Source organism: Mya arenaria, chromosome 8 (assembly GCF_026914265.1).
Source record: "Mya arenaria isolate MELC-2E11 chromosome 8, ASM2691426v1".
In the NCBI taxonomy this organism is placed as follows: domain Eukaryota; kingdom Metazoa; phylum Mollusca; class Bivalvia; order Myida; family Myidae; genus Mya; species Mya arenaria.
The window spans coordinates 54541689-54790583 of NC_069129.1; the positions used below are offsets into that span (position 1 = coordinate 54541689).

Consider the following 248895-nt stretch of genomic DNA (forward strand, 5'->3'; position numbering starts at 1 on the left):
GACATCTTAAAGACGTTTCCCATGTTATGGCCATGCCGTATCATGATTTCCCCATGTAGTTTGACCTTATCATTAAATTATGACGGCTGATATATCAATCTACTAATGTTTCAATAGTAAGGCTCTTGATTTCGGTGGCTGATTAAAAAGTATACAAGATAAATGATGAAACATTTACAGTTATCGTTAAGATGATCAAAGATATGACATATGTGCCGTGAGCGCTCGGAAATACGAAACTGTGGTCGAACGAATTTGACCATAGTTTCATTAATAATTGAAAAAAGCAGTTATGATAATATTATCATCTTAAGTTATAAGATTGCTATCATTCATTTTTAAAATTAATTTATAGATGTTTCCTAATAAATAAATAAAACAAAGTGATCACGTGAAAAAACGCAGCGACTCGGCAGTAAACCAGCTAACCCGCAGCGCTGCCATTCTCAGCGACAATACGATCAAGAAGGGTGATTAATTAACAAAATATGATATAGTTATGAAGTCATGAACGAACCAATAATTAATGATCGGATTTTATATCAAACCGTGTTAATTTATTAAACATACAACGAAAACCATATTTCTTTGGTTATGCATAAAGAAAGAGGTCATTTAAAACACATGATGTTAAATTTATTTAAATGCGATATATCTTATGAGTGATGGCCTTTACGACAGTCTAAGAAAGAGTTAATACATTCCAGTATTGTGAAAGGTTTAACGCGAAATAGATGGAAGAACGTTGAAAGAGATACAATACATCAACTAGATCGGTGGATCTGCGCCATATATACAAACAATATAGAAATAATTCAAATAAAATGTACGTGGCTTCAAAAATGGGTAACGTTTTTATTCAATTTATAAGAAAATTGCATTGTTATAAAAAACGGAAATTTTTACTAACTGCATATTTTTATTCGAAGTTTCAAATTAGTTAAACATTGAAAGTATTTTAAATAAACTATGTATGATTTTAAAATGTATTATGCGATGTTATGTGTGTTTAATGTTAATATGTAATATTTCCAACGTTGGTGACTTATAGACCCATCAGGTCGGGTGCAATGTTTTGCAGATATGGTGAAATTTGTTTAAATTGCAAGTGTCACAATAATAAACAACTAAATTAACTTAGTTATTTTTATTTTATTTTTTATTTTTAACAACGATAACAAGAACAGCAACAACATGTGTTTCATTACTTTAATTAAGGGTGGAAAACATTCAACAGCTTTAAAGCATACTGTCTTTTTTTTCGATTAATTGTGCCGAATGTTGATATCTTTAAAAGGTACTCAGCCGACAAAAGGTATTTTTTATCCCTGGTAACCCCAGGTTACAAATCAAATGCTGTTAACATGAAACAATATCCAATTACTAAGGCGTATTGTTTTCCACTTACCCGACCGACCCTATAGTTCCCTGTGACCCTGCACTATTTTTGCCGTAGTGTGATTTTGATTGATTTAATCGTATTTTATTGCTTCATAATTGTACACTTTTTGACAATGCATGCAAAAGAAAACAGACAAAAAAAAATCTAAGTAACATGAAAAGCATGAAATATTTTACTTTGTCAAAAGCAAAAGGGTTGGGCCACAAGTTTTTACAACATTAGAAAACGGCCCTCCCCTGATTTTGTTTCGGAATTTCCTAAGCAAATGTGTATTATTTGAGCGAACATGTTAACAATGTTATATTTAAAACTTTCTACAATAGTGTTATACCCTGATATAGGCCGGTTTGGAACACAAATAACTTTTTGTGGCATTTTTTAAGTTTCTGAAACATTATATAAAGACCGTATGATACTTAACAATCAGTTTATGTTTATTTATATTTTCTTCTCTTTTTTCAGTTTTTTGCTCTTGTATTGTGTGTTTATAAGCTAGAAAAAATTGTTATTGAATTGAATTAGATATTGATTTGGTATCATTTGAAAGAAATTCAAGTACAAATAAAATTTGAGCCGAAATAATTACATATTATAAGCATTTTTGGTCTTGAAAACTACGCTGTCAGTTGAAATAGGGAACAAATTTCTAAATTTTGCAACGCAATTGTTTTTGAATTTAGTTTTTCTTAATAACTTAAGCAATCAATTTAATACTACCAGGATAAAGAAAATGTTCATACTAAACAGCAGCATATTACAGCAATTATTGATTATTTAACTCTGTAAAGGTCACGTGTGTAAAGGTCACGTGTAAAGGTCACGTGTTTTTTGTAAGGGTGGGCAAATGTAACCACCGATACAAAGTTTCAAATTTTTGTTGGCAAAATCGGCAAGTAACATAAGCTTTTGACCATGGACAAAAACCTTATACTAGATACAAGCATCTTTATTTAAAGTCGGGTACATGTTAACAAGAAATGAGCTATTTTTCGACATAATAAAAATGAGATGTACACAAAAAAATCGTAAAGGTGACAAATAAAAATAACTTCGAAAAGAACATAATATACAAAAAAAACATAAATCTATATACCTCTTTAAAAATGTGCCTATTTACTCATACCTATACGAAAGTCATAACGCATAAACTTTCTTAATTACTTACATTTTTCTCATCTTCTCATAATATTTGGTGAGAATGTAAATGAACGTGTTTTTTATACCAAATTCACTGAGATTTGAGTAAATTGGTGACTGTTTTAAAAATCTAACGCTAAGATAAAGCACACGGCATGAAATATGGTTGTGATATATTGTTTTAAATTATAACACATATATAGATGTGTATGGTGCTACTAGACTTTACGTCTGAATGCACTAATGTACTATATGTAAATATTCAAAATATTAACGAAATTTGAACCAAACTGACTTAAATAAAGCAATTTGCTTATATTTTTTAATTCTGTAAATCTATAATTCTAAATTGCAAGTGTGCGTCTGAATATTTTCGCTATTATTCTGTTTCATTTTTATCCATTTGCATGTATATTATATGTTATGTGTAATTTGATTAGTCTAAATAAATACAGGTTAAACCATACTTACTGAGAATCAGGCTTTTAGAATTGAAGGTAGTGAAAGAAATGGATGAAGTGTGTACGAAACAATATCCACCCATAAATATCTCATCCTTACATGTAAGTTTTCCGTTCAGAGATGTTCTAAAATTACATTCAGGTGGAGTGATACCACTTATACGTTCAATGTTGAAGTTATCATAGAAATATCATCCTGCTTTTTTATCAGCAAAACGATTACCCAAAAGCAAATTGAAAACCATAAAAATACGACGTTATCTCAGCTTGCTGTGCTTATTATGGAAACATGACAAAACAATTAAAAAGGGACTTTGTAATGTTTTTAACTGTGCAGTGATAATGTTTTAAAAAATGTTTTTAGTAAATTTTAGAAATAAAGAAAATAATCAAATTAATTTAAAAACTAAATAATGGTATTTTGGCATAAATGAAAGCAACATTATTTGACGTCATCGGGCTGCGCCGTCTTGCTCTATCTCACCAAATTTAAGATATATCTACTTCAAGGTAAATTAATGAAGCTGAATATATTTTTGTTTACCTAAGGTGGAAATATTCCGACGGTTTGTGTGACATGTAAAATATATTTGATTTCTCTATTAAGTGTAGTATATACAGTGTACATGTAGTTTTTGAATGGCCCTCGTATATATGTCGTCATCAGACCAAAACGGTTTACTTACTGGTTGATGGAGCCAGCAGCAGACAATTGTATGAAACTTTGATTAGTTATCTAAAACTTATCTCTTTTCTTAAGTTTGCGCATTATTATATAACGATTCATTGGTTAGTAGTTTTTTAGCATAAATATTGACCAAATAATATACATAACGGCTTAATGTGACCAAAACTTAACCATCTTTTTTTTTAAAAAGGCTGTAGATAACTAGCCAATTTTAAGGGCGAATACGTTGAATCAATCAAGGTGTATGGACGATTTAAATACACGCAAACCCTGTCTCAGAAGAGAAAAATATTAAAATGTAAAGCTTCATATGTTTCAATCATTATTGTCATAATTACTATCTTAACCATCGAATATGTTAAAAAAACCCATAATGATCTGATAAAGAAAACATTATAAACAAGACTTTCGCTAAAAGTATTGGCAGATCTGCGATTCTCTTGTAAAGGGAGATCACTGCGTTTGAGGATGATATTTCACTGAGACTTGGAAATTACCACGATTTTAATTAATATGAGCTGAAAATAAAAACAATCGCACAGCCTCAATCATGAATAAGTATTCCGCGATTGGATCTGTCGCCTGTCAAAAGCGCCAACCATGTGTCAACCCAGTTAAAATACCAATTTCAATATAAAAGGGGTCACTCGGTCTCCGACCCTGACAATTGAGCTTCTGACATCAAAGTGAATAGGGGTCGTAATCAATATTTCTACCAAGTATCAGGATCATAGGATCAACTTCGGATATATTGAGCAAAATCATTTCCAAGAAAGGCTAACATCGCCTTCAAAGTACCTCAAAGTTGTTTTTTTTACAATATTTATTAAGACCACAATTTTGGATCAATATTTCTCGAGCTAATTCAAATATGGATCATATCTAGGTCACTAGGTCAAATATAAGCAAAAACATTGTTTATGCAAAAAGGGGCTGTTGTTGTTGTTTTTTAATCTGTGAAAATTGATCAGAATGATTGTCTTGGTGAGTCTCGAGCAGATTCAGATGTGGATTTTCTCGGGTCAAAAAATAGGCCTCTAGAGTCTAGGTCAAATATTTCAAAAACACAATTTTAACGCAATATATGTTGCTTGTTTGTGTCTCCTGCGTAACATGACAGAGTGGATTACTTTGTCAAATTGCGTATACATGCACATTGATCATGGTCAGCACGAGACCCAAATTGAGCTTGGAGTCAAAAGGTCAAAGTTAAAGACTACTTTTACTTGAAAAAATGGTGCGCTCCAGAGAATCGACATGTCTGATAAAAATAAATGTGTTGATAAAATCCCGATAAAGTTAGAAAATGGGTCATTTCGGGAAAAAAAATACGCCACCAGGTCAAATCTTAATATAAAACTAAGTCACTTCTTAGAAAAACCTCGTTCACCGCACTTTTTCCCATTTGTATCTTTCCGATCAGAATGATTGTGTGGATGAATTCTCAATCAAATTCGAATCTAGGTCAAAAGAGAGGTGCACCTCCATCTAAATAAAAGGACGTTAAACCAGTTGCTTAATAGACGTGCACCTTTATCTTAAGAGTTGTAGGTCTGAATATACATTGTAGATGTGAAACACTATTTTTAACCAAAACAATCTCAAAATATCAAATTTCTATGACCTTGACTTTTCAGGTACACACAACCTAAAAATGAAGACCATGTGTGCTTAGTTACTTGGCAATCCAATAATACATAATAATGATGTGGCTTTGACAAGTAACTGGCTATGAACATATGATAACTCATTATGACCTGTAAGTGTGACCTTGACCTTTGAAACATAAGCCTTATTATGTTCCCTACACACTGCCTCATCACGGAGAACATACGTGCCCAGCTAATCAGAATTCCTATGAAACATGGTTATGATGCGGAGCATACAAGGTACAGTCCTAAAAACAGTTCTCATGCTGACATGAGTGACCTTGACTTTTGAGGTACAGCACTGGGACTTGTGAGCGACAGTCTGCATAATCCTGATGAACTTTTATTTCAACTGTCTTGAAAATGCTATAATACATCGTGTTTAAGCCTTAATGCCCGGAGAAGGTACAGTTCTTTCAACAGTCATCATTTCAACCTTTGACCTCTAAGCATGACCTTGACTTCTGAGGTCAACTTTTGTCTTGCGCATGACACGCTACCTCATGGTGAACCTTCATAGCAAGTTTTTTTTTTTTTAATTCTATGATGCAGAGTTAAGACACACCCCGGACAAGGATTATTTCAACATCTAAGCGTGACCTTGACCTTTGAGGTATATACATGTTTTGTGCGTGACACACCACCTTACCATTGTGAACCTTCATTGCAAGGTCTTTGAAAATTCTATAATGCATGGTCAAGATACAGCCCGGACAAGGTTCAGTCCAGATTGGCGCACGGACGTACACAGAACCGCCATTGTGACAGCTTTGTCTTGCTCACCGCAAACAATCTTGATAAAAATCACGAACCAAACATCCTCAGTCGATTACAAAAAAACAAGCCTTCTCTATGTCATTTTATTATATATTTCAAAATATTACTCAAAAATACAAAAATAATCATGGCGATATAGCTACAAAAGCACACATATTGAAAAAAGAGAGAAACAGAAATAAAATGATAAAATACTAAAACAGACAGTGACTATGTTTCCTAGCTACCAGATTAATAGAGTTTCTAGAATTTATAGCAATAATTGTTCTACACTACAATACAGAGATAGAGAGAGAGAACACAGTATATGACAATGCACATGGTGAATATATATATACAGAATGATTTATGAAAGACATGGTATTTATGAACACAGAATCAGAATGCATCTGAAAATGCAAAATATTATGAACCTCATTACGACTTAATCCAGTTTCACCAAATTTAACATAGCTCAAAGTTTTCAGTATTTCGCTGTCATTTTAAAATTCTTATCACTCAATATGGCAACTGAGATTCTGCACCTGGCAAGACATTACACAGTAAAACCTAGTAGTAGTTTCCAAGTTCACATACACAATAGTTTTCCTCAGTCATGAAAATGAATATGCAAATGTTTACTCCGTCTAAATAATATTTTACATGATTGATAATAGATAATCAGCCGTTAACCAAATGAAACTAAATATCAAGTACTTATATATTTGATAAAATATAAATAATAATCAGGCCTATATTACAACAAGGATGTGCTTGACCTGGAAGCTGAACGACTGAAACTGTTTTCGGCTATGGGTTTTGGGGTCAAATGGGGTGAAGCACCTGTCACAGAAGACATTAGATTTGAAATCTGTGGACTAATCACATCCATGTACAATGACTTCTAATGGTGTACATATTACACAAATACATGAAGCTATCAAGAATATCACAAGCATGCATTCAGATACAACAAAACAGCCAGGCAAAATAAGGCTGGCCTGAGGTTTACAACCTTCTAGAGATAGGAAGTGGAAACATCAGAGATCGGAAATTGAGGTTTAGATTAGTAGGGATAGAATTAGGATTGAACAGAGATCATCCATTTTGGTGTCATAGCAATGTCTTCATGTAATGTTGACGACACTTTTCCTCATGAACTGTTGAGATTATCTTGAGATTCAAAAGACTTGAACAAACAAAATTTATATTCAGGGATCAAGCTAGGCAAGAGGTCTCAGTTAACAATCAAACTGCTCCCTTTTTTGAGAAATTATTTCTCTGTATTAGAACGTAAGCAGTCATTAAATAAAGACTTTCATGAACAAGCCTGAATACTATATATAAATACACATATGTTCATATAATAATGAGATTATAATCAACAAGCCAGAATATATAAACATTACCCATATTTTGTATAAGGGGCTTGTGCTAATTTTGAACACTGTAGTAGTAGAAACTTTTATTTGAAGTTGTTCCCTGATTTGAGTTAACATCTCTTGGTTTTTTAAAGTCTAGCTTGATCACTGGAATGCTCCATTGCAGCTTCATGAACACAGACAGTTCCTGTATGTTATGACCAAGGCATCTAGCTGTTACTAGTAAAACAGTGACACATGTTGACTATCGAGGTCTGATGGGCCGGAGGGCATCAGCGTGCCAGGTACGGATGTTGGCGAGTGACCGGTTGATCTTGTTACACCAAACTATTCGCTCCTCTTTGGTGTCAGCTGACAACATAAACCTGAAACACAGAAAGATTGTTGGAAATATTTTAATGATATATAAGCAAGACGAAACTTATATAAAACAAGAACTTTATGTTTTTCCCTTAATTGTAGAGCATAAAAACATAAAGGAGCCCGATTCCCTAAAAATGAAATACCTAAATGTCTATGAATTACTTTTTTTTTGTTCAAAAAGAAAGCATTATTTTTTAACTATCAAGCTTTGTTTATAAATGCACATGTCAAAGACGTTATTACCTGGTGGTTGTCATGGTGTTGTACGTCTTAGTGACGAGTGTGTCTTGCTCCCCTCGTAGTGGTGGGCGGACTGACACGAGCTCAAACGTGTGGGGGCGTGCACAGATGTCCCGCGGGATCAGACCTATCTTCTCAGTGATCACACGCTTCAGGTCAATATAGCCAATGGGGTCCTAGGGATTCAGATTTCAATCATTAGCTCCTCTTTAAAATCTTAACACTAAAATGACATATTTTTAATCGTTTGTCAATTGAATTGAAAATAAATTATTTTTCAGAAGGATGACTGAATGATTTTTAAATTATTGTTGCTTCGATAATTAATTGCAAGTGCAAAATTATCTGGACAGTTAATCTCTCTGGTTAAGTGGCATATCTCAAGAAATGTTTTAGTTTGGGCCTAAATGATGTACCAAGTTTGATGTAAATACTATTAACAGTTCTTGAGTTATAACTGAACACTAAACCATGGCTTTGAAAATACATTTTCTTCTCAACCAACCTTGAAATGCTACACCACACAACAAACCTTTTTGGTTTCATCATCTGGGTATTTCCAGTAACAGAGCTTGTTTCCAGTGAGTGCACACCAGCGTCTGTGCCAGGACCCGAGCCCAGACACATCTTCGAACATGGTGAGGAAGCCCCGCTCTTCCACATGCTGCTCCATCATACACTTCAGACGCATGTAGATCGTACCGTGCAGTGGCGACAGGAATGGGATCTGTAAGGCATTATGGGATCATAAATGTAATGCAAGAAATTTGTATTTGATGATCTTCAGTTTCATGTCTGTTCTTGTTTCAAAGCCATTGAAAAGAAATAATTTTTACATCACATAATGGCATAGAAATAGACACTTCCTCTAGTTTAAAGTAACTTAAATCATTATCATATGACAAACAGCAAGTTTGTCACAATCTTAAGAGTTTCAATTAAACTTGAGCAGGTCACTGTCATACTATGCTTTTATTAAACATGCCTTACTATAGTTACTATTTAAGAAACTATTTCCACTAATGTACTGTTAAGGTTACAAGTGAAGATCTTTTCGAAAAGCACAAACCCTATACAAAACCCAGTTGGGGTGTACTAAGCATACATATACATACCCTCTCTAGAGAGAAGCTGCTCTTATCCAGGCTTTTCATGGTGATGGGCAGAGCTGTTATCAGGAAGAAACTTGTTGTCCTCACTGCCAGGGGACCACCTGGGCTTTCCACTAGGGTGTAGAAAAAAAAGGTTAGTCAAAGCAGGATCTGTATGTGTAATTACATATATAATTTGACTTAGATGAAATGAACAGCTGGTAGTTGGTCAAAACAGATTGGAAGTGGAATGACTTCTTAAAAGTTGACATAAAAACAGAACATAAATCCAGAACAGCTACCTGTTCAATAGACAAATATCTATACTTTATTCCTTCTGATGTTAGGTCAGTGTGTGACCAAGGAACATGTTCTTTAAGTCTCTCAAAAAGGATACCAGTGCTAGTTTGTACTTAGAAAACAAACTCATAAGCCTATATCAGATTACAGCTATTTTAACAATCAAGCCAAAGTAAATGAGTAAACCAAATTCTCCTTACATGGCATGTTGGTCTGGTGTTTGTGTTTCTTGGGGGTCTTCTTCTTTTTGTCCCTCTGGTGTTCACGCGACACAGACTACAAAGAGACAAAGTGTTATAAGAAATACTAGAAGCTTACATCCTGGGACACAGACTACAAACAGACAAATTCTTATACTTCATTTTAAACACACAGTAAAATTAACGCTTTCATTTTTCCACTGTGAATAACAATCTCATATTTTTTTAAAAAAGCAACAATTAGCATGCAAACGTCGTCTGTAAGTTAACCTACCATGCTGTAGATCTCCAGGTTTATGTTAAAGTTTGAGGAGATTCCATGGATCTTGATGAGATTGGGGAAGTCTAGACTCCCGCGCATCAAAGGGTCGTGCGTGGACAACATCTGGGTCGTGATCACCTGGGGGCCGTTACGGATCAGGATTACAAAGTAATGTGTTGTCGTGTCTGGAAAAAAATCTTAGTTGCGAGAAAAACAGAGAATAATTCTGCAAACAAGCTGTGTGAGAGTATTTTTTCAAAGGAGAATAATAATAATAATAATTTCAGGTTGAAAATTTAATGATGACAAAAAACTTTATAAACTTATTAACAATACTGGTTTAAATAACAAAAACTCCTTATAATTTATCACTTCTAATGTCAATCTAAAGCAATATGGATACAAATTCCTAAGACATCAGCAATTGCTATGATAAAATCCTCCTAGCCAGTTTAAAATCTTCACAGCGTTCATGTTATACACATGTCCTACCTGAAGCTGTGCCGATCTTGGTGACAAAGTCTTTCTTGAGAGGGAGACGTATGTCACTGATGGTGAGTGACCCCTTGGGCCCCTGCTGACCAGGGGCTTCCAGCTGTCTTGTCTCCTTGAGGCGCTGGGCCTCGGTCAGGTACGCTTGTCGCTTCTGACCTGTGCGGTGGGGTAGAGAGGATTAATAAATGGCATTAAAGCTGGATTTTATATTAAGTACACAAATGGCATTCAACACACATTTTCCAACAGGAATGTTGTCCCTGAACTCCTTAAAGGCATAAAAGAAATCTTGAAGGGACAAGAGTTTTTGTATCTTCCATTTTTTAAACATTTTGACAAATTTCAGCATTTATTTCTTTTGTTTTGGAGAATCATATTTTCCACAATATTCAGTAATCTCACTTCAAAAACCAAGCCCCTTCTAACCAACAAATAAAATCAGTTTGAATATCCTGGTTTATTATTCCATAACAAAACACCCATCAACAACCCCTAAGCTACTCACAAGCGACAAGGAGGAGCCTATTGCACTCCACCTGCTCGGCTGATCCAGCAAACTGTGAGTCCCCCATGCAGCACTTGTTGATAGCATTACTTGTCTGCATGATGACATTCTGCTCCTGCGTCACCAGCTCATTCAACTCCTGCAAGTGGAGATCTCAGGTGAGAAAGATCAATTTACTACCAGCACATAATGTAGAGAAATTATTGGTTTATAAGATAAAAAAAAGGGTCTTAATTATAAAACTTAAATGCGCCTGAAATGTGGTATTTTTTGACAATTCAAGAGCCATCACTTGTTGAACAAATACATTAAAGGTATTATGCATCTAAACATTGTCACCAAGTTCAGTCAAGGTTGGTTGAGTTGGGAAGTTGAAATAAAAGTGTATGCTGCAGATGATGGACAACATGGTCACAATCTGTCTGCCATGCGTTGAATGCAACATTAAACCACTCACAAAACCAAAATCTACAAGTAACGGGACATCTAAAAAAGAAATTTGTCTTAAAATGTAGATTTGCAAGATTCTTTACCAAAAAATAAATAATTTCAGTCTCATTGGCAAGGACTTTTTTTTAACCCACTCATCCCAAATATATTGCAACTGCGCACGAAAATCTACTGAATATCTTTCTCTAGATTAATTATGATTATCTTTCTCTAGATTTTCTTATGATTATCTTTCTCTTCAATGTAAGTACATGAAACTGCTCCTAAGATTCTTGACCAAACTGCTCTGAGCTCACACGCCTCATCCAATCATGGCAATGTACATGTATTTGAAAACCTTGTCATTACCTTGACTCTGTCCTGTAGTGTCTTTCTCTCAAGCTCGGGCGGGAGTTGCCGTGGCATAGGTATGTCCTCTTCTACGGGTGACTCATGAGTCCAGTGGCTGTTCCGGGCTATACGCTGGCTCACTGTCGGCACCTCAGTTCCCAGTTGCCTGCAGGAACAAGGGGAGGAAGAGTTAAAATATCTGACTACCTTTTTCCACAATGGTCTAATTGGCTTATAGGAATGTCTTTTCTACTGTTTGAAACAAGGCAAGCAAAATGCAATGTAATAGATTTTCTTATAAAAGGTTAAAAAAAGAAAAGTTGTGAGTATCTTTTCAGACAGTAAAACAGAATTTCTGAAATTTGTCAACTTGTATGCTGTGTTTATGTATTAATGTGAGCATATAAGATAGACTTGAAGGAAGTGAAAATATGAATATGAACCATCAATGAAAAAATCCATGATAAAGCTTTGAAATATGAAAAGCAAATGATTTCGCATCACAGCAGTGAAACATTGCATTCTGGAAGTTGAAGCACATGCAGGCAGATGAATTGAGCCACCAGAGTCTTTGGACATTTGAACATTCCCATCTGGTTTCAATAGAAATTAAAATTATTTTCTGAATTAATTTTTAATTAAGAAATACAATTTTGAATAGAAATAAACTAGGGATGCAAACGAATGGGAAAATTGATATTCGAATATTCGGTTATTCTTTCGATCGAATATTCGAATAACAAAATTAATATTTAAGAAATGTAGTTAACTACTATTATTATTCTCTACATTTCTAGCCGGGGCTTTTGCCATAGCCGGTACACGCGAAGGACCCTGATAAATCCAACAAAAAGCAAAATATTTTGAACAAATAAAAAGCCAAATTAATTTCAATTCCACAGCATTCATATTTGCAAAAAAAAAACATGATCGTAAATTCCCGGTCGAATGTCGTGATCACCAACGGAGGGTCTTTCCGTAGGACGAGAGCCTCGTTCTGGGATTGATCTCTACTTAATATATCTATGTAAATCCAAACCTAATCGGGGATTAGTTCAGTAATAAAACGAAAATGACCCTGAATTTTGACTCATTTATTGTACAACATTATCCTAAAACGCTACACTATACAGTTACATTTCATCGCACGAGCGACATTTTGAAACATGGAAGATAGTTTAGAGCACATAACTAGCACATGTCATTCATATTATTACGGCGATTTGAGCTATATTCCACAACTTAATTGGCAGCCATGACACCACTTTGTTTGCTGTTTCCGTATATCTTTTATTGGCATGGTCATTAAAATTTACCGAAAATAATTGTTTGATGTCACTTGTCTAATAGCCATTTTTCGTAAATTTACGGGTACTGTTTATATAGTCGCCGACGATATGTCCCTTATTTAACGTGTGACACGTGTATAGTGTCATAGCGTTCACGCCCCTGGCATAAGGGATCAGTCGTTGTAAAAAGACAAGTGAATAAATACAACAACACAGTTGTAGGCAAAAGGTTTATTTGTTATCAAACAAAAAAACATCGAATATTCGAATACCGATTTTGACATTCGAATATCAAACGTTCGATCGAATATTCGAATATTCGTTTGCATCCCTAAAATAAACAGAAAATGAAATGCTTTAAGAAATATTTAAAAAGAAAGAAAGAATGTGATGTTGTTTCTTTAATAATATCCAAACTCCTCCACACAATGTAATAATATTTATTTTCAAAACTGAAATACCATTAGGGTTTTTTCTTTTGGGAAAAAGGTTTTAGCATTGAGAATGGGGCTCAATTTCGACCCCAAATTGATCAGAAAAAGACTGAACCTGAAGAAGCATTTAAAAGATGATCACTTAAAACTTCTTGTAAAGATCAAGAGCCAATACATTAACAAAAGTCATTTAAGTTACAGTGTCCCATATTTGTCCAGAGATTTTGATGGCTGTACATGTAATTGTGAAAGCAGTGTTAATTGTGAAAAAGGTAAGAATGATGTATGAATACAATGTTCTACAATATAGCTATGAACAAGCGCTATCTTTAAGACCATGCTTTTTTAAAACCATAAAACTTTTTCAACAGCGAGTAGAAGTGTAATTAATTAATTACTAATATTACTATACACCACACACAAAGCTGGCAACACCACTACCAAAGCAATTCAAAGATTCCTTACTCTCGGAAATCTACAGTTGTCGTGAAAGTGGTGTGTCTGTGGGGAGATTTAAATCATGTTTATAAACAGGTCATACATGTAATTTCAGAGAGATAAGGAAGGTTAAGCCATTCTTCATTTGTCAAACACTACAAAACATAGCTTAGATTATATCATACTTTATATTAACTAACAGTATAATAAATATATTACATACAGCGTTTTTCCCCAAACCAATTTGGGGCTGATATTTGGTCCGTTAAATTGTTTTCATTTGAAAGAGTTGATGTTTTTTTAAAGAAACAAACTGAATCTTTTATTTTTTCTCAGTCCATTTTTTAAGCATTCTTTTTCATTTATAGGCAAAAATGGAAATCCCCATTTCAGCCGCATGACAATTTTTTTCCCAACCAGAAAGGCCCCATTCCCAAAAAGTTGGGGGGAAAAACAATGACATGTATACCTAAAGTATGAAAACTATAAAATAATTGATTACTAGTAATTTAATACTAATTTTTCTGGCCTTGTTACATACATGGTAAAGAATGATGAAATAATGAATGCAATTCAGAAAAGCACAGACTATCACCATGCTAAGCTGGAAATGTGTTGATGATGTGGCTATACTTCTTTTTTAAATAATGATAAATAAATCATTGCGGGATAATAACAGGATCTATGTGATTATGAAAGTAAGTGCATAACTGCATAAAACTTCATACTTAAAATAATGGATGATGAAAACAGTGGATGCAGAAGGTTAATGAAGAAATGAATGTTAGAATATGTATCAAGTAATCCTTACTTTTTGCTTAACAAATTGTACAGTAAATGAATTCCAAAGATGGATCACATCCTAATATTTTACGTAAAAATATACTTTAAATTACAAGAATCAGGTGTTCAAATGAGTTGTGCAAGGTTACAATCAAACACGCCCTGCTTGTACCGGAGTGTTATCCCTACCTGCTGGTTCGATACATGGACACGCTGTACGCCAGGCCATCACTCTTGGCCCGCATCGTCACCTCATTGTTATTCGGCTGCTGCAGGCTCATCTCTCCCGATGTTGTGGCGTACAAGTGGCTCTGACGTTTGCGCTGGAGAGTGTGTTACAAATAAGAAACTATATGCTCACAACACAGACACTCAAACTTTTAAAGGAAGTCTCTGCACTCTGAGGCAAGAATCTAATTAAGTTTTATCGGTCCTCATATAAGCTAGTCAGTTTATTAAGCCATAATATTTTTTTTGAAACATGAATACCCCATTTAATGCCTGATGGTTCCATTAAATGTTGGTATCTTTTGAAAGGGGTGGTGCTTACCGACAAATATGGAAATAAATGACCATACAAAAAAAGCCATTATTATTGCAGCTAATATTTTTGTTCTTAATTTAAATTGTATTCAGACAAAAAATGGTCTATTTAACTCTTTCAGGGCAAAGAAAAGCTTTTTTTATTATTTTTTTAGGTATTTTTACATTCTTCTTCTACTTGTAAACACCCTTTCAAATGATGCTATTAAAATCAATATGGGGTCAACAGCCATCCAAAATGACAAAGTTGTACAAAGGATAGCTAAATATAGCATTAAATTACAAATAGCTTCTAACCATCAGAATCGTGTTCAAATAATTGATTTTCTCATTTACTTAAAAAATTGAAATTATCTTGATTAGTAAAAACTTTTGAATGTGATAATAAATGCACATGGTTTCCACTTACTGGTTGAGGGACAGGTTCCTTGTTCCTCATCTCGACGTCTGTGATGTCATCCAGGGCTTCATCTAGCAGGTCATCCATCTCCTGCCGGTCTTCATCATCACTGTCCCCATCCATGTGGTCCTGCCCACCCCTCTCACCCTCGCTAGAAGAGATACTGGACCCATACCCTTGGGGCCGATGTGACACCCCCTCCAGCCTTACGTGCTGGTATTCCATGCTGTCCTCACTGGTGATACTGGCAGTGTCGTCCTGAGCCTGTGGCATCACCGTCTGCCGCCGAACAGAGTCCGAAACGAAGGCACTAAGGCTAACATCATCATCATCCATTTGATGGTGCTGCATGACACGTTTTTGAGGAGATTGCTGGTTATCCATTCTTCTTGAAGCGCTTTTATAGGACTCAGGTATACTGGACTCAGAGCCACTGTCAAATGTGTCATCAAACGACTCTTGGGACTCAGATTGTGTCTCCTCAGACGTAGGGTCAAAGTCATCCTCTGTCTCATCCATTGTGTCCGTGCTCGTGTTGTGCTCCTGGAACTGTACCTTCTTCAATGAGGACGCAGACTGCTGCACCACTGGTTTCTCTTCCTCAGTGCACTTCTTAGAAACCAGTCTGTAGATGCTGGAAGGCTTCTTACTGGCTGATGCTGGTTGTGTCTCACCTGGACCATTGTCAAATGTGTAGCTGGCCCCGCCTTCATCTGAAAGTTCAAACCCCATGGCCTGTAGCTTCTTGTTAAAATCTGGCAAGAGAAGAAGAGAGGAAGGCATGGTTACTGCAGGTGAACGTGCAAAGGAAGAGGTGAAGGGTTAATATAACATGACTTTCAAACCATTTGAAATGATAGTATAGAATAAAGATACTATTATAATTACAAAAAATAATGTTTGGCCTGTTTTCTAATGCGCATGCATATTTCATTCAGGCATTCATTGAAAAGCTCATCATTTGATTGTGCATTCAGAGAAAACTGGCATGATGCTAACTTGATCAGACTTCAAACAAATTCTTGCTAGAGGTTGATAAATAAATCTTATGAGTTTCAAATTTAATACAATTATGAAATGAGTTTTAGAAAAGCCAGCATTTTGCAAGCTTATACATTTTCCATTACCGGTTTCATATAACTTCAGATTGTCAAGTTAATTAACACAGGGCTTCTATTAAGAATATGAAACTGTGAGTACATGGGTGAAAGTTTGAATTTTTCAAAATACTGAAAATAGGGTGTTTACATAGGGAAATGCCATTTTTACAATACATTATAAAGGATAAATATTTTCCAAAATACTGAATTCAGTATCAATACTGAAAACTTTCACCCATGTGAGTATGAACTACCTTGCCATCAATTTTGGAAATTTTTCTCTGAAATGTGGAAGTTTAACTCTAGTGAACACTAGGAAGGTTTCCACTTTTGTCCAACTAATATGCTAAATATTTAATAGTGTGTTTATTCTGACCAATTTGAGACTGAAATTCAGCCCCACTCCCAAAGCTAAAACATACATTTCACAAAAAACACCCCAAAAAATCGTAACTATAACATGCCAACTTCACAGAATTGATTTCAAATACACTATTTTACTAAACGTGGCCAAAGAGTAACATTGACACCAGGATTAGATATTTTGAACATACAAGCTTTCCCCTTTTATAGAAGTTTAAGCCCATTTCTAGGGAGTAATATACTTCCAAACTTTCTTTTATGGAATCTTTGAACATAACAATTTCATTATAAGATAATTTTGAAGTGTTTGAGACTTGAACTTCCATATTTCAGAGAAAAAACTTGATAACTGAACATTCTAGAAAGAAGCCCTTTTAGGTAACATTGTTAATTCCATGCACATCAAAGAAAACAAGGTTAAATATATATATATATTAGAATAACAACCAACATATTTTGTTGCAAAAGTATTAACATTTTAACATTGATTAAAGATACTTCAAGCCTGACTTTGGTCACACAGCAAAGTACATAAAAGGCAAAACATTTAAAAACATTCTAATTTTTAACCAATGAAAGTTCTAACCAATGAAAGTTCTAACCAATGAAAGTTCTAACCAATGAAAGAACTAAAGGCCATGTACTCCTGACATAAATAAATAACATTAACGTTAATCTTTGTTGTTGTTAACTATGATCAGACAATCAGAAAATCCATTAAATATTTCAGCTAATAATTTTTTGATGTACTACAATCTTTCTTGATGTAAATCTTACCATCCCTGGCCTTGGTACGGACAGACTCTCTCTTGTTCCCCCCAGCAGCTGGAGGGGGAGGAGGTGGTGGGGCATGAACATTAGCCTCATCTGCACTTGATACCTTCACACAGAAATGTTAATACAAATTTGTATTTTTCAATGAATTTCTCACAAAGACAACTTTAGACAAGTGTTTTTTCTGTGTCTCCAAAAGAGTACCATGATTATAATTTAACTTTTCAATTTAAGTAGTTTGAAAAGACCTGTCTTGCAGACTGAACAAAACCGTTTTTAGATCAAATAAATATACATTTCACAAAACTTAGTACATATGTTGCCAACCACCATTTTCAATAAGGGTAACTTGGTCTTGATTTAATTATTCACCTCTCGCACAAAAAATAAAATAGTTTATTCGAAAGCAATCAGGGCCACTTTTTCATAGCCTCTCAAAACATCACAATCAGGCTTTAAGAGATTGTATAAACTAACCATGAATGCTCAACCATACCTCAGACTGTTCAAGTGTCCTGTCATCCTTGAGAATGCCGTTCTGGTATCGATTGTTGAGAGTATTCACCTCCGCCATTCGCTCTTGGCGGATCTTGTCAGCAATCTGAAAACCAGGTAGGTCCACAATAGCCTATTTTGTGTTTTACAAAAAGGTGCCATACCTCAAAATTGAGAGCATTTCCATGGTTATGAATTATTTTCCGGAAAAATACATAAGTTCTTGGCATTTTTAAATAAGAAAGTGAAGAAATACATACTTTTATCAATCTAGTGCCTGAATGTGTTATATGGTAAAGCTTCTATTTTTGCCAATTTTACCATTTTACATCTTATCCAACTACTATCATGTAAAATTAAAACTTTAAACTTAACTTTAACTTTTGATCAATCTGACAGTAATAGATTCAATGAAATTAACTATTTATTAACTCTCACTGCTGTGAGGGCTATGTTACCTTGTCTGTTTTGCTGTACTGGACCTGGTTGAGGATTTTCTGTTGGAGTGTTTTGGTTGCACTGCCAACTCGAACAAGTGGCGAGGCCGCCTGGGGACTTGGGACCTTTGTTGGGGAAAAGGCTCCTGCCTTGCTGGGGGTCCGCTGAGGAGACCTGTGGATACAAAAGGATTTACCAATAGTAAAAACTTCACAATACACAATTATCAAATAAAATGGAATCCACTAATTGGCCTGAGAAGTTTTATTCTGGTAATGCCCATAAAATACCTAAAGACATTGAAATGAAGCATTTTTATACTTTATAATTTTACTGTTCACATCTGCAATATCTTTAAATATCAGGCGAAAATGTTCCATATACCATATTAAAGCTATACCTTGAAGTACTGCTGGTAGGTGGTTTAGGTGGCAGACCATCTGCACTGCTCGTTGATCCCTTTCCCCGCCCCATCTGTGAGGCTCTCTCCTCGATCGAGTCCTTGAAACTCTTCTGTGGTGTGAGGCCCTTGTTAGGGGTCCCATTTGTCTTCCAGGAGGCCGCTTTACTTGGGGTACCTGATGGTTTCATAGGACCGGGTGTGCCTGGATCAACCTTCTTGATAGAGCTCACCTACAGGTATAAAACAATGGTTAATACCATATCCACATACAAATGAAGGATATAATTGTTTGGAGTAAAACCTATTAATAATGAAATGAGCCGCATTGCGTGAATTTGGGCCCACGGACATAACTATTACAAATGAAACAATCATAAATAAGAAATGACAAAAAAAGGTTTTTCCCTATGTGTATAAATTTCTTTTAAACTTTTTTTTTCAACCGACAGTCATTAGTGCATCATTTTCTCAACAATTTATGACAAACTTCTTTACTCATGTTTCTATAGCAACCACATACTTTGTCCCAATTTGTTTTGACTGTGAGCATAGTGTCTCTTTAAAATGGCAAATTGTTTAAAAAATAAAAAATAAACTGTTCTTTATTTATGTTCTATAAGGATTCTGTGTACTTTTGTAATGATGTCATGTGCGTGCCGTCAAGCTTAGTACAATAATCAAAATGTGCAGTGCATGTTCTAACTTGTATTAAAACACATATTTTATGCTCTTTTAGTGGTATCATGCAATTTAAAGTATTACTTCCTGAATTGTCATTTAAATGAAATACCCGATTTATTAAACAATGAAAGAAAATATATGACTGAAAGCCAAAAATCAGGAGATGTGGCTCAGATAAGACTTTTGGATGAACAAGCCTGAATTTGTTCATTAGTTTCATTTTGGCATCATTTTTTAAACAAACTCTGCTATTTAAAATCACAAATTGGAGCAGGCTAACAAAGCATTTAACCAGTGTACGGCACCATGGGCTTGTGCTAATGATGACCACTCAATAATGAATTAAATCGATTATCTACATAATGTATTTTAAAGCATCATTACTTTGTTATTTGAGGTCATGTTTTCCCAGGCCGACATTCTGTCCCCGACAGAGTAAGCAGTTGGCTCTTCCTCTCGTTTAGGAATAGTCTTAGCCTCCTGCTCCTTCCAGCTGGCCCGGATATCCGATACAGGCTTAGCTGATATGTCATCCCCAGAATCTGGCCCCTGTGCAGGTCTCTGCTCCGGTCTTGGGGTTTGCTGGTGTCGACGAGCGGGGGTGTTGTCTGCTTTAGGGGTCTGAGAAACTCTCTGCTCCCAACCTATATAGATGTGACAAATAAATGGAATTATTTGCATAGATTAGGTATACATCAGATTACAGATAGAAATGATCACAATAAGAAAGCAATATTTCACCTGTTATGTATGTAACATTATTTCTTGATATATCTCACCATATGTCAAAGAACAGTTAAAGGCAACAACCCACAACTATTCAAGTTCTTGTTTCTCAATGGTTGGGATTTGGTCAATGTTGAATTTAATTTTCTTATTTTGTGATACTTCATACATTTATATTGCAAAGGTAACCTTTTAAATATGTGTTTTTTTTAAATGAAGTTTTAATACTGCTTTTAAATTTTAATAAACTAGTGTAGCCAACTAGTTGCTGATTTCTTCCTAAATTTCTATACCTGCAAATCTCTCTGACAAGGGCAGATCTGTTGGGTCCCTTGGGGCAGCAGGCTTGGTGGGTGTGTTTTTCTTCCAGGATGCAAGCCTGTCTGTCACAGGCTTCTCTGTGGGTTCATCCCCCAAGCTTGTGTCGGTCGCCCGTTTGTTCACCGGCTCATGGTTTGTTACTGTTTTCACCTGTAGACAATTATTGTAAAATTGTGTACCATTGGTCAAACAACATTCCACTTATCCAATCAGAGCACAGTAGTGATATCAAACATGTCATAACCCTTTCGGCTCATACATAATGAATGTCAAGTTTTCTCAATACGATTGACTAGGGAATGTTAATAAATGTAAAATGGAAAGATACTAAGAACTACAGCAGAGTGTAATTGCAAGATGCTTAGATAATTTTATATTAAACCAATGACTTATTATTTAGGATCAAACTACATACACTGTGTGCATATTTTGGTGAGCCTGTGTTTCCAGGTTGTGACAGGTGAACTGTGTGTGTGCTCTTCTTAGGGGAGCCCAGTGGTGGCCTGGCAGGAGACTGGGCTCGCACAGGGGACTGAGCCCTGGGTGGTTTAGCTGGGGCTGTTGTCTGGGTGGGAAGAGGGGCTGATGGTGGGGCGGGGGCAGGTGTTTTCTTTGGTGATGGGGCAGGGCTACCCGGTCCTGAGCCCTGTCTGTCCCTCTTGGGTCCCTGATACAGTTCATACTCTTTCTGTGGCGAGGAAACATGCCTGTCCTTCGCATCAAAATGGTTTGGTGGCCTGTCGTCATCTTTCTTTGGTGGCTGCCATCTTGGCTTTTTCTCTTCTTGTTTTCTGTAAAAATATGAATACATACACATTGTCTTATCAACAATTATTATAGTGAACATAGTATATAAGCTTTACAAATACTACATGGCCTTTTTCCAGGTTTTTGGAAACAAGTCCTTTCACACTAATTTGGGGAAATTCATCACTTATGCCATTAACTTGGGAATGAAAAAAATCAGGAGTAACTTGCATGATTTTAAAGATGTTTCCCATTGTGATTGGATGAGATTATTTGTCTCATAAAATGCCTATTTCCATTTTACTCAACAAAACAAAGGAAAAAAATCATTATTTTTACAAAGAGCTCCTGTTTATATATCTTTTTGCAAACAACATAATTTTCATATAACGATAAAGCAAATGTTTTTCTTAAATGATATTTTCACGGCAAAGTTCTTACTTTATTGTTGGATGTGACATGTCACATTCGAAGTTGTCAAGGTTCTGTGCGAGCTTTGCAAAGCGAGATCTCCGGCTACTAGGTGAGCCAGCAGGCTCTGGCCTGGTATCCATGGCAACATGAGTGCCTGCTCGATTCTCACGCTGGTCACCTCCGACATCTGGCAAACATAAATACAGTTATATAAAATAAGATAAAAGTGTTTTGTTATGAAAGTTTTGTAAGGATTTTATCAAGCTGTTTTGGAATAAGGACCCTACACAAAACTGCCATCATGCTCAACTATATCTTATACCGGTACTTATATCAATGCCGCTTTATCTTAGGCCTAAAAAAAAATACATTTGGTTCGGGTTACCCGACCCTACCTACGGAATAGGCGCCGACCCTATCGTTTTTATAGTCAGTTTGAAAAAAAATGAAAAACTAAAAAAAAAAAAAAAATCTTTTTTTTTTGGTGCTTTTCAATATGTAGTTTAAAACCTTAAATGCTAATATAGACGATGACTTGAACACCATTCTCCATTGATGAAAATGACATTCTTATATAAAGTCTAATAAAAAAAAAAAAATAATAATAAAAAAAAGCCTACCTACCCTACCTATTTTTGAAAAGGATGTAACCCTAACCAAACAATTTTTTTTTTAGGCCTTAGAAATGAATGCAATAATGATGTTATATGTGTCTGTCAATAAAAAAGTAAAAAAAAAGGTCAATCAAGGGCCACAAATTGTATTTAAGATAATATGGAGTATGTAACCTTATTGTGTAGTGGCTGTGAACAAATGTGTGAAGTATGAAGAGTCAAGTCCATTGCATGAACAGTATTTTAGATCTGTGTTAAACCCCAAGCTTCTCTAAAACTTTAACCAAATTTTTTAAGTCGATTAATTTCTATTTTGGATACCACATAGTTGTGTCAACTAACTGTAAGATGGCAATCAACAAATTAAGTGTATAGAAGTTATTAGAAAAAATCCAAACTTGCCCTAAAACTTTCATTGGACACAACAGTCCCTATCTTTTTTAACTAAAATCCTTAGTCATTCAAGGGCCATAATTTGTATTTAGGAATGGATAATATGGAGTTATGTAACCTAATAGCAGGATAGTCCTGATTAACTGTGTGAAGTTATTTGAATGAAGGGTAGTGGGAGTTATAAGTGAAAATGCCAACTTGCCCTTAAATTTTACCTGAAAAATGAGGTCGTTCTTCTGACAGCACTGTCATGCGTGACTTGACACCTTTAATTGCTGGGGTGTCAGGCTTTCCCTTTCCATCTGTCTCCCAGGTACAGTGTCGTTTTGGAGAGTCTGTAAAATAGTTTGTCTTTATACACTTGTGCCCCATGGCTGACTATAAAGGCGCTATATTTTGAATATGGGTCTTTAAATATCTATTCAAAAACTAATTATTAACTGTTAACAATAACAGTGGTCGAAATCAGCATAAGCCCGCAAGCCCTGCACTGGTATAAAAATGTCTTCCGGGCTTGCTCAAATTCTGAATTATATATATTAGGACTTGTTCAAATATTTGATGCCAAGCAATAGTATAAGAAGTCGGGCTTGTACATCCAAAAGTCCAATTTCAATGACTGTGTTGATTTCAATAATCCATTCTCATGTCTGAGTTTAACATCCATATATCTGATTGGCTGTTCAATGTTTATTTTCAATAGTATTTGGAGTGATAATATTCAAACCGTTCTTCAAAAAAACTTTATTTCTACTAACCATCATCGTCTATCACTGTGAGGACAGGTTGATTAGTTGTGTCTTCCAACACTCGTTTCCTTGGGGCTGGATCTGGAGTCTTACCCAGCTTCTGGTTCAACATTGCACGCCGCTGCCGTGTGCGCTCAATCAGTTGCTGTATTTTAAATTATAAACAAAAATAGATGCCAAGTGAAAATTATTTTTTGAAGTTATAAGCCTACTTGAACATAATTACTTATTAAATTCTCAAATCCCTGTCAGAGTCTATGAAACTACCCATCCCAACATTTTTTATTTGAAAAGCAAAAAATTTGACGATGTTTGTTACAAAATTTGGGGATAATACATACAAAATGAAAAAGAAAAACAAGAGCTGTCACAGAGACAGCGCGCTCGACTATTCCGCCGCTTTTAAATGTAAGGATTGAAAAGTTTTGGCAAAACATGCATGGATCACTGTTAGATTAGATTTCAATGCAATACATGGTGTGCTGAGATATAAACATAAATGCAAAATATTAACAAGAATTTCTAAGTCTAATAATAAAGGGCCATTATTTGCAAAATACAGTTATCTAACTTGGTTATTCAATTAAGTTGGGTGGTTGAATACCATTGTATAAAGTCCCAATGCAATACATCAAATAGTTGCTGAGATATTATCCTATGTGTGCTAACATGCAAGACCTTAACCAGAATTTCTAAGTCGCATATAAAGGGGCAAAAATTATATATTATAAAAGATAGAGTTATCTTACTTGATTAAATAAGAAGGTTAAATAGATGGGAGCCTGTGTGTAAAATTTCAATGCAATACATGATGTATTCGCTGAGGTATTGACTTAAATGTGGTTACATGCAAAACCTTAACCAGAATTTCTATGTCGAATAAAAACTAGGCCATTATTTTAATTTAATGCAAACTGGAGTTATCTTACTTGGTTATTTAAGTAGATGGTTGAGTACCATTGTATAAAGTCTCAATGCAATCCATCAAGTAATTGCTGAGATATTAACCTATGTGTGCTTACATGCAAAACCTTAACCAGAATTTCTTAGTCAAATAATAAAGGCCCATAATTTGCATTATATGAAAAAAATGTTATCTGGGAATACATATCTAATGTTTCAATGCAATACATGATATATTTGCTGAGATACTGACTTAAATGTGGTTACATGCAAAACCTTAACCAGAATTTCTAAGTCGAATAATAAAGGGCAATTATTTTGCATTAAATGCAAACAAGAGATATCTAACTTGGTTAATTAAGTAGGTTGGATGGTTGACTACCATTGTATAAAGTCTCAATGCAATACCTCAAGTAGTTGCTGAGATATTAACCTATGTGTGTTTACACGCAAAACCTTAACCAGAATTTTAAGTCGAATAATAAAGGCCTAAATATATTATTTGCATTATATTCAAATAATTGTTATCTAACTTCATTAAGTTAGTATGTAAGATAGTTGGGAATATATATCCAAAGTTTCAATGCAATAACTGATGTATTTACTGAGATAATGACTTAAAGGTGCTTATATGCAAAACCTTAACCAAGGTGTGACGCCAATGCCGACGCCAGGGTGAGTAGTATAGCTCTCCTTATTCTTCGAATAGTCGAGCTAATAACGATCCAACTATGTAACAAAAGTAATGCACATCCTACCAATACTTTGCCTCATTGTTGGTGTCAGTGTGCACACCCAGGGGATTGCTTATGCACCAGTTAATTGGAGCCCCTCCCCTCCTAGTCCGTGGGTATAAGGGGATAGCTGGGGAAATGGGCCATGTTTTTACCTTTCAGACCAGGTGGCACTGCAGTGCCAATTGAATGCGGTAGTTTTGTCTTTGCGTCAAAAATAGTCGGGAATGGGCCTGACCTAGGATGCCTTGGGTGTGGGGGCATTTGGCGGGGATTATAACAGTTGTTCGTTCTCACAGGATGGAGATTTTACCCGAGCTTAGCTGGACCAAAATTGGAAGTCCCCACTATTACCGGACCTGGGGAGGCTGTGGTTACAATTGACTGGTGCATTATTGTGTTGTATAAATCCCCCCTGGAGCAGTGAAGTATGTCAAATTTCTTATCGTCAGATTGAAGGCATTAAAAGGTGCATAAGCGTGGCTGTGGGAAGAAGAAGGCTAAGCCAAATTGATTCTATATTAAGCTTATTGTCATCCAAATCATAGAAATCAACAATTAAATTTAATACGAAACACCATATTGAACCAAAATTAAGACCCTCAACATGATACGTCAGTCAAGATCAGTAAAGAAAATTCCCTAAGTAACAATTTAAAGGGACGGCTTTACATGGATGCCACTCTCCTTTTTAACAAGTTAAAAAATGAAGGTTTTAGCAATTAAGTGCCACTTTATTTAAAAACAAAACGTTCAACTTCAACTTGTCAACTGATAAATTTACCAATGTTGTATCTTCCTTATGGTCATCACATTCCATTCTGTCTATTTAGTACTAGTTTTCATATCCACTCAAAGTATGTAATCTTTTATTTAAAAAATAAATTCACAACACTAAATTTCAAATTATTTCCAGACAGTTCATTGTTGTCATTTGCGCACCCAATTATTCTCGCCAAAAAAGCAACAGATCGTTGATTAACGGTTAAATATGCAATATTCTTTAATCCCACTTCATAGTAGTTGATAAGTTCTCACCTCTGTGTAAGAATCCATTGTCCGCACTCGCTCAAAACACAACTGTGTTCAAAATTAGCGGTGCTTTTTGAAATTGTGTATTGACCCAAAATGTGTTTGAATTTGGCGGTTGAACTCACGTCGCATCACGGAATCAAGTGCACGATATTTGAAATTTTGACAGACGCTCATTGAACTTTTGATCAGACAAGCGTTTATGAACACGATGATCAAGTCACATGCTTTCTGAAAAATAGATAAATGTCACATGATACGACCTCAGACAAAATGGAGGATCGCTTGAAAATGAAGTTTTTGTTGACTTTATCTTTTGTTCTTTTTTGCTTTGCTGGTCCATGTCATGCTGATGTTAATGGTGGTTCTACGTGTGCAGGTATTTTTTTCCTATTTGGTGCAAACATATATCAGTTAAATTAATGTAAAATATTGATTGAATTGTTGACACCTTAGTCACACAGACGTTGACATTACCCACCCTATGGCCACACCCCTCCTTAAAAAAAAATAAGTTAATTTTCTTTACCAAAATTATTTGAAACATGATCATCTTTCACAAAACCTATGATATCAACCAAAAATAACTTGAACCCCCCCCCCCCAAAAAAAAAAAATACTAATTAAAGGTTGACATGTTAAAGCTGCACTCTCACAGATTGAATGTTTTGACAACTTTTGTATTTTTTGTCTTGGAACGTGCCATTTTTTTTTTCGATATCCATGGAAACCAGTTAAATAACACTTCTGACAAAAATAGATCGCAGATATTTATTTTTAAGTCTAAATAGTTATGTTTAATGCATTTTTAAACCATTAGTAACGGCCATAAAACATTTTTTGAATGGAAATATGAAAATCTACAATCTGATTTTTAGTCAGCAATCTTATATCATTGTTTTGCAGATATTTATGTAAAAATTTGCTCTATCCAAGACAAAAAATAAAAATGTTGTAAAAATGGTAAATCTGTGAGTGTGCAGCTTTAAGACCCTTGTACAGAGGATCGTGATTTGGTAAAGCTCGTGACTAACTTATTTTTTTAACCAATTGTCTCCAAACAACTTGCATTCTTCTCAGATTGAGAAAATAATAAAGTTTCAGAAAATGTACAACTTCAATACATTTCCATCAACAAAATGAATATTTTAAGACCCAATCTCCGAAAAACCCTGGGTAGGAAATTCAAAATCAGCATCAGAATCTGTGTTTTTTCAACAAAAAAGTGTTTGTTTCGTCAAATAAAACAAACAAGAGAAGTTCAGGGCAAAGTGACTCACTGAATTGATAACTGAACTTTTCATGTATTCATGTGTTATAATACTTGTTATTATCCTTGACCAGCTTGTGATGTGGTGCTGGGTTTGGTGGAGCAGACATCGGCTATTCACAATGAGTCCCTTGTAAAGGCTCTGGAGCGCATCTGTAATTACCTGCCAGATGATTTCCAGAAGTCATGCAAAGTCTTCCTCGAATACATAGGACCCATTCTTATCACCATGTTAGTAACTTTTGGTTATAATTTACTTGTACATGTTAATATCATAATTTATATCAAGGTTAAACTGCAACCTGTATTTTCCAATGTTTTTTGTATTCTATATTGTATTTTTTGTCTCCATATTTCAGAGTTGAGGATCGGGACACTCCTGACGTGATCTGTTCCAAGCTGGGCCTTTGTACAGCGGAAACTGGACCTCAGTGTACACTCTTTCCACTGAAACCTGGGGTGCGTGCCATTTTCATTTCCTGTCAGTCCACCAATAAGGCAACTAGTATGCAATTAAGGCCACAATCAATTAAGGCCCATGAAAGTCATCAATTTAAAAATACTTTGTTTGGCCTAACCAAACAAACATTTTATATATATTGAGGCCTTTTTGAAGAGTTTTACTACTGTGATTGATATGACAGTCTTTTGTAAAGTGTTAACTTTTGTCACAGAACATGTAACTCATCAAATTAAATTATTTGATTTTAGGCTCAGTTTAATCCTAATTTGTTCACAAGGAGTAAGTCACTCTGTTGGGCTAGTTAGATAGCAGTGTTAAAATGCAAAAGATAGGATTGTCATTTTTGTTACTTGTATTAAATTTTCAATTTTTTTTTTACAGACAAAGCTTCACCATTACAGTCAAGATCCTGTCCTTGTGCAGAAGACCAAGCATTTGGATATGGTTTGTAGTTCTATTGTTTCGACGATCGATTATAGTGGGAAATCGATCAAAAAGATCATTATTGGCGACTATTTGATATAATCAGCTCCAATATTTGATAATGGATAGTAAATGTCCAGATTCCCAACACTAGTTTATATCACATGGATTGTGAAGTGGACTAGTATGAAATATTCTATAAACGGATAACTGCATGTATTAATTTAGCAAAAAGGAGGTTAGCAGGCATAGTAGTATTTATAACAATTAAGATTATGGCAAATGCTTTTGTATTCCATTCATTCAAATAGTTTTCAATGACATACAATGATTCAAATAGTTTTCAATGACATACAATGCATTAGATATTAGTAGAGCAATCTTTGTTTATCACTCGAGCTGTTTTATCAATTATTGCAGCCCAAAGTTGGTGTGAAGATTTGTGATTTTCCAGGAATCAAAGAAATATGCAATTGGATTGATGAGTAAGTTACACCTACCAACATTCACATGATTAAAAGAAGACTTGTTACAGACTAGATGTCTGACAGGATAGGGTTCTAGATAAAGAGCTTTAGGAGGGTGCAGCACCCTGCCATGTTTGGTAGCATCCTGAGACCATCATGTGCACCCTTTTGTCTTTAGAGAATTGAATGCTTTAGATAATCATGTTTTTCCTTTGTTTTGTTTTAAAACGTATATATGATCTAAATACACACAAACTTACTGTAATTTATCTGGGAGTTGAAACCTAAAACTACCTAATACAACCCATTTCCATTTTTTTTGGTCAAATTTATAATATTTTTGTTCCTCTCAGCCCGATACAATGTGCTCTTTCACTCTCAGCACCTTGTCCCTTTTCTGCAGCAATGTTCTGTTATTGAAGCCAGGCTGTTACCCTATATTGATACTGTATTCTATTAACAAACTTGTTGCAGCCTTATACAACTAAGGCAATACCAAATTGATTCTACGTATAACATTCAGATCCAATTTTAAAATCTACAACAATCAGGAAAAAAGAAACAATGTGCATTCGGGAATAAAACCCTCTTAAATGGCCTTTTCTCTGTATTACATATACCATTGATAGCAGACTTCACAAATGAAAATTATGAAGAATGCATCAAATACATTTGCAGGGCTGTACAGTTAAAATTTAGCTTTACTCTTTGTATGGTATATTTCTTGACTCTGATCATTGTTATTTTTATAACTAAGCTCTAGAAAAACATTTTTATATGTTAATTAAGATTTTGGTATATGTTTGTTTTTTTATTCGAAAGGCTAAAAAACCTAACCACCCTATGATGCTAACACAGAATGATTTTTACTTACATATCCTTATCTCATAACTGTCTTCACAACATTGGACTTACTTTTAATCATTACAATGAGACATATGAATCATAAAACACATAACAATGTTAAATATTTGCTACTTAATGTCACTCACTGAAATCATGAAATTTTCAGTATATTTTCCAACCATGAACCAGCAGTGGACCTGGATGGAGATAAACACAGTCCTTACGAGGTACTAGAGGCAGGCTTAATGCCAGACATTATTCTGTCTGTTTATGTGAAGTGAAGTTATGTGCTAAGCTCAGTGGCCATGATTACAAACAATCCCAATTCTGAGATCAGACTCAAGTTTCAAAGCAGCATATGTTCATTGTTGATGATAAAATTTGATGAATATATGATTATTAATGTAATTATAACTATTTAAAGTTGCTAAAAAAAGTACATTTATTTTTGTTACACAAATAGAAAATTGGTGATGGTTTTTGATATATTGAAAGTGCTTTTTTTGAGTCTAGACTCAAGCTGTTAATCATGGCCCAGATTTTGGAGATATTTTATTGTCCTCATGTGTAAATGATTTAAAATTGAATGTTGTCAAAAGTCATGTTAAACAAATTTTTCTGGAGAATATCTTGTATATTTACATTTCCATTTAATGGCTCCTCTATCTATTAAGGAATGGTATAATGTTCTTTATTCCTGCTATATTTAAATTTATCAAATTAAATTTGTTTAGTTTTAAATTTTGAAATATGTCTTTTCCAATGAAAAAAAAGCACATGTTCTAATAATTGAATAGTTCTATCTTTTTTAATATATATGCAAAAAGCTACAGAAACATGCTCAGTAGCAAAAAGTTTAAACATAAACCCGGTATAGTGGCAATGGGCAAACGCCAAAGACATAGAACACAAAATCACAAACAAGAAACATAGAACAGCACAAAACTCTACAAAAAGCACAGTGCATAAATACTATATATATATATATATATATATATATATATATATATATATATATATATATATATATATATATATATATATATATATATAATTGGTATGTTTATCAAGAATTGTTAGGTACCGCCTTGGAACGGTCAGTAAAATGTAAATTTACTGGGGGTTTATACCAGTTTATGTGCACAAACCTCACTCTTATCCCAACAATTCTTAATAAAGATAAAACGCAAAAGGTAAATCTTATCAAAGTATGCATTAACTTGAGGAAACTTATCAATAAAACAAATATTAATAAAAAACGAAAAGATAAACCCCAAGTACTTCAATGATTAGAGATCCCAACTCTATCTGCAGACGGATGGAAACAATTCAGAGCACCTAATGCAAATACTTTTCAAAGAAACGATGCAGTCATCGTTAGAAACCAAAAACATCACACACAGTCTGCCTTATAAAATAAAAGTTTTAAAACTTTGTGATCATAGAGTTTCATAATAAAAAGCATCATTGTACTAAAACTGGGAACAAATAAAGAAAAACAAATTGTATATGCTATTCTCTCCTTCCAAATGATTTGAAAACGTAAAATATTTGAAGAAAATTAAGTCACAGCCAAAACACTCTGAGTCAGTCAACACGTGTCCGCCAAAAAAGGTTTTAACGATAACATGAATTAGCAAATTCTTCATAAAAATCAAAGCACTGAAAGTTAAGTTATGAAAGGATGCTATATTACTTTTTTAAGACTTTTACTGTATAACATGTATTCTAGCTGAGGCCATACAATGTAACTTACATCTGTTTACCAGACCTCATGTGCTTCTCGTATGTTCCTCTGTCTTAATGTGCCATGCTTCTGTTTCTCAGACCCAATGTTCCTATCCTATCATAATATGTTCCTCTGCCCAAATGTGTCTATTGTCTATTCCTCAGACCCAATATGTCTATTGTTTATTCCTCAGACTCTACGTGGCTACTCATGGCGTGGCAAGGACTGTGATGATCGACTGACCGGTGTCCATCCTGGGGCCAGGTATTTACCTGTGTTCAATATTTTACTCCTGTAAAAATAATCTTTTTGTTAAATTTACTCAACAAAAGTTGGGCAAAAGAAGACAACAAAAATACACTTATGTATAGCAAAGTTATACAAACATGATAAAACTTTGTTCATTAAAAGAAGAATTCTTTCATCATACATTTAGCTTGTCTATTTGTCGATGGAATGGATGAAATCATTGTCATACAATGTAGCTTTGTGTAGATGTTATTGGTGTCGACATGAGAAACTTTGGCTAAAACATATGGATACTCACATAAAATTTTGTTCACACTGTCATGTCCTTTGACTATAAGCTAATGGCTATAACCTTTCAAAAGTGTTGTGTTATGCAAACCAGCATTGGAACCCGCTTTCAGAGGTCTTGTATTGAATATTGGCCCAGAACACTTCCGGCATATGGCGTCATTAAAACACAGTGATCTGTAATTTGTGATTGAAATAATATTTTTTAATTATGTTTTACATGTTATACTGTACTGCCTATTATTCTGACATAATTAAGCTAAAAGCAATCTGTAATTCTTTATATAATACCTATAAGAGGTAAAATTTAACAAGTTTTTTTTTTTACAAAGTCTGAATGTAAAATTCTACATTACAATAATTACATTTCTATACCTATAATGTATCAAGTACCAGCCCATTTTGCATGACATGTATAGAATGACATGATAATAGAACATTCCTAAATTGATTTGAAAATAAATTAATTAGCAAAAATTACATGCTCATGATGTGTATGGTTATTACTTTATTTTCAGGACCATTAATGATGATATTAACATGGACTCCAACTGTAACGGAGTAAAGGTAAACTGAGGCATCAATATTTAAGATTTTTTTTAAAACCTATAGTCTTGTCCACCCACAGCTTTGAAAAAACTACATATCAACATGTACACTTTACTTGTATATAATATGTAAACTTATTGTATTTTTTTAATGTATATGTATAAAAGGAAATTGATATAAATAATTGTTGAATTCTGTTTGTACTCTGAATTACTCAGACACCCTATGAGAATATGTTTTTGGCTTGTCTGTGATGTAAAAGTTATTGTCAAAGCCTTGGTATTGCTGTCCAATATATTTTTATGAAGCTTGGTGCACATGTTGCCAAAGATAATACCAACATGAGTAGCAAGACCCTTAAGTCTGGCTTAAATAAGTATTGAGTTACGCCTCTTGTTTGTCTGTAATGAAAGACAAGTGTTAATTTTGATTTTACCGGGCTCTTTGTGAGGGCTTCAAGCCCATGGGTATTGCCGATTTATTTATCTGTTTCACATTCCCTGCTAGGGTCTTGACCCCACAACCCAAATGCCCTATGAGAAGGTGTTGTGTGAGGGTTCAGAGCCCCGTGGTATTGCCGTGCTGGGTGACTCGATCAGCGCCCACTTCCACCTGCCACGGGAATGGTTCAATGCAACAGAGTTGTCAACGGTATAGTGTTGTTGTAGTATTAGTATATTTAAAATTTATAGCACTGAATTTTTTTTTTAAACATACAAATAATATGCAATTGTTTCGTGCTGGTTGTTACTATAAGGTGTATAATTTTTTTACAAAAACAGATATAGGACCAAATGTCCCATAAGGAATGTGCTTTTTAGAGTTATAAATTGTCTGACTGCATTAAGTTAAATTATGCACATAAAGAACAGTCATATTTCTTGAACATATTTATGTAATTGATGGATTGTTGACATGTTTCAATATAATTACACATTTTTTCGATGTAATCCTTTCCAGGCTGTGTTTGAAGGGCTCCCATACATCGGAGAAAATGAGCTTGACTGGCCGGCATTCTCGTATGCTACAGGTTTGTGTTGGCCCCAATTTCTCAAAAGTTCTTAAGCGTATTAAGCTCACGTATCTATTTCATGAAGCCAAATTTGATACTTGACCTTGATTTTGTTACAGAAAAATAGTTAACAGTGATTATCGTAAAGATGGTTTCCATTTAAAGATCAAAAAGCCTTAAAGATGCACTCTTACTCCCAAATAAGATTTATATACCCAAAAAGATGAATAAATGTTGAAAACAATGGTTCTTACGAAGAATACCAGGTCAAATTTGAAAGAAAGGTGTAAAAAACATGGTTTTTCTACCTTATGAGACTATAGAAGATCACAGTCAATCTTTTAGCATTCACCAATCATTTAATATTTTGTGTTTTCAGCTATTAAATACACAGTTACAATCTTGTTATCAGTATCAAATATTTTCTATAAATGCATTATTTAGTGAGTAGTTAAAGGTTCATCACCCAAACTCTATGTTTGTTATACATACGGTATGTGCATGTATTGATTTTGAATAAGAGTGTCACTTTAAGAATATAAATATTACACAAATTATATCAAACAAACTTAGTGTGCTAAGCTTAATCTTGTTATACGGAACAGAAGATATTTCGAGAAATTAGGGCCTGCTGGTCTGTGGCAGATATTAATACACTTAATTATGTTGAAAATATTGAGTTTAAAAATGAAAACATTTAATAATAGTTTTTTCTTGATTTTCTACTGTTTAACTGCAAACTGCTTGATCTCTCAAATATTTCAGTTTTATATTCAATTTTTATAACTCAGTAAACCAATGGTTTATGCACGTTCTGTTTATTTAGGATTCATGAATGCCACAGACACATTGCGGAAAGTTATCCATGGCCCGACGGACTCTGTGTACTTGCGAATGTGGGAGAGAAACAGGTGTAACTTCCGTGACTACCAGAACATCGCCGTCAATGGTGAGATACTTGAAAAGAACTATGATACATAAATCCAAGATACAAGATTATTATGTGTGCATTTGCTTCCAATCGTTTGAGCAAGTGGGTTGGATACATTGAAAAGATCCTGAAGCTTAAAAATGTATGATCAGGCATGGCTTCTGAATCCATTTAGTTGCCCTCCTAAGCCTGCACACTGCATATGAAATACTGATAAAGCTGGCTTTTATTATTGTTATAACTTAGTTAGGCCACAAATTTGTTATGTGTTTTCTGACCCATTCTTTAAAAATACATGCAATTTGATATTATTTAGCCTGCTGTGGTGAGATATTTTTTTTCTTCTCAATTTTCATCATAATATTAAGGGCACAGTTACCGCCCTGAAGGATGTCTCCTGTATATTTGTGTATTACAATTTTTAATTTTTTTACTGGCTTAGCTGATTTGGACAGAAATAAAAAAAATGAAAGAAATTGGACCAATTTTTTAGCCATTTACTGTTGCTGAAACTGGTCAAAATCGCTCATACCGGCAAATTTTTGGTTTGAAGAAGAACAAAGTCAGAAAATGAGATGTCCAACCTATCAAGACACAAAAATGTGTCTAGGGAAATGCCAAACAAACCATAACTTTACTGGTTTAAAACCATGGCAAAGCATTTGAAATCTGCCTTATTACATTTAAGGTTAAAAAATTTCACTCATTCTGATATTTTATTATACTCAAAAAGCCAGTGGAACTGAACTTTGCTGTGTGACCCGTAGTAATAATTATTAAGTATTAAAAATTAGCATTGCAAAATTCTTACCGGTATAACAAAAGATTGTATAAATAGTTAGATACTGAAATAAAGCTTGCACTGTTGTATGATTGTATGCCTGCATGGTTAGGTGCGAGATCAGGTGCAATGGCTGATACCATTGAAAAAAGGTAAGACTCCTCCAACACAGCTGTGTTAACAAACCTAAACCGGCAAAACCTATGATATTCAGGTACATGCATTGCAAGAATAACAACCTTCTGCCCTTGGTGTATACCAGTTTGTTTTTAACCTTGAGTGTGAAGACAGCAGTAAGCTGATATGGATCACACTTGAGTCTGTTTCCTGGTTAGAAACCAGTACGGTACTCAAGTCCTTTATGTGAGGTCAAGAGGACATTCCTCTATTGGGGCTCAAACCCATCACCTCTTGGGTGAGAGATGCACACCTTAACCACTACACCAAGCACTTTCAAGCCTCCTGCCTAAATCTAGCACTACTGAATCTAATGGCTCAAAACTAGCCATTTGCTCTGATAATCGCATGGCTTTGTGACATAATGTATGTAAGTATGTTGAAAACTTACCTGTGTGTAAACATGTTGATAGTGAAGGTTGCTTATTAACATGCTTGCCTTGTCATAAGAACGAATGGCTGCCTCCAGTAAGAGTAAAATTATGGTTCTTGACTAAGTTAAAAGTTGTATATGAAGTATGGAATTTTGTGTCACGCCTTTTTAGATAAGTATATCAGCCATAGTTAATGAAAAGAATGGCCCTTGCTTTTTCCTTTTATTACAACCCCTGTACACCTATCATTATAAACCACAACTGCAATCAAGGGTCTGGGGTCCGTTTTGATGAGGGTTTGGGGGGATCTTAGTCATCATTAATATCTATTTTTGCTGTATATTTGTATATTTTGAAACATTAGCTAGTATTAATGATGAAACCCTTGTTTAATAAAAAATAAATACATCCATTTGTTTTCATTTGTTGATCCTTAATTGAAATGGGTCCTTGCATAAGAATTGCAAGGTACCAATATTGTTACAGAGCCAGACATTGAATTTTCAACATTTTCACTAGTACTGGGTATTTGACTGTACAATATATGACTTTGAACAAAAGTAAAACTAAGACTGGTTTACCATATTGTGGATAAAATCAGTCAAATAAGAGGGCCCATAGTGCATTTTTTTTCTTCTCTAAAATGCAGATATTCATAACTGAGGTAAATCTTGCGTTTATTTCAGCCTGTATCGTAACAAAACTGGAGACTACCCACTGATTGTCTATTACGCGCTGGTCGGAAATGATGTCTGTAATGGGTAAATGAACAATGAAGTATTATTTTCGTGGTGTAATATTTTTGCCAAAGACTAATGTTATATATTCAGCAAGGTTTAAATGTTGCTTTATGTGTTTACTGATTATTAGCCTGGTGAGAGTCATGTTAACAAAGAAATTAAGGAAAAATTAGATTAAACAACATGTACATTTTTATACAGTTGAAACTCGCTATGTCAAACTCTGTTTATCTTGATGAATATTTTGGGTTCAGTTTGACATGTTTTGTATTATGGTTACCAGTATATCGAATGTTTGTTATCTTGAAGTATTTCCCAAGGTCCTGACAACTTCGACATACGAGTTTTGACTGTAAAAAAATTGCAGTAGAGTATATTTTGTTCCTTTTTATTTTCCATTTAAATTAATTCATAAAAATATTTCGTTGTTATTCCTGTATGTATTAAGAACATACCGGTCCTTTTTTCAGGCACCCGGACACTATTAACCATATGACCAAACCAGATGAGATGAAGGAGAATGCATTGAAGACTTTGGCATTTTTGGTAAGATGCTTTTGGAGTGAAAGAGTTGAACATAACTGAAAAATATTCATTACGTTAACATTTAATTTGTTCTCAAGTACAATACATATATTTACACTAGTGGCAAGAACCACTACTCTGGCTAATATATTTTTTGAGTTATTCCCCTTGATCAGCGGCAAAACAGAGAATGGTAAGTTGGTTTTATCAGTGTTCTTGTTGGAGCTTCAGTTTTAGTTTTGAATACCTACTTTAGTAAAAGAAAAGGAAAACAATGGCATTAGTAATCAATTTATTCAGATTTATTAAAAGAACAATTGTATTTGACAGACTTCTTCAAAGCTGGAATGCTGTGAAAAATTTAAGTTTAAGCATTACTGTAACAATATGAGTTGGTACAAGAAAAAATCAGCTACATAAGATTATAAGCAATTTTCGGTATTACTCACTGATCCCAATCACATGTTCAATAGCCTTGGATATTGATTCAATTTTAGTTTGACTGTTCTTCAAAGAGAACAGTTGATGTAGTGTCATAGCCTCAGTGTTGTTGTTGTTGTTGTTGTGGTCAGCATAGACCTGTTAACACTATAACCTTGTAACTCAATATTTATTCAATACATTTGAAGGAATCTTGGTATGTATGATGTGAGTGACAATATGGACATGTACAACAAGGACCATAACTCTTGTTTTATTAGTTGTTAAAGTGACACTCTTATTCAAAATCAATACATACACATGTATAACAAACATAAATTTTGACTGGTTAACCTTTGACTACTTACTAAATAATGCATTAATGGAAAATATTAAATACTAATAACAAGATTGTAACCATGTATTTAAAAGCAGAAAGCGCAAAAATATTAAATGATTGGTGAATGCTAAAAGATTTACTGTGGTCTACTATATAGTCTCATAATGTAGAAATACCTGTTTTATGCTCATTTCTTTTAAGTTAAACTCGGTATTCTTCATAAGTACAATTTATTAATCCTTTTTGGAATATTAAAACAATATTATAAATTTTGGTAAATCTTATTTGGGATTAAGAGTGCATCTTTAAGTTATTCCCCTTTTCAGACTGATTCAACAGTAGAGCATCGGTGTTCACTCAGCAATGGTCTTGTTTAAGTTCAATAAGTTTAAAAGATTTTTAGTTTGAAGAAATGAATATTAAGTTTTACGTGAAGTCACTCCTGTTAGCACGGGTTGTGGGAGAGCATGATCTTGTGTTGTGTGGGAAACCAGAGTACCCGGATAAAACCCACTTGTCTGGCTTGGTGAGCAATTACCAACCTCACATGCGCCCAGGCAGAGAATTGAGCCCGGATTGCCTTGGTGAGAAGCAAGACTTTAAGTGTGCTTACCACTGCGATAACCAGACAATCAATAGATTTTAGTTAATTTGTGAAGTACAGATGAAATGTTCTTAGCATACTTCGTTTCATACAGGACAGCATGTTGCCGATGGGAAGTTACGTGTTTCTGACAGGTCTGGCAGACGGTCGTGTCTTGTACAATAGTCTCAAGGACAGGATCCACCCTATTGGTGCATTAAGGAATGATGTCACATACGCTCACTTTTATGACTATTTTAACTGTCTAGAGGTAACTAGAAAACTATTCATGTTTGTGAATATATTGTTGAAATACTCTTTTGGAGATTTATGGCTATTCCTGTAACACATTTATCCAAAGGGTTGAAGACAATTACTTTCATGGTATTTGGTTGGTGTCTTTTGCTAAGGGCTATTCCAGTAAAACATATAACCCCAGGAGGGAAGGCAATTATTAAAATAGTATATGGGTGGGTGTCTTTTTTCGCTAATTTGGACCCAAAAGGGTAAATTTGCTTCTGGAGGGGGGTGGCATGATTTAAAATGGCCTTCCCCCGGGGGTAATATGTTTAAATGGAATAGCCCTAATTTGGACCTCAAAAAGATAAATTTGTTTTTGTAGGTGTGGATATAATAATAGTTTCCCCTGTGGAATACCCCTTAGATAGAAATTTATTGATCAACCTGTTTCTTTAAAAAAATAACAATGTAAGTTAAGACATTGGTTTTTGTAAACATGCTAGATTATGGCATTTAATACTCAAATAGTTTGGATTTTTGTTGTTTTTACCTGTTAGAATGAAATGGGAAGTACCTTTAGTAATTATCAAGATATAAAAATCAAACAATTATTTAAACGGACAAGTAAGTCTCATATTATTTCAGATCTCCCCCTGCACCGGGTGGATGAATACCAACCAGACACTCCGCGACCTTACCACTCAGGTAATATTACAAAAGAATGTTTAAAAAAAAAATGGCTTAAATTTTGAATTGTCTCTTTTAAAAGCTTGTCTGTTAACAAGGTATTGTGATAGTCTTGGTGCAATTTTAGTCATTGGTATCATCAACATCGTAGTGAAAAACCTTGAACATTGGCCTTAATTGAAAAATAATTCAAGACCATCGAACAAAAGCTATTGTGATTGTCTGCTGATAATAACATACATTATCTTACAAGGGGTATATTTTACAGAGAGCAAATGAATTGAGTGCCGTTCTGGAGAAGATAGCGAACACAAGTGCAGGAAACTACAAGAACTTCAAACTCTGGTACAATGAAAACCCGATCAACAAAGGTAAAAGCCAACCCACTAATCTAGGGCCATATTCAGTATAATTCTTATTCTTATCCTTAATAGACATGTCTGTTGATTCCATTCATTTTATTGGCCAAATAATTTTACAGGCCTATCAAAACACAGATTCTACTCTTCAATTTAAGTTAAATCTCTGTTGTTTATTGAAAAAAGACCCAGATGTGATTTAGTTCTGTCAGATGAAATTAACATCTCAAATAACTATTTCAGTTATTGATGAGTGGACGGCCCAGGGCAAGCAGGCCTGGGAACTCCTTGAGCCTGTGGATGGCTTCCACTCCAATCAGGTACATGATCATTATGATTATAGCTTCTGATGATGATTTTACCATGGTGTGAAAAAAAAGCAAACATTTCTCAACATTCAGAGTTTCTTTTGATATTTATTAGTTTTTATATTTGCTTTTTAATACAATTGTGAAACAAATTATTACCATAAACTACTCCACACACTCTTTGGCATGATTTTACACAACTTGTCAAGAGTGTGGTCTAGTGTAGTTAAAAAGATTACCTGGAAGGAGCTCTTTTATAACCTTGTTACTCAAAGAAATAAAATCAAGGTTTTTTCATCACAATGGTGTTGTTCTTGATTTCTGCTTACAAACACTCTAACCGTAGTCATAACTATATTAGATATAGTATTGAAGATATTAAAATGAAATTTGGTTTCTGGCTGCCAGAGTTGCCAGAGACAATAAGCACATGTATAGCAAGGTCCATAACTCTGGCTTTGATGATCATTGAGTTATGCCCCTTGTTGTCTAATAGAGGCAGACAAGCATTTGTGATCACTCCGCGGTGCTTTTGTCATGCACCATGACCATCAAAAAAACTTGATGGCCCAAAATTGTTGCAAAAATATTAGTTTTACTTACGGCTGAGGAATGTTTGCATGTACCAGGTACATGTGTAAGAGTATTTTTATCAAATACCATTTTGCCCTGCATGTTTGAATTTTCTGAATCAAAAACTAGTGATGGCGCGATGGTCAAATATAATCAAATAATTGTCAATGGACATCCAACATTGGCAATAATCATAAATGCTCATTGATAACCAATTTTCATCCAACTTTATTATTTAAAAACCATAATATCATGTGTAAAATATCATTTGAGGAGTTATAACATTTGTGCTATGAATGTTCAAAGATATATTTTCTGCTTGTTGACAGCTGGGTAATGTGCAAGTGGCTCGTGCAATATGGCAGGAGATGGAACAACAATGGCCGGAGGTCCTCGGCAAGGTCAACCCGAATAACGACAAGATAAGGGCCATATTTGGGGACCAGGGTGGATACAGATGATGCGAGAGATACAGGAAGATTACCTCGATATGAATCTGACATGATGCTCAACCTCCCTGATATTAATATTCATAACTGTTCAACCAATGGAGAGATTTTATAGTCACATGATTACTGTGAATAAACAAAAGCATTTGGACTTGGATTAAATATATTCCATTGTGAAACAAAGTAATAAATTATCGAGGGCGGTCGTAATCCGATTTATTTAAGCATCACATGATTTATGGGAATGCTATTATTTATGGTATTCATCATTATATTATGCAAACAGTTCTTTTGAATGCTTATAAAATTACCTCAATATGGAATTATGGGAATGTGAATACTTGATTAATTAATCGTGCTAATATTCCATTATAATATTGATAATTGCATTGAAGGCTAATATTTGTTGTATTCAACATGTATGTAATTATTATGTACCTGATTTTCACCTTATAACTATTAAATTTTGTACTCACATCGGCATGTACCATTCACAAGTGATGAAACCCGGGTATACAATGCTAGTCAATTTTTTGTGATATATATTCAAATACAATAATATGTGCAAGATATGTAGTAACCATAGTAACATAACTGTGATTATATGCTGTTGATCTTTATTTGTATCTGTATATTTCTGTATAATTGCATATATATATTAATAAAAATTTAAATATTATCATTTTGTTCCCTCCTTGTGCCATATTTCTCAGCAGACACTGGTTTGTATTCAACCTAAGAAGCTTTGAACAAGACATGCACATTTTCTGAGCATGTTTGTTTTGGTCGATTATCTCAGTTACGGTTCTTTGAATTCACCAAACATAGTTCACTTATAAGAGAGATGATATGACACTGCAAGTTTAGTAAATGTCAATTAGTGTCTGTTTCACTTATAAATGTGATTGTTGAGCATTAATGAACATGTGTGTATATGAAAACTTAACATAATATTAGAGATATTTTTGCCAGAAATGGAAGTTTTTAAAGAACCCTCGAATAGGAAAAATTGTATGAAAAAAAACCTTTTCTTGTTAAGAGAATAAAGAAACAGAATAACAAGCACTGGATAACATTAAAATGAATGACTTAGGGAAATGGCTTGTATCACTGTATTGAAATCCTAGTATCCATTATCAATAGGGGTCATCCGTTGGTAGTAAGTATAAGGTTAAATAATAGGCCCAAGTGATTATCAGTTATTGACCTTAACCTTTACTCTCTGAGCAATTGACAATAATGTTCATCTGCACCGAAACGGTTTTCAGCTCAAGGTCACAACAACCTTGACCATTTGAGCAAAAAAGGGTTCACCTGCTGGTCATGACCACCCTGCCTAACACGTTTGATGTCTCTGGGAACAAGAGTTCTTGTTCCTGATCAGTCACAAATAAATGTATAGACATACATTGAGATTGCTATTTGGAATTGGTTGGGTCATTGATGATAAAGTTACTTAGATGAAACAATTTCTGCTTAATAATTTTAGTTACAATTGATGGATACTGATGAAACCCCCAGAACCTTACCGGGCATGTGATTATGTCTTGCAATTTCTTTTTGATTCGGTTTTATTTTTTGCCAAAATCAGAAGAAAAAAAAATCTGTTTGCAATAAATTGAAGCAAGAAAACTTGGTATCCAGCAAATTTATATGAATGTGTAGTTTGGGACAATAAAATAATTAAGTATTCAAGTGTTTAAGTTATTTGTATTTTTAAGTAGAATCTTCTAATCCAAGGACAAATCCCATCCCTGACTTCATAACTGTATGTAAGGTTAATATTCAAAGCTCTTCATCCTGCATTAAATTATGTACATATCAAAAGCACAGCTTATTCAACTAAGAAGATTTGTCATAATTTTAGTTTTATTACAACATTTCCCTAACATAACAAATCACATATAAACAATATACATGTAAGTAGTTTAAAACAATGAATTCTCATTAAAAACATATATACAGTATATTATAAAAACAAACTGGCAAATTGTAAAGCTATAAAATTCATGTACATGTTATCTAAGAATAAATGTGAAATTCATCTGTTTCCCTGATTCATTTCTTCTGAAAATGTCAATGAAACTGAATAGAAGTAGTTTTATGTTCATCTGTAATGATTATGTTAATTAATATACACAGGAAGGCTAATTGTTTCCAGATACCTGGACATCAGGGCTTTTTCTGCCCATTTTGGGGAAAATACCCTTGACATTTTGGGAAATTTTGATTCGGGAAATATGCCTAAATTCGGAATTTTTTAAGTTAAAAGAACAAGCTTTTCAGTCTCCAGCAAATGAGAAAATTTTTAAATATTAATTTCTTTTCCCTTTTAAAAGACATGAAAAGGGTGAAATGTCAATCCTTGGGTGTAAATATCTATTGCAATAATTCATGACAGATAATATTGCATACTGATCTCTGAATGTGATGAAAATCAATGATTTCTGAATTCAATTACAGTCGAAACTCGATGGCTCGATATTCTAGGGACCGGCCAAAGTGCTTCGAGCCTCTAGAATATCGAGCCAAGCGGGATTGCTTACAGAATGTTATTTTTTCATTTGTTACATAAAGTCTTATTTTCCTTGTTTGTTATTGGTTACGCTATCTCCGCAAGAGAAGGAAGAGTATTTATTGGGCATAATTCGCACCCTCAATTTCGTAAAATGACTTTATCGATTATTAGAAAATATCATTTTATTTTTTTATTTATAATAAAAATACATTTATGCGGAAACAAGCAATTGTAAACAGTGGGTAACATAAACATAGCTGAAAAGTTATATCAAAATGCATAGTAATTTAGGGATGGATAACAATTAGAGACAGAACTTAAATTGATGGCATGTTTATTCAAACTGTTAAACCATTTAAATTCGATAATAATTATAGTATCAGTCAAGCAATTTTAATCCATTGACACCTTGTGCTAATTGAAGCCAATCAAACAAATCAAGGTGCAAGATTCTTAACTGAACCCGCGAAAATGACATCGACCCAAGCAAACAAATCGAAGTGTGAAATACTTGTTTGGGACCACGAAAACGACTTTGAGCGTGGAGAAATATCGACCCTCAAGATATCGAGCCATCCGATCGCAATTTATATAAACAAAGAGTAAATAAAAATCGGTCCTTTTAATTTGGTTCGAGCCAACGAGGATATCGAGCCATGAGATATCGAGCCAACGAGTTTCGACTGTATCTCCAAAACTTTCCATAACATAATTTATAAGAATGTTGAATGAAACAGTACACGTAAAAATACTTCTATTTAAAAAATTATATATTTTTAGTCAGAACTATGGGTACTATAGGAAAAGGCCTGGACATACATGATAACCAGAATGTTTTGAGCAAATTGTGAAACCTAAAATGAAAGTGCTGCAGAGCGAATGCAAATCCTAAAGTGATTTTGATTGAGAAAGGGGCATAACTCAGTAATTATTGAAGCCAGAGTTACTGACCCTGCTGTAAATGTGTGTGTTTTCTCTGGCAACATGTGTATCAGGTTTCATTTGAATATCTTGGCACTGTTTTTTAGTTATGGCGAAGGATAAGGCTTTTGTATGTGCCACTCTAAACTTCTGTTAATTCCTAAAAACTCAACAAATGGCATTTCAATATAACAAATACAACGGAATTCACAAAAACCCGCAACAGATTAAAGGTTGCATACAAATGGCAGTCACTTTTGCGTACATGTGAAACACTTGTATAAAACAATATCTAAACAAATGGACTACACTGTAGTTATTATGTGAAATTTAATTTTATGACATACCACAGACATATAAACTCTGTGTATATATACAAACAAAAGTGATGTAATGGACAGTCAACATATTAAATTACTCCAGTTAAACACAATGTCTAACATTTTCTGTCAAATTCATAATGTTCAAGTTCATCACAGCCCAACACAATATGCTCCTTTCTCCCCCTTTCCCTTTTTAAAACTTGGCTAAAACCCTCCATATTGTGAGCATGACAGTTATATTGCAGATTTCTTAAAATATTGCGTGCTACAGGTTATTTTGCAACATCTACAATTAAGTATTTATATAAAATGAGCTATACATGTATACAAATTATGGCAAACAGAGGAACATTTTCCCTCTTAAAATTGCTTTTTACTGTTCTTTTTTAACATTTTCTATATTTAATAAGAAAGACAAAAATATGTTTTGAATTAAGTGGCAAAAATTTCCAAATGAGTTTTTTCCAAAATATGAGTGCAAACCTCATTCATGTTTCCTCAGGGCTATTCAATTAAACATATTACCCCCAGGGGAAAGGCACTTTTATATTATGCCAACCCCCTACAGAAGCAAATTTACATTTTTTGGGTCCAATAAAGTGAAAAAGACACCCACCCATATACTATTCAAATAATTGCATTCCCCACTGGGGGTTATATGTTTTCCTAGAATTACCCTCAGTTGGACAAAGGGTATTTCTAAACAAATATCAAATCAGATTGATTTATCTTGCTACACATGAATGTTGTCATTGGAAACTGTATTCTTATTATCATGTCAATATCTTAAATTTTTATTGAGACAGAGTTATGACAAAAGGTTATAATTTTGCTCGACCCTTCCACTGATATCAACATTTTTACACACATGGTCAGGTAAATCTGACATGGGAACCACATGAAAGCTTACAATAAAAGCAGGGTTCTTAATAAGTTTCAGTTGAACCGTCTCAAAAAGTAAAGAAATGGACTAGCTACTACTTATTGGACAAAAATTTGACCCGGCTTAATTGCCAGTCGAATCTAGCCGGCCACCAGAGCTTATTGAGAGTGCTTTAAACACAAAACATTCAAAGAAGGCTATGACAGAGTTTCATCCAGCACACTCATACAGTAATTGGCCAGCCTTGTGAGATCAGTTTCCCGGGCGTGGTTGGATAGCACTTTCTTAATGGTTTCATCCTGACTTTCCTCCGGGAACAGCACTTTCAAGTCCTTCTGTAACTGGTCTGTTTCCCTGTCTGTTCTGAGTTCTCCCCTCACACTTTGTCCATGACTTTTAAACGGGCTTCTTGCCTGACGCTGACTAGCCTCCATAGGCCCGTCAGTTTCTTCTTGGTTATTGTCAACCTGCTGTTGTTGTATCCTCTGTCCCTGATATGGTTGTCTGTAGCCTGGACCGTAGTCCTGACCATAATTATCCCCCTTAGTATAATGTCCTTGACCTTGATTTTGACCTTGACCTTGCTGGTTATAGTTTCCTCTTTGGTTATATTGCTTGTAATTTTGACGTGGCTGATAAAATCCATGGAAATGCCTGAAAATGATGAAAGTAGCACTGTGACAGTATTAAATGTACAATGTATATCAACATTGCTGAACTGGTGTTATATCAACTGTTTAACATTTCAACCTTTGAGAAGTAAGATATTTGCTGCCAAATGGATTACATCCTATTGTATTATAAACGCTGTAAACAATGGCAAAAACAAGATGTATATAACGTCCTTACAGCCGTTAACAGAAGCCACGTATATACATATTACTTTTACAAAATAGGCCTTTCTTACGGGCTGGTGGGCTGAGTTCTTTAAAATACAACAATAATGCATGAAAAAGCTGCTGCAAAGTGCTTTCATGAAAATAAGTATTTTGCAATATTAAAATACAGAACATGTTTTTGAAAAATTACCAAGTATTCATGGCAAAAAAATGGTCAAACTTGTCGGAAGGCATTTAAACATTATGTACATTTGAAAACATGCCAATGAATTTTGGAGACAAAATTATCTTTCAAGGGTGGGGAGGGGGTATGTGTGTGATATGAAATACGAAAATATGCATGTACATGAAGAAATTTGGATGCATCTTACTACATTCTTACATTTTTCAATGACATGTTCATGATCTGTCTGATATATGTATAAAATATTAGTATTTGTCACTTAATTTCTTTTGTGAAAATTACTAACTTACAATTAGGTTTGCTTCCTTTTAATTGTAATCATTAAAAACATGTAAATGATAACAACAATATAAAATACCAAAAGTGCTGAATTATAACATTCAGTAAGTTTCTTAAGTTTGCAGCTATGAGCTATTAATTTGTGCTGTTTTCCAACCAAGATCTCATTCATAGACATTTCAAACAATATTCCTAGCCAGTTAAATACAAACTTAAGTCAATATAAGGCGTAATATTATCATAAGTAATAGGTAACCAGTAATTACCTGGGTGTGTCCTGTGTTACAGTAAGGAACTGGTCGAGACAGGGACCATCTCTTCCTAGGGGGTCATTGGGCGGCATAAACCGATCACGCACAAAACTGTACATCAGTAGTCTGCAATGAAATACAAAATGTACACAAACATCCCTATTGTAAAGAATTCATCATGGCATGGCCAAACCCTGCAATGTGTAGGAACTCATCGAAGCTCAACTGACAACAACCGATGGGGACATGGTCTTGGCACTGTCAGTGAAAACTAAGCAGGATCTCACAAGGGTTTAAACAGGATTACAAGCACTCGGCTTCACAATTGTTCCAACATTCATCAAGTCACTCAAAGATAAACATACCAGCCTCATCACAGCCAGCATCTGAAGTCCAGCACAACAAATCAATATCAGAAGAAAGGAGATTGTTTTCCATATTTTCTGGATTTAATTACATTCTAACAAAGCGGCCTGACCCAGCTATGATGGTATGTGTACCTGGTTTCAATGATTGTTTTCCACGTGGCCTTCTCCGTCATGAGGTCCCGGTACTGGTCGTTGGACACGATGATGGCATCCTCCGCCTCAGCAAGCTCTACCACGAACCTAAGAAGATCAATTACTGAGTTGTCTGAGGTTTTGGTACATCGTATTCTTCATGATAATTACCATATAAAAACAGAACATTGGCAATTTATGGCAGCCATCTTGTATGCCATCTTGGATTTCTCAGTTCGCACCTCGCATTGGCAATTTATGCCAACAGCCAACAGTTCTATATGCTACAGACTGTACCAAAATATTTTGGTACACAACATTGCTTGTTCTACTTTTGTGGCCACCTACTCCTTAAATAAGTTATAAGTACATGCATTATTTTAAGTTTTTTTCTGATCTGTTCATTGTATGTGTTAAGCCTATTTTCAAGATACATGGTTACATCAGAAATATAAGCAGGATTAAAACATTCTTAATTATGCCCTTCTTAAAGCAGAAATTGGAAATCCTGTTACGGACATACCTGTCATCATAGGCAGCAACCAGTTTTCTTCCAATACGTCGGGACGGGGTGAAGACCATAGTTCCATCCTCTTTCAGTTCCTTCAGAATATGCTGATCCACTATCATATTCTCCGGGCTCGGATGACAGTTACGCCAGTTCGGAACAAACACAGTGATCTTTTGATGACCACGTTGCTTGAAGTAGTCGACACACACCTGGATACCCTTACAGGAAAACTCCTTGCCATTTCCATGCCTATGATGTAACACAGCTTAAGGTTACATGTACATGCGTATGCTACAACATTCTTATGAAGTTTAGCACAAATGATATTATAGTACTATGTAAACAATATCTCAAACTGGTGAACTAAACATTCTTGCTTGTAAGATTGACATTATTAACAGATAAAAAGAATAACCCTTTATTATTTTTTTATAACCACAGACTACTTAACATAAATAAACTGATGATAAATAAAGAGCCTTACGTCATTGCAACATTGGAGCCATCAATGACTATGTATCTGAGTTCTGCTGGTTTCACGACTCCCTGAGGAGCCTCTACCCTTGCCTGACCCACAACATTGACAGGGTTCACGACCTGCATGGGTTTCTGGTACTGTCTTTGCCCTTTACCTGGAGACCCAAACTGAGCCCGACCAGGTGAACCATATCTCTTATTCCCCTGAGCTACTTCCGAATAGCTGTTGCCCCTCTGGGTTGGTTTATTGGGTGTGTTTTGTGAACTGTGCCATCCCTGAGGGTTTTGACCTCGACCTTTTCCATATTGCAGAGACATTTGCTGTTCCTGCTGTTGGTTACCAGCTGACTGAGATCTATTTTTCCTGTTATTTGGCGTTCTGAATTCATCCAGTTCAGAGGCATTATTTTCACCAGTTATTTTCCCACTGTCATCATCAGACCATATTCTTAGCCTACACGTCTGCTCCATGTCATTTGAGAATGTACTATTCTCACATACAGCCATTGGGGCACATTCCCCTGAACTACTCTGCTGTTTGTTCTTTTTCTGCTTCCCTCTCCTCTTCTTTTTACCTTTACTTTCTATTTGATTTTCTGCCTGTCCTTGCTTCTCAAAATTTAGTTTTAAGAGCTTCTGTCTTTCTGCATTTCTCCTTTTTAACTCTTCAATGTCACAAGTATCATCTTCTTGAAAGAAATCCATCATCAGTCTTTCCTTGTAAGTTTCTGGTAATGTTGTCTGCTCACTCTTACTGCTGTCAGCTGCTGATGCACCTTTGACAGTGTTGGAAACCTCTTCTGTACTTTTTTCCTTGGTAAAATACTCAATGGTTTCACCTTCAATGATCACGTCATCACCACTAGTGTCAAGTTCATGGTTTGTATTATCAGCAACTGTTGAATCATTCCCTGTCTGCTGCTTTACAATATTCAACAAATCAAAAAAATCTGATGGTCTTGTTTTTTCATCGATCATATTCAAAGCATGGTTAACATCTTGATCATTAAAACCTAAATTAAGTCCAAAAGATCTCAAATATTCTTGCTGTTCATTTAATGCCTGGTCAGCTTTTGCTGTGTCTGGGGTTTCAGACTTTTGTGACTTGGACAAACTAGTAGAACCTAGTTTTCGACTTATCTCAAGCACATCAGTAGTTGGTTTAATGTCTGGGGTTTCAGACTTTTGTGACTTGGACAAACTAGTAGAACCTAGTTTTCGACTTATCTCAAGCACATCAGTAGTTGGTTTAATGTCATACTCATCACATGTTTTAAAGCTTTCGGAGCTATCAGGTTCATCATCATAAATTTTCACTTGAAATGTCTGTGAGAAATCTTTGCCACCATCTTTACCATCAGAAAACAAGTCATCATCATCAATGTCATTATCTTCATCTTCCAGGCAATTAACCAGCACTCTCTGGACTGCAGCACTTGTCTCTTTGTAATCATCTACGCTGCAAATACCATCACTGTGGTTTGACAAAGCCCTCTGGAGTTGGTCTGACAATCTCTTCTTAGTGTTACCTTTCAAAGGTGATATTTCAATAACACCACCATCAGTTTGTTCATCTGTCACTTCTCCACTTCTTTCTTTCACAGCGGAGCCGGCCAACTCTTCAATTTCTGATAATGCTAAGGTTACTGCAAGTTCAGTTCCTGATATTTCAAACTCAGCAATTTTCTCTAAAGGTCTGATAAATGCATTTGTTTTAGCTTCAATATATTCCAGCGTCTGTGGATCTGTGAGTTCTTTCAGAGCAGACTGAGGGAACTCCACAACTTTCCTTTCACCTGGATTGCAAATTGCCTGGATGTAATTCTGAAATGAAAACAAGGAATAAAAAAACAAACAACATAATGAATGGTATTGTACAATGTTGGCATGACCAGGATATATATTACATTAACCTATAATACCTGTACCATGTATAATAAAATTATATCAAAATGGATTAAACAAAAGCACCGCTTATAATGTCTCTGTCAAAAACTTTCAAAACACTGTTCCATTAGAAAATTAAAATCTTTCAAATTTAATACTTTTAAACTAATGAATATTAGAGTTTGCTGCAGCCTCATGATATGATATGATATATAATTAGTAAAGAAAATGGCAAAATGATGCTTTCATATGTTTAATCACTTTTTAGCATTTCACCCACATGCAATAGATTGTTGAGAGAATAGTGTCATTTAGGGATAATTTGAACAGTTACGTTTCCCTGTAAAGCCACATCTCATTACAGTATCTAAACGACTAGTCTAAAATAATAGACGTGTTGTACGGGATTCTTCCAATCCCTAACGTCTAAACGGGAATGTGCAAAAAACGGGGGTGTTTTAAAAATATTGAAATTGTTTTAAGTGAAGTATTTTATGGTTGAAATTGATCATAAAGAGTTACATTCATATTTTACCATGTAAGTGAAATGTTATTTTGCACTAAACAAGCATTTAATGCATTAAAACAAGTTGTTTACCTTTCCAATAAAACGAAAGTTGACTGACACAGACAACAATTATGCGAAGGGGAACAACTCGATACAATCGTAATAACTCGGCCTCCTCCGACAAAACTTCGAGATAGACCTCGTTATACAATCGTAACAACTCGGCCATGGCCGAAATGTTCCGAGCGATTTAAAACTGTGCCCTTAAAGCCTTGCAGGTGTCCTTCATGTATATATCGGTTATGTTTTGACAGGATGAAATGAAGAAAAGCCGTCAAACTCATAATTATAAGTTGGATATTTATTTTTTGTATACGGAACTAATATAAAATAACATTATCTGGTAATATTTCTTGTTTTTATGATATTTTATAGACGCTATATGCTTTAACCCGGAATCCTGATCGGAACAACTACCCACTTTTGATACTAAACAATTTGTACGTGAAGGATTTGCCATATCAAAAATCTAAAAAAAATCCGTCAACGTACAATTATTTGGACTACTAAACGACATGAAAAACGCAATAAAAACAAGTATTATAATACCCTTGCTAACAAAGTTGTTATAAAGTGGCTAATATCAAAATAAACTGTGAATAGCTATTAGCTACTGATATCATAAAATTCAGGATCATTGACAGTGCTTTAGTAGAATTTCACTGGGCTATATTCGCCATAGCCATGGAAATTGAAGCCAGAAGTATGGCAAATCCAAGTATGGTAATAATAGGTTATATTCTTATTGTGTGTATGAAATCAGAGATACTTATTCTTTCTCAGCACTGGATACAATGTCAATTTATAATAAAATTATAATGTGACACTGACCTTCGCGTTTCGTTTGTCCACATGTTCTCCGAACACAAGAATCCACTGTCCTCCTTCACATTTTGCATCAAGCTGAATCTGAACTGGGTACATTCTCTCGATTTTGTCCTTATACTTTTTAACAATACTGATGTCATTCTTATTGTTGACAAAAAATTCATCTTTGTCCCTTTTGGCCTTCTTTCTTTTGAATTTTGGAACAAACTTTGCTGTATTGGATGACATTTTTGGGAAACGTCAGCTCTTCTATAATTCAATTTAATAAATGAAAACAAGATGTAAACAGTTATAAGCTTATGAGATCATTTGACTAAAAATAGGCTTTGGATATTTCACAAAACGAAATTGGATTTCCTATTTTTTTATCGTAATATTTGTTGTTGTGAAAATTGCAAACATGATGTACTGAAATATTATTTTTTTGAAAAATATTGCAAACATTCGAACAACAACAAGAATTTGTACTGAAATATATTTGATATATATGTCCACTTGAGCATTCAATTCATCAAACAGTGAGCTTTTCTTTATGAATTATTATTGTTCTATTAACGTGTATGTATATTATCAATAACCTCACCTTTTAGTGGGTTTATTTGTACCTTTTATTACTGATGTATTTTCGGACATACATATTCGGATATAATAAGTCAAATACTGTATTGTTACTATTGTTTATATGGGTTGTATTATATACATAACTTCAGTAGACAACGAGTTAAATTGGATAACTTCCCTTTAATAATAAACTCTATTGCATGTACTGTTTATTAAGAATTGATGTTGTTCACTTGAATAGCACTAGTTTTGTTGAACACAGTGAACATTAAATTTTGTACATCTCACACCCATCCAAAAGTATACAATGTACAAATTGTTTTGACAACATTTTGGGGCCACTCAGTCTGACCTGGATTCTGTGTTAAAGCTTACCGGTATAACGTCTTTAATAAAAAATCATAACATTAACAAAAATCCATATTACCGTTAAATCTGGGAGTAGGATTTTGTTATTGGTCCCAGGTTATATGTTATTCCATATTAGTTCCGTGTACAAAACATCAATATCCAACGACCAATCCTGAGTGTAAGTTTATATTTTTGTTCCTTACTGTTAAAAACATAACAGTTTATAAGGGCACAGGTCTGCTGTTCACATATATGCAAATTTGTTGCCTGTGTCACAAGAAGTTATGTTTAACGAATTTAACGAAAGAGGTAAATGAACTAATGCTTATTTTGTGCAAAATACTTATGCAGTTATATGGAAAAATATGAATATCTTTTTACAAACTATTTCAGGCATCAAATACTTCTCTAAATACAATTTCAACATCCCTTTTAAACATCTATTATTTTAGAGTAGATGGACACTCAGAGAATGACTTTATTTCAAGATTCAATCACCAAGTTCTCTGAGATCCGTTGATATCATCAAAAATTTATTTATTTTACCAGATAATATAAGCTCATTTAGTTATTGCACCCACTACACTGCATTTACAGTATATATATCGGTACAATTTCAGTGTAGTACGTCTTTATAAGCGGCGACTTCAGAGTCTCTTTGACAATTTTTGTTTAAGCAACTATGAATGTCCATATGTTAGAAAAAATCCCTTAATGTGCATTATTGTGACTAAATTTCAATCATGAGAGAAGTAATCATATATATAGTAAATGATTTTTTTTTACCATATTGTCTCAGTCATATACCTTGTATAATTGGAATATCATTGTAATGCATCAGTATGCTGCTTTTTGCATGATTATTCAAGATTTCTGCTTTATTTTTAGCCGGATTTTTCATAAAAAAAATATGGGTTATTAACTTATAGAATTGCGAAAACCGGGCGGGTGGGCAAGCAGGCGGTTAATCCTGTGTTAAAGTTTTCATTTTATGTAATAAAATCAAGAGTTTTTATCCAATTGTTTTTAAATTTGGTATGTTATCTTGAATATATATGAATATGGGTCATCTCGGGTAAAAAAACTAGGTCACTAGGTCAAATCTTAAGAAGAAATATTTCACAGTAATAAATTCAACAATTTTTATCAAATCTTGATGAAACATTATCAGAATGTTTGTCTGCATTATATCTTGCATATTTTTTAATATGGGTCAACCCGGGTCAAAATCTAGTTCAAATCTTAGGAAATATATTTCCACATCATAAATTCATTTTTTTTTTTTTCATATCTTGATGAAACTTGGTCAGAATATTTGTCTGCATAATATCTTGCTTATTTTTTATATCGGTCAACCCGGGTCAACATAGGTCACTAGGTCAAATCTTAGGAAAATCTTTCCATGTCATAAATTCAACAATTTTTGTCCAATATTTATGAAACTGGGTCAGAATATTTGTCTGCATATTATCTAGAAAGTTCTTCAATATGGGTCATCCCTGGTCAAAATCTAGGTCACAAGATCAAATCTTAGGGGAAAGAATTCCATGGTCATAAAAATTAATTAATTTTTGTCAAATCTTTATGAAACTTGGTCAGAATATTTGTCTACATGTTGTCTTAAACATTTGTTAAACATTTGTGAATATGGGCAACCTCAGATCAACAACTAGGTCACTAGGTCAAATCTTAGGAAATATTTTCCCAATTTAAAAAAAAAATGAAATCTTAGATGATAAAGTGTGTCATTTAGGGTCAAAAACTAGGTCTCTGGTACAGATCTTATTGAAAAAGCTGATGTATTTATAAAATGTTCATTTTTCCTCACACAAATGGAATAGTTTCTGTTGATCAGGTTATTTGTATGAACAATATCTCCGATAAGTATAAATATGGGTCTTTTTGGTTAAAAATACTAGGTCACTAGCTCAAATCCTAGGTTTGCAAAATTGCATCGTCAAATAAAAAATCCGCCTTTAATGCGGCAACGTGGCATTGGCGTCTGGTTACCATTTTAACATTATAAACTAATTCAAAGCAAACACTCTGTGATAAGGAACAAGTATGTGTACTAGTTATCACCTAGGAACAGTAAAAGGAAATGTATTGCTTGTGTTTCATGAGCTAGTGCTATTTTATTCATTGAAGCCTGGCCAAGACTGTATGGATTCATTCATTGAGACAATGATTATGATATGACTTAAGATCCACTTACCTGAGTGTAACGAGTAACTATATTTCATGCAAAGTGGAAAAAAACACAACCTTTGGTTCGGGCTATTTGACCCAACCTACGAAATAAGCACCGACCCTACCATTTTTATAGTCAGTTGTTAATTGTTTTTAATATATGTACATTTTTTTCTTTTTCTTTTAAGTGTGTGTTGCAATAAAAATTATGTAGTTAAAAACCATTAAAGCTTTAAACAGAATATTACTTTAAGGTAGAAGCCTACCTACCTTTCCTGTTTTGGTAAAGGATTTAACCCTAACCAAACCATTATTTTTTCTAAATTGAAATTAAATAACGTTTGCAGTGAATGTCCTTTCCATTGCCGATTGTACATGTTATTCAAAACTCTTTTTTTTAGCTGACCTACAAAAATGGTGGTAGCCATAGGGTTTGAGGGGAGTGCCAATAAACTGGGAGTTGGCATTGTGAAGAATGGGGAGGTGCTGTCTAATCCCCGAGATACCTACATCACCCCACCTGGACAAGGTATAACTGATGACAGTATGGGGTTATTAGCTTACATAGAGAGATAGTGGTAGCTACGCTGGTATAGGGTTTGAGGAGAGCATGAAAAAAAATTGAAGTTGGCTTTCAGAGCCCCTTCAACCTCCTTTGCCGTAGCCGACATCCGACTTCTTCCCCAAGGGCCAGACCCTGTTTCTTTTTTCCCAAAATAGCCTCTGAAATGCCCCATTTTTTTAAATCTTTATGAAATGAAAATCTCATGATTCATTAAATGATGTTTCTAAGTGATATATTTACTGCTGTATTGCTATTTTTCTCCATTTGTTCCCAAAATTAAGAATAAAGTACCATGGTTGAGGTCTAATAAGGATGGGTATTATTGTTTACATCATAATCATTTCAGTCTGCTATATTTTATCAGTGTATTGTGATACATATCACAATATATTGTTGTTGTTGTTGTGTGTTAGACAATGCATGGAAATAAGTTTAGTTTTGATGTTTACATCATAATTACCACTGTTCGCAAATGAGCATAACATATTAGATGAATTGAATAATTGTGGCCTTAAGTCTGCCCAAATCTGACAAGTGAATTTTAAATCAAGTACAACATGTACATCTATAGCCTGTCGATCGATTTCCCATGAAAGCAAATCGGCTGCAGTCATCATCGATTTTGCACACACTTTAACTTATCATCATGAACTAACTACTAAAGAGGTGGGCTTATACCCCCACAATGCATTATAACATAAACAGTTTGCATTGGTTTTACATTGGTTACCAAACAATTAAATCCTAGCTTTAACTGACATGTCTGCTCGAAAGGATGGCATGGTTAGAAACAAATATCTTTTGAGTGCCAAAAGCCAATTGTTTAAAACTGCTTTTGGGTACAAATTGACTGACCTTTTACTATGCAAAATGACATTGTGAACATGAATCTATTAACTGATTTAGGAATACAATTTGCAAACAGTAGTATTTTAGTCTGCTTTAATAACCTAGATATATGATATATTATTTGTTAGGGCTTGCAAATTAAGAATGAAACATCTGTATTAGATTGTTAACAATCATTCTGCATCAGAAAAGCCTAAAAGTAACAACAAATATACTGCCTGCCTAGGTTCGAGGCCCACACTGTGCTTGTTTTGAAATGGCCTGTTACTGACCCATAAGTTAGTGTAATAATGAATACCTATTGCCATCCTGCCAGGGGCCCGGCATACAGGATACTATCTGGGAGTGCAGATGTTCATTAATCCTATCATATCTTCCTTTACATTTGAGGGGTGACACTATAATAATCAAACACCTTACTTATTAATTTAAGCGCCAGTACCGACGTCTGAAGCTTATAACTGATGGTGAATTTCAAAACAAAAGGTACGGTACCAATACCAGGATTAGAAATAATAATACATGTTATTATATTCTTGATGTATATAATTTAGAATATCTTCAAACCAAAGTGCTAATTCTCTGTTTTTTTATTGTCAGGATTTTTACCGCGTGACACGGCCAAGCACCATCAAGCTGTTGTTCTCGATGTTCTACAAAAGGCCCTCAAGCAGGCAAACCTCTCCCCAGAGGATATTGATGTCATATGCTACACTAAAGGTTACAGAACAACCAATTTTATTTTGCAGGGGAGGTGGGGTGTTCAACAGAAAATCGGTCTAATATTCGGCCCCATTCACAATTTGTTCACAGCAGTATATTTCTCTTTTTTTAAATGATATGGGTTTTTTTTTATTATGCTAAATTATTCATGTATTGAACTAGATACTGAAGTTCATGAGTATTGAAGTAACTTTTTTTAATCTTACAAGAAAATTCAGACAATGATGAAACTTCTGCTAAGAAATGAAAATAATCTGTGGGGTGAATGCCAGAAGATATCAAAACCTTCTATATTTTTAAGGGACTAGACACCAGATGATACACTTGTTAGAAAAAAAAATATTGTCAAAAACTTACATAAAATTGATATTGTCGTGTATAGTTTAAAATAATAGACGTGTTATACGGGATTCTTCCAATCCCTAACGACGTGAAGGATTTGCCATATCAAAAATCTAAAAAAAATACGTCAATTATTTGGACTACGTTGTGTACTGCGCCCTGAATCTTACTTACTAGGGATGCAATCGAATATTCGATCAAACGTTTGGTATTCGAATGTCAAAATCGGTATTCGAATATTCGAATAAAAAAGTTCAATAAAGAGAATAAAAACACCTACACCACTGTTGTGGTTTATAACATTTATTTGTCTTGTTTTTACAACGATTGGCCCCTAATGCCAGAGGTGTGAATGTGACGATACACTAAACACGCGTCATATGTCATTTAGGGACTTATCCTCGGGTACTATAAAAAGTCCCCCTACTTTTACAATATCTGGCTAGGAATCGGCTTTAACACCAATGTGTTGTCTTGGCTGCAAATAAGCTATATAACATACCTCAAATCCACATATTATTTTGATTTATTAATTTACTAGTTCCCAAGTTGGTTTGGGGTTTCCATAGTTATATTAAGTCAATTTAGAGGTCAATCACAGAAAAAGGCTGCACGTCCTACGGAAAGACCCTCCATTAGCGCAAAACTATTTGACTAAAAATTTATCTAACTTCACATTGTTTACAAATATAAAGGCAGCAGAATTGAAATTATTTGATATTATTGTTTGTTTGTTTGTAATGAATTGCTTATTTCTTCCTGAAAATGGAGAATTTCAAAAACTCATTTGGGGAAATTCAGGGTCCGCCGCACGTACTGGCTACAACAAATTACGGGATAAAAAATACCCCGGTTATTACTTTAGCGAATACTAATGGTATTTTACTACATCTTATAAAATATGTATTTCGGTTATCGAATATTCGAATATTCGATCGAAAGAATTACCGAATATTCGAATATCGAGTTTGCCATTCGTTTGCATCCCTATTACTTACTGATGTATCACATCGTTTATAACACATGTATTTTTCACATTTTTTCCCCCCTTTTTTTCCATTTTAAAATTTATTGGGTTTATCTATCATGTAAATCCCAGTTATTAAATTTAAAAATAACTCAGCTGAGACAGTGACAAAATAATCTTTTAATCATGTGAATTGATGTATTATCAACCTCAGTCATACTAGCTCGTATCGACAATTCTAGGCTTGCTTTGTGGAAATACTGTATTTGCCGATTTGGGGACCATCTGGTGTTTAGTCCCTTTAATGTTGATTGATAACTTCTGGCATAAACCCAACAAATTACTACATCTTGTTTGTATTGATATTCTAATCAATGTACCCCACAGGTCCAGGAATGGGAGCCCCGCTGGTGTCGACTGCTCTCGTGGCCCGGACTGTAGCCCAGCTCTGGAACAAACCCATTGTGGCTGTCAACCACTGTATTGGACGTATCCTTAGAGATTACCTAGATATTTAATGTATTATACATATATGAGGGGCAATTGTAAGGTTCTATCACACATTGTTCCACCCCTGTTGTGGCCATATTCTCCCACATTTCCCAATGTAACTTATGTGGTAACCATTTACATGTGGCGACCAAAACAGGACACTATGGTTGGGGTTTGAAGTCTAATTGACTAATTTCTATTAAATTTTCTTATAACTACCAGCATTTTAGATAACAGATTATCATTTGAGATTTTGTATTAATTTCTAAATGTGTACCGTACATCTCATTTTTGTCGGACATTTATGAGGGATTTTCATGTATTTCTTTGGTTGGGGTTTGAAGTCTAATTGACTAATTTCTATTAAATTTTCTTATAACTACCAGCATTTTAGATAACAGATTATCATTTGAGATTTTGTATTTATTTCTAAATGTGTACATCTCATTTTTGTCTGACATTCATGAGGGATTTTCATGTATTTCTTTTCACAAACTTTTGTTTTCAAGAAGTTTCTTGACAAACCATCAGACATAGAGATGGGAAGACTAGTGACAGGCGCTACCAACCCAACTGTGCTTTATGTGAGTGGCGGGAACACACAGGTATGTTGTTACATTACTAAAGTTACTGTACAATAAAATGATTAAATATAAAAAAATGTTCAAGATATTCACATGAAACCTAGTTACCATGACAACACTTGATCATATGTAGAAAGGTCCATAACTTTGGTATAAATATTGTCATGTTTATGATTCCCCTTGACCAAAGCTTCAATTTTTACCTTGGGAATAATGGTTGTTTTATTTATGATTAGGTGATAGCGTACCTCCAGCGACGATATAGAATATTTGGAGAAACCATCGATATAGCTGTCGGCAACTGTCTCGACCGGTTTGCAAGAGTCCTGAAGGTAAAGTTTGATTGACTTAGTTGTTAAGCCGGTTGTGCAATGAAATACAGTTGAACACCACTATTCTGAACATCGTTTATCCGAAATTATCACTATTTCGAAATTATTTTTCAGTCCCGATTTTATTCCTTCTTTGCTTAACTAAATTTTTAATCTATAATCCGAAATCGCTATTCTGAAAAATCGCTATTTAGAAGTAAAAATTGCGGTCCTGATTTGGTAATTCACACCTATTTATTAAGCCTTATTTCGAACTCAAACATCGCATAGTTTTTCACACCATACTGCGAATGCACTTGGGCATCGTCTTGAGGTGACAATGGAGCACAATATGCGCTTGTTGAAGAACGACATTGAGCACGCGTATGTTACAATCATCAATGTCAGAAAATGAGCGATTCATTTGGGTGATGTATAGTGTATGTAATTGCTGGTTAACACAACCTAAATATCATTCGAAAATGTCTTTCTCATCAGATTCGATTGCCGCTACCAAACAATCCGGAGAAGGCCCCGGTAACCAACTGTTTAATGTTGTTTTAATAAAGAATTGTAATAACAAATCATTTGTCAATTATTAAACAATAATTAACAAACATGTAAACAAAAGATCACTCAAACCGAATGTATCGTATTGGTAACGTGTAAACGACATTGCAATCTTTACAACTTGATATTTCATGTCATATATAATTAGCGTTCCCTGTCAATTTAAAAATGATTAATTCAAATTATCGCTCTTTCGAATAAATTTTTGGGTCCCTACAATTTCGGATTAACGTTGTTCAACTGTACATATTGAGCATAATTGTTTATATAGAAGATGTGTGTATGTTTTCTCAATTGACAGAATTCATACAAAACCTATCCCCAGTATTCATACAAAACTCCCCCAAACTCACTTCCTTATTGATAATTTTTTTGTTTTAAATATTAAATTTCTATTATAATTTTGGCATACCTCCATAGATTTATTATACCCCCACAAACGAAGTTTGAGGGGGTATATAGGAGTGAGCTTGTCGGTCGGTCTGTCTGTCGGTCGGTCGGTTGGTCGGTCTGTCGGTTTTCATGGTTTCCGGACGATAACTCATGAAAGGCTTGACAGATTTGAACATTTTTTGGTACACAGGTGTAACATCAGAAGATACACATCAAGTTCGATATTGGGGCTGGTGGGGCCAAGGTCAAGGTCACTGTTACTAAATATAGAAAAACGGTTTCCGGACGATAACTCATGAAAGGCTTGACAGATTTGAACATTTTTTGGTACGCAGGTGTAACATCAGAAGATACAGGTCAAGTTCGATATTGGGGCTGGTGGGGCCAAGGTCAAGGTCACTGTTACTAAAAAAAGAAAAACTGTTTCTGGACGATAACTCATGAAAGGCTCAACGGATTTGAACAATTTTTGGTTCACAGGTGTAACATCAGAAGATACAGATCAAGTTCGATATTGGGGCTGGTGGGGTCAAGGTCACTGTTACTAAAAATAGAAAAATGGTTTCCGGACGATAACTCATGAAAGGCTTGACAGATTTGAACATTTTTTGGTACACAGGTGTAACATCAGAAGATACAGGTCAAGTTTGATATTGGGGCTGGTGGGGCCAAGGTCAAGGTCACTGTTACTAAAAATAGAAAAATGGTTTCTGCTTCATAACTTTAATTAGGCATGAGATATTGTGATGAAACTTGCTGTATAGGCAGCCTCTGTGATGACAAAAAGTGATGTTACATGACGAGAAGTGTTGTTTCATGGCAAAAATGTGATGTTTCATGATGTTACATGGCAAAAAGTAATATTTTTGTGAAAACCTGCGTGGTTAACAGGATGTGACGCCATTCCTGTAATATTCCTTATGAGAAGACAAGCAACAAAAAATAGAATAAATGTGATGTCACTTTCTAATTTTTATATTTTTAAGCATTTTGAATAAAAGTTTTTGTAGTCTTTTTAAGATCTATAAAGGAGGTTTAGAAAGCTTGTTACACTTAGCTTATAATAAAAGACTGATAATATCGCTGTATGTCTGATTTTTCTATATATAAATAGAATTTCATAGCAACAAGCTAAAACTAGATTTGCCGAAAAGTATGCAAGTCAAATTCAGGAATAAAAATGACGCTGTCTAGTGGTCTATTGATGATGGACTAGATACTCAGCGACCCAGGTTTGATCCTCAGGTATGGCGGCTTATGTTTCACTGCGAAATTTCAATGTATATTTCCTGGAACATGTCTTTTTCTCATTTGTCTATATAATTTCTATTTCTATGGTCTATAAAATTGGATATATACACCTCCTCACCAGTCAATAATTGTATCATTTTGTTTCAGTTATCGAACGATCCAAGTCCAGGGTATAACATTGAACAGATGGCAAAAAGGTAAGTTTCAAAGAAAGTACAGTCACAGTGATAACCCATTAGCTCGATATCCTAGGGACCGGCCAAAATACTTTGAGCCTCACGAATATTGAACCAAGCAGAAATGCTTACATAGAGTAAAAAAATCAGTCCTTCACATCAAGTCCAAGCCAGGGAGGAAATCGAGTCAAGCAATATTGAGCCAATGGGTTGTGACTGTAATACATAAGGGTCTGATTGTTCAGAATTGTGTAAAAGTTAACAAAGCGACTAACAACATAGTTATTAAATATTCAATGATGGGCTAACATGTTTTAAAATGAACAATACCGTAAATGACTGGGTAAAAGACGATAGGGGGTATTAGACGCAGGGAAAATAATATGTGGAAAGTCCGAGAAAAAAACTTTTAATCTATGTTTTTGGTTAAAAGACGCATAGAAAAAATGTCAAAATCGTCCGGCATTTTCAGCCACCATGTTTGTTGACAGTGACAAAAAAATTTTTTTTCGTGAAAATGGCGAAGGTTATCTTTAAAACCATACAACCATACTGTCGAGAATGAAGTTATGTTATGCAAAAAAAATATTTTGACAGTGCCCAACTTTGCTTTTTTATATGTAAGTTTGATTATTGTTTAATTCAATTTATTATTCAAAATAATATTGAATACCGTAATTCACAAGAGTTCGGACACCATAAATTAATTATTTTTTTCGCTCTCCGAATACATAGAAAATTATCATTTTTACATTTTATTTACATGTTTGTTTAACCTGCCTTATTTCTTCATGGTTGCATTTTACCACTTATTAATTTATCCGTAGTAATCAATGGTCATAAACTTATTTATTACGCCTATAAGTGTAAATCCTTCATCAAGTTAATTAAAACACCATTTTATACATGCACTGAACTGAATAAACACATTCTATCAGCTTCAGATCAAAGAGTCACACTGTGTGACGTCACATAACTTACAGTTATACCCACGAGGATCTCGTGGAGAGCATGGACATTGCTATGCAGGATTAATGTATAACTGTACGATTATTGCTTCATATAGTCTATAAGTGTGGTACAAGTTTGAACGTTTATTGGCAGGTCGTTTTACAAACATGTCGATGTTTTCTTAATCCCTTGATTGCCCTTGTTGTTTGTTTAATCCTCAAATAAATATATCACACTTCCTTTTAAACAGGCAATAAATCGTTTAGGATGGGTAGTTACTAATTAAATTGTCACAGTGGTGTATACGGTTAGGTAATCTAGCCAGGCATTGAAAAGATAAAAATGAATAATCTTCGTCTGTGAAACTTGGTAACTATGAAAGTTATGATTGATGTCCTTTGGGTGTCCGAAAATTAGGTACGCAAAATCAATTATTTTGGGAAATAATTATGGGTGTCCAAATATTTAGAGTGTCCAAACTCTTAGGTGAATTACGGTAAATTTAATCGAAAAATATTTTTGTTGAAATTATAAATGTCTTACGATATACCGTATCCCGATCTTCAACTGCCGTTTTAACCCGTATATACTCGATCAATATGACGCAAGTAACATCCCTTTCTACATAAATCTAAACAAACTCTCGGCTTGAAATTGACCTCAGAAAAAAAGTTCAAAAAATTGTTACTGGGTATTATACGCAGGCATTTTTTTGCATCAAAATCTGAGGGAAAAAAGTGCGTCTAATACCCAGTCATTTACGGTTACAGCTGAAACGTTTGTCTCAAATCTTGTTAGAAATACAGCAGATCACAATTGTATACACTAAACTTTCAGATTAGTAATCATTTGAAAGTTGGCAACGATATTGTAAATAACGTTAACTTTAAAAAAAGTTCTGAACAATCGTCCCAATATCTTGTTAGTGCTTATTAACCTCTTAACAAAATTTATAACATGATTTATTTTACCGGTATTTAGGTGAAAAACTGTTACCATTATTTGCAGACATACAAAACAAAAGATCAACGACGCAGCATAAAAATGATGTAAAGGAAATTGTGTAGCTAATTGAAACAGTCATACGTGGTATTGTTGTAAAATATGTCCAGAGGATCCAAAACCAAGCGTCAAACTTTTTTTATCTTTCATTTGTTAATTCTCAAAAACAACAACAAAAAAACCTATGCTGTGATACAAGTAGACAATACAACAACATGTAAATTTGATATATTTTATTGATATTTAATCTGTTAAACAAATTTAATGTAAGGCAGGTGTTTTGCAAATATATGGCAGACAATAATTGTCTTAAAAGCGTTTTTTAGCGCGACTATTCGAAAATAAGGAGAGCTATAATACTCACCCAAGCGTTGGCGTCGGCGTCACACCTTGGTTAAGGTTTTGCATGCAAAGACCTTTAAGTCAATATATCTGTAAACCACATTTATGTTAATATCACAGCACATCATGTATTGCATTGAAATCTAATCTAACAGTGATCCATGCGTGTTTCGCCAAAACTGTTCAATCCTTGCACTGGAAAGCGGCGGAATAGTTGAGCGTGCTGTCTCTGTGACAGCTCTTGTTAGAAGTTAAAATAAGCTTTATGATGAAAAATATAAAAAACAAATTTTATAACAGTACGCGCAAATAAGTTAAACTTATAAAACATTACATGAAAAAGTTTGAAAAATCTTTCAGAAAACATAAAATGAATAATTTGAATGGTATGATGTGATTTTTATTACCTAGCATTATTTCCAATATCATATATGTATATTTCAGAGGAAGCAAGTTTCTGGAGCTGCCGTATGCTGTGAAAGGCATGGATGTCTCTTTCTCCGGGCTCCTGTCATTCATAGAAGTAAGCTGACTTTGATGGGTCTTTGTTTCTTTGTTAAAATCATCGGAGCTGTTTCAATGAAGAACTTCAGTCAATTTAAGGTGTAAATTAAAAATGTTTTTAGTGTTATGCTTTAATTTATTTTAAAGTGAAAAGGCCCATAGAATGCTACAGTCTCGCAGGAAAAATAATGCTTTGCTCGTAGCATTTGTAGATACAGATTATCACAGATCGTAAAATTTTGTAGAAACAAAAAACATGGCTGTGTTTCCGCAACGAAAGCACTTTCAGTTTATATCCTTACGCTTTTCTTCTGCAACATTGACTGGATACTTAGAACTATGGAGTGTGCCTACTTCCAGTCTCAAATGGGCCTTAAATGTACTTAAATTTTACCCTGCAGACTAAACGTTGTATTTCATGTTTTAACCCATTTTCTCTCATTTTTTCCCTGCAATCATCTAAGATAGTGTATTATCTACAGTTAGTATTAGTATGACCATATTATAGCAAATATTTATTTTTACTCTGGTTACTTGGCTTTCAACTGAAAGCTATCAGTTTTTCTATATCTCTGACATGCTGCATACATGTACATGTACAAATCTGAGATGAAACTACATAATTGTAGGTTTCAGTTATGCATGGATCAATGTTTCATTGGCAAGGGTTTGAGGATAGTGGGTACATATGGGTGCGTTGGCAGTAGGCATATACTGGGTATATTTATATGGATGTGTAGGTGGTGGGCAAATATGGATTTGTGGGTGAGGATCTGTACTTCTCCCTACTGGAGACAGAGTTTGCTATTGTAATGTATATATTTATCCACCACTCTAGGAGAAGGCCCCAGGTTTAATAGAGAGTGGAGAATACAGGGGCGAGGATCTGTGTTTCTCCCTGCAGGAGACAGAGTTTGCTAATGTATATATATATATATATAAATCCACCATTCCAGGAGAAGGCCCCAGGTTTAATAGAGAGTGGAGAATACACGGGCGAGGATCTGTGTTTCTCCCTGCAGGAGACAGTGTTTGCCATGCTCATCGAGATTACAGAGCGTGCCATGGCCCACTGTGGATCACAGGAGGTTCTCATTGTGGGCGGAGTTGGATGTTCGTGAATATTTCTTCTGCTGTTTTTTTTTTATTGTTTACCTGTTTCAGATACTATACATTTACTCTGTTTTATCCATTTGTCTGGCTGTCCACATTCCCGTGCATTTCCTATAATATTTAAAAGTGGTCAAGTTTTTTAGCTCTACTGGCCAACATCTGTAAACTGTATCTGTAAACAATTGTAGACGTGATGTAGTCTTCAGTTTTGATTACATCATTTTAGTAGTTTTCCCCCTTGCCCTTTGCAAGAAATGGTTCACTGAATGTGAGTAATGGCAGTCGAGCATAGGGCCTTGTGGGCCTCATGTGTTTTGTATATCTTGAAACCATTTTTTCACCACAGAAGAGATAATGCCCAAATTTCTTGAAATATCTTAAGAGACATAGGTTCAAGTACCTGTAAATATTTGATTTAGGGTCAAGGTCACTGTTACTTAAAGTCAAAAACAGTTAAAATTGAATAAATCTAGTTAGGGCTGTTATACATTCAAAACTCGATGGCTCGATATTCTAGGGACCGGCCAAAATACTTTGAGCCTCAAGATTATTTGACCAAGTGGGATTCCATACAGAAGGTGATGGTTTATTTGATACGTAACAAAGTCTTGTTTACCTCGATTGTTATTTGCTACGCTATCAATTGTATTAATTGGACACAATTACCATACACACGTCATATTACATGGATACCAATAAGAGACTTGTACATGACCACGTTACTCCCAAAAATATGAATGGTGGCCGATTTCAATGAAACTTGGAACAAACAATCGTCAATGACTCTACTTTAACGAGGTGTATTTATTTTTATTTTTTAAATCCCGTCTTTTGTTGATTTACAGCACCACCTAGCGGACAACATTGATAAAACCGTAAAAAAATATAACTTGACGGCATTTTTTTACAAAAAAATAAATCGGAATATGATTTATTGTACGATGAATAAATAATCCTATAATTTTAGTATAATTATTTAAGAAAAAAATAATTAATTTTAAGTTTTATGACAAAAAGACTTTAATAAGAAATCGCCAAAAACAGATACCCATCGGTGAATTTGACGTATTTGTCTCGAAAACGAACTCGGGTAGGGTATGTTTTTATTTAATCATAGGAAACGGAATGGAATAATGAATAAAATTATGTAAAAAAATAAAAAATTGACGGTGAGGTTAATTGCTAAAAGATATAAGTAACCTAAGAAAATTGATAGAGTTAGCGTGATTTCTACGCCACCGTCAACGTCAATATAAAACACGTCAAGTTAGTGACGCCATAGGCCTTTTTTAATATTAACCTCATGAATAAAACATGAGGTGCCCAGAACGAGGCTCGGATGGGTCAGATGTAAACATTGCTGATAAGCAGAATGGCTTCCCATAGTAATCATGTATTATTCCGGACATAACCATTTCTTTACTTGAAAGATAAAGAGGAAAATTAATTTTTCTTCTGGGAATGAATCAATACATTCTAGGTACAAATTTCTTATCGAGGAATTTGTCCATAGTCTTAAAGGTAAGTACATTTTTAATCCTTAATATGCATACATAATGGAACTACATTCACTAGAAAATCTTACCATATTTAGAGAAACTAGATGTGTATTGAGTTGTATTGATATAAAGCTATAATCTCAAAATAAATACCATGGCTAATTAGTGACCATTAACCATCTATCTGATTATCTATTTACGTTGAGTGTCTTGCAAATTGAATATCAAGGATATTAATTCTTCAATTAATCCATCATTAGAGTCCTGCATCTGCTGTATGTTTGTGTAAATAAATTACATTTTCATACCATTAAAAAAATATTTGTGTTATATCTTCCTTTCAGTTTAGCCACTTGAGTCAGTATGAAAGGTAACTCGAAGTTGTTACAAATGAAGAAGAAAGTCTAAAGATCAATATTATTGCCAGGTAGTTTAAGTGTACATGTAGAAATATTAAAAAAACTGAGCGCTAAAATTGTCCGATATATATTACAAGTGTAATGATATAAAATGGATGTTTACTTTAGCAATAGACTCAGTATATCATTATTTTAAATTCCGATATAATTAAAGGAAAATGAACATGACTCATGTGTAAATTTACAGTGTGAATCAGCTTCATAGCCCTGAACATTTGCTGTGGACATGACTTTTTCGTCTAGTGTGAAAAGGACAATCACAATGAAAGAATATACTTAACTACAGATTTGTGGGAAAATGCGAAAAACAAAGTTGACATTTTCTTTTTCAATAACTTTATTTAGCTATCTATATATCGCCTGACGACCATGATTGAACAGTGAATAGAAGCGGATGGTCATACACATTGATAAAATGTAAGAAACATTAAATATGAAGAGAATCCTGTATATAAGTTATTTAGTTTGTCATAAATCTCTCTCTGTTAATCATTATGTAGTATTTAAATTGTATTTAATGTAAACTTCGATGATTATATGTACAAACATGTTGAATAAAATATGTTTAAATCAATAATTATGTAAAGAGGTCGCTGTGATACTGTCCTCCCTGCTTCCATCAGGCTGAACATCTGATGTCAATGTGTTTCATTATCATCATCATCATCATCATCATCATCATCATCATCATCCAATTTTAATCTGTGAATTTGTAAACCAATGATGCATTTATAAATACCCAGTTCTTGAATACTAGCATTGTAATTCACAGTTTGATAAAGGAAGAAAATAGTTGCTTGGTGTTTAGAAAAGAAGCAAACAATTGCATAACATTTTACAGACTGCCGTTTGTTTTCACTAATAAAAACAGTGTACCGTTTAGTTTTGGGTTATGATGTGGCAGTGGTCTTTCTGTTAAGCAATATTATAGTGTCGTTTCATCACTCCAGTCAGAAACATTAGGAACTGTTTCTTCCTTAGCCTTTGTGTCTTTGAAGGTGTCCATCCTATAAAATCCTTTGTTTGAACAAATGATATTATGGAACTATACATCTGACAGAAATAAAATTTATATCATAGCAAAGATAATTTTATGCTCTAAAAATCATACACGCACATCAAAATGATTCCTTCTACTTCTAATTATGATCTTAGCAGAGCAGGTATCAATTTCTTACTGAATTTTCCAATACCTCTATGGAGATAGGGTACTGAAAGGGGCCAGCTCCCTATTAGGTACTGATAAGCATTTTACAGATAAGGGCATGCACTAGTGGTAGCTTATATGGTCACTTATCTATCAGGGAAAGGGTTATAATGACAGATGTCTGTTGTTTTTGAAATCTGCGGGGGGAAAGGACCAAAGTTGGATATGTATGTATAGTGACTGTACAACATTATCATTTTCTAATTTAAAGAATTAGCACATATTTGTTAAGAATTTCTATATCATATTAAACAGCTGGAATAGCCAGCTAAAACATATTGTCAAAGACTGTTAGACATACAATATCCTCAATTGCATTAACCTCTAACAGTCAAAGTATTTGCTATGTTATTAATGAAAGAGCTTACCTTCTTAGCCTATATCTGCTCTTATTTTCACCATCCATTGTTTCTTTTTTTTTCTTATTGTTTTGGAAATTTATGAAAACTGATTCTTCCAATATTATTACAGTTGTATACACAACAATGATAATTAGAAATCTTGTAATATCGCACACAATTACTCGGAATCACAACTTCACCTGAAGAAGCCATTGATATCAGTGACCAATGTTTACATCTGACCCATCTGAGCCTCGTTCTGAATATGGAATATTAAGCATGCATACATATTGAGAAAGGCCTATAGGTTTGTTTGATGCATGAGAATAGTTAGTTGTGCAGGGTCATTTTGTTTAGGCAAATGATTTTAATTTCATTGTTTGCAAATGTTGCGAATTGAAATCAGAAATACGTACAAAGTCAGAAAAATGGTAATATTGTTTGTCATTTGTTATATATGTTCTGAATTGATATTTAGTAGTTATGTATACGGAAGCGAACTAATTAACGTTAGTAAGCTTTCTAAACATATAATTAGATAACGAACGTTCCGTTAACAACATCCGGTAAACATGAGGAGGAAAAAAGGTCAGTTCATTTCTAAGAGTAACGCAAATCGAGCCTCAATAATAAACAACGTGAATGTGGAGAAGAAAACATGCATTTCTGTTACCGAAACCATCCCGCCTTGGCTAGAAGGTCGCAGAGTCGTAGAAATCGGTGTAATTTTGGAAAGATTAAGCTCCTGTAGTTCGTGTGGAAACAGTTTTTGCATCAATGGCATTGTAGGGGAAACTATATATGGCCTTGGATCTATCCTTCACATCAGCTGCAACACCTGTAGGATGGTTAATCTGGTGCCTACGGGAAAACTGCATTCCACAAGTGACGGCTCCGCAGCTAGAAGATGTTTTGATGTCAACTCTAAATTAGCTGCAGGTAAATGTTGTCACCATATCAATAGCCAGCGTTGTGCCAACGAATGTAGTGAATGATGTTAGACTTGGCACATAATGTATAAGTGAATTAACATCAATACATATAAAAAACGCCCTGACATATTGTAACGAAATTTGTTTCCATCATAGATTGGTCATTTCCTAGAAAAAAAACATTATTTCTAAAACAACATTTAAAGCAGTAAAATGAACAAAAATATAAAATGAGTGCACCATGATTATCGATTATTATGTGAAGGCGTCAATAGCGCTTAGTTTACTTGGTCGAAAACATGCTTGTTGTGTATCTCTTTTAGCGATGATCAACGCAGGTGTAGGAGAGTCTCAGATAAGTGCGATATTTGCTGAACTCAATCTGCCTGGAACCAGTAAGACCGCACTGAAGGCCCGCGAGCGAGAGATTGGACCATCTATTGAAAGTGTGGCTGAAATCTCGTGCACCACAGCTATTCAACAGGAGATGAAGTTGCTTCAAGCAGTTAACAACATGTAAAATATTATTTCAACACGCTTTTACCTGTGCAAAATTAATTATCTAAGGATGAGTTACTACTGTTGATAAAATATAGATGATGTTGATGATAGTGATTATGCTAACGATGATGATCATTCAATTGGCGAAAACGCGTATTATTGTATGTATGAGGCTGTATGAACGCACAGACCCCCACCAGCCCCCCTCCAGCCACAAACACACGCACAAGTGGCAAACAGTCTATACAAACATACACTCGCATGCCCATACGAGCCCACGAGCACGAGTACTACTTTTACACATATGATTTTAGGGATCCAGCTGTTGAAACAGATGTCTCTGCAAAATGGGGCCTGGCAAAAAAGAGGCTCCAATAGTTTGTCCGGTAATTATTTATAACGCATAAAACTGTATATTTATATAAAATCTGTGAAACATGTTTATTTAAAGTTTGATATAGTATTTTAAACATATGATGTTTCGAGCATATGTCTGAGTTAGTTAACCCATATACTCGCATTATATTCTAATCTGTATTTTACATGTATTTGCAGGACACGTAACTGTTATTGGAAAACTCACAAAAAAGTGTGTCTCGTACTCAGTTGCTAAAAAAACTTACAGGACATGTAAGGTAGCGAAGAGGAAGAAAATAAAAGCAAAACTTCATTCATGTAGAAAAAACTGGAATGGCTCGTCAAAAGCGATGGAGCCCTTTCTCACATCTACCTGTTTACAGGAAATGAAACAAAAGGGGTTGAATATCGAACGCTTGACAATGGACGGAGATTCAACCACTTTTACTCGCGTCAAGCGGTCTTTATTTCCAGACCTTAAAAAATCAAATGATAAAAATCATATTGTCAAAAATTTCGGAAATGAATTGTATAAGCTAAAATTAAAACACAAATCATTATCAAACAATAATATTGCCCATATTCAGAAATGCTTCTCTTATGGAATAAGTCAAAATAAGGGCAGCACGCATGGAATAAAGACCAGTTTAGACGCCCTGCCCTCCCACATGTTCAATGAACATTCCTCATCCAGCCCAACCTGGTGTAAGTCTCTAAGGGACGAGAATTACCGACAGGCGCACATACTGCAGGGTACCGAATTGAGAAAAGATTTCCAGAACGTGATGCATGGGTACGCACTATATACGTCTTACCACATTTTACACGTGTTCTTCATTTTTGTAGCAGGGGTCATGCAAATGATAGTTATAATAATAATGATAATCAGTTTCGTAAAAGGAAGTTTATTCAGACCTGAAATGTTTGATGTTAATTTTAGCCATCAAGACTCGTGAAAAAAGGCTTTTATTTTTAATCGAACAGTATTAAATCGAATCATTAAAGTGACTCGCTCAAATATCGTCTTTGAAGACCACAGTTTTCATTTGTGTTTATAACGCGATTGAAAATTTATCACGGTTATGGTGTTGCGTGATTCGTTGATTGACATTATCATGTGATATTATCAATGTATCCTTAATAGGTCAACATATCCAGCATTTGTTAAAGTTCCCGTGGCCGTGTGGACTAGCCGGATGTTTTCTATTTTCTTTTTGACTATACTGGCGGGGGTACGAACACCACTAAACCAAAATACTTTTTTATGCTATAACAATTTTCTGCTATATATATATCGTAGAGTAATATAATTATACCCCCACAAACGAAGTTTGAGGGTGTATAAAGGAGTGAGCTTGTCGGTCGGTCGGTCGGTCGGTCAGTCGGTCGGTCGGTCTGTCTGTCGGTCGGTTGGTCTGTCGGTTTTCATGGTTTCCAGACGATAACTCATGAAAGGCTAGACAGATTTGAAAATTGTTTGGTACACAGGTTTAACATCAGAAGATACAGGTCAAGTTCGATATTGGGGCCAAGGTCAAGGTCACTGTTACTAAAAATAGAAAAACGGTTTCCGGACGATAACTCATGAAAGGCTTGACAGATTTGAAAAATTTTTGGTACACAGGTGTAACATCAGAAGATACAGGTCAAGTTCGATATTGGGGCTGGTGGGGCCAAGGTCAAGGTCATTGTTACTTAAAAAAGAAAAATGGTTTTAGAAAAATGGTTTCCTGACGATAACTCATGAAAGGCTTGACAGATTTGAAATTTTTTTGGTACACAGGTGTAACATCAGAAGATACAGGTCAAGTTCAATATTGGGGCTGGTGGGGCTAAGGTCAAGGTCACTGTTACTAAAAAAGAAAAACGGTTTCCGGACGATAACTCATGAAAGGCTAGATGGATTTGAACAATTTTTGGTACACAGGTGTAACATCAGAAGATACAGATCAAGTTTGTGAGCTTGTCGGTCGGTCGGTCGGTTTTCATGGTTTCCGGAAGATAACTCATGAAAGGCTAGACATATTTAAAAAAAATTTGGTACACAGGTGTAACATCAGAAGATACAGGTCAAGTTTGATATTGGGGCTGGTGGGGCCAAGGTCAAGGTCACTGTTACTAAAAATATAAAAACGGTTTCCGGACGATAAGTCATGAAAGGCTTGACAGATTTGAAAAAAGTTTGGTACACAGGTGTAACATCAGAAGATACAGGTCAAGTTTGATATTGGGGCTGGTGGGGCCAAGGTCAAGGTCACTGTTACTAAAAAATGAAAAACGGTTTCCGGACGATAACTCATGCAAGGCTAAACCGATTTGAACAATTTTTGGTACACAGGTGTAACATCAGAAGATACAGATCAAGTTCGATATTGGGGCTGGTGGGGTCAAGGTCACTGTTACTAAAAATAGAAAAATGGTTTCCGGATGATAACTCATGAAAGGCTTGACAGATTTGAACATTTTTTGGTACACAGGTGTACCATCAGAAGATACAGGTCAAGTTCGATAGATCCTTCAAAAACTAAATGAGCAAATATTTACCTTAAAAGTAATTGACACTTAGAAAGATGAACAAACAAAACAAATCCAGCATGCTTCATTTGAACCAGATGCCAGTGGAATACCAGCAGAACTTAAGTATGGCATATTTGCCACAGTAGTGCTTACTACAAATATTGCCCTGTCAGATGGACTTGTTAATTCGGCTACAGGAACAGTCCCGGGATTTATTCCCAGGTGGATAAGGATGCATTCAAGCCCAAATATGTACTTGTAAAATTTGATGATGATCGTGTTGGAAGAAAAGCTCGTGAATGCTTTAGATGTCTTATTCCAGAAGAGATCAGCTAGAGCATCAGCTAGTTTTTCTTGTCAGCAGTGTAACTTCTAAATTACTAAACAGATTTAAATAAAACAATACATGCATGATAAAAGAAGATGCAGTGTGCCGTAACCTTAGAGTTATAGCCTCTTTTCAAAGGAATGGTTTGCCATTCCTGTGTCCAGGGGGCATTTGGGGGTATTCTTCACTCCTGTGACAGCTCTAGTTATAACATAAGTGTTTTCAGATGCTATACCGGGAAAACATTTTGTCTAAAAACACGGTCGAGTCACTTAAAAGTCACATTGATGACTTAACGTTAAATTACAATATGCAATGATTCAATTTTCAGGTACACAAATGAAAGTATGTTGGAAATTCTAGCCCATGTGCAAAGTACTAACGCCAACGAGAACATGAATCACATGGTTGCAAGGAAGGCGCCAAAGACTGTCACGTATTCAGAGTCAGAGAGCCTCGACTTCCCGGTGTCCGCTATGGTAGCGCAGAAGAACGAAGGTCGCCAATACATTTTGCAGGTAATGAATGGAACATTGAAAACGGTTATAAAAACTGTATCGGCACTTATATTGGATGCATATCCGGCACCCGCCCACAAATCACTCCATGCCAATACATTGTAAAGAGTATGCAAATTTATACAATGCAATAGCGGATTAAGGTGGGGGGATGGGGGGCAACCGTCTACACCGCCCCTTTCCCAAACTCAAACTTGTATGTCAATATCAACGAGAAAAGAAATGACATGTGTAAGGGGTAGTACCAACAAACACCGCTGCCGCGATTAAAACCAATCAAATAAGATTACAAGAGAGGGGCCCAATTCTAACGTGTAATCCTGGATCCGCCCCTACAACATTTCAAAACAATTTCAGCAAAAATGCACGGATGTTAGAAGCAGTCTGTAATATATACCACATTATTTTTTTAAATCTTAACTTGGAAATTAAATAGATCATACAAAGTTTCATATCATGCCAGAGTAACATTATAAGCCGTGCTTTCGTTTAATCCGTTTTGATATAGACCCGATCATAAATACAATAATATACTATTTGATGTTGACATCTTGATTTTTGATATATTTGTTGAATAAAATGTATGTTAACGAATACATTTGATATGAATGTGAGAATTATAGTCTCAAACAATACTGTAATAGCCAATCCCATTCTACAATGAAATTAATTTTAATTCAGACGCCAAAATTGTTTTGTGACATTAATATGGGAAAATATGTGTCGTGTAAAGTGTTCTCAACGGTTACACACAACTAGTTAGTAATCTACGGATTTTGATTGCACGACTGCCTCCAATGAAAAACCTTACATGGAAGGAAATTAATTATGTAAATTATATTAAACATTATGTAATTACTTATTATGTTGAAATAAAATTACAGGTCAACGAAACGCACAGACTTTCTCCTGGACATTACACACATAGAAAATGTAGTGTGCTTGACGAAAGGCGATCTAACCTAGCAGTGAAACAGAAATCGGTGTCCATGAAAAGGCGGCGATCTGAACTAAAGGTATTTTTTTTATATTAATGTAAAAGTACATACAGCCATAGTAGCTAGAATAGTTTTCTTGTAAATATTTGATTCTCGCAAATACACGTCTACATGATTTTCTTTTTAGTTATCACTCATAATAGAAAATGAATAAGAAAAACACATCATTACTTATATTAGGCTGAACGCATGTCTAAGAACTTCATAGATGAAGTGTATGAGGGGAAAACATACAAAACAGCGGTTGGCATCTCTGACATCGAAATTGAGCATATTGAAGACATCCCACCCTGCCCTGCTGAATGCAGTGAAACGCCCCATGCATACGGACAAGATGATGTCATCGTCTTCGACCTTGAGACTACAGGATTAGGTAAATAATACATTTTAAATAAAGTCAGTTGTACAAATGAGAATACATGTGTTGTATAAATGTTTGTCTTAGCCACTGATATTTAAAAGTTTATCCAAACAGTTACTGAGAGTATTTTGCTTTCAGGGACAAATAGCAGCATTGTACAGATAGCAGCTTTGCACGTGTCCTCGGGACAACACCTGAATTTATTCGTAAAACCCAAATGTGGATACATTCCCACTACTGCCTCCAATATAACAGGTCTCGAGTTCCATGGTGGGGTATTATACCAGCACTGTAAAGAAGTGACGAGCGTGGCAGCCAGCAAAGCACTTCTTGCCTTCAAACGCTGGCTTGAGGCATTTGGAAGTCATATTTTGCTTGTGGCACACAATGTCATGTTTGACGCAAGACTGTTAGTAGCAAAATATCAAGAAGAAGGAATAACTGTTTCAGAAACTATAGGCTTCGCAGACAGTCTGCGTTTATTTAGAACAGTTTACCCCGGGAGACAGAATTACCGCCTGGCAAGTTTAGTTCATGATATTGCAGGTGTAGACTTTGGAGCGCATGATGCCTCTAAAGACGTGTACGCGCTTTCTTCAATTCTCCAGTTGCAAACAAACCTAGACAAACTGTCGAATTGTGCTACTACTGTGTCATCCGTGAAATTCAAACTTCAGGAATTAAACAACGAAAAACTATACAAGGGATCATATACAACTTTTGTTGTATCAAAAGCACAGGCCATGCGCCTTTCTAGGAGTGGAGTTTCAATAGATCACTTGAAAAAAGTATATTCAAGATCGGGCCTAGATGGTATGCAGGCTGTATTGAAAGATCGGGGTACAGGGAAATTTTACACATAGTTGGCATCAGCGCTTGATGCAGTTTTTAGCGAGAATAAAATTAATTTAAATTAGAATCGATCATGGCTTCTGAGTTTATCCCAGTTTTAATAGGTTCATACTTACCGTAAATTCTTGTTTCAATTCTGTAGATATATTTCAGGTAGCAAGAATTTGATTTTCCTACTATTTTCTGATATTCTACTTAGTTCTGATACTGGAAAATATTATATTAAAAATAAAAAAGATACAGATACCATCGTTTATGGATGATACAACGTTTCACTCCACAACTATTCTCATGCATCAAACAAACCCATGGCGTCACTAACTTACGTGTTTTATATTGACGTTGACAGTGGCGTAGAAATCACGCTAACTCTATCATTTTTCTTAGGTTACTTATATCTTTTAGCAATTAATCTCACCGTCAATTTTTTATTTTTTTACATAATTTTATTCATTATTCCATTCCGTTTCCTATGATAAAATAAAAACATACCCTACCCGAGTTCGTTTTCGAGACAAATACATCAAATTCACCGATGGGTATCTGTTTTTGGCGATTTCTTATTAAAGCCTTTTTGTCATAAAACTTAAAATTAATTATTTTTTTCTTAAATACTTATACTAAATTTATAGGATTATTTATTCATCGTACAATAAATTATATTCTGATTTATTTTTTTGTAAAAGCCGTAAAGTTATATTTTTTTACGGTTTTATCAATGTTAGCGCCAATTAGCACTTGTCCGCTAGGTGGTGCTGTAAATCAACAAAAGACGGGATTTAAAAAAAAAAAATACACCTCGTTAAAGTAGAGTCATTGACGATTGTTTGGTCCAAGTTTCATTGAAATCGGCCGACATTCATATTTTTCGGAGTAACGTGGTCATGTACCTTAAAGCGATGGCTTGTTTGCTTAAACTGTTGAACCATCTGATTTTGAATTTAATAATAATAATGATAAAAAAAAATAGGTCCTTTTACTCTAGTTCGAGCCAACGAGGATATCGAGCTTTGAGATATCGAGCCAACGAGTTCCAACTGTATCTTGCTTTTCTTAGTATTAAGGAAGAGTTTATGAGGACCTTTCAAGGGTCTGTAGTTGGGGCCCCTAAAATTAAAAATAGAAAAACTGTTGAAACTGAATGACTTGCGGTAGGGTTGATATATCTTGACCAAACTTCATATATAGGAAGAGTTTATGGATACCTTTCATGGGATTGTGTTTGGGGTTCCTTTGGTCAAGATCAGTGCTACTAAAAATAGAAAAATGATTGAAATTGAATTAATTTAGTTAGGGTTGACATATCTTGCCTAAACTTGGTATTTAGGAAGAATTTATGGAGACCTTTCATTGGACTGTGTTTGGTGCAACTAGGTTCAAGTCAAGGTCACTGTTACTAAGTATAGAAAACTGGTGGAAACTAATGTAAAAAGACAGATGGGGATGCAGGGATTGACCCAAAGGCCACCAAGACCCCCGAATCTAGCGGTTTGAAAGTATAATCTTAGGTGGGGAGGAGTGTAGTCACTTACTACAAAGGATTCAAGGCTTTTGGGTAACCAGAAGCTTAGTTAGCCCAGCTGGGTATATGACTTAGTCTATGTACGATTTAAAAACAAAATGTAAAGGTTTATAGTTAATTCTTATCTGCACTTGGTAAACAGATGTACATAATGCAACAACAAAACAATTTATTAATTTAGCAACTTACAGCAAGTTAAACAGCCTTTAAATAACTGCTAGTGGAACCCACCATTTTGCTAGTTGAAAAAATGGCACTAGCAAATAATTGCTAGTGACAAAAAAGTTAAATTCGATCCCTGGTAATATTGAAAATAACACTTCAATTTATCATGTTCTGTTTGTACAGTATGGTATTCGGTACTGGAGCCAAACAAAACATCTCTTGCCATTTTAGACTAGATGGACAGAAGATCCCATGTCATTTAGGCAGGGTGGACAGAACATCTCATGCCATTTTAGACTAGATGGACAGAAGATCCCATGTCATTTAGGCAGGGTGGACAGAACATCTCATGCCATTTTAGACTAGATGGACAGAAGATCCCATGTCATTTAGGCAGGGTGGACAGAACATCTCAAATCATTTTGACAGGCTAGACAAAACATCCCATACTTGACATAAGATCTCACAGCCATGATGTGCTACATTTTTGTATTTGTATCATGCATTGTGCGCTGTATTGCTTTAATAAACGGTGGGTTTGATAAAATCCCTACTTGTGGTCTGTGCCTGGCTAGAGGGGGGGTAAGCTTATTTATCCCCACCATCGGGGAATAACCATTCGGCGAGTCAGCTAAGATGTACAAATACCCCTTCACAATTAAAAAGATTCTTAGGCATCATTGGTTATAGTCTGGGTGCTTTGGACTATGGAATAGGTCTAACATTACACAATAAATAAAAATCTACAGTTAAAAGGTCATGGTTTTAAAGTATTACCTTAAGATTATATCATATACATTGTTAAAAAAGAACTGCATAAATATATAAATACAAATTTGTCTAAATGGTAAAATAATATTAGGCTCATCCTACATTTATTATATATGTAACATTCCTTTAGCATTATATAAACTAGCTAGTTTAAAATTACTGTTAAAAACCTTGTAAATTTTGTTTGATATCGATTACGAGTATGTGTCAATGACCGGGTCACATAAATGTTATAAATATGACCTTAGGGAAAACATCAATTTATTAACGAATGTGTGTTTAAGGATAGGGGGGACATTTATTTTCTTGGTATTATATGCCTCTAAAGGATTTTAAATGACACTGAAAGAATACTAGACATATTTGGGCCAACTTGAATGGTTTTAGTACTTAATGATCAGGTGAATTTTCATAATTGAATAATCAGACAGTTAGACCAACTTATTAATGAGATTAAAGCTGCACTCTCACAGATGTACCGTTTTGACGTTTTTTAATTTTTTGTCTTGGAATGAGCCAATTTTTGCGTAAATATCTGCAAACCATTGATATAAGACTTGTGACAAAAGATCAGATTTTCAGATTTTCGCTCGAAAATTAATGTTTTATGGCTAAAAGTGTTACTAACGGTTTAAGAAAAGTGCATAAAACATGAATTTTTTAGCTTAAATATGAAAATCTGTGATCTGATTTTTGTCAGCAGTCTTACATCACTGGTTTCCATGCATTTTCGAATAAATTGGCTCCTTCTAAGACAAAAAATAAAAATGTTGTCAAAATGTTCAATCTGTGAGAGTGCAGCTTTAATCCATAATTATCAGTAAATTTAAATACAATACAACAATACAATGGGTTATTTTCGGCTTTAAACTTACAAAGTTTATAGCAGTGAAAAAACTCACCTGCAGTCTTATGTATGAAATCTTGTGTTTTTCAATGTTATCTTTTGGCTAGCCAATGTACATTATTTCCTGTGTACTTTTTTATAGAATCAAAATGGCATTGGTATGAAGAGGTTTTTCTTCTTCCAGGCAACAAACGACTCCAGGAGATGATGGGCATAATGGCGGAAGAGAGAGGGGCAAAATTGTACGCCACAGATGAGAGGTAATTGATGCAACATGCATGGTGTTGTTCCCGTCTTAGTTTTTTTTTTTTTGTATTTCATTTTCATGGATACTTTTGTTAATTAAAGCTGCACTCTCACAGATATACCATTTTCACAACTTTTTCATGTTTCATCTAAATATATAAAGCACATCCAGCACGAGGCTAGGGATGAACCTTTCTTACCTGTGCGGCTATGTGATAATTCTCGTATGGATATGCGCACAGTGATTTAGATAATGTTAATAGTCAAAGTGAAGAGTGAAGCATTATTTCTTGAATGGTGCGTGGTGGTGACATTTGAAGCGAGAAATAATTAATTATGGTAGCATTCTAAATATTGCCACAAGACAAGGTTTCCATGATGCTACAGACGACAGTCTTCAACAAGGGAGGTAATTACAAAGTGCTGACCATTAAAAAGAAGTTCTATACGGCATTTTATCTTCCCCCGTGGGCAAGATTATAAGTATCTTCCATGGCCTAGAGTGTAAGATAGGTTCATTCTGACCCGAGCGTAGGGTGTTTTGCCGAAACGAGGTTTACCGAGTTTCCGCAAAACACCCTGCGTGATGGTCGGGATGAACCTATCTCACACGAGCGGCTATGGTAGATGCTTTTTCTCCCACCTCAGGTAAACAAAATTAAGTAAAAATGTATTTTTTTGCCGGAACTCTTTTGTACTTAGTGAAAATAATTGCGTACGGATGTGCAATAATTCGTGGTTGTCATGGATATTCGCGCAGTGATTCAGAGTATGTAAATGGTCTGATCGGTCTTTAAATAGTTCTAAGGAGAGTGAAGCATTATTTCTTGAAAGGTGCGTGAAAACTGTTTTCTGGTGACATTTGAAGCGAGAAATAATTAACTCGCGTTCTAAATATTGCCATAAGACAAGGTTTCCATGATGCGCTACAGACGACAGTCTTCAACAATGGAGGTAATTGCAATGTGGTGACCATTAAAAGAAGTTCCATACGGGCATTTTATCTTCGCCCCTGGACAATAAGAATTTCTAGCATGGTTAAATTTATGGATCTACTTATCTGAGGTGGGAGAAAAGAATTTCTAGCATGGTTAAATTAATGGATATACTTATCTGAGGTGGGAGAATATTGGATCTACTTGTTCATTCTTTGTAAACTTCATTGAAAAATCCCTACTCAAATCTTGTCTTGAGGTCCAGTAACTTGACACAATGTCATGTTATATGGCTTATATGCATATTAGTGGTTTTTACCAGGAAAAAAATGATAGCTCTTGGTATGTTTCAGCTTCTGTACAGACAATAGGGCCATGATAGCTCTTGGTATGTTTCAGTCTCTGTGTAGAAAATGGGGCCATGATAGCTCTTGTATGTTTCAGTTTCTGTATAGACAATGGGGCCAATTTTTTATAGCTCTTGTATGTTTCAGTTTCTGTATAGACAATGGGGCCATGATAGCTCTTGTTTGTTTCAGTTTCTATGTAGACAATGGGGCCATGATAGCTCTTGTATGTTTCAGTTTCTGTGTAGACAATGCGGCCATGATAGCTCTTGTTTGTTTCAGTTTCTGTATAGACAATGGGGCCATGATAGCTCTTGTTTGTTTCAGTTTCTGTATAGACAATGCGGCCATGATAGCTCTTGTTTGTTTCAGTTTCTGTATAGACAATGGGGCCATGATAGCTCTTGTTTGTTTCAGTTTCTGTATAGACAATGGGGCCATGATAGCTCTTGTATGTTTCAGTTTCTGTATAGACAATGGGGCCATGATAGCTCTTGTATGTTTCAGTTTCTGTATAGACAATGGGGCCATGATAGCTCTTGTATATTTCAGTTTCTGTATAGACAATGGGGCCATGATAGCTCTTGTATGTTTCCGTTTCTGTGTAGAAAATGGGGCCATGGTAGCTCTTGTATGTTTCCGTTTCTGTGTAGAAAATGGGGCCATGGTAGCTCTTGTATGTTTCAGTTTCTGTGTAGACAATGGGGCCATGATAGCTCTTGTATGTTTCAGTTTCTGTGTATACAATGGGGCCATGATAGCTCTTGTATGTTTCAGTTTCTGTGTAGACAATGGGGCCATGATAGCTCTTGTATGTTTCAGTTTCTGTACAGACAATGGGGCCATGATAGCTCTTGTATGTTTCAGTTTCTGTATATACAATGGGGCCATGATAGCTCTTGTATGTTTCAGTTTCTGTGTATACAATGGGGCCATGATAGCTCTTGTATGTTTCAGTTTCTGTGTATACAATGGGGCCATGATAGCTCTTGTATGTTTCCGATTCTGTATAGACAATGGGGCCATGATAGCTCTTGTATGTTTCAGTTTCTGTGTAGACAATGGGGCCATGATAGCTCTTGTATGTTTCAGTTTCTGTATATACAATGGGGCCATGATAGCTCTTGTATGTTTCAGTTTCTGTGTATACAATGGGGCCATGATAGCTCTTGTTTGTTTCAGTTTCTATGTAGACAATGCGGCCATGATAGCTCTTGTATGTTTCAGTTTCTGTGTAGACAATGGGGCCATGATAGCTCTTGTATGTTTCAGTTTCTGTACAGACAATGGGGCCATGATAGCTCTTGTATGTTTCAGTTTCTGTGTAGACAATGGGGCCATGATAGCTCTTGGTATGTTTCAGTTTCTGTATAGACAATGGGGCCAATTTTTTATAGCTCTTGTATGTTTCAGTTTCTGTATAGACAATGGGGCCATGATAGCTCTTGTTTGTTTCAGTTTCTATGTAGACAATGCGGCCATGATAGCTCTTGTATGTTTCAGTTTCTGTACAGACAATGCGGCCATGATAGCTCTTGTATGTTTCAGTTTCTGTATCGACAATGGGGCCATGTTAGCTCTTGTATGTTTCAGTTTCTGTACAGACAATGCGGCCATGATAGCTCTTGTAAGTTTCAGTTTCTGTATAGACAATGGGGCCATGATGTATGTTTCAGTTTCTGTGTAGACAATGGGGCCATGATAGCTCTTGTATGTTTCAGTTTCTGTATAGACAATGGGGCCATGATGTATGTTTCAGTTTCTGTATAGACAATGGGGCCATGATGTATGTTTCAGTTTCTGTATCGACAATAGGGCCATGATAGCTCTTGTTTGTTTCAGTTTCTATGTAGACAATGGGGCCATGATAGCTCTTGTTTGTTTCAGTTTCTTTGTAGACAATGCGGCCATGATAGCTCTTGTATGTTTCAGTTTCTGTACAGACAATGCGGCCATGATAGCTCTTGTATGTTTCAGTTTCTGTATCGACAATGGGGCCATGATAGCTCTTGTATGTTTCAATTTCTGTACAGACAATGCGGCCATGATAGCTCTTGTAAGTTTCAGTTTCTGTATAGACAATGGGGCCATGATGTATGTTTCAGTTTCTGTGTAGACAATGGGGCCATGATAGCTCTTGTATGTTTCAGTTTCTATGTAGACAATGGGGCCATGATAGCTCTTGTTTGTTTCAGTTTCTGTGTAGACAATGGGGCCATGATAGCTCTCGTATGTTTCAATTTCTGTACAGAAAATGGGGCCATGATAGCTCTTGTTTGATTCAGATTCTGTATAGACAATGGGGCCATGATAGCTCTTGTATGTTTCAGTTTCTGTACAGACAATTTGGCCATGATAGCTCTTGTTTGTTTCAGTTTCTGTGTAGACAATGGGGCCATGATAGCTCTCGTTTGTTTCAGTTTCTGTGTAGACAATGGGGCCATGGTAGCTCTTGTATGTTTCCGTTTCTGTGTAGAAAATGGGGCCATGATAGCTCTTGTATGTTTCAGTTTCTGTATATACAATGGGGCCATGCTAGCTCTTGTATGTTTCATTTCTGTATTGACAATGGGGCCATGGTAGCTCTTGTTTGTTTCAGTTTCTGTTAAGACAATGGGGCCATGATAGCTCTTGTATGTTTCCGTTTCTGTGTAGAAAATGGGGCCATGGTAGCTCCTGTATGTTTCAGTTTCTGTGTAGACAATGGGGCCATGATAGCTCTTGTATGTTTCAGTTTCTGTATAGACAATGGGGCCATGGTAGCTCTTGTATGTTTCAGTTTCTGTGTAGACAATGGGGCCATGATAGCTCTTGTATGTTTCAGTTTCTGTATAGACAATGGGGCCATGATAGCTCTTGTATGTTTCAGTTTCTGTGTAGACAATGGGGCCATGATAGCTCTTGTATGTTTCAGTTTCTATGTAGACAATGCGGCCATGATAGCTCTTGTATGTTTCAGTTTCTGTACAGACAATGCGGCCATGATAGCTCTTGTTATGTTTCAGTTTCTGTATAGACAATGGGGCCATGATAGCTCTTGTATGTTTCAGATTCTGTATAGACAATGGGGCCATGATAGCTCTTGTTTGTTTCAGTTTCTGTACAGACAATGCGGCCATGATAGCTCTTGTATGTTTCAGTTTCTATGTAGACAATGCGGCCATGATAGCTCTTGTATGTTTCAGTTTCTGTACAGACAATGGGGCCATGATAGCTCTTGGTATGTTTCAGTTTCTGTATAGACAATGGGGCCAATTTTTTATAGCTCTTTTATATTTTTTTAGTTTCTGTGTAGACAATGGGGCCATGATAGCTCTTGTATGTTTCAGTGTCTGTGTAGACAATGGGGCCATGATAGCTCTTGTTTGTTTCAGTTTCTATGTAGACAATGGGGCCATGATAGCTCTTGTTTGTTTCAGTTTCTGTACAGACAATGCGGCCATGATAGCTCTTGTATGTTTCAGTTTCTGTACAGACAATGCAGCCATGATAGCTCTTTTATGTTTCAGTTTCTGTATCGACAATGGGGCCATGATAGCTCTTGTATGTTTCAGTTTCTGTACAGACAATGCGGCCATGATACCTCTTGTAAGTTTCAGTTTCTGTATAGACAATGGGGCCATGATGTATGTTTCAGTTTCTGTGTAGACAATGGGGCCATGATAGCTCTTGTATGTTTCAGTTTCTGTATAGACAATGGGGCCATGATGTATGTTTCAGTTTCTGTATAGACAATGGGGCCATGATAGCTCTTGTTTGTTTCAGTTTCTGTGTAGACAATGGGGCCATGATAGCTCTTGTTTGTTTCAGATTCTGTATAGACAATGGGGCCATGATAGCTCTTGTATGTTTCAGTTTCTGTGTATACAATGGGGCCATGATAGCTCTTGTATGTTTCAGTTTCTGTATATACAATGGGGCCATGTTAGCTCTTGTTTGTTTCAGTTTCTGTGTAGACAATGGGGCCATGATAGCTCTTGTTTGTTTCAGTTTCTGTACAGACAATGGGGCCATGATAGCTCTTGTTTGTTTCAGTTTCTGTGTAGACAATGGGGCCATGATAGCTCTCGTATGTTTCAGTTTCTGTATAGACAATGGGGCCATGTTAGCTCTTGTTTGTTTCAGTTTCTGTACAGAAAATGGGGCCATGATAGCTCTTGTTTGTTTCAGATTCTGTATAGACAATGGGGCCATGATAGCTCTTGTATGTTTCAGTTTCTGTGTAGACAATGCGGCCATGATAGCTCTTGTTTGTTTCAGTTTCTGTATAGACAATGGGGCCATGGTAGCTCTTGTATGTTTCAGTATCTGTGTAGACAATGGGGCCATGGTAGCTCTTGTATGTTTCAGTATCTGTGTAGACAATGGGGCCATGATAGCTCTTGTTTGTTTCAGTTTCTGTATAGACAATGGGGCCATGATAGCTCTTGTTTGTTTCAGTATATGTGTAGACAATGGGGCCATGATAGCTCTCCTATGTTTCAGTTTCTGTACAGAAAATGGGGTTATGATAGCTCTTGTTTGTTTCAGTTTCTATATAGACAATGGGGCCATGATAGCTCTTGTATGTTTCAGTTTCTGTATTGACAATGGGGCCATGATAGCTCTTGTATGTTTCAGTTTCTGTATAGACAATGGGGCCATGATAGCTCTTGTATGTTTCAGTTTCTGTGTATACAATGGGGCCATGATAGCTCTTGTATGTTTCAGTTTCTGTATAGACAATGGGGCCATGATAGCTCTTGTTTGTTTCAGATTCTGTATAGACAATGGGGCCATGATAGCTCTTGTATGTTTCAGTTTCTGTATAGACAATGCGGCCATGATAGCTCTTGTATGTTTCAGTTTCTGTATAGACAATGGGGCCATGATAGCTCTTGTTTGTTTCAGATTCTGTATAGACAATGGGGCCATGATAGCTCTTGTATGTTTCAGTTTCTGTGTATACAATGCGGCCATGATAGCTCTTGTATGTTTCAGTTTCTGTATAGACAATGGGGCCATGGTAGCTCTTGTATGTTTCAGTATCTGTGTAGACAATGGGGCCATGATAGCTCTTGTTTGTTTCAGTTTCTGTATAGACAATGGGGCCATGATAGCTCTGGTTTGTGTCAGTTTCTTTGTAGACAATGGGGCCATGATAGCTCTTGTATGTTTCAGTTTCTGTATATACAATGGGGCCATGATAGCTCTTGTATGTTTCAGTTTCTGTATAGACAATGGGGCCATGATAGCTCTTGTATTTTTCAGTGTCTGTGTAGACAATGGGGCCATGCTAGCTCTTGTATGTTTCATTTCTGTATTGACAATGGGGCCATGGTAGCTCTTGTTTGTTTCAGTTTCTGTATAGACAATGCGGCCATGATAGCTCTTGTATGTTTCAGTTTCTGTATAGACAATGGGGCCATGATAGCTCTTGTATGTTTCAGTTTCTGTATTGACAATGGGGCCATGATAGCTCTTGTATGTTTCAGTTTCTGTATCGACAATGGGGCCATGATAGCTCTTGTATGTTTCAGTTTCTGTATAGACAATGGGGCCATGATAGCTCTTGTATGTTTCATTTCTGTATTGACAATGGGGCCATGCTAGCTCTTGTATGTTTCAGTTTCTGTATCGACAATGGGGCCATGATAGCTCTTGTATGTTTCCGTTTCTGTATCGACAATGGGGCCATGATAGCTCTTGTATGTTTCAGTTTCTTTGTAGACAATGGGGCCATGATAGCTCTTGTATGTTTCAGTTTCTGTATCGACAATGGGGCCATGATAGCTCTTGTATGTTTCCGTTTCTGTATCGACAATGGGGCCATGATAGCTCTTGTATGTTTCAGTTTCTTTGTAGACAATGGGGCCATGATAGCTCTTGTATATTTCAGTTTCTGTATAGATAATGGGGCCATGATAGCTCTTGTATGTTTCCGTTTCTGTGTAGAAAATGGGGCCATGGTAGCTCTTGTATGTTTCAGTTTCTGTGTAGACAATGGGGCCATGATAGCTCTTGTATGTTTCAGTTTCTGTGTATACAATGGGGCCATGATAGCTCTTGTATGTTTCAGTTTCTGTGTAGACAATGGGGCCATGATAGCTCTTGTATGTTTCAGTTTCTGTATATACAATGGGGCCATGATAGCTCTTGTATGTTTCAGTTTCTGTATGGACAATGGGGCCATGATAGGTCTTGGTATGTTTCAATTTCTGTGTATACAATGGGGCCATGATAGCTCTTGTATGTTTCAGTTTCTGTGTATACAATGGGGCCATGATAGCTCTTGTATGTTTCAGTTTCTGTGTAGACAATGGGGCCATGGTAGCTCTTGTATGTTTCAGTTTCTGTATAGACAATGGGGCCATGATAGCTCTTGTATGTTTCAGTTTCTGTGTATACAATGGGGCCATGATAGCTCTTGTATGTTTCAGTTTCTGTGTAGACAATGGGGCCATGATAGCTCTTGTATGTTTCAGTTTCTGTATATACAATGGGGCCATGATAGCTCTTGTATGTTTCAGTTTCTGTATATACAATGGGGCCATGATAGCTCTTGTATGTTTCAGTTTCTGTATATACAATGGGGCCATGATAGCTCTTGTATGTTTCAGTTTCTGTATGGACAATGGGGCCATGATAGGTCTTGGTATGTTTCAATTTCTGTTAGGTATGCAAACGAATGGCAAAATTGATATTCAAATATTTGGTAATTCTTTTGATCGAATATTGGAATATTCGATAACCAAAATGAATATTTAAGAAATGTTGTAAACTACTGTTATTGTTCGCTACATATCGCCCTGCCTTTGTAATAACCGGTTCACGGGACGGAACCTGATTTTCCCCAAAATCAGACTCTGAAATTCCCCTTTTTACAGAAAATAAATCGAAAGAAAAACAATAGATTTTGAACAAACAAAAACCAAAAATAATTTAAGTTCCACAGCATTTGTATTTGTAAACGGATGGTTGCGCTGCCTCGTTCTGGGATTGATCTCTACTGAACTAATATACATGGAAAAACCAAACCTACATGGGAATAAGTTAAATAATAAAACGAAAATAACCCTGAATATTTTACTCATCTATTGTACAACAATGTCCTAAAACGCGTTTCCATACAGTTACATTTCAAAGCACGAACGTTATATTGAAACAGGGAAAATAGTTATAAGCACATAACTAACACATGTCATTCGTATCAATACGGCGTTTTGAGCAATATTGCAGAGCTTAATTGGCAGCCATGACACCACTTTGGTGGATGATACCGTTAATCCTTTGTTGGCATGGTCATTAAAATTTGCCGAAAATAATTGAAATTTGTTTGATGTCACTTGTCTAATAGCCAATTTTCGTAAAATTACAGGTACTGTTTATAGTCCCGACGAATTGTCCCTAACTAGCATAATTATGACGCGTGTATAGTGTCATCACGTTCATGCCTCTGGCATTAGGGATCAATTGTTGTAGAAACAAGACAAGTGAATATATACAAGACAGTTGTAGTCAAAAAGTTTAAAAAGATATCAAACAAAAACATCGAATATTCGAATACCGATTTTGACATTCGAATACCAAATGTTCGATCGAATATTCATTTGTGTCCCTAGTTTCTGTGTAGACAATGGGGCCATGATAGCTCTTGTAAGTTTCAGTTTCTGTATAGACAATGCGGCCATGATAGCTCTTGTATGTTTCATTTCTGTATTGACAATGGGGCCATGATAGCTCTTGTTTGTTTCAGTTTCTGTTTAGACAATGGGGCCATGGTAGCTCTTGTATGTTTCAGTTTCTGTATAGACAATGGGGCCATGATAGCTCTTGTATGTTTCAGTTTCTGTATAGACAATAGGGCCATGATAGCTCTTGTAGGTTTCAGTTTCTGTGTATACAATGGGGCCATGATAGCTCTTGTATGTTTCAGTTTCTGTATCGACAATGGGGCCATGATAGCTCTTGTATGTTTCAGTTTCTGTATAGACAATGGGGCCACGATAGCTCTTGTTTGTTTCAGTTTCTGTATAGACAATGGGGCCATGATAGCTCTTGTATGTTTCAGTTTCTTTGTAGACAATGGGGCCATGATAGCTCTTGTATGTTTCATTTTCTGTATCGACAATGGGGCCATGATAGCTCTTGTTTGTTTCAGTTTCTGTATAGACAATGGGGCCATGATAGCTCTTGTATGTTTCAGATTCTGTGTATACAGTGGGGCCATGATAGCTCTTGTATGTTTCAGTTTCTGTGTAGAAAATGGGGCCATGATAGCTCTTGTATGTTTCAGTTTCTGTATTGACAATGGGGCCATGATAGCTCTTGTATGTTTCAGTTTCTGTGTAGACAATGGGGCCATGATAGCTCTTGTATGTTTCAGTTTCTGTATTGACAATGGGGCCATGATAGCTCTTGTATGTTTCAGTTTCTGTGTAGACAATGGGGCCATGATAGCTCTTGTATGTTTCAGTTTCTGTATTGACAATGGGGCCATGATAGCTCTTGTATGTTTCAGTTTCTGTGTATTCAATGGGGCCATGATAGCTCTTGTATGTTTCAGTTTCTGTATAGACAATGGGGCCATGATAGCTCTTGGTATATTTCAGTTTCTGTATAGACAATGGGGCCATGATAGCTCTTGTATGTTTCCGTTTCTTTGTAGAAAATGGGGCCATGATAGCTCTTGTATGTTTCAGTTTCTGTATATACAATGGGGCCATGATAGCTCTTGTTTGTTTCAGTTTCTGTATATACAATGGGGCCATGATAGCTCTTGTATGTTTCAGTTTCTGTATAGACAATGGGGCCGTGATAGCTCTTGTATGTTTCAGTTTCTTTGTAGACAATGGGGCCATGATAGCTCTTGTATGTTTCAGTGTCTGTATCGACAATGGGGCCATGATAGCTCTTGTTTGTTTCAGTTTCTGTATAGACAATGGAGCCATGATAGCTCTTGTATGTTTCAGTTTCTGTGTATACAATGGGGCCATGATAGCTCTTGTATGTTTCAGTTTCTTTGTAGACAATGGGGCCATGATAGCTCTTGTATGTTTCAGTTTCTGTATCGACAATGGGGCCATGATAGCTCTTTTTTGTTTCAGTTTCTGTATAGACAATGGGGCCATGATAGCTCTTGTATGTTTCAGTTTCTGTGTATACAATGGGGCCATGATAGCTCTTGTATGTTTCAGTTTCTGTGTAGAAAATGGGGCCATGGTAGCTCTTGTATGTTTCAGTTTCTGTATAGACAATGGGGCCATGATAGCTCTTGTATGTTTCAGTTTCTGTATATACAATGGGGCCATGTGGCTCTTGTATGTTTCAGTTTCTGTATAGACAATGGGGCCATGATAGCTCTTGTATGTTTCAGTTTCTGTACAGACAATGGGGTCATGATAGCTATTGTATGTTTCAGTTTCTGTATCGACAATGGGGCCATGATAGCTCTTGTTTGTTTCAGTTTCTGTATAGACAATGGGGCCATGATAGCTCTTGTATGTTTCAGTTTCTGTGTATACAATGGGGCCATGATAGCTCTTGTATGTTTCAGTTTCTATGTAGACAATGGGGCCATGATAGCTCTTGTATGTTTCAGTTTCTGTGTAGACAATGGGGCCATGATAGCTCTTGTATGTTTCAGTTTCTGTGTAGACAATGGGGCCATGATAGCTCTTGTATGTTTCAGTTTCTGTGTAGAAAATGGGGCCATGGTAGCTCTTGTATGTTTCAGTTTCTGTATAGACAATGGGGCCATGATAGCTCTTGTATGTTTCAGTTTCTGTATAGACAATGGGGCCATGCTAGCTCTTGGTATGTTTCAGTTTCTGTATAGACAATTGGGCCATGATAGCTCTTGTATGTTTCTGTTTCTGTATAGACAATTGGGCCATGATAGCTCTTGGTATGTTTCAGTTTCTGTATAGACAATTGGGCCATGATAGCTCTTGGTATGTTTCAGTTTCTGTATAGAAAATGGGGCCATGATAGCTCTTGTATGTTTCAGTTTCTGTATAGACAATGGGGCCATGATAGCTCTTGTTTGTTTCAGATTCTGTATAGACAATGGGGCCATGATAGCTCTTGTATGTTTCAGTTTCTGTGTATACAATGGGGCCATGATAGCTCTTGTATGTTTCAGTTTCTGTATATACAATGGGGCCATGTTAGCTCTTGTTTGTTTCAGTTTCTGTGTAGACAATGGGGCCATGATAGCTCTTGTTTGTTTCAGTTTCTGTACAGACAATGGGGCCATGATAGCTCTTGTTTGTTTCAGTTTCTGTGTAGACAATGGGGCCATGATAGCTCTCGTATGTTTCAGTTTCTGTATAGACAATGGGGCCATGTTAGCTCTTGTTTGTTTCAGTTTCTGTACAGAAAATGGGGCCATGATAGCTCTTGTTTGTTTCAGATTCTGTATAGACAATGGGGCCATGATAGCTCTTGTATGTTTCAGTTTCTGTGTAGACAATGCGGCCATGATAGCTCTTGTTTGTTTCAGTTTCTGTATAGACAATGGGGCCATGGTAGCTCTTGTATGTTTCAGTATCTGTGTAGACAATGGGGCCATGGTAGCTCTTGTATGTTTCAGTATCTGTGTAGACAATGGGGCCATGATAGCTCTTGTATGTTTCAGTTTCTGTATAGACAATGGGGCCATGATAGCTCTTGTTTGTTTCAGTATATGTGTAGACAATGGGGCCATGATAGCTCTCGTATGTTTCAGTTTCTGTACAGAAAATGGGGTTATGATAGCTCTTGTTTGTTTCAGTTTCTATATAGACAATGGGGCCATGATAGCTCTTGTATGTTTCAGTTTCTGTATTGACAATGGGGCCATGATAGCTCTTGTATGTTTCAGTTTCTGTATAGACAATGGGGCCATGATAGCTCTTGTATGTTTCAGTTTCTGTGTATACAATGGGGCCATGATAGCTCTTGTATGTTTCAGTTTCTGTATAGACAATGGGGCCATGATAGCTCTTGTTTGTTTCAGATTCTGTATAGACAATGGGGCCATGATAGCTCTTGTATGTTTCAGTTTCTGTATAGACAATGGGGCCATGATAGCTCTTGTATGTTTCAGATTCTGTATAGACAATGGGGCCATGATAGCTCTTGTTTGTTTCAGATTCTGTATAGACAATGGGGCCATGATAGCTCTTGTATGTTTCAGTTTCTGTGTATACAATGCGGCCATGATAGCTCTTGTATGTTTCAGCTTCTGTATAGACAATGGGGCCATGGTAGCTCTTGTATGTTTCAGTATCTGTGTAGACAATGGGGCCATGATAGCTCTTGTTTGTTTCAGTTTCTGTATAGACAATGGGGCCATGATAGCTCTGGTTTGTGTCAGTTTCTTTGTAGACAATGGGGCCATGATAGCTGTTGTATGTTTCAGTTTCTGTATATACAATGGGGCCATGATAGCTCTTGTATGTTTCAGTTTCTGTATAGACAATGGAGCCATGATAGCTCTTGTATTTTTCAGTGTCTGTGTAGACAATGGGGCCATGCTAGCTCTTGTATGTTTCATTTCTGTATTGACAATGGGGCCATGGTAGCTCTTGTTTGTTTCAGTTTCTGTATAGACAATGCGGCCATGATAGCTCTTGTATGTTTCAGTTTCTGTATAGACAATGGGGCCATGATAGCTCTTGTATGTTTCAGTTTCTGTATTGACAATGGGGCCATGATAGCTCTTGTATGTTTCAGTTTCTGTATCGACAATGGGGCCATGATAGCTCTTGTATGTTTCAGTTTCTGTATAGACAATGGGGCCATGATAGCTCTTGTATGTTTCATTTCTGTATTGACAATGGGGCCATGCTAGCTCTTGTATGTTTCAGTTTCTGTATCGACAATGGGGCCATGATAGCTCTTGTATGTTTCCGTTTCTGTATCGACAATGGGGCCATGATAGCTCTTGTATGTTTCAGTTTCTTTGTAGACAATGGGGCCATGATAGCTCTTGTAAGTTTCAGTTTCTGTATAGACAATGCGGCCATGATAGCTCTTGTATGTTTCATTTCTGTATTGACAATGGGGCCATGATAGCTCTTGTTTGTTTCAGTTTCTGTTTAGACAATGGGGCCATGGTAGCTCTTGTATGTTTCAGTTTCTGTATAGACAATGGGGCCATGATAGCTCTTGTATGTTTCAGTTTCTGTATAGACAATAGGGCCATGATAGCTCTTGTAGGTTTCAGTTTCTGTGTATACAATGGGGCCATGATAGCTCTTGTATGTTTCAGTTTCTGTATCGACAATGGGGCCATGATAGCTCTTGTATGTTTCAGTTTCTGTGTATACAATGGGGCCATGATAGCTCTTGTATGTTTCAGTTTCTGTGTATACAATGGGGCCATGATAGCTCTTGTATGTTTCAGTTTCTGTATCGACAATGGGGCCATGATAGCTCTTGTATGTTTCAGTTTCTGTATAGACAATGGGGCCACGATAGCTCTTGTTTGTTTCAGTTTCTGTATAGACAATGGGGCCATGATAGCTCTTGTATGTTTCAGTTTCTTTGTAGACAATGGGGCCATGATAGCTCTTGTATGTTTCATTTTCTGTATCGACAATGGGGCCATGATAGCTCTTGTTTGTTTCAGTTTGTGTATAGACAATGGGGCCATGATAGCTCTTGTATGTTTCAGATTCTGTGTATACAGTGGGGCCATGATAGCTCTTGTATGTTTCAGTTTCTGTGTAGAAAATGGGGCCATGATAGCTCTTGTATGTTTCAGTTTCTGTATAGACAATGGGGCCATGATAGCTCTTGTATGTTTCAGTTTCTGTGTAGACAATGGGGCCATGATAGCTCTTGTATGTTTCAGTTTCTGTATTGACAATGGGGCCATGATAGCTCTTGTATGTTTCAGTTTCTGTGTAGACAATGGGGCCATGATAGCTCTTGTATGTTTCAGTTTCTGTATAGACAATGGGGCCATGATAGCTCTTGTATGTTTCAGTTTCTGTGTATACAATGGGGCCATGATAGCTCTTGTATGTTTCAGTTTCTGTATAGACAATGGGGCCATGATAGCTCTTGGTATATTTCAGTTTCTGTATAGACAATGGGGCCATGATAGCTCTTGTATGTTTCCGTTTCTTTGTAGAAAATGGGGCCATGATAGCTCTTGTATGTTTCAGTTTCTGTATATACAATGGGGCCATGATAGCTCTTGTTTGTTTCAGTTTCTGTATATACAATGGGGCCATGATAGCTCTTGTATGTTTCAGTTTCTGTATAGACAATGGGGCCGTGATAGCTCTTGTATGTTTCAGTTTCTTTGTAGACAATGGGGCCATGATAGCTCTTGTATGTTTCAGTGTCTGTATCGACAATGGGGCCATGATAGCTCTTGTTTGTTTCAGTTTCTGTATAGACAATGGAGCCATGATAGCTCTTGTATGTTTCAGTTTCTGTGTATACAATGGGGCCATGATAGCTCTTGTATGTTTCAGTTTCTTTGTAGACAATGGGGCCATGATAGCTCTTGTATGTTTCAGTTTCTGTATCGACAATGGGGCCATGATAGCTCTTTTTTGTTTCAGTTTCTGTATAGACAATGGGGCCATGATAGCTCTTGTATGTTTCAGTTTCTGTGTATACAATGGGGCCATGATAGCTCTTGTATGTTTCAGTTTCTGTGTAGAAAATGGGGCCATGGTAGCTCTTGTATGTTTCAGTTTCTGTATAGACAATGGGGCCATGATAGCTCTTGTATGTTTCAGTTTCTGTATATACAATGGGGCCATGTGGCTCTTGTATGTTTCAGTTTCTGTATAGACAATGGGGCCATGATAGCTCTTGTATGTTTCAGTTTCTTTGTAGACAATGGGGTCATGATAGCTATTGTATGTTTCAGTTTCTGTATCGACAATGGGGCCATGATAGCTCTTGTTTGTTTCAGTTTCTGTATAGACAATGGGGCCATGATAGCTCTTGTGTGTTTCAGTTTCTGTGTATACAATGGGGCCATGATAGCTCTTGTATGTTTCAGTTTCTATGTAGACAATGGGGCCATGATAGCTCTTGTATGTTTCAGTTTCTGTGTAGACAATGGGGCCATGATAGCTCTTGTATGTTTCAGTTTCTGTGTAGACAATGGGGCCATGATAGCTCTTGTATGTTTCAGTTTCTGTGTAGAAAATGGGGCCATGGTAGCTCTTGTATGTTTCAGTTTCTGTATAGACAATGGGGCCATGATAGCTCTTGTATGTTTCAGTTTCTGTATAGACAATGGGGCCATGATAGCTCTTGGTATGTTTCAGTTTCTGTATAGACAATGGGGCCATGATAGCTCTTGTATGTTTCTGTTTCTGTATAGACAATTGGGCCATGATAGCTCTTGGTATGTTTCAGTTTCTGTATAGACAATTGGGCCATGATAGCTCTTGGTATGTTTCAGTTTCTGTATAGAAAATGGGGCCATGATAGCTCTTGTATGTTTCAGTTTCTGTATAGACAATGGGGCCATGATAGCTCAGGCTGGGGCACTCATGTACCAGTCAGGCCAGACAACTCCTTTAAAAGAAACTTCCTGTACTCAAAGGTAAGCAAAGAAAGGTTTCACAAATTTGATGTTTTGGTCCTTAAATCAACATCTTTAAATTGAGCTTATTTGTTGAGGAGGTTGTTGTTCCTATTGTTTTTTTACTTTTAGTTTCTGACATATTGAAACACATACCAAGGTTTGGTAATCTATGGTAATCTAACAGTTAAGCAACAAGCCATTGATCTTGTTGATTAAGATTAGTTAGTTTTTGTATGACATGTTTTAAAAAATATGCGAACAAAGCTTAGTTCAATTGAAACAAAATGTTTTGTCTGTCTTTACATATATACTTCCTTTTTTCACAGATTCCGCACAGATGAAGTAGAAGTGACATGGAGAGACTGACCCCCCCCCCCCCCCCACACACACACAAAAGTGTACATCTGACATTAGTTAAGCGTACCCCACATGTACATCAGGAATATGCACTAGATCTGACTCCATCCATTGTGTTCATATCATAGACAACTGGTGTGTCTTAGGAGTTTTATACATGCCTGTTACCCATTGTTTTTTTTTATAAAATGACCAATATGGTTGAAATCATGCTAAGCCTTGTTATAGTCTGTTATACAGAGTTAAAGTTTACTGGCCCCAATTTCTTAAAATGTCTTTGAAGTTACTTATAACAGGATTAGGCTAAGGTCATGTTTTGTTTTGGAATGACTTGTGTAATGTTTATATTCTTACGAGTTTGTGAAATTTGAAAGGAGTTATCTTTATGATGATCACGATAAAAAAATATTTTATAAAACCAAAATTAATTAAGAACTTTGGCCAAATGAAATAAGTTCATTACGCTTTAGAGAAATTTTGGCATTGAATGCTCATGTTTTTAATTTGTGCACATCATCTGGGAATAATATATGCTAGCATTTAAATGTAGCTGTCAAGTCAATGAGGACATGCATGTTATGAGTGTTAACGAGTTTGCCCCATGAGTCAACAAATTAGACTAAATGTATTCATTACAACATTTGAGATCAACATGTACATTTAAATATGGCCATGGGCTGTATTCAATAATCATCTTACTTAATCATTATATTTGAATTTAAGAGTAGAATGATGAATCTGAGTTCATATATTTTGATTGAACATTAAAAATAATTGACCTATTGTCTGAATGGAATCACAAACAAGGAAGGGCTAAGGATAAGGATAAGACTTGTATTGAAAAGTTGCCCTGTTATTGTTTTTCCAAGTCCTTTTTCTACTGTGCTATTCTGATTGCATTATAATTGTATGAAAATATGTAGATTATATGTAGAAAATTATACAAGTACATGCAAAAATTGTGCAAATAATTACTAAAGAAATAAAACTTTCCAATAAAAATGCTGTTATAATGTATTTACAGAGGGTACAATTTTAGAGAAATGTTTTAAAAGTTGTTCTGTTACCCAATGCAAGATCCGTACTGAATACCGGTATATCATCCTTCCAACATAAATGACGCAGCGCCATTGGTCCAGGATGCGGTGACCCAATATTTTTCCATATTGGGTCACCAGATTTATATCGTACCGAAATGGCGTCTATTTTCAGATTCCGATGAATATACCGATGAATAAATCAAACATTTAAACAGGTTGTCTACGTGATATATATATGTTACAGGGTTAGTAGGTGATCCGATATGGGATATACGGGGCGCAGGAAACCATATTTGGGTTCAAGTTTCGTTTGCCCGTATCTCCCATATCGGGTCACCTTCTAACCCCGTAACTTATAATATTACATGTGTTTTCATTAATGCCTAGTGTTTGTTTGTCATTTAAGTTTTATTCCTAGTGATATAACATTAATGCTATAATTGAAGGTCAAAATTCCATTGTTAGTGCTTTGGATCAATTCTCCTCAATTCTAAACTTTTGTTCTTTCTTACAATTGTTCTTGTTGTGCATGAATAAATCTAGTTTTCATGCCAACAGGCAGGAAGGAAAACAATTTTTAAAACAAATGCTCTATATTCTCATATTTTTTATTGGTTGTATTTTTTGGTTGCTTTTGGTGTGTGTTTGGGCTGGAATCCCCTCACCAGGGTGTTTTTAAAGGGGCTGTCTCACGTATGATAAAATAGTGAAAAAAAAGGAAAATTGTCGAAAACTGACATAAACTTGGCATCGATGTGTACAATGCATTGAAACTTACTAACTGAAGTACCACATAGTTTTCAATTTATTTAAGTTTAGCAGTTATTTCATATTTTTCCATTAAAAAAGATTGCTGGTTATGTCAACCAGGTAGAATTCATTCCTTATGCGTGATTGGCTAGTCGGTGTTATCACGTGATATTTCCGAGGTAGGTGTATAGCTTAATTATGTCACCTGATTAGTTTAAGCCATTGTAGCTCAGTGAGTAAGACGCTGGACTTCAATTTTGGCAACACGGGTTCGAACCCGGTCCCTGACACAATTCTTTTTTTACATTTTGGTACTTTTTTTTACAATTATAATATCGAAGCGTAACACATTCTATTAGATCATTGTCCTGAGATTCGTTACAGAAAAAAACTTTTTTTGGTGCCAATCTGTGACACAGTCCCTTTAAAGAACAACTAGCTACAGTTTTGAAGTATTCAAATATTAAACATTTTGCCAAAATATATAATGAGAGTGAGAGATAGAGAGAGAAAACTTTAAAACAGATCGAGGTGGAATATATGATATGTTTATACAGTCGAACCCCAGTGGCTCAAACTCCCAGGGACCGGTGAAAAAACTTTGAGCCTTGGAAATTTTCGAGCCAAGCGGGAATGCTTATCTTCAGTGTAATGAAATCGGTCCCAGATGATTACATCCAGTTCGAGCCAACAAGAAATTTGAGCCAAGCAAATTTGAGCAAACGGGTTTTGACTGTATACATTTGTTTTGTTTTTAAACCTCTCAATCTCATCTTTAAAGGAGAAACTTAAGATTGATCTGGTAGTATGCAGACTTTCTTTATCAAAACTATGAACTAAAGCTATAAACAACTTGATGTTAAAATGATGAGTACTATCTTCTGTTCACACTCAACCTCTAAACATGTAATGCAGTTGGTGCAAGATTTCATGGTCCTATGTGAACTGTTGTCACGATTTTGCACATTAATGTTTGATCCACTGACGCCAAACATACTATACGATCATTTACAGATCAATTACTGCCTACAGGGTGAATTCATAGTCCTAGATACAACCTTTCGTAAGTTGTAGTGCCGCTGAATTTTAAAACATGGTTGGCCAAGGCTGACCTACTGAACAAAAATACGAAGGTTGTCTGGTAGTCAATGCCATCAACAACTAAAATGTCAAGGCCATTGGTCCAACTATTCTTGTTATTGAGGTAAAGGGCAAGCAGTTAGTGAAGTTTTTATGTTCTATATCAAACCCTTCTTGAATGATAATTCTCTTTTCCAAGACGTTGTTGCCAAAAGCATCTGATCACAAATACAAGAGGGGCAATGGCATCTGATCACAAATACAGGAGGGGCAATGGCATCTGATCCCAAATACAAGAGGGGCAATGGCATCTGATCCCAAATACAAGAGGGACAATGACATCTGATCCCAAATACAAGAGGGGCAATGACATCTGATCCCAAATACAAGAGGGACAATGGCATCTGATCCCAAATAATAGAGGGACAATGCTATCTGATCCCAAATACAAGAGGGGCAATGGCATCTGATCCCAAATTTAGGAGGGACAACAGCATCTGATCCCAAATACAGGAGGGACAATGGCATCTGAGTCAAATACAAGAAGGGCAATGGCATCTGATCCCAAATACAAGAGGAGCAATGGCATCTGATCCCAAATACAAGAGGGGCAATGGCATCTGATCCCAAATACAAGAGGGGCAATGGCATCTGATCCCAAATACAAGAGGTTTTGCCATCTGATCCCAAATACAAGAGGGGTAATGACATCTGATCCCAAATACAAGAGGAGCCATCAACTATTCAAGATCATTAGGGCACAGATGTCCCTAGTCAAAAAGTTCTTTAGTTGTGACAAGACTTGGTCTACTGACCGACCAATTGACAGACAGACAAACATTTGCAAAACTAACAGTATATGCCCTTTTTTACAACGGGAGCTTGGAATTTATAATTGAATGGCCTATTATACAAAATAGTCCAGCAATCATAATATCATGTCTCCAAGCCTGTTGGCGGGAAGATAAATAACTTTTATTCCATATGATTATCAATACAAAACACTTTGCAGACGGTCAAAAGTGAAAAGTGGTTTTGTAAGGTGCATAGCCTGACCATATTTTCAACAAAAAACTTTGAATGTGGCTACCATGGCACTGATTTCCATGTTGAAATATTAGGGGGTCATGTCAAACATACATCAATTTAAATTACAGAGGTTTATCTCGATTGTTTTACCCTATATATATGTTATTGACCGCATCATAGAGATTCAAAGGTCGTGGGTTTGAGCTGGCAACAGTCACATTATCATGGTCTGTCATCATAGAGACTCAAAGGTCACGGGTTTGAGCTGGCAACAGTCACATTATCATTGACTGTCATTAAAGAGACTCAAAGGTCACGGGTTTGAACTGGCACATTATCATGGTCTGTCATCAAACAGACTCAAAGGTCACGGGTTTGAACTGGCAACTGGCACATTATCATGGACTGTCATTTAAGAGACTCAAATGTCGTGGGTTTGAGGTGGCAACTGGCACATTATCATGGTCTGTCATTAAAGAGACTCAAAGGTTACGGGTTTGAGTTGGAAACTGGCACATTATCATGGTCTGTCATTAAAGAGACTCAAAGGTCACGGGTTTGAGTTGGAAACTGGCACATTATCATGGTCTGTCATTAAAGAGACTCAAAGGTTACGGGTTTGAACTGGCAACTGGCACATTCTCATGGACTGTCATTAAAAAGACTCAAAGGTCACGGGTTTGAACTGCCAACTGGCACATTATCATGGACTGTCATCAAAGTGACACAAAGGTCACGGGTTTGAACTGGCAACTGGCACATTATCATGGTCTGTCATTAAAGAGACTCAAAGGTTACGGGTTTGAACTGCCAACTGGCACATTATCATGGTCTGTCATCAAAGTGACACAAAGGTCATGGGTTTGAGCTGGCAACTGGCACATTATCATGGACTGTCATTTAAGAGACTCAAATGTCGTGGGTTGGAGCTGGCAACTGGCACATTATCATGGACTGTCATTAAAGAGACTCAAAAGTCGTGGGTTTGAGCTGGCAACTGGCACATTATCATGGTCTGTCATCAAAGTGACACATAGGTCATGGGTTTGAGCTGGCAACTGGCACATTATCATGGACTGTCATTTAAGAGACTCAAATGTCGTGGGTTGGAGCTGGCAACTGGCACATTATCATGGACTGTCATTAAAGAGACTCAAAAGTCGTGGGTTTGAGCTGGCAACTGGCACATTATCATGGTCTGTCATCAAAGTGACACATAGGTCATGGGTTTGAGCTGGCAACTGGCACATTATCATGGACTGTCATTTAAGAGACTCAAATGTCGTGGGTTTGAGCTGGCAACTGGCACATTATCATGGTCTGTCATTAAAGAGACTCAAAGGTTACGGGTTTGAACTGGCAACTGGCACATTCTCATGGACTGTCATTAAAGAGACTCAAAGGTCACGGGTTTGAGCTGGCAACTGGCACATTCTCATGGTCTGTCATTAAAGAGACTCAAAAGTCGTGGGTTTGAGCTGGCAACTGGCACATAATCACGGTCTGTCATCAAAGTGACACATAGGTCATGGGTTTGAGCTGGCAACTGGCACATTATCATGGACTGTCATTTAAGAGACTCAAATGTCGTGGGTTTGAGCTGGCAACTGGCACATTATCATGGTCTGTCATTAAAGAGACTCAAAGGTTACGGGTTTGAACCGCAGTATCATGGTCGTCATTAAAGCTACACAAAAGTCATGGGTTGAAAATTTCAAAACTTGAAAAGTTGTGGATTTTTTGTAAAAACTATCTTTTCTTCACACATTTTTTGTCAATGTCACTTTATTAATTGCATATAAATGGACATGTTATCCTTTTACGAAAATCACCCATGTACTTCTTACAACACTATAAATATTAAAATTGATATGTACCAGGAGCGGTCCAGGATTCGACGTTAGAGGGGGCGTACCCTTTTTATTTATGACCCACTGTCAGAAACGAAATTTATTTGGTGTAAGGTATTGGCAGGGGTCCTCTCCCAAGAAACTTTTACAATTTCTAGTCCGAAATGGTGCATTTGGCGTATTTTATTACTTTTCGTTTCCTATAACGAAATAAAAAGTAAACTTGGACGATTTTAGGGGGTTGGGGAGCGCGCGCCGGGTGCGCCCTCCCCCTGAATCCGCTAGGGTATACCATCTATATTCGGTATAACCAGATCAAATATCTGATTTGGTACATGGATAAATACTGAAATAAAACGGCATATATTGAAACGATTGGATCAGCTTTATATTGATCGATAACCAAAATTAAGCTTTAGGGAACAATTTTTGCTGCGTCTTCCGTTCCGAGTACAACCATATATACAAGGTCAAGTACCGGATGTTATTGACTGTGTAGCTAAGAAAAGGTCGATATAAAGTAAATGAGTCCATATATTTCTGTTAAATAACCGTTTTACCTATTAACAATAACATGTTTACTTGAAGTGTAAATTATAGTTACTTCCTGTGACCTTGTCGACTTTATTTGATGAAACCCGCTGATGAAATTCACTTTCTTGCACCAAAGATTATCTTTATAACCTTAACGCAGGTGTATAATGTTCTAAAAAAGTGACCGGCTCTGTCTTTACAAGCAAAGCTCTGACTGTGAACGCCCGTAATGTGATGACATGTCGGTAACTGTAGTCCCTCGTCGTCGACGTCAGTAACAATATAGTGCACCAGTCAATTGTAACCACGGCCCCCCAGGTCCGGGGGTATACCGGGGATACCCGGGGAAATGGTCCGTGTTTTTACCTTTCAGGTGGCCCCGCATTGCCGGGTGAATGCGGTGGTTTTGTCTTCGCGCATAATATAGCGGGGAATGGTCCTTACCTAGGTCCCTTGGGTGCGGGGGCATTTAGCGGGGATTTTACCATCAATTCGTCCCCGCAGGACGGAGATTTTAGCCGGGGTTGGCTGGACCGAAAGTCAAAGTCCCCGCTATTCCCCGGACCTGGGGGTCGTGGTTACAATTGACTGGTGCGTAGTGTTGATTCAAACACAATTTCCTCCTCAACCACACGATCAATTTAACCTCACATTGGTCCTCCTCTATGGATGCAGTGAAAACTTTGAAAAGCATGAGCTCCACATAACAAATATCGGAGAAAACAATTTTAATAGTGGCTAAAGATGCAACAGACAAAATTCATTTGTTTTTACCACTGTCACCGGATTTTCAAACTCATTTTTTTATGAATATGCATTTTGTTCTGTAAATATATACAGTTCAAAATGCATTTTTTAAAAATATATATATTTTTCAATACTTTTTTCACATTTTGGGTATTATAATGTTCAGTTTGGAATTATTTTACATCGTGCTGAGATGGATCGATTATATAACCAAAAGTTGACCATGGTTATCCAAATAAATTCAATTTAGTCAACTAAGATTTTGATTGTAACGGTCCCCCGCCTATTAAGTTTATGTTTTCCTGATGCTATAAAGTTTGATTGATGAAGAAGTTGCCACAGGCTTGAAAATGTCCTATAAAAAGACCCAAGCCTCTTTGCTTGATGTCAGACCTTAAACATGCTTCTATCTCAGCTGGTGTTTGGATTTTGTCTGGTGACGGCTGTCCGGGGCCATTTTGTTAGCCCAAAGGCCCACACGAGCCCTGATCATCACCAATGGCCATATGGATACCATTTGCCTTTTCACGCATTCTATGGTAAGTGTTCACATTTTTTGTTTATTCCAAAAAGCTCTGAGTATTAGATTTCAGAAATGTTCAGACTCAAGAATAGAAACTGTAAATCTGAATGTTTAACAGAGATTTGATAAGTGTTAGTATCATAAACACATACTTTTACAAATGTTGCTTTATTCAAATTTCAACGTATCTCTTTTGTTATTGGTTGTGTTTTCAACACATTGACATGTTTCGTAAGATACATTGACTTTTGCTGTAATCTCTAAGTGAATAAAAGGTTCAGCCTGTCAAGTTACCGGATGGTTGGGTGGTAAGCAGCTTACTGCGTGTACGTTTGTAAAAAAAAGAACATACACGTAATCAACAATTACTTTGGGACATGTCAACGATCGAATGTTTTTTCTTAAACTCTACCCGTGTCAAAGTAACCGATACAAAATGCTTTGCTAATGCACCAGTCAATTGTAACCAAGCGGGGATTGGGCCTAACCTAGGGTCCCTGGGGTGCGGGGGCATTTGACGGGGATTTTACCATATATTCGTCCCACGCGGATTTTACCCAGGGTTAGCTGGACCGAAAGTCAAAGTCCCCGCTATTGGCCGGACCTGGGGAGGGCGTGGTTACAATTGACTGGTGCATAAGTGTTTGTGTTGTTCTTTTTCGTATTTGAATTCCACATGCTTTAAAGTGGCACAATACTACAATGCATGATTTTGTTTAACTCATTTCACTTTAATGCTCAAAACAAAAACAGCATATGATTTGTGTACAGATTAAAACAATATTTGCCTTTTTAAATGTTATTTTTTCAATTAATATGAACGTGGCCACAGCTTCTTCAGATAATAAAACACCAACATATCGCTTATATTGTTTTATCTGTACATTATAATGTTTTTTGTTATATTATTAAAGTGTAATGTATTAACCATAATAATCCATTGATATTTTTAAATAAATCACCACACTAAAGTGTGCCACATCAAGTTTTTCTATTGTTTACGTTATAGAAGGTATTTGCACTGGCACCGGATTTTCAAACTTAATCAATTTTTTAAAAAATCAAAAAAAAATCTTATAATTCCTTACTAAAAATTATGATACCGAATATGTGAAAAAATATTGAAAAATATTTTTTTTAAATACGCACTTTGTACTGTATAATAATTATACTAAGTTCGTATATTATGTTAGTGGAAACAAAAGAACTTTTTGGGGGTGGGGGCTGATGAAGAAGAGCGAAGCGGGACAAGCATTCGAAACCATCCTAATCTTATGAAATAATAATGTTCTGTCTTGGAATAAAGTCTTAATTTATTTCAACTCGTTGGGAGATTTGGCATAGAACCTATTGGAGACCGATGGGCTATTTAATCTCATCTACACATATAGCTTATAAATGAATCAACGACGGCAACTGAAAACCAATCCAAATATGTTTTCCATGTTTTAGTTTACACTATTCTGGTGGACCGCAGTTAGTGCTACACATATACGGCAATTCAACGCTATTAAACGATCTTTGGTTGGAACTGCACGTTTAATTTGATGCATTTCTTTCCTGAACAGATAAAGAGAGTCGATGTCCCGGTGCGTTCCAGTGTGCAGGCCGTAATGGAGCCTGTATCAACACAGGAAAGGTCTGTGATGGCAGCATGGACTGTCCAGGTGGAGAAGATGAAACAAACTGCCGTAGGTTATTTTGCATAAGTTTTTCCAATGCATTTAAACAGTTGAAATATGCATGCATCTAGACAATTTCAGTAAGTCAGTGCATGGACCTTTTTGCAATACATGAACAAAACTCTTAATTCGATGCAACTGTCCACCTCGTTGTTTCAATTTACATTAGTCAGGGCGGTTCAGAGGGGGTTTTGGGCGCAACTTTGGATATACGCCCCTTCACCCAGGACCGGAAAATAAGTGGTATATATGCGGTTTGGGTGGATTAGTCTGAAATGGTGCGGTGTTTTTGTCACTTAGTACGACATATGCCTCTTATCTCAACGCCGTAACTATACTAAGAATTGACAATAGTACAAAGGGTGACAGGTGTGTTCTAAATTGGTTCTTGTTCCGTTTACAGCCCCTAACTGCCGCCATATGGGAATGACGCCCTGTTTGGACCGGAAGTCGTGTGGACGGCCATGTGACGGCAAGCATGACTGTCCGGATTTGAGCGACGAAATTTTCTGTCGTAAGAACAGTTCTTAAGATAAAACCCGTTTGATTTAAACTAGTCGATCGAGAGCGTTGCTCATCATTTATCGAAGCTAGATTTATTTGCCTTTATACAATTGACCTATTACCTATGGTAACGTGTGTAGGAGAGTGTAAGTTAATATGTGTAACCTTTAGCATTAATTGCCAAGGAGAAAGTATGTGCAAAAACTAAAGGTTTCCGAAATATCTAATCAATAAATTTCCTTATGAAATATTTTATTGAAACGGATTTTTATGCCCGAAACGCCCAAACGAGGTTACGCCCTTAAGCTATAGCGGGGCCCAGCATGGTAATTGTACCTTACGTTCATGAAATAACCCCTCGACTTCAGCTGACAGCTGCGCATGTGGACCAGGAATGTACCAATGCAAAGATGGAAAGAAATGTATCCCTGTCAAACTAGTCTGTGATGGGGAAAATGACTGCCCTGATTTTGACGACGAAATGGAATGTTGTAAGATAAATATCACTGATAACTATTTATTATGTTGATGGAATTCTTTTCCACCTTGTAATAATTTGTATTAAATGCTTTGATTTTTTTATCTCTTTTCTGAATCCAAACTTCTATTGATTTAAATTGGTGTCAATTTTACCTTGCTCTAATGTTCCTTTATTGTTCGTCCTGATTTTCAGGAGTTCACATATATTGACATTAACATTCAAGCTTTTCTTATTAAACTTATATGCATCTAAATTTGCATTTAAGTTGAACTTGAAACAAACGTGTGTATATAACGTCCTTATAACAGATTTATTCTAGGGAACTGTTTTAATTTATGTTTATGGTATTACTTAAGAAAGGAGGACCCGTATGGTTTGCTGGTTTGAACATTTTTTTTAGGGTAAAGCTTTAACATTAAGTTATTACCATTTGACTTATACACAGCTGCTGAATGCAAGTGCGGGGAAGGATTCTACATGTGTGAAAAAGATAAGAAGTGCATCCCTGTCGACCAAGTCTGTAACAATGAATCTGATTGTATGCTGGGCGACGACGAGGCCAACTGCCGTAAGTAGCTTATTCGTACAACCTCGGATGTATTTGGACGGTTTACATTCTCATAAACCGGTATGTTTCAGTCCGCTGCAAGTAGATCGCGTAGTAATTAAATTTAGCAGTTAAACTTAATGACTTAGCTCTATGGAATCTTAATTATGTTTGCAATAAAACTATTCACTGCCAATCAGTTTAAACTTAGATCAATAAATACAAGCATAAACACTACATTAAATTAACGATAAAAAAAACACAAAAAAAACCTACTTCTCTACTGATGTACCGGCATACATCCGAGGTTTTCGATAAAATTGGCCGAGAAGTTTGGAATGCCCACTACCGGTAAAAAACTTGAATATGTTATCCACCGGTTACCTTATGCCAGTTTACAAAATAAAAAGTTATGATTAGTTAATAATAACTGTTGGCTATTTATATACCGACCAATCAATAAACATTGCGCATACCTTTGACCAAACCAGTAGTATACAATCGGCTGCATGTGAAAATAATTTTATGTAAAGCCAGTTGCATAATTTCCATGAAAAATAATGCCACGACAAGTCGACTTTATCATCGGACTGTTTCGGCCTTAAGAATATCACGAAAAACATTCACCAAAAATATTGTTTATTTTCTATAACAACTAAAACAAGAATGATTTGAGTGAAGAAATATATTATATATGCATGAAGTTACTTTTCAGAACGAATGGTATATAAATAATTGCTGTCTTTCTAATTGTCATTGGTGAAAACTGCATTTGTGTTTTTCCATGGCATTTTATTTTGGTCTTTCTTCCAGGTAGGGAGGTTTTAAAAATTGGAAATTGGCGCTTAGCTAAAACATTATGGACAAATTATGCATTAAGATAAAACGTTGGTTTATGATATAATATAAATACAAAATAAGCGATATCACATGCGTTAATTTCAATTTATTTGCCGACCGGTTTCGTGTCCTGATCTTCAGGCCCCAATTTCTCGAAACTTCTTAAGCTTAACAGGCTCAAGTCCCTTATTTCAAACAGCCAAAATACATACTGAAAATTAATTTTGATAAATGAAAAATGGTTTATTCTGATAATCATACAGATTATTCCTAAATAATTTCTAAAAATTCTTGAAGAAGTAAATATAACACATTTTATAGAACAACAAAAATAGTGAGATTAGCTTAATCCTGTTATAAGGGACTTAAGAAGTTTCGAGAAATTGGGGCCAGAGTAAATACTTCCTGATCTTTAGGGTAAATACTTCCTGATCTTTAGGGTAAATACTTCCTGATCTTTAGGGTAAATACTTCCTGATCTTTAGGGTAAATACTCCCTGATCGTCAGGGTAAAAAGAAAATATAATCAATTATAATACATGTATGTATGAATATATACAGTATAAGTGATTTAGCTCACCTACACGGAATATAGGGAAGAATGCGGAATAGGCCTTATTAAAGGTTAATGTAATTTTATTAAAACGTTAAGACATTAACAAGAAAAACTTATCGGATCAGAGTTGTATGCCTTTATAAATAGTTAGGACATGACAACACTGAAATCCACAACCAACTTAAATTGCAACTTACTTCGCAATTATGCTTAGGGACAATACCTTTTTGCTTGTACAGTATTGTCATTGTCACTTTTACTTATATAAGTTATCTATACATATATATGAATATCACCTTCTGTGGTGGAAATAAAGATTAGTTGAGTTGAGTTGGTTAGTCCCCATATGCCCTTAAGGTAGGAACAAAAGAATAGCAATTGATGTTAAACATTAGTTCAGACATTCCAAGATACTAAATACATGTTCATGTGTTTTAAATCTTTTAAATAAGAATGCAGCTTACATATGCGCTGCTTGTGGGTGTTGGCAGTGTTGCACTTACCATAAGTGACAATTAACAAATCCATTACAACCTAGACTGCCGTTTTCATTATTTAGATCATTCGGAACTCCTCGGCCTTTTTTATCGAAAACAACCTCGGGTGTATGCCGTTACATCAGCAGAAGTAGTTCGTAAATTTTTGAATTATATCATTAATTAAATTTAGCGTTTATGCTTGTATTTATTTATCTAAGTTTAAATTGATTGTCAGCGAAGTGTATTATTGCAAACATAATTAAGATTTTTTGAGTCATTTAGTTTAACTGCTAAATTAAATTACTACGCGATCTACTTGCAGCGGACTTAAACATAGCAATTTCTGAATTTGTAAACCGTCCATTTACATCCGAGGTTGTTTTCGATAAGAATGGCCGAGGCGCTCCGAATGTATTTGGATGCTTCCGAAGGATCTATCTTTGAACATGTATAATAAGTACATGAAAGGCATCAGCACGGTCAGTGAACACGCTGAACCCTATTTTATACTTTACAGCTTCCGGCTGCAAGTGTAACCCAGGCGATTACCTATGCCTTGGTGGAAGTAAGTGCATCCCTCGAGATGAGTTTTGTGAAGAGCAAGGGGACGTTGATCTGTCAGATGCAGACTGTGATATGGGGGACGATGAAAACACCGGCTTCTGCAATTATCCGACACAGGAATAACATCCACCGGACCAGGGCTAACAGCTCCCAGACCAGGACAATCAGCTCCCGGACAAGGGCTAACAGCTCATAAGAGACATCTATTGTTTCATTTATCGTTTATTATTTTGGCTGTATTCAACAATTAATTTTATGTAAGTAAGTAAATAATACGATAACGTAATCCAAACAGCAATGATTATGTGAACGAGGTTAATAAACGTTAATAACTGCTGCAGCGTTTGTTCTTAAAGGTATCTATAGGCATTGACCTTGTGAACTAGACCTTCGTTTGGGTTTATTCTTTATTCTGTGCCTTTGGGTTCGATCCTTTAGGTCCAATTGTGTATTACTAACACTTTTAAGCATTTTCTGGTTAAGATGTTCAATCTTCATTGCTTGCGGGGGCATCAACAGACGATATGACTTTAATCGGCTTAAAAGATTGCATTTAGATTTGATGGAGACCGTCCTTCATTTCCTGATGCTGCTGCGTATGCAAATAATACTAGTCGATAGTCCAAATTTACTTTTAACTTCAATAAAGGGGGGGGGGAATAAAAGACGCTCAAATGGTACCATTGCGGACTAAAATTGTTAAAATTTACTTGGGGAATAATGCATCCCACCCCCTGCGAACACTTTATACCTAAAAATATCGGTTCTGAGGGAGTTACGTCCCCTCTAACGTCAAATCCTTGATCCTCCCCTGAATTCAGCTATATTCATACGGACATCATTCTCTCTCCTTAACTGAAGAGATGAATTAGGCATAAAATACCAATTACACTAATAAATAAAACAATATAAGCCAGAACAAATACCCTGCTTCAAAGGGGCTCGACACTACATAGTTCCGAAACCGGCAAATACTGTATTTCCACAAAACAAGCCTAGAAATGTCAATACAAGCTAGTATATGAGGCCGATAATTCAGTTCTTAAAAAGTTCGAAATATCGTTCTACTGTTGTATTAGTCCTTATGGATAAACGTCGGTATACTCTAGTTTTACTTTACCGGCGCGAGTTTGCACCCAACTAAAACCAAAATATTTTGGAAGAATTATTATTTTTTCTGCAATTTCGATATCATAGAGTAAAAGAATGATCAATGGGAAAACTAATATTTGGTCCCAAAACATGGGCTAGTCCCTTTAAGGATAAAGACCCAACAAACACTAAATGGGGGACAAGGGCCAATCACACACACTCCTCTAAAAACGATCCAGTCATAAAAAGATATCAGTCTGCCAACATGTCGAACTGTTACAGTATCATTACGATTGTAGATATATGGATGGATACATGTGATATCCCGATGATAAATTAAAAGAATGACGTTTATAAAAGTAAATCAACACAAAATATACAAACATCGTTATAATGTGTCTGTGTAAATGCCTGACTTACGAAGGCTAATACACAATTTGGATGGTCTTGTGGTGATGTCTTTCTTTGACAGCAAAGGTAATCCGCCATTTTTATTCCTTATCAACTAACCTAAGGGAGCTTACCCAATTATTGTGTGAATCCAACGGATACCCTGAAGTATAAATTTAAGTGTTTACCTTTTATTAAGCCGAAATCGAGTGCCCGCTATTCGTTAGCGGTGACACTTCGTCGGAAATTAGGGCCAAACCCTCAAGGATTTCCGCACTCCACAGCCGATACCAGGAGACGACAAGATCTTCCCGGACATCGAACAGGGTCAACCTTGCTGGAATCGTCCTTCCAATCCCATTATCGTCTCTCGCGATGAAAATAACACCGAACGCTGCCGCCATGTTTACGAGGTTTAAGAGGTTTGGGGCTCCCGTAAAGTTACGGGCAGAATTTACGCTTCTTTTTTAAGGTATTTTATTAAATTGATACGCAATTTACGCCAAAAACCGGACTTACGCCGGAAAGTTACGATCTTCATTGAAACGGGACCCAGGACCAATCGCGTGTCGTAACCCTCATTCATGTTGGAGGCGTGGCTGATTATAGCATCATGAAACATATGGATGTATAATACGTTTATGCAGACATGAAACTTACCTGTTCAATGTGCAAGTCATGGTAATTGTGAACACTTAATAGGCAACAATAAGCCAAATTAGTAAACATGAATACTGAGTCGACAGAAGTGAATAATTTGTGGCCAAGGTCGTTGAGTCATTTGCACCCGTAGATATACCTAGCGTTTGTCTAACTTCACTTGAAGTCTTCTTTGATACTTTTGTAAATACCATACATAAACGTTTTAAATTTAACTAATGTTTACATCCTTACATTATTTAAACCTGCACTCTCACAGATAAACCGTCTTGACAACTTTTTTATGTATTTTTTTTTTGGTCTTGGAATGAGCCAATTCCTGCGTAAATATCTGCAAATATCTGAAGTACCTTTCACCGGAGTGACGTAACAAACAAAAAACAAAATGAACAAAACTTCAAATGAGGGTATGTTTACACACATTGTATATGTAATTACATATATGAGGTAAAAATTGAGACAGTGGCCAATTTTCATCGCCATATCCCATGCCTTGTTGTTCTCTTTGTCTAGTTCACCATGCCCCGATCATAATCGCGTAAATAGTCTGTAAATTGAGTTCTGTAACGTCTGAAATCCGGATCTTGTTAAAGAATGCGACCCTATTCACCATTGTTAATTGTGCATATCGATCTGCACTGTCATTCTTTACACATTCTTCTATCTTCCTCACAGGTGCTCGTCACATTGTCTTTATACAGTAATATAAAAGAAAATATTTTTTATTTTTTTATTTTTTTATTCTTTACTTTTTTGTCATGATACTGAATAAATGTCATTTTAAAAACGAACCCACATTTTTTTTATGAAAAAAGTATATATATAAATAAATATTTATTTATATTAAAAATAAAAAATAAATATTAAAAATAATATTACTGTATCCGGGCAATGTGAAGAGCACCTGCTATCTTCCTTATTTTATGTTGAGGTTGAGGTTCAACGCAAAAAAAGCCCGCCAATTATCTAAAAGCCACTGCAATCCCATTTAACTATTATGAAATAGTTAGATGACATGAAGTGAATTTTCATGATTAAGAATATGCGGAGTGAGCGTAGCGAGTCCTTCTTAATCATTAAGAATTCACTTCATGTCATCTAACTTACTTAGAATACAATCTCATTGGCTGATACATTGTCGACGCAAAATCTGACACAGGGCGGGTGTATCGGATGATTAGCAGTAGGCGGACCTTTAATCACGCGCGAACGAAGAAAATCTTAAAGATTAAAGGCCTAGTTTAAGCCTTCTATAAGTGACCCACCTCTCCCCCCAAAAAAACAACAACAACAAAAAACCGTGTATTAGTACACAACCTCTGTTAGTTGATCTTAATCTTATTGCCTAATTGGCTTATCAGATCTTCAATCTGAGTATCCAGCTGTGCAGTTTTCAATGTTTTATTATAAAAATGGACCCTAAATGGCCCTGAGCCAATAAACGAATACACAGGAAATTGGCCCTTACTGTGACACCAGTGCAATTTACAGGAGATGCACAGCAGGGGATTATCATGCCAAACATTCCATAAACTATGCCTATTTAAATCTGCAATCTCATTGGCTGAAAATGTAGGTTGTATTCTAAGTATAGGTTAGTGTTTATTAAGTCATTTCGTCGTGAATACGTAACCTAAGGGAGCGAAGCGAAATAACCGACTTAGTGTTAGCTCATCCCAAATTGCATCAGCTTTGAAAAAGAATTGATATTCCGTGCGCCCACTGGCACCGGATTTTCAAACTCCATCATTTTTTTTTAAATCTTTGTAAAATATACTAACAGTTAGTATATAAGCATATTAGACACTACAAAGTGCATATTTATAAACAATATTTTTTCACATTTTCGGTTTTATAATTTTTAGTTCGGAATTATAAGTTTTTTTTTATTTTTTAAAAGAATGATTGAGTTAAAAAATCCGGTGCCAGTGCGTGCGCCTATCGAAATAACCTGTCAATCATTGCATGACCACTAGTGTTGGGAATCGGACAGAAAAAATACAATCGATTATCGGTTTATGAAACCGATCAATGATCGATTTTTAATCGATTTAATCATTATTTAGTTACCTTTGGTCATCATATAAGGCATACAGGTACAGTACATGCACCAGTCTTTAGCACCAATGCTCCCTTACAATATAATTTGTACATTTCTTTGTATAAATTACATTATCTGTTCTGAGCGCAATTATCCTTTAGTGTTAACAAGTTACTATTACAGAACATGAGACCATGCACACTGTCAGGCTCTTATATTTGTCTTACATTTAGTATTGTATACATGTGTAAAATAAAACACAAAGAATGTACATGTACATGTATATACAGTTCATTTCTATAATCAGTCAGTAACAAGAACAACAAGTAGTTGAATATTTTATGTGTTTTTCAGAAAACTGAGAAAACTAAATTCTTACATGGTATGAAGTAAACGGTAAAATGTTTTAAAAATCACTTTTAAACCACAAACATGAGAAGTTGAGAACCAATCCTTTAGCAATTAAATTACAAAGACAATTTGTATTAAGGAATTGTAGTGACTTACTGATTTGATAGGAATATGACTTGATAACTTAACATAGTAACACTTAAACATTTCAACAGTAACTAGCATTAACCAGAAACAATACATATTTCATGACAGATGTTTTACTGGTAATCGGAAGCGGTTACGTCCCTTGTTTCTATAATCGATTGTTCAAATTTCACTATCGATTGTCGCCGACGTAGGCCTTTCCGATCAATTGTCGATTATAATCGATCATCGGCACAGCACTAATGACCACCCTTCCCCAGATATTTAGCATGGTTATAGTCATTTACTCATAAAGAGTCGTCTTCAGCAATAAGTAAAAATTCTTCACAAATAAGAAACTAAACATTTTAAAAATCTAGCACCCCTGATTGGCTGAAAATTGAGGGAAAAATCTAAGCAGATCCATTGTTTAACGCGATCATCGCTTACACAGGAAGGGAATTAACTGCTGTAACGTGACGCAGAATGCGGAAAGGGGTTATGTGTCCAAAGAACACTGATTGTTCAATACATAATATTATTTTTCTAAAATATAACGCAAGATAAAGTTGACCGTATTTCCCTGTACTCTAACTGTAGGCAGCAGATCATATCAAATTGTGTACGGTCAAATACAAGGTGAAAGTGATTATTTTTTGATCTCTATAACTGTTGCTTATTTGTTTGCTTAAAGCTGTCTATATGGTCTTTATTTAGCATCCTATCGTCTCGACTCTCTTAAAATCAGAGGGACGGACAGATAACAATAACAACTGCGGTAGTTAGTCCATATAAACAGCCGCTTCTGAGTCTTTGACGATTTTATGTGTTGGCGACTCTACGCGGCGTTATAGGAAACACAATAAATATCCAAATGTTAAAAAACGTTCCCTATACGCGCATTATTGTGGCTACTGCGGTAGTCTGCGAGCAAATGTAGGTCGGATGCTGTTTTCTTAATTACATTATAAATAGGGTCCGCTTGAAGAGATTTGATCCAAAGGATAGTGGTGGTAAAGGGTCGCGCCATTGTTTTCCGATATTTGCTTTTCATGTCGCTGAAAGCCCGCTTCCTAGAATTATTTACCGCACCATACTCAAAGTCCAGGTAGTGTTGCACATTGTCGTTGTATTCCGATTGGCACTTTTTATAAGTTCAATTTATATTGAAAGTTTTTCCACGGGTCCTCTTCGCCGTCCTCTGAGGAGACAGTCGTGTCGTCTGCCTCGTCGTATTCGTTTTCATTTGAGGCGCTTGTATCATCCTCGCCGCTCGAAATTCGCATGAGAGCATATTCAGAATATCTCGATTGAAAATGAGCCTTGAGAGGTCGGGAGGCTTATTGCTATTTCCGTGGCTACATAACGCTATATACCGCGTGATTTACGGTGTTTATGACGTAGACATCAATTAGGTTACGTGATACACATATGCATTACGTCATTAAAGATTCGGATCACGCGATACGTTAAGTGACCTGAGAATCCGGCCCATTTCAAGAACATGTGATAGAGGGGCTCCATGGAGACGGTCAGGAGGCCCTCGGGGGAATTGGGGAGGTTAGAGAAATGGGTTGTGAGACGCTCAGAATGATCCGGAGGAGGGCTGCATTGTTCTTGAAATAGGGTTCTCAGGTCACTTTACTAAATAAATGCTTATCACGTGATCCGCTTAAATTCTGTAATGACGTAATGTTGAATCATCTAAGCAGCGATAGCAGATAGATAGTCGATAGTTTATAAAAAGAAATACATCAATACATTAATCAAACCACTGAAAGTGCTGATGGACGGTGACATTGTTCGGTCTGCTGCAAGTATAGAACTAAGTCCTTTCTCTTATAAACACAGAAAATCATCGGGACCTAATCTTGAATATAGGAGCATAATTTGAGCACTCTAAGGTGAGGACAATTAGACAATGCTTCAAACCAAATATCTAAGCTTGATATTTATTTTCCAAACATAATTATTCATCTTAATGCTGTAGCTTTGAAAAGTTGATGAAAAGGTCACCCGGCAATATCATCGTTAATGTTTGTTTGTAGAACTACATCATGGTCAAAATTCCATTCCAGTTGCATAACAAATACGCCAAAAGGACACAATCAAGATAACTGAAGCATTACATTAACAGATGTTTTTAAAACAGTACACAATCATGGCCCAAAGTTCAATGTTGTACTCAAAAATAAAAACGTAGGCCTTAGTTGAAGCAACTGTGCACAAGATGATCAATTTGCAAGAATTGTTTTTGTCGAAAACTGACATAAACTTGGTGTTAATGTGTACATTGCATTGAATCTTACTTACTGAAGTACCACATAGTTTACAATTTATTTTAGCTAAGCAGTTATTTCGTATTTTTCCATTAAAAATATTACTGGGTATGTCTATGTATATAGCTTGAATATACCACCTGTTTGGAGTAAGCCTTCGTAGCACAGTGGATACAACACTGGACTGCTATTTTTTACATTTTGGTCCTTTCTCTATAATGATGATTCAAAGCTTAACACATTCTATTAAATAATTGTCCTGAGTTGCGTTACAGGAAAAAAGGGTGCCAATCTGGTGTACAGTCCCTAAAAGTAACCCGAGAACAACAATGATGAATTGTTTTCCAAACATAGAAACATTTTATTGCAGAGGCCACAAAAATAAAAAAGTAAGTGAAAATGTCACAATCATTGTTAGCCAAACACAACATTTATAATTATTTTTAAAGCAGTACATTTTGTCCATTCTGTTAACATATGAAAGAGGGTCAAAAGGTCACAGTAAAGGAGATCTGAGGACAACATTGATAATTGTTTTGCAAAACTTACTGAACGTTCGTTGCAGTACCTTAGAATAGAAAAGATGGTCAAACAGTAATTATCAAGGTTATTCAAGTACAATATTGATATTTGTTTTAAAAGTTATACACATGGTCTTAATTTCTTTGCTGTTGCTTCAAAAATAGAATGTATGTCAAAAAATCACATTCTATGTCATCAAAGCACAACATTGTTTTTGTTTTGAAAACTGTACTAAAAAACTTTCATTGAAGTAGCTTAAAAATAGGAAAGTATGTCGAAAGGACAACTTTATCCAAGCACAATTTTGATTTTTGATTTCGAATAAATGGTCTTAATTTCATGGCTGAAGCTTCAAATTTAAACGTGTGTCAAAAGGCCACAATCTAGGTCACCAAAAGACAACATTAAATATTGTTTTCAAAACTGTCTAAAATGCTATAGCTCTAAAAAATAATTAGGTCAAAAAGGTCCCAGTCAGGGCCATCCGAGAACAACATATATAAATATATGTTTGTTTTCAAAACAGTACAGATGTCACGTTTTCATTGATGTAGCTTTAAAAACATATTCAACAACTTCAGGAAATGTGTAAATAAGTTAGCCTTTGTCAAGCTTACTAACATATTTCCTTGACCAGTTGTATAATACAGTCTATTATATGATGGCGAGTCTTAGTATCTTTTTATCAAAATATTCTTTAAGTAAAGACAGCAAAAACAACCAACCTGTTTTACTTCTCTAGTAAACAAGAGCTGTCACAGAGACTGCGCGCTCGACTATTACGCCGCTGTTCAGTGTAAGGATTGAAAAGTTTTGGCGAAACATGGATCACTGTAAAATTAGATTAGATTTCAATGCAATACATTATGTATTTGTTGAGATATTAACATGAATGTGGTTACATGGAAAATTTTAAGCAGAATTTCTAAGTCCAATAATAATGGGCCGTTATTTGCAAAATATAGTTATCTAACTTGGTTATTCAAGTAGGTTGGGTGGTTGAGTACCATTGTCTAAAGTCTCAATGCAATACATGAGTAGTTGCTGAGATATTAACCATGTGTGCTAACATGCAAAACCTTAACCAGTATTTCTAAGTTGCATAATAAAGGGGCAAAAATGATAAAATATAAAAGATAGAGTTATCTTTCTTGATTAATTAAGAAGGTTGAATAGTTGGGAGCCTGTGTATAAAGTTTCAATGCAATACATGATGTGTTTGAATTTATATGTCAAATAATAAATCAAAACCTTAACCAGATTTTTTAAGTCGAAAAATAAAGGGTCATTTTTTGCATTAAATGCAAACTAGTTATCTTACTTGGTTAATTAGGAAGGTTGGTTGGTTGAGTACCATTGTATAAAATCTTAATGCAATACATCAAGTAGTTGCTGAGATATTAACCTATGTGTGCTTACATGCAAAACCTTAACCAGAATTTCTAAGTCAAATAATAAAGGCCCATTATTTGCATTAAATTCAAATAAGTGTTATCTAACTTTATTAATTTAGTAGGTTAGATAGTTGGGAATACATAATTTTTATCTAAAGTTTCAATGCAATACATGATGTATTTGCTGAGATAATGACTTAAAGGTGCTTACATGCAAAACCTTAACCAAGGTGTGAAGCCGATGCCGACGCTTGTGTGAGTAGTATAGCTCACACTATTCTTCGAATAGTCAAACTAAAAACAGGATACAATTAAAGCGATGCTATTCTCTGCACTACATGCATGCATTGCAAAAATTTTGTATGAGGAAAAATTTCAAATATTGTGAGAATCATGCGATCATTCTCACACTGTTTGAAGGAATAATACATATAAAGGTGATATCAAGTACAGCAGAAAGGAATAACAACAAAAAACTAAACTCTTTTTAATTGTGACATCATAATGGTCACCGGTAAGATGAAGTCATAGATTACTATGTGTTCATGACGTCATTTCCTATTTAAACCAATATAGTACCCTATTCAGTACCCAACGTGATTAAAAGTTTTTATCAGGAGATAAGATAAATATCACATTTTCTTCTTAAGAATTGGTTGGAAATTTAATTTTACCTTTTTTCATCACAATGAATACAAAATGACAAATTGTCATTTAAAAAAACTATTCTTGTCAATGAATTTGTTTAAAAACATGTGGAAGGATACTATTAAGTTCCATGGTCAGTAGGTAACCCGATATGGGATATTCAATGTAAAGGAAACCATATTGCGGTGGAGTGAAGCTCAAACCTAAATATGGATTCTTGCCCCCCATATTTCCAATACTATGTCACCTACTAACCCTGTAATGTAAGTATAACGTTGACAACCTGTTACCCTGTTTAAATGTTTTATTTATTCATTGAAATATTCATCAAGTCCGAATAAAGACGCCATTTTGGTGTAATATAAATTTGGAAAATGGAAAAATGTGGTGTCACCGCGTGACCTGTCTTTGACCAACAGCGGTGTTTCATAAATATTGGAGTGGTGATATTTTTTTGACCAATAGAAATAGACCAATGTTATATTGATATCCCCATGTGTATTTAGGAGAGAAAAAATATGTGATGGCTGTATTTAACTGGATATAAAGTATAGAAGTAAATAAAAAAACATGAAAAAAAATCTTTATGAAAAAACATTACTAAGAATGGGTGGAGTGATTGCTGATAATGAGCCCTTCTTAATCATTAAGCTAGTTACTTTAGGTCATTTAAATGACTTAGAATACAACCTCATTGTCTAATTCATTGTCGACGTAAAATCTTATGCAGGGATTGTGCATCAGGTGAGTGACAGTAGGCTGAGGAAAAACCAAACTTGAAGAATGAAATTGTTAATGATTAAGGATAGCACTTCATTTATGCCTATCTGAAATTTCATTTGCTTAATTGTAGGTTTATTCTATTTTTGTTGTTAAAGCTGCACTCTCACAGATTGAAAGTATTGACAACTTCTTTATTTTTTTGTCTTGGAAGGAGCCATTTTTTTTGCGAAAATCCATGGAAACCAGTAATATAAGACTGCTGACAAAAAATCAGATCATAGATTCTTATACTTATGTTCAAAAATTGATGTTTTATGCATTTTTTCTTTAACCGTTAGTATCAGTTTAAGTCATTAAGCATCAATTTTTTAACATAAATATGAAAATCTAAGACCTGATATTTTGTCAGATATCTTATTATTGGTTTGCACATATTTACGCATTAATTTGCTCTTTCCAAAACAAAAAATAAAAGAAGCTGTTAAAATAGTCAATCTGTGGGAGTGCAGCTTTAAGGGCTCATTATTTCTTAGTCTTTACAAGTTGATGTTCAAATTAAGTCTTCTTATCCATAAACATCTATTAAAACAAGTTTTTAAAAAAGAGGGCGTTTTGAAAATATCAAAATTGAATTAAGGAAAAGAATTTCATATTTGTCAGGTTTGAACTGACATTTCCAAATGCTTTATCCTTTGGAACAGGCCATGTGGTAACTAAGAAATATGTCAAGTCCAAGATATACACATTACCACAAAAATTAACCAAGCACAATTTTGATCACAATTCACACACTGTGCAATGTTAAAATTGCAAAATTTCCTTCTGATTGAAAAAAAAATCACAGGCTGTCAGACTAAATTACTGACACTCCTTTTCTATAAAAAATCATGCTGTCTTCAGAAATAAATTGAAATAACGAATAAGGGTAATGTAACATTCTGCCAAACGGGGAAGTGCATTCATAGTATGTGGATGTCCTGGATTAAATATGCAATTTAACATACCAGGTCTCTGTTTGGAAGGAGAATATATGTATATAAAAGGGTTACCGGTATGCATGATTTTCTCTGAAGGGATCTGTTGGCCTTGAACATTTCAGTAATATGGCTTTTTTTTGTTGATCTTTTTTAGACATACATGTTTGATGCTTGATAGGCATATGAGAATAATTTGCCCAAAATTGCAACAGAAAAATTTCAGGGGCGTAGCCAGCATTACACACTTACGCACATGCGTAACATCAATTTGAAAATTGAAAAAATTGGCCAAACATGGCATCAAAATCGAGGGTTAAGCTATGTTTTGACATCAGAATAAAACCTTTAGGGAAGATCAGCTATAGAAAGCATTGTTTCTCTGTGCTAGATAGCTAACAGAGCCTTAAAAATCTCTTGGTAACTACAGTTGTGGGCCTCGAACCTATAAATCCCGACAAATACAAATCAATGCTAAACATGTTAGTTCCATTTTTCTGTGGGGAGCAGCCCCCCCCCCTTAACCTCCTACGGTTACAGGGATTCCCCATCCCATAGCCTCTCACATTTAGTACAGCCTGGCTACACCCTTGAATTTAATTAATTGCCAAAAAATGTCAAAATCCTGTCTACATTCTAGTATTTTGATTTTTTTTTTCATTGAGTAAGACCCTTTTGGGCTATTTAAACACTGTAAATATCCGTAAAGCTATATACATGTATACAATATTGATATCCCCAGCATGCACAATTAAGTTATGCATTATCTTTTACCATTGTTAATTTTAACATACAAGAAAATACTGTAATTTACACTTACCTGAAAAATGTGTAGTCAATGATAGAGAATAATAAGTGGCAGATTTCAAATCAAGGCATTTAAGGCTCACCAGCGGCTTAGCACCGTCCAGATAATACAGACAGGCTAGCTCTGTGTCCTAATGCCAGGATCATTTAAATTAACTTTATCTTGTTGAAAAGATTAATACTTGACTAGTCCAAATAAACAGCAACTTCAGAGTCTTTGACAAGTTTTGTTTTGGCGAGTCTTCATGTCCACATCCAACTTTTTCTCCTAGCCAAGAATGACATTTCAAGCACTAAGTTTATTTAGTTCAAAAAATTGTACATTGAATGATTTTTTACCATTTTTGATATGGCACGTCACGTAGTGGACACATCTATAATTTTTGACTTGATGTATATTGAGCTTCAAGATGACGCGCATCAGCTAGATAGTTCCAAAATGGCAATGCTATGTTGACAGAAGCTGATCGGAATTCAAGTGTTTAATGAAACACTTGTGTAATTAAACTATGATATTGGCTCAAGATAAATTATTTGAAATGTTCGTGTTTCTATTTTGCAATGCAGTGTTTAATATTGAAGTGTTGTAACAGTTGAAGAAAATATTTTACTATGGTATGAATCAGATCAACATGGCATAAAGGGAACCAAATTATGCACTGGTCAGTCAATTGTAACCACGCCCACCCGCACAGATCTTGGGAATAGCGGGGACTTTGACTTTCAGTACAGCCAACACCGGCTAAATTCCATGCCATGCGGGGACGAACAGTTGGTAAAATCCCCACCAAAGTCCCTGCACCCCGGGGACTCTAGGTAAGGCCAATTACCCGCTATATTTAAAGCAGACAAAACCACCGCATTCACCCGGCAATGCGGGGCCACCTGAAAAGCATAAACGCAACCCATTTCACCGGCTATTCCCAGTATATCCCCGGACCTGGGGTGGCCGTGGTTACAATTGACTGGTGCATTAATATCACAATTTTAAAAAAAATCTGAAATACCCTACTGTACTGTAATATATGTTTTTAGTCTAAAATAATAGACGTGTTATACGGGATTCTTCCAATCCCTAACGTCTAAACGGGAATGTGCAAAAAACGGGGGTGTTTTAAAAATATTGAAATTGTTTTAAGTGAAGTTTTTTATGGTTGAAATTGATCATAAAGAGTTATACTCATATTTCACCATGTAAGTGAAATGTTATTTTGCACTAAACAAGCATTTAATGCATAAAGACAAGTTGCTTACCTTTTTGATAAAACGAAAGTTGACTGACACAGACAAACAATTATGCGAAGGAGAACAACTCGATACAATCGTAATAGCTCGGCCTCCTCCGAGAAAGCTTCGAGATAGACCTCGTTATACAATCGTAACAACTCGGCCATGGCCGAAATGTTCCGAGTGATTTAAAACTGTGCCCTAAAGCCTTGCAGGTGCCCTTCATGTATATATCGTTATGTTTTGACAGAATGAAATGAAGAAAAGCCGTCAAACTCATAATTAGAAGTTGGATATTTATTTTTTTGTATACGGAACTAATATAAAATAACATTATCTGGTAATATTTTTTGTTTTTATGATATTTTATAGACGCTATATGCTTTAACCAGGAATCTTGATCGGAACAACTACCCACTTTTGATACTAAACAATTTGTACGTGAAGGATTTGCCATATCAAAAATCTAAAAAAAATCCGTCAACGTACAATTATTTGGACTATATATGACCGCTATATATGTTCTATGCAGAAAGATGACAACTGTGACGCAGATGCAAGTTGTTTCGAGTTATTATCATTATTTTTCACATCAATCTTTGCAACAATTATTAACATCTACTAATGGTACGAAGCAAAACGACGTTATTGTTTTTTTGGATTTTCACTAAGTTTGTATTTCCGTGTTTTACTGCAACTTACATAGTGGGTGACCTTTCACCAGATCATGCAGATGCATTTCAGTCATTAATTGTATTGCGTTAAATTCAGCCAATAAGACCACAAGGTGATGATGTTATTCAATTAATTATAATTAATTCTCCTTTTTAGCACTAACAATCCATTGTAAAACTCCAGTGTGATGCCATAAATCCCGTCCGCCATCTTGGATAAACCGGGTCATTTTGGGTCATGCCATTAACACTTCATATTTTGATGATTCTACTTAAAGAGTCTACAGTATGATATATATTTTAAAATATTTCGATAGTTCAAAGTATTGAATTAATTCTGTTCAGCAACAATGTACTTCAGTATTCAGTTCGAAACATTTACGGATTTATTTTTATCGATACAGTAAAATGGCCGAGGAGTTGGGTCGGTATGAAATGCATACAACAAAGAAATAGTGTAACGCATACAACATAGGCAAAGAAGGGTTTTCACATTTGCATACAACATACACAAAGAAGGATGTTGAGAAACGCATACAATATAGAATAAGAACAAAAATATTGACATTGAAATATTATTGTTAAAATCAATAAATTATTATGTTTATGAGTTTAGTCAAGTGAAAAATAGTTAATTCACTTTATTTTTGAATTTTGCTTTTAGAATTAAAACCTAATTGATTGTGTGTAAACTTTTTGTTTTGTTTGAATAGGGAAAAGAACCTTATTTCAAATCATTAAATTTGGTTTAATGGTTTAATATCTAGATTTATAAAGAAACAATTTATTATTTCTTTTATGAAAACTTTGAAATCGGGGAAAGCAAAGACAGGGAACAACAATAACAAAATATAAATTTTAAGATTACCTGAAGAAGCATGAGGATTATAAAACCAAACACAGAAATACTTTTAATAACTTTCATTTCATCATAAGATGAAAAACTAAACCATTTTTTGGTAGTTGTAAAAATGTCTGAATTGATGATTTGTATTGTAATAGGTGAAAATAGGATTTATAATTTCTTACCATTATTGCAAAATGAGAAATATAGATAATTATTAATATATTTTGTAAAGGGATAAACCTCAGATGTTAAATTTGTTTAATAGTTTAACTTTTAATGCAAAAAAAACAACATTTGATCTTTCCGTATCCAATACATTCATCAGAACAAACAATCCCAAATATATAAACTGATCCTTTTGAAATTATAAATTGAAAGGAGAAATGAGTAAAAAGGGTAGGTATATATATTTCGTGTAGTAAATTTGGTTATTCTGTTAGATTAAATTTATAGTTATTACATGTGCATATTATATTGATTGCAATATTTGTGATTGGAATAAATTTATCTTTTTTTTTATAAACAATGGCTTTAGTGATAGGACATAGTCAGACAAAATATTTGTCAGAGTGCTTGGATAAATCGTGTTATAGTGTTTTCTTCCCAATAAAATGAGTTGAGAAATAACAATCCTTTGATTTCATTTATTGACTTCCTTATTATAAACTCCCCAAAATTCTGAGACAATACTCCTATTATCCATGATAGCAGGTGCTATGCAATCGTTTGTTTGTTCTTTATTCACACATCGTTAATTTAAGGGATGCCATAAAGATAGGTGTTAGGTGACAAATGAAAAATATATAATGAATCATGATTATGTCATTAATGAATCATAATTATGTCATGTGGACACCTTATGGCAGATAATACACATAAGTAATCTCTAATAACTGGTATTTTACTGGACAAGTGACCCTTAATTTTATTGGATAAGTGACCACTACCAATCTGTATATAGTACACAGTTTCTGTGTATTGATCTTAATCTTTATTGAATTTGATGATTTTGTAAATCTAGACAACACATTAAGTTTAACGCCAAAGAAAATACAAAATCCCGGGAAAGCAAAAAACACATTTTTTTACTCTGCATTAACGCCAAAATTACTTATTAAACATCAAGGACTCCAAAGCAGGAAAAAAATATTTTTTTTTAAATTAAAGTTTGAGGCAAATTGAATTCATAAAATCCCTAAAATAGAACCATTACCAGAAAAAGAAAAATGTGAAAGCTTTGTATATCTTGAAAACATAAGAAATTATATTGAACCAGTTTCAGAAATGTTTCTTACTGGTCAACCTTAATTTGACTGTTAATGACAAAAACTTAACAAAAAGCTTTCTTTGAAACATATGGAAGCAGCACATATTTTGTATAGAACACATTTACTTAGTACGTAACTATATAATGTCTCCCACTTTTCGATGAGGATGAAGAACGGTGGAAATATAATTTTAAAATGAACCCAACAATTTCGCCTACATGTCAAATTCACCACACCCGTAAAGACCAACAAATATTGTGTTAACACACCTTCAGATAATTCAACAACCACTGAGAAATTTCTGTGTTTTTCATGCAATATTTAAGTAAAAAAATACTCATTATAGTAAACAAATGAATGTACATTTATCATGTGTAAACCTTTACATCCCACATGCTTCTCTGTTGTATTCATCATTTTTTATATAATATATTTATGCAAATGTGTTGTTCATTTCGGACACAGTTTATAATTGTTACATATAATTTACAATAATTCTTAAAAATACATGTATGTCTTTTATCAAATACCAGGCGCTTTACTATACTTATGAGAAATTATTTATATAGATTTTTTTTTTTTAAGTTTCTGATGTATTGTAATCAGTGTGACATGATATGTTTCTGTTTCCTAAATGTACTTATATACTTGTAGTATACACAATGAATACAATCTTTATTTTATCCAATTGCAAAGTTTTCATAAACTTTTTGTTTCCTTCAAGCTATTAAACCAATTTTAATGATTTCATATAAGGATATTTTCCCTATTCAAACAAAACAAAAAGTTTGAAAAACAAATCAATTATGTTTTAGTTTTAAAAGCAAAATTCAAATATAAAGTTAATAAACTATTTCTCACTTGACTAACCTCATAAACATACTAATTTATTGATTTAAACAATAATATTTCAATGTCAATATTTTTGTTCTTATTCTATATTGTATGCGTTTCTCAACATCCTTCTTTGTGTATGTTGTATGCAAATGTGAAAACCCTTCTTTGCCTATGTTGTATGCATTACTCTATTTCTTTGTTGTATGCATTTCATACTGCGCCCGAGGAGTTCCGAATGCAGTTTGATATTAATGTAGTGGAACTATTTCCATGTAGTTGTCGATATTAGCGAAAGGATTTATCAATATAAATATTTGATTTGAGAACCAATTGTCAATAAATTATACATTACCCACTTCTCTCACTATTCGCCCAGATATTTTAGAAAAAAAACTATGTAACAGCCACCTTAAGTCAGCTGTGTATTCAAAACAATGATACGAACTATTACTGAGCGCATTGATGTTCTTTGGCTTGTAGTTGGATCGCGGTCCCTAGACTTACCGAAATACGATTATTTACCGAAAGACGGATAAAATTACCGAAAGACGCATGAAAGTTACCGAAAGACGCCTTCTAATGCATTTATTTTATTGTTTTTATATTAATATTATACAAATACATTACCAAACCAAATTTTAGAGAAAAATATAATGATGTAATAGGCAGTTGAAATTTCAGTGTTCGAGATCGAATTCCGCGTGCCGACTCGCCAACCGAAAGATAGATAAAAGCTTCCAAAATAATCAATTATTCCAATGATGATCTCATAATATTCATATAACTAAAACACACTCATGAAAATGAAAAAGTTCATGAAAATATTTACTTATTGTTCAATAGAATAAAGACAATATGTCAGTGAAATAGTTGTCTCCCTTCGCCAACCGAAATACGATTTAACGCAGGTAAAAATAACTTATGAGTTGTTGTATTATGAAAATGATTATGACTTTGGATTCAAATAATAGCATTTACATTCTTATGAAAATGTTAGATCAATAAACAGCATTTGAAAGTATTTTGGAATATACTTGAAACATTGCCTTTGAAAAAGGTCGAAAATGTCGCTAAAATCATTTTCTTTTAAACTAACTTGGATCTACTGTACAGTATAATACAGGGCTTTCAAATTTTAATTTTTGTTTATATAAAAATTGAAAAAAGAAGTTTTTAAACAGCGAAGTTCTCATCTTCAGATAAATTAGCTTACTTATGGACATTAATAACCAGACCACACCAAATACACAAAATCAGGCGATGTTTAAAACAACATAATTATCACCCGGTATATGACACCCCACAAAGTAGCGGCACGTTTTTTGGGGGACAGTTTGGTATTATTGAAAGTGTGTTAATTTGGGTAAACCCTTTTCGGCTCTGTGACACGTGTTGAGTAAATACCATAATAATTACGCATTACGTGTACATTTATAATTGCGGGTGATTTTCACACAAATTGACAGCTTTATTTGAAGGTTCATAAAAAACAATCGCGAGTAAAAAGTTATTGCTGTAAGTATTAAAGAAGTCCAAATTAATAGAACTTTACACTCTGAAATCATTAATGATGGATGAGTTTCCTTGTGCTATATGTGCTGTTGACTGTAGTAGTGATCAATGCATACATTGTTCTAATTGTAGGAATTGGGTTCATGCTAAATGTTCGGAATTGTCCGAGAAAGACCTCAAGTCATGGAGTGCCAAAAACCTCAAATTTGTTTGTAAATCGTGTGCATATAGTGGATTATCATATGATGCCGGAGCTGCACTTGCAAGGTAAGTACCTGCTATATTGAAGGAGTAGACATATCTTATTCCTAATAGAAATATATCAAGGCCGAAATATGAACAGTGTTTTAACATGAAATAATTTGGAAATATTTCATGTAATTTTATTATGTGTATGACTTAGTTTTATGAAGCCTCCCATGTTCGATGTTAATCAAATGTATATGTCATGTATGTCATGTATGTAGAGAAATGATGAAAAATAAAATAAAAATTTAGTATTAAGTTAACTGTATATATTTGTCATGTTCTTACTTCACCTTAAACATATCAATAAATCGTATTTCGGTTGAGAACAGGGGAATACTCTTATTGGCAAAATAAAGGAAATTCTTTTGTCAAAAAACTCATTATTTCTAGATATTATTTTTGGCTACAATGTGTAAAATCATCAAATATATACGAATATTAAAAATAAATACAATAGCAAGCGTCTTTCGGTAAATTTCTATCATGTTTACTCCAGTTTAACCATATCCACAAATCGTATTTCGGTTGACGACGGGAGATAACTCTATTTGACTAAAAAAGGGAAATTCTTTTGTCAATAAAGTCATTATTTCTAAATATTTTTTTATAATTTTTGGCTACAATGCGTATAATCATTATATATACAAGATTATTTAAAAATAAATGCATTAGAATGCGTCTTTCGTTAACTTTCATGCGTACTTCGGTAATTTTATCCGTCTTTCGGTAAATAATCGTATTTCGGTAAGTCTAGGGACCCGTTGGATCGGCTGATGTGCCTACTTAGGAAGGGCCCTGAGGGGCACCGTCCAAAAAATGAATCCAATTATACACTGATTCGACACTGGATATTTACATAGCTGAAGTTTGTATCATGTATGAAGTGCTATCGGTTCTTGTGTGTCTCAGTCGGCGGTGTTTAAATTTCGGTTTTGAGGGAGGGGCGCAAGTCAAAAGGTTATGCCCCCTCAGTTACGCCTCCTCTAACTTCAAATACTAGACTCGCACCTGTTGCCGCCCCTGTCTATTTCATAAACCAATCTTATACTGCCCAAGGTGTTCCGATTGGCTCGAAGCTTGTCGGACATGGCCGAGTTGTTACGATTGAAACGATGCGTAAATCTAAGTTTGGGATCCCAGCGCAGAAATTCGGGTTTTTAGCTAACCCATGCAGGCACGTACTAAAGTGCTGACGAGTTAGCTGACAATCTAGAAATGGCCAAAAAGATGTGTTGGTTGGGATCTATTCTATATTTATTGGTTGTTTTAAGGATAGATGTAGCTTCTTCACATTCAACACATGGTAAGTCCCTTATTCAATTTATGCTTACACAATGTATCAGTGGAATTTGAATTTATTCTATTCTTTTAGTCATCACAAAGGGACAGTACTCGAGACTAACTCAGTTATTGTAACGTTCAATTTTTCAAGGGACTCGTTCATGGTTTGTAAAAATGCATTTTTTAGTGGTGGTTGGGAGGGGGGGGGGGGGGGTTATTACGAAATAAGTGGAGGCAAATCGTAAAAAAAAGTGTTAAAGATACTGACGGCTGGAACTGTGCAACAAATGTTGATATATGCTCAATTTATTGTCTTTGAAGTCCACATATTAACGTCATTTAACAAAAGGCTGTAGCGTGGTAGCCACAAGTAGCGTGGTTGGTTGATTAACATTATCACGTAAATAAAATAAAGGTTTATATTTTCGTAAGTCCATGAGGACCCGGGGTCCGGGGAATAACGGGGACATGCTGGTAAAATCGCCGCCAAATGCCCCCGCACCCCAGGGACCCTAGGTAAGGCCCATTGCGCGCTATTTTCGGCGCGAAGACAAAACCACCGCATTCACCCTGCACTGCGTGGCTGCACCTGGAATGTCACTAACACGGCCCATTTCCCCGGCTATCCCCGGACCTGGGGGGTGGGTTGGGGGGGGGGGGCGTTCGTGGTAACATGATTTACTGGTGCATAACCAGGGAAGTATTTTGGTACTTTAAGTTGAGTGGCCTTTTTAGAAATGCTTAATTTGCATAGGTCAGAAACATTCAGAGGTGACACTCCTACTTTAAGCTACACTCTCACAGATTAAACGCTTCCACACCTTTTTTTATTTTTTGGTCTTGGAACGAGCCAGTTAATGCGAAAATGCATCGGAACTAGTGGTATAACACTGCTGACAAAAAATCAGATCGCAGATTTTCATATTCAAGTTAAAAATTGGGTGTTTTATGCATTTTTCTTAAACCATTAGGCCACACCAAGTTAATGTTTAGTTCCTCGGAGTTTTGCCAAAAAAACTTGGAGTGAGCGAGCGAAAAAAAATAAAATGAAATTTTGTCAGTTTTCATAAAAACCGAAGCGAGCGAAGAGCGAAAAATATATTTTTCCTTATATTCAATATAAATGAGAAAGATTGTTCAAGTAATTGCCCTTAAACCCATTTTAATGCCATCTTGAACTGAACCTCTAATGGACATAGGGAAAATGTCGGAATACATATTATTTATTCATCCGTGTTTAGTACAAACATTATATGGATAAATCTAATTTCTTATATAATTAAAATGTACTTTAATATGACGATCATTCATAATAATAAATAACCCTGCTTTTAGTAAAAAGTTTGAAACAACTTATATAAATCTACCTGAATCAGTTTAACATAATATGCAACTGTATTTAGACATAACTTAGGATTGATTTTGGATTTGTAAAAAATGATCACTTACACACTCGCATCAAACATCAGACTCCATATAACATAGACTAAATTTTGTTTTTATTATCACAGGAAATGCAATGACATGTGCTTATTAAAACAAAAAGAACATGAGTATTTTTCAGAGTACTTTTTTTGGTTATTTAGATGTTTTTATGCACCAGCCAATTGTATATGCCCCCCCCCCCCCTAAGTCCGGAATAGCGGGGACTTTGACTTTCGGTCTCTCAAAACCCGGGTAAAATACCCGACCTGCAGGGACACACCGCTGGTAAAATCCCTGCCAAATGGCCCCGCAACCCCGAATACCTATGTGAGGCCCATTCCCGACTATTTTCAATATGAAGACAAAACCACATTCACTAGGCACTGCGGGGCCACCTGAAAGGTAAAAACACAGCCCATTGCCTCTGCTGTACCCGGTATAGCACGGGAACAAGGTAGTCCAAATAATTGTACGTTGACGGATTTTTTTAGATTTTTGATATGGCAAATCCTTCACGTACAAATTGTTTAGTATCAAAAGTGGGTAGTTGTTCCGATCAGGATTCCGGGTTAAAGCATATAGCGTCTATAAAATATCATAAAAACAAGAAATATTACCAGATAATGTTATTTTATATTAGTTCTGTACACAAAAAAATAAATATCCAACTTATAATTATGAGTTTGACGGCTTTTTTTCATTTCATTCTGTCAAAACATAACGATATATACATGAAGGGCACCTGCAAGGCTTTAGGGCACAGTTTTAAATCGCTCGGATCATTTCGGCCATGACCGAGTTGTTACGATTGTATAACGAGGTCTATCTCGAAGCTTTGTCGGAGGAGGCCGAGCTATTACGATTGTATCGAGTTGTTCCCCTTCGTATAATTGTTGTCTGTGTCAGTCAACTTTCGTTTTATTGGAAAGGTAAACAACTTGTTTTAATGCATTAAATGCTTGTTTAGTGCAAAATAACATTTCACTTACATGGTAAAATATGAATATAACTCTTTATGATCAATTTCAACCATAAAATACTTCACTTAAAACAATTTCAATATTTTTTAAAACACCCCCGTTTTTTGCACATTCCCGTTTAGACGTTAGGGATTGGAAGAATCCCGTATAACACGTCTATTATTTTAGACTAGGGAACAAGGGTGAGGGGTGGGCGGGGCAGTGGTTACAAGTGCATTACAATCCCGGATTATGTTGCAAATAAAAACAAAATATAAGGTGATAAACTTAGGCTTACTTATATTGAGGTATATCCAGACCAGTGTTTATATCGCTATTTATTGAAAAGATATTTGTTCAAAACTGTTGCTTTGTCAGAATTTGATCAAAAATGAGCTTGATACATCAATTTGGACCAAACAATGACTCATGTTCCAGTTAAGTTGACCTGTGACATCTTCAGCATCGTCGTAACGAGGTAAAATGTTGGTCCCTTGTATTATGACTTGAATAAAATAGTACTAAGTTGATCATTCCGATTTCCATTCAAATCGAGTCACTAATTACGCAATATAATCGCTACCAGTCTCAGATAACACATGCTTTATTGCGTAATGATTGCTTTAAATAATGATCCTTTAGTGTATGAGACGATCAACAATGACTTCAAGCATGCTCAAAACATATTTATTGTCAAAAATTAGATTTAATTTCCAAACTTCGAGCCACATGTTTATACCGGAAGCGGCCGTTTTGATTGAATTTATTGAACCCATGCTAAACCGATCGATATACAGTATAAAAACACTACGCATCGGTAACTTCCCTTTACAAAAACAAGAAAACTAGCGTAGAAAAATTATACTTGATTATTTTTAGCCTTAAATTATTACCTGAACAAAATCTGCTTGGCGATCAAAATGGAGGTGCGGGCGCACAAAAAAAATAAATATTTTTTTTACATTTTCAAAAAAATAGGAGCGGTAAATCCGCGGAACGAAATATCAATTTGGTGTGGCCTTAGTAACCATTTGAGCCATAAATCATTAATTTTCTAGCGGAAATATGAAATTCTGCGATATGATCTTTTGTCAGCAGTCTAATATCACTGGTTTGCTGATATTTACGCAAGAATTTGCTCATTCCAAGACAAAAATAAAATAATTTGTCAAAACGGTAAATCTGTGAGAGTGCAGCTTTAAATACATGTGATAATAATAATAATAATAATAATAATAATAATAATAATAATAATAATAATATTATTAATAAAAGGTTTCATTGGTGTGTCTAGCCCTCACCCGTGGCACGATGGCAACGAAAAACGACGAAAATTAGTTACATATGCAAATCTGGCATTTCAGAATACATAGCCCATTACTGCCTTCAATGGATGTTGCCACGACGGAACGAATACTTTCCCCATGTTCGAGACTCCATCCAAGAGTTCATCAACCGCCGCCCCGATGGCAGCCGCATCCAGCTGTTTGGGGTCACCGACTACAACTACAAGATACTCGACATCACAAAGTCTAACTCAAGCGAGATATGGTCCAAGAAGCTCTTGGAACTGAAGCCCGGCGATTTTGAGTACAGCCATAATGGAACTGTCTCCTCTGTTCTTCTCAATGCCAACCTGAAGGACTGCTTCGACCATTACCAAGGCTTGACGCAAATATCGGTACTCATAGGTAGGGAACTTTCCTTTAAATATCACGTAGTGATATCCTTTTTTCGGTCATTATAATAATTGATTTGACAACAACAACATACAAGTGTATGTATATATAAGTAACTGTTTTTGCCTACATTGTCTAGAGCTATTGGAATGAGATTCCATTTATTATTTATCATTGTTGACGTATTAAAAACTACTTTGCCAAGAGTAAACCCTGGAAAGTGTTTAAATTACCAAGTAACAAATAAAAATGTTCTGGTATCTTAGGTCCTTCTACCACGATGGGGGTGCTGAATTTTAAGAAATTGACGTTCAAAAGTTTCGTGATTCAAACGGATGTGCCGCCATCCAAAGATTCTTTGGTAACCTTTGCAACCAACCTTAACCACGTGTTCTTAGTATCGGAAAGTGACGAGCTGAACAAACTTATAGCAGAAGGTACACATGTTCAGCTTAGTATGCATAATGATGAATGAATTGTCTTAAGTTTTTATTTCAAGACTATTATTTTAGTTTGCATATGAAGTTGTTAAAGGGTTTTTATGCGTGCTTTTTTAAACTGGATAAAAGGTTTCAGCATAAAGGAACTTTTCATAATCTTTGCGATTAAAAACAAAGATTATCCCTATAGGGGTGCTCATAGTGTACAGAATCAATCAAACTGAAACAGTTCCGTTAAACTTTACACACCAGTCAATTGTAACCACGCCCCCCCCCCCCCCCAGGTCCGGAGAATACCGGGGACGTTGACTGGTTCACTCCCCACTATAATGCACCAGTCAATTGTAATCACGCCCCCCCCCCCCCCCAGGTCCGGGGAATAGCGGGGACGTTGACTTTCGGTCCAGCCAAGCCCGGGTAAAATTCCCGCCCTACGGGGACGAACTGATGACAACATCCCCGCCAAATGCCCCCGTACCCAGGGACCCTAAGTAAGGCGCATGCCTCCGCTATAATTGGCGCGAAGACAAAACCACCGCATTCACCCAGCACTGCGGGGCCACCTGGAAGGTAAAAACATGGGCCATTTCCCCGGCTATACCCCCGGACCTGGGTGGGGGGGGGGGGCAGTGGTTACAATTGACTGGTGCGTTATATGTCATACTTGGTGACTATTGAAAAACTTTGTTTTACAGATACCGAGCATAAATGCAATACTGACAAGTACTGGCGCTCTGACTTTAATACATGTGAAAGCTGTAAAAACAAGTGTAGCCGCGCATCTCTCACTTGCGAAAACCAAGACCTGGCCGTAGAGTGCAAATGTAAGTTGACCATTACTCAGCTATAGTACATGTATAAAAAAACATTTCAAATATTTTTCGAGAAACGGTGATCGATATCTTTAACATAAAGCAGGTACAGGAAAATTGAGAAATGTCATATTAAATATGTATAAAATAAGTATAACTGTATCCATTACTTTGTTGTATAAGATTGTTTAGTACAATATAATTATCCTGTACCTTGGTTGGTTAATACCACGGACCTATAAACCAGGTCCGTGTTAATACTTTGGAAATACCTTTGCCAGTAATTTCGTATAAGAACATTACGTTTGAATTCAGTATAATAGTATTACATTTCTCATGAATTATTGTAGACCAGATAGAAGAATGGACACGGTTAAAACAATCAACAGCTGGTCCAACAACTAGTGATCCATGGGTGAGCAGTCCTTTTGCCCAGGAACCCGAGAAATCGCCAAGCAGTGGCTGGTGGCGCTATCTGGTATGGAGTTTGGGTGGAACACTGGGTGTCGCTACATTGGTTGTTGTGCTGTGCCGGGTAAAGGGGATGAGGAGAAGAAGGGAGGTGAGACCACTTAGCGTTTGTGTTGCTTGAATTTGTTCGTGTTCACTGTTAAGCTACCAGCATATGGTTTCATATGGATAAATGAAGATTGTTACCTTTGTTTAGCAGAACAGAACAGAACAGAACAGAACTTTTATTAGGCATAAACATTAACATGTTCGTAGCCAAATGCATATACATACATTCACGGCGGTAATATAGAACAGTATTGACATTAATATTGTATGAGAAGAGCATAAATTTAAGAACAAATATAAATATAGCTATTCAAATACTAATAAGCAATAATTAAATTAAATTAAAGCACTTTTGCGCTTTTCAGTGGCAATATAAACAAATTTAGCAAGTTTCCTTAATAATGCTGCATTTTCAGAAATTAACAAATTACATAGTTTTTTGTTCTTGGTTGGCCAATGACAATAATATCGTGGTAAGCACATTTGACTACTATCTTTATAAAATGGACGTACAAGAATAAAATGATATTCATCTTCAATCATATTCATATTGCAATATATGAAAACAAGCAAAACTAAGAGGATTTCAATTTTAGAGTATATATGTATTAAAAGTTATATAAATAATTTTGTATAAGAAGTAATACTAACTAGGTTTTTTATCAGAAGCACACTACACAAATTATACTTTTAAAAGGACAGGATCTCTAAGTAAAAAAAATATTGTTGCATCTTTATGTATTTCAAATTAAGTACTTCATTGTTAGGTGACTTAGGTTCATTAAAGTAACCTATGTTTTCCCCTATGATATTTTTCAAATGGATTTATCAGGATTTTTTAAGAATGTTCTAGAATTTTCGAAAAAAAAAATGAATTTTTTAAAGTATCTTTTGGAACATTTTTGTAAGAACAACATTTCAAACTTTTGTTGCAATTATTCTGAAAGTATCGGATATAAATATTGCTAATTAATATAGCGTATTCAGTATTGCATATGGATTTAATAATATTAAATTCTATTTTAATTATATTGACATTTAAAATACCAGAACCAGCGAAAAATTATGTTATCTCTAAGACTTTGGACTCAATTCTTTATTCTTGGTATTTAAAAAAAAACATGCACTTTTACTCCCAAATAAGATTTACCACAATTATTAATATTGTTTTAATATTCCAAAATGGATGAATAAATGTCGAAATCAATAGTTCTTATGAAGGATACCGAGTTTAATTTGAAAGAAATGAGCATAAAACACGGTATTTCTACCCTATGAGACTATAGTAGACCACAGTAAATATTTTAGCATTCACCAATCATTTAGTATTTTTTTGCGTTTTCTGCTATTAAATACACGGTTACAATCTTGTTATCAGTTATTAATATTTTCATAAATGCATTATTTAGTAAGTAGTTAAAGATTTATTAGTCAAAATTGATGTTTGTTATACATGTGTATGTATTGATTTTGTCACTTTAAATTTTAGCATTATTACTGATTTAAAATTTCTTTTTGAGATGACGGCAATGGATGGAAGGCCTAATGAGGAAAGAGGAAATGACCACCGCATGCTGCCAGATAACCGTCCTGTGACGGACACCCAGCCACATGATGATCGACTCTCACGTGAGGCTAGGCCATATGTGGACGGAGGGTTGGAGGTTCAGAGAGAGGAGACGCAACCACTCATGAAAGTAGCTGACGCTATTAAAGGTTGGTTGGCTTGCACTGTGTTGGATGGCTTTCAGTATACTCTGTCGTTACCAACTTAGCCGTCACATAGTTGCAACGAAAAACATTGATATTTAGCTTGACCATATTTATCTCTAACGTTGGCCAGACTCAAATGAAATGTTCAACCGCTGTTAATCGCACTATATTCATGCTTTAAATCAGACACTCTTTAACTGTGTGTTTGTTTCTTTTCACAGCTGCGCCTGTACACAATGGGCCATTCCTGGACATGCATGCAGCTACCAACATTCAACCCTGCCCACCATCTCCACGACAGGAGGCTAACTTGTGACAGCATCTGCATCATAGGAACTATAGCATGTTAGCTCAAAGCATATAGTGTGTTTTAATACGCCATGTGTGTTTCCCGATCCTTATTATAAATAAGGTTGTAATTTTAAGATAGATAGTTTGCAACTCATGTAGAACATGCATTTCAATATATCTCAGTAGTTACTTATTGTTTACTGTATTCGGTTTACAACATGGTAGCTCGCACATTTGCGGTCATTTTGAAATTTTAAGTATTATACATTATAAACTTGTGTGATATACATCCCTTTATGGATTGCATTTTATTCCATGGATAGCTATTTGGGGCCGACAGTGCTTCTATAAAACCCCAATCCCGTTAAAATCATATCGTGACGTTCACTCCATTTCATTACGTCATACATAGCGTAACATAGCGTAACGTCGTAAAGCGGGTATTGGGGATCTGATTTTAATGTTTCAAGTTTCAAGTTTTATTTATAATAAACCAGAAGGGCGTAGACCCATGAGGCATAAAGTGCACAGTGGTGACAAATACAAGTAATATGTGCTTGTGCGGTAACATATTATCTAATAAATTTTATACAAAATTTGATTTAGAGCATGCATACATTTATAAATTAACTGTTCGAGTAAATTCTACTCTTACATTTCGAGTTTATAAAACATCCTCCCTTTCAATCTAAGTGCGGAAATGTAATTACCTAGAGTGTATACAGGAAATATACTAAAGGTAAATAATTTTGATATGGATGTTTGTGACGTTTTATATTCTTATGTTGAACTAGGATGGAAAAGGAAAATGTAATAAATAATTATATATGTATACATTTCAAATTCATTATGTACAATAAACAGTATTTTTCCTCTAGGAATCAACTGCATGAAATTAAGAAGATAATGGGATTGATGATTTACAGTAACCCATATCTACTAGGAACATATTCAGCCAATACCGTTAAAAAGAATTGAAAATGAAGTGTTGATCATAGTTTGTTTTGTAAGAAACCATCGATAAACTACATAGTTTTGATACATTTTATTTTTAGATGCACTTTACATCCTGTATTAATGCTTTTAACTCTTTTGGACATACTGATGTATCACTTGTTTCAAAATATCTCCGAATACCTCAGGAAAATATAACTATTCGTCATTATAATTTTTTAAGAAAAAATGTGTAAAGTAATTACATATAGAAAGTCTAACTATTTTTTTAAGATTTATTAATCAATATTTTATTTAAAGGCCTAGTTTAGGAATGTTTGGCATGATAATCCCCTGCTGGGCATCTTCTGCTAATTGCACTGGTGTCACAGTAGGGGCCAATTTCCTGTGTATTCGTTTATTACCGGCTCAGGGCCATTTAGGGTCCATTTCAATAATAAAACCTCCTAAACTGCACAGCAGGATACGCAGATCAGAGATCTGATAAGAGGGATCAAGGCAAGTAGATTAAGATCAATACATAGAGGTTGTGTACGTACACAGATTGGAGGGGGGGGGGGGTCACTTAAAGAAGGCTTAAACTAGGCCTTTAAGTCAATTATATTAGTTTTACTTTACCGAAAATTGTTTTAATTTTTTTTAACTCTACTTAAAAGAGAATTATTTTTGATAAGGCAACTTATTTAAACTGATTTGAAATGTCATCTTGTTTGATAATACATCTCGCAATAGAGTGTATATACATTGTTAAGATTTGTTCTTCAAATGATTTAATAAACACAATATAAATGAATATATCAACGGTATTGTATATTGTTATTTACTCTTTGATACCGAAATTGCAGAAAAAATACACTTATAGTAAAAACAAAATAATAATCTGGTTTTAGTGAGGTGCAAACCCACGCCGGTTAAGTCAAGAATTTTTTTTAATCGGCGCCTTAACCACTAGGCCACAAAGAATTCTACAAAAGTAAAGGATATTTTGACGTTTTAACAATACATCACGTGCTAAAGGCAAGCAACCAATCACGCAGCAACAAAGCTGTTAATCGCGTTATAAACGCTAATGAAAATTGTTGTCTTCAGAGACGATATTTCAGCAAATATCAACATTTGCTGAAAGTTCTAGCTTTCCCCCGGTAGTCCTTATCATTTGCCACACTCTTTTTCTTCATATAAAAAAATGTGCATTTTATTAAAACATGATCAAGTCCCTTTAAGGCTAGAAATTGGGCTGTCCAGGTGAAGCTTGGATTGATTTTTTTTTAAAATGCATGGATAATTTTCGAACTGAAAGCATGTAATATTTTGTAATCTCCTCAAACGCTCAACGTTCACTGCGGAGTTAATTGTCTTTTTCATAACCCTCTTTTTCCACATAGAAGTCTAAGTACATAAAACCCTCCTAATGGTCAACACGATTTATATTTATTTGACTATGCTAGTTGAGTTCATTTTTTTCAATCGATAGCAGTTCAAAATACCCATACTGATCAACTTAATGGTTCAATTTGGTTAATACATCGATCGTTCGCACATTGAAGTTGAAATGATTTATTTTGTCTGATTATTTTGTCACGTAAACATCATATTTCTATTTCAGTGCTGTAAGAAGTACGCGGTTAATTATCATAATGTGGATCTGCTTTGATTACAAACTATTTTAACTGCAAATTTATTTGCGATTTTATCCATAAATCACCATTGTTAAAATACAAGAGCTTTACATGCATATATGCCAACGATCGCCTGTCAATCAAGGAGCACAAGTGAACATATATACTTGGACAGATAATTTAATTTATCTTAAAATTGTATCGTATTTAAGTTTCATATTCATTTGAAGTCTTAAACTATATCTAAGCAATGGTTAGGATATGACGAGTTTCTATGACGACATCAACGCTACCGTGACTGTCATGCCTTGGGGTTTTGACCCCCCCCCCCCACACACACACATACACACACTCACGCACACCCACCACCACCACCACCATTACCACCACCACCACCAACAACAACAATCATGACAATCTAAAATGTATCAATAAATCCAAATATTATTTCAAAAACATATATTTCAAACATAAGCATTCAATACATGTACCCGAAGCATCACGCGACATAACAAACACTTATAGAGTAAAAAGTAGATACTCGGATATAAACATATTTTATCAGAAAACTTCATAAAGATATTGCTTCAGTTTTAACGGGTTCAAATTTCAGTGGTATGCCGGGCGAAAACTGGAAATGCCAAAAAAAAAATAAATAAGTTCAACAATAATAATATTGTTATCGTTTATTTTGAGAACTTTATTGAAATTAAATGTTCGGCTAGCGGCGCTAGGTTTCAACATTTCATCGCCAATGAGTATTTTCAGTTAAAAAATATATATCTAAAAATGCTTAACCGATATGCTTTAGATATTAAACCTGCTGAAATATTCTTCTCTGTTTTATATCTTTATTTTTATTATTTTTTTGTTTTTGTATTAATTAATTTGCTGGATCAACGTTCCATTGTCATAACCATTTTAGTGCGATTTATATGTATTATTTTGCGCTATTTAATAGTTCGCGGCTATTTGGTCCGTATGTCAAATACATGTTTAGAACATGTCTGAAATAATACAAAAACAAGAAGCCAAGTCAAGAAATAGATGTTATCTGAAGTCGGATAACATAACAAGTAATATAAGCTCTACTGAGCTTTTTACACCGATTTACATACTAGCTCTAACATGCATAATAAATATATTATGCATTTAATAGTATATAAGTCGGTGTTAAAAGCTCAGTAGAGCTTATGTTCCGATACACATGTGCGATTAATAAATAAGTATGCAGTTTGCCCCATTTAAATGAACCTTGATATTGTGGACAAAAATATATATTTTAGACCTTTTAATCTATTCCCGTTTTACCCAAGTGCATCATCTGCCACCATTCATCAATAATTCCTTATAAAAACTCCTGTACAGCCCTGACCGCTCTCTAAGCATACGATCTGCTTTACATTTCTAAACATGATAAGAATGTTTTCGACTCGCTTCTGTTTCGCTTCTATTGAGGGGTTCTTTAACGGTCGACTGTGTATATGATATATACACTGTGACTTAGACCTGTGCCGTCGGTACTATAGCATGCAGGAACACGAAACTATAAGGACGGGTGAACAGAGTGGAAAAATGGTAATATAAAACATTTAAATAAGGCACCGGAAAACAGCCCTGAAACGTTCACGAAGTGATTCGATATATCATGTACAGGGGACGTAACAGCGTTGTAAAATGACAAACCAGTTTATTCAGCTTTTAATCGATTAGAAAACAACATGAATGAAATCCAGCGAGGACAAGGGAAATCACTCTGATGGAATACAGCTTGGGTCAACCTTTTCCAGAAGAAAATACAGTTTTTTTTTAAATTAAGCACTGAAATCCCTCTTATTGATGATAAACAGACAATTCTCATATTATTAAACAAATTTCTGGCAAATGATGTTAATGACTGATTTTGCTTAAAACAGTGCACGCTACCGGTCAAAAAGGCTAAGAAGGGGACACAAGTGTAAATGGCTAGTGTGTATATCTGTGTATGTTGACAGTTCCAAAGAAAGCACTATTATAGTGAAGCTAGATGTGGTCGTGAAGATAGCACAGTTTTAAGTATTTACTTGACAGAGTTTAGGTTCTACTTTTGCAACTATATTTGATTTCTCGGCCGCAGTACAGGTGTCTGCACTTAATAAATTTAATCTAATCATCTAGGTTGTAGTATGATTCCATCTATTTGGAAGCTCTGCTCCCTTTTGAAAGGCAGACAGTCAGGAGTAATTGTTGGACAATGTTTCCAATGTAATAACTGGCAAACAAAATGTGGCTACACTCTTGTGTTTAGAACATATAGGTACACATCCTCAAAAGATGGACCAGCCCAAAACCAAAAGCCACCAGAAGATGCCTCTAAAACAGGAACTCAGATTGACATAAAGAGAAAAAATCCTTATGCAGATATGACAACAGGCCGAAAAGGTAGATGTTATCTTTAGACTAGAGTCAGTGGCACTGTTATTTATGTAGAATGTTGTTTAAGCCATATAATTATTCTGTAAAGTCTTATTAACCAATGCATAGTCAATTTGGAATGAATGTCTGTCACTTCTTTTAAATTTGAGAATTAATAATAGCGTTATTCAATGAGCCAAATATAATGAAACCAAAGTTATTTTAATTATAATGACATGTCTTTGTTTGCAATTTGATATGAGGGCTTTAAAATTTAGTCCTTGTACACTCGCATAATGTCACTCACAAAATGCGAGTGAAAAATGTGAAATGAGTTTTAAGGTACTTAATAGCAACTTTCAATTTGCCTTCTTATATTGTCACAATAAAATCAAAGGGATGAACGAAAATGTTGCGAGTGAACCTCAGATATTGTGAGTTGGCATTTTCATCACTCTTAAAATTTTGCGAGTACAGTTGTTTTTCTAAATTCAAGCCCTGAAATATATACTTAGGGTAAAAAAACCCATATTTTTCAAAGTCAACTGTCTTGTAATCAATAACAGGGCTGTCTTTTATATCCAGTTTTGATAATTGTTCTTTTGTTGTTGTTTTTCAGTAAAGGAAGCTGGAAAAGATTTCACTTACCTCGGCATATCAGTGGCTGCAATTGGAGTTTTAGGTTAATTGTTTCTTGACACAGATGGCAAACCTAGCAAAAGAATGCATGTATATGATATGGTCATACGTTGTACAAACACAAACATGTACATACATATATATGTCTTTTTCGTATCTGATAAATGTACATTAAATGTAAGGGCTTAATTTGCCATCAAACATTTTTAACAATTCAAAATATGTAAATGTAGTATTCACTATTGTATTTTACATCAAGGTTGCAATATTTATTGGTTCTTTTTCGAGATGAGCAATCAAATATTATTTTGTCTTTAATGATATTTTCAACTGATTAAACAGTGTGTTCCTAACATCTTTTTTTTTTAGATTTAGATGTCATTTTTGTTTCAGGTTATATGCTGTATTACATAGGTTTTGAACTGTTTGGTGGTGATAGTGTTAACAGTATTTACACAAAGGCCACTAAAAGATGCTCCAATGATCCAGAGGTATGCAAGCTATGTTACCTTTTCAAGTCCTTTTCTGCAGCTTTTGCTCAGCCTTTTTTTATTTGACATCTGTGCTAAGACACAGTCTGTAAGTCTGTGTATGATTTCTGGGACACAGCATGATTTGGCCGGGACACAGTCTCAGTAATGTATTATGTAGTGCATACTACAGTGCATCAGTAATGCATACTAGGTATTGAACGGTAATGCTCTGCCTATTTATTGCCCTTTCATTAGGAGAATTAATATATTGACGACAGCAAAAGATGCACCCTCATAAATGGAACAGTGATTGCTCAATCCATTTTAATGAAACAGTTATATAAACACAAGGATTTAAGACGACTGAGTATATCTACATTTTGAATTACCTATAGTATTATGAGAATAGACTAGTCCATACCAAACAGATTCTTTATTTAGCACTTGATCTCTATTTCAAAACCTACTTACTTAAGTCAAAAAAACAAAAACAAATTGCCATAGAAAAAACAAGTCTTATTCAATTGTGTGCGTTTAGCAACCACCATTTCTGGACTTTTTTATGCCCCCTTCGAAGAAGAGGGGTATATTGCTTTGCACAGGCATGTCGGTATGTCAGTAGGTCGGTCGGTCGGTCGGTCCGTCCGTCGGTCGGTCCGTCGGTAGACCAAAGCTTGTCCGAGTGATAACTCAACAATTCCTGGACGTATGGTCATCAAACTTCACATGAAGGTTGGGCCTGACCAGTAGATGACCCCTATTGATTTTGGGGGTCATCGGGTCAAAGGTCAAGGTCACAGTGACCTTTAATGGTAAAATAATTTTAAAGCTTGTCCGAGTGATAACTCAACAATGCCTGCACCCATGGCCCTCAAACTTGACATGGAGGTTGGGCCTGACCAGTAGATGACCCCTATTGTTTTGGGGGTCATCAGGCCAAAGGTCAAGGTCTCAGTGACCTTGAATGGTATAAGGTCGTCCGAGTGATAACTTGACAATGCCTGCACCCATGGCCCTCAAACTTGACTTGGAGGTTGGGCCTGACCAGTAGCTGACCCCTATTGTTTTTGGGGCTCATCGGGTCAAAGGTCAAGTTCACAGTGACCTTGAATGGTAAAAGGTTGTCCGAGTGATAACTCAACAATGCCGGCACCCATGGCCCTCATAATTGAATTGGAGGTTGGGCCTGACCAGTAGATGACCCCTATTGTTTTTGGGGGTCATCGGGCCAAAGGTCAATGTCACAGTGACCTTGAATGGTAAAAGGTTGTCCGAGTGATAATTCGACAATGCCTGCACCCATGGCCCTCATAATTGAATTGGAGCTTGGGCCTGACCAGTAGAAGACCCCTATTGTTTTTGGGGGTCATCGGGCCAAAGGTCAACGTCACAGTCACCTTGAATGGTTAAAGGTTTTCCGTATGATAACTTGACAATGCCTGCACCCATGGCCCTCAAACTTGACTTGGAATTGGGCCTGACCAGTACATGACCCATTTTGTTTTTGGGGGTCATCTGGCCAAAGGTCAAGGTCACAGTCACCTTGAATGGTAAAAGGTTGTCCGAGTGATAACTCAACAATGCCTGAACCCATGGCCTTCAAACTTGACTTGGAGTTGCATCTGACTTGTAGATGACCCCTTATGATTTAAGGGGTTATTGGGTCAAAGGTCAAGGTCACAGTGACCTTGAACGATAAAAAGCTTGTCTGTGTGATAACTTGACAATGCCTGCACCCATGGCCCTCGAACTTGACATTTAGGTTTCTGGTGACCAGCTGATGACTCTGGATTTTGAGTTCATAGAGTCAAAGGTCATGGTCATAACACACTCTATCCTCACACTTTGAATGGTCATAATCTTAATGCTGCCTTAACGGCAACAAATCAGCTGTCATTTCGGTCCATGCTAATTTCATTCAATTGTCCATATAATCCTGACAACATGGCGCTCGGGGGGGGGGGGGGGGGGGGGGGCATAATGTTTGACAAACATCTCTTGTTTTAATATGATCCTAATTATTATGCTTTAAAAAATATTTTTTATTAGCTTAAATTTGATTTCAGTATATGTTTCACTTTCATTTTGAAGATTGAAAAACGGCTCCCGCAAAAAAAGAACCAATTTGGCATGGCCCTGTCTGTTATGTACAGTTTTAGTTGAATTTTAATTCAGTTTACATGTAACATAATGGGCTGATTGCTCAGAACATTTTTAAAATTAACAAAGTTAATTGGATCATTGTTAACTTAAATATATTTTAATACTCTGAAAGTTTCATTAACACACTTGTGATCTGCAGTAAATCTCACAAATATTGAGACAAGGTATTCAGCTGTGCTTGTTTTATTTAAATATGCCAGCACACCATAAAATATTTGACCTTAAAAAGTTGACAATGATGCTGTTAACAACATTGTTAACTTTAACAAAGTTCTGAAAAATCCGCCCATTGTTACATATTATTTACAGTTGAATTTTAATCAAGTATATATGTTACACAATGTTACACACAATTCACCAATGCTAAGTATCATACATGTTGTTGACAGGTGCAGGTGGCCTTGGGTCAGCCAATCAGAGCGTTTGGAGAGGAGACTAGGAGGGGCAGGAGGAGGCATGTCAGGTGAGGGCGGGTCCAAATGTTAGCTGTTATACTGTTACAAGTTTGGAGAATATCAATAGCTAGGGTTTAAACACAATATCTCAGACACTGTCAACTTAAAACATATTATACCAAATTATCCTGGGTTTCGTAAAGTTGCCAATGCGAGGTCACTGTTTACATCACAAGTAATTCAATAAATTATCTGTTTTCTGATTAGTCCATAATTACAATGTGAACTTTGTAATGCATTTAAAATGATTTATAATAAGAAAGAATTTTCCTTAAATGCCAAAAAGATTGTCCGATTAATTACTTGACAATGGCTGCTGCCATGGCCCTCAAACTTATGAAGGTTGGGTGTGACCAGTAGATGACCTCTATTTATTTTGAGGTCATCAGGTCTACGGTCACAGTGGCCTTAAATGTGACAAGCTTGTCCAAGTAATAACTAGACAATGCATATACTGATGGTCCTCAAACTTGACATGGATGTCGGATCTCACCAGTAGATGAAACCCATTGATTTTTGTGTCATTTGCTCCTAAGGTCAAGGTCATAATGAAGTGAAAATCTTGTCTGAGTGGTAAATTGACAATGCCTGCACTGACAATCCTAAAAATCTATGTGGAGATTGGGCGTGACCAGTAGATGACCCCCGTTGATTTTGAGGTAATCAGTCCAAATCAGCTAGCATTTCGGTCCATGCATACATTATTCAATTGGCCAAATATTCCTAACAACATGGCACTTTAAGGGGTATAATGTTTGACAAACATCTCTTGTTTAAGATTGAATTGTAATGTCGCTTATGGACTTTGATATGTTACATATGGACAGGCTTAAATGTGATTGATGCATATTCACCATCCTCATTCCATGAAATGTCAGAACATACCAAACTTCATATTACAACTGTGTTGGTATTAAATATTGGTCTTAATTAAGGAATGGTATAACAAATCGGATTGCAAAGTATGAATAGCATACATATGAAGTGAATGAAGTCAATGATGTATGGCCATAAGATTGACTTTAGTTACATATTAAATATTATCACTAATCTCATGTATTACAAAATATTTCAGCCATTTGGTGTTTCACCAGGATGGGAAAGAGCATATGCGGATGACTTTCCACATTCAGGGATCCGACAAACGGGCGGACGTCAATTTGGAAATGGTCAAGGTCAGTCATTCTTAAAATCTATAATTAAATGGATCTAGGGCTTATACATAAAGGGGTAACACACTGTTTTAATAGACAGTACAATAAATTGACAGCAAATTGTTTGTGTTCATTTGCCAAATTTCCTTGAAATTTGGCTTCAAGGAAATTTGGCTTGCCTGGGCTGAAACTTGGTCATGCATTTGGGGATATTAAAATAGCTTGGCAAAAATGTTCACCATGAGAAGAAGGCATTTCCCGCGCAAACTCATGTCTGTAGGTCAAAAGGTCTAGGTCATTTTCAAGGGTCATTAATCAAAATTAGTTGTATCTCCCCCATTCATGTGGAGACCTATTGTATTTGCCCTGTCCGTCAGTCAGCCAGGTCGTCCTTCCGTCCGTCCATCACACGTTCTGCTCAATAACTAAAGAATGCTTAGCCCAGGAACTTCATGCAGGTTAGTCAAGCCCAGTAGACCCTATTGATTTAGAAATCAGGAGGTCAAAGGTCAAGGTTTCAGTGACTTTAAGGTGAAAAAAACCAGTTTCTGCCCAATAACTGAAAATAATTAGGGTTCAGGAACTTCAAACTTGGTATGCAATTTGGTCATGACTAGTAGATGTTCCCTATTGATCAGGCAGTCAAGGTCAAGGTCGCAGTCACCTTCATGTAAAAATGGATTTGTTGGCAGTGACAAAAAGATGAAAATTGGTTTCTGCTCTATAACGATTGCACCCAAGAATTTCATACTTGTTATGCCTGTTAGTCATGCCTAGTTGATGACCGCTATTGATTTTGAGGTCATTCAAACTTCAAGGTCACTGCTGGTTCATCTCCAGTCCAAAAGTACAAATTTCATGTCCATCATTGATTATTTCTCAGCTACAACCACACAATGGGGGAGACAAGCGCTTTTAAAAAAAATTCACTACTTGTACTTTTGTTTAATTTGGCTGTAACTTGGCAATGCACTTGGGAATTTAAATTGGCACAAATGTACACTATGAGCAAATGGCTTGGACCTGTATCGCATGGTCAAGGTCACATTAAGGGACATTAATCAAATTCCTTGTATTTTGATTTGTCCATGCTGTAACTTGGCCATGCATTGGGGGAACTTAAAATAGCGTGCCAAAAAAATGTTCTCCATGAGAAGAGGACATGTCACTTGTAAGACCCATATACATGAAGGTGTGTCAAAGATATTTTTTATTTGTTTCACATTACTGTCATGCATATCCAGCAGTTTTCCTACAAATACATTCAAGGTAAAAAAAAACCTTACTCAGAACTGTCTCATGTTAGTGGCAGGCTGGACATTGTTGTCGTTTTTAGGACAAAGAATAACTTACATTATAGTTGCTTCATGTGCAAGATATATAATAATTATTTACATCATGAAATGAACAAGTAGCTATGATATTACAGTTGAAAGTTGAAACTCTATTTGTGTTTTGCAGGATGACTCTGGACATTACGTATACAGATATCTGTTTCTACAAATGAAGGAGTTTCCGTACAGGACAATCATCTTGGAGGACAATAGATAGCCCAACCACCTTGACATATTATCAATATTAAATGTATACAAAAGTGTGTTAGTTTTAACGTGCCACCCGTATGTGATAATGTGAGGGTGGATTATCAAACAGTATATTTTGATATCTACCATTGCTTTGAGGACAATAAAACACTGTAATAAAGGACCTGTCTTCAATTTGAATTTCATTGTTATTCAAATGGTATATTTATGGTGATGATCTGACAGTGTTCAACTTGGTAGGAATATTAATCATGGCGAGGGCTCAAGGTGAGCTATTTGTGATTGGTATATATCCAGCATTTGGGGTCAACAATAATTTCGTTTTTGAAAATGAAATGGACTTGTTTTAATATGGAAAATCTCACTTGCCAATGTGGACGAGTTTAATCAAATTTTTACTTGTCCGACCTCTATATTCACTGGTATATACTGGTGCTCTATGAAGTTTGTTCAAATCATGGCACGGGGGTCAACTGGTTCCACCCCCGGGGCTACAAGTTTACTATAAACACATTTTGTTAAAATCTGATAGTTATGTTAAGTTTACTCTTGAAGCACGGGCAGCAAATATTGCTTTATTGTCTCCCTTTCTGTTGGAGCTTACTTTTCGAATTCTTGTATATTTTTAGAAACAATGGAATAGATTTTATGTTTCATGAATTCTTCAAAATAGTCACTTCTAAGGTAATTATTGTTCTTTTGTTCTTAAGGTTTACAGGCTAAAGTAATTATTATATTTCTTTATTCTTTACTCAATTATGAATTTAATAATAAGACTTTCACATTGAGCTAGACCATTGTTATGCTACAATCTAATAATCAAATAATTTGCATGGATAGTTAATACATCACATTATATAAACATTAATTTAATTTATGTATAATGAAGGAAAACTATGTTGTGTATGTTGGAGGTAGAGTTATATTTTTGGCAGACCAGTGTGCAGCTTATTAAGTCCTATTGGTTGATTTTATAGGATGGTGCACTGTCCTTCGTGTGTGTGTCTGTTCTGAACACAATTGCTTGTGAACATAAAATTATGCTCCTGTGGTCAAAACTGGCCACACCCTAAGGTTTTCTGTAGACTTATATAGGGAATTCTTGAAAATCTTCTTGGCTAAAACCGCTAGGCACTCCCCTTTAATAATTTGTATCTAGCACCATATAGTGGTCCTCGACCAAGATTGTGCAACTTATGCCCTTGAGGTCAAAGCCGGTCCCGACACTTTTGCCTTTCTTTCTTTTAAGGTACAGAAATGAAATTTGTACCATATGTACAGTTTTGAAAACAAACATCAATGCTGTGTTTGGATGACCCTGATAGTGACTTTTGATATACTTTCTTATTTTTGAAACAAGTTCGAGCATGTGTACAGTTTTGTAACAAATATCAATATTGACAGTGTCAGGTGACCTTTTGACCTACTTTCTTATTTTTGAAGCTACGGTTTTGAAATTTAGACCAGATGTACAGCTTTGAGAACAAATTTCAAGCTATAGTGATAACAAAGGTCAAACTTTTTAACTTATGTGAGCGATTTAAGGCAATCATAGCCCTCTTGTTCATTTTTTTCTTGACCGAATGATAACTTGAAATCTACTGGATAGAATTTAACTTAACTTCATAGAATGGTAAAGCACTATGAAAGAAAGTGAATGGTAAAAAACCATTACTCTATTTCTACTTATTACACAGTAACTGTACTTTGTTACTTTTTTCTTGTCCGGATATAACTTAAAAACTACTGGATGGAATGTAATTAAACGTCATGCACGTGTTGAAACACCATTTTGTTAAAACGGGCAAATGACCTTTTGCGGTATCATTGTTTGAAGAATTTCAGAAATAATGGCTACAATCCAGAAGCTCCATGTTGTTTAAGCTGTGCACGAAACCATGCATTTGCTACTTTAAACACCACTTTCGAAGCAGGTTCACCAACCACCGAAACCCTTTAAACCAATTGGTCAATTCTTTGGTTACAATAAAGTTAGCCAAATGTTTGTTGAATGATCAATAATTATGTAATATTTCATTTTAACCAATTCAAGTATTTTTAAACGCAAACTAGCCAAAGATAGGCATCTTCCTTGTAATTAAAGCTGCGCTCTAACAGATTGAACGTTTTGACAACTTTTTTTTCTTGGAACGAGTCAATTTTTGCGAAAATCCATGAACACCAGTTATATAAGACTGCTAACAAAAAATTAGATCGCAGATTTTTAAATTTACGTTCAAAATTTGATGTTTTATGCATTTTTTAAACCGTTAGTGACGGTTTAAGCCATAAAACATTAATTTTCGAACGGAAATATGAAAATCTACGATCTTATATTATTGGTTTGCTTATATTTACGCAAAAAAATTGCTCTTTCCAAGACAACAAATAAGAAAGTTGTAAAAATGGTATATCTTGCGAGAGTGCAGCTTTAAATGTTAGCTACAGTTGGTTGCAGTTCATTAAATACTGATATCCGGAAGTCGCTTCCGAGCACCGCAAATGTCTCGCAAATAATAAACTAGCTATTTTAAAATCTAATTTTACATTTGCCATGATAAAGAAATAGATAAACATACTGATATTAGTGTGCCAAATCAATGATGTTATATAAATCATTAAAATGGCAAAGAATGTTATATTGAAGGATAAATTAGCATGAACATGCTTGAATGGTCCAAAGAGATTCGATCAATACTGAAAAAGGAAATATGAGAACTAAGTCTATTTCAAGGGCTTCTGTACAATAAGGCTTCTAATTTTACATATCTAGTTTGCTTGTATGAAAGCTCTTTCAAAAAGGCGTAATTTTTTAAGCTTCGCCGATGACATAAAGTGTATTTGGTTTTGCAAGTTGTAAAGTGTATGAGTGGGTTGGTGATGCCTCTTACGTGCTGAAGTACTTACGTGTTCTAGTATTCTGCAGTGGTTTAAGGGTGTCATAAAGTCGTGCTTTAAAGCCGTTGACAGCGATTTTTGACTGTAGGAGAAGATTTTTTCTGGGTTTTAAAAGGAGAAGATCCTGTGGATGCATGCTTGAACTGATTACAGAGGTAGATATATTCATTATATTTTATTGCAAAAAATCAATCTAACTAAATAGGTTTTTGGAGTTTCATCCCCTGACCATGTTTGCATAGTCTTTATTAAAAGAGGTAGATATATAATACTTGAATGTGGAAAACTATAAACTATGCCTTATAAGACCAGCTAACTACCCGATACAATGTTGTTTGATACGCTAGACTCATTGGTGCAATAAAGTTCGTCTATGTGTGCCACAAATGTAAGGCATTATACAGCATGCTTCATTTGTATGAAAGCGATCCAATATCTCGCCTTAGTAACATGTAAACACTGATCTATCGCGGGTTGATCATTATTGGCGCGAGGCTGCTAAATAGAAAGTGATTATTGATTTGGACTAAGGTAATTTTATTTAACTTATTTCTATTTCTGCAGGGCTAGATACAAATTAAAAAAATGTTTTATAGTATTATGTCTTTCTTTTTCAAAAGAAGAACTAAACACTTGTGTCATCTTTTTCTGACTGTACTCAGCGATCTTTTCATTTTTGAGTAGTTTACTACGTTGCTATAGCAATACGATACATCTTAATTTATTTCACACCTTTATCACAATTTGTCAAAAATGTGCATGGTATTCCTTCATTGCTAGCTAAAGTAAGCAATACCATGAACAATTTTGACACACAATATTGTAATCGTGTCTTAAGCTACGCACAATGAATATAAAGGGAAAAAAACTGTTTGAACACTGCCTGTTAAAATGCATCGCACTAAACATTTATTTTGGCTTTTGTGCCCTTGTCAGGGATAAATGATTTATAATTATGCGACAGATTGTTTGTTTTGATCTACTTATTGGCTGTTTGTTTGCGCGGAATGCACTGTACAACTGCAGACTGTAAACAGATAATCGAAGAAGTAACAGACGCATGTGCTACATAAACATAAATACAAATACATAAGTTGGATGACGTTAACCAAAAACTGAACAACGTGCTCACAAAAAATGACAGCTCCTTCATACAAAACATTGGCTCGATTGTTCAACTGTGTTAAAGTTAACGACAGGATTAACGACATGGTTGTAAACTTTTAAAGGTGAACTATTTGATGATGTTCTCATATATTTAAACAAAACAAGTACAGTCTCAAATCTTGTTAGGAATACTGCAGATCATAAGTGTATCTGTGGAACTTACAGAGGAATATTAATTTGAAAGTTAACAACGATGACGTTAACAACATTGTTAGCTATAACAAGGTTCTGAACAATCGGCCCATTGTCATCGATATATTAGAAGAAAAAATGACACTTTGCTAAAATCAATGGAACACAGAGTTGGGATCTTAAAAGGTGAGCTTTATTAAACAATAGTCTTAAGAAGGAGCTTGTCAAACAAAAGATGGAAAATGATTAAATGAAAGAGCAGAAAATATTAAAACAGAAGAACAAAAAGAAAAGTAGGTCAATGATCTTAAACAATACAGCCGACGTAATAATAAACGCATAATGCGCTATCAAGGACTCAAGCGGCCAGACCTAACATGAAACAGCACAGCAAATATGGACGCACAAGCGGCCAGACCTAACATGAAATAGCACAGCAAATATGGACGCACAAGCGGCCAGACCTAACACGAAACAGCACAGCAAATATGGACGCACAAGCGGCCAGACCTAACATGAAACAGCACAGCAAATATGGACGCACAAGCGGCCAGACCTAACACGAAACAACACAGCAAATATGGACGCACAAGCGGCCAGACCTAACACGAAACAACACAGCAAATATGGACGCACAAGCGGCCAGACCTAACACGAAACAGCACGGCAAATATGGATGCACAAGCGGCCAGATCTAACACGACACAGCACAGCAAATATGGACGCACAAGCGGCCAGACCTAACACGAAACAGCACAGCAAATATGGACGCACAAGCGACCAGACCTAACACGAAACAGCACGGCAAATATGGACGCACATACATATATGGCAATGAGGGAAATCTATGGTGCGCATCGATTAGGGAAATACGAAGAAAAACCGCCCCATTATTGTCAAATTCGTGTGCAGAGATTAAAAAGCGTGGCTATGATGAGGGAAATTTAACTTCTCAAACTCACGCATAAATGAACATATCAACGAAGATTTTAACAACTTAAACACTCGCGTACTATTTCCCTTGCGCATTAAAGACAAGAGTTAAGTGAGAAATGCTGGTCCTTCGAAGGCCGCAGTTTAGTTTTTATTTAGGGAAGTTAAAATTGTTTGCATACATTTATAAGTTGCTTAATTGCAATCAAAACCGAGAGAGGAAATGTTATCTTATCTTTATTATTGCATTATAAAAGTGTATTATAAATCATAATTATACTTAAAAAAAAAAAAAACACAGTTTAATATCGTATTGTAAACGATCATCCATAACCTATAAAGTTCTACAAACTTTCTATTCAAGACGGGTGTTTCTTCATTCCCTTTTACACGGCTAAATAGGTCAGAACAATTTAGTGTCATTTATTTTCTCGCTGCCACCATGCGAGTAAAATAAAACAACTTTTTACAGACTTTAAAATGTCTTTGATAGTATTGATCATGAATTCATGTTTAAAACTCTAGAATACACATATTTTCTAAAATATCATTCGCTAATTTCAAGTATACGAGATAAACGTAAAACATACGTTTAAAACAACTTCAAACAGGAGTCCGAAAAGTAAATAGTTATACAATATAGTTTCAATTTATTACCTATAATTGAATGACAGTAAACTTGCAAATGATTACGTGTCTTCTTTAAAAAAATGTTTCAAGAATCGTCATTACTATGATCTTTGATACTGAAATTTGGTATTAAAAAACGAATGCATTTCATTATAGTTGGTATTATTAGAACACACATATATTTTACTTTGTATCTTTGCAAAAAAACAACAACAACACATTTTGATAAAATATGCGATAAGGGTCGTTTTCACAGGCCGACGGTCATATATGTAATTAGCTGTTCTATTTACAGAGCAGACTTCGATATTTTTTTATGTATATTTTTTCACACGGAACTTAGCTACCTTTCTCCTTTTTCTTCCTGTTTCTATAATTAACATTCATTCTAACCGACAGCTTTAAATATTGTTCACATTATCTGCACATATACATCTATATATCTGATATATCACTTGTTCAATACTGTATAATATATTTTGATATCAAAATTTATACAAAAGTTAATAATAAATAAATATAAAGATATTTGACATAGATCTCTAAAAAAAATACATTTTTATCTTTTAACAAACTTTCTGTCATAATAATGATTTATAATTATGCGGCCGACCTTGGCTTTTGTTTTGATCTACTTTTTCGCTATTTATTGGCGCGGAATGCACTTTACAACTGCAGATTATAAAAAGATAACTGACCAAGATCTCTTACAAAGAATTGATTTCAAAACTCCATAATTGCACGGCTATGTATTGAGCGGAATTGAAAAGAATTATTCATTGTGGCCTTGTACTGAAATAGAAGAGTTGAGGAATTGTAGGTAAAAATCCACTCCATTTGGCAAATAGGAAGACACATTGTAGGATCATTCTAATTGTTTGGAAGGTAGGGCGTTAACGATATTTTTCCTCATATAAGATTTTTCTCAATAAAACCAGACTGCGGATAAAATTTACATAATAGGAAAATCTGAAGAACTTCAAAAATCAGACTGAATAGTAGTATTTGTCCGTTATAAGTCATATCTGAACATAACTATTATTCACTTGCTGTAATCTATCTTAATATTTATTTATTTTTGTTTGCAATTCCCGCAGAGTTTAGAAAGTTATTTGTACTTTAAAAATGGTATGTCAATTTACTGTTTATTTCCTATTCTGGGTTTGTTAAACTTGCTGAATGGTATGATATGTATTCATCAATGTTTATTTACTGTCTATAATGTGGTATATGTTTTTATGTTCGTTCACCTCTTAAATTTTGGAGGAATAAAGGAAGTTATCGTTCTATATTAAGATCGTAATAATAAATGTACATATGCTCTATATGACCAAAACAAAGGATGAATAAACAGCTGACATATAATATTTTCGATTGAATAGCTTTTCATAGAAATCCCGAATAATCTGCATAAGAGTATGATTTGTATGCGCAAAAGACATGTCGGTGCTGAATTTATTTCTGAATTAAGATACCTCTTTTCATAAAAGCGTTTCAATATTTGTTGAAATTGCCGGTACATGAAAAGGAAGCAAACGACAAACCACAGACAGTGCCTTGTTTATGCGTTAGATTTACGCAGAGAGAGAGAGAGAGAGAGAGAGAGAGAGAGAGAGAGAAAGAGGGAGAATGAGGGGAGGGAGGAATGGAGAGGGAGAAGGAGTTAGATAGAGTGGGAGGGAGGGATGGAGAGGGGGAGGAAGGGGAGGGAGAGGGATGGAGGGAGATGGAGAGGGGGGAGGGAGGGAGGGAGGGAGAGAGAGAGAGAGAGAGAGAGAGAGAGAGAGAGAGAGGGGGGGGGGGGGGAGGGAGGTGAGGGAGAGTTTCATGTTTGTAAATATAACACTGTTAAACTCTTCATTCATTGAATGAAATTCATTCATTCCGTAGCAACATCAAAATTTATATTTCTTCCATATCATTGAAGGTTCCCAATCCCTGACCAACCATGTACGGCCGTTATCGGAGCTTCTTCAACCCCTCGTTCGACTACCCGAGTTACTCTTATAGCTACAATCCGAGATACAACTTCGACAGGAGCGGCGACAATGACTCCAGTTCCGATGGATACAGTTCGCCCTACTGGAACGAGTATTACTACGGACGGGCGCGGCGGACGCCATACTACTGGGAGCGGGACAGTATATTTGGCAGACGCGGTCGAAGACGGCGCCATTCATCGGAAGAAAAACCCGAGGAAGAGAGGCCCGGTAGGTTTTTTTTGCCACTCAAGTCATAGATGCATGTGTTATTAACTTATTACTGATGACAGTCGAAACCCACTGACTACGTGCTGAAAACTTAGAACAAAGAAACGGTCGAGCTAAGCAAAACGTAAGTTTTTGCATGAACATTTTTATAGTTTCGATTGTTAGGGTTTGGTATAGGGTTAGATTAGGTATACTTCGTTATGTGAAGTGAATAAACAGTTATATAAAAAACAACTTTGGAAATGTCAACAGATTTAATGTTGTTTTTTTTCCAATAATTGTTTACATGTAATTTATAGAACATTTTATGTTATGCTCTGAAAATTACAGGAATGATATCATGTACAGTCAAAATTCGATAGAAACGAAATACAAAAAGTATATAAATTAACCCAACATATTCGAAATATGTTCGACATAACCAAAACATCGTGATAACAGAGTTCGACATAGCGAGTTTCGACTGTATGTTGCACTGCATGTGAAGTTTATATGTTTTATGTGCAATGATAACTATTATTATTATTATTATTATATTATTATTATTATTATTATTATTATTATTATTATTATTATTATAATTATTATTATTATTATTATTATTATTATTATTATTATTATAATTATTATTATTATTATTATTATTATTATTATTATAATTATTATTATTATTATTGTTATTGTTATAAAATAAGTTCCCGTTATTCTGGATCAAGCCTCGTACGAATTTCGATGTAAATACGTGTTCTGATACATCGTCGTCATCCACGGTACTGAATTCCGTTATACTTCATAAATACACAGAGAAGAATAGCGATAGTTTAAGACATTGTCTTATACAAGTTTCTAAAGCTTTTACTCGAGGGAATGTAGTTTGTCATGTTATCAAACACTGGTAATTCAAAATGTTTTACCTCGATTGCGTTGTGTTATGGTGTTGTTGTTTTTTGTAACAAACATTTGATATGTTTTTGACGTAGAGACCCCACCCAAGCCCGTGAGAACGGAACCGCCAAAGGAGGAGCTGGCCAAGAAACTCAATGTACTGGACATTGATCTGCACATCCCGGATAACACGCTTAAGCACAAGTAGATACATATTCTACCTTTTATACATATTTTGTAACTGAGGTCACTAGCGGATTTGGGGGTTGGGGTGCCGGGTGCGCCCCCACCCCTTAAAATCGTCCAAGTTTACTTTTTAGTTATACTATAGTATAGGAGAAAAAGAATAATAAAATACTCTACAAATGCACCATTTTGGATTAGAAAATTGTTAAAAAAATGGGGAATACCCCAACCCCTCCTGCCAACGCTTTAAAAACAAATAAATTTTGGTTCAGAGAGATGGGCGCAAGTCAAAAGCTTACGCCCTTAAGTTACGCCTCCTCTTATGTCGAATGTTGGATCCGCCCTTGAAGGTTATACGTTGTCAAGCACTTTGGCCTCTATTTGATGTTTGTGATATATCGACGCAAAGCCTACCTCAACATTTATAAGCAACAATTAAGTACCTTTGTCCGTATTAACGAGGCTCTATCCCGAAGTTTACCGGAGATGGCCGAGTTGTTACGATTCCCTTTGTCCATCTCCAGGACTGATGACTACATGCGGACGAAGGAGCGGAAGGTGGACGGCAATGAACTTCCGGCGGAGCTCGTTATCAGGCGCGGGGATAGCTTCAAGGTTACGTTAAAACTTGACAGGCCATACAGCAACGAGAACAATGACGTTAAAATCAACTTCGCTTTGGGTGAGAATAGTTTTCTGCTTACATACAGACATTAAGATAGTGTGTAATATATCCATAAACCTAAACCGCATATTATTCTCAAAGCTGGGTTGGTCTCTGGATGCTTTTTTGCACATAAGCCACGAACGGTCCATATATCTTTAATTGCTCAAAATGCTCTATATAATAGTTTCGTGACAGGAAGTAAAATCTTGATTATTAAGAATGGGCGGAGTAAGCATCGTGAACTGACTTAACACCCGCGAAAGTTGAATTTCATATTGAATAAGCCTCGTTAACTTAATAGTCTGCAATTTCATTGGCTGAAAATGTAGGTTGGTTTCTAAATTGCCAAAGCGCCGCGGCGTGGATGGACCGTTCCGCATAGAACTCAACAACATTATCATGCTGATGTTCATTTATCTAAGGCAAGGATCCCGTGCCTACACGTGGAACGGAAGCGGAGTTTGAGGTGGATGAGACCGGAAATGGAACGTACAAGGCCGACGAGTGGGGCGCCAATAAGCTCGCGCAGAACGGAAACGAAATCTCCCTACAGGTATTTAATTTCGAACGTTTTTCATGAAACTTTGCATTTGATCGAGTTAATATCTTGTAAACTCATGATGCCGAATTATTATTATAATAAGAAATGATATATTAGGATTTTTACGTGGATTTTTTGGTTGATGTTTAGGTTTTTGTGATAAATGATCATGTTTCAATCATTTTTGTCTTGAACATATTTTTGTGTGTGTGTGTGTGTGGGGGGGGGGGGGGGCAAATGCGGTGGTTCCTATCAACGTAACTGCCTCCTGTGTTATGAAAGAAACGTTTATTCAATAATGCTGCCAACTTATAAATACAAACGAAATTTCCTGTCTGAAACAGTGCCAAATCAGTGAAATGGCGCGAATAGATGCTCATATACGTTACTTAAATTATACCCCAATGTTTAAACAATTAGATAGCGTTTATAAATAAGTGTTTACGACTGACTTCCTCTAATTTACTTCTCTTTTTATAGATATTCGTGCCTGCCAACTGTATTATCGGCGAATGGACGTTGACGGTAAAGAGCTACGCGTCCGGGAAGGACAAGGACGGTAACGACACCACTCTCGTCTTCCGGTACGAGCTGGACACGGATATAGCCATCCTCTTCAACCCTTGGTGCAAAGGTAAGTGTACCATTGGTACGTTCTTCAAGGAGTTCATGTAAAATACATATTTTTATATTGCTCTAGTCATAACATTTCACACAAATTAAATGTTTATTATTTGATAGTATAAATAAAAAGACACACAGTGGATTGATAGTCTGCATACGGTAATCTTGATCTCTGTTATGAAAATAAATGCTATGAGTAATAAAAGACGCTATCTTAAAAACATCAACATCAACCACAACAACAACAAAAACAGCAGCAGCAGCAGCAGCAGCAACAACAACAACAACAACAACAACAACAACAGCAGCAACAACACCTACAACAACAACAACAGCAACAACAACAACAAAACGAACGAATAAAAGTGTTCATTATTTCCCCCCTAGATGACGGCACGTACATGGAGAAGCGGAAACCGGTGAACCCGGATAACTCTAAAGAGACGTACGACTTGGAGGAGTACGTGCTCAACCCTTCCGGCTGCGTCTACCGGGGGAATGCTTTCACACGCGGGGCTAAGCCGTGGAACTTCGGACAGGTACGACTAAGCCCATTGGCCGTGGAATATCGGACAGGTACGACTGTGTCCGATGATTGTGGATCTTCCGACAGGTACGACTATGCAAATTGACGTGGACTTTCGGACAGGTAACACTATGCCTATTGACCATGGAACTTCGGACAGGTACGACTATGCCAATTAATCCTGGAACTTCGGACATGTACGACTATGCCCATTGACCGTGTAACTTTGGACAGGTACGACTATGCCCATTGACCGTGGAACTATGGACAGGTACGACTATGCCCATTGACCGTGGACATTCGGACAGGTACGACTATGCCCATTGACCGTGGACATTCGGACAGGTACGACTATGCCCATTGACCGTGGAACTTCAGACATGTACGACTTTGCCCATTGACCGTGGGACTTCGAACTGGTACGACTATGTCCATTGACCGTTGACATTGATACAGGTACGACTATGCCCATTGACCGTGAAACTTCGGACAGGTACTTGTATTCCCATTGGCCGTGGACATTCGGACAGGTACGACTTTCCCAATGATCATGGAACTTCGGACAGATACGACTATGCAAATTGAACGTGGACTTTTGGTCTTGTACGACTATGCCCATTGATAATGGAACCTCGGACATGTATGACTATGCCTGTTGACCGTGGACATTCGGACAGGTACGACTATGCCAACTGAACGTGGATGTTCGAACAGGTACGACAGTGTCCATTGATCGTGGAACTTCGGACAGGTACGACTATGTCCATTGACCGTGGACATTCGTACAGGTACGTGTATGCCCAATAATCCTTGAATTTCGGACAGGTACGACTATGCCCATTGACCGTGGACATTCGGACAGGTACGACTATGCAAATTGAACGTGGACTTTCGGACAGGTACGACTATGCCCATTGATCGTGGAACTTCGCACATGTGCGACTATGTCCATTGACCGACTGAGAAAAACAGACAAGCGTTTTTTTTCAAATATAAAGCATAGGTGATCTCGTAACTTCTACATTGCACTTGATATCGTGTGGTCGGAGTCAGTACTTCTGCATAGTCCTTGATACGCTGTGGTCGGCGTCATAACTTCCGCACTGGACTTGATACCGTGTTGTTGTTGTCGTCGTCGTCGTCGTCGAGGATTTAACGTTGACTATTGTCCTTAACACCTTCTGATCAGCGATGTTGGTGTTGTCGGCAGTTAGCGTGACCATTGTTCTTAAAACCGTCTTGTTGGCGTTGTTGTCGCCGTTTGGTGTAAAACGTTGACCATTGTCAATAATACCCTTGTTAAAGACGCCGGGTATTTAATGTTGGTCATTACAGACAAGGGTATACTTTATTTTAGTTTATATGTGTGTAGCAAGGCCTATTTCTCTTAGATGTTGAATCATTCCTCTTTGTTGAAGGAGGTTGACTTATCTATCGTGTGGTGCACGTGTTAACTATTGTAGACTCCTTTACTTTCAGTTTGAAGAGGGTATTTTGGACGTGTCCTTCTCGCTGGTGCGGAAGGGCTTTGGAGAGAAAAACATACGAGCGATGTCACAGCCACTCAAAGTGGCTCGCATGATCGCCAAGATGGTAGGTTGTTGAGTTTATTTTACCGTAAGATAAAGTTATAAATGGAAACGTGGTTGCACTAAAGTTACGTGAACTAAATACAACACCGTCGCGTCGTTGTGCCTGCAACCATAAGCTTCGATTAAATCCAAATGCACTTCACGTTTTTCCGGGTTAGGGGCGGGGCGGGGGGGGGGGGGAGGTACATATTGACTAACGATGACCTCAGCGTCAAAATTTCGCTCTGCTTTATGATAACCCTAAATTTTTCGTTTGATAAAATTCATTTTTTACTTTGGAAATAGTTTTCAAGAAAAGCAAAGTTAAATTTGAAATTCTCTTGCAAAAACTGAAGAGTTTAGCGCTCTTTGAAAAAAAAAGCCATTCCGCTCTCAAATCGTGTTTTGCAATTTTTTTTTTTTTTTTACATATTTGCACTCGAAATCACTTTTTCCTGTCTGTCTAAACAGAAGTTTTATGAATGAACTTGAAAAAAATACAAAACACACACACATTATTTTACAATAAATCATGCTGAAAGTATTTAAGTCCACTATGACCCCTATGCCCTGCAATAGTTATTTTGTCGAATACTCCAAAATCCACGTTTTTCATATTGAAAAGCTGGAAACGGTTTTAAATGTCATAAATCTAGTGTAGGTGACTAAAATGGTAACCCCGGATGTACGCTCAAAGGTTGGACAGTGCAGGACCATTAAGCATGCAAGATAACTCAGAATGATATTACTACACGAGCCGTACACTATCATTCGGAACTCCTCGGCCATTTTTATCAAAAACAACCTCGGATGTATGCCGGTACATCTGTTGAAGTAGTTCGTAAAATTTTGAATTAAATCATTAATTAAATGTAGTGTTTGAGAGTTGTATTTACTGATCTCAGTTTAAATTGATTACCATTGAAGTGTATTATTGCAAACATAATTAAGAATCCCAAGAGTTAAGTCATAAAGTTTAACTGCTAAATAAAATAACTACACAATCTACTTGCAGCGGACTTAAACGTACCACTTTTTGAGTGTGTAAACCGTCCAAATTTTCAATAAAAACGGCCGAGGAGCTTCAAATGGTAAACTATAAATGGGGAGAAAGCTCCACTTATGTACTAAACATAAAACAACTTTAGAAAAAATAGTGTGTCTCCTAAGAAATAATAAAAACTGGTTGGACGTATCTGTGTATTCGGTAGAATGACAATATTCAGTACGAGTGAAAATGTAAACAACACAAAGAAGATTTAGTACTTAGGTACAGCATGATCAGTCTGTTTTTGAGATCACAAACTATTCGGCTTCAAAACCTACAAAACCTGGCAAGGTAGCCAGTTGTCTAAAATGGTTTAACTATGCATACTTTGGTTCACGACCAATGTGCTAATTAAAAGAAATAATGCATGTATTAATTTAGTTCTGGCTTCCATAACTTTAATGTTGATATTTAATTTTTTGATGTTTACAACACATTAAACACGTCCAAAAAGGTAATATATAACGTGTTCGCTGAAGTTCTTTAGCTAGTATTAATTAGTAGGCACTTTCGATTTGGTGTAATTTGACCTTGACTATATATTGATAAGTGCATCGGGTTCGCCAACACCAGAAGTTACTGGATGCTCAGCATATATCTTGAATTGAATTGATACGCTGCATAGAACAGGGTACATTTAATTAATAGGTAATGAATAAAAATGGTCACACGTTTCTTGCATTGCTAATTCAGGTAAACTCAAGTGACGATGGCGGTGTTCTGACGGGTAACTGGTCGGGTGATTATACCGGCGGCACCAGGCCAACGGCGTGGGTGGGGAGTGTGAAGATTTTACAGGAGTACAGGAAGACTGGACGTCCTGTCAATTTTGGACAATGTTGGGTGTTCTCTTGCGTCACGACCACTGGTATGTAGCAAGAGATTAAATATGCTCTATCTAGAGAGTGGGTGAGTAGAAATGTTGAACCCGGGTCCCCAATCGTCAATTACCCGCAGGTACACACTCGTCAAGTACCCGCGAGTACACACTCGTCAATTACCCGCGTGTACACAGTCGTCAATTACCCGCGAGTACATTATCGTCAATTACCCGCGTGTACACACTCGTCAATTACCCGCGAGTTCACAATCATCAACTACCCTGAGGTACGCACTCGTCAATATCCGCGAGTACACACTCGTCAATTACCCGCGGGTACACACTCGTCAATTACCCGCGGGTACACACTCGTCAATTACCCTCAGGTACACACTCGTCACTTACCCGCGAGTACACACTCGTCAATTACCCGCGGGTACACACTCGTCATTTACCCTCAGGTACACACTCGTCAATACACGCGGGTACACAATCGCCAATTACCCTCAGGTTCACACTTGTCAATAAACGATCGTGTTTTTTTCTGCGTAAATGTATGTACGGGTGCCCGCGGAAAATTGACGTTTGGGAACCCGGGTACCAGCGGGTAATTGACGAGTGTGTACCCGCGGGTACCCGGGTTCCCAATCGTCAATTTTCCGCGAGCACCCGTACATACATTTACGCAGCAAAATAAACACGATCGTTAATAGTAACCAAGTTGTCTGAAACAAGTATGTTTGGACAATTTGTAATGTTTGTCATTATTGTTTATACCGTCTCTTTTCACATGACATTAGTCATAACAGGGAGATGGGGGGGGGGGTGTCATCTATGAAAAAGAACGTGGAGAAGACACACTTTATTCGTTCACTTCAACAAGCAGCAGGTGATAAGGAAAAACACATTAGATGGTATTGATGTTTTGGCCGGGTAGCGGTTACTACGCGGGTACTAAAATTGCCAAAGTCGCCAAAACCTCCCCGGTGCGCGGGTACCCGCCCATGCGCCAGAAGTATCGTATATGTGTATATAATTTTTTTTAAATATGTCGTCGTTATAACTCATGGTATTGTTTGGCCATAACAAATTCAGATGAAACTTGACACACCTGTTTCAGATGGAATTTAGAGTCGGAAAGCGCAAAATGTGTCAACCACAGTGCCATTATTTTGGCTAAAATATTGATTGCAAAAACATATGCAAACGATATCCTGGTTATTAACAAATATTATTGTACTTTACTTCGATGACTTACAATAGTACTCGTTTCAGTTGAAGCTTTATATGTCAATTATATATATCGCTCACAACATTGCAAAGTTGTAATGTTCATATATATAAATGTATATGATACACACAGAACTGTAAAGATTACCTGTGATCAAAATGTTCTGTTCTGTTCTGTTCTGTTACTTTGAATAATGCCGCTTTTTCAACTGAGAAAAAAACGTGCATTGACATTTTACTTTTTTTGTGTAAAGTACATGTAATATTTAGATCACATGAAACTAATTCTTAAAGATTAACGGATGGACGGAGTGAGCTTCTGGAACAAGCGCATTCTTAATCATTAGGATTATGACTTCAGGTCATCTTATTGACTTAAAATACAACCTCATTTGCTGATACATTTGTCAACGTAACATCTTGCGCAGGGAGTATGCATCGGATGAGTGACAGTAGGCGGATTTTTAAACACCGGCGAAAGTTGAATTTTTTTAAATGATTAAGTATATCGATTTATATATGACTTTCTGAAAATTCATTGGCTATAAAAGTAGATTGTATTCTAAATACCATAACTATTTTACCATGTTCAGTGTGCCGGGCGCTAGGCATCCCGTGCCGCTCCGTGACTAACTTCGCCTCCGCCCATGACACAGACGGGAGCTTGACTATTGATAAGCACTTTGATAGCGAAGCGGAACCATTAGAGCACCTCAACAGCGATTCCATTTGGTAAGCGGCCTTTTTCCTGGCTAAAACATGAAAAAAATTATGTTATCTCATGAAATATATCCCTCTTTTTTCGAACAGCTAACATGATAATGATAAAATGGTTTTACCGTGAGAGGATATGTTCTTTTTCTTAAAGGCCTATTTTAAGCCTTCTATAAGTGACCGCCCCCCCCCCCCCCCCCAAAAAAAACAACCCGTGTATTTGTACACAACCTCTGTTAATTGATCTTAATCTTATTGCCTAATTGTCTTATCAGATCTCCAATCTGAGTATCCGGCTGTGCAGTGTTGGCTGTTTTATTATAGAATTGGACCCTAAATGGCCCTGAGCCAATAAACGCATACACCTTTAAAGGCCTAGTTTAAGGAATGTTTGGCTTGATAATCCCCTGCTGTGCATCTCCTGCTAATTGCACTGGTGTCACAGTAGGGGCCAATTTCCTGTGTATTCATTTATAGGCTCAGGGCCATTTAGGGTCCATTTCTATATCGAAAAATGCAGTTGAGGCCTGTGGTGTTCGGTGCTGCGGTGTTGCGGTGCTACGGTGCTAACTTCACGCACATCATTTCTATAATAAAACTTCTAAAACTGCACAACAGGATACTCAGATCGGAGATCAGATAAGAGGGATCAAGGCAAGTAGATAAAGTTCAATAAACAGAGGTTGTGAACTATACACATTTTTTTTTGGGGGGGGGGGGGTGGGGGTGGCGGGTGGGGTCACTTATAGAAGGCTTAAACTAGGCCTTTAAGCGTTTTCTATCGTGAACACTACTGTAGAGCACAAACTTAATCAAGTTTGAAACAGGTGGTTTTAACAACGGCGCATAATAATAGGTTACATATAAGAAGACAATATGGCGGGAAACTGCTGCAGTTGACCATGCACGTGAAACTTTCACTTGTGTTTTAGGAACTTCCATGTGTGGAATGATGTGTGGTTGGCGCGGCCGGATCTGGAGCCAAGCCAGAAATACGACGGCTGGCAGGCGATCGACGCCACGCCGCAGGAGGCGAGTGAAGGTAAACTCATCGTAATTTGTTTAAATTTGCGATTAAATCCTTTCGTAACATCACCATTCATTAGAAATCAAAGGTATAGATCTACTTGACAATGTCAACGTCAATTTCCTTTAGCCATAAAAAACCCCACCTAGGATATAAGCATTCGATGTCTTCGATTTGACGTCATGACCTAAAAATACGTTTTCATTTTATGACCAAATAGGCGTTTATACGTGCGGTCCGGCGCCGCTGTCTGCGATTAAAGAGGGCTTGTGTGACACCAACTTCGACTCCGGCTTCGTGTTTGCAGAAGTGAATGGCGACGTGGTTCACTGGGAGAAGCTGCCCAACGGGCAGCACAAGTGTATAAAGATCGTAAAGCGAAGGTATAAGTGAAAGCTTGTTTAGAGTTGGGGACCAGACAGCCGGCTTAACCTTAAAATCTAATGGCTAAGGCAATATATATATATATATATATATATATATATATATATATATATATATATATATATATATATATTAGAGGGAAGGGTGCATTTGTGGCCGTGTTTAAAATGAAGCAAGTAACTAGGTCTCAACGAAAACCGGTTTATTAGAATGAGGATAACGCTTCGTAGATGGACGGGCGGGCGGGCATGCGCCAAACATTGATTTCCGCCCAATAACCTAAATAAGCATTGAAGGATATTGGATTTGGTATGTAGGTAGCTTTTGTGAAGAGCTATCTTGGGATTGCTTTTGAAGGTCAAGGTTACTGAAAATAGAATAATGGCTTCCGACCCCAATTTCTCGAAACTTCTTAAGCTTAACAGGCTTAAGTAGCTTATTTCAATTAGCCAAAATACATAATTAAATTGAATTTTGATTAATGAAAAATGGTTCAATGTAATTAACGTACAGAAAATTCCTATCTAAAGTATAAAAACTCTTAAAGAAGTAAATATTATGCAAATTATAGAAAAATAAAAATAGTGAGTTAAGCTTAATCCTGTTATAAGAGATTTAAGAAGTTTCGAGAAATTGGGGGCAGGATCATTTACTTTAGGTAGAATGGGTGGATAGTGATGAAACTAGTAGTGTAGGTAGTTGATATAGAACTGAATGATAGAAAATGCGAACTTTGTGATAAAAACAGTATTGGTGATGAATTTCATTATTTATTAGAATGTAGCTAGAATAAGATTTATTGACAGACAATTATACCGATATCCTTATGTTTGGAAATTTAAAGTAATTATGAATATCAATCCCACTGATGATATAAAATTCATAAAATAATGTAAATTCCTCAAGTGTATTGTTAACAAATTTAGAATAAGAATGTAACACTATGTTCTCCTCCACATATATTTATAAATGTTTGATATTAAAGTTTCAATAACATAAAAAATATTAATATTTAGAAAATCTGTATTATTATGTCCAATATATTTTGTAATGCCTCATTATGTTGTATTGTATATGTACTCATGCTCTTTTTGCCATGTACTTATGACATGAGTGATGTTAAATAAACTTGGAAACATGATATAAAGAGCCGGTGTGGGATTACTTTTGAGGGGTAGGGATCAAGGTCAAGTTTACTTAAAATAGAAAAGTTTCCGATAATAGCTGTAGTAAGGATTGATGAATAGTGATGGAATTTGGTGAGTATGTAGTTTATATGAAAAACAAGCTTGGGATTGCTTTTGAGGGATGGGGGTCAAGGTAAATGTCATGAAACTTAGGATGAACGTTTCAGTGAAAATAAACACATTTGAAAAAATGGTTTCGTGGCATTGCGGCCTTTCTAGTTTATTTATTAATATGGCATGAGTTGAATAAGTAACCCTCAAGTTGAAATTATCTTAGTGTGATATTTTGGTTATTTTGCAAAATATTTATGTGCACATTTATTAGTATATATAATTTAAACAGTATAAAATGCTTATTTTGAAATTTCAATATTTTTTTACAACTTTGGTATTTAAATTTTTAGTTTGGAATTATAAGTGTTTGTTTTTTTTTTTTGTTTTTTTTTTTTGGGGGGGGGGGGGGAGATTTATTAAATGATTGCGTTTGAAAATCCGGTACCAGTGGTTAAATAAGATATTATTTCAAGATAGGTGAAAATAAAACCAAATAAAGCAAACTAAGATATAACATTTTTTTTCATTTTTTTTATATTAACTCGATTATAAATGAAAGTGTTTAAGCAATATACCCTCTTTTATTTTGTTCGTGACGTCATCTTGTATTCTGATTTATAGCCATCTTTTAACGATGTGTTTCTATTTCTAATTTTGTTGACTTTGATATGTTAGTAACTAAATCATGTATGCTTAAGATGCTTTTGCTTAGTCATTTCGTGCTTTATCCATATTAAAACAAAACATTCTTACTGATCTGTTTCCTTGACGTCAAACTTACGTTCACGTTTCCTTTTGTTTGAAAAATCGCTGAATGACTGCGTTCAATGCGTTTACTCTGAAGTTTTCTGAAAAGGATGACAATGAAGCAGAACTCAGCGATATTAAACATGAACACTCCCGAGATGTCCTTATAGTACAATGGTGATTGTAAGGATAGTTAAGAATGCATTAAATTTCACCTCGTAAACACCAAAAATAAATATTTCACTTGTGGCTACGCCACTTCTGATATATAGCTTGTTCTTGCTCACTCGGTGAAATATATTACGATCATACATTGAAACAAACAATAATTCTCTGTTTATTATTGTCCGCGGGCTTTACGGATATACTAGAGTATGAGGGGACGGATCCAAGATTTGACGTTAGAGGGGGCGTAACTTAGATGGAGAAACCTTTTGACTTGCGCCCCTCCCTCAGAACCAAAATTTATTTGGTTTAAAGTGTTTACAAGGGGGATTGGGGTGGTACCCCAAGAAAATTTTCTAGTCCGAAATGGTTTATTTTGGGCTTAGTTCCTTACTCTTTTTCTCCTATATTAAAAAGTAAATTTTGGCGATTTTAGAGGTGGGGACACTAGCCGGGTGGATTCGCTAGTATAATTATATAAATATCGGATGCTAGCACATACTAGTAAGACATAACGTAATAACCAATGGTGACAATGAGTTTATTTCAAACTGAACGGCAATGTCACGTGAGGTAAAATACATTTAAATTTTTCCTTCTATATGTATCCTTCTATTCTTCTATTTAGCGTGGGGATGAAAATGAGTACGAAAATCCCGGATGGCAAACCGTATCAGATCAAGGTGAGCGAGGCAGACAAGTATAAACAGTTGTCCGAGGTGCGCCGCTTTGACGTCACACACATGTACAAGTTCAAAGAAGGTACGCACTTTCACACACGTTACTAGGCGTCACAACTGTCTAGTTACGCGTCAACTTTTAAAGGGACTAGACACCAGATGATACCATTGCAAGAAAAGAAAATGTCAAAAACTTGATATCTTTGTGAATAATGGTTTGAATCTTACTTACTGATGTATCACATCGCTTACGGCACATGTAACTTTCGCAGTTTTTGCATATTTTTTTCAAAGCGATATTTACTGGGTTTATCTACCACGTAAATCCCAGAAAATTTAAAAATACCTTTGTACAAGTATCTGTACTAATCACGGGACCTACACATGCTTAATATGTACACACTATAAACTGGGAAACCAGTATGCGCTATTTTAAACGGGTAAACTCAGCTGAGACAGCGATAAATATTATTTTCATCATGTAAATTAATTTTTATCGTCCTCATACTAGTTCGTATTAATAATTCTAGACTTGTTTTCAGGAAATATTGTATATGCCGATGTTGGGACCATCTTGTGTCTAGTCCCTTTAAAGGCAGATACGCGGAAATTCTTCTATATACCCAATAAACTACACATTAGTGACAAACTGCTTGTATTGTTCATATGATTATATAATTAGTTCTAACATTGAGAGAAAAGTGGGTATTTTTTTCAGCCCAAATAGACTGGAAATTTGTCAGAAACATGTTTCGATGATTTCAAGCTCAAATTCGAATATGGGTCATCTGGGTTCAAAAACTAGATCACAGAACCCAAATATAGAAAAACCAAGGTCACAGAGCCCAAATATGGAAAAACCGTGTTAACACTCTAGAGGTAACATTTTCAGCCCAAATATCCTTGAAATTTGTCAGAAATTTTGTTTTGTTGATTTCTAGCTCACGTTCGAATATGGGTCATATGGGGTCAAAAACTAGGTCACAGAGCCCACAGATAGTAAAACCTTGTTAACACTCTGGAGGTGACATTTTCAGCTCAAATATCCTGGAAATTTGTTAGAAAGGTTGGTTCGATAATTTCTAGTACAGGTACATATTTGGGTCATCTTGGGTAAAAAACTAGGTCACAGGGCCCAAATATGGAAAAACCTTGTTAACACTCTAAAAGTTACATTTTCAGTCTAAATATCATGGAAATTTATGAGAAAGGTTGTTTCGATGATTTCCAGCTGAAGTTCGAATATTGGTCATTTGGCATCAAAAACTAGGTCAGAGGGCTTTAGTAATGAAAAACCTCGTAGCTATTTAGAGACTACATTTTCAATCCAAATATTCTGAAAATTTGTCAGAAAGGTTGGTTTAAATTTATCCCTGTCAAACAGTTTAGACCGTTTTACAGGTGAACGACCTAGGGCCATCACAGCCCTCTTGTTTGTTTAATCATTTAGGTCAAATTAATTAAACATGATTATGCATTAAAATATATATCAACCTATATTGAACGCTTTTCAGCCACCAACTTTTCTGTTGCAGTCCAGCTAAATTAATAATAGGTATTTATATATTATACACAAACATTTTTTTGGACTTGTAGGTTCTGAGGAGGAGCGCCGCGCTGTGATGATGGCACACAAGACCGCCAGCAGACCTAAGTCGGGCGTCTACACCGAGGAACCGGAAAAACAGGTGTCGTTATCATGCATGCATACTTACATTTGTTAATTGTTAAAGTCATTTATATTATTATAACCATCGCTGTTGTAAGAAATGTCTGGAAGCGGATCTAAATATTTAAAGTTACAATCTTATTTAAAATCAATACATACGCATGTATTACAAACATAAATTTGGAGTGATAAACCTTTACCTGCTTTCTATATAATGTATTTATGGAAACTATTCATTACTGATAACAAGATTTTAACCATGTATTAAAAAGCTGAAAACGAACAGACGTTAAATGACTGGTGAGTACTAAAAGATTTACATTAATGAACTATCAACATTTAGAAGTAATACCGTGTTTTCTGCACTTTTTTTAATTAAACACGGTATCCTTCATAAGAACCATTGTTTTCAATACTTATTCATCCTTTTCAGTCAATAAAAACAATTGGATTGACTGTGGGGCATTTTATTTAGGAGAAGAAGTGAATCATTAAACGCAAGATGCCGTATAAGTTTTTCTCTTCCTCAGGAGTTGAAGTTTCAGCTGAAACACAGCAACGAGGTGATGATCGGCTCTGACCTCGACATTGAGTTCGTGGTCACGAACAACAAGGACAAGGACGCGATTATAAAGAAACCTGCCATCAAAGTGGCCAACAAGACCTACACGGGGCAAATAGGACGCGTATTTTACAGGACGAAATTAGATACTCAGGTTGTGGAATCAGGAAAATGTAAGACTAATAAAAGCTGCCTTAATTCACTGGTGTGCTACCGACAGCGTCAAAACATGATGTAGCTCTTAACGAAAGCACGACCTCGAGTCTCAAAAACAAATGATAACGTATCTCTACTCTAATTAGGACACGTACACCATTTCCAGTGTGTCTATACCACGTGATAAATTGCGTCATAAATGCTACGTCGGAAGGCAAAATTTTGCTTCGAATAAAGGCTTTAAACAAAGATAACTTCCCCATTTCTTTACCCTATTAAATGGAACATGGCACAATCTAGGCCGCGTACGGAGGACTGCCTTCGGGCTTTTACCAGGGTTTGTTTGAGATATAAGTTTTTTAAAACACTTTGACAAACCTTTTCACAATACGGCCGTCTGACGGAGCACTTTCAAAACATTATTTTGAAAACAGGTTTGTCGAAGTGTTTGATGAAACTAATCACCTTATCTAACTCCAGTAATACAACGAATGCGGGGCTTTTTCAGCGACATAGACTGCACTTTATATATATATGAATTTAAATATATAATTGAAGGAGTGTTCAACTTACCTTTTTGATAAGGCTTGCATTGCATTTTCTCGTTTGAGTGAGTAACATACCAGTATGTTTATTCATAAAAATTGCTGGGGTCACATGCGATATCTCTTCCAAACAAAACAAAAGAGCATGATGTGTATCTTGACATCACATCATGTGAAAACTGCAGAAATGACACTTGTCTGGCTGCTGTATCTGAGTGGTATATCCAAAGGAGGCGTGAATTTGAGCCTTACCAGATCCAAACATTCTTGGTAATCATAATGGTCCCCGAACAGCACTGGTACTTATGCACCAGTCAATTGTAACCACGCCCCCTCCCCAGGTCCGGGGGTATACCGGGGATAGCCGGGGAAAGGGGCCGTGTTTTTACCTTTCAGATGATCCGCAGGGCCGGGTGAATGCGGTGGTTTTCTCTTTAAATATAGCGGGGAATGGGCTTAACCTAGGGTCCCTGGGGTGCGGGGGGATTTTACCATCTGTTCGTTCCCGCAGGGCGGTGATTTTAGCCGGGGTTGGCTGGACCGAAAGTCAAAATCCCCGCTATTCCCCGGACCTGGGGAGGGGGCGTGGTTACAATTGACTGGTGCATTACAGAGGAAGCGGACTCGATCGTGATTCATATTTGTTTCGTTTGTTATGGCTGACTTCATAATCCAGCTCAATTAAATTAGTATAAACTGACCCAATACATTCTATGTTTACAGCCTACACGTGGAAAGACACATTGACGGTGGAAAACTACCTTCCCCATTTGATCGAGCAGGCGAACCTTTACATCGAGGGCACCGCCGTCATCGTGAACCTGACAGGCGGTAATGAACGTATCTTAAAGACACACGAATTCCGCTTCCGCCGACCGGACCTCGATGTTGAGGTAATTGCCTTAAAATCATCAAATGATCTTAAAAAATAATAATATAATATGACTGCCGTTGTTAAACATCAACGCCGAGTTTATTAATATTGTGCATTCCCTAAGATTGCCTCTAAGTGCATGTTGTATATTTTTACATGTTCTCTTCGTTCACGTATATGATGCTGATTTAACACGCTGCGTAGGTTTTCGACTAGTCATTTTTCATTCATGTCATCCCCCTGGGTTATTGTATCCACTAGTACACCTCACAGAGCTATCAAGTTCCCCTTCCATTCTAAACACCACAGCTATCAAGTTCCCATTCCATTCTAAACACTACAGCTATCAAGTTCCCCTTCCATTATAAACACTACAGCTATCAAGTGGCCCTTCCATTTCAAATACTACAACCTACAAACAAATTTCGCTTCCTCACCGCCTTCTGTACAAAGTGTATTAATTTTTGCTCATTTTATGCCTGCTGTACAAAGTATATTACATTTTGCTCATATTATGCCTGCTGTACAAAGTATATTACATTTTGCTCATATTATGCCTGCTGTACAAAGTATATTACATTTTGCTCATATTATGCCTGCTCTTTAATGTACAACGTATATCGTTCTATTGCACAAACTTTACAAACTGCATTAGAGTTTGGCTTTTATTTAGCCTGCTATACAAAGTACAATTATATTTCGCTCATATATATATTCCGCCTGCTCTGCAAAGAACAAACACATTTCGCTCCTATTCCGTCTGCTCCGCAAGGTACAAACAAATTTCGCTCCTATTCCGTCTGCTCTGCAAAGTACAAACACATTTCGCTCCTATTCCGTCTGCTCGGCAAAGTACAAACATATTTCGCTCCTATTCCGTCTACTCTGCAAAGTACAAACATATTTCACTCCTATTTCATCTGCTCTGCAAAGTACAAACACATTTCGCTCCTATTCCGTCTGCTCCGTAAAGTACAAACACGTTTTGCTTTATTCCGTCTGCTCTGCAAAGTTCATACAAATTTCGTGTCTATTCCGCCTGCTTTACAAAGAACAATTAACATTTGCTCCTATTCCGCGTGCTCTACAAAGTACAAATTAAGTGCGTTCCTATTCCGCCTGCTCTACAAAGAACAAATAAAATTTGCATTTATTCCGTCTGCTCTGCAAAGTACATACAAATTAGGTCCTATTACCCCTACACTACGAGTGCAATCGATTTTCGCTCCCATTGTTTACACTCTACATTGAAAGTGCAATCCATTTCTCTCCTATTCTGACTGCTCTGTAAAGTGCAATCCATTTCTCTCCTATTCCGACTGCTCTGCAAAGTGCAATCCATTTCTTTCCTATTCAATCAAACTAAATAATCAACAGAGTCCAAGCGAGTGTAAACTTGGCAAGCCTGTCGAGTTCAAAGTGTCCTTCACCAACCCGCTCCCAAAGCCGCTCGTGGAGTGCAAGATATCAATGGAGAGCGCCGCCTTCGATGACATCGAGGACGAAAGTGTCGAGTGAGTCTTTTGATTTTTTAGATGCTATATCAAATTATTTATAGGAATAAACAAATTTAGAATATGCGTCTGAAAATCTTTAAACGAACATAAACATCACTTCTTGTAATTAAAATTCTTAATCTCCAAATTCCAGTGATGTTCCAGCGAATGGTCTTTTTGAAAAGAAGTTCAAGCTGGTTCCAAACCGCATCAAGGAGCACTCGGTCGCGTTCAGCTTCGACTGTAAGACGCTGATGGACATTGCTGGGTCCGATTCCATCACAGTCCTGCCCTAAGCACCGTTTGATGAACCCTGGTTGCCGTCCATCACCCTAAGGGGCTCCCTAGCCATATACTCATTACAGTAGTGAATACTACTATAGTTGTTCAGACACTATTTTTTATAGAGTTTTACATTTTGAATGTATTATAGAAGTTAACATTGTGAATGTTTTTTGACGTTTACATTGTTATTATACGCCTTTCAAAACGTCTTTGTTTGATATCTGTGCAAGCTTATTTTTTTCTTATATTTTTTTCTACAAAGACATTTTACATGTATGACATTATGGTAGCCATGTTTTAGTCTACTCTTGTAGAATATTGTTGAGTGCGATTTTGAAACATGATCGAGATGTATATTTTGCTCAACTGCATATTTTATGTTTTTTACTATGTTCTTGAGACAATTCTTGAACTATAAATCACAGTGGTTGAATGATATGTGAGTGATGGAACTCTTGAGAAAAAAATAAACTCATATTTTATATAAGGTTACACAAAAAATCAGTATTAGAATACCCATTGACAAAACATGCCATTTGATTGAGTTCTAATCCCATAAAACTGTAATATATTAGGGAGATTTAATATGATGGAAGAGTACCTTGAATTGTATACTTTCGATATTGTTTATTTCATAATAATGCAGTCTAACAGTTTTAATGCTTTCTGTAAATAAATATATTCTATAACATTTGTTTTATGTTGTATGTGGAGAATGTGAAAATCCTTATCATTTCTTCGACAAAGATAAACATACCCGTATGTAAAAAAAAACATATTTTCTATATTTTGTTTAATTGAGAATGATAAAAAGTATGTACAATGGCGAATAGGTTCATCTCAACCCTATCGCAGATATTTCTGCGGAAACAGTTTCCGCAAAACACCCTAAGCTAAGGTTGGGATGAATCCATCTTACACTCTTAGCCATGGACGAACAAACCTTCGCCTCAAAAACACACGTTGAGAAAAAGTAGCAAGGATCTAAATCTAGGAGATGGACACGACGTTCAAGCACCATTTCATACTTTGTCCAGAAATGACACCAACACGTTATTTCTATGGACAGAAAATGTTTCTCGTGACTAGAAAAGAACTTCCTCATTCAATTTTCTTTTACATAATAGTATGTTTATATACTCAGATCTAAAAGCAATTTTTCAGACCATTTACTATCACCCATAGCAGTAATATTATTTACAGTCAAAGGCGGTATGCCCTCCATTATGGATGCTTAATAGACAGGCTTCAGTTTATCAACGTCGTGAGTGAACTCCATTGACATCATTTAAATTCTCATAGACGTGTTTTGATTAAAGTGACAATGCAATTATACGTTTTATATGACTGAGAATGTTAACCTCATCACACGGTCCAACTATTGACTGGTCCTTTTTTATTTTTACATCAATCGATACGAAATGTTCTTTTTCATGACGATTAAGATTTGAACAATATGTTAGAAAACTATCTATGGAGTAAAATGGCAAATTTAAGTATAATGGGATTTTATTTATAACAGACAGAACTTGAGACGACAATTAGAACTTCCAGACAACATGATATAGTTTATCAGTCTTTCTAACGACACCAATCCGAGCTATGTACAGGGAGGATAATCGACTGTGCCTTCTCATGACAAATTGTTAAATAACTACGACATTTTTCTTAAATTTACAAAAAACTAGATTTGTACTAAATATTGTGTTGCAAGTTGCAGGCTAAAATTCATACTCATGCCTTTTTTAGAAATGAGATATTAAGATTAAACTTACTTCATCATGTCTCTCCGCAATTTTGTTTGTTTGTTTGGTAAAGATGCAGTCGACTCTACTCCCTGGTGTAGACACCATTACATAATTTTATCTTAACTGCGAGACCGGGCATAGCTCTTCTACCCAGGCAATACAATATAGTTAACATGTCGTTCTTGCGAGGCCGATCAGAATTCTTCTCCCCATCCAATACAAAAAAGTTGACCCGTCTTCTTGCGAGACCGGGCATAACTCTTCTACCCAGGCAATACAATATAGTTAACATGTCGTTCTTGCGAGGCCGAGTAGAATTCTTCTCCCCATCCAATACAAAAAAGTTGACCCGTCTTCTTGCGAGACCGGGCATAACTCTTCTACCCAGGCAATACAATATAGTTAACATGTCGTTCTTGTGAGGCCGAGCAGAATTCTCCCCATCCAATACAAAAAAGTTGACCCGTCTTCTTGCGAGGAGGGGCAGAACTCTTATACCAGGGCAACGCTAGATAATTAACCTGTAGTTCTTGCTAGGACGAGCATAACTCTTCTAACATATAAACACAATATAGTTTACATGTCGTTCTTGTGAGACCAATCACAACTCTGCTACCCAATCAATACACTAAAGTTTACATGTCGTTCTTGTGAGACCAATCACAACTCTGCTATCCAATCAACACACTATAGTGTACATGTCGTTCTTGTGAGGCCGAGCATTACTCTTCTATCCAAGCAACACACTATAGTGTACATGTCGTTCTTGTGAGGCCGAGAATTACTCTTCTATCCAAGCAACACACTATAGTGTACATGTCGTTCTTGTGAGGCCGAGCATTACTCTTCTATCCAAGCAACACACTATAGTGTACATGTCGTTATTGTGAGGCCGAGCATTACTCTTCTATCCAAGCAACACACTATAGTGTACATGTCGTTTTTGCGAGGCCGAGCATTACTCTTCTACCCAAGCAACACACTATAGTGTACATGTCGTTTTTGCGAGGCCGATCATTACTCTTCTATCCAAGCAACACACTATAGTGTACATGTCGTTCTTGTGAGGCCGAGCATTACTCTTCTATCCAAGCAACACACTATAGTGTACATGTCGTTTTTGCGAGACCAATCAAAACTCTGCTATCCAAGCAACACACTATAGTGTACATGTCGTTCTTGTCAGACCAATCACAACTCTTCTATCCAAGCAACACACTATAGTGTACATGTCGTTCTTGTGAGACCAATCACAACTCTTCTACCCAAACAACACACTATAGTGTACATGTCGTTCTTGTGAGACCAATCACAACTCTTCTACCCAAACAACACACGATAGTGTACATGTCGTTCTTGTGAGACCAATCACAACTCTGCTACCCAAACAACACACGATAGTGTACATGTCGTTCTTGTGAGACCAATCACAACTCTTCTACCCAATCAACACACTATAGTGTACATGTCGTTCTTGTGAGACCAATCACAACTCTTCTACCCAAGCAACACACTATAGTGTACATGTCGTTCTTGTGAGACCAATCACAACTCGTCTACCCAAGCAACACACTATAGTGTACATGTCATTTTTGCGAGGCCGAGCATTACTCTTCTTCCCAAGCAACACATTATAGTGTACATGTCGTTCTTGTGAGACCAATCACAACTCGTCTACCCAAGCAACACACTATAGTGTACATGTCGTTTTTGCGAGGCCGAGCATTACTCTTCTTCCCAAGCAACACATTATAGTGTACATGTCGTTTTTGCGAGGCCGAGCATTACTCTTCTACCCAATCAACACACTATAGTGTACATGTCGTTTTTGCGAGGCCGAGCATTACTCTTCTACCCAAGCAACACACTATAGTGTACATGTCGTTTTTGTGAGGCCGAGCATTTCTCTTCTACCAAATCAACACACTATAGTGAACATGTCGTTTTTGCGAGGCCGAGCATTACTCTTCTACCCAATCAACACACTATAGTGTACATGTCGTTTTTGCGAGGCCGAGCATTACTCTTCTACCCAATCAACACACTATAGTGTACATGTCGTTTTTGCGAGGCCGAGCATTACTCTTCTACCCAATCAACACATTATAGTGTACATGTCGTTTTTGCGAGGCCGAGCATTACTCTTCTACCCAATCAACACACTATAGTGTACATGTCGTTTTTGCGAGGCCGAGCATTACTCTTCTACCCAATCAACACACTATAGTGTACATGTCGTTTTTGCGAGGCCGAGCATTACTCTTCTACCCAATCAACACACTATAGTGTACATGTCGTTTTTGCGAGGCCGAGCATTACTCTTCTACCCAATCAACACACTATAGTGTACATGTCGTTTTTGCGAGGCAGAGCATTACTCTTCTACCCAATCAGCACATTATAGTGTACATGTCATTTTTGCGAGGCCGAGCATTACTCTTCTACCCAATCAACACACTATAGTGTACATGTCGTTTTTGTGAGGCCGAGCATTATTCTTCTACCCAATCAGCACACTATAGTGTACATGTCGTTTTTGCGAGGCCGAGCATTACTCTTCTTCCCGAGCAACACACTATAGTGTACATGTCGTTCTTGTGAGGCCGAGCATTACTCTTCTATCCAAGCAACAGACTATAGTGTACATGTCGTTCTTGTGAGGCGGAGCATTACTCTTCTATCCAAGCAACACACTATAGTGTACATGTCGTTCTTGTGAGGCCGAGAATTACTCTTCTATCCAAGCAACACACTATAGTGTACATGTCGTTCTTGTGAGGCCGAGCATTACTCTTCTATCCAAGCAACACACTATAGTGTACATGTCGTTCTTGTGAGGTCGAGCATTACTCTTCTATCCAAGCAACACACTATAGTGTACATGTCGTTTTTGCGAGGCCGAGCATTACTCTTCTACCCAAGCAACACACTATAGTGTACATGTCGTTTTTGCGAGGCCGAGCATTACTCTTCTATCCAAGCAACACACTATAGTGTACATGTCGTTTTTGCGAGACCAATCACAACTCTGCTATCCAAGCAACACACTATAGTGTACATGTCGTTTTTGCGAGACCAATCACAACTCTGCTATCCAAGCAACACACTATAGTGTACATGTCGTTCTTGTGAGACCAATCACAACTTTTCTACCCAAACAACACACTATAGTGTACATGTCGTTCTTGTGAGACCAATCACAACTTTTCTACCCAAACAACACACGATAGTGTACATGTCGTTCTTGTGAGACCAATCACAACTCTGCTACCCAAACAACACACGATAGTGTACATGTCGTTCTTGTGAGACCAATCACAACTCTTCTACCCAATCAACACACTATAGTGTACATGTCGTTCTTGTGAGACCAATCACAACTCTTCTACCCAATCAACACACTATAGTGTACATGTCGTTCTTGTGAGACCAATCACAACTCGTCTACCCAAGCAACACACTATAGTGTACATGTCGTTTTTGCGAGGCCGAGCATTACTCTTCTTCCCAAGCAACACATTATAGTGTACATGTCGTTTTTGCGAGGCCGAGCATTACTCTTCTATCCAATCAACACACTATAGTGTACATGTCGTTTTTGCGAGGCCGAGCATTACTCTTCTACCCAAGCAACACACTATAGTGTACATGTCGTTTTTGTGAGGCCGCGCATTATTCTTCTACCCAATCAACACACTTTAGTGTACATGTCGTGTTTGCGAGGCCGAGCATTACTCTTCTTCCCAAGCAACACACTATAGTGTACATGTCGTTCTTGTGAGGCCGAGCATTACTCTTCCATCCAAGCAACACACTATAGTGTACATGTCGTTCTTGTGAGGCCGAGCATTACTCTTCTATTCAAGCAACACACTATAGTGTACATGTCGTTCTTGTGAGGCCGAGATTTACTCTTCTATCCAAGCAACACACTATAGTGTACATGTCGTTCTTGTGAGGCCGAGCATTACTCTTCTATCCAAGCAACACACTATAGTGTACATGTCGTTCTTGTGAGGCCGAGCATTACTCTTCTATCCAAGCAACACACTATAGTGTCCATGTCGTTTTTGCGAGGCCGAGCATTACTCTTCTACCCAAGCAACACACTATAGTGTACATGTCGTTTTTGCGAGGCCGAGCATTACTCTTCTATCCAAGCAACACACTATAGTGTACATGTCGTTCTTGTGAGGCCGAGCATTACTCTTCTATCCAAGCAACACACTACAGTGTACATGTCGTTTTTGCGAGACCAATCACAACTCTGCTATCCAAGCAACACACTATAGTGTACATGTCGTTCTTGTCAGACCAATCACAACTCTGCTATCCAAGCAACACACTATAGTGTACATGTCGTTCTTGTGAGACCAATCACAACTCTTCTACCCAAACAACACACTATAGTGTACATGTCGTTCTTGTGAGACCAATCACAACTCTTCTACCCAAACAACACACTATAGTGTACATGTCGTTCTTGTGAGACCAATCACAACTCTGCTACCCAAACAACACACGATAGTGTACATGTCGTTCTTGTGAGACCAATCACAACTCTTCTACCCAATCAACACACTATAGTGTACATGTCGTTCTTGTGAGACCAATCACAACTCTTCTACCCAAGCAACACACTATAGTGTACATGTCGTTCTTGTGAGACCAATCACAACTCGTCTACCCAAGCAACACACTATAGTGTACATGTCGTTTTTGCGAGGCCGAGCATTACTCTTCTTCCCAAGCAACACATTATAGTGTACATGTCGTTTTTGCGAGGCCGAGCATTACTCTTCTACCCAATCAACACACTATAGTGTACATGTCGTTTTTGTGAGGCCGATTATTATTCTTCTACCCAATCAACACACTATAGTGTACATGTCGTTCTTGTGAGGCCGAGCATTACTCTTCTATCCAAGCAACACACTATAGTGTACATGTCGTTTTTGCGAGGCCGAGCATTACTCTTCTATCCAAGCAACACACTATAGTGTACATGTCGTTTTTGCGAGGCCGAGCATTACTCTTCTACCCAATCAACACACTATAGTGTACATGTCGTTTTTGCGAGGCCGAGCATTACTCTTCTTCCCAAGCAACACATTATAGTGTACATGTCGTTTTTGCGAGGCCGAGCATTACTCTTCTACCCAATCAACACACTATAGTGTACATGTCGTTCTTGTGAGTCCGAGCATTACTCTTCTACCCAATCAACACACTATAGTGTACATGTCGTTCTTGTGAGACCAATCACAACTCTGCTACCCAAACAACACACTATAGTGTACATGTCGTTCTTGTGAGGCCGAGCATTACTCTTCTACCCAATCAACACACTATAGTGTACATGTCGTTTTTGCGAGGCCGAGCATTACTCTTCTACCCAAGCAACACACTATAGTGTACATGTCGTTCTTGTGAGACCAATCACAACTCTTCTACCCAATCAACACACTATAGTGTACATGTCGTTCTTGTGAGACCAATCACAACTCTGCTACCCAAACAACACACAATAGTGTACATGTCGTTCTTGTGAGGCCGAGCATTACTCTTCTACCCAATCAACACACTATAGTGTACATGTCGTTTTTGCGAGGCAGAGCATTACTCTTCTACCCAATCAGCACATTATAGTGTACATGTCATTTTTGCGAGGCCGAGCATTACTCTTCTACCCAATCAACACACTATAGTGTACATGTCGTTTTTGTGAGGCCGAGCATTATTCTTCTACCCAATCAGCACACTATAGTGTACATGTCGTTTTTGCGAGGCCGAGCATTACTCTTCTTCCCGAGCAACACACTATAGTGTACATGTCGTTCTTGTGAGGCCGAGCATTACTCTTCTATCCAAGCAACACACTATAGTGTACATGTCGTTCTTGTGAGGCGGAGCATTACTCTTCTATCCAAGCAACACACTATAGTGTACATGTCGTTCTTGTGAGGCCGAGAATTACTCTTCTATCCAAGCAACACACTATAGTGTACATGTCGTTCTTGTGAGGCCGTGCATTACTCTTCTATCCAAGCAACACACTATAGTGTACATGTCGTTCTTGTGAGGTCGAGCATTACTCTTCTATCCAAGCAACACACTATAGTGTACATGTCGTTTTTGCGAGGCCGAGCATTACTCTTCTACCCAAGCAACACACTATAGTGTACATGTCGTTTTTGCGAGGCCGAGCATTACTCTTCTATCCAAGCAACACACTATAGTGTACATGTCGTTTTTGCGAGACCAATCACAACTCTGCTATCCAAGCAACACACTATAGTGTACATGTCGTTCTTGTGAGACCAATCACAACTTTTCTACCCAAACAACACACGATAGTGTACATGTCGTTCTTGTGAGACCAATCACAACTCTGCTACCCAAACAACACACGATAGTGTACATGTCGTTCTTGTGAGACCAATCACAACACAATAAAGAACATATAAATGCATATAAGAAAAAGATTACGAAGCAGGTATATTATAAAGTTGTTCCCTTCTGGTTAACATAGCATTATGATTATTTTTAAATTATTTCTAATAGTTTTTGAATTTTAACATGACATTTTTTTTTGAATAGTTGGGAATTATAAATTTATACAAAATTGTAGTCTAAAATTACGATAAAGTAGGCAACATAAAATGATTTGCGGATTCAACAACTGTCAAATTACAACAGTTACAAGGTCTACCTTATTTAATATTGATATATCTGCCCGTTTCAATTTCCAAAGAATGAGTCAACACAAGCGTAATGTATTTTTCTAATAAATTCATTATTAATAACATCAAGATATTTTTCAAATTTAAACTCACTTTGGAATAGGCTATTAAAATCTAATTTTGGTTGACTAGCTACCGTCATAAATCACTCATGTGTATACTGATCACACAATCTTTGTACGATTATCCGTTATAACAATTGTGAAATCGCAAGTTGAGTATCGCTACCCCCGCAACAATTGCGATGGAATAACACCGACGTCATTTTGTACAGAGCAACGTGCAGTGATTATTAAGGTATGCGCAATTGCAGGAATGACTCCGACAGAAACGTTTGATTTAATGTAAAATGATTGTTATAAGGTCAGCCGAACACTAGTCTTTGAATGGCATCGACGCTTCACGGATTGCAGAGATGAACAAAAAGACAAACCAAGAGCTGGTCTGCCAATATTCAGCGACAAAGATGTTCGTACTGTAACACGTGAAATTTCCGACGACTGACGAAAGTCGGTTTACGGAATAGCATTCACCACGGATTTAAGCCATGGAACAGTTCATAAAATTCTTAAATATGAACTCAACATGAATAAAGTATGTGCGCGCTGGGTTCCGAGATTGTTGTTTTTAACAGAAAAGGCTCAACACTATGGATTTCGCGTTGTTCCCAAGGTTAAAGGGTGAGCTTGGAGGCCGGAAGTTCGTATTGCTACAGGAACTGGCGATTGCTGCACAGATGCATATCCGGGAATATAACCCCGTGTGGTTCAGAGAAGTTATTGATAAGTGGGTAGAGAGACACCGCAAACTTGACCTTGCGTGCGGCGAATACTTTGAAAAGGCGTAATGTTAAACGTGACGTCGCGTCATTTTTGCTGTACAAAGTGTTCCGTGTTGTACATGGTCATGTGTAATATGGTGATGCTATTTTATTGTATGTTGTTTGTTTCCTGTAAAATTTGCTACACCACTTCCAAATACATGTGTCTACAGTACTGTTGTATTCTTTTGGTTTAAAAGTAAACCCTTTCGATATTATAAACAGAGTCCGGGAACTTAACGACTGATCCTCGTATAACTGAAAGCATTGAAACTATCACGGAATCCCATGACGTCTACCGATGTTTTTAAGCTGAAAGCCCAGGTATTATTTCTATTCAAAAATACAATAGCATTCAAATTAATATGACATAGAATTTGTAAAGTCATGTCACGCCTATATAAATTGCAATGAACGAAAAATATAAACCATGAATCTTAAATTTCTTTTCAATTTTGGGCACAAATATTAATTAGCTGGATACTGTTTCGAGCTAAAGGATATTATTTCTTTGTGTAGGTAAAGACATGATTATACTAGATGTATGGCTAATTAATCAGACGTTTATGTTTCACGAGCTATCTTCACAGGAGGTTGGTTCCCCAGTCCATGTTCGTAACAGTTGCATGCTGGCAACTGACAGACAATTTGCATTCCTTTATCATTCTCCGAACACGTAATTGCAGTCTATCGTGTAGCCATTGTCTTCATTGGGTGTGGTCATCAAGCCAGACAAGTGTTTTTCGTCCGGGTATTTCGGTTTCCCCTACAACACAAGATCACACGCTCGCGTAACATCATGCCATCGAGAGTGAATAATATAATGTTGGAATAACTTGTTTCACAATCATTCTGTAATAAGTATAAATTAAACTATAAAATATGCATGAACTACGTCTGAGTTCAGTCTCAAGTAGCAAAGCTGCAAATCTTCATTTCATTTTTCCGTCTAGTTCAGTATTGAAAATGACATTTGTTGAAATGTAAAACGATTTGAAATAGTACAATTATTTTGTAACTTGTAACTGTTCTAAATAACATATATGAATAGGTGTATCAGTATTTTTCAGAATTTTAATCCAATACCTCAGTGCACTTTCCTAGCATTTGACAAATAACGGGTATCTTCCCAGTTCACCAAGAGCTGCTGCGCTAGAAGTTTGAGGTTTGCCACTTAGAAGGTGTACAAAATTTAACAAGTAAGCCATCAACTTCCTTGTAATTGCATGTTTCCCATTATTCAGAACCACAAATCAGAGTGGGGGAAATCAGTGAGCCAAATAATTTTAGTTCAGATTAAACATCAAGATGAACTTTGCTAAACATAGTCAGTAATCTATGATATGCTTTAAGAACTTCTTCATGCAATGTTTGTACAGCTTATTACATATTCCCAGTATAGTGGATTTTAATTCTAAGATATTCAAAAGTGTCAAACAGGTCACTGATGTCACCGGTCACGGTTGTCTTATATACATTAATTTAAACCTCATTTATGAGAACAATTATAAACATTATCTAACAATGTGTTTAAGCTATTGGAATCCGTAGTGAAAAAGCAATAACATCGATAAACAACAACATATATACAGACACCAGGGTTTTTTATCTTTAGGTGTTAATTTTTCAAAATCAATCGACTCACTACTATCATTGATAATAAAATTAATTAAAATGGAGAAAGAAGCTCCTCTTGTTTTCCACCAAAGTAAAAACATAAAAAATCAGAATTATCCATATGTCTACAATTGCGTACAATTGATTTGACATTCAAATAATTGTATTTATTTGATCAGCCTTAACATTTTACAACTCACACAACTTCTGAATAATACTATGCAATATACATATACAATCTGAAGTTATATGTTTATCTTTTAATTAAATTTGTGTGCCATTAAAAAAAATGTGTGCCATTAAAAATATTTCTATTTTCACACAAAATGCTAGGGTGCTTGGAAATAGATACATTCTTAGAATAAAATCATTGATCTCTACCGCAATAAGATAAAGCCACACCAAACTGATGTTTCGTTCCGCGGATTTACCGTTCCTAATTTTTGAAAATGTAAAAAAAATCAATTATTTTTTTATTTTTTGTGCAACCGCTCCTATATTCTTTTCATCAACCAGATTTTTTGTAGTTATATTTTTTCTAAAGGCTAAAAAATAACCAATTATAATAATTCTACGCTAGTTTAAGTGTTTTTGTAAAGGGAAGTAACCGATGCGTGGTGTTTTATATTTCGATCGGTTTAGCATTAGTTCCAATACATTCAATAAAAATGGCGGCTTCCGATATAAACACCGTGGCTCAAATTTTGGAAATTTGATCTTTTCTTATGACAATAAATGTATTTTACCATGCTGGAAGTCATTGTTCATCGTCTCATGCACTAAAGGATCATTAATTGAATCAATACTTATGCAATAAAACATGTGTACCTGATACTGGTAGCGTTACTAGTGTAGCTACAATGAGCGATCAGGGATACTTTATTATTTTGACATTTTTAATTTATCTGTGTAATGACTTCTCGAGTCTACCATAGTAAAACAAACGTCAAAAGACAACTCAATGACGGCCATTCAGGTAGACTAGTTATTATTCTTTTTGGATGGAAATCGGAATGATGAACAATGACTTATTTAAGTATTATTTGATTCAAGTCATAATACAAGTTACCAGAATTTTACCTTATGATGTCGATGCTGAAGAAAACAGCTCTACTTCAGAGGAACATGGTTCATTGTTTGGTCCAAATTGATGTATCAAAGTCATTTTTGGCCAAATTCTGACAAAACAACAGTTTCGAACAAATAACTTTTCACAAATAGCGATATTAACACTGGTCCGGATAGACAGCAAATAGGTAAGCCTTATAACATAAGTTTATCACCTAAATTTCAACTCTCTTTTACAGCATACTCCCGGATTATAAAAACATCTCACTACCATAAAAGTACTCTTAACATACCCTTGTATTCTTCTTTCGATGAGCACATGCCATTGCATTTACTGTGATAATCAAAACGAAATTAAGGCAATCAATTTAAATGCATATGGAGTCTGATGTTTGAAGATGCCAGTGTAAAACATCATTTTTGAAACATCCAAAATCAATCCTAACGAATGTCCAAATACAGTTCCAAATGATCTTAAAGTGATTCAGGTAGATTTATATGTCGTTTCAATTTTTTCCTGAAAGCAGCGTTATTTTTTATTACGAATGATCGTCATACTAAAAATATGTTTTGATTATATTAGAATTTGGTTTATCCATATAATGTGTGTACTAAAATCGAATGAATGAATAGTATGTATTCGGACATTTTCCAAATGTCCATTAGAGGTTTGATCATAGGAAAAAAATCGCTCTTCGCTCGCTGCTGGTTATATGAAAACAAATAAAAATTGTATTTTTTTTTCGCTCGATCGCTCCAATTTGTTTAAGTAAAAATCCGAGGAACAAAACATTAATTTGGTGTAGCCTAGCTTGAATTTCTGAAAATAATAATCCAATATGTACGTGGATTCTGTTCACTTAACGTAGAAAACGTCATCTTTTCTTTGTTATGAAATTCATACTTTGCAGACGTTTATTATCACAATACATACTACGAGTATTAAGAAAAGAGAATATCATTTTCAGTATTCGTTTTTAATTAAATAATTGTTTTTGCATCTGTACAACTTATCTTTACATCGATTACAATTACTATTAAACCAGCCCGAATTTTTAACATTTTCAGGATATATGAGGTCTGTTGAATTGCCGTCCATAAAGACGGAACGAAATATCAAAAAGTTATCTGTACACGTATTAACATTAATATATGATAAGAAATCATTTGCTAACTGATCAAAGTGAATTTTGCTATTGTTCAAAACATAATTCAATGAGGCCACGTTAAAGTTTTTTCCATACAATCTTATCGTACACAACATCATGGACATCATTACAAATACTGTCATTATTCAACTGTATCGTAAACGAAATAGGACAATGGTCCGAAAATTAACAAACTACAGATTGCTTTTACATTTAACATGGTCAACAACACTTGCCGATACATTATTAAAATATAGCTCCGGTTCAATACGCACATTCATTATATATAAACTAGACAGCCTACACAGTGATAATTTAATTTATTTCTAAAATTATTTTACGACTCATCAAAAGATTGTCGTATCGGTAAACCGACGGGTACATCACTGATGTCAGGCAATCTCAAAATAACGGTAAAGAAGAATATTTTCAACACTACTGTATCGGACCTTTGACCAACTCTGCCAACTACTGGTCACCACATAATAGTGAGGTATATAATCATAGGTATATTATTTTCTGTAATGTTTGACCCTAAAAATGTGAACGAGACAGTTTCACTACTCAAACATTTTGTAAGATGTTCTTTTCCAATTATGTGTTTGTCTATTGGTATACATGCATGTTTATTCATACTATTTGTATAACAAAGTAAACATGAATAAAATGTTTGAACGATTTTATTTCTATACCTTTTATACAGCCTTTGCATACATAGGTCATGAATGCATTTTTCCATTAATAAAATATTGCCGTGCAATTTCTCAATTGTGAATGCCTGTATGCATCGATTGATGAACGCAATTGCCGAAAGGCAGTTCATTTAAGGAATGGAAGTTGAGGTGTAAATATTGATCAATAACAAACAACGGGTACTGAAGAGATAATGGAAAAAAGTCCTTCCTATTATGTTATGAGAAAAATGTCATATGTATAGTATATAGAATGCTAAACTTAAGCATACATGAGTGTTTTTTTCATATCTTAACGATAAAGTTCAAATAACATGCGCTTTCTAAATGTTTACTTTTACTTCCGGGTTTTTTCAATCAATGATAACAAAGTATTAACGAACGTAATAGTACGGACAAGTATGTTCATTAAGAATGCGATTATTTAACCCGTTAACGCCATAATATACACAGTACAAGTCGTAGTAAAAAGATTAGCTGAACATTATCAAAATGTGACATAACATTTAAGTGCAACGTGACACTGGAAACAGCTGTTTAAATGGGTACCGCAGTAGCCATTGTCGACGAAAGGTTGCCACCCACTATATTCATTAAAATAAATAGTAAATATCTCCTTTGATTTTTCAAACATCGAAGCATATCAACCTTCATAAACGATGGGTTTTTTTTAATGTACACACCCAGCCAGACCACCCCGCCTTGCTCTATTGTATACGCTTTTGAAAATTAAACTGTTTTCCGGCTTTTCGTTTATTCTGTTTTCCGGTAATTCCACCAACCGTGCTCACACTTTACATTTTCGTCTGTTTCCTCTTCCTTTTAAAGAGACATTACGTACGAAGTGTTCGTACAAAATAATGTACGAACGCGTTAATAAAACGGTCACAGAAATCTCCGTACGCAAGTTCACACGAAGTGATCGTAGATTTCGGTCTTGTTTGTACGAAGTTTTTAATAAAACTGACCCTCAATGCAGCATATGTTCTACTTACAGATTAAGTTATTGGCGCCGCACTGAAGTGCGCGCCTATTATGGAATGGGAATTTATTTTTAGTTAGTGGTAGGAGCGGTTTTTAAGTTGATTGACAGTTTGGTTTTACTGTTATTTTATTATGATTAAAAAATGCAAATTGATGGCGATTGCATGGGTGTTAAAATGCTATTTATGGTTGAATAGATTGTCTTCAATTTATCTTCAAAACATTATATCGGAAGAACGACAAATAAGTTTAATAACTGTTCCCGATTCGTTTACGTTTTCCGATTGGTTACCTGTAATATCATGTGCCGGAAATGTAAACATTCGGAGGAGTTCCGAATGAAATGTAAAATGTGTGGACCGGTAATTATGTGAATGGGAATAATTATGTTTCATGTTGTTTTGTTATGTTTACTGCATTAATAAACCACGAGGTAAGCTGTTTTCTTTAATTTAATCGATATTGGAATTAAATGTTCACATAACTTTATTTGTTAATGTGTTGAAGGTGACATTAGTAAAATTTTATTACGATTGCCCCCGAGTTGTTTTATTTCTAGAACACTACACATATCCGGATGTTGCTATTTTTAGAACCAGAAGGTATTTCCCCGCTATTCATAGGTCAATAATGGAATTTCTACATCGTCGATTAATAGTTGGAAATTCGGTGAAGTTTTTTTTATGAATATACGTTTAAAATAAGTAAACACTAAAAGTGCACACTGACAGTTGATTACGATACACCTAACAATTTGAGTCATTACAGTAAAACATGGATTATAAGTGAATTATACGCGTAAGAGAAGATTTTCTGTCGAAAATACTAATGTCAACAATCAGCATGGAACTGGGATATTCGTATCAAAGGGCTATTCATGTAAGTATCCTTGAGTAGTTGTGTACGTTTATGAAACAAAAATGTTTGTTTTTTAATTTATCTTTGGAATTCATAAATCATTTTTATTTGCTAAATGTTAAGACAGCGTTTTAATATTTCTACTGGTTGACGGTACATTTCCGAACAGGGCACAAATCCCGAACACCGGCTAAGTAAAACACGCGTTTGTTTACCGTGATCGATTATTCGATGATCAAGATCAATACAGAGGCTTGCCTTGACTACACTTGTGAAGTTTCATCTTGTTTTATGAAGTATTTTTCTGAAAAAAATGCCATTTAATGTTTATACCTTAAAGATCAAAATGTAGTACATGGGGGAATGACGTCAGAGGGCGCACGCGCATCTTTAGGTTTTGCAGTTATGGTGACCTACATTCAAGGTATTTATAAATAGAAATCACGCTTTACATTTGAATTGCATGTTTTAAAAAACATTGGAAACAATAATTAACTTTGCAGTTAAGTGTTTATTTAATATAGCATACTTATTAATTATAATTGTATGACCATGTATTTGCGCTTTTCAAGTGTTCGGTATTTGTGCCCTCCAAAGCATAAATTTAAGGGTGATTTATAGCTAAAGATCTTCAGCGAACACGTTATATATTACCTTTTTGGATGTGTTCGCTGAAGAGAACGCCGTTTCCAAACCCTACCAGAATTCGTAACATTTTAATGTCACGCTGTTATTTCACTGTATGCATTGTACAGACAAAATAGCTGTATCCTTAGGTTAATGAAGTAAAATGTAGTTCACAAACTCATTTTCAAAACCAAAAAACGCTTTAAAGATAGATGATTTAGCATTTTAATAAATCCTATTACAAGCATTCCTTATCTAGGTCATAGTTGTGTTCAAATTTAATCACGTGACACCAAGATTTTCAGAAAATACCCATGTGACCTAGTGTTTATTTTGCTGTAATTTTTTCTATTTTGAAAAATTAATAAATAACTAATAACAAATTTGGAATAAATAAATTGTTTTTACTTATCAAAAGGTATTTACAGCCTTACTGCAATTGGATTCAACTAAATGAACAATGTGAATCCGATGCTATAAATAGAATCCATCGACGTCATCATGGTCATGTGATTGCATTGCATCATCACACTCAATTGATTCTGGTTGACTTTACTATGGGGGTTACGCCATAACTTTAATGTGTTGTAAACATCAAAATAATAAATATCAAAATTAAAGTTATGGAAGCCAGAACTAGGTGATTTACTGTACATAAAATGGAGGATTTTCGACATGAAATTGATGAGATCGTGAAACTGTACTTTGACAGATGTTGTCACATTAACCAAAGATGTTTCATACGCAATTTTAACTTACTTTAACATAAACTCTCCTAGATAATTTTGAAAAACCTCAAAAAGTGTTCGGATTTGTGACCTTAGCCAGTACATGTACTATAAATATACATGTTACATACATGAACTTTACATCTACTCAAAATGCACCAGTCAATTGTAACCACAGCCCCCCCCCCCCCCCCCCCCCAGATCCGAGGAATAGCTGGGACTTTGACTTTCGGTCCAGCCAACCCCGGGTAAAATCCTCGTCCTGCGGGGACAAACTGATGGTCAAATCCTCGCCATATGCCCCCGTACCCCAGAGAGCCTAAAGGTAAGGCATATTCCCTGCTCAAAGACAAAACCACCGCATTCACCCGGCACTGCGAGGCCACCTGAAAGGTAAAAACACAGCCCATATCCCCGGCTATCCCCGGCATATCCCCAGACCTGGGGGGCCGTGGTTACAATTGACTGGTGCATTATGTACATGTTACATATTTTTAAATGTACTTATGTACATTATTTATGTATATGATATGAGTATGTAATCTTTCATTTGATTGTTTTATCTTAGAAAAATATTAGACTTAAAAATACCCATTATTTGTTTACAAACTGCATATTTTCAAAATAAACCTGTATTAAAAGATGATGTATGGTTTCGGGCTGGAAGCCACGACAGCTTGGACACAAGCGACATTCATTTGCTTGGTGTAGGTCTTGTTGAACGCCATACTGTTGTGAATCATTATCAACCATATGCACAACAACTACACATTTGTGCCTACCAACCCTTACTCTTGGCTAAAACGGATATTAGTGCAGAATGTATAATAAATACATGTGCATTTGTATTTTACGGTTGTAGTTTCTGTTGGTTGATAATCAGAAGTCTAATTTCTTTCAGGCAGGAAAATGACTGAATATTACTATTATATGAAGAATTCCAGCCTGCATTAAATACTTTGTTGGATCATTGAGACAGATTTGACATCCATGTCTATCCACAAGCCAGTCACATCTGATAGAGATGATGTGAGTATTTCATATAAAACATATTTGAGTTGGTTTTTGTTGTTTTATAAACTCACTGTATTCAATAATCCAGTGGTGAAGGTGGTGATGGTGGTGGTGATGATGAATTTTATTGATAAATTTAGTAATTTTCTTTATATTATATACATGTATGTATCAGCTTATTGTTGTTGTTTTTAAATAATGTTGAGAAATATTAAACTGTTTATATTTTATTTTGTATATATGTATGGCAGTATTATTATCTATACAAATTAGTTAGAAAGTCTTTTTTTTTCTTTTACAGCACTAAACATTCTAGATGGGTAAAGAACCTGAAGGGGCATGAAAACCAAATCAGCATTGACTCAGCATTGAGTAATTATCATCTGTGCACACACTACAAGTACAAACGCATGGGAACAAACCAAACTTCAAATGTTGAAGAGTGAAGAATTATTGTGAAAAATTCTAAATGTTAGAATACCATTGACTAAATAAAACAAATAGACATCGATTTCCAACAGAGACTGTTTACATGTTATAAAATTAAAAAGACATTAGTTGAGATCTTTCACTCTGACATTTTTGGAGGGGCATTACTGCCTACTTAGTGTTCTTCTTTCTTTACATACATATATTCATTTAAAAGTACATTCATTGTGTTTTAAATCTGAATTCTGAGTTAGTATCATAAGTAAAATTCATTTATTTGAATGATTACATTTATGAATAAGTCCAATTAAGCTTTATCAATTTTTACAAGAAAAAGGTTGATTTTTAAGCATTTTATTAGTTATAAAAATGTATAGTTACATGACATTATGTATATTTTCTTCAAAACTGAACGGTAAACTATCATAAATTGTCTTTTTAATTGTTCATTAGACATCATAGAAAATATTTAAAATGATTTCAGCAGGTTGTCTTATTATTAACTATTTTTTATGAATTTATAAAACTGCTATATATTTTCAGTCATCGAAATACTGCTCTGTTCCGAAGACTCACAAGATCAATCAAAATGATTTTTTCCATGTGTATCAATAATATGTTCGGTTGAACTTAATTTTTCTGTTACTTGAAGTTTATTTTACCAGAAACTGTTGAGTTTATTTCATAATCTCTGATAATGTGGAAAAAAAATCAAATATAGACAAAGTATTTTTAATTCACGGTAAAAAAAATCTTCAAAATTTGGATAAAAGTCCCATAGTGTTCCATGATAATGACTATGTTGCTGGTAAAAGCTTTATAAAAGTGTGTATTACTTATACCTTAATTCAGTTTAAATAATTGTGGCCTTTAAGGATTTGTGTTTTCATATATATTTCCTGTTATATTGAGCTTTGTCAATTTGTGTTGTTGTTTTGTATTATGTACAATTACTACTTCTATTTTCTAACTTTTGTCTCATTTGTCAAATTGAATTGTTACCTATTTAAGTGAGAGAAAAAACACACACTATTTTTAAATATGCACTCTTACTCCCATATAAGACTTATCACAATTAATATTATTGTATTATTGTTTTGATTTTTTTAATGGGTTGATATATGTCAACAACAATGTTTCTAATGAAGGATCTTGAGTTCAATTTGCTAATAAGAATGAACATAAAACATGGTATTTCTGCCTTGTGATACTATAGTAGACCACAGTAAATCTTTTAGCAATCACCAATCATTTAATATTTGTCATGCTTTCTGCTATTATAAACAGGGTCACAAGCTTGTTATCAGTAAACAATATTTCAGTAATTGCATTATTTAGTAAGTAGTTATTGTTTTATCATTCAATTTGATGTGTGTTATAAATACAATTATATGTATTGATTTCAAATAAGAGTTTCACTTTAAAGATGCTCATTTAAAGATAATGAACAGACACACAAAAACTAGACACATTTGATACTAATTATATGAATGATTATTGTTTAGGTGACCTCTGATTTGTTTTAGAGATATTCATAAATGGGTGTTATTCTTTATTGTCTTCAGTTTCTTATACATTTAAGGATTTTTATAATTGCTTTTCTGGTATATATTACAATGTAATTTAATGCAAATGAAAACACACTTTAAACTAGACACATTTGATACTAATGATATAAATGATTATTGTTTACATGTACTCTGATTTGTTATGAAGATATTCATAAAGGGGTGTTCTTCATGTTATTATACATTTTGGACTTGATTTAGTATTGCTTTTCTGGTATATAATCATTTAATGCACAAAGAAATTATTTTAAGTGTTCAGTATCACTTTCACACATTATTTACTATTATTTTGTGCATAGTTGGCCTATTTATGCTTATATATGTGCATTGTTGTATTTCAAAACCTTTGTGAAAAATAGAAACAGTAGTATTTCTTTCATACATAGTCTGATACATATTCAGTTTGAATGCGTTATTTTTATCATATTTAAAAAAATTGTCCAATAAGACACATGCTGTTTTTGTGTTAATATCAACTAAAACATCCATTTTCAACTCTTCTTTACTATGTAAATGAACAAGTTAACATAATAACTCCATTGACCAGATTTTTATGCAATTTTACATTACATTTTAGTATTATTAAACAGCTAAAAACAAGGCATGTTATGTTATAAATGCATTTCATCTAGTAAACAATGTTCATTTTTTATAGAACAGTTCAATAATTATGTTCTATTTATGTTTGCAACTTTCAGACAAAATGATAATGTTTATTAAAGTACTACAAAAATTGTTAAATTGTTATTTCATATCACTTCCTTATGATGAATGAGGTAACTTTTTCTTCCCTACAAGTTGTCATTCCAGCATGGTGACGTTGCCCCCTCCCCCTATATGATTAGAACTGCAGTGTACATGAACAATAACTCTATTTCAGCTTATTGCAAGAGTTATTCCCTTTGTATCTTTTTTTTTATCTTTAGCATAACTAGAAAACTACTTTTTTTTGGAATTTCATTAAACATCATTCAATGGTATTTAGCACAACGAGAGGAAGTGCAGTGGACAATGACTATAGCTCTTTTTAAGCTGATTACATAATTATTGCCCTTTGCCGCTTTTTCTTGACCAGAGCATTACTTTAAAACTACTTATGGTATTGAAATAAAACTTGGTATATGGGTAGGTGGCAATGACAAAAAGTACAGAGCACAAGCAACCTAATTCTGTCGTGTTCATTAATGTACCCCACCCCTAATGCAATGTTCAACTTGAAACTCTTCAATTTCAATGCTTTTGCCTAAGTTGTCAAGCAGAATACTACAAAAATTTTGAGAATTTCATGGATGCGGTTCAATGCACCATAATATGCTTGTTGGCCTTGACATTCCTTGTTTTTCAACATATAACAAATGCATAAACTATTAAACGGCGCCCTTTGATGCTTTGCATCAATGGTCTTTCTTGTCTTTGTCTGGTACACGACTCTACGTATTGAGCGTTAAATGAATGGTTCCACTGCCACGAAACATGCTGGAAACAATCGGCCAAACGATGTCCTTGAATAAGCTGGAAACCATCAGTCACGTGCTCCATAGCATACATTACAAACCATCACTATATGGTGCATCAGCGCCGTGTTATAAATAGCGAAGGATGTTCTACTGAACAATAAATTACCATTGATATGCTTGAATGGTCTTCAGCGATTCGATTAATAAAGAAAAAATAATTTTAAACTCAATCCGGTTTCAGTGGCTTCTATGTACACAAAAGCTTATAAGTTTATGTATGTTTTGTTTGTTTGAGACCTCTTTCAAAAGGCATAAAAAATCTTGTTCCTTTTGGGTGCCGTATAAGTGCCTTAGGTCAACATCAGTCTGTTGCTAGATTTTCATCATTTATGGAAGCGGGTGTTGACATTTAATTCTTTTTTCTTAAAACGATTGTTTCAACGTTCAACGTGTCTACAAGCTCTTTCGTATTGCGTAAGGGACCATATGCATGTGTTTCTAGACGAACCACGAACACGGTCGTAACACTTCTCCTTGATTACATGTGAATGTTATACATCGACACAGCAGGAATGAATAAACGCCGTTCCCGGACAGTACCGGACCGATACGGAAATACAGACCGTTCAACATTTTTATTTGACTCATTAAAATTTAAGGGGTGGATGAAAAAGTGGGGGTGGGCGGGGATGAAATCTAGCAATTAATTTTTATTTGCCTTAAAGTCGTGATTTAGGTCATAGAAAGCGTTTTTAGACAGTGGGAGAACATATTTTAATTATTTTTTAAGCTTTTTGACTTTCATCACTCGATCCTGTATGCATAGTCTTTGATGAAAGAGGAATATATAAAACTTTAATACGGAAAAACAAACAATCTCCAGCGAGCTACCCGCTGTAATGTCATTGGATCGATAAATGTCATGTATGCATGACACAAAGGTTAAGCATTATACAGCATGCAACTAATATATGGAAGAGATCGAATTTTACCTTAGTAACATGCAAACACAGATCGTTTTTGTTGATCATTATTGGCGCGATTTTGCTCAGTAGAAAGTGGTAGGATTACTGATTTGAAGATCCAATAAGGTAATTTCATTTAAATTATTTACTGTTTTATCAGGGCCAAATACAAATAAAAACATTGCTTAACTGTATTATATATTCCTTGTTCAAAAAACAAAAAAACAAAACACTTGTCATCTTTTTTTTCTGAAAGAACTCCTGGTTCAGCGAGGAGACGCAGTGTCCTCGATTTTTTTTTTCATTTTTGAGTAGTGTATTTCGTTGCTATAGCAATACAATTACCCGAAAGTGATGTCTTAATACACTACCAACCACGCGTTTTTTTTTGCACATTTCGCACATCGCCGCGATTTTTCCTTACCGCGGACGTTATCTTTTCAATCTAATTGTTCACTATACGCCGCGATTGAAGCATACTTTCCACCGCGTTCATACATATTATATTTTTCCTGCGTTCCACCGCGATACCCTCGTTGCGAAGTGTTAATTAACGGTATTTAAGAAAGCTGTTAATTCTCTGAAGGCCTTTTCTTTGTACCCGTCATATACATATATTCTAGTCAGTTTTTATTAAACTCATACAAACTCGACCCTTTATCTACAAATCTTGTTTCGAACTCAAAACGTAGTTTGATCCCAGAAAATTATGCTTTGCAACTGTGATAGTATTCAGACGCTCTTGTCACCTTGTTCCAAAACATCTAAATTTCGAATGCCCTCGTTAAACTTGTGAGATTGTGAATAAATACTATTTTGAGTCAATTAACTTATTAAAAATACTTTAACAAACACTCAATATTCCAACGACATGAGTCATAATTATCAAGTTTGGGGGCTGAGTTTTTTTAACCCTCGTAATCGAATGAAATCCACGGTTTAATGTACAATTTTCTTTTTATACCACCTTAACCTGTTAATATACCTGCATATGGCGGTAAGCCGCATCGCGGCGTCACGCCGCGTTCATGTTCTCGGAACTTGTGCGCGATAGCAGCAGATGAACGCGGCGATGACACGCAACACCGCGTCGAATACTGCGGAATATATCGCCGCGATTTTCCGCCATGACGCAATCTCTCCCGCAGTGGCAACGCGTGTTATATATTAATATTATATTTTATCTTTTTGCAAACTGCCTTTCAAAAGAATTCTTCTTAATATTTATTTTGTCTTTTGTACACTTGTCAGGGGTTAATGATTTATAACTTTTTGGCCGACCTTGAAGTTTGTTTTGATCGACTGTTTAGCTGTGTATTGGCGCGGAATTCACTTGACAACTGAATACAATAACGAGATAATGGACAAAGATCTCTTATAAAAGAATTGATTTCAAAACTCCATATTTGTACGGCTTTGCATTGAGCGGATTTGAAAAGAATGATTCATTGTGGCCTTGTATTGGTATTAGAGTTGAGGAATAAAAGGGTAAAAATCACACCGTTTGTCAAAGGAAGCACAGTTGCAGGATAGGCAATTGTTTAAGAGTTACCAAGGGCGTTTATGATATTTTCCTTAGATTTTTTTTTTGATTTTTTTAAATAAAACCTGCATACTCGTGCAGATATGATTTACATAGGATGAAACGTCGGACTCACGTCGAAAACAAGCCTGAAAATTAGCACTTTTCTTTCAACAGATATCTGAACAGGACTTCCATTTATTATTATATTAATATCATACAATAAATACAGTTTTTTATATACCATAACGAAGCAAGAATATACAGAATCGGTTGAAATATCTAATTTAAAAGACATTCCATAGAAATCGAAACTGTCAAAACTTTCCAGTAAACGTAATACGCGCAGAATAATGTCCACCTTAAAGAATAAAACTCTTAACAGGGGATGGTTAATTGTGAAGCACAGATGTAAATCTTGTCTTAATGTCCTGCATTACAAGAAAGAAGTAGTATGCGCAAACAATGGTGTTCCTGCTGGGAGAGGATATTGATTCCACTATCGTCTGCTTTTAATCTTACATGTTTCAACTTCTTCATTCCCATGCGGGTATCTCCAGAGACCTCCGAAATATTAAACCCTTTTTATTTTCAATATTTCTTAAAAATTAATTAAAAATTAATTGCGCTGGTACGTCACAAGGAAGCAAAGACTGATATTGTACGAGTCGTACGAGTGCATACATTGTACATATCCGTAAGACACAGGCTATTCACTCTAGGATGAATTGACTACAACCAGAACTCGATAGACCCTAAGCTATTCACTCTAGGTTAAATTCAATACAAACACAAATCGATAGACCTAGGCTATTTACTCTAAGTTGTTTCAATACAACCAGAACTCGATAGACCCTATGCTATTCACTCTAGGTTGAATTCAATACAAACACAACTCGTAAGACCTAGGCTATTTACTCTAAGTTGAATTCAATACAACCAGAACTCGATAGACCATATGCTATTCACTCTAGGTTGATTTAATACAACCACAACGCGATAGGCAATATGCTATTCACTCTAGGTCTATTTAAATACAACCACAACGCGATAGGTAATATGCTATTCACTCTAGGTCGAATTAAATACAACCACAACTCGATTGACCATATGCTATGCACTCTAGGTCGAATTAAATACATCCACAACTCGATAGACCATATGTTATTCACTCTAGGTTGAAATAAATACATCCACAACTCGATAGACCATATGCTATTCACTCTAGGTCGAATTAAATACAACCACAACTCGATAGACCATATGCTATTCACTCTAGGTCGAATTAAATACAACCACAACTCGATAGACCATATGCTATTCACTCTAAGTCGAATTAAATACAACCACAACTCGATAGACCATATATGCTATTCACTCTAGGTTGAATTAAATACAACCACAACACATTAGACCTTACGTTATTCACTCCAGGTTGAATTCAATACATCTATAATTCATAAGACCCCAGGTTAATAGGTTAAGGGCCTTCCATAGTGCAAAAGTCGTTTGAAGGACCAAAACATTAACTATTTAAAAAAATCATTTCACTTTTAGTTTTGATGTTCAATATTAAGCAAGGATAATACACGTATCCGTTAGAACATGTGTAGTTGCATTTAGGAGTTTGTGCAAATGTTACGAATGAAGATTTTATCAGATTTCGAACAAAAAGGGATTTGCATTTTTCCGAAATGTCTTTATAAAAAATGAAAAGGTGTTGGCGTCAAAATAGTCAGTATTTCCCAATAAGCAATGTCTTGAGGCTTTGTGATGATTGCAGGTATTTTAAGCTAGAAAAACCAGGAAATAATTAAATCCACTTCTTTTCATTATGTTATTGAATTTATATTTTTATTTGAACAGATATCATCAAATATTGACACAAAACAGTTATATTGTTGACACGCTTTTCGGAAAAAAACTCAAATGCTTTTTGGTCCAAAATCTCATAAAATCTTCTTTCGTAAAATTTGGTCAACTCCTTATTACGCCGAATCATGTCACAAATGATTTTTGTTTTACCCCCTGAAAGAATTGTTCCTCAAAACTAAATAAAACATGAACTTTTGAAACGTTTTAATTTTTGGCCTTCCCTCACCCACTTTTCCACTGTGGAAGGCCCTCAATATATCACGAGTGCGAAACAGTGGCTCCAGCTCTTTTAGGAGCTGTGTATAAAAAGGAGCCAATGACACTTCCGAGCTAGAGCAAAAGAACGGATATCATCGTAAAACGTAAGTATGACTCGTTATTTTATCTAATATCACAATTATGAGGGCTTATTTGAAAAATCGGGGAATGCAGTGCCATATAAATATGTTTAATCTTCACACGTATTTGGGTTATTTTGTAAACATATTGTTTATGGAGTTATAAAACCGATTCTCCCATCAAACACATCAATGTTTACAAACGAAAGTAGAACATTTTCACCAATTTTCAGCTGAATTTCACTCAAGAAGCTTACATTTAAGATAAAGCCAGTATTATCGAGTGCTTTTATTTTGTCGGGAATAAAAATGACCGCCTGATTACCGAAATAAGCATGTTTATACTCCTTTTCTGGGTTGAGCTGGAGCCAAAGCCAGGGAGCTGGAGCCAAAGCGTGGAGGCTGAGCCAATACGCTGTATGATAATGCCTGTTTTGATCGGCCAAATTCCGAACGCTAAATTCTTTATTAATAACGATTATTGCATAAAATGTGTGTTTTCGGTCCACTATCGTGGTGTGTTAAAACGCAATTACCCGGGCGTTATCGGTAAAAGAACGTGCATTATTCAGTAAATTCACGTGCCGTTAATTCCCGGCTTTTTTGTTTAACACAAGCTCTATCAGGGCCCGCATCATAACGATGGAGACTGAGCGATCTGGTTTCTTACCGAAAGTGGGTCAAAGATGCAAATAGTGCACTAAAACATATTTCAGCATATATAGCTTTAAAAAAAACTTTAAAGAAATGAAATAAACCACATATTACTTACATATTTCCTTCTGAAATATCTTTTCCTGGCAAGCTGATGTGTGTTTACTAGATAGTACTTTCTGCAGTTGTTTTGACTATTTGTTTGCTCTAAAAGCACTAACATGACTAAATTAAGTCTAAAACGTTTAACTCCTCCCAACTTTAGTCATTTCTGTTGATTTTATTCAGAACAAACGACTTATATGGACATGATTCCATTACTTCGTATGCAATGAACAAATAGTTTTAAAATATATTTTTTTCTGTTAGATGCTGAAGATGCTGAACATTTTGTCCAGAACATTTTGACAATTTTTCCCGGTTTAAATTAGTTGCCAAAACATATAAATGTTAAAGTAGGAATATATCGGTAATTATTCGATTACCCGAAAGGTATTGTGTGTAAATAATCCAGGTAATCCAGTAAATTACTAAAAAAGAAAACACCTTCCAATCGACTGAACACTGAAAAAAATGGCGTTGAAACAAAAATGAAACTGTCGAGTTTTTTTGCAGCCCTATTCGGGCTTAATGTAAAACTTTTTCAGTGACATCACTCGTGACGTCACACAAGTACATGTTATTGAGGTTATTTTGAACTAACTGTTTCTGTATTTTCGTGACATTAAACAGCTTTTCAACAAAAAGGTACTCATGGTGTGTAATTTTATGCAATAATGCTAAATACACCTTCTTGCGGTTGTTATCACCTGCAATGGCCCTTCAAATGGTTTACAACAATCGCGCTACTCGTCGGGCTGTAAACCATTTTGCGGGCCTTTGCAGATGGTAACGACCTCAAAAAGGTGTAATTACCCTATATTAATTCATAAAAAAATGTTAATATGTTATCGTAATAATAAAGCAAACCTGTGTTGTGTTATATTATGACAAAAAATAAAAAACGTTGTAAAAACGGTTTATCTGTGAGAGTGCAGCTTTAATATCGTGTGCTTACTTATGCTGTATAGACACCTTGCAGGTCCAGGAAACAATGAATTATTGTAAGAATTCACACTAGTTTTCTCTTAATCTAAGCCAAGCTCGCGTTTAATGTCGGTAAAAAGGGTACCTCATTTTTTTTATATAGCAAATATAAATCAAATGTACAGGAAAAAAAGAAAATAACACTTACACGTATTCAATCCGATTGATGTACTAGCGGTCAGTTGATGTAATTGAGCACATAGTTTACCAGTTTTTCGTCTATCTAATCTTTATTAAATGACACACTTTTCTTTCATCCACTACTATTCATTTATTTTGGAATCTGATTGAAGAGTTAGAAGACTGTTCAAGAAACAGTAACCATATAATTATACAGATGTTGTGAAAGGATTGTTTAGCTCCATCGACATTTCTGAGATTGCAACGCCCATTATCAGATGAATTGCATTAAATAATCAAAAATAATTGTGTATTTAAAAAAATACAACACTATCTTAATACTAGTTATTAATAAAAAACTGCAACTATTCCAAATATGACCAGTTGAATGCATTATTATACAGCGTATTGGCTCAGCCTCCACGCTTTGGCTCCAGCTCCCTAGCTTTGGCTCCAGCTCAACCCAGAAAAGGAGTATAAACATGCTTATTTCGGTAATCAGGCGGTCATTTTTATTCCCGACAAAATAAAAGCACTCGATAATACTGGCTTTATCTTAAATGTAAGCTTCTTGATTGAAATTCAGCTGAGAAATGGTGAAAATGTTCTACTTTCGTTTGTAAACATTGATGTGTTTGATGGGAGAATCGGTTTTATAACTCCATAAACAATATGTTTACAAAATAACCCAAATACGTGTGAAGATTAAACATATTTATATGGCACTGCATTCCCCGATTTCTCAAATAAGCCCTCATAATTGTGATATTAGATAAAATAACGAGTCATTCTTACGTTTTATGATGATATCCGTTCTTTTGCTCTAGCTCGGAAGTGTCATTGGCTCCTTTTTATACACAGCTCCTAAAAGGGCTGGAGCCACTGTTTCGCATCCGTGTATATAGATGCGCGTCGAAGTGAACATAATTATGTAACATTTAATCCAGGTCTTTATATAAATAATGAATATACCAGATTCATGCGTGTAAATTTAACCTGCTTAACTCTTCTTCATGCAATAAAAGAAATAAAGATTCATTCCGTAGCATTTTTATTATTTCTTCTATGCTCAGTTCCTGTAAACATTTAAGACTCCCCGGCCCTGACCAACCATGTACGGCTACAATCCGAGATACAACTTCGACAGGAGCGGCGGCGGCGACAATGACTCCAGTTCCGGTGGATACAGTTCACCCTACTGGAACGAGTACTACTACGGACGGGCGCGGCGGACGCCATACTATTGGGAGCGGGACAGTTTATTTTGTGGACGCGGTGGAGGGAGCCATGCATCGGAAGATAAACCGCAGAAAGCGAGGCCCGGTAGGTCTATTCGCCACTACAGCTATAGATACAAATGTGTTATAACTGATGACAGTCGAAACCCACTGACTACGTGCTGAAAATTTCGATCAAACAAACGGTTCAGCCAATCAAAAGTATTTCTTGCATGAGAATGTTTATATGATTGATGTATGCATGTTTTTCTTTAGACCTTGTGGTCGAGGTTAACCCGTGAAAGTGTAAGCACTTATATCCAACCGGGTCCTTTGTTTATGCTGAAGGGACTGGACGCGTAAGAGACAGTGGTGGGTTACAAGGAAGTCCGGGTGCGATACCCTAGCTCTTTACGAAGTGACCCATTGGGTCTTTAACGTGCTCGGTATAAAACCGCTGCCCTTTCAATGTCGAGCGCTAGGCAAGGGGACTACTTGTACCAACTTTATGGTCTTTCGTTATGACGCGACCAGAGATCGAACCCATGTCCGTCCCTTCTATAGGAAATCGCCTTAACCACTGAATCAAGGAGACGATATGTTCGTGCTTTCGTTTATTAAATATATCGATATTAAACAGTTATACATGTATACACTTGAAATGTCAATAGTACTTTCCCTTTTGTTTACGTGTATGTATTGACATTTTATTTCATGTACAGACATGTTCAGACATTCGGTTACACGCATTTGTTTTTTTTTAATCTGGCTTAGAGTCTACAACGAAGCCCGTGCGACCGGAACCGCCAAAGGTTGAGCTGGCCAAGACGATTAATGTCTTGGACATTGATCTGCACATCCCGGAAAACACGTTACAACACAAGTAGATACCATTTTTCGTATTTGATGATAAAAAGTTATTGAGACACTAATGCATCTTTTTCATTTTATTTTTGCGTTGTGAGCCAATGGTAATTGAGGATGTTTCGATTTCCAATAGCTTACTTTCTGTAGATCGATTCGGTTTATGTTATCTTGTTCCTTTTATTAGTTTCCACCGTTTACTAATTGCCAAACGAATGTGTTAATATGAATCTACGTAAAGGCTACCGCCATATAAAAAAACACACAAAAAATACAACACCAATTCAGACTAAATCCCTTTGTCCCTATCTACGAGGGTCTAACCCGAAGCTGGCCGGAAATGGCCGAGTTGTTACGATTCTCTTTGTCTATCTCCAGGACTGATGACTACATGCGGACGAAGGAGCGGAAGGTGGACGGCAATGAACTTCCGGCGGAGCTTGTTATCAGGCGCGGGGACAGCTTCAAGGTCACTTTGAAACTTGACAGGCCATACAGCAACGAGAAAAATGACGTCAAAATCAACTTCGCTTTGGGTAAGAATAGTTAACTGCTTGCATACAGACCTGAAACATTGATTAATTGTTTATTGATTTTTCACCTTTACCGAAAATGCCTGGGTTTAAATTCTAAAACTATTCAACAACATATCCTTATACCACACATTGTAACCTATGCAGGCACAGGGGCAGGAGCGAACTATTTATAGGAAGAAAAAAATAGTTCGCTTCTGCCTCCTGTGTATGCAGGGTTGGTTTCCAAATATTGCTGTAATATTTCGCATATAAACCACAAAGGGTCACTAGCTTTAATAGCTAGATATATTCAAAGCCTCGCAGCATGGACAGACAGTGTCAGAGGACTCGTTTATACTGTGTATGCATTCAACAGCTTTATGTTCATTTTTCGTAGGCGAGGATCACGTGCCGACACGTGGAACGGAAGCGGAGTTTGAGGTGGATGAGACCGGAAATGGGACATACAAGTCGGACGAGTGGGGTGCCAATAAGCTCGCGCAAAACGGAAAAGATATCGCCTTACAGGTACTGTGGAATTCGACCTTTTTCCATGAGGCATTGACATTGAAGATGCCTTTGATCAAGTTTATATCTTGCAAAATCGTGATGTTATACTACGCTTATGACATTCGGAGCTCCTCGGCCATTATTTTTAAAAACCACCTCGGATGTATTTGGACGGTTTACAAAATTCAAAAAGTGGTACGTTTAAGTCCGCTGCAAATAGATCGCGTAGTAATCTAATCTTAATTAGTTGTTAAACTTTATGACTTAACTCTTGGGAATATTAATTATGTTTGCAATAATACACTTCACTGGCAATCAATTTAAACTGAGAGCAATGAATACAACTCTTAAACACTACATGTAATTAATGATATTATTAAAAAAATACGTACTACTTCAACTGATGTACCGGCATGCATCCGATGTTGTTTTCGATAAAATGGCCGAGGAGTTCCGAATGCGCTTATGAATGACACATTGAATCAACAACTCTACAAACATAAAAACTTTAAACTAGTAGAGACAATTAAACAGGTATTACTAAAGAATAGAACATTTGTAAATGCCAAAAACACATGTTATTGATCAAACAAGAATGTTAAAAAAAGAAAGTTGTCTTTACCAATTGATTGTCAATTAAAACTGTTTGATAATACTGTTGAATCAATAGTGTTATATGGCTGTGAAGTTTGGGGTTTGGTGATCTAAGCTCAATAGAAAAAATACACACTGATTGTATGAAGCTTATTTTAAAAGTAAAGAACAGTACACTACATGTTATGCTCTATGGTGACTAAGGTAGAATCACACTAAGTATATTGGTATTAAGGAATGGATTATAGGAGTCTAGTTTTCATTATCCCAAAAACAAAAACAACTTTTCTTCGATATTAAACAAAACAAATTCAATAAAAAAATCGATACCCATGGCTAGACAATGTTAAACATATCTTTGACGGATAAGGGCTGAGCTTCATAAAATAACACTTGCATTATGATGATGAAAAAGAATATTAGTTCAGTTTTGTTGAAATATAATTAAAAGAGAAATACAAACAAACTTGGAGGAGTTTTGTAGTGTAAGCGGCGTCATAACTACTGCATTGTCCTTGATACAGTGTCACCGGCGTCAGAACTACTGCATTATACTTGAGAAATTTTAGATAAAGTAATAAACATTTACATTGAAAAGGGCCGCTGCCATGGTATTGAAGGAAAATGTAGTTTATGTAACCGATATTGGTGATGAGTTTCATTATAGTTGCAAGCTCTAAATATACAAAATACCAACAATTTCTGTTTCCAAAAGATTATGTGTGCGAATGATTGTCAAAAGCTTATTAAGATATGCAACATCATATCGGTTGTATTTAAAACTTTAAGAAATCCAGCTGGCAATGCGTTGTTTTCCTGAACTTACTTTCTTTAACAATAGTTTTGCTAAATTTAAACTAGTTGTATGCTTCTGATTTATATCTTTTCATATTCAAGTACTATATACTGTAATATCTGACCCCGAGATTAACTTGTATTAGTTACTGTATATTACAATATGTCATGCCTCCTATTCACAAGTACGATATATGTATTGATCGTAAAACTTGTTACTTGTAATATGTTTAGGTATTCGTTCCCGCAAACTGTATTATCGGCGAATGGACGATGACGGTGAAGAGCTACTCTTTCGGGAAGGACAAGGATGGTAACGACACCACCCTCGTCTTCCGGTACGAGCTAGACACCGATATAGCCATCCTCTTCAACCCTTGGTGCAAAGGTAATTGTATTCATGGCAATTATAGCTTTGCTGTGTTTATCAACGCGCTAATGTTAAAGTCATTGACATTGCTATAATAATAACATTTCGCACAAATCAATGATATTTTATTTTATATCTTACTTAACTGAAACAACGAAAACTTCACGCTTGTATCATATGCCAGATACATTGTGGGTAGTTTTTCATATAAATACAGTGGGGTTAATGGTCTGCATACAATCATTTCCACCTCTGTTATGAAAATAGATGCATTGAGTGATAATAGATGCCGAATTTAAATAAAACATTAACAGCAACAGCAACAGCAGCAACAACAACAAAAACAACAACAAAACAACAACAACACGGAAATCCGGTCTGCCTCTTTGCCAGCATAGTTACATTTCAAACACAGCCAAATAATTGAGAATATTTGTTCATTGTCCCCCTCTCCACTAGATGACGGCACGTTCATGGAGAAGCAGAAACCGGCGGACCGCGAGAACTCCTTTGAGACGTACGATTTGGTGGAATACGTGCTCAACCCTTCCGGTTGCGTCTACCAGGGAAATGCTTACACACGCGGGGCTAAACCATGGAACTTTGGACAGGTACGACTATGCCCATTGACAAACTGCGAAAACGGACGAGCGTTTGTATTCGCTCTATAAGCTCTTCTTAGATTTTCAGCTTTTCGGAAAAGTAAGTCTTGTTGATGTCCGCATGGTATCAATGTCAACGCCATATATAAATAATAATGGCGTTGACATTGGTTTCATGCGGTCGGCGTCACAACTACTGTTTTGTCCTTGAAACCACGTGGTCGACGGTATAACGTCTGCATGTTCCTCGATACCGTGTGGTCAGCGTCATAACTTCTGTATTGTCATTGATACCGTGCAGTCGGCGTCATAACTACTGCATTGTCCTTGATACCGTGAGGTCGGTGTCAAAAGGACTGCATTGTTCTTGATACCGTATGGTCGGCATCATAAATACTGCTTTGTCCTTAATACCGTGTGGTCGGCGTCATAACTACTGCATTGTCATTTATACCGTGTGGCCGGCGTCATAAGGACTGCAAAAAAAGACTGCATTGTCCTTGATACCACGTGGTCTGCGTCATAACTACTGCATTGTCATTGATACCACGAGGTCGGCGTCATAACTACTGCATTGTCCTTGATACCGCGTGGTCGGCTTCATAACTACTGCATTGCCCTTGATACCGCGTGGTCGGCTTCATAAGTACTGCATTGCCCTTGATACCGCGTGGTCGGCTTCATAACTACTGCATTGCCCTTGATACCGCGTGGTCGGCGTCATAAGTACTGCATTGCCCTTGATACCGCGTGGTCGGCGTCATAAGTACTACATTGTCATTGATACCGCGTGGTCGGCTTCATAACTACTGCATTGATCGATACCGCGTGGTCGGCGTCATAAGTACTGCATTGCCCTTGATACCGCGTGGTCGGCGTCATAAGTACTGCATTGTCCTTGATACCGCGTGGTCGGCGTCATAAGTACTACATTGTCATTGATACCGCGTGGTCGGCTTCATAACTACTGCATTGATCGATACCGCGTGGTCGGCGTCATAACTACTGCATTGGCATTGATTCCGCGTGGTCGGCGTCATAACTACTGCATTGTCATTGATTCCGCGTGGTCGGCGTCATAACTACTGCATTGTCATTGATACCGCGTGGTCGGCGTCATAACTACTGCATTGCCCTTGATACCGCGTGGTCGGCTTCATAACTACTGCATTACCCTTGATACCGCGTGGTCGGCTTCATAACTACTGCATTGCCCTTGATACCGCGTGGTCGGCTTCATAAGTACTGCATTGCCCTTGATACCGCGTGGTCGGCGTCATAAGAACTGCATTGCCCTTGATACCGCGTGGTCGGCGTCATAAGTACTACATTTTCATTGATACCGCGTGGTCGGCGTCATAACTACTGCATTGTCATTGAAACCGCGTGGTCGGCGTCATAACTACTGCATTGCCCTTGATACCGCGAGGACGCCGTCAAAACTACTACATTGCCCTTGATACCGCTTGGTCGGCTTCATAACTACTGCATTGCCCTTGATACCGCGTGGTCGGCTTCATAAGTACTGCATTGCCCTTGATACCGCGTGGTCGGCTTCATAAGTACTGCATTGCCCTTGATACCGCGTGGTCGGCGTCATAAGTACTACATTGTCATTGATACCGCGTGGTCGGCGTCATAACTTCTGCATTGTCATTGATACCGCGTGATCGGCGTCATCTTCTGCATTGTCATTGATACCACGTGGTAGGCGTCATAACTACTGCATTGCCCTTGATACCGCGAGGTCGGCGTCATAAGTACTGCATTGCCCTTGATACTGCATTGTCCTTGATACCGTGTGGTCGGCTTCATAACTACTGCATTGATACCGCGTGGTCGGCGTCATAAGTACTGCATTGCCCTCGACACCGCGTGGTCGGCGTCATAACTACTGCATTGTCCTTGATACCGCGTGGTCGGCGTCATAACTACTGCATTGTCCTTGATACCGCGTGGTCGGCTTCATAACTACTGCATTGCCCTCGATACCGCTTGGTCGGCTTCATAACTACTGCGTTGTCCTTGATACCGCGTGGTCGGCTTCATAAGTACTGCGTTGTCCTTGATACCACGTGGTCGGCTTCATAACTACTGCATTGTCCTTGATACCGCGTTGTCGGCTTCATAACTACTGCATTTCCCTTGATGCCGCGTGGTCGGCGTCATAACTAATGCTTTGCCCTTGATACCGCGTGGTCGGCTTCATAACTGTTGCATTGCCCTTGATACCGCGTGGTCGGCTTCATAACTACTGCATTGTCCTTCATACCGCGTGGTCGGCTTCATAAGTACTGCATTGTCCTTAATATCGCGTGGTCGGCTTCATAACTACTGCATTGTCCTTGATACCGCGTTGTCGGCTTCATAACTACTGCATTGCCCTTGATACCGCGTAGTCGGCTTCATAAGTACTGCATTGCCCTTGATACCGCGTGGTCGGCTTCATAAGTACTGCATTGTCCTTGATACCGCGTGGTCGGCTTCATAACTATTGCATTGTTCTTGGTACCGTGTGGTCGGCTTCATAAGTACTGCATTGTCATTGATACCGCGTGGTCGGCTCCATAACTACTGCATTGTCCTTGATACCGCGTGGTCGGCGTCATAACTACTGCATTGTCATTGATACCGCGTGGTCGGCGTCATAACTACTGCATTGCCCTTGATACCGCGAGGTCGGCTTCATAACTACAGCATTGCCCTTGATACCGCGTGGTCGGCGTCATAACTACTGCATTGTCCTTGATACCGCGTGGTCGGCGTCATAACTTCTGCATTGTCATTGATACCGCGTGGTCGGCGTCATAACTACTGCATTGCCCTTGATACCGCGAGGTCGGCTTAATAACTACAGCATTGCCCTTGATACCGCGTGGTCGGCGTCATAACTACTGCTATGTCATTGATAACGCGTGGTCGGCGTCATAACTACTGCATTGTCCTTGATACCGCGTGGTCGGCTTCATAACTACTGCATTGCCCTTGATACCGCGTGGTCGGCTTCATAACTACTGCATTGTCCTTGATACCGCGTGGTCGGCTTCATAAGTACTGCATTGTACTTGATACCGCGTGGTCGGCTTCATACCTACTGCATTGTCTTTGAAACCGCGTGGTCGGCTTCATAACTACTGCATTGTCCTTGATACCGCGTGGTCGGCTTCATAACTTCTGCATTGTCCTTGATACCGCGTGATCGGCGTCATAAGTACTGCATTGATATCGCGTGGTCGGCGTCATAAGTACTGCATTGCCCTCGATACCGTGTGGTCGGCGTAATAACTACTGCATTGCCCTCGATACCGCGTGGTCGGCTTTATAAGTACTGCATAGTCATTGAAACCGCGTGTTCGGCTTCATAAGTACTGCATTGTCCTTGATACCATGTGGACTGCGTCATAAATACTGCATTGTCCTTGATACCGCGTGGTCGGCTTCAAAAGTACTGCTTTGCCCTTGATACTGCGTGGTCGGCGTCATAAGGACTGCTTTGCCCTTGATACCGCTTGATCGGCGCCATAACTACTGCATTGCCCTTGATACCGCGTGGTTGGCGTCATAAAGACTGCATTGTCCTTGATACCGCGTGGTCGGCGTCATCAGGACTGCTTTGTCCTTGATACCGCGTGGTCGGCGTCATAAGGATTGCATTGCCCTTGATACCGCGTGGTCGGCGTCATAAGGACTGTTTTGTCCTTGATACCGCGTGGTCGGCGTCATTAGGACTGCTTTGTCCTTGATACCGCGTGGTCGGCGTCATAAGGAATGCTTTGTCCTTGGTACCGCGTGGTCGGCGTCATAAGGACTGCTTTGTCCTTGATACCGCGTGATCGGCTTCATAAGGATTGCATTGCCCTTGATACCGCGTGGTCGGCGTCATAAGAACTGCATTGTCCTTGATACCGCGTGGCTGGCGTCATAAGTATTGCATTGTCCTTGATACCGCGTGGTCGGCGTCATAAGGACTGTTTTGTCCTTGATACCGCGTGGTCGGCGTCATTAGGACTGCTTTGTCCTTGATACCGCGTGGTCGGCGTCATAAGGAATGCTTTGTCCTTGGTACCGCGTGGTCGGCGTCATAAGGACTGCTTTGTCCTTGATACCGCGTGATCGGCTTCATAAGGATTGCATTGCCCTTGATACCGCGTGGTCGGCGTCATAAGAACTGCATTGTCCTTGATACCGCGTGGCTGGCGTCATAAGTATTGCATTGTCCTTGATACCGCGTGGTCGCGTCATAACTACTGCATTGTCCTTGAAACCATGTGGACGGCGTCATAACTACTGCATTGTCCTTGATACCGTGTGGCCGGCGTCATATCTACTGCATTGTCCTTGATACCGTGTGGCCGGCGTCATAACTACTGCATTGTCCTTGATACCGTGTGGACGGCGTCACAACTACTGCATTGTCCTTGATACCGTGTGGCCGGCGTCATAAGTACTGCATTGTCCTTGATACCGTGTGGCCGGCGTCATAACTTCTGCATTGTCCTTGATACCGCGTGGCCGGCTTTATAACTACTGCATTGTCATTGTTACCGTATGGCCGGCGTCATAACTACTGCATTGCCATTGATACCGTGTGGCCGGCTTCATAAGTACTGCATTGTCCTTGATACCGTGTGACCGGCGTCATAACTACTGCATTGTCCTTGATACCGTGTGGCCGGCTTCATAAGTACTGCATTGTCATTGATACCGTGTGGCCGGCGTCATAACTACTGCACTGTCCTTGATACCGTGTGGCCGGCTTCATAACTACTGCATTTGCATTGTTACCGTGTGGCCGGCTTCATAACTACTGCATTTGCATTGTTACCGTGTGGCAGGCTTCATAAGTACTGCGTTGTCATTGATACCGTGTGGTCGGCGTCATAACTACTGCATTGTCATTGATTCCGTGTGGCCGGCTTCATAAGTACTGCATTGTCCTTGATACCGTGTGGCCGGCTTCATAAGTACTGCATTGTCATTGATACCGCGTGGTCGGTGTCATAAGTACTGCATTGTCCTTGATACCGTGTGGCCGGCTTCATAAGTACTGCATTGTCATTGATACCGCGTGGTCGGCGTCATAAGTACTGCATTGTCCTTGATACCGTGTGGCCGGCTTCATAAGTACTGCATTGTCCTTGATACCGTGTGGCCGGCTTCATAAGTACTGCATTGTCATTGATACCGTGTGGTCGGTGTCATAAGTACTGCATTGTCCTTCATACCGTGTGGCCGGCTTCATAAGTACTGCATTGTCCTTGATACCGCGTGGTCGGTGTCATAAGTACTGCATTGTCCTTGATACCGTGTGTCCGGCTTCATAAGTACTTCATTGTCCTTGATACCGTGTGGTCGGCGTCATAACTACTGCATTGTCCTTGATACCGCATGGTCGGCGTCATAACTACTGCATTGTGCTTGATACCGTGTGGTCGGCGTCATAACTACTGCATTATCTTTGTTACCATGTGATCGACAATGTTTCGAGCATTTATCGTTGAACATTGTCCTGGATACCGGGTGGTTGGCGTTGTTGTCGTCGCAGGGTATTCAACATTTGACATTGCACGCTATGAAGTAATTTATTTGAGTTGATATTTGTGTGACCAGGCCTTTTACACTGGCTGAACCACATGTTGAGTTATGCATCTTTGTTGAAGGAGGTTAATTGATTTCTCTTGTAGTGCACTTGTATCCCTTAATTTCAGTTCGAAGAGGGTATTTTGGACGTGTGCTTCTCGCTGGTTCGGAGGGGCTTCGGACAGAAAAACATTAGAGCGATGGCACAGCCCATCAAGGTGGCTCGCAAGATCGCCAAGATGGTAGGTTGTTGGGATTATTTTGTTCAAAGGTCAAGTTGTGGTAGGGAACGTGATTGCACCACAGTAACATAAACTAATTACAACAAGCTGATTACAACAAGTAAACAGCATGTGCCGGATAAGAGACGGCGGGCACATATGCACCATGACTGGGTTTTTCGCCCCTAGCCCTCTCTGTTTGACTAAATATTGATAGGTGCATCAGAGTCACCCTTATCCAACTTAATTAAAACGGAACATATATACACACACACACACACACGCACACGCACACGCACACGCACACACACACACACACACACACACATATATATATATATATATATATATATATATATATATATATATATATATATATATATAGTCATACGTTTTTTTGTCTTGATCATTCAGGTAAACGCATCTGACGACAACGGTGTACTTGAGGGTAACTGGTCGGGTAATTATGAAGGCGGCAAAGAGCCGTGGACGTGGGTGGGGAGTGTGAAGATTCTACGGGAATACCAGAAGACTGGAGTTCCGGTAAAATTTGGACAATGCTGGGTGTTCTCTTGCGTCACGACCACTGGTATGTTGAGAAAGGGATACAACATGGTAGATAAACTAATGTCATATTTAGCTAAAATTAGAGTATTGTCGGGTAAAAGTTTGAACCAAATAACCATTTACCAGAGGGTTTTCGGGTACTCATATATACAATCACGCAGCAGAATGAACACGATCTATGATAGTAACCATGTCATTTCAAACAAAAATCAATTTGGAATATTTTTTCATCGTGTATCGAAAGACGAAATGCCGTCTCTGTTTATGTGATCTTAGTCTATTATGGTGTCATGGGGTGGGGAGGGGGACGTTATCTATGAAAAATGTTCATTGAGAAGAAACACCTTATTCATTCACGGCAACAAACATCAGGCAATAAGGTGGACGTCGAACACCCAAAATCATCGAACATAAGATGGTAAAGCTGCATTGTTCGGGTGATGTCTCAAGTACCAGTGACTATGATTGTAGCCCTAGCTGTATCATGAAGGTGCATAGCATTTGAATAGATGTCGTTGTTTGTAAACATAATGTTGTATTGACAATACCTTCGGACCCGTAAAGCTATTGACATGAACCTTAGGACACGTGTCTTTGACAAAAACCTCGGTGAATGTGCAAAATTTATAACTAAAGTGCCCTGTTTTTTCTAAAATATTATTTGATACTTTGAAGTATGCCCATTTTTGAACTTCTTTGACCGCCATGTTGGTATTTTTCCATTTTGTTGTGTGAAGTAAATGTACCTGTAGCTATGTCCCAACAGTGTGCCGGGCGCTAGGCATCCCGTGTCGCTCAGTGACGAACTTTGACTCTGCCCATGACAAAGACGAAAGCCTGAGTATCGAGCAGTAATTTAATCACAAAGGGGATTTCCTTAAAAACATATCGGATTCCGTGTGGTAAGCGGCCCTTTTCATGGCTAAAATATGTATGATGTCACCTTTAATTAACGTATATATCCTTCTTAGATTATTATAATGGCATAGAGGGTAAGATGATATGATTCTTCTTCTTTGGCTTCTTATTTCACGAGCGCTAGTTTCACGAACACAAGTATGCAAATTAGGCCCTCAATAATACGTGTAATATAAAAAGAAAAAAACATGACGAGAAAATACTGCTGGTGACCATGTATTTATGAACGTTGAACTCCTTCCTGTGTTTCAGGAATTTCCATGTGTGGAATGAGGTGTGGCTTGCGCGGCCGGATCTGGAGCCAAGCTGGAAATACGACGGTTGGCAGGTGATCGACGCCACGCCACAGGAGACAAGTGATGGTACGTTGCCATCCACGTCGTATATTATTGGAATTGGACACTTAGTGTTTTAATACCAAATCACAATAAAAGATTGATGCATTCGATATTTTCTATATGGATTCATGGCCCAACTTTGCGTTTCCCTTTCATGACACAAAGGCGTTTACACGTGCGGTCCGGCGCCGCTGCCTGCGATAAAGGACGGCTTGTGTGACACCAACTTCGACTCCGGCTTCGTGTTTGCAGAAGTGAATGCTGACGAAGTTCACTGGAAACTTCTGCCACACGGACAGACCAAGCGTCTGAAGATATTAAAGCGAAGGTACATGTTATCGCATGTTTCGAGTTGGGCACCAGAAAACAATCTGAGGCCAAGGCAATATATGTTACCCGAACCGTTGTACGTGTGGCAGCCGGCTTAACTTTAAAATCTAAGTGGCCATGGGCAACATATGTGATCCGAACCATTGTACGTGTGGCAGTCGGCTTAACCTTTTAATCTGAGTGGCCAAGGCAAATTATGAACCATTGTACGTGTGGCAGCCGGCTTTATTTTTAAATCTTAGTGGCTGAGGCAATGTTTGTTACCCGAACCATTTTACGTATGGCAGCCAGCTTAACATTAAAATATTAGTGCCCGAGGCGATGTATGTTACCCGAAGCACTGTACGTGTGGCAGTCGGCTTATCTTTAAAATCTGAGTGGCCACGGCAATGTATGTTACCCGAACCATTGTACGTGTGGCAGTCGGCTTAACTTTAAAATATGAGTGGCCAAGGCAATGTATGTTACCCGAACCATTGTACGTGTGGCAGTCGGCTTAACTTTAAAATCTGAGTGGCCAAGGCAATGTATGTTACCCGAAACATTGTACGTGTGGCAGTCGGCTTAACTTCAAAATTTGAGTGGCCAAGGCAATATATGTTACCCGAACCATTGTACGTGTGGCAGTCGGCTTAACCTTTTAATCTGAGTGGTCGGGGCAATGTATGTTACCCGAACCACTGTACGTGTGGCAGTCGGCTTAACTTTAAAATCTGAGTGGCCGAGGCAATGTTTGTTACCCGAACCATTGTACGTGTGGCAGCCGGCTTAACTTTAAAATCTGAGTGGCCAAGACAATACGTGCTACCCGAACCATTGTACGTGTGGCAGTCGACTTAACTTTAAAATCTGAGTAGCCAAGGCAATGTATGTTACCCGAACCATTGTACGTGTGGCAGCCGGCTTAACTTTAAAATCTGAGTGGCCGAGACAATATAATTTATGTTACCCGAACCATTGTACGAACGGCAGTCGGCTTAACTTTAAAATATGAGTGGCCAAGACAATATATATTACCCGAAACATTGTACGTGTGACTGTCGGCTTTTCTTTAAAATCTGAGTGGCCAAGGCAATATATTTTACCCGAACCATTATACGTGTGGCAGTCGGCTTAACTTTAAAATCTGAGTGACCAAGACTGTATATGTTACCCGAGCCACTGTACGTGTGGCAGTCTGCTTTACTTTAAAATCTCTGTGGCCAAGACAATATATGTTACCCGAAACATTGTACGTGTGACAGTCGGCTTAACTTTAAAATCTGTGTGGCCAAGGCAATTTATGTTACCCGAACCATTGTACGTGTGACCGTCTGCTTTACTTTAAAATCTGTGTGCCAAAGCCAATATATGTTACCCGAACCAGTGTACGTGTGGCAGTCGGCTTAACTTTAAAATCTGAGTGGCGTAGACAATGTATGTTACCCGAACCACTGTACGTGTGGCAGCCGGCTTAACCTTTTAATCTGAGTGGCCGGGGCAATGTATGTTACCCGAAACATTGGTCGTGTGGCAGCCGGCTTAACTTCAAAATTTGAGTGGCCAAGGCAATGTATGTTACCCGAACCACTGTACGTGTGGCAGCCGGCTATAGTTTAAAATTTGAGTGGCATAGGCAATGTATGTTACCCGAACCATTGTTCGTGTGGCAGCCGGCTAAACTTTAATATTTGAATGGCCAAGGCAATGTATGTTACCCGAACCTTTGTACGTGTGGCAGCCGGCTATAGTTTAAAATTTGTGTGTGGTCGGCGTCATAACTACTGCATTGTCATTGATTCCGTGTGGCCGGCTTCATAAGTACTGCATTGTCCTTGATACCGTGTGGCCGGCTTCATAAGTACTGCATTGTCATTGATACCGCGTGGTCGGTGTCATAAGTACTGCATTGTCCTTGATACCGTGTGGCCGGCTTCATAAGTACTGCATTGTCATTGATACCGCGTGGTCGGCGTCATAAGTACTGCATTGTCCTTGATACCGTGTGGCCGGCTTCATAAGTACTGCATTGTCCTTGATACCGTGTGGCCGGCTTCATAAGTACTGCATTGTCATTGATACCGTGTGGTCGGTGTCATAAGTACTGCATTGTCCTTCATACCGTGTGGCCGGCTTCATAAGTACTGCATTGTCCTTGATACCGCGTGGTCGGTGTCATAAGTACTGCATTGTCCTTGATACCGTGTGTCCGGCTTCATAAGTACTTCATTGTCCTTGATACCGTGTGGTCGGCGTCATAACTACTGCATTGTCCTTGATACCGCATGGTCGGCGTCATAACTACTGCATTGTGCTTGATACCGTGTGGTCGGCGTCATAACTACTGCATTATCTTTGTTACCATGTGATCGACAATGTTTCGAGCATTTATCGTTGAACATTGTCCTGGATACCGGGTGGTTGGCGTTGTTGTCGTCGCAGGGTATTCAACATTTGACATTGCACGCTATGAAGTAATTTATTTGAGTTGATATTTGTGTGACCAGGCCTTTTACACTGGCTGAACCACATGTTGAGTTATGCATCTTTGTTGAAGGAGGTTAATTGATTTCTCTTGTAGTGCACTTGTATCCCTTAATTTCAGTTCGAAGAGGGTATTTTGGACGTGTGCTTCTCGCTGGTTCGGAGGGGCTTCGGACAGAAAAACATTAGAGCGATGGCACAGCCCATCAAGGTGGCTCGCAAGATCGCCAAGATGGTAGGTTGTTGGGATTATTTTGTTCAAAGGTCAAGTTGTGGTAGGGAACGTGATTGCACCACAGTAACATAAACTAATTACAACAAGCTGATTACAACAAGTAAACAGCATGTGCCGGATAAGAGACGGCGGGCACATATGCACCATGACTGGGTTTTTCGCCCCTAGCCCTCTCTGTTTGACTAAATATTGATAGGTGCATCAGAGTCACCCTTATCCAACTTAATTAAAACGGAACATATATACACACACACACACACACGCACACGCACACGCACACGCACACACACACACACACACACACACATATATATATATATATATATATATATATATATATATATATATATATATATATATATATATATATATATATATATAGTCATACGTTTTTTTGTCTTGATCATTCAGGTAAACGCATCTGACGACAACGGTGTACTTGAGGGTAACTGGTCGGGTAATTATGAAGGCGGCAAAGAGCCGTGGACGTGGGTGGGGAGTGTGAAGATTCTACGGGAATACCAGAAGACTGGAGTTCCGGTAAAATTTGGACAATGCTGGGTGTTCTCTTGCGTCACGACCACTGGTATGTTGAGAAAGGGATACAACATGGTAGATAAACTAATGTCATATTTAGCTAAAATTAGAGTATTGTCGGGTAAAAGTTTGAACCAAATAACCATTTACCAGAGGGTTTTCGGGTACTCATATATACAATCACGCAGCAGAATGAACACGATCTATGATAGTAACCATGTCATTTCAAACAAAAATCAATTTGGAATATTTTTTCATCGTGTATCGAAAGACGAAATGCCGTCTCTGTTTATGTGATCTTAGTCTATTATGGTGTCATGGGGTGGGGAGGGGGACGTTATCTATGAAAAATGTTCATTGAGAAGAAACACCTTATTCATTCACGGCAACAAACATCAGGCAATAAGGTGGACGTCGAACACCCAAAATCATCGAACATAAGATGGTAAAGCTGCATTGTTCGGGTGATGTCTCAAGTACCAGTGACTATGATTGTAGCCCTAGCTGTATCATGAAGGTGCATAGCATTTGAATAGATGTCGTTGTTTGTAAACATAATGTTGTATTGACAATACCTTCGGACCCGTAAAGCTATTGACATGAACCTTAGGACACGTGTCTTTGACAAAAACCTCGGTGAATGTGCAAAATTTATAACTAAAGTGCCCTGTTTTTTCTAAAATATTATTTGATACTTTGAAGTATGCCCATTTTTGAACTTCTTTGACCGCCATGTTGGTATTTTTCCATTTTGTTGTGTGAAGTAAATGTACCTGTAGCTATGTCCCAACAGTGTGCCGGGCGCTAGGCATCCCGTGTCGCTCAGTGACGAACTTTGACTCTGCCCATGACAAAGACGAAAGCCTGAGTATCGAGCAGTAATTTAATCACAAAGGGGATTTCCTTAAAAACATATCGGATTCCGTGTGGTAAGCGGCCCTTTTCATGGCTAAAATATGTATGATGTCACCTTTAATTAACGTATATATCCTTCTTAGATTATTATAATGGCATAGAGGGTAAGATGATATGATTCTTCTTCTTTGGCTTCTTATTTCACGAGCGCTAGTTTCACGAACACAAGTATGCAAATTAGGCCCTCAATAATACGTGTAATATAAAAAGAAAAAAACATGACGAGAAAATACTGCTGGTGACCATGTATTTATGAACGTTGAACTCCTTCCTGTGTTTCAGGAATTTCCATGTGTGGAATGAGGTGTGGCTTGCGCGGCCGGATCTGGAGCCAAGCTGGAAATACGACGGTTGGCAGGTGATCGACGCCACGCCACAGGAGACAAGTGATGGTACGTTGCCATCCACGTCGTATATTATTGGAATTGGACACTTAGTGTTTTAATACCAAATCACAATAAAAGATTGATGCATTCGATATTTTCTATATGGATTCATGGCCCAACTTTGCGTTTCCCTTTCATGACACAAAGGCGTTTACACGTGCGGTCCGGCGCCGCTGCCTGCGATAAAGGACGGCTTGTGTGACACCAACTTCGACTCCGGCTTCGTGTTTGCAGAAGTGAATGCTGACGAAGTTCACTGGAAACTTCTGCCACACGGACAGACCAAGCGTCTGAAGATATTAAAGCGAAGGTACATGTTATCGCATGTTTCGAGTTGGGCACCAGAAAACAATCTGAGGCCAAGGCAATATATGTTACCCGAACCGTTGTACGTGTGGCAGCCGGCTTAACTTTAAAATCTAAGTGGCCATGGGCAACATATGTGATCCGAACCATTGTACGTGTGGCAGTCGGCTTAACCTTTTAATCTGAGTGGCCAAGGCAAATTATGAACCATTGTACGTGTGGCAGCCGGCTTTATTTTTAAATCTTAGTGGCTGAGGCAATGTTTGTTACCCGAACCATTTTACGTATGGCAGCCAGCTTAACATTAAAATATTAGTGCCCGAGGCGATGTATGTTACCCGAAGCACTGTACGTGTGGCAGTCGGCTTATCTTTAAAATCTGAGTGGCCACGGCAATGTATGTTACCCGAACCATTGTACGTGTGGCAGTCGGCTTAACTTTAAAATATGAGTGGCCAAGGCAATGTATGTTACCCGAACCATTGTACGTGTGGCAGTCGGCTTAACTTTAAAATCTGAGTGGCCAAGGCAATGTATGTTACCCGAAACATTGTACGTGTGGCAGTCGGCTTAACTTCAAAATTTGAGTGGCCAAGGCAATATATGTTACCCGAACCATTGTACGTGTGGCAGTCGGCTTAACCTTTTAATCTGAGTGGTCGGGGCAATGTATGTTACCCGAACCACTGTACGTGTGGCAGTCGGCTTAACTTTAAAATCTGAGTGGCCGAGGCAATGTTTGTTACCCGAACCATTGTACGTGTGGCAGCCGGCTTAACTTTAAAATCTGAGTGGCCAAGACAATACGTGCTACCCGAACCATTGTACGTGTGGCAGTCGACTTAACTTTAAAATCTGAGTAGCCAAGGCAATGTATGTTACCCGAACCATTGTACGTGTGGCAGCCGGCTTAACTTTAAAATCTGAGTGGCCGAGACAATATAATTTATGTTACCCGAACCATTGTACGAACGGCAGTCGGCTTAACTTTAAAATATGAGTGGCCAAGACAATATATATTACCCGAAACATTGTACGTGTGACTGTCGGCTTTTCTTTAAAATCTGAGTGGCCAAGGCAATATATTTTACCCGAACCATTATACGTGTGGCAGTCGGCTTAACTTTAAAATCTGAGTGACCAAGACTGTATATGTTACCCGAGCCACTGTACGTGTGGCAGTCTGCTTTACTTTAAAATCTCTGTGGCCAAGACAATATATGTTACCCGAAACATTGTACGTGTGACAGTCGGCTTAACTTTAAAATCTGTGTGGCCAAGGCAATTTATGTTACCCGAACCATTGTACGTGTGACCGTCTGCTTTACTTTAAAATCTGTGTGCCAAAGCCAATATATGTTACCCGAACCAGTGTACGTGTGGCAGTCGGCTTAACTTTAAAATCTGAGTGGCGTAGACAATGTATGTTACCCGAACCACTGTACGTGTGGCAGCCGGCTTAACCTTTTAATCTGAGTGGCCGGGGCAATGTATGTTACCCGAAACATTGGTCGTGTGGCAGCCGGCTTAACTTCAAAATTTGAGTGGCCAAGGCAATGTATGTTACCCGAACCACTGTACGTGTGGCAGCCGGCTATAGTTTAAAATTTGAGTGGCATAGGCAATGTATGTTACCCGAACCATTGTTCGTGTGGCAGCCGGCTAAACTTTAATATTTGAATGGCCAAGGCAATGTATGTTACCCGAACCTTTGTACGTGTGGCAGCCGGCTATAGTTTAAAATTTGAGTGGCCTAGGCAATGTATGTTACCCGAACCATTGTACGTGTGGCAGCCGGCTATAGTTTAAAATTTGAGTGGCCAAGGCAATGTATGTTACCCGAACATTGTTCGTGTGGCAGCCGGCTTAACTTTAAAATTTGAGTGGCCAAGGCAATGTATGTCACCCGAACCTTTGTACGTGTGGCAGCCGGCTATAGTTTAAAATTTGAGTGGCCTAGGCAATGTATGTTACCCGAACCATTGTACGTGTGGCAGCCGGCTATAGTTTAAAATTTGAGTGGCCAAGGCAATGTATGTTACCCGAACCATTGTACGTGTGGCAGCCGGCTAAAGTTTAAATTTGAGTGGCCAAGACAATATGTGTTACCCAAACCATTGTACGTGTGGCAGACGGCTTGAATTTAAAATTTGAGTGACCAAGGCAATATATGTTACCCGAAACATTGTACGTGTGGCAGTTGGCCTAACTTTAAAATATGAGTGACCGAAACATTGTTTAGTGGCCGTGTTCACTGTATATGCCCTGTTGAACTACTTTATATATTGAGTTGTACATCTTAGTCACAAGTTGAAATTATCATGGTATTATATTTGTTTTGAGTCCACTTGTTACCATCCGTGTTATACCCATGATTTAAGATGTTTTAAGCTACGACTAAAATATTAATGAAAAGTTGCATATAAAAGGTTGTCGCCGTAGGTCTCAGTTTCTTATTACATGGTAATTTAATTCTGCGGACCGATTGTTTTTTATAACTGTCCAAGAACTTAATGGCTATGCCAGCCTAAGTGTTCATGTAAATATCTCCTTCTAAATACATATAGAATTGGGAAGAAAATCAGTACGAAAATCCCGGACGGCAAGCCGTACATGATACCTGGCCTGACTAGCAGGGATATGCCCAAGATCCGCCGCTTTGACGTCACACACTTGTACAAGTACAGAGAAGGTATGCACGGTTCAAACCCACGCTATATGGGGAAGACGTCGCTAATGTTTTAAGAACTTGTGTCTTAACCCTTTGCTTTTTGTGTAAACTATTCCATTGATGTAAATGATGATGATATTGAAAGAAAAAAGCAATAAATTATGTTTAAATCAACGCTTCAAACCTTTAAGGTTTTTTTTTTTTTTTGGGGGGGGGGGGGGGGGAGGTATCCCATCCATCACTAAAGCCAGCCAAGCAGATATGCTTTCATGAAACAAAATACGATAAAAATTAGTGACTATACATAAATTATATAAAATGATAATATAATAAGTGCGAAAAGAGAAAGACATTAGTACCAAATACATCTGAAAATATTTATTTTCGATCTGAGTTGGACTTTGGCAAATTCGGAATTTTAGTTTTAGGCTGTAGGACGCAGGCCTACAGACTTAAGGTACCGCAAATCAAAATCAGGGATCCGAAAACCTACTTTTTGACATGATATGTTAAAATAATTAATGCACCTTTGTCACAAAATAGGACGTTTTGTGTTATGCGGTTTAAAATAGTGCGAATTAAAATACCATTTTATTAAAAACGTTCATAAGATTGCAACGTTATTGTGAATACCGAGGGGAATACATGGACATTGATAATTACGCAGAAAATGGATTTTTTTTACCCTACCATACTTTATCTACAGCAAATAGTCAACACGTCCTCAGCCAAAATCGTGTTCCATTTAATACAATTACACTAGCAATGAACTTGCGATCAGTAACTGTTAATCGAATTAAAATTTCTCCACTTTTCATTACCTATTCATGCGCTATTCTATTTAAGCCACAGACTTTCGTTGCAATTGAGATATAATAAATAGTACACAAACATTTTATTCGACCTTATAGGTTCTGAAGAGGAGCGTCGCGCTGTGATTATGGCGCACAGGACCGCCAAGTCACCAAAAGTTGGCACCTATGACGAGGACAGGGAAGATAATGTATGTTTATCATGCATGCAAGCATAACTTAATTCTTTATCTTAAAGCTGCACTCTAACAGATTGAACGTTTTGAAAAAAAATGTATTTGTTGTCTTCTTGGAACGAGTCAGTTTTGGGGGAAATGCATGGAAACCAGTGGTATTAGACTGCTGACAAAAAATCTCCGTTTTTCATATTTATGATAAAAAAAATGATGTTTTATTCATTTTTCCTTATAGCGTTGGTAACGCTGGTCATTAATTTTCGAACGTTAATATGAAAAAATGCGATCTGATCTTTTATCAGCAGTCTTATATCACTGTTTTTTCAGATATTTACTAAAACATTGGCTTATTCCTAGACAAAAATAAAAAAGTTGTCAAAACAGTAAATCTGTGAGGGTGCAGCTTTAAAGACCACGCATTTTTTATAACATCTTCAATAATGATCTGGAGCCAGAATTACATATTTTAACTGCAGATGCCTGAAAGCTTTTTTTCTCTTCCTCAGGAATTGAAGTTTAAGCTGAAACACAGCAACGAGGTGATGATTGGCTCTGACCTTGACATTGAGCTCGTGGTCACGAACACCAGGGACAAGCCCCAGAACATAAAGTATTCGTCCATCGATGTGGCCGCTCAATCCTACACGGGAGTTGTAGGAAACGTATTTTACAGGAAGCGATTCGATTCTCAGGTCGTGAAACCTGGACAATGTAAGATCCAGGGACAATACAAGAGAACATCAAAACAAGCCACTCGTGAAATATAGCTAATGGCGCTCACTCGGTGAAATATAGCTTATGGCGCTCACTCGGTGAAATATAGCTTATGGCGCTCACTCGGTGAAATATAGCTTATGTCGCTCACTCGGTGAAATATAGCTTATGGCGCTCACTCGGTGAAATATAGCTTATGTCGCTCACTCGGTGAAATATAGCTTATGGCGCTCACTCGGTGAAATATATCTTATGGCGCTCACTCGGTGAAATATAGCTTATGGCGCTCACTCGGTGAAATATAGCTTATGGCGCTGACTCGGTGAAATATAGCTTATGGCGCTCACTCGGTGAAATATAGCTTATGGCGCTCACTCGGTGAAATATAGCTTATGGCGCTCACTCGGTGAAACATACTGCGAAGTATCCCGTATATCACATTATCGAATTGAGTACAATTAACTCCATGTAACAATACAACACTAAATAACTTGACAGAATTCTAAATTCTGAATAATACTAGTACTCAGGTGATTAAGATGTAGTGCAATAATGATTTGTTTGTGTTTTGGGGGTAGTAAAAAAACAACACATTCATGTAACTCCGCTAGATTTACGCAATATAAAGATAATTCACAGTGCAGTAGGCAAGATTTGGTGTTTTGAAGGTATATACTGCTTTTAATAATTCCACAATTGGTAAAATTGTATCACAAGAAACACATGTACCTTAGTAAAAGTTAGATGAAATGAGTTAAAACCTTAATGAGTAATAATGGGCGGAGTGAGCGTAGCAAACAAGCCCATCTTAATCATTAAAAGTCAGGTCATCCAACTGACTAACGATACGACTTTATTGGCTGACACATTGTCAACGCAAAATCTGGCGCAGGGAGTGTGTATCGGATGAGTGGCAGTGGGCGAACATTAAAACAATCTCGAGCGTTGAAATTCTTAACGATAAAGCCTAGAAATTTGTATTGCTTATCTGCAATTCTATGGCTGTAAATGCAGGTTGTATTCTAAATGCGATTACTTTGCAACAGTGGTTCGGAAACTGCCTTCACAACCGAGCTTAGATAACTATAAGTATAAACTAACCCAATACATGATCCGTTTACAGCCTACACGTGGAAAGACACATTGAAGGTAGAAAAGTACCTGCCCAATCTTATCGAGCTTGCAAGCCTTAAAATCGTGGCCAACGCCCGCATCACGAACCTCTCGGAAGACAAGTATGAGCCGGGTTTTACGACACACGAATTCCGTTTCCGCCGACCGGACCTTGATGTGAAGGTACACTGCGTTAAAAGAAATAATAATATTAAGACATAAAATATGATAAGGCCAGCCTTGACTTGTAAATCATCACCGCCAATAGTATTAATATTGTGCATTCACTAGGGTTGCCACAGAATGCATGATGTGTATACGGTAGCATTTTCTCAGGTCTTTAAACTTACCACATAGTTGTGTTGTTAATCTCTTTGGTCACATATATGATGTTGATTAAACTCGCTGCGTATGTTTTCGACAAGTCACATTACAATCATGTCGCTGAATGATTCCGACCTAGGTTATTGCATCAACTAGTGCAACGCACAGAGCTATCAAGTTCCGCCTCCATTGCACTACTGTATAAATTAAACAAAACAAATTTCACTTCCTATCAGCCTTCTTTAAAACAGTACAAAAATCATTTTATTGTGCATAATGTAACTCTACAAAGTGAAATTGAATTTTCTTCTATTTCGCCTGCTCTACAAATAACAAATTCCTGTTGCGCCGGCTCTACATAGTACAACCCAATTGCGCATATGTTACGCATATCCTACAGAGTGCAATTAAGTGTCGCTCCTATTGTTCAGACTCTGCAAAGTTCACGTTTGCAAAGTACAATCAAACGCTGCACCCTATGCACCTGCTGGGCAAAGTACAATCAAACGCTGCACCCTATGTACCTGCTGAGTAAAGTACAGTCAAACGTTGCACCCTATGCACCTGCTGAGTAAAGTACAGCCAAACGTTGCACCCTATGCACCTGCTGAGCAAAGTACAGTCAAACGTTGCACCCTATGCACCTGCTGAGTAAAGTACAGTCAAACGCTGCACCCTATGTACCTGCTGAGTAAAGTACAGTCAAACGTTGCACCCTATGCACCTGCTGAGTAAAGTACAGTCAAACGTTGCACCCTATGTACCTGCTGAGTAAAGTACAGTCAAACGCTGCACCCTATGTACCTGCTGAGTAAAGTACAGCCAAACGTTGCACCCTATGTACCTGCTGAGTAAAGTACAGCCAAACGTTGCACCCTATGTACCTGCTGGGCAAAGTACAGCCAAACGTTGCACCCTATGTACCTGCTGAGTAAAGTACAGTCAAACGTTGCACCCTATGTACCTGCTGAGTAAAGTACAGTCAAACGTTGCACCTTATGTACCTGCTGGGCAAAGTACAGTCAAACGTTGCACCCTATGCACCTGCTGGGCAAAGTACAGTCAAACGTTGCACCCTATGCACCTGCTGGGCAAAGTACAGTCAAACGTTGCACCCTATGCACCTGCTGGGCAAAGTACAGTCAAACGCTGCACCCTATGCACCTGCTGGGCAAAGTACAGTCAAACGCTGCACCCTATGCACCTGCTGGGCAAAGTACAGTCAAACGCTGCACCCTATGTACCTGCTGGGCAAAGTACAGTCAAACGTTGCACCCTATGCACCTGCTGGGCAAAGTACAGTCAAACGTTGCACCCTATGTACCTGCTGGGCAAAGTACAGTCAAACGTTGCACCATATGTACCTGTTGAGTAAAGTACAGTCAAACGTTGCACCCTATGCACCTGCTGGGCAAAGTACAGTCAAACGTTGCACCCTATGCACCTGCTGAGTAAAGTACAGTCAAACGTTGCACCCTATGTACCTGCTGAGCAAAGTACAGTCAAACGTTGCACCCTATGTACCTGCTGAGTAAAGTACAGTCAAACGTTGCACCCTATGCACCTGCTGAGCAAAGTACAGTCAAACGCTGCACCCTATGCACCTGCTGGGCAAAGTACAGTCAAACGCTGCACCCTATGCACCTGCTGAGTAAAGTACAGTCAAACGCTGCACCCTATGTACCTGCTGGGTAAAGTACAGTCAAACGTTGCACCCTATGTACCTGCTGGGCAAAGTAAAGTCAAACGTTGCACCCTATGTACCTGCTGGGCAAAGTACAGTCAAACGTTGCACCCTATGTACCTGCTGGGCAAAGTACAGTCAAACGCTGCACCCTATGCACCTGCTGAGCAAAGAACAGTCAAACGCTGCACCCTATGTACCTGCTGGGCAAAGTACAGTCAAACGCTGCACCCTATGTACCTGCTGAGTAAAGTACAGTCAAACGTTGCACCCTATGTACCTGCTGGGCAAAGTACAGTCAAACGTTGCACCCTATGTACCTGCTGAGTAAAGTACAGTCAAACGTTGCACCCTATGTACCTGCTGGGCAAAGTACAGTCAAACGTTGCACCCTATGTACCTGCTGAGTAAAGTACAGTCAAACGCTGCACCCTATGCACCTGCTGGGCAAAGTACAGTCAAACGCTGCACCCTATGTACCTGCTGAGTAAAGTACAGTCAAACGCTGCACCCTATGCACCTGCTGAGTAAATGAGCAAAGTACAGTCAAACGCTGCACCCTATGCACCTGCTGGGCAAAGTACAGTCAAACGCTGCACCCTATGCACCTGCTGGGCAAAGTACAGTCAAACGCTGCACCCTATGTACCTGCTGGGCAAAGTACTGTCAAACGCGGCACCCTATGTACCTGCTGAGCAAAGTACAGTCAAACGCGGCACCCTATGTACCTGCTGGGCAAAGTACAGTCAAACGCTGCACCCTATGTACCTGTTGAGTAAAGTACAGTCAAACGCTGCACCCTATGTACCTGCTGGGCAAAGTACAGCCAAACGTTGCACCCTATGCACCTGCTGAGTAAAGTACAGTCAAACGTTGCACCCTATGCACCTGCTGAGTAAAGTACAGTCAAACGCTGCACCCTATGTACCTGCTGAGGAAAGTACAGTCAAACGTTGCACCCTATGCACCTGCTGAGTAAAGTACAGTCAAACGTTGCACCCTATGCACCTGCTGAGTAAAGTACAGCCAAACGTTGCACCCTATGCACCTGCTGGGCAAAGTACAGCCAAACGTTGCACCCTATGCACCTGCTGAGTAAAGTACAGTCAAACGTTGCACCCTATGTACCTGCTGAGTAAAGTACAGTCAAACGCTGCACCCTATGTACCTGCTGAGGAAAGTACAGTCAAACGTTGCACCCTATGCACCTGCTGAGTAAAGTACAGTCAAACGTTGCACCCTATGCACCTGCTGAGTAAAGTACAGCCAAACGTTGCACCCTATGCACCTGCTGAGTAAAGTACAGCCAAACGTTGCACCCTATGCACCTGCTGAGTAAAGTACAGCCAAACGTTGCACCCTATGCACCTGCTGAGCAAAGTACAGCCAAACGTTGCACCCTATGCACCTGCTGAGCAAAGTACAGCCAAACGCTGCACCCTATGCACCTGCTGAGCAAAGTACAGTCAAACGCTGCACCCTATGCACCTGCTGGGCAAAGTACAGTCAAACGCTGCACCCTATGCACCTGCTGGGCAAAGTACAGTCAAACGCTGCACCCTATGTACCTGCTGGGCAAAGTACTGTCAAACGCGGCACCCTATGTACCTGCTGGGCAAAGTACAGTCAAACGCGGCACCCTATGTACCTGCTGGGCAAAGTACAGTCAAACGCTGCACCCTATGTACCTGCTGAGTAAAGTACAGTCAAACGCTGCACCCTATGTACCTGCTGGGCAAAGTACAGCCAAACGTTGCACCCTATGCACCTGCTGAGTAAAGTACAGTCAAACGTTGCACCCTATGCACCTGCTGAGTAAAGTACAGTCAAACGCTGCACCCTATGCACCTGCTGAGGAAAGTACAGTCAAACGTTGCACCCTATGCACCTGCTGAGGAAAGTACAGTCAAACGTTGCACCCTATGCACCTGCTGAGTAAAGTACAGTCAAACGTTGCACCCTATGCACCTGCTGGGCAAAGTACAGCCAAACGTTGCACCCTATGCACCTGCTGAGTAAAGTACAGCCAAACGTTGCACCCTATGTACCTGCTGAGTAAAGTACAGTCAAACGTTGCACCCTATGTACCTGCTGAGTAAAGTACAGTCAAACGCTGCACCCTATGCACCTGCTGAGGAAAGTACAGTCAAACGTTGCACCCTATGCACCTGCTGAGTAAAGTACAGTCAAACGTTGCACCCTATGCACCTGCTGAGCAAAGTACAGCCAAACGTTGCACCCTATGCACCTGCTGAGCAAAGTACAGCCAAACGTTGCACCCTATGCACCTGCTGGGCAAAGTACAGCCAAACGTTGCACCCTATGTACCTGCTGGGCAAAGTACAGCCAAACGTTGCACCCTATGTACCTGCTGAGCAAAGTACAGTCAAACGTTGCACCCTATGCACCTGCTGAGTAAAGTACAGTCAAACGTTGCACCCTATGCACCTGCTGAGTAAAGTACAGCCAAACGTTGCACCCTATGCACCTGCTGAGCAAAGTACAGCCAAACGTTGCACCCTATGCACCTGCTGAGCAATGTACAGCCAAACGTTGCACCCTATGCACCTGCTGAGCAAAGTACAGCCAAGCGTTGCACCCTATGTACCTGCTGAGCAAGCACCTGCTGAGCAAAGTACAGTCAAGCGTTGCACCCTATATACCTGCTGAGTAAAGTACAGTCAAACGTTGCACCCTATGTACCTGCTGAGCAAAGTACAGTCAAACGTTGCACCCTATGCACCTGCTGAGCAAAGTACAGTCAAGCGTTGCACCCTATGCACCTGCTGAGCAAAGTACAGTCAAGCGTTGCACCCTATGCACCTGCTGAGCAAAGTACAGTCAAGCGTTGCACCCTATGCACCTGCTGAGTAAAGTACAGTCAAACGTTGCACCCTATGTACCTGCTGAGTAAAGTACAGTCAAACGTTGCACCCTATGCACCTGCTGAGCAAAGTACAGTCAAACGTTGCACCCTATGCACCTACTGAGTAAAGTACAATCAAATTTCGTAAAAAGTATGTCGCTCCTTTTGGTTTATACTAATTTTTTTTAGCTCGATTGTGACGAAAGCTGATAGCTTATAGAATCACTCTCGAGTCCGTTTCCTGGGCAGAAACCAGTACTGTGTCCTTTTTTGGAGAAGCTATGAGAAAGTACCCCTGGTGGGGATCGAACCCACAACCTCTTGGGTGAGAGGCGGACACCTATACCACTAGACCACTCTCACCCTCGCTCCTTTTACGCCTGCTTTGCAAAATACAAAATATTTCGCTTTAATTTCATCAAATCAACAGGGTCCCAGTGAATGTAAACTTGGCAAGCCTGTCGAGTTTAAAGTGACCTTCACCAACCCACTCCCAAGACCGCTCGTGGAGTGCAAGATATCGATGGAGAGCGACGCCTTCCAGGACATCGAGGACGAAAGTGTCGGGTGAGCCTTCTTATTTTTAGATGCTATGAGAAGTGGGTAAATACAAATGATTTATAGGATTGAACAGAATTCTAAAATATGCCTGTAAAAATGTAACAGAACATAGAGTATAAACGCTAGGTCGACCTAGTAATCAAACAGATAAAGAACCGGAGATTATTGGGAAATAATGTAATTACTACACTTTTTGTAATTGAAATTCTAAAAATTTCGATTCCAGTGATGTTCCAGCGAATGGTCTATTCGAAAAGAAGTTCAGGCTGGTTCCAAACCGCATCAAGATGCACTCGGTGGAGTTCAGCTTCGACTGTAGGACCCTGGCGGACATCTCTGGGTCCACTTCCATCACAATCCTGCCCTAAGCACCGTTTGAGGAACCCCGGTGGCCGACGATGGTCCTAAGGGGCGCCCTGGCCATACAATCTTTACAGTTGTGAATACTACGATATTTTGTCAGACACTATTTTTATAGAACTTTACATTGTGAGTGTGTCATAGAATTTTACATTGTGAATATTTTGTAGAAGTTTACATTGTTGTTATACGCCTATTAATACATCTTTGTTTGATATCTGTGCAAGGTTATTTTTTCTCCGATTTTTTCTACAAAGACATAATACATGTATGACATTAAGGTAGCCATGTTTTAGTCTACTCTTTTAACATTGTTACATATCGTTGATAAAAGTGCGATTTTGAAACATGACCGGGATTTATATTTTGCTCATCTGCATATCCGTATGTTATTTATTATGTTAATAAGACAATTCTTGAACTATAAATCACAGTGGTTTAAGGATAGGTGAGCCATTTAGGGTTTAATGGTGCTCTTGGCAAAAAACACACTAAAATCATATTTTATATAAGGTTATACAAACATCAGTATTAGAAATGTATAACCATTGGCAAAATGTGCCATTTGATTGAGTTATAAAGCCCATTAAAGTGACACTCTTATTCAAAATCAATTCATACACATGTATAACAAATATAAATTTTGTGTGATAAACCTTTAATTACTTCCTAAATAATGCATTTATGGAAAATATTAATTACTGATAACAAAATAGTAACCGTGTATTTAATAGCTGAAAACGCAAAAGTATTAAATGATTGGTGAGTGCTAAAATATTTACTGTGATCTAATTTCATGTCATAAGGTAGAAATACCGTGGTTTTTTTGCAACTTTCTTTAATTAAACTAGGTATCCTTCATGAGAACAATTGTTTTTGACATGTATTGATACTTTTTTGTATATTTAAACAATTGTATTAATAGCGTTAAATCTTATTTGGGAATAAGAGGGCATCTTTAATCTGTAGTATATTAGGGAGATTTAATATGTTGGGAGAGTACCTTGAAGTGTATACTGTCGATTTTGTTTATTTCCTTATGATGCAGTCTAACAGTTTTAGTGATTTCTGCAAATAAATATATTCTCAAACATTTGTTTTATGTTGTACATTTTGTATGTGGAGAATGTGAAAATCCTTATCTTGTACTCGGCAAAGATGAACCTATCTTACACGAGCGGCTATGATAGATGCTTTTTCTCCCACCTCAATTAAACAAAATTAAGTAAACATGTATTACTTTGCTGGAACTCTTTTGTGCTTACTGAAAATAATTGAGTCTGGATATGCGATAATTCGTGGTTGTCATGGCTATTCGCGCAGTGATTCAGATTATGATAATAGTCAAATCGGTCTTTAAATAGTTCTAAGGAGAGTGAAGCATTATTTCTTGAAAGGTGCGTGAAAACTGTTTTATGGTGACATTTGAAGCGAGAAATATTTAATCAGCGTTCTAAATATTGCCACAAGACAAGGTTTCCATGATGCTACAGACGACAGTCTTCATCAAGGGAGGTAATTACATTAAAAAGAAGTTCCATACGGGTATTTTATCTTCGCCCGTGGGCAAGATAAGAATTTCTAGCATGTTTAATTACTGGATCTACTTGTACGAGGTGGCAGAAAAAAATACCCTATGTAAAAATAAATTAAAATATATTTTTACTATAGTTTGTTAAATAGAGGTGGGAGAAAAAGCATCTACAGTGGCCGAGAGTGTAAAATAGGTTCATCCCAACCCTCGTACAGGGTTATATGCGAAAACCGTTTCCGCAAAACACCATAAACTCGGGTTGGGATTAACCTTTCTTACATTCTCGGCCATGGAAGTATATTATTCTTGCATACCGGACGTGTGTTCCGGTCATGTGACCAGTGCTAGAAAAACTGGTCTTACACCCCCCATGTAAGATGAGTCACGCGCAACAACGCGCCACTTCTTATTTCTTTTAATGTATGGTTTATGAAAAGTATATTATGCAATTTCAATAAAGCGCAATCAAAAATATAAGTATGCAACACTTTGAACTAAAATCGAAAATAAATAATCGTAAAAGCGCGATTTTTAGAGGAATTATTTGACGTCAATAGACATTTAAAATTACTGCCCTTTATGACGTCAGTACACAACGTCGCACGCGCTTTTTGGAAATGTACAAACGTGCGTTTTCTACGTCATTTTTTTTTCCACAAATTCATTATTTTAGGTATGCAAGAAAAAATATCAATGATGTTTTTCCGGTTCGGATCGAAAAATCCGACCGTCGGCTACCGCGCGTGCCCTCGGTTGGATTTTTTTATCCGTACTGGAAACACATGATAGATACTTATAAACCCTCCGCACCAATCGGAACTCCTCGGCTAGTATTAAGATATGGCCTCGGATATAATACGGGTCGTTAGAAAATAGTCTATCATGGCCGACCAATAAGATGTACAAACAACCAAGAGATATGTTAGACCAAAGACAGAATGAGGAGCGTAACTTTTACCACTTATTTGTGTGTAAGTGTTATTTTTATACTTATTGTATTTTTTAAAAATATAAAAATGATTTTAAAAGAGCCCTAATGAGAAACTTAATGGAAATGTCATTAATTCTTAGTGGGTGGGGTAAAGTCTTCTTCCATTTGACAGATTCTAAGATATACATTTCATTTCATTAACTTGATTTTTTTATAATTAAAATTAACGTTCTTTTAACCAAGGATGTACTGTATGGTTTATATGTCCGTGAGTGTTGGTATCGAACAGCTTAATGTAATGGCACAATTGATGCCTGTTCACTAATATAGCTCTCTAAGTAAATTAGATCTTCATTCAAGTGGTTTAGCAAAATGAAGTTGAACGCATAAACCAGCACACATTTCTTTCAAGCTGGGAGTAAGATTACTATTATTGGTCCAAGTTTCAACTTCATGGTTAAATTTAGCTAAAGAACTTCAGCGAACACGTTATTTCTTTCATGCTTTACGATGAAATATGGGGTTTTAACAGTGAAATAACAACAGTGAAAATATCAATTTGATATTTTTACTGCAAAATAAGGAGTGAAAATATCAATTTTCAGAACTACTTTTAAAATCCTTTGTTGTTACATGTACTTGCCTTGGTCAAAACAGAACACTGGACTTCAGTAAATTATGTCAAAAAAGGTTAAAAAAATAAAGAAATATTTTATAAATTTAAATAAATATATAATTGGAAATTACCAACTTACCGTTTATTACCGGTTATCCCGTTTATCAAACATTTTACTGATCTTTGAAGCTGAATGTTCGAACATTTGCTTTCATTCCAAACAAATTACAGACAAAAACAACTGTTCGAACATAAATAAAATTTTATAGCATCGATCAAATGTATTTTGAACTGTTAACCGTTGTAGTACGTAAAATGAGCTTCCTGGAGAATTCACACAACAATTTACAGATAGATCCGATATTTTTTACCCCACCCACATCTCAAAATGTGTCAACAAACTAGCGTGGCATTTACTCTTCTGGAAAACAAACATTTTAAAGCAAAACAGACTGGTCTCTGACAGTAAGATGACTGTATATTAACTTGCTATAAAAACACGCGTATATGCAGTCTTAAACTAAGAAGAATGGTTAAAATCCAATGAGCATCCACATTTGTTTTGCTAACACATCTGACCTTCCAAATTTTCATTCTATAAATAGCGGCGTAGTAATTTGGTTAAAATAAAAAAGTGTTTTCATTATTTTTTGGAACATTTGTGCACTAATAATACTTCATTTTTTACTGTTCATAAAGCTTTGCAATAAAAAACGAGCGAATATTAAGCTATAAGAATGAATAGCAGAGAACTATTTCTCAGCAAACCGAAAGTAAAAAAGTTGACAGCTATAATTATGCATGAGGGGCGCCCCACGGGTAGCGGCGTAAAGCCCACCCTTTTCAAAAAAGGGGGTAATTCAGAAATAAATAAAAAACAAATAAAACTCCGAAAATAAGCATAAAAGAAACAGAAAATTTGTTTATTTCAGTGTAAGATCGTATTTAATTTCACTCGTGATCATAAAAAAACTACATTTTCACTCGTGGCTTCGCCACTCGTGAAAATATGTTTTTCTATGACACTCGTGAAATATTATACGATCATACACTGCAATAAACAAATATCCTCTATATATTACCTTTTTGGATGTGTTTAATGTGTTGTAAATATAAAAAAAAATATTAACATTAAAGTTATGGAAGGCAGAACTAGGTTAAATTCTATGATATCCACCGGTGGTGGTGATGCAGAAACATTGAAAAATGCTTACATTTTTACTGTGCCAATTAAATTTTAATCTTATTGTCATTTTCAGAGAGCAGTATGGTACCAGTGGTGAAGCCGACTCTGAATTCCTGGCTTGTTCTGATGGGAAAAAAAGGCGGATGAGGTAATGGTTGTGCTATTTTCGAAATTGGAACAATAATTTACCAATCAAGTATCCTATTGGTTTAAGCCCAAATGTACCTGCATGTTTGTACAATTAATCAACAAGGATTGATAGTATTATTATTAAAATATCAACATTGTAGTGGAATTTAAACATGATAACAATTTCATTTCATATTCTTAAATTTACCAGTAGTCCAGAGCTAAAAGCTGCTCTCTCACAGATTGACAGTTCTTCTTGGTCATTCTTCAAAAGCCCTCAATTGATATCAAAGGAGTAATAAAATTAAATGTACACAAATATATGGCTTAAAGCAAAAGCAACAAATTATTTTCCAAACAATTGAAATCTGTTCTATTATGTGTGACCTTATATGACTAAGTTGAAGGCATTTATACCTATTTTTTCAATCTTGAATATGAAAGACTGTGATATGATATTATGTCAGCAGTCTAATATCACTGGTTTCCATACATTTGCACAATAATTGCCAATTGGCTCGTTAAAAGACAAAAATAAAAATGTGGCAGAACAGTAAAACTGTGAGGATGCAGCTTTAAATTGGTGTTGCACTTAATATTTTGTGAATACTTTTCTGTTGTTGTACAGGCTTTTAAAATATTTGATCTGAAAATATAATTCCTATTATTTCTGTTGTATTTTATGTTTTCTATTTCAGGCACTGGAATCCGAATGAAATAAAAAAAAGCCATTGTATGAGGATTGACCTGCAATTCATGGAAATCATCTAACACAACTGCAACGCCTACCTTGGGGAAATGAGTGCAAGATGAAAACAAAGCGTTCAGTGAAACATATTGTCATCTCAAATATTTGAAGACTCAATACTGATGTGAAGTTGCAGATAAAAGTCATCTGTTGGCCTGTGATTATTAGATACACCCAGACACATATTTTAAAAGGGTTATATGGTAAAGGATTTATCTACGCTTAAAGTGGTTTTCCTATATTAGTGAAGGAAGATAACTACAAAAACAGAAACAGATGGCATTGGCAGACCAAATAAAGGAGAACTATTTTGTTCAGTTAAATTTTTAAGACTTGGAAAAGCCTTTAATAGGGCACATCCATGCAAATGCCATATTGAAAACTGGGCTCTTTAAAATGTGAAAAGGTGAAAGTGGTTTAGAGGATAAGCCTCAAATCCAAGATTGTGGGTTCAAGCCCCTCCAAGATACTTTCTCATGACCTCAGGAAAAGGATGTCCGTACTTGTTTCTACTTTGGCAACATACTTAAGAGGGGTCACGGACACTACGGACCATGGACATTACGGACCAGACACTACGGACCAGATTTAGGGACATTACGGACCAGATTTAGAAACTTACGGACCATGATTTATAATGTTTTTAAACATTTGTTTTTTTTAATTATTCGCTCATTGGTCTTAAATTTGTTAATAAATACTTGAATATTAGTGCTCAGTATGACAATTATCTTTAATGTAACTGAAAAATCCCATGAAATTCCAATGTTAAACATCAATGTATTTATAATAAAGAGTGCTTAAGAGTGCTTCTGTAAGCTTCCAGCTTGCATAGCAATCTGATTAGGCATAAAATAAGATACTAGCTGAATTGCTGAACAGTTTTTCCATTTGTGTTGATTTGTTTTTCAGTCTGTTGGAATATTAGATATTAATATTCTTTATTAGAAGTGATGAGCTTTGTTTACCGCAACCAATATTTATTTTCTTTATTAAGTTGAATTTAACGAACACATAACATGACTTGTGATTTTACAGATGCATCTTTATTTTGTTGGTTGTATGAGTTTATTTTCTCAAATGATGTAATAAAAGTTATTCTGAATGTCCTTTTTTTTGTTCGAAGAAAATGTATTGAGGCTTGGCATAGCATAGTGTCATCATTAGCATCATCATCATTGTTGTGTGCAAATAAAACATTCAAAACAATATGAGACTTACAGTATCTTTTATAATGAAGACTTAAATTTGTTCTGCAACTTAAAGCCATATATATATATATGGGGATTAAATGCCAGAAAGATTGTGAAGTCTCCCAAAATACTCAATGCACTTAAAAGGGCTTGGCACTGAAATGAAAGTAAAAATGGGAGCAAAACCTAAATTATCCTTAATTTTACATTGGATTGCATACAGATGTGACTATATGGTTTTAAGTTATTGCTTGACTATTCCTTATATTAAAAATAAAGTTAAGGGACATGTTGATCAAAATTGTAATTATTCTTTAATTGTATTATTGCATTTTATGGAGTTGGACATTTAAGAGTCATTGTGTGAAGAGTGATCTTAAGGCTAATTATTCGAAATAGATTAAGTATTAATGAAACAAAATGTCTGGTATACATTGCTGAAAAGCTTAGTAAGAAGGCTAAATATTTGTTCAAAAACATCAATTGAGTATCTTATCAGTTACTGTTTTGGTGTTGTTGTTTTTAATAAAAAATGCCAATTTACTGAAAGATATTGAGACTTGTAATTATTGATTAAGACAAATAGAATGTGTAAAGAAACTTTTAATGAGTGGGTTTCTCCAAAGCCTAGGAGGTAAAGTGAAGCATGTCCTGCCGTGAACAAATACTATTTGAAGACAAGTTCTGTCAACTAAGTGCACCAGTCAATTGTACCCCCCCCCCCGACCCCAGGTCAGAGGGTATACTGGGGTTAAACGAGGAAATGGGCTGTGTTTTTACCTATCAGGTGGCCCTGCAGTGCTGAGTGAATGCGATGGTTTTGTCTTCGCTTCAAATATAGAGGGGAATGGGCCTTAACTAGAGTCACTGGGGTGTGGGGGCATTTTGCACGGATTTTACCATTTTATCATCCGCGTATGGCGGGGATTTTAGCCGGGGTTGGGAAAAGTCAAAGTCCCCGCTATTCCCCAGACCGGGGGGCGTGGTTTCAATTGACTGGTGCATAGCCACATGACCGTATGGTACTACCAATTGAGCTTACTGGGTGGCTAGTCACCGCCCCAACCCAACCCCACACTGGCCACAAAACTGTAAAGCTGACTGGTTGCCAAGCTCACACCCACCCACAACCCACAAATCTCTGCACAATGCAATCAATGATTTTACAGAATAGAAATGTTGTTAGAATGGCAAAGCATGGTGTGAAAAATAACACAAGCAAAGTATGACTTAAAACTTACATTTCATGGGGTAATCGTATGGCTGTTGAGAAATGCTGCCATTTAGTCCATGCATGCATTTAATCCGATGTAATGATTCATGCATGCTATGAACCGTATGATCATTTCAATTACTGTCAAGTACCTTTTCTGTGTGCTCATGATTTTTCTAGAGGAAACAGAGTGCTTTATGTATAAGGAAACATCTAATTTTTCATAAAAAGAACATTCTTTGAGGTTACAATAAATATTTTTTCTTAAACAAGCACATTTAATTTAACACAATCCATTTCCTTGTTGTTACAATGGGCCTTCTTTACGCGGATTGAAAACGGTGTTAATCGCCGGTAGCCGCATCGCACTTTCGTATATCCTTACTACTATTTACGAGGTCTATCTCGAAGCTTGCCGGAGATGGCCGAGTTGTTACGATTGCCTCCGCACCAGAAACACACGTTGAGAAAAAAATAACAAGAATGTAAATCTAGAAGATGTACACGACGTTCAAGCACAATTTCATACTTTGTCCAGAAATGACACAAACACGTTAGTATGGGCAGGAAAAGGGTCATTTGACTAGAAAATGAACATCCTTATACCATTTGCATTTACAGAATAGTATGTTTTTATACTCAGTTCCAAAAGCAATTTCTCAAACCATTTATTTTCAACCATTATAGCAGTAAAACTCTACAGCCAGAGGCGGTATGCCGTCCATTACTGATACTTAATGGTTAAGAGTTCAGTTCACCAACATCGTGAGTAAACTCCATCTACATCAGTCAAATCCTCATTGACGGGTTTTGATTAATTAGACAATGCAATTCGATGTTTTATTTAATGACTGTGACCAAAAGTCGGTCCAACTCTTGGCTTGTACTTTTCATTTTTACATCAATTAATACGAAATGTTCTTGTTTATGACGATTAAGATTTGGTCAATATGTTACAGAATTATTTTTGGAGTGAAATGGCTAATTGAAGTATAATGGAATATCATTTATAACAGAACTTTAGACGCCAATTAGAACTTTTCTACCAAGGCAACATAATATTATTTACCAGTCTTTTTAACGACACCAATCCGAGCTATGCACAGGGATGATGATCGACTGCACCTTCTCATGATAAATAGTTCAGTAATACAACGACATTTTTCTTTAATCTACAAAAAAATCCAGATTTGTACTAACAATTGTGTTGCAAGTTGCAGGCTAAAATTTATACGCATACTTTGTTTAAAAGAATGAGATATTTAGATTAAACTTACTTCATAATGTCTCTCCGCAATTTTGTTTGTTTGGTTGGTTAAGGTGCAGTCGATTCTACTCCCTGTTGCAGGCAACATAACATAATTTTATCGTTATTGCGAGACCGAGCATAACTCTTCTACCCAGGCAATACAATATAGTTCACATGTCGTTCGTACGAGGCCGAGCGGAACTCTTCTAACATATCAACACAGTATAGTTTAGATTTCGTTTTTGTGAGGCCAATGACAACTCTTCTAACCAAGCAACACACTCAAGTTAACATGTCGTTCTTGCGAGGCCGAGCATTACTCTTCTATCACTCAGGCAACACACTATAGTTTACATGGCGTTCTTGTAACGCCAAACAGAACTCTTTCACCTAGGCAACACACTATAGTTTACATGGCGTTCTTGTGACACCAAACAGAACTCTTCTAATCAGGCAACATACGATATTTTACATGACGTTAAAGGACGTCGTTGAAATTGTGTCCAAGCCCTGTGCGCGATTATTTTTGACTTGGAATTGAGAGAGGGCTAGAATTTCAAAATAGTGAAAAATATCAAAATGTTATTTCACTGTTTGAAACAGATGTAATATATCAACTTCTTTGTAATTGTAAATTCCCCATATTTCAGAACCATGCTGTAGAATGAAGAAAACTATATAATCAATTCGTTTTAGTTAGGAGTTATAATCAAGATGATCTTTTCTAAACATAGACAGTAAACTATGATAGGCTTTAAGTGCTTGTTCATGCAATGTTTGTACATCATATTTCATATTCCAAATATAGTGGGAGATATGATTTCACCGAGCCTGGTCCACACAAAATTGTGTCTAGTTTTGCTTTTTATCAAATACACACACTTTTGTCCTAATTACATTAATTTTCAATCCCCATTAGGTGAATAATTATGAACATAACCTAACAATGCTCGTAAGCGATTGGGATTCGTAGGGGAAAAGAGCAATATCATCGACAAACAACATATAACAAAAACAATTCCAAAGCTTCAGTAGTTTTAAAAACCAATCTTCTCACTAATATCATTGATGAATAAAATAACTAACATTGAAGAAAGAGGTTTACCTTGTCTTACACCAGATGATACATCGAACAATTCAGAATTATCCATTCCTCTACAATTCCGTACTCATGATTTGACATTCAAATTCTAATATTGATTAAATCATCCTTAACATTTTACCACTCACACAGGATTTTAATAGTTTTATCCATAAAAACTCATTAGTGACTGTATTTAACGACTTTTCAAAATCAATAAAGGCACAATTCGTTTTTGATTTATCCAATAAAACCTATACAATATAAATCTAATGCAATATAAATATACAATCTGAACTGCTATGGTTATCTCTAAATCCAAATTGTGTGTCATTAAAAAATAGTTCTATTTCCACACCGATCATTTGTTATATAACGTAAGAGTAGAGAAAATATTTGAGCCATTATATTGATAAGAGTGATACATTGATAATTGGAGGGGTCGGTTCTATCACCTTTCTTGAAAATTGGAACAATAATGTCCCATGTCCAAGACTCAGTGTTTAGACATTTTCAACAAGAATACAGACGGAAACTCTGCAAAACTGTTACCGATGATATAGAGGATATTTGTTTATTCAGTGTAAGATCGTATTTTATTTCACGAGTGTCATAGAAAAATGATATTTTCACTGTTGTTTTTTCACTGATAAAACCCCATATTTCATCGAAAAGCATGAAAGAAATCATAATCTAAACGCTGCTTATTAATTCGGACAATGAAAATCTACTGCGCTCACTCTTCCAGCCAAACTTCATCACTGTCAGAAGTCTTCCGGGTGAAACGATCAAGAATTTTCCTAAAGATGCACTCTTACTCCCAAATAAGATTAACTGTAATAATACAATTGTTTTAATATTCCGAAAACGGATGAATAATTGTCAAAAAAATGTTCCATTTGAAGAATACCGAGTTTAATTTAAAAGAAATGGGCATAAAACACGGCCTTTCTACCTTATGAAACTATAGTGGACCAGAGTAAATCTTTTTGCATTCACCAATCATTTAATATGTTTCGCTTTCTGCTATTAAATACACGGTTACAATCTTATTTAGATATTATCCATAAATGCATTATTTAGTAAGTAGTTAAAGGTTCATCAGTCAAAATTGATGTTTGATATACATGTTTATGTATTGATTTTGAATGAGAGTTTCACTGGCAAATTTGTTCACAATACTATTAGTCTTTACAAACCAATACTAGTGTGTAAGTATGTAAGTAATGTTTGCATTTTGTCGCTTAGGTTTCACAACATACACATCTCAAACCTGCCACAAGATGCTAATTTTCCTTTGCGATATACTCTTATTTATATTACGAGCAGATAGATAGTGTGCGTGCTTGCACAATATTTTACGCAATAATTTGAACGATTGGTTTAATATGTATATGTTAGAGTTCAGTTTGGTGATAACAAAAACATGGAACGACCGCAGCGAGGCCTCAGGCCGAGAAAGCTCGAAACATTTTCTGTAGGTCGCCGAAATGAGCTCTATCTTATTTGGAGTTCGCACTAAGTAGACCCATTCGCTCCGCCCGTTGTTAAGTCACGTGGTATTTTGGCGCGAAAGTTAAACCGCCCAGGCGTAAATTTCATTAAATGAGTGTCGTGCAATGGTAAATTGTCGCGGCTTTGTGAATATTTTATTAAACCAAATAAAATTGATTGATATTTGTACCAAAATGGAAAAGCACTCAAGATGAACGTTTAATAATCGTTTGATAATCAACAAAATGTTGATATTTAGGCTATTAGAATTAGGCCATCATTTTTTAATAATCTGATTTACAAACCCGCCGACCCAAGTTTTTGCTAAAATGAAATAAAAATAAAAGAGATCATCAACTGTTGAAGAAAAAAGGAAGAAAAAATGCATTCTTCGACTAGTTTTAACGAATTCGCAAAACATATCCGCATTTCGAGTATCGATGCCGTGTTTTAGTATAACCATCAAGGGAGGTGACTCTGAATATCGTCTGCAATGGCGGCATCGTCAGCTGCTTGTTATTTTAAAGTGAAAACAATCCTCAACAAAACAGAAACATCGACAATCCAGGCCATCAACCTTAACCAATCGTTGTCGGAGTTCGCATCTGCTTATTTAGCAGACAAAGACGTCCATATCGAGCGTGTGGCCGGGGATGATGCGGACACGGATTTAAACACGCCGTTCTGGGTTCTGAATGATTTCGGATAATTGAATTTTAAAAAATACACGCCTTTTCATTTAGAGAAATATTCCAGTTGAAACTTTTTACAAAACGCAATTTATTATCGGGATTAACAATGATGCAACGACTACGAGTTAATATTTCCCCAAATTAATGCGAGTTAGGCTGAGAGTGAGATGAATATACGGTACTGATGACCCTGAATACAGATGGGCTATGAATAACATTATTTAAAGTGACGAGTTTACGGACATTTGAATGGATTCATTTTTAATTAAAAAAACAAAACATATCAAAGAAGATGATGGAGCCATTTGATGTAAAACTGTTTCTATTTACATGTTTATCAAACTTCATGACAGATATTGACTTGTGATTTGGATTTACACACTAACTGTGATGACATCATTACTTTCCCACTTTTTGGGTCACGTGCAATTAATGCTGTCTAGACCACAAGCAAAAGATGGTGGTGCAGTTACAATTATAAATTTACATCAACTGTACTATACAGTTAAGTGCACCATGCAGGCAGTCTAGAGACGTTTGTTAACATATTGTCTCTTCTTTTTGGTACATTTCACTTGGTGACTTTGGAGCTTGGTATCACGAGTAATTGAAACAACTGATCAATGGGATGCATGACATTGCATTACATTTCAAACAAAACCAATCCACAATTCATACAGTATTGAAGCAACTACAGAATGTTTAGGTTTCTTCTCAACTGAAAGATTTTCCAACTTAACAATGATTGAATGTTTTTTAAAAAGTCATTTTTTGTAGACCACAAAAAAATCGGTCAATGGCGCTACCGGGAATTGAGCATGGGTCTACTGATTGCCATGTCATTTTCATGTAAATGTAACTGATTATAATTATTATATTGATCTATAATGTATTATTGTATATTTTAAAAATTATTTCCAGGCACGTAATCGAACCAAGTATTTGTCAAGCTAGAGCAGAATCTGTCGTGCTCACTGTGTTGACATAGACTCAATTTTATTTGTCCACATAACCTAAATTAGCTATTCTTTACCGTTTTAACAGAATTAACTCCCATTATATTGAGTGAATAGCTAATCCTCTCATAGTAACAATATTTGGACAAGACATCAAATAATTAAATTTTTGTATGTTGGATGTGTGATATAGTAATCTGACAAATACTTAGAACGAAGGTTTGAATATGACAATGCAACAGTAATGTAAACTTATGGTACATGTACGGTAATTGCCATATTAGAATTTGATAATGTTAGGCATGTGTCATATGAATATTGTTTTTACAAACTTCTTTTGTGAAAAGCTTTTGTTGTACAATGTTTGTATATTAGTATAAACACTGACCATGATTCTTTGTATATGTACATATGTTTGTGTATAGGCCGGTGGCCATTAGCCAATAAATAAATATATATATATGCATGCATGTATATTTAAAATGAGAATATATTATTTTTGCTGATAGCATTTAATGTTATATCCTCAGTATACCAGGGGAATCTTGTTAATATGTTGAAAAAATGACAAAATGTATATGTTACAATGTTTATTCTAGTCAAAATACCAATAGTAAGGCTTTGGTACATCTCTTGTTATGACTACATAATTTTCTAACATCATTTTAGCTTGTCTGAGTTAAAATATTAACAAACACTAGTTTGTTTGTGAAGATTTTTATTTTGCAAGCACATGTAGTAAGTTCTATAACATGTAATAAGAGATTAGACTGTGGAAGGTGGACTTTTATATGAATTGTGCCAACAGTGCTGAAATCTGGACGTCAATATTTGTTTCAATAGGTTTAAAAACCGTTTACCATCTAGACAGTCTATTAAAATGTTCTTATGACTCAGTAAGTATGACAAGTTCTTAACAATGCACTTCAGATAATGCAGACCTTTTTGTCTCTTATTCAGCAGCTTTTTACCTAAATGCTGTCAAACTTTCTCAGTGTACAGTTTTCTGTTTCATTCTTTGTACACTAACATATCTGAAGTGAAGTAAAGTACTTTACTGTGTATGTATTGAATGTGTGGTCAACATTTATGACCAATCTGTTGGTTGATATTGTAGACCACTTTGTGAGATTTTGATGTCATTATGTTCAGTTATTTCACAAAGTCTGTAGTTATACTGCTACAATACTTACAATATACAGTATACCTCACTTTGCGACCACCCTGGGGATCCTTTACAACTGATCTTATTATTGAGGTGGCCTAAATAACGACCTTAAATGAAAGAGCTTAATTTGGAAAATGGACTTGAACATTGTGTTCTTAATTTTGAGGTGGTCTTATTATTGAAGTGGTCTTTAAGGGAGGTTTTACTGTATCTGAAATAGCTGATGTTTTATGTCACCTTGAACTGCTACATAGAACATTAATTTTGAGTTGTTATGAATAAGAGAAAGTTTACCATTCACTATTGGTAATAGTGCATTACAACCTAAGTAAAATCAAATAGTTTGCAATATTTGTTTGACTGCTGTTTAACTTGATGTTAGCGAGTATTTCATCTGAAATGTCATTCTTGTTTTACAAGTTCATGTTACAATAAGCCAAAACATGTTTCTTCATTCAATTTATTTTGTACAATTCAATTGTTAATCCATTCCAAATCCTAATCTAGCTTCAATCTACAAGACTTGAAAAAAAGCATATATTGAGCAAATTTGTGTTGTGAAGTAAAATAGTGTTTTATTATACATTTCTGTGGTTATTATGGACACAAAACATGCATATACATGATATATAGCTCTATAAACAGGCATTTTGGGCTGAAAATGATATAAATGAAAATAAATTTTATGCTTCCTCTCGGTACATTTATTTTTATTTTTTTTGTACTACTGCTCACTTTTTCAGCTTTTATTTTTATTTTTATTTCGCCCCCTCGACTCAACATTTTTGAAAAAAATCTTGTAAATCAGATAATAAAAAAATGATGGCCTAATACATCATGATACATGATTAAAATAGTAAACGCAATCATGTTGTTGTCTCATCTGTGTTTCCTTGTTTAAAAATAGCGCATAATGGTTTCCCAGTTTAATAATATCTGCTTATGAGTACAGATAAATATACCGACGCTATTTTCAAACTTAAAATGGAGACGTGGTAGACATCTCCAGTAAATTTCGAATCGGACAAATGCACAAAAACTGCCATGAAAAGATGCATGTGTCGTAAGCGATGTGGTACATCAGTAAGGTATATTTAATGCGTTGAACACAACGATGTCAATTTTATG

General features: G+C 36.6%; 9 protein-coding genes, 1 long non-coding RNA gene and 1 pseudogene across 15 annotated transcripts; 9 read left to right on the plus strand and 2 right to left on the minus strand.

The window, feature by feature from the left end:
- Positions 1 to 6189: 6189 nt before the first annotated feature.
- On the minus strand, positions 6190 to 26616 carry LOC128244578 (anillin-like). Its single transcript, XM_052962570.1, has 22 exons — positions 26492 to 26616; positions 23826 to 23961; positions 23283 to 23402; positions 22088 to 22247; positions 21315 to 21690; positions 20872 to 21049; positions 20237 to 20496; positions 19169 to 19401; positions 18789 to 18942; positions 18332 to 18436; positions 17839 to 17941; positions 15608 to 16353; positions 14845 to 14978; positions 11730 to 11877; positions 10932 to 11070; positions 10424 to 10582; positions 9944 to 10116; positions 9670 to 9745; positions 9194 to 9303; positions 8611 to 8805; positions 8082 to 8254; positions 6190 to 7840 (listed from the first exon to the last, which is right to left on the minus strand). Exons 1-22 carry the CDS (start codon positions 26507 to 26509, stop codon positions 7720 to 7722), a joined length of 4017 nt encoding a protein of 1338 aa, XP_052818530.1. The 5' UTR covers positions 26510 to 26616; the 3' UTR covers positions 6190 to 7719.
- A 134-nt stretch (positions 26617 to 26750) lies between these two features.
- LOC128242067 (acyloxyacyl hydrolase-like) lies at positions 26751 to 41947 on the plus strand. The gene is made up of 19 exons (XM_052959103.1): positions 26751 to 26864; positions 27830 to 27986; positions 28115 to 28214; positions 28600 to 28662; positions 29062 to 29126; positions 30121 to 30181; positions 31877 to 31947; positions 32739 to 32787; positions 33277 to 33420; positions 33730 to 33799; positions 34608 to 34730; positions 35606 to 35645; positions 36731 to 36805; positions 37255 to 37330; positions 38768 to 38923; positions 39538 to 39597; positions 39848 to 39950; positions 40182 to 40258; positions 41149 to 41947. The coding sequence occupies exons 1-19, from the start codon at positions 26759 to 26761 to the stop codon at positions 41278 to 41280; spliced, it is 1728 nt and encodes a 575-aa protein (XP_052815063.1). The 5' UTR covers positions 26751 to 26758; the 3' UTR covers positions 41281 to 41947.
- Positions 41948 to 43009: 1062 nt separating this feature from the next.
- Positions 43010 to 52613, minus strand: LOC128242747 (NEDD4-binding protein 1-like). The gene is made up of 6 exons (XM_052960017.1): positions 52241 to 52613; positions 48962 to 50778; positions 48490 to 48726; positions 47967 to 48074; positions 47482 to 47592; positions 43010 to 46567 (listed from the first exon to the last, which is right to left on the minus strand). The coding sequence occupies exons 1-6, from the start codon at positions 52463 to 52465 to the stop codon at positions 46111 to 46113; spliced, it is 2955 nt and encodes a 984-aa protein (XP_052815977.1). The 5' UTR covers positions 52466 to 52613; the 3' UTR covers positions 43010 to 46110.
- Positions 52614 to 97200, plus strand: LOC128242749 (probable tRNA N6-adenosine threonylcarbamoyltransferase). The gene is made up of 12 exons (XM_052960020.1): positions 52614 to 52755; positions 55741 to 55868; positions 57354 to 57473; positions 59173 to 59274; positions 59809 to 59882; positions 60098 to 60193; positions 62534 to 62583; positions 65302 to 65380; positions 66318 to 66474; positions 80794 to 80869; positions 96581 to 96679; positions 96988 to 97200. Exons 2-12 carry the CDS (start codon positions 55754 to 55756, stop codon positions 97025 to 97027), a joined length of 1008 nt encoding a protein of 335 aa, XP_052815980.1. The 5' UTR covers positions 52614 to 52755; positions 55741 to 55753; the 3' UTR covers positions 97028 to 97200.
- LOC128242748 (uncharacterized) lies at positions 70803 to 77598 on the plus strand. Its single transcript, XM_052960018.1, has 7 exons — positions 70803 to 71388; positions 71688 to 71759; positions 71929 to 72523; positions 74907 to 75093; positions 75978 to 76109; positions 76272 to 76464; positions 76591 to 77598. The coding sequence occupies exons 2-7, from the start codon at positions 71708 to 71710 to the stop codon at positions 77313 to 77315; spliced, it is 1884 nt and encodes a 627-aa protein (XP_052815978.1). The 5' UTR covers positions 70803 to 71388; positions 71688 to 71707; the 3' UTR covers positions 77316 to 77598.
- Positions 97201 to 103357: 6157 nt separating the features above from the next.
- On the plus strand, positions 103358 to 110560 carry LOC128243853 (low-density lipoprotein receptor-like). 3 transcript variants are annotated; one of them, XM_052961834.1, is made up of 7 exons: positions 103358 to 103571; positions 103977 to 104587; positions 106140 to 106262; positions 106657 to 106767; positions 107126 to 107248; positions 107684 to 107806; positions 110178 to 110560. In XM_052961834.1, the coding sequence occupies exons 2-7, from the start codon at positions 104449 to 104451 to the stop codon at positions 110345 to 110347; spliced, it is 789 nt and encodes a 262-aa protein (XP_052817794.1). In that variant the 5' UTR covers positions 103358 to 103571; positions 103977 to 104448; the 3' UTR covers positions 110348 to 110560. The 3 variants fall into 3 exon arrangements, with proteins under 3 accessions (XP_052817794.1, XP_052817795.1, XP_052817793.1); XM_052961835.1 differs by having other exon boundaries at positions 103359 to 103546; positions 104464 to 104587; XM_052961833.1 differs by lacking the exon at positions 103358 to 103571 and having other exon boundaries at positions 103603 to 104587.
- Positions 110561 to 129619: 19059 nt separating this feature from the next.
- On the plus strand, positions 129620 to 139714 carry LOC128243499 (uncharacterized). Of its 2 annotated transcripts, none has more exons than XM_052961297.1 (7): positions 129620 to 130148; positions 133875 to 134201; positions 134456 to 134626; positions 135325 to 135453; positions 135792 to 136003; positions 137481 to 137676; positions 137895 to 139714. In XM_052961297.1, exons 1-7 carry the CDS (start codon positions 130061 to 130063, stop codon positions 137987 to 137989), a joined length of 1218 nt encoding a protein of 405 aa, XP_052817257.1. In that variant the 5' UTR covers positions 129620 to 130060; the 3' UTR covers positions 137990 to 139714. The 2 variants fall into 2 exon arrangements, with proteins under 2 accessions (XP_052817257.1, XP_052817258.1); XM_052961298.1 differs by having other exon boundaries at positions 129623 to 129710.
- A 2575-nt stretch (positions 139715 to 142289) lies between these two features.
- On the plus strand, positions 142290 to 151226 carry LOC128242489 (mitochondrial import inner membrane translocase subunit Tim21-like). The gene is made up of 6 exons (XM_052959647.1): positions 142290 to 142958; positions 143551 to 143613; positions 143964 to 144061; positions 146596 to 146669; positions 147737 to 147836; positions 149277 to 151226. Exons 1-6 carry the CDS (start codon positions 142703 to 142705, stop codon positions 149364 to 149366), a joined length of 681 nt encoding a protein of 226 aa, XP_052815607.1. The 5' UTR covers positions 142290 to 142702; the 3' UTR covers positions 149367 to 151226.
- Positions 151227 to 152133: 907 nt separating this feature from the next.
- LOC128244930 (protein-glutamine gamma-glutamyltransferase K-like) lies at positions 152134 to 176661 on the plus strand. 3 transcript variants are annotated; one of them, XM_052963084.1, is made up of 18 exons: positions 152134 to 152412; positions 157047 to 157329; positions 158310 to 158418; positions 158925 to 159082; positions 159490 to 159620; positions 160089 to 160242; positions 160620 to 160771; positions 162238 to 162351; positions 164071 to 164245; positions 166021 to 166159; positions 167074 to 167183; positions 167389 to 167551; positions 170334 to 170467; positions 171982 to 172073; positions 172585 to 172789; positions 174041 to 174210; positions 175569 to 175705; positions 175842 to 176661. In XM_052963084.1, exons 2-18 carry the CDS (start codon positions 157068 to 157070, stop codon positions 175981 to 175983), a joined length of 2547 nt encoding a protein of 848 aa, XP_052819044.1. In that variant the 5' UTR covers positions 152134 to 152412; positions 157047 to 157067; the 3' UTR covers positions 175984 to 176661. The 3 variants fall into 3 exon arrangements, with proteins under 3 accessions (XP_052819044.1, XP_052819045.1, XP_052819046.1); XM_052963085.1 differs by lacking the exon at positions 152134 to 152412 and adding an exon at positions 152639 to 152788; XM_052963086.1 differs by lacking the exon at positions 152134 to 152412 and adding an exon at positions 155876 to 156004.
- A 21882-nt stretch (positions 176662 to 198543) lies between these two features.
- Positions 198544 to 233621, plus strand: LOC128244364 (hemocyte protein-glutamine gamma-glutamyltransferase-like; annotated as a pseudogene).
- Positions 220658 to 221995, plus strand: LOC128243797 (uncharacterized). Its single transcript, XR_008262911.1, has 3 exons — positions 220658 to 220738; positions 221483 to 221618; positions 221887 to 221995. It is a non-coding gene; the product is annotated as an uncharacterized LOC128243797 (long non-coding RNA).
- Positions 233622 to 248895: the final 15274 nt, after the last annotated feature.

Bases quoted from the DNA above. Each gene is read 5' to 3' on its own strand.
- LOC128242747 (XM_052960017.1), bottom strand. From the start codon at position 52,465: ATGTCATCCAATACAGCAAAGTTTGTTCCAAAATTCAAAAGAAAGAAG. The intron at 48,727-48,961 runs GTAAGGCTCTTT...GTTACATCATAG, and splicing joins GGCTCCAATGTTGCAATGAC to GCATGGAAATGGCAAGGAGT. The intron at 47,593-47,966 runs GTACACATACCA...ATTTCATTGCAG, and splicing joins AAAACAATCATTGAAACCAG to ACTACTGATGTACAGTTTTG.
- LOC128242748 (XM_052960018.1), top strand. From the start codon at position 71,708: ATGTCTCTGCAAAATGGGGCCTGGCAAAAAAGAGGCTCCAATAGTTTG. The intron at 72,524-74,906 runs GTACGCACTATA...TTCAATTTTCAG, and splicing joins TTCCAGAACGTGATGCATGG to GTACACAAATGAAAGTATGT. The intron at 76,110-76,271 runs GTATTTTTTTTA...TACTTATATTAG, and splicing joins GGCGGCGATCTGAACTAAAG to GCTGAACGCATGTCTAAGAA.
- LOC128243499 (XM_052961297.1), top strand. From the start codon at position 130,061: ATGGCCAAAAAGATGTGTTGGTTGGGATCTATTCTATATTTATTGGTT. The intron at 130,149-133,874 runs GTAAGTCCCTTA...CTGGCATTTCAG, and splicing joins TTCTTCACATTCAACACATG to AATACATAGCCCATTACTGC. The intron at 134,627-135,324 runs GTACACATGTTC...TTTGTTTTACAG, and splicing joins GAACAAACTTATAGCAGAAG to ATACCGAGCATAAATGCAAT.
- LOC128244930 (XM_052963084.1), top strand. From the start codon at position 157,068: ATGTACGGCCGTTATCGGAGCTTCTTCAACCCCTCGTTCGACTACCCG. The intron at 159,083-159,489 runs GTGAGAATAGTT...CATTTATCTAAG, and splicing joins TAAAATCAACTTCGCTTTGG to GCAAGGATCCCGTGCCTACA. The intron at 160,243-160,619 runs GTAAGTGTACCA...TTTCCCCCCTAG, and splicing joins CTTCAACCCTTGGTGCAAAG to ATGACGGCACGTACATGGAG.
- LOC128242067 (XM_052959103.1), top strand. From the start codon at position 26,759: ATGGAGGATCGCTTGAAAATGAAGTTTTTGTTGACTTTATCTTTTGTT. The intron at 26,865-27,829 runs GTATTTTTTTCC...ATCCTTGACCAG, and splicing joins TGGTGGTTCTACGTGTGCAG to CTTGTGATGTGGTGCTGGGT. The intron at 28,663-29,061 runs GTTTGTAGTTCT...CAATTATTGCAG, and splicing joins AGACCAAGCATTTGGATATG to CCCAAAGTTGGTGTGAAGAT.
- LOC128243853 (XM_052961834.1), top strand. From the start codon at position 104,449: ATGCTTCTATCTCAGCTGGTGTTTGGATTTTGTCTGGTGACGGCTGTC. The intron at 106,768-107,125 runs GTAAGAACAGTT...CCTCGACTTCAG, and splicing joins GAGCGACGAAATTTTCTGTC to CTGACAGCTGCGCATGTGGA. The intron at 107,249-107,683 runs GTAAGATAAATA...ACTTATACACAG, and splicing joins TGACGACGAAATGGAATGTT to CTGCTGAATGCAAGTGCGGG.
- LOC128244578 (XM_052962570.1), bottom strand. The intron at 14,979-15,607 runs GTAAGTGGAAAC...CACACTCTCCAG, and splicing joins AGGAACCTGTCCCTCAACCA to CGCAAACGTCAGAGCCACTT. The intron at 10,117-10,423 runs GTAGGACATGTG...ATTTTTTTCCAG, and splicing joins CAAGATCGGCACAGCTTCAG to ACACGACAACACATTACTTT.
- LOC128242749 (XM_052960020.1), top strand. From the start codon at position 55,754: ATGGTGGTAGCCATAGGGTTTGAGGGGAGTGCCAATAAACTGGGAGTT. The intron at 57,474-59,172 runs GTTACAGAACAA...TGTACCCCACAG, and splicing joins TGTCATATGCTACACTAAAG to GTCCAGGAATGGGAGCCCCG. The intron at 60,194-62,533 runs GTAAAGTTTGAT...ATTTTGTTTCAG, and splicing joins GGTTTGCAAGAGTCCTGAAG to TTATCGAACGATCCAAGTCC.
- LOC128242489 (XM_052959647.1), top strand. From the start codon at position 142,703: ATGATTCCATCTATTTGGAAGCTCTGCTCCCTTTTGAAAGGCAGACAG. The intron at 144,062-146,595 runs GTATGCAAGCTA...TGTTGTTGACAG, and splicing joins GATGCTCCAATGATCCAGAG to GTGCAGGTGGCCTTGGGTCA. The intron at 146,670-147,736 runs GTGAGGGCGGGT...AAAATATTTCAG, and splicing joins GGCAGGAGGAGGCATGTCAG to CCATTTGGTGTTTCACCAGG.